The sequence below is a fragment of the Bactrocera tryoni genome, chromosome 5 (assembly GCF_016617805.1).
Source record: "Bactrocera tryoni isolate S06 chromosome 5, CSIRO_BtryS06_freeze2, whole genome shotgun sequence".
In the NCBI taxonomy this organism is placed as follows: Eukaryota; Metazoa; Arthropoda; class Insecta; order Diptera; family Tephritidae; genus Bactrocera; species Bactrocera tryoni.
The window spans coordinates 5,064,975-5,280,437 of NC_052503.1; the positions used below are offsets into that span (position 1 = coordinate 5,064,975).

At 34.2% G+C, this 215,463-nt stretch overlaps 27 protein-coding genes across 47 annotated transcripts; 6 read left to right on the forward strand and 21 right to left on the reverse strand.

Annotated features, from left to right (window-relative positions):
• Nucleotides 1-8,006: 8,006 nt before the first annotated feature.
• LOC120778934 lies at nt 8,007-13,133 on the reverse strand. The gene is made up of 3 exons (XM_040110981.1): nt 12,920-13,133; nt 10,429-10,554; nt 8,007-9,389 (listed from the first exon to the last, which is right to left on the reverse strand). The coding sequence occupies exons 1-3, from the start codon at nt 12,929-12,931 to the stop codon at nt 8,259-8,261; spliced, it is 1,269 nt and encodes a 422-aa protein (XP_039966915.1). The 5' UTR covers nt 12,932-13,133; the 3' UTR covers nt 8,007-8,258.
• Nucleotides 13,134-13,762: 629 nt separating this feature from the next.
• On the reverse strand, nt 13,763-14,523 carry LOC120778936. Of its 2 annotated transcripts, none has more exons than XM_040110983.1 (3): nt 14,453-14,523; nt 14,275-14,391; nt 13,763-14,113 (listed from the first exon to the last, which is right to left on the reverse strand). In XM_040110983.1, exons 1-3 carry the CDS (start codon nt 14,461-14,463, stop codon nt 14,059-14,061), a joined length of 183 nt encoding a protein of 60 aa, XP_039966917.1. In that variant the 5' UTR covers nt 14,464-14,523; the 3' UTR covers nt 13,763-14,058. The 2 variants fall into 2 exon arrangements, with proteins under 2 accessions (XP_039966917.1, XP_039966916.1); XM_040110982.1 differs by having other exon boundaries at nt 13,763-14,211.
• A 22,720-nt stretch (nt 14,524-37,243) lies between these two features.
• On the reverse strand, nt 37,244-43,114 carry LOC120776799 (venom acid phosphatase Acph-1-like). 5 transcript variants are annotated; one of them, XM_040107792.1, is made up of 8 exons: nt 42,931-43,114; nt 40,847-41,279; nt 39,041-39,139; nt 38,698-38,781; nt 38,302-38,460; nt 38,005-38,190; nt 37,593-37,934; nt 37,244-37,524 (listed from the first exon to the last, which is right to left on the reverse strand). In XM_040107792.1, the coding sequence occupies exons 2-8, from the start codon at nt 41,000-41,002 to the stop codon at nt 37,342-37,344; spliced, it is 1,209 nt and encodes a 402-aa protein (XP_039963726.1). In that variant the 5' UTR covers nt 41,003-41,279; nt 42,931-43,114; the 3' UTR covers nt 37,244-37,341. The 5 variants fall into 5 exon arrangements, with proteins under 5 accessions (XP_039963726.1, XP_039963723.1, XP_039963722.1 ...); XM_040107789.1 differs by having other exon boundaries at nt 42,857-43,114; XM_040107788.1 differs by having other exon boundaries at nt 42,845-43,114.
• Nucleotides 43,115-46,874: 3,760 nt separating this feature from the next.
• LOC120776798 (prostatic acid phosphatase-like) lies at nt 46,875-50,953 on the reverse strand. Its single transcript, XM_040107787.1, has 7 exons — nt 50,232-50,953; nt 48,625-48,723; nt 48,458-48,541; nt 48,212-48,370; nt 47,964-48,149; nt 47,326-47,667; nt 46,875-47,252 (listed from the first exon to the last, which is right to left on the reverse strand). Exons 1-7 carry the CDS (start codon nt 50,421-50,423, stop codon nt 47,046-47,048), a joined length of 1,269 nt encoding a protein of 422 aa, XP_039963721.1. The 5' UTR covers nt 50,424-50,953; the 3' UTR covers nt 46,875-47,045.
• Nucleotides 50,954-57,331: 6,378 nt separating this feature from the next.
• On the forward strand, nt 57,332-83,904 carry LOC120777207. The gene is made up of 15 exons (XM_040108382.1): nt 57,332-57,589; nt 58,890-59,224; nt 69,740-69,935; nt 74,142-74,278; nt 74,704-74,829; nt 74,895-74,999; nt 75,510-75,601; nt 75,752-75,988; nt 76,106-76,264; nt 76,768-76,946; nt 77,141-77,328; nt 77,394-78,017; nt 78,076-79,007; nt 79,069-79,322; nt 79,517-83,904. Exons 3-15 carry the CDS (start codon nt 69,740-69,742, stop codon nt 79,768-79,770), a joined length of 3,483 nt encoding a protein of 1,160 aa, XP_039964316.1. The 5' UTR covers nt 57,332-57,589; nt 58,890-59,224; the 3' UTR covers nt 79,771-83,904.
• Nucleotides 83,905-88,728: 4,824 nt separating this feature from the next.
• LOC120776629 (glycogen-binding subunit 76A) lies at nt 88,729-97,914 on the reverse strand. 9 transcript variants are annotated; one of them, XM_040107441.1, is made up of 3 exons: nt 97,821-97,914; nt 91,345-91,534; nt 88,729-91,275 (listed from the first exon to the last, which is right to left on the reverse strand). In XM_040107441.1, exons 2-3 carry the CDS (start codon nt 91,510-91,512, stop codon nt 89,635-89,637), a joined length of 1,809 nt encoding a protein of 602 aa, XP_039963375.1. In that variant the 5' UTR covers nt 91,513-91,534; nt 97,821-97,914; the 3' UTR covers nt 88,729-89,634. The 9 variants fall into 9 exon arrangements, with proteins under 9 accessions (XP_039963375.1, XP_039963380.1, XP_039963374.1 ...); XM_040107446.1 differs by lacking the exon at nt 97,821-97,914 and adding an exon at nt 97,328-97,533; XM_040107440.1 differs by lacking the exon at nt 97,821-97,914 and adding an exon at nt 96,666-96,900.
• A 3,467-nt stretch (nt 97,915-101,381) lies between these two features.
• Nucleotides 101,382-132,579, reverse strand: LOC120776631 (heparan sulfate 2-O-sulfotransferase pipe-like). Its single transcript, XM_040107447.1, has 6 exons — nt 132,068-132,579; nt 126,446-126,612; nt 125,960-126,018; nt 102,111-102,670; nt 101,897-102,051; nt 101,382-101,747 (listed from the first exon to the last, which is right to left on the reverse strand). Exons 1-6 carry the CDS (start codon nt 132,154-132,156, stop codon nt 101,566-101,568), a joined length of 1,212 nt encoding a protein of 403 aa, XP_039963381.1. The 5' UTR covers nt 132,157-132,579; the 3' UTR covers nt 101,382-101,565.
• LOC120776871 lies at nt 103,247-106,675 on the reverse strand. The gene is made up of 7 exons (XM_040107928.1): nt 106,658-106,675; nt 105,618-106,177; nt 105,374-105,528; nt 105,131-105,279; nt 103,770-104,329; nt 103,533-103,687; nt 103,247-103,473 (listed from the first exon to the last, which is right to left on the reverse strand). Exons 1-7 carry the CDS (start codon nt 106,673-106,675, stop codon nt 103,295-103,297), a joined length of 1,776 nt encoding a protein of 591 aa, XP_039963862.1. The 3' UTR covers nt 103,247-103,294.
• LOC120776874 (heparan sulfate 2-O-sulfotransferase pipe-like) lies at nt 107,606-109,310 on the reverse strand. Its single transcript, XM_040107932.1, has 4 exons — nt 109,305-109,310; nt 108,126-108,685; nt 107,892-108,046; nt 107,606-107,835 (listed from the first exon to the last, which is right to left on the reverse strand). Exons 1-4 carry the CDS (start codon nt 109,308-109,310, stop codon nt 107,606-107,608), a joined length of 951 nt encoding a protein of 316 aa, XP_039963866.1.
• LOC120776632 (heparan sulfate 2-O-sulfotransferase pipe-like) lies at nt 109,631-111,245 on the reverse strand. The gene is made up of 3 exons (XM_040107448.1): nt 111,199-111,245; nt 110,402-110,556; nt 109,631-109,943 (listed from the first exon to the last, which is right to left on the reverse strand). The coding sequence occupies exons 1-3, from the start codon at nt 111,228-111,230 to the stop codon at nt 109,762-109,764; spliced, it is 369 nt and encodes a 122-aa protein (XP_039963382.1). The 5' UTR covers nt 111,231-111,245; the 3' UTR covers nt 109,631-109,761.
• On the reverse strand, nt 117,051-119,258 carry LOC120776875 (heparan sulfate 2-O-sulfotransferase pipe-like). Its single transcript, XM_040107933.1, has 4 exons — nt 119,244-119,258; nt 118,315-119,171; nt 117,354-117,508; nt 117,051-117,289 (listed from the first exon to the last, which is right to left on the reverse strand). Exons 1-4 carry the CDS (start codon nt 119,256-119,258, stop codon nt 117,051-117,053), a joined length of 1,266 nt encoding a protein of 421 aa, XP_039963867.1.
• Nucleotides 132,580-136,869: 4,290 nt separating the features above from the next.
• LOC120778963 lies at nt 136,870-141,738 on the reverse strand. 2 transcript variants are annotated; one of them, XM_040111036.1, is made up of 13 exons: nt 141,574-141,738; nt 141,357-141,460; nt 141,201-141,282; nt 140,488-141,139; nt 140,290-140,399; nt 139,690-139,905; nt 139,370-139,562; nt 138,931-139,079; nt 138,640-138,874; nt 138,373-138,450; nt 137,846-138,195; nt 137,622-137,780; nt 136,870-137,240 (listed from the first exon to the last, which is right to left on the reverse strand). In XM_040111036.1, exons 1-13 carry the CDS (start codon nt 141,646-141,648, stop codon nt 137,043-137,045), a joined length of 2,601 nt encoding a protein of 866 aa, XP_039966970.1. In that variant the 5' UTR covers nt 141,649-141,738; the 3' UTR covers nt 136,870-137,042. The 2 variants fall into 2 exon arrangements, with proteins under 2 accessions (XP_039966970.1, XP_039966971.1); XM_040111037.1 differs by lacking the exon at nt 138,373-138,450.
• A 1,698-nt stretch (nt 141,739-143,436) lies between these two features.
• On the reverse strand, nt 143,437-147,003 carry LOC120778465 (putative aldehyde dehydrogenase family 7 member A1 homolog). Of its 3 annotated transcripts, none has more exons than XM_040110271.1 (4): nt 146,718-147,003; nt 144,679-145,318; nt 144,165-144,602; nt 143,437-144,029 (listed from the first exon to the last, which is right to left on the reverse strand). In XM_040110271.1, coding segments are annotated over exons 1-4 (1,644 nt in total). In that variant the 5' UTR covers nt 146,720-147,003; the 3' UTR covers nt 143,437-143,465. The 3 variants fall into 3 exon arrangements, with proteins under 3 accessions (XP_039966205.1, XP_039966206.1, XP_039966207.1); XM_040110272.1 differs by lacking the exon at nt 146,718-147,003 and adding an exon at nt 145,989-146,005; XM_040110273.1 differs by lacking the exon at nt 146,718-147,003 and adding an exon at nt 145,460-145,910.
• A 563-nt stretch (nt 147,004-147,566) lies between these two features.
• Nucleotides 147,567-149,384, forward strand: LOC120777597 (acetyl-CoA acetyltransferase, cytosolic). Its single transcript, XM_040109033.1, has 6 exons — nt 147,567-147,697; nt 147,759-147,880; nt 147,938-148,050; nt 148,108-148,537; nt 148,604-148,789; nt 148,849-149,384. Exons 1-6 carry the CDS (start codon nt 147,646-147,648, stop codon nt 149,128-149,130), a joined length of 1,185 nt encoding a protein of 394 aa, XP_039964967.1. The 5' UTR covers nt 147,567-147,645; the 3' UTR covers nt 149,131-149,384.
• Nucleotides 149,385-149,672: 288 nt separating this feature from the next.
• Nucleotides 149,673-151,507, reverse strand: LOC120777595 (putative neutral sphingomyelinase). The gene is made up of 5 exons (XM_040109032.1): nt 151,452-151,507; nt 151,200-151,379; nt 150,948-151,131; nt 150,712-150,869; nt 149,673-150,558 (listed from the first exon to the last, which is right to left on the reverse strand). Exons 1-5 carry the CDS (start codon nt 151,487-151,489, stop codon nt 149,865-149,867), a joined length of 1,254 nt encoding a protein of 417 aa, XP_039964966.1. The 5' UTR covers nt 151,490-151,507; the 3' UTR covers nt 149,673-149,864.
• Nucleotides 151,508-151,976: 469 nt separating this feature from the next.
• Nucleotides 151,977-153,532, reverse strand: LOC120778537 (tubulin alpha-4 chain). The gene is made up of 2 exons (XM_040110379.1): nt 153,452-153,532; nt 151,977-153,393 (listed from the first exon to the last, which is right to left on the reverse strand). Exons 1-2 carry the CDS (start codon nt 153,452-153,454, stop codon nt 152,008-152,010), a joined length of 1,389 nt encoding a protein of 462 aa, XP_039966313.1. The 5' UTR covers nt 153,455-153,532; the 3' UTR covers nt 151,977-152,007.
• Nucleotides 153,533-154,310: 778 nt separating this feature from the next.
• Nucleotides 154,311-155,520, forward strand: LOC120777029 (lipid droplet-associated hydrolase). The gene is made up of 2 exons (XM_040108140.1): nt 154,311-154,564; nt 154,621-155,520. The coding sequence occupies exons 1-2, from the start codon at nt 154,348-154,350 to the stop codon at nt 155,352-155,354; spliced, it is 951 nt and encodes a 316-aa protein (XP_039964074.1). The 5' UTR covers nt 154,311-154,347; the 3' UTR covers nt 155,355-155,520.
• LOC120777027 (RNA polymerase-associated protein CTR9 homolog) lies at nt 155,517-159,714 on the reverse strand. Its single transcript, XM_040108139.1, has 9 exons — nt 159,615-159,714; nt 159,452-159,550; nt 158,451-159,383; nt 157,759-158,393; nt 157,492-157,702; nt 157,093-157,431; nt 156,750-156,868; nt 156,340-156,677; nt 155,517-156,255 (listed from the first exon to the last, which is right to left on the reverse strand). The coding sequence occupies exons 1-9, from the start codon at nt 159,654-159,656 to the stop codon at nt 155,621-155,623; spliced, it is 3,351 nt and encodes a 1,116-aa protein (XP_039964073.1). The 5' UTR covers nt 159,657-159,714; the 3' UTR covers nt 155,517-155,620.
• A 1,487-nt stretch (nt 159,715-161,201) lies between these two features.
• On the reverse strand, nt 161,202-163,983 carry LOC120778780. Of its 2 annotated transcripts, none has more exons than XM_040110764.1 (5): nt 163,713-163,983; nt 162,840-162,916; nt 162,371-162,718; nt 161,935-162,189; nt 161,202-161,870 (listed from the first exon to the last, which is right to left on the reverse strand). In XM_040110764.1, exons 2-5 carry the CDS (start codon nt 162,860-162,862, stop codon nt 161,603-161,605), a joined length of 894 nt encoding a protein of 297 aa, XP_039966698.1. In that variant the 5' UTR covers nt 162,863-162,916; nt 163,713-163,983; the 3' UTR covers nt 161,202-161,602. The 2 variants fall into 2 exon arrangements, with proteins under 2 accessions (XP_039966698.1, XP_039966697.1); XM_040110763.1 differs by having other exon boundaries at nt 163,658-163,983.
• A 630-nt stretch (nt 163,984-164,613) lies between these two features.
• LOC120776909 (RING finger protein vilya) lies at nt 164,614-167,060 on the reverse strand (the record flags this gene model as incomplete). The annotated part of the gene is given in 5 exon segments (XM_040107980.1): nt 164,614-164,635; nt 166,248-166,399; nt 166,557-166,940; nt 166,943-166,976; nt 167,041-167,060. Coding segments are annotated over 5 exon segments (612 nt in total), but the record flags the coding sequence as incomplete, so codon positions are not given.
• A 7,596-nt stretch (nt 167,061-174,656) lies between these two features.
• On the forward strand, nt 174,657-178,162 carry LOC120778146 (claspin). The gene is made up of 10 exons (XM_040109870.1): nt 174,657-174,822; nt 174,996-175,121; nt 175,194-175,264; nt 175,316-175,474; nt 175,538-176,050; nt 176,115-176,346; nt 176,411-177,159; nt 177,246-177,504; nt 177,559-177,885; nt 177,946-178,162. The coding sequence occupies exons 1-10, from the start codon at nt 174,742-174,744 to the stop codon at nt 178,054-178,056; spliced, it is 2,628 nt and encodes an 875-aa protein (XP_039965804.1). The 5' UTR covers nt 174,657-174,741; the 3' UTR covers nt 178,057-178,162.
• Nucleotides 178,163-179,294: 1,132 nt separating this feature from the next.
• On the forward strand, nt 179,295-183,809 carry LOC120776867 (ubiquitin carboxyl-terminal hydrolase 36). Of its 2 annotated transcripts, XM_040107925.1 has the most exons (5): nt 179,295-180,077; nt 180,244-180,965; nt 181,200-181,773; nt 181,876-182,936; nt 183,088-183,809. In XM_040107925.1, exons 1-5 carry the CDS (start codon nt 179,744-179,746, stop codon nt 183,424-183,426), a joined length of 3,030 nt encoding a protein of 1,009 aa, XP_039963859.1. In that variant the 5' UTR covers nt 179,295-179,743; the 3' UTR covers nt 183,427-183,809. The 2 variants fall into 2 exon arrangements, with proteins under 2 accessions (XP_039963859.1, XP_039963858.1); XM_040107924.1 differs by having other exon boundaries at nt 181,200-182,936.
• On the reverse strand, nt 183,798-184,838 carry LOC120776868 (ribosomal RNA-processing protein 17). The gene is made up of 2 exons (XM_040107926.1): nt 184,733-184,838; nt 183,798-184,651 (listed from the first exon to the last, which is right to left on the reverse strand). Exons 1-2 carry the CDS (start codon nt 184,771-184,773, stop codon nt 184,006-184,008), a joined length of 687 nt encoding a protein of 228 aa, XP_039963860.1. The 5' UTR covers nt 184,774-184,838; the 3' UTR covers nt 183,798-184,005.
• Nucleotides 184,839-185,260: 422 nt separating this feature from the next.
• Nucleotides 185,261-195,934, reverse strand: LOC120776912. Its single transcript, XM_040107982.1, has 12 exons — nt 195,377-195,934; nt 194,856-195,306; nt 191,227-194,799; nt 189,926-191,158; nt 187,548-187,712; nt 186,970-187,483; nt 186,747-186,916; nt 186,521-186,669; nt 186,173-186,462; nt 186,026-186,103; nt 185,610-185,951; nt 185,261-185,428 (listed from the first exon to the last, which is right to left on the reverse strand). Exons 1-12 carry the CDS (start codon nt 195,735-195,737, stop codon nt 185,300-185,302), a joined length of 7,455 nt encoding a protein of 2,484 aa, XP_039963916.1. The 5' UTR covers nt 195,738-195,934; the 3' UTR covers nt 185,261-185,299.
• Nucleotides 195,935-196,472: 538 nt separating this feature from the next.
• Nucleotides 196,473-199,165, reverse strand: LOC120778125 (transmembrane 9 superfamily member 3). The gene is made up of 8 exons (XM_040109828.1): nt 198,797-199,165; nt 198,550-198,745; nt 198,129-198,490; nt 197,920-198,051; nt 197,693-197,859; nt 197,172-197,606; nt 196,861-197,091; nt 196,473-196,740 (listed from the first exon to the last, which is right to left on the reverse strand). The coding sequence occupies exons 1-8, from the start codon at nt 198,878-198,880 to the stop codon at nt 196,596-196,598; spliced, it is 1,752 nt and encodes a 583-aa protein (XP_039965762.1). The 5' UTR covers nt 198,881-199,165; the 3' UTR covers nt 196,473-196,595.
• A 1,969-nt stretch (nt 199,166-201,134) lies between these two features.
• Nucleotides 201,135-212,129, forward strand: LOC120776457 (multidrug resistance protein homolog 65). Of its 2 annotated transcripts, XM_040107121.1 has the most exons (12): nt 201,135-201,222; nt 202,930-203,286; nt 204,312-204,557; nt 204,653-204,824; nt 205,202-205,516; nt 205,651-206,107; nt 206,400-206,500; nt 206,573-206,954; nt 207,123-207,813; nt 207,970-208,266; nt 208,936-209,302; nt 211,327-211,884. In XM_040107121.1, the coding sequence occupies exons 2-12, from the start codon at nt 202,982-202,984 to the stop codon at nt 211,882-211,884; spliced, it is 3,891 nt and encodes a 1,296-aa protein (XP_039963055.1). In that variant the 5' UTR covers nt 201,135-201,222; nt 202,930-202,981. The 2 variants fall into 2 exon arrangements, with proteins under 2 accessions (XP_039963055.1, XP_039963056.1); XM_040107122.1 differs by lacking the exon at nt 201,135-201,222 and having other exon boundaries at nt 202,982-203,286; nt 211,327-212,129.
• Nucleotides 212,122-214,982, reverse strand: LOC120776458 (enhancer of mRNA-decapping protein 3). 2 transcript variants are annotated; one of them, XM_040107124.1, is made up of 8 exons: nt 214,890-214,982; nt 214,571-214,736; nt 214,241-214,513; nt 213,551-214,185; nt 213,262-213,484; nt 213,048-213,199; nt 212,899-212,983; nt 212,122-212,755 (listed from the first exon to the last, which is right to left on the reverse strand). In XM_040107124.1, exons 2-8 carry the CDS (start codon nt 214,732-214,734, stop codon nt 212,530-212,532), a joined length of 1,758 nt encoding a protein of 585 aa, XP_039963058.1. In that variant the 5' UTR covers nt 214,735-214,736; nt 214,890-214,982; the 3' UTR covers nt 212,122-212,529. The 2 variants fall into 2 exon arrangements, with proteins under 2 accessions (XP_039963058.1, XP_039963057.1); XM_040107123.1 differs by having other exon boundaries at nt 214,571-214,982.
• Between the last annotated feature and the right edge of the window lie 481 nt (nt 214,983-215,463).

Here is a 215,463-nt window from a genome sequence, read left to right on the forward strand (position 1 = left end):
ATTCTTATGTATATATGTACATGTACATATGTAGATATGTAAAGATTGCCAAAAGGAAAATTATATTAAAATTTGATATTTTTTTACATTCATAACTATGTATACATATATGTATGTACATATTTATGATTACATGGAGCTGGATAATTAAAAAAAAATGGACAATGGAAAAAAGTACAACAAAAGTAAAAACCTTTGAAAATCGGTTGATTTTAATTAATTTAACATTTAAATGTTTTACAAAATTTCTTAGGAATAATATACTGAACTTATCATTCACTTATTTCTTAATAATATATACATATGTATGTATGTATATACATCAATTAACACTAGTTGTAATAGTGGCAGAAAACATCCCTTAAGTAATTTGGAGGAATGGTGGCAAGTTGGCAGTCCTTGGCCGAATTAAAAGACGGACCCATTGTTATAGCATACTTCAGTATGTACTCTAGTATGTGCTCTAGAAACATTGAACTCCTGATCGGCTGATCTATAATAATGTTAGAAAAAAGCGTTGCAAATTCTGTTACCGAGTTGTTTGAGTTGGCCGACATTCACCAGGGAGGATGTTAAATTATCAATAATTTGTTTAACGTGATAAGTTGCTAATAAAATTCAGTTAAATCTTTGGGTCCGGCTCTATATTTTGAATATAAATCGGGATGCCATCCGAAGTGTGACTAACAGTTATGTAGGAAACATTCTAGTTGAGTCTAAAAACCTATTTCATATGGTATTGCTTTTAAAATTGACACTCGATACCCATTATACTATATGTCATGAAGTAGGAACTAAACCTCATAATATTGTCGAAAAAGTTTTTTCGAATTTATAATCAAACTTCAACTTCATATAAACAGATACATATGTACCATTTTGATCGATCACATTTTGCCATTTTTCCGCTAGAGACATTATTCCATCAGTGCAAAACTTTCATCAGTGTAAATCGAAATTTCGAAATTTCCCGAACGGAAGCGAGCGAACCATTGTTGTGCTACACTAACTGATACAGCATCGTCTCCGTAAATTTCACAAATTTCATTGGTGGCTTGGTTGGCATTCTTCCTTTTTTTATACAAAAATTTCAAAATACTATATAGCGAATTTCTTCATTATCTTCACTCATTTTTGAACAGCTGTAACTTTTTTTCAATTTCCTCGAATTTAATTTTAATATTAAGCTTAAATTAAACTTAGAAGCTCACCTTTCCAACATTATATAGTATAGTATGACACAATGTGATTGGTAGCGCTGGATATATGCGACTGCAACGATTGACAAAATACGAAAAGAATTTTTCGACTACACCATATAAACTCTTATTATATGGAAAAGAGTCGTGAATGCTGGAAATTAATTTCTTTTGACGTTACATTAGGCTTCTCAAAACCCTGAAAGCAATTGTTCAGCAGCTGTTCTTATTGTCCATAATTTTTTTACTGTATCGTGATATGTTGGTCTCCGAGCAATTCCTGTCCTAATTCTTACCAACATAACATCTACCCTCCGGTTATCAAATACCACTGGTTATGTGTGTCTATGTAGTCTATCGCTTGTCATTTTGTGGTAATTGAAATTTTCTAAAGCCTAGCAATCGATTTAAGTGCGAAGGCTGGAATATTTTCACTTATGCTTTAGCAGTGTGTTATCTCTTTGGGATAATAAAATTTATGTATGCAAGTTTAAATATTGCCACATATAAATCTGCGTACATATGAACTTATGATCTCATGGCTTAATTACACATACACACACCTCGATAGCCACAACATCACACTTGTGGCATATGTACATATGTATGTGCTTGTGTTACGAATTTACTGCTATAAATTTCAATAAACAAAAAACATTAAACTAATCCGATATTTCGTCATGCAAATCGATATGAATATGTAATTTGGCGTTGGTCTGCTTTTGAACACGCGCATGTGTCTGCGTGTTTCACGTCGTGTGCGTGTGTGTGAGTGCATGGAGCTATAAAGTACGGTACCGCAGGCAGTTCATAGTTTTATGTAATGAGAGATGCAGTTTTTCTCCTATGGCACATTCGCATTCACGGTGGAAGGCGCAGGCGCAGGCGCAGGCGCGTATGCGTGCCTGTGTCAACTAAACCACGCCAAGGCATGTTAGACTGCGTGCTAAAGCCAGCAGCACTAAGCCAAATGGCATGTAAATCGAATTGAGTTGAGATACTATATACTGAACTGAAATGAACCGAACTGAACTAAACTTGTTCGAATTTAGGTTACACACGCACTTATTTTAGTTTATTTCGATTCGAATGCAGAAATTAAAATTCAATCAAATTGCAAAACAACGCATTGCAGGACACTGAACTGCACTCCCAAACCTCACAAGCCGAGCCAGCACACGCGCAACCATATCGTCATTTGTCGTAGGTAACGCAGAAATGTTTGACGGCGAAAAATGTATGAATCTGTCGTATCTGCATGACCAAATAGTTTAAGCTGTTGGGTGCTAACTACGCAATACACACTCCCATACATACATAACATGCGTGTACGTGAGTTTGTATGCATGTCGGTCTCGTTGTATGCAGGTCTACATTACGTAGCATATGCGTTTTTAATCTAAAGGAGCTGATCGCATTGGTCAACTGGGGCGGCGGTGAATTATAAAACGTGTTTATATTCAATTAACGTCTAAAATGAATAAGCAAATGAAATCGATATTCAGTTCGAATTCAAATGAAAAACTCATTTTTCTTTACACAATTTTCGAATATGTGTATCAGCTTTAGACTGCGATGTGTGACCAGATCTGTTTCTAGGCAAGTCAAACATACTTACAACTACATACATGTATATGTATATGAACTTGCAAATGTAGATGTATTTGCGTATTATTATATATTCTGCGTTAAATATACTTGACCACGACATAACGCAGATTCCACTTCGTCTTTCCTTTCACTACTCTACTAAGCATACATATGGTATTTAACTTACCTATTTTTGCAAATTTTAAATAACTTGCATAAGTATTTGTGGACTGAGTTCAAATGACCAATATTCAATAACATAATCCACAATCCACAGTTCTTCCAACATGCCTCTACTTATTTTCAAGGAAAGTTAGACCACTGACCACTGCCTCTGACAGTCGTTTTTAAGCTCCCAAAACCTTCAATTCAATTTACAACGATCTAACTTCATTGACGTAATATTTAAAATAAACATAAAAATCTTTAACTTCGGTTGCACCGAAGCTGGAATACCCTTCACAAATTCAAAAGTTGTCAGATAAGAACTGGATTTTGATATATAGGGGTACGTTTTCATCTAGGTGTTACAAACTTCGTGGCAACTTCAATATACATATGTACATACCCTGTTCAAAGTATAAAATTCCCAAATAGTATGGTGTGGTTAGGTTAGATGGCTGATCAGTGATCGCACGTGGATTAGTATATATAGTCCTTTATGAAGCCATAGAAAAAGAACTCCTGTGTTCGGACTTACCGATTGACAAAACGCTTAGTAGCCAATACAAATTTACAAAGGCTCCCATTCTACCGATAATGATTCTGGGAGTTCTGTAATTACTTGCGATTCCGTTATGGCCTGGCACCCATACCAGTCTTATCACAAAGACACTCGATGCTCTTGATAACGATGTTAGGCTCTCTTCGACCAACCCTGAACGCAACCTAAATGAGTTCAAGGCTAGTATCGCCGCTCTGCTATCTGAGTGAATGGTCACTTCTCTAAAGGAGGCCGCATTCCAGCAAATCCACTGCTATCTTGATGGCTGCAAGCTTAGCCTGGAAGACGCTACAATAGTCAGGAAGTCTGAAACTGGAGTTGATAGAGAGATCCCGACAGTAAACCTCACCACAAACTATGACTATGGTGTCATAGAGCTAGAGGATCACTTTCGATGAGAAGCCCCACCACTCGCCAATGGCTCCTCTGCAGCAGTATAGGGAAATCGACGCCTTTTTTGCTCTCTCTTCGATATTCGGCTTCCATGAAAGCTTCCTATCCAGAATGCCCCCTAGATATTTCACTGTATCCGCCAGTTGCAAGTAAATGTCTCCCATTTGCGACAGCGGTGCCACCGGGATCTTATATCTTCTAGAAGGCATATAAAAAACAAAGGAAGTCTTTCCTGTTAGCTTAAGTTCTCATAAACTAAAACATTTACCAAATATTACTGTTGAATTAGTTGCACGCTCTGAATATTACATTAATATTAAAGAACATATAGCAGTCACCCTTCTAGTTTTATTTCTAAATTTATGCCTGTAAATATTGTTGAGACCGATATCAAGGAAAACAATAAAAAGTGTATTCCGACATAGCTCAGCCCTTCTTTGGATGCTCAAAACTTATGAGATTTTCTGTTTTCAATACACTATAGATAAGTATATACTTGCAACATACCCAGCAAAGGTGTAAGCACTAATTACATACATATGTATATACTCGAATAAATATATGTACATGTAATACTACAACTTTAAAACTCATATATACATACATCATTATAGTATTTGATTTGAATAATGTTCGCGCATGAATTTTACTGGTAAGCAATGCATTGCAAAAATTCGAAACATCAAGAGTAATTAATTTTTAAATTTGTCAATAATAACTAAATATCTGTATCAGCGCAAGTATGTAATCGCGTTCTTACAACAAGCACATACAAAAGTATAAATAAACTAACACATAGAGGTAATTATAATCAATTCGAAATCCTTTAAAGCATCTGAATATCGGCAGCATTTAGAACCGGACCTGAAATTTAGGCGTATTTAGCCATTTCATTCAATGGTAACCAGTAATCAAGTGACACTGTTTCATTTCGTTGGCTTATATATTCGCTTTGATTGGCATAATGTTGATTTTAAAAGCATTTGTTGTTGGCTGAGGCTACAGTGAAACTTTATGGAATGCAATTGTATGTTGATTTGGAATATAGTTGGAATTTGTTCAATAAATTAGGCAATGTTTTCAATAATTTGCATGATATCAAAATAATCACTCCTTTAGAACTTAATATGGGCGAGTAAAAAAAATCTGGAAGTAGAGATCAGTAAGTTTTGCTCATTGATAGTCGTAGCCAGATAGTGGTGGAGAGCAAAAATTTCGGAACTCAGTTTGATTAGTCATATAACTATTGGAGATAGGTATCTCTCTATTACTAATAAGTATAGTGCATGAAATTTTCCTTGTGATTGTCAGAGGTCTTTTCCGCAAAGCCTTTTACTTCTCTTGGAGTACATGTGTCTCTTAGAGAGATTTTAGCTTTAAGAGCTATGTCTAGGAATGTCTGTTTTTATATTTTGTTGTAAAGCATTCCGTCTAATAAAGGCTATAAAATTAGTTATTCTTAATTGCAGAAACATTCAAGTACGACCCGAACTCGATCAAATTATATCCCAATAGTTGCTCTGAGGACTCAGAAGTCTCAAAGTAAAATTATTTACCGCCTGCTTTTATCCAAAATATTATACCTTATTGAAAAATACAACAGAATTAAATTTCTTCCAGTTAACTGCACTTATTTAAAACAAAAACATTAAAGAAAAAAATAGACAAATATAAATAATAACATAATGATGCAGAAAATGCGCTAAAGTGCGCCTTTGCTTGTCAGCAGCTATCCTAGGGGTGTTATTAGAAGTGTGGCGACACGTCGTATGAGTAACATTTCATAGTCGAAACCTATGAATTTGGGTAATTATTTGCAAACATATTTGTGAACAATTTACTTACCGCTTATTAAAGTCTTTGAAAACGTTGTTGTGAAATAATTTCGCTACGCCGAGATACTGTGCACAGCTTGATATCCATACGACCAGTCTGCAAACACTACAACAACAACAGCAAACAAGCATATGCATCATAGCTTTATGCAAGCCATTTGCTGTGCGGGTTTTTTGTTTTTGTTTTAGCGTTCGCTTTCAATTTAAGCTGCGTGTGATCATGCGTGTGCTATATTTATTTACACCACACACACACAAACAAGCAGAAAACTATACAAATAGTCAATATTAAAAAGGTGTGTATGACAGGCTTAGAACTTTGCTTGTTGCTAATCTGCTTTGCTCGAGTTATTGGACGTGGGAGCACTTTGCGCAGATTGTGGGCTACACAAAATAAAACCAAATATTTATGCACGTTTGCATGGCTGTGCGCCGCCTGTAATGTGTCACATTGAGGCACAATTATTTTTTGTTCTATTAATATTTTCATGATTGTTGCAAAAGCATGAATGTATGCGATAATTTGCTGCAATTCACGCTTCAAAAGTTGCCTAGTCTTGTCGCCAATTTCTTAACTAGAACGCTACACACATACATACACTCGCAAAAATATGTAGATAAAGCTACGCATGCACGTATATCTGTGTGTTTGTGTGTGCATGTGAATGCACTCGCATGTATGCCAAACTTATTTGCATTTATTTTAAAAGGAGCTTGAGCGGATTACCTAAATTAGCTGCTGATATGTGTATGCATATTTGTACATAGTACAATTGCATGATTGATAAATAGTTGGTTGTTCGCATCGAACAAGTAGCAAAAGACAGACCATGAATGATTGAAGTTAATTAGATTAAATCAGTTCGAACATACAAGTGCACATATGCCGCGTGCGTGCATAGTATAATTTAGTTTACGTCTACATATGTATGTACTTATGTATGGTTGTATTTGTGTAAGTAATAAGCGAGTGTACATTGCGACTTTGATATATTTTAATTAGGCAAAACTCGTATTTTGCTGTCGAAAGAGTAAAAGATAAATGTTCCCTGGTAGTGGCGTATGCAGCAGACGAAAATATTGTGCTAATTTTTCTAAATACAGCTAATATATGTACATATGTACATACGTATATTGAATAAAGCAATTAGCTAATCTTGCGCTTTTTTTATACAAATGCTTTAATATAAAGATTTATGAATTTTTCCCACACAAATCTCAACAAGAGCCGATCATTCTTATTATTAGTTTTTTATAGCAAACATGCATGTACTATATGCCATGCATACATAGATATCTTGCTCCATGTGCAATTAGCCAGAGGTTGGTGATCTATTAAAGTGACCTTGAAATTTGAAAACAACGCGTAAAACTAATGTATTTTATTTATTTATATATACAGAAGTAATTGTAGTCGCACTATGCAGGCGCTTATGCAAGCTCATACCGGCATACACACATTTTCTGGTGCGTTTCAATTCTCTTGGGTATACTCGTAGGTGCATTGGACGTAGACCGGTAAGTTGTTGGTAAAAATAGGCTTTGCTTTTTACTTTTGTTGCATGTAAAAGTGCGTGTATGTATGTTTGTGCAAAAGTAGTGCAAACAAATTGTGCCAAATTGTTGCATTTAATGCGAAATAAAAAAGCTTTACTACTCTTGGTCTAAAGCCCGACTGCACATTATCAGCTACTAGCAGCGCTGGTGATCAAATTTAAGCCTTATAACTATTAATACTGTTTGAGCAAGAATTATGACACAAGTCTTGGTAAGTTTGCGGTATACAAACCCAATTTACAATATACCAGAGGTCCGTTGAAGTTTCTGACATCACGTAGATCTAACTGAGATCACACCTTCAAACGATCGAGAACTTAGAATGATTACAGTGAATGTTACTGACATCCGATGCAGGTCTTCTTGCTATTCTTAACCAACCGAATGTTTGGAGAGTTGGAAGCTTTCGATATTTTAATGTCAGTTTCATCTTATATTTAAAAAGTAAAATCTCCACAGATTCTGAAAATACCTCATAAGTTTCCAACTAGTACTTAATGTGAACACATTTTTAGTAATTATATGGATGGAATAGAAAAAAATAAAGAGAAACTCTTCTAATAAGACTACAGAGCGGACAAAAAAGTAATGCTTCTAGCTACCTAGCTCGGAGAGAGAATTTTCGACCGAGACTTTTTTTAAGTTTCGGCAGAGGTACTGCTATCTTAGTATTTCAAACAACAAAAATTCCAAGTTTAAAGATTTGTTTAAATTTATTAACGGTTTATTGCTATTGTATGAACAAAACTTAATTTTAGCAAATAAATAAATAAATATACAGCCGCATACGTATACATTTTCATTGAAATTCAGGATAGTCTTTATAAGTAGACATACAATTTGTACAATATCGATATGTGCATAGTAATATACTTGTAAATATCTTATTGATCTTCGCTATATAATTTTCCATTACACACGAGAGTACCTACTATACAGAAAATTTAACTATCCGTAAGTCTAGATTGTACGGTAGCGTTGATGACGATATTTGTCCGAGCTGTAGCGATTGGCATACATGGGCATTATATGCTTTCGGTCGAGTCGAACCATCGATTGCACCATTTGTGCCGAAGCCGAGTTTTGTTCGTCGCCGGTATGATTTGGAAAGACCACAGGACCTGCAGATTCTTTGTGATTAAATTTCTTAGTTTTGCGTTGAAAGTAGTTAATGTAATCGGGGCGATTTTGTGGCGAAGACGCTTTAAAATTCGACTGATATTTATACTGCGAAGGAGCCGAGTAATGCTTTGGTGTGGTTAAGCCAAATTTCTTTCCATACGATATGTTGTTTATATTAGGATCGGCGTAAGAGGCATGTTGCCGTTGATGTAATGGTACGGACGCAATGAAATCGTTGCGCAAGCCACTGCCAACACTACCAGCATTGCCAGCACCGCCAACTCCAATGTTCTGAGCGTTTTGCGCTATATTAGCGATGGATTGTTTTGTGGCAATGTAAGTTTCGGCGTTGTGGTAACTATTTGTATTATGATGTGGAGTAAATAACGGTTTATATTCCGAATTTTCATTCAACACTAAAGCTCTCCATTCATTTTCTTGACTGCTATACGAATCTTTCGCTGGGGTGACTATTTGCTGTGGAGCTTGTTTGTGATAGTACTCATCTCGCGCGACTTGCAATCGTTCGCGCATACCCGGCTCCAATTCCATAGGCACTTGCTTGATGCGGGCGTGTGGTTTGAATTCAATCAAACTGGGTACTTTCGGATGTGCATGAGAGAGGTCTTCAATCGGCTTCTTTAGAGGTTTGATATCTGAACTTAGTACTATGTGTTCTTGATCTTTACTATAGTGATTTATTTTCGACTGAGATGTATCGTCATTGAGACTATTTTCACCGTGCGGTGAATCGGTAACGGGATGAGAGTTTGCGCCAACGGTCTTTACGACGGCATTGAAGCCATTCTTCGAATCAGCCGTGTAATGAACAGTACGTATAGAACCATCTGGTTCGAGTATGCTGTAATGACCCTTGATCGAATCACCTTCTCTTGACTCCCACTGCGATTTGACGTCGCCTGTGTGTAGATCTTTCACCCCATAACTAAAAGCATATTCAGGATGTTGCTGAAAAAAGTATTGTACACTAAATTAGTAGATAATAAAATGTTTAGTAGCATAGTTCGAAAATATGCTATGTTAACAATATTTTTATGAATTTTTTTCAACTGATTATGGTTATCGATACATTGCTGCCGTTGTTTTCATAAACTAGAGATCGTTCGTGAATATAAACATTTCTTAATAACAAAGAATTTCTTTCGAACTTAAAAAATTAAATTTTTATTTAGGTTTAAATAAAATAAACAAAATTTCAAAATAGTTGCGTTTATTTTCAAAATTTAATTAAAAATTCGAAAAAGCCCACCACCCTAATCATTATTTCGAATAAATGTTTGAATAATTAATCCTGCTTATATATGCTTACAAAAAGTCCATAAGTTTCAAACACACTTATGTAATTGTTTTACATATTTTTTACAAATAACTTATTGGTTTGAAAATATATTTTACGCATATTCGCGTATGCATATATATTTATTTAATTTAAAGCGAACACATTTTCTCACCATTAATTTTATTTAGACATGTGGACTTGTCAGTACCACGGAGGCTTTGCATAATTTACTGACTTACAAACATTTGCATGCTGGTATATACGTATTGTAATCGTATATCACTCGAGACCCACAGTGTGCGACAAATAAAAGAAATGCAAGTATTACTTAGTCATACAATATTTCATCATAATAAAAGATTGACATTCTAGAGTTATTGTCACTAAATTTTGACAGCCATGCAACGCCCATTTTGTACATAGTACACTCACTTATGACATTTAACGAGATATATTGGAGCGGTTTACTCGTACAAGTGTTTGCAAATTCTTATAATTTATTGGGGCAGTAAAGTTTTTTTGTCGCTCAAACAGCAATGTGGGAATAACAACAACGATAATGCACAAATTTAATAGAGACTTTTGGAAAGGTTATTTGAATTTTGTTTATATCATAATTGAGATAATAGTTCTGCAATAAATACATATTTTAAATTTAATTTCATTTGATTTGGAAATTTTTGTTTGAGATATTTATATTAAACTTACGAATTCTGGCGCATATTTCATAGTTTCCTCATCGGTCGCATTATTTTCAGCGCTAGTTTTCGAATCAGCGTTAATCGCAGGCAAATTACATAATAACGGCAACAATATTACACATAAAGTTTTCACCTATAAAAGATAATAATTAATGTATTTGTAGTTTCTATTTATTTTTCCTATATTTCCCAACTGTTGAAATCCTTGGGAACTGTAAATATTACATAGGTATTAAAATATTAAAACAATTGGTTTTTGATTACTTTCTTCTTTAATTTCTTTTTATAAACAATTTATAGCCGAAATTTTGATCAAAATTAGATTTTTTAAGAAGATACCATACAGTGGCGTAGCTAGGGGGGGCGAAGGGGGCTGTCGCCCCGGGCGCAACATCTTGGGGGACGGCAAAACGATCTTCGCTGGTTTTTAATATTCAGAAAAATACTTCAACACATTTTTTAAAAAATTTATTATAAAAGTTAAAGAGTTGTACACTCACAATGTAATAATCTGAATAACAATGAAAATATTAATATTTACTCGAATACTATTCAGTCTTTGAATTTGTCTTATATCTTTCTGATAGAACTTAAAGATGGACTTTTCCAGCTTTGTCTAGCGTCGTGTCACTCTCACAGTTATCCTATGCTTTGAATGTAATAAATACTTTTATTTCTCCAAATTTTCAAAAATGGTATTTAAAAACTCCAATTCGGGCAAAAATTCCTGCAAATTGTGTCAAAAATGTACAAGATATAGGGCGAAAATGGGTTCTTTCTATGTCTTTTAATAAGATGTCTTGTAAATTTACTATCAATTTATTCAAAAACCGTATTGTGGGAATTTTGGAACTTCAGAATTTGCGTGGCTTCTAGTTCCTGAATCTTATATACTTAATATCGAAGATATTTTGTAAAAATTCACTTTTGTTCGAACTACCTCATGAAACTTGTAGGTAGGTAGATAAAGGGGGGCGGCAGAACATCCTTGGCCCCGGGCGCCCGAAGTTGTAGCTACGCCACTGATACCATAATATGTGTACGCATTTTTGGATCGGTAAATTTAAAAGTTTTTCAGAAAAAGTTAACAAATTCCTTAAAACACTAATAAATTCAATAGAGTAGCATCTGGTCATATGTGACTCGGTCCATTTAAACTGCACGCGCAATACCGAAAGAAACATTTTTTTTTCGGAGTCGACTTCAAGTAGAGGTGACAAAAAAGAGATGTTTGACAACCTAGGTGAGGATCGTACACTCATCAAACGCATCATTAAGGTGCCGAGACATGGGTTCTTGACTATGATGTCGAAACTATCTAACAATGAAGCGCATGACGTTCTCAAAATGAACCGAAACTCATAGAACTAAAACTCGCTGAAAGCTGAAGATAATCCCAACCGAGACATATGATATAACAAATGTATGGAAAATTGAATTAAGTCTCAAAATGAGCCTATTTTGAAAACAATAGTAAAGATAAGTATGTATTAAAATGCGTGAAAATTTGATTTGTTTGTGTCCGTCCTGTTCAAATTTGTACACAAGGTATATGTATGTTTACATCTGACAGGTTGCATAAATGAGAGAAGTTATCTGCATTACACGTGATTTTATGTTCATTTTCAAAAACACTTAATACTTGATTTTCACTTTCACTTTCCTGATTTATAATTGCCTTAATACTACTATCACGGATCCGACAACAAGTAAAGTCTAGTCTCCATCAATTAATGTTTACATCTTCTACACCTTAACTTTCTGGGATTAGTAACTGTGGAAGATTTTTATTGGTGCTTCTCCTCATGTTTCTATTAGAGGAACTCAATCTGATTTTTGGTAGAACTTCTGGTTTTCGAACTTCAGAATGCTTTGGGACACTCAGGTAACGATATTAAGTCGACGAGAGAATTATTTCATTCAATGAAGATGGTTTCTCAAACTAAGCACTAGTCCTTGACATGGATGGTCGGTAAAAATCGATTTATATCTCACAAAATAAGAAAAAAATATATCCTTCATATTTAAAAAAAAATTATGTACGACATATGTAAAAAGAGTAAATATAGTCATGACAAGACTTTTTTTGTTCTAAAACGTTCACATTTAATAAATATTTACTAACACTGGTATAACAGCTGATAATTCGCATTATCAAAGCATAAACAACAAACAAATCTTAGTAAAATATAATTTTATAAGAATACATATGTTCATTAAGTACAAGAAAGAAACTACTGTTAATATTATATGTAAAGAATTGAATCACAAATTGTACACTATTTTCATATGTATTTGTATTTGTAAGGATCTCAGGCAATTGCTTGTTATTTCTATTTTCAATCATTAAAGAAACTCGTTTCCACTTTCACTTTCGTTGGAGAAAGTTTTAATTTTCATAATCACTTTACACACACTTTCTATTATATATGTGCATATGTAATTGAGTATTTCTTATCTACATATAAAATTAATCTCATATAACACAAAGCACTCACAACAATCTTCATTATTATCTTCACGTTGTCAATTATTTTGAAACACTTCTCTTCTGGAATAAATCTACTATTGTCAATTTTCCCACGCACTCCAGTACATACATATATGTATGTACATATGTTTTTATTTAATGTTTGTCTTAATCCCCGTTGTATTTATGTTTGTTTGTTCAATTGAAGTAGTGAATATTTTCCAGCTTGTGATGTGCGTAAGTCAAGGACAGATTTGCACTAAAGTTGCAATCTACAATGCATACGCTATTTATATTTGCCTTACATGATTATATGTAAATATATATTTCCACACAACACATGTGTGTTGTCTGTTCATATGTTTGTATGAAAACGCTTGATGACGTCGTTGTGTGGGCAGCTTTGCTGCTCGTCGCATCAGTTTCATCTTCCCAGCCGGCCAAACAACTTTCGGTTGGTTTGTTTTGCTACAAATTTTCACTGGATTGACGGGATTTTCTTGTGCACATCACACACTGGTTTAATCTACTAATTTTTTGGATAAAACTTTTAACTTGTTCGCACGATTTATGACACGATAAAATCAAATGCAGATGTATGTGTATGTAAGTTTAAGTTATTAGAGCACATTTCAATAAAATACGATTTAATTCATTAAAAAAAATTCTTGTGACAACATATTTGATCTTGCTTTGGGTAAGTTGAGTTACATGGTTTGGTATATCACCAGGAATAAAGTTTTAAGTGCTTTAATATAAAATAATTATAGAAAAGTTTACATATAATCATCAAAGTGATATTTTACCATACAGTTTCATATTTATTATAAGCAAGTACATTCTTTCATCACAACTTTTTATACTTTTTTTCCTTTTACTGATAAAAGTTACAAACCTATCGTTCTCTTGTACATGATCTTGGCATTTCTTCATGCCCTTAACCATTCCATCTTACCCTGATCCGTCTGTCAGCCCTTTGCGTATTTCCTGTATCGGTTCGGTAACCAAGCGGATGGAAGTTTTGGAAATCGCATCGGCTATTTCACTTCATTTAACTCTCTCAACATGTTGCCACAGAGTATATTTGATTTGTTCGAAAGAAAATTGTCTATAGCCGTTCTCGATCGTACGGAAGTCAAGTCACTTGGACGCAATTGTCTGTGACACTTAGTGAAGCCAATAACCCCAAGGTCCGTTGATGTTGCTAATGTTGTTGTCCTCCCTATAGGTAAACAAAAGAGTAATTGACCTAGATAATGTTGTACCCTCCACATGTCAATAAAAGGATCATAGCTTTGTTGAAGGGCGCTGTGGTTCTCGCTAAACAAAGTTTTTCAAATTTATGTTCAGTATATTTTGAAAAATTTCCATGAAAAAACTTACAAAGGAAGTTGTAAAACCGTGGAAATTATTCCCAAAGCTCTAATGTTTATTTTGTAATTTACATTTCCAGTTGTTATCAAATCATCTTTAGTGCTGGTGATCAATTCTGAAGAAATTCTATACCAAAAGCAACGATTTGAAATTAAAATGACTCAAGGCACGATTACACGAAGCTTACTCATTAAACATTTTCGTTATAAAAAGCTTTCCCTGAAGCTGATCGCTTTGTATTCCATCGCTTTTCCCCAGGGACCGTAAGGGGCCTTTAGTTGTAAAAATTTAATTCAAATGCTGAAAATTCAATCAAATTCACGCCTGTATTTTTTCATCTGATTCAAAATGTTATTCCGCAGCGAAAAACTCATTTTTCAAATATTTATTGAGATGCTATAAATAAGTTGTTTTTGTCCAAATAAGATGAAATAGAAGCAACTAAACCAAAAAAGAAAGAGAGGAAGAATTGCAATGCCAATGCTTGTGGAAAAGGTCATTACAAAAGAGACTTGCTGAAACAACGAATAACCACCCATGTTGCTACGCTGCACTCGGTAAATACCTATACCTCTAAGTGAGTTCGTGTGTAATCTACTCGTTGATATAAATTCATACGAAACAAAGCATTTAGTGCCGATATTGATTTTGGTTTGTTTTTTGTGATCATGAAAATCGCAACTTTGGTGATGAATGTTAGTTGTGCCACAAACTCACAATCAACCTCATTGCCAAGCAAAGAAAACGTGTTTTGTTGCATTAGGCGCAATCAAAGTGATCATGGCTGTCAATGCGGCAACTTTTTCTCAGAAATTTTCTGCTTACAATGCACTGAGTAGCTCGAAAGTCACTAAATCGGTATAATAGTGGAGACAACGAACTACTTTAATGTTGGCGTAATTCTTAATTTAATACATACATCTTTATACATATATAGATATGTGTGTGTTTTACATCGGAAATATATTATTAGATCTTTGAAAAATTTTATGGGGAAATATTTTTCCAACAGTTTTATAAAACGTTAACCCAAGCTATAACAATATTCTCAAATAAAAAAGTTTCTATTCAAGAACTTGGTTTAGTTCGGTCTGTTTGTATGACAGCTAGAGGTATGATGCTATGGTTTTTTTTTACCAAGATTGTACTGTCTAGGACAATAATCGTGAAGATACCTTGTAACATAAAAAAGATTTTCATACGAGAGTACGATTTCGATCCTTCAGTTTGTATTAGCTTTGTACTATAGTGGTCCGATATTGGCGGTCCCGACAAATGAGTTTTATAGATTATTATTCTTTAGAATAAAAGAACTGATGGACTAGTTCGCAGACGGACAAACGTACAGACAGACGGACATGTGTAAATTGACTCAGCACCAACCTACAAATTTCGTAGAAAACTTAATGCAAGCTGTTTGGTTAAAAGTTTCAATGAAAATCGTAGACCGTATTTTGAGTCACTAGAAAAATTTGTTTGGCATATGATTTTTGTGCGACCTGCACTGTACATTTGAGCTTTAAGCTTTGTACAAGTATTTCGTTTTAAGTGGTTAAAAAACAACGAGAGCAAGTTTTGGGCGAAACAATTAACAATCGTTTTTCACGCTATACTTTACAGACTGACTTGTTTAAAACTTTGTTTTTGAGTTTTTAAATGACTGTAGTACTTAAGAAGCTTTACATTTAAGTTATTTTTTATTTTTATTTTTTATATTAAAAATATTTCTTCAAATCAATCATGGTATTTTAAGTGAAATACATATGTATGTTACCATTACAATCGTATAAACATTGGTCAAACGCTTGCAACGACGTAACACTTGACTAATACTAACTTACTTATGGTATCAGTACATATGACGATAGCAGGTTTACATAGTTCGTATTACTATAAAATTCCCCACTGACATGAGGTTCAGGCTTTCGATGATTCTCCTTCATTAAAAAAAATTTAAATAAAAGTATTTTCTCTTCAGGTAATGTCAGACATGTGAATGATTTTTTATATGAGAAAACATTAAAGGTGAGTTAATAGGAAACACCTACATATTTATATATACATATATATTCATACCTTACTAAACATATTCTCAAGATCGATTTAATACGTCCAATCACAGATTCCAAAACATATGAACACCCAGTTAAACTGATTTACATACATACTGAGTATCTGAAAGTGGGGCGCGAGTTCCTTTAATTTATTATCCACTATCTGAATGTAATTGTGTAAAACAGGACTCAACCGCAATCCCGCATTGCATCTCGCGACTTTAAATATTCTCCCATGCTGTGCATATAAGTACATACATATGTATATGTGAATGTGTATACGTATGTAAGCACATATGTGCGTCAGCTGCGGTCAAATGTTGGGCTATTTAAGCATGTAACTACATATGGATGTATGCTTTTTTTCATAAAATGTTCTTGTAATTACTCAGGGCCGTATGCAGACCAAGTTATTAACCATGTGCGAGGCGATAGCGACAAGTTTTTACGAAAAAATAATGCACTATCGATTTTCTGATAATATACATACATATGTATATAATGGGGATCAATTGAAGTAAATTTCATGACAATGCACTAAGCTTCTAACGGACTGCACAATTCTCATCATTAAAGCTTTCGAAGTGCTATAACACTGACAGCTCTTTCTGCCTTTTCCGTGAATTTTGAAATGACTTGGCACCCTTGAGTTTTGAACAGCCGTCATTTCGTGATAAGTAGTAAATAATTTTATTTCAAATATTCTGCGAAACTTTGCATTTCTAAACCTGATCGCCCCTCTTACTCAGTCCGCCATTTTTAGAGAAAGCATTTAAATCCGTCTCTGTACACACAGCTTTATTGTAGTTTGTTTCAGTGGCCGCAAGGACGGATGGAAATGATAAAGCACACTTTGTATTACAAGTTCATTGCAAAAACGAAAATTTAACTAGCTCATTCCTGCGAATCATCACTTCAAACTATTATTTTGTTCTTACACAACACATAAACACAAATACTATTACATATAGTGCATACATATATTTCAAAGTCGCGACATGAGAGCACGTAAAGAGCTGTTTACATCGCAGATAAACACGTATCTATGTATATACTGCATGCTGCGTATACTATGTGTGTGTGGTTACGTAGATAGGTAGGGCCTTAAATAGTTGAGCGCTAAAGCAAAAAGAGGAAATACGAAATTTTAATCCCAATTGTGGTTACTATATATTTTCATATCCTTTTTGTAATATAGCAATATATTGTCAAAAATGAAAGACTTAGCTAGATAGTTCTCCAAAAATTATTCACCTATGTAGGTTTGATATATGTAAGGGGATATATCTTTGAGGTTTATTTTTACCACAGAGTTGGACCATAGATAGGATTTGAGTGAATATAAAAAATGTTAGTGCCGAGTGGGAAATTGTTACTTCCGGAACAAGGATTTGGTACATATGTATGCAGGAGTCAAATATGGATGCATCCTAACCGGCTATAGAATACAATCCGCAATTTTACAAGGATTACCAACACACTGACTGCTTCCCTGTTCATGACGTCTGTGTGTACTTCTAAGAAAACATCAATTTCAATTACAAAAATCAAATTAATATATTTAGAGAATGTAAATTCGAACCAATTTTAGATTAGAATCAAAAGTCTTTCCTAGTAGTGTTTTACATTCTCCAAAGGTAAAAAAGCGTTATATAGTACTTGCAATTTACTTCATTTTCTGTGAGCATCAGTATAAACAATCGTGATAACATTTATATGTATGTGTATAGCTTATAGCCATAAATATTCCATGTGCATTGAGTTATGTGAGGGCCGAGTTGCATTTACCACTTGCCAAAAGAGGCGGTTAGCCAACAAACAGTAAAGTGTGAAAGTAAAAACAAATAAACGATAAGAACGAGCATAAAATTAATGAGGCCATAAGCCGAGTCGGATTTCGAAACATTTTGTGAAATTGCAAACTAAGCATTATTGCTCAGTGGCCACATGGTGAAAACTATTACTGAGTTAGGTTAAGAACATTGTAAAGTTCGCCACTTGGACACGTTAACAAGACTGTAAGGTAAGGTTTCTTAGGCCAGTTTAATAATTACAATGTACAATCCTACCATAGGCAGGGATGGCGATGGATTCAGTGAAATAATCTATTTGTCCTCGGTCGCCTTAAGGCAACAGCCCCTCAGAGCTAATATTCGGGTTTCGGATGGGGAAAACATTTACAAATCTGGCGAACAAGATTTCGATTATTTCGGTGGCATTTCTTTTGCTCAATGACGCGGAAGTATTATGTTAAAAGCATAATACATTGAATGACCTCTGGAAAAGCTATCAAGTGTTGCCTTATCTCTGATTCTTAAAGCAAGATTTTGAATATTCATACAATAAGTAATACTAAAAAGCTTTATTTGTGCTTGTATCTTTAACTAGTTGAAATAAGGTCTCTTTAATTTTGAGAAATAATATGAAATCATCCTCCTCTTAATCGAATAGTTGGAAATGTGAGCCTGTCAATGTTGTAAGTACCTTCTTGTGTATGTGTGTATATTTATGTTGCAGATATTGCGATCAAATCCACCAAATGAAATTTATGTAAATGACTGAATATATACATACATATACTCGATTAAGTTTGCAGAAGTGCCCAGTAGGAAATGTATCGCATGCTTTAACAGCCAATAATAAATTGAAGTTTAAGGTTTGAAATCTCTAATGTAGTAGACATATGTATGTAGGCGAAAAAGAAAACCGATGTTAAAGTATGTATCGGTCGGGTATTTATTAGACATTAGATTTAGCTTAAAGAGTAAGTAAATAATTTTTTTTATATTTTTCACACATCTGCTAATGCCATATACCTGATTTCCTATGATTTGTTGTCCACTGAGCACAATAATGCTACGTGCACATATCGATGTATCTATTTTTTTTACCATTCACGTTAGACTACCGTAATAATATTTATTGTGTGTCAAAATAAATGTTGAGTCGATTCAAAAATGGCCTAGTCAATTACGCGAAATGAGGGTTTCCTAATACGTTGCTATTTGGCCATAATACTTATATTTCGACCATCTCTTTTGCAATAATGTTGTATCGAATAATGCATACCGATGTGTTTTCTTCTGAAATACACATACCAGTATACGAGTTTATGTTATGCATGTTTTCGTAACAGAGGGGTGCTCCGCGAGAAAAAAAAGCGAAAAAGGGAAGAAAAGAACAGAGCATACCCTAATCAAACCAGTGACCGAAAAAGCTCAACGAACAATTTTTTCATATTTGATTTCACGCATCGCGTACTTATGAATTGTTTCCTCTTTCATTTACGTGTCTTATTTGATATATGAACATGCTTACATATATGTATGTAAATATGTATGTATATATTTTTAAACGGAATATAAAAGAATATATATATGTACATATGTATACATATTTATATTATAAAATTAACATACAAATTATGCATTATAGTTTGAGGAACCAAATTTGATTTTACAGCGCCTATGAATCTTTGCAGGAGGCGCTTGTAGATTCGCCCATCGTTAGCTCATCTTGAATGCTCTCACATCCACTTACAATATACATATGCATACATTTATCTGATATAAGCACGTATTTAAGTAAATTGGGTTCGTATTATTTTCAAATAATAAGTTGAATAATTTAAAAGTGGTATATAAATTATTGTTTATACAAGTATGTACATATATGTATAGTATCCAAAAGTTTTGGATTCCGTTGACGTGTCATTATCTGATGCTAGCTTTTTGAGATTTTCATATAAATAAATATGCTTTCAGATAGGTATCAAAATTAAGTTCGGTGAGCTATAGCTTTACTTCCGGGTAAATGCTTACAGTTGCAAAGATTTATATATATATTTCCCCCAAATGTTTAGGTCCGTTGTCGTTTCGCATTTAGGGCGGCACCGGAAATGCCCTTATGTGAAATGTGGTAACTTCACCGTGTGAAATCATTTAGACAAATTTGGATTAAGGGTGCAGTGAATCCGCAATGTTTGTCCACTAGGAGGTGGGACTCTGACAGTGCGTGTCCATCGAACAGCTAGAAGCAGTCAATGTGAACGTATGCAAAATAAAACTTGAAAAGTTCATAACCCCTCGGATGAAACCCTCTATTGTTGATGGTAACCAATATAAAACGAACTAAAAGAAAGTAAGGTTGAGTATAACTGAACATTTTATAATCTCGCAAGGTAAAGTGATATATGGCAAAAAAATAAATTTCAATTAAAATTGGAAGTATTGCATACATTTTTTACAATCACAACAATAATGTACACTGTTATTAGAAAGATATTCTTTCTGATTTTATTAAGATTTCATACATTTTGACCGAGAGATGTGGTAAAAAGTCAGCCGAAATTTCGAAAATAAAGAAAAGGCTGTCATCACAAAAATATTCTCAAGGAATTTCAATATTAGAACTCAGAAATTGACCAATATGTTTAATAAAGTCATCGAAAAACGCACTACGGTCCAGATATTTGGTGTCTAGGTCCTTGAAAAGTTACAGCCCGATTTCAACAATAAAGATTAAACCGTGAGGGCACTTGATTGATTTGTATACTGGAAGTGAAAGATTCAGATCGAATTTAAAGTTTTGTTATATGGAAAGTACACGCAGTTGTAGTCCGATTTCGTTCATTTTAACAGCGTATGAGAGGTTGGATAACCTCACATGCCAAATTTAGTTAAAATTGGCTGGGCAGTTCCTGAGGTATATGATTTCAACTAAAGATGGACAGTGCTACGCCCATTACCCAATTTTCGAGCTGTTCTGTTAGAGCTGTTTCCCACTATTTTGATTGTGAAATTTAACGCTAGTGGTTTAATAATCTTTACCTAATTTTGTTAGTGGAGCGCCGTAAGGTTTATACCTCGGAATCCAGGGCCAGTCAATGAATCTTTACAAAACTTTGGAAATGTGTTTTAATAGTATATAGAAAAATGTTAAAAAAAAATATTTTGTGCGATCTTAATTTTTTAATTATTATTATAAATAATTATTAATTTTTGTAGTTTTCTTTGATTTATAATAGTTTCAAATTTCATTTTAAAAAGAAGTGCTATTACAAACTTGATCTTAGTTCTTAAGGAACTGCAGGTTTAAAATAGAAGGTCGGGGAGGGGAATAGAGGGGACAACAGCAGCTGTTGAGTGTTGTTAATGCGGGCCCTAACAGAATAGTACACGTGGCAACGTGCTAGGCTTAATACGTAGCTGTTGTTGTTCGCTCCGAAAAAAAATAAATTCTAATTATTGTTTATTTACAATTAATATATATATTATTGTGCAGTGAGCGTGATAAAAATTAATAACTGAACATTACTGAGTTTTACAAAGTTTGAAAATAGTGGCATAGATAGTAAGAATTTGTTTTTTATTTATATTACATGCTTTTCAAAACAATAGTGAATACTCAATCGTATATTTTATAATAGATCGATTTTGAAAGGTAGAATGTAATAGTAAAATCTATATAAATAAAAATGAATTGTTGTTCGTTAGTCTGATTAAAACTCGAGAACGGCTGGGCCGATTGAGCTGACTTTGGTTTTAAAATGTTTGTCGTAGCCCAGGGTAGGTCTAAACGGTGAGCAAATAAGGAAAAATTACGAGTAAGATAGAGTAAAACGACAATTCCATTTTCCCATATAAAAGTTGACCACTTACTTGCTGTCAAACATTTGACGGTATTTGTACTCTCAGTTCCACTCGAATTGAAGAACGCACTAAAACAAAACTTTTGAATCGACAACATAATATCAACTTTGCTCATAATATCGTGTATTTAAATTTCAATTTCAAATTTCAAAATATATAAATATAATTAATGTGTTGACATGTTTGACGGTGCCAACCTTACAGTGTTACCAACTCTCAAAAATACTTTTATTATAATAACGGGCATCTCTGCCTGTGCAGACTCCACATTGCTCATTGCTTACTAGATATAGAATACTACATAGTTTGCCATATATCGTAAGCTAGAAGCTGTTTCTTCAGCAGTTTAACAGCGCAGTTTTCATTTATATGAAAATTTCGAAGAGGCAACATATCCATTTCCACATATGCCGACGGCATTTTAATTTTGGTAATATGAAAATTAGAAGAGCGAGTTAAGACGGTTGTGTTATATTATAAAAATAAAGTACATTTTCAAAATAACATTTAATATTTAGTTTAATATTGTTAATTTATAGAAATATTATGGAATTGGGTTGTGAAGTCTTAAACTTAGTAAACTTATACAAGCATAAATCAAAATATCATTTCTCATTTTAAATTTATTATTTTAATTGGTATATAAAAGTTATGCCACAATTATTATATAGTAGTCCAAAAATATAAATTTTTATTTTTCCCAGAAATACATTTGTAAAAAAAGGATCTTTATCCTTTTGTTCCACACAAAAGATTTAAGGAGTTCAAGAGCTCAAAACGTGCCCTACATCAGCTACCTACCCGACGGCATTTCGCAAATGATAAAATAAATTTTTCAAGAGCTCAAAGCATACGCTACATCATCTCGAACCTACCTACCCTACGCTTTTGCGCAAATGATTATATCATGATAGCAAATGCCCACATACAGATTTGGCAATGGCAATAACAGTTAGTATTCTATAAATTCTATCCTGTCGAGATGCTCTGTAATAAGTGTATCCGAATGTTCCATTGTTTTGTCATCTCATGTAAAAAGCACGTGTATGCGAACGTTACATTGTTATGTCCATAAATTTAGAGACTTTTTGCTGCGCTCCTACTTTAAAATCCTTGGTTTTGTCATCTCATGTTAAAAAAAAGAAACATTTAATTGGAGAAATATTGAAATACTGCTAAAAGTGATTTTCTTCTCGCTGCTTACAATGCCGAGGAAAAGAAAACGACCTGACATAGGTCGTCGAAGTCGTGTAAATGTGCAACGAGCTACTTTACGCTCCAACCGCACTAATGACCAGCGAGATGCTGATAATGATAACAGTCGTACAAGTATGGGAGAATTACGTTCAAGAGTAAATAACTATCAAGTGGATAGGGGAGAATGGAACGAGTTCGTGCACATCGATCACAACAGCAGCGAGCACGGGATAACGAATTTAATCGATTCCGCAGACGCAATGCTCCTGTAAACCTCGAACGAGGAGCATTTTCCTACGATCCGGAATTTGATTATAGTGCCGACAAATCTGTGACGATTGGAGAAATGTCAATCATTTGTCAACATTGTAAAGCATTAAAGTACAGTAGTGAACCTGCAGGATTATGTTGTGCTGGTGGCAATGTACAATTGCCTCAATTGGTTCCACCACCTGAACCGTTACACTCATTAGTTAATGGGATGGAAAGTGAGTCTAAACACTTCTTGGCTAACATCCAAAAATATAATAATTGCTTCCAAATGACATCGTTTGGTGCAACGCATATAGTACAAGACGGGTTCATGCCTACTTTCAAGGTAGTATACCATAATTGTTTTAGTGAAATTCTAATTTGTATTTGTATCACAATTAATTTAACCAGTTCTTAAACAATTACAGATACAAGGACAAATTCATCACCTACTGGGGGCAATGCTGTCAGTGTCAGATGCAGATCATACATTTTTGCAAATTTATTGATACACGTTGTGGTCAAAATCCAACCGTCAAGCGAATCATTGTCCAACAACTGCAAACATTTCTTCACGAGAATAATGAATTAGTGAAGATGTTCAAAATGGCACTGGATTGGATGCCATCAGACAGCCATAATATTGTAATAAGAGCCGACAAAACACCTGCTGGAGAGCATGCAAGGAGGTTTAATTCACCGACAATAGATGAAGTGGCTATTGTCGTTGTTGGAGAGAATTTGCAATCAAGACATATTGTACTTCATCGCCGGAACAATGAATTGAAACGTGTATATGAAACGCATAGAGCTTATGATGCTTTACAATACCCATTAATTTTCTGGCAGGGAGAAGATGGGTACCATTTTAATATCAAAATGGTTAATCCAACAACAGGTAATTAGATTATACAAAATAAAATATTTTATATGTTCAATATATGAATGTATATTTTTATCGTATGTACTTCCAGGTGCTGATACACACAAAAAAGTCAGTGCCATGAATTATTATGCATACAGACTCATGATCCGTGAAGGTGAAGTAAATCACATTTTGATGTGTCAACGGCTCTTTCATCAGTATGCAGTGGACATGTACGTCAAAATTGAGACTGAAAGATTGACATACATCCGTCTTAACCAACAGCAGCTTCGATCTGAAGAGTACATTCATCTTCGCGATGCAATCAATGCTGACGGCAATGTAAATAATGTAGGAAGAATGACAATTTTACCGGCCACTTACATCGGAAGCCCGCGCCACATGCACGAGTACGCTCAAGATGCGATGTCTTATGTTCGAAAGTATGGCCGTCCAGACCTATTTATTACATTCACCTGTAACCCACAATGGATTGAAATAAAAAAAGAACTGCTACACAACCAAACACCACTTGATAGGCATGACATCACAGCCAGAGTTTACAAGCAAAAATTAAAATCTTTAATGAATTTCATTACAAAGCATCGTGTGTATGGCCAAGTACGTTGTTGGATGTACTCTGTTGAGTGGCAAAAGCGTGGTTTGCCACATGCTCATAAGTATATTAGTCTGGTTGGTTGACAAAATAAGGCCGGAAGAAATTGATTCCATTATTTCAGCCGAAATTTCTGATGAAACGGTTGACCCAAAATTGCATACGATAGTAACTAAACACATGATACATGGACCTTGCAGGACAGCTCACCCTGTATGATCGACGGCAAGTGCTCCAAACGGTACCCGAGAAACTTGCTTGCTGAAACCATCTCGGGAATCGATGGTTACCCATTGTATCGTGGGCGATCAGTTGAGGACGGTGGACGATCTGTAGATGTCAAGATAAAAGGACAATATTTTCATGTAGACAATCGTTGGATTGTGCCGTTCTCGCCCATATTGTCCAAAACTTTTGAAGCTCACATCAACGTGGAATTTTGTAACTCTGTGAAATCCATAAAGTACATATGTAAATATGTTAACAAAGGTAGCGACATGGCCATGTTCGCAGTAACAAACACAAATGATGAAGTGTCTCACTATCAGATGGGTCGCTATGTAAGCAGCAATGAGGCTATTTGGCGCATATTTTCTTTTGCAATTCATGAAAGACATCCCACTTTATTGCACTTGGCAGTTCATTTAGAAAATGGACAACGAGTGTATTTCAACCCAAACAACGCTGTGGATAGAGCAGCATGTCCACCTGTGACCACATTGACAGGTTTCTTCTCAATTTGTGCAACTGATCAATTCGCTCGCACTTTGCTGTATGCTGATATGCCGCGCTACTACACATGGAACGCATCATCAAAGTCTTTTTAGCGTCGTAAACAAGGAACACCACTTGAAGGATATGAAAATGTATTTGCCACAGATGCTATAGGCCGTATATATACAGTACATCCTAATAACGATGAATGTTATTATCTTAGATTGTTATTGGTGAATGTTCCTGGTCCGACATCTTTTCAACAATTGCGAACAGTTGATGGACATCTGTGTGCGACTTACCGTGAGGCGTGTCAATTATTACGGTTGCTTGAAAACGATTCGCATTGGGATGATACGCTCAAGGATTCCGTGATATCTTCATCGCCGCATCAAATTCGCACACTGTTTGCGATTATAATACCGACATGTTTCCCCTCAAATCCGAATGATTTGTGGATGAAATATAGGGATGACATGTCTGAGAATGCGTTGCATCGCGTGCGTTGTGAAACTTTGAATCCTACATTGGAAATTACGGCAGAGATTTACAATGACACATTGATCATAATAGAAAATAAGTGTTTGTTGATGGCAAATAAAGTATTGTCGTGTTTGGACCTGACAGCACCCAATCGTGCTATGCAAGATGCATTAAACCATGAGTTGCAAAGAGAACTCCAGTACGATACTCAAGCGATGACCGAAGCAGTTCGCACAACTGTTCCGCAATTGAACGAAGAACAAAGGATTGCGTACGATCGTTTAACACAAGCTGTAAACAGTGGGTCTGGGGGATTTACTTTCTTGATTCTCTTGGGGGTACTGGGAAAACGTTCCTAATTTCATTGCTATTAGCAAAGATCCGATCGCAAAATGAGGTAGCCCTAGCGTTGGCTTCATCTGGAATAGCAGCAACTTTATTAGAAGGCGGACGAACTGCACATTCAGCCTTAAAATTACCATTAAACATGCATATCAACGAAACGACCATTAAAGTTTGCAACATTGCCAAAAATAGCGCTATGGCGAATACTCTCCAAGTATGCAAATTGATAATTTGGGACGAATGCACAATGGCCCACAAGAGGTCGCTGGAGGTACTAGATAGGACGTTAAAAGATTTACGTGATAACCAAAACATTTTTGGTGGAGCTATGATACTGTTGTCAGGTGATTTTCGTCGGACTCTTAATTCCTCGATCGACTGTTGCTGACGAAATAAACGCATATCTAAAATCATCAAATTTGTGGCGGCACGTAAAGACAGGAGCTTATTCAGCGCGTTTTTCCGGACATTAAACAACAATATAATAACCACGATTGGCTAAGTGAACGAGCAATATTGGCAGCAAAAAACAAAGATGACGATGATCTCAATGCTACCATTCAGAATTTCCTTCCAGGAGAGTTGTTTACGTACAAATCAGTTGACACGGCTACAAACCAGGATGACGTAGTCAACTATCCTACAGAATTTTTAAATTCATTGGACTTGCCTGGACTACCACCATATAATTTGAAATTAAAAGTAGGGTCACTTGTCATCATGCTGCGTAATATTAATCAACCTCGACTTTGCAATGGAACGAGATTGGTTGTGAAGAAACTCATAAATAACATCATCGAAGCTAAAATAATCAAAGGAAAATACAAAGGAGAGGATGTCTTAATCCCACGAATACCTATGATTCCAAGGGATTTGCCATTTGATTTTAAGAGGTTGCAATTTCGTGTGCGTCTGGCGTTTGCGATGACCATAAATAAATCGCAAGGCCAATCGTTGCAAGTTTGCGGAACAAACTTAGAGTTTCCCTGTTTCGCACATGGACAATTATACGTTGCGTTTTCGCGTGTCGGAAAACCAACATCCTTATTTATTTACGCACCGCAAAAAAACTAAAAATATTGTCTACCAGAAAGCACTATATTAATTAACTGTATATGATCATAACTGTGTTGTATTTAATTTAAGCAAAGATTTGTTTATCATGTTCACAGTACAGAAACGAGCACATCCAAGTAAATTTTAAATTTTTGTATATGAAGTGTATAAATATAAATAAATGACTTAATATGTATATAATATGTGCATTTGGATCCTTAATGTCAACGTGTATTAGTAACTCTTTATTTCCATCAACTTGGCTCCATCTCCTTGGGAACCACTTGGCTCGCCAGGACATGATAACATGGTGGAAGTACTAGGCGACTCGGACAAATCTGATTCGATCAGAACATTATCAATGTTGAGCTGCTAGCTGTCTTCAATAACATCAATATCTACCAGAACATTCTTGATGTTGTTCTTTTGGCTGTCTTCAATAACTTGAATGTCCTGTATGTCTTCGGCCGATAAATTTAATTCATCTAAACCAAAACACGTTTCTACAATATGCCTCCAATAATTAGGCGGTGCGAAGTTCGCCGGGTCAGCTAGTTTAAGAATATAAATCATTCATTATGATATAAAGGCTAGTTATTAATATTAGTAATAGTTGTTGTTACAGCCTCGTATAAAAATGGGTGAACCATCGAATAGTGATAATATAAGTAATCATTGCCTCATTTGTGACAAATCAGCTGCGTAACTACTTCTGATTTCAAGAAAACGATATTAAATTTGCTAAGCGAAGAGAGAACTGAATATTGTCGCAATATCCATAAAAGAATTGTATGCGTGTTAGATTTAGTAGCTCAGGAAGCTAAGTATCACGTGGATTGTTATATGCGTTTAAAAAATACCGTAAAACAGACTCAGAGAGAGAGAAAAATTCATCCAGTCACCATACAAGTAGATGCAGCAATGGAGCAGATTTTCAAATACTATATTGAAGAAAACGATGACTGTCAGTTTTCACTGGCATAATTACAAAGTATTGTAACAATTGACCATATTCCTGACGATAAAACAATAAAAATGAGGTTAACGAATCATTATGAGGATAATATTGTATTCTCCAGTAAATTTTGATCCAATATATGCTTTAAAAAACAACAATAAGAAAAAAAAAATCGAGATCGGCCAATTTTTTTTAATAATGCAGTCAAACACTTGTTATACGGATTCATTGACTGTCCCTGGGTTCCGAGATTTTATTATTTTTATGTCTTACAGCGCTCCACTATTAGGCTACAATATTTGGGCGACGCAGTTATAAAGCGTGAAATTGTAGCGGTATTTGTGTGCTCAGAACAAGAAATAAGAAGCATAATAACTCCATCTATCCAGCTATCCGTGCCGTGTGATACTGAAGGAGGATTCAGGCCGAGCCCGTTAGAGCCAACAATTAGAAAAGCAGAACAAAATCACTCAGACATAATGCAAAAGTTAATTGAAAAAAGACATATGTAGTTTTATTTTGAGCTTCAAATTCAAATCGACGAGGCACAAATCAACAACAGAAAGTCAAGTCATATTTCATAAAGAAGTCAGTTCATATTCAAAAAGGAAGATTTCTGAAGAAACGCATATACATACATACCCCGTACATTTAAATTTAACTTTTCCTTAGGTTTAATTTTTATTCAACTTGCGCATTGTCACAGAGCTATTTCCTTATAAATTTGCATTAAGTATTGTCGTCTACGTCTGCTGTTACAACAACTTCAAAGATATCAAGTCAATTTTCTTAGCCTTACTAAGTAATGAAGTAATTTTCCACACCTTTATTAAGCAATACACAAAAGCTAGGTGAACTCGTTCTCTCGCCCCTTCGACTTAGAGATGACACCATGTTGGTTAGTGGTGGGGGAGTTCGCTGCATAATGAAAACATTAGTCGTTACGCTCATGAAATTAGCCCAGAATGTGAATAATTCATAAAGATGTAATTGATGTTGCTCTTGTTGTTGTGTTTTGATCTTGTTGTTGGTGGTTTTATGCTTATCCTTCTGTCATTGTATCCACCTGTCAAGCAACTCAAGATTTCGACAATACGCGCGAGCTACAACTTCCTTTGTTCGTAACCAAGCAGTACTTACTCGTACAATCCTTTCACACATGGCGCTGTTGAGGTCCTTCAGGCCTTCAGGACGGTGGACTATTGTCGTTGTGACTTAATTTGCTGCATTTTAAGAGCTTTTGGGTTAGAAAGGCGCGTTGCGGCCCCCAATACATTGTCTTTACTGCTACTGTTACAGCTTCGGTGGTGTTCTCGTTGAGTAAACACAACACAATTTAAATTTTAAACAAAACCAGCAACACTTGCACACTTATGTATGTACATGCACCATGAATATTGGGGGTATTACGCCAACAGACAAATCCCTGTGAGAGTTTAGTTATTTTCGTATAACATTTATAGGTGTATTCATACTTACAACGGTTGCGTGTGTTTAAATGTGTCTGTTCTTGCATATGTGTTTTTGTAGGCTTCTTTTTTAATATTTTTGTTTTAATTACTCATTTTGTTGTTTTGGTTACCTTGCAAGGTAAGACATTTTAACTCGGGTAGGTTGTACATACAACATTAACGTTAACCCTCGGCAGATGTTAGTATGTATGTGTGTGTGTGGGGAGAAAAATATTGTACAAATAATTATTTTGGCTTATTAACAAAGTTCACAGCCCAATAAGGAAGGTTTAAAGTAATTCAAGACTTAAGTCTTAAATAACAGTTACAGAGGATTACATTTTAAAACTCAGGCGAAGCTTGTGTATGCTGTAAAACGAATAAGTATGATAGCTATGATTGTTATTTTTGCGGAAAAGGATAATTGGCACGCGTGTGACTTTTAAACTTAGACTCAAATGTGGAATTAACCTTAAAGTGGTATAATTTAATGTGGCTGTTTGAGTGAAAAGTAATATTGCTTGGATTATACCTACACCATATATGTAAGTACTACATTACTTTATAGCAAAATATTGCGCAAGTTCAAAAACGCACCTTTAAAAAATAGGTGTTCCATTTTAAAGAAAAATTAGTTTAAACTGTTATCAAATAAGCATCAATTGCTCAGAGCTCTGATTAAAGAGTTTTGAGCTCCAACATTGAGCAGAACTCCACATACTCAGATATGTGTACTTACGTAGGTATATAATATGGTGCATAGAAGCATTTATCTTCACATATTTGCAAACGTGTACATCACAACATCACAAGGGGACTATATTTAATTGACTTCCTACACGAGTTTTCACTTAATGTTGACATTGGTAAGTCACGCATTTTGTACAAAACCAAAAACAGCAATGGTGGCACGCAAATGGAGTTCGCCGCTCGTCATCGTAGTGAATTAGAATTAAAATCTGTGTGCTTTTGTGGACATAACCCAAATATTATGCACCTTACACCTAAACATACACACTCAACTTGTGGGCAGTCGTAAGGAGTGAATTGTGTAAAATAGCTCGTTAACAAAGATACAAGACCATCAACTGCAGTGATACTCGTATTTCGTGATAATTACTCGTTTTGTGGTAAACACGTAGAAACTAGATATTTTTTGCTTCTTTGAAACAGAAGTCTTAATAGTTCATAGATGTTTTGCTCGTCTATTCCCGGGAAAGGCTCTGATAAGAGAAGGTAAACTAACGACGGGAAAAGATGAATTGGTAATAGAGAGTACACCCTACTTTTTATAGAAAATAACTGAACTGGTCTTATGCATGAGTAATTTTTATTCAATTTGTATTTTTACAATTTATTTGGACTGTTCTTTGAACACACCGTCTTCACTCGTACTAGAAAGCACACTAATTTCCTTTACTAATCCCCGGCGCTATAGCTATGCTTTTGAAATAGAGTCTAATCCTCGAGGTTAGCTCTGGCGCACACTTTGCTTTTCAAATAGGATCCATTCCTCGAGATCTTCAGAGCAGCAATGATTTCATTAAGGATCTTAACTCTGCCCTCTTCATAGTAATGATTTCTGCTCTGGAACTTTGAATATGTTCTTTTGAGGAAACAACTTTCGCTCAGCCTCTACTAAACTACTATGAACAATACCCGCCGGAGAAGCAGAGGAAGAGGAAGACCGCAATTCCGTTGGAAAGACCAGGTGGAGAAGGACCTGGCTTCGCATGGAATTTCCAATTGGCGTCGCGTTGTAAAGAGCGCTGCTGTTAATTCGACTATAATCGCGATATAAAAACGGTGTCTACGTCAGTAAAGAAGAAGAAGAACCCTAATTTTGAAGTTTTTATAACCTCAAAGTACTCTTACAACCACTGCTGAAAAGTGAAAGGCTACCATTATGAATTTACTTTATAATTATTGAATATTTTCATGCCAAACGAATAACGAACAAATATTTTGATAGTTTTTCGATTTTAGTTTGTTTAAAGTTAAAAAATTCCTTTTTCTTAATAACAAACTTTGCAGGTGCACTAAATAATTAGTAGGAAACACGAAACTTTTAATGCTTTGACTTAAAAATGCTTTTAACGGAAAATTGGCAAAGGTTTCGCTTGAGTTCACAAAAGCGAATCACAAAGACCCATTTGCCACTAGACAAACTACAAGACCCAGTGTCATTGTGTTATTTTCGAATCCGTGACATACGAACTGTGGCCATTGTTAGTGCTTAAAACTGAGTACACAAACAATTGAAAAGGAAACTAGTTTCGTTGCGCAGTTTTGGATATTATCCAAAAATGTATAACCTGCAGAGGACCTAACTCCGTGCACTCATAAAAATTTACTTCACGGAAAAGAGTGAACGTAAGGCAACATAACATGTATACATACATGTAGGCAGAAGAATAACTGAATATACCCAGTAAGAAAAAATTTAGAGCCACACCATCTGAATATTTTAACGAACGCTTCTGGGTCTACATAAGATCGGGTGTAGATAGTGAGGCACTTTAAAACAAAAATAATATTAAATAGGCTTAAAATGTAAAGCAAACAAATGCCAACAAGAAAAAGAAAAGTTGTAAGTTCTCCTTTCATCAAAACCATTTATTATAAACGGAGAACCTTTCTTAATATTTGAAAAGAATTTAAACAAATTAAGTTACAATGTGTTCAACAGTCAAAAGCTTAAATAATTCGCACTTTCACTTAGGTTAGTAGAACTGTATGCTTTAGCTATTGTTTAGCCGAATAGTTAGGCAAAGCCAGACCTAAATGTTAACAACTTTAGTATAAGACATTGAAGTAAATCACTATTTTTATCCCTGAACTTTCGGTAACATATTTTTCCTACTGGTTGGATAGAAACGCTTGCACGCAAAATCATATTCACAATTAACTAAACTCAAGAACGTTGAATAAATACATTTGTTTGTTTATATGTACGCTGATCTGTTTGTTAGTGTATTTGTCATGATTTTAAAGCCACTTAAGCCTTGGATGGTAAAGTGACTATGTAAATAAATCTTTTTCTTTGCCTTTTATGGACTGTGTCCATTTTGTCAAAGTGATTATGTGCATACAAACACACATAAATTTTTATTTGAAATGGAGCATATTGTGTGTAACTGGATATTTTATAGAAAACGGCGAGTATTTGCTATAAGGTTATCTTTTGTCTGCTAATTGTTTATCGTAGAATATGTTTTAAGTGATATATGCGGTACAATGTCCACCTTAGGCGATGGGGTGATGCATGAGTGGAAGGCTGGGTGCTTAAATCGTGACTGGGAGATAAGCTACAGATGTACTTTTATGAAAATTAAATAAATTTTGTTTTTTTTCCCCGTAAATGTCTGGCTTAAGAAGAATTATACAACAATCTGTCACACACAAACCGAATCTATACCAATTCTTCTCCTAACTTGTTATAACCTTTTCCATACGTCAATTCCTATGACCGTAAAGTGTATGGAAAATTTTATTGAGCGTTAGCATGCTTGTATTGTCTTAGGATGCAACAATAATATTTTTCTATTAAAATACTAGAAAATATAGTTTTTTATCAATACCAACCACCATGTGTCCGCAAGATATCGTTAATATTGATAGATTTATATCTTTCAGAGCAAGAAAACGGTATAACTTAAGACTGGTGTTTGTATTACGAAAAATAGAAATTAAAGATAATAATTATTTTAACGAAAGTCATTTCTCAGCAATTTAAGCAAAGCCACAAAAGATTACTAATTTATTCAATATTTTGTCATTATGTATAACTGTTACGCATACAATTTGTAAGTACCACAACCTTAGCCACAAATTCGGGTAATTCTGTCATCTAAGCGTCAAATCCCTGGAGGCGCATTTCATTTATCTCATGCATTTATTCGTCTAAACTGGCAATCAATAAACTACCCAACTGTTAAAACTTCACCAAAAATATTTTATTAATTCTCATACACATACACATGCATTTGGGTTTGTGTGACGGCGCATCTTCTATTTACCACACGCAAACGAGCAAGAAAATTGCCGATTAATTTGCATTTTATTTACTTTGTCACTTTGGCAGCAAAGCTACAAAGTGATTGAAAAATTTGCATCGCAAAGCAAAACCCAAAAGGACTGGCGGATGAAGCGTTCCCTTATTGCTTGCAGTTCCACACCGGCTCCTCTCTGTGCCGTCGGTCGGTTATTCCTTGGTGGTCACATTTAAAGTGTAATCGTTCGTTCGTTTCAGTTTCTCGTTTTTGTTTTCGCAAATTTTGACTCATCTTCAAACAAAGTAAAGCCAAATTCATGTGCATACTCATTGTTTTAGCCAATTGGCAAGGGGTGAACCCTTGATGTGAAATATATGATGATGGCCTCGAAATTTTACTCTTTGGAAGAAAAATATAACTGGAACGGTTTTATATAGTATATTCAATTGCTTAAGTTACCTGATTTTTGGAAATGAACTGATATTATATTAGCACTGGACCATAAAAGGTAGACCGAAATTCGCTTACCTGCTAAGTAGTTGGTGCATCGAGTAGCCATACCGGAACCGGAGGAGTGCGAACCACATATGTGTGTTACTAATTCGAACTAGCAGAAAAAAATCTGCAAACTTGGAGCAAGTAAAGGTGCTCTTCTAACTCTATTAAAATTTTTCACCAAATCACTTATATTTAGACCTAAATTAGTGTGCCACCCAATACCCAGAACAACAGTTTAAAAGGGAAACAAAACCCAAATGAAATTGTAAAATCGTCTGAGTGCTACCGGCATACTCTTGTTTGGTCGGTAAGAGGCATTTTTGGACCTGTACTGATAAGTGAATCGTTTTTATTAACTTATCTAGTTTTTATATGGTCATTAACCATTAAAAAGACTTTGTGGACTACGATTTGTTCGGGAAATAGTCTGAAATACATCTCTTAACATTGAACCGCAGCTAGAATGGAATTTTTAACACAGAACATAACGATTTGTAGTTACGTACGAGACGCACCCTGCTCTGATAGCCGGAGATCAATCATTTGACGTTGATAATTTCAACCGTTTCCATCTATCAACTAAGCCATTAGTAATCATTACTTATTTCAACATATCTATACGTACATATGTACATATGTATATGCTTTGCACGAGTATGCATGCGTATAACCCCACAAATTTCCACTAATGTACGATTTGCATTCCCATACATATGTACATACACTTCATGCCGGAGTATATCCAGTAGCGGAGATTCGGTAGCGCCAAACGTGGCAAAGCAACAAATTGAGAGGGTCTAGAGAATTTTCACAAGTACGCTACAAATTTACGGAGTTTCAACTACCTGAAGCACAAATGTTAAATCACAAAAAGTGCTAGTCAATAAGGCGTATCTAATGTTGCCCAACTTTACAATTCAACGGCAGCGTAGATGCGCACCAACAAAACTCGAATGAAGTTTAAGTTCAACCAAAAATGCTAATGCTGCTGTTCCGATTTGTTGTAGGTGGTTGCTGTGTGTTTGGGTCCGTATACATACTCCCAAATATGTATGTGCACACATAGAGTGTAAAGTAATGGTGGGGTCTTGCACTGGGGGCAGCGGAAGGGCAGAGAATGAAGTGATGTTTCAGTTTTGCAAAAATTGCAACTAATGCTGAGCGGCTCTTGAAAAACATAATGGGAACTTTAAATTGCATTTCCCTTTCGAAGCCGAGTACTGTTTTTTGCTGCATTGAGATTGCTACTGTGCACTTACATACATACATGTGTATGTGTGGTTTTTCAAGTATTTTCAGTAAACAAAGCATTTTTATATCGTTTGCTTTCAATGAACGAGTTGGTCTGCATATTTTCCTTAATTGTGGCCCTTGGAGTCATTCGCGTTTTTTAGTAGAACGAATTTAAATTTATTAGTTGAGCAATGTGTTTTTACAGAAATGTGTGGGTGAGGCGCGTATAATATTTAAAATTGTGGAACAAATAGTATTTTCAAAACAATAACAATAAATAATTCGCAACCGGTAGTCTTTAAATTAGTAGTGATTAATTTTCTCAGGCTTCGCTTTGAATTTCATTTCTTAAATGTTTCAAAATAAATCTGAGTTATTTGTTCTTGATCTTCGCAAGTAGAAGTAGATTGATCGTGGAATGCCATGTGGATGTTGATTTAAGATTCCACTTTGCCAACCTGATGCTATAAAGTGTTATTTTGCAAAATTGTAAGAGTTCATTTACCACGCAAGGAAACCTTTAACAGAGTTTCGTCTTAGTTTTTGAAACAGCTAATGAACTATTAATTGTGTGGCTCCTTTCTTAGTGCGATTGGGATAACTCCTTGAAAGTTAATTTTGATTACATCATCCTCTTCTTTCATCTCACCAATATGCAGCGCTGGACGTAAAACCTGTAATTTTACATATTGACAAAGCGTTACCATTTGAAGTTGAATGCTTAAGACAAGATTTTTCCAAGATATACTCGTATTTCTAATGATTCTGTAAGGATGAACATATTTCATAAGGAGATTATAACTCTAAGAAAGGTATTGCTGTTGCAAAAATTGTATAGTTGTTGCTGTTGTTTTAACGGATTATCTAGTCTCTAGTGGTGAGAATTATCTAAGTTATCGTCGACGTCATCTAAAGGGAAGCTCAGGAAACGTGCTGTTCGACGGGGTCGAAACAAAGGGAAAAGGGTGTCAGATGAGTGGGGTTGGCGGGGCATGCAAAGAGGTGGCCAGTGTCGTGCGGAGACTCATTGCACGCACGACATATGTTGGATATGTCGGGATCTATTTTGGACAAGTAGGGGTTTAAGTAGGGGTTGTCGGAAGTTAGTTGCATCCGAAGTCCGGTCGGCGTATTGTTCGATGTCGTCGACGTAATTGAGGAAAGACCCCTTGATGTCCCTAGGAGGTGGTTCCGCTCCAAGCAGGTGGTTGCAGGGGTGTTTTCTGCGAAAACATCTCAGCAGGAACTGCTTGGAGAGGAGTTCATTATGCTCCTTAACTGGGAGCATAAGCGTCTCACTATGTCGTGGTCCGGAGTGCAGTATTCTGGCAGGTCTGTAGCTTCTTCATCTGCGTTCCATTGCATCCAGGCGACCATATTGGTGCGGCGTAGTTGAGGACCATATAGTATAATGTATTGCTTTACACAACTTTTAAATCATCATTTTATGCATTTTCCAATTAAAGAAAGTAATATTGGTCTTTCCGTTTCATTCAAAAGCTCCTAAATCTACGTGAATTTCTTCGCAAATCTCAAAAATTCAAATTATAAATAATTATCTATAAATTAATTTATTTTCACATAAAAACAATTTCTTTAAGAACTTACAACTAAATTAAATTTAAATATTCGTGCAATAAATAAAATGTTACAAATTAAATGACGCGTTATAAAAATACTTGTCTCTATGTATATGTACATATATCACTTAAGGTCCTTTGAGCGGTGGCTCCGTGAAACCTTCATTCTTTGAAGCGCAACGCACATCATATGGCTCGTTTGGAAGTACATCACCACTTAGTTCAATTAATTTGTCTAAGGGGCATTGAAAATCACAGCCTGGTACTGTCAGCTTCTCTAATGGCGCTTTGGCATGACTTCGAAAGTAAACCTAAAATCATATGCGAGCTCATTGAAGACGATGCTGCAGCTGAATTTTCAACTATTTAAATAACTTACCTCTACATAATACTCTCCGGTAAGCTTATTCTTGTGCAATTCAAAAATAGTCATAACCGAGTAACGTGGCAACTGTCGCTTCCATATTTTTAAGCTAGACAAAATATTGACCACTGTCGTGTCATGTCCTGTGTAAATAAACATTTTTCGCGTCTCTGGTTTCAGTTTGCCGTCGCGTTTTTCCTGCATTTCAGTGAACATTTTCTGCAAAAATGGTCCAGCCTTTATCTTCTGCATCTCTGGCGTATAAACATTATAAATGTAGCTTTGATCGGTTAGGAACTGCATTTGTTTAGGGAAGTAACTCTTCGTCCAATCAGGAAGTTTTAGACCAAATTCTTGCTGTATAAACGTAATTCAGCAATTATAATTAGTATTTCTTTCATTATTTTTTGGGGGACTAAATAATTACCTCTGCTAGAAGTGTTAGGTAAAGCGATTGTATGTCTTCCGGTTGCGTTAAATTCATGCCGGTTAAGAGTGACAACTCGCTCAGCATGCCGAGGTATGGTTCAATTTCCGCTTTTACATTTGGCAACTCTAAAACTTCACCCAAAGCCTCAAAATAACGCGGACAAGGTGTGCGCACCAACAGTAACTGTAAAAAGAAATACAAAAATAATTAAAATTTTCATATTTTGCGAAATTTTATTTACATAAAATCGAATGCTATTGGCACAGGTGTTTTGATGTTAAAATCTTCACTTACAGAATCCTCATTGAGTGGCTGCGAAAACACCGGCACCGGCTGCCAATTATATTTCGGATGCCATTCCATGGGCGTATCTTTTGGGGGGAACAAACTCGCCAAGACTGTCTGCAGTGTCATGTGGGTGCGTGCAACACCCGTTGCTTGAGCGTGCGCCACCTATTAAAAGAGAAAAGAAAAAACAAATAACAAATATAATACTACCATTAAATAAATATTAGTTCAACCATGCTACAATCGTAGCAACAGAATTGCTAATAAAATGCATCCAAACATTTTTGCCGCCCAGCGCTTGACCGGAATGGAGTGCGCATTACATTGCTTTTCGATGCTAAACTACTACCACACTGCGACATTCCGTTTCCGGTGTCAAGCGCTGCGCTGACCTGCACTTACGTCTGGCGTATAGTATGGCGCCATGAAGTCTGCGTAACGCTTGCGCAGCCACGTTCCAATGCCAAATAGCTCACGCTTGCCGTTCTGCATAAGAGGCAGGTTGTTGAAGTCCGTTTTTGTGAATAATGATTTCCGTCAAATAAATTTTGATACCATATGTAACATACATACATACATATGTACGTGGAAGGAAAATGGGAGATATGTAATATAAATAAAAGTTTGTTAGTAAAAATGTAAGTCGAAAGAATAAATATAAAACAACTAAAACATAATTTCCTCACAGTAATTATCGAGGTAAAAATTACTTATGAAAGCTATTTCTGTTTTGGCTACGACTTACATTGGTTATGTGCCCCCATCCGAAAGGAGAGAATGTCTGGTTAATGTGTGGGTCATTTGGATATGTGTCTGCGGGTGTTCGTGGTCCGTGTCGGAAAACCTAGAATAATAAATAATAATCATAAATCGGGCAATATACTTATGCATTCATACATATTTAGGTAAAATATAAGTAAGTAATTATATAACTTTGAATCTTTCATATATTCGTCTTTACACCGTAAACAGGGTATATTAAGTTTGTCACGAAGCTTGTAGCACCCAGAAGGAACGTCGGAGACCATATAAAATATTTATATAGTTGATCAGCATGATGAGCAGAGTCGATTTAGCCATGTCGGTCTGCCGATCTGTTTGTTTGTATATTCGAGAACTAGTCCCTCGGTTTTTGAGGTGGCGATCTAAAATTTGCACACGTCCTTTTCTCCACAAAAACTGCTCATTTGCCAGTACCGATATTATCGGACCACTAATCCCTACAGTTGCCGTAACAACATACCGATGAAAGTCAAGTCCTTGCATAGAAAACCTTATTATTTGACAAGATTCCTTCATACAATTTGGCAGAGATTAATGTATGTGAAGCAATCACGGTGCTTTCGTGTGATCGCAATTATAGAGTTAAGGGCATCGATAAGAACTGAGACATATGCGACGCGCGTTTAAGTAAACATGGTATATAAAGTGAAAATTGTACACAATGATGTGTGCATAAATTATTACATAAAAATACGAGGGTACCATAACTCAAGGGCAGCAACATTATTGTATACAACTCTTCACTGGCCTTAAAACATTACGGTGTGCATTTAAATTTTAATGCAAGTCAAATAGTCTTTAAATCAAAGTAGGCAATTTCTGATTACACAATTTTGCGTATTGAAGAAACTCGAACCAGTTTTAACTAAATCTTTGAGGATTTAATTAAATCAAGAACATTATTTAAAAAAATTTAGACTTTATCAAATAAGGAAAATTTTGCAAAATATATTAAAAACCAAATACACATTTATCATTATAAATTATAGAATATTTGTTCCAGTTTTTGTGTTGGTAGTTACTGAAAATTAAAAACAAAAAATTGTTGTTGACCTGTTGACGACTACAATATGTGCTACACACCAAAAATGTTGCCACTCAAGCGGTAATGGAAAACCTCTGTCTGCATTTTTGGCATGAAAATCTGCTAATAAATCCCTGCGCTGTTCGGAGAAAGCTTTAAATTTAAAGAACCCGCATTTATTAGTTAAAATCTCGTCGTACTTTTCAAAGAGATGGATAATCCCGTCCCAGCACTTATTTAATTATACTCAAGGTTACATAGATAGAGTTTTTTTCACATTGCGAATGAATACTTTTTTATAACCACTGTAATTACTTAGTGTAAATAAAATATTATTGGGTGCATATACTCGTACATATTTGAAAAAGGTCCATCATTGAAATGTATGTTTTTATTAAACGCAAATCTGTCGATCACTTTTCACAAAAATAACCGCAGTTAAAACACGTCCTATACTCGTATCACTTTAATTGTCAATTCGCTTTTATTGATGACTTATAAAGCCAATATTATAAGTAAACACGAGCTTATTACATGCACACCCATAAATGCACTTCCCTCACATAAAACACTATCACTTATCACTTTAGAGATGTAATTAAAACAAAACTGTCATAGAGCAGTTTCAAGTGCGACTGTGTCATGTGCTGGAGTATTGCACCGAGCCAAACGTGCGTAGTATTTGCATAGATATGTATGTTTGTTTGTAAGCACATTTGCGCGTTTAACGTATTGTCAACTCACCACATGTAGTAATTCTAAAGTATCAGCATCGGCTTTGTCTTCGGACACGAATGAAAGAACGTTTGAACTAAGCAAACATAAGAATAAAAGCACCACTGCCACCGCTGCGCCAGCCATAGCTAGACGATGTTTATTAGAGAAATGTGTGCGCGACATTTCAGATTTTACTTTTATACGAAAATTTCAAATATTCTATATTGTTTTTATCAATATTGCTTGTTTTTAAGTATGATCGCTGTTGTAAGCTGTGTTGCTTTTTCAAAATTACTTGTCTTTAGCCTGCATCTACATATGTTTGTATGTACTATATGTATGATTGTGTGTATGTGTGAGAGGTATAGGTGTACGGCTTAACATACGTACATACATATGTACATAAATTCTAATCGTGTGAGTACTGTGCTTATTCCATATTCTAATATAGTGTTAAAACCTAAAATAAAAAGAGAAATGATAATTATTAACACAGTTGGTTGGTCTGTGTCGCAGCTGAAATACACTACACCCTTTAATTTGTACGATAGACAGGTTTTTTTAAACTGTAATTTTTTTTATTTTATATTAAACACGTTGGATAATTAATGACTTGTGGTAGCAACGACTTCAACTACTGTTTAAAATTTATTTTTGTGACCCAAATTGTCTTCAAAAGAATTAGTTTAACCACAAACTCAGCTTCAAAGCATGCATTTATGTACTAGAGGTTAACTGTAAAATGATTCAAAGTTTTCAAGCAAAATGTAGTTATGATAGTTTCCAACTTCAGCAGAAATTTATTTAATTGCACTATTTACATGCTTTCCGCACCTCCATTTGCACAAATAATTCATCAATAAGTGACTTTACAATTTGAAGTGTTTCAACAGTACGGATTAAAATAGTATACATAGATGCAGTTAATTGAACTGCTTGTAATCATGATTATCCAAGAATTTGCTGAATTACATTATATTCACACACTTATATAATTACTATCGATGAGCTCATGCTTCCGAAAGGTGTATGCAAAATGAATGAATAAATAAGTATTATGCGATACTGTATTATAATGTTGAATGTAATATTTTATTTAAATAAAATCAAGAATAGAATATGACTATTGTGAAAGCGTAATACGTTCAGAATGTTGGATCATACATCATTTCGGACAAAGTTTTTTACAGTGTACTGCAATTTTTCTTTTCAAGCTGATCTAAGTTATTCCAAAAGTGCTATCCTTAAGCATCCAAGCAAATTTCAATTTTAATCTTTAATTTCCTACCCATTTTGGTTTGCTTTGAAATATGTAAAAAAGGCAAAGGTATATAAAAATGTAGCTAAAATAAGAAAGATCTTAGAATTAGTTGTTACTAACATCCTTAATTTTCTTGCCAGCATGTAATTTTTAACACAGATTGGAGTACAAATTGTTTTAAGAAAGTTCGATTCGCTAACAAACAAATTGAGGTTACTTTGAGTTAAAATGAAAATATTCTTAATTAGCTATATAGAGATGTTTTGAAGTTTATCACATTTCAAATTTTGTTTGGTACTAAAATTTCAGATTATATACTTTAACAACCAGCCAAGCTCAGGCGCTCCGGCAGCTCAATCACTACCTTCGCCTTCCCATTCCCAAACTTTCACTAAAGCTTTACATACATCGTTTGCATTTTTTCTGTAATTTTTGGAAATCTACTTCATAGGCGGAACGCGTGCGCCTATTGTAGAGTGCCGGCCAGACTGTTAGCGTATGCATTAACGGTAATTAAAATTATAACAGGTTTATCAAAATTTCGGTTTGACGTAAGGTGAGAGCTATTAAGTGTCAAGTTTTCAAACACAAACAATATAAACATACATTTGGATATTTGTGTGTTTGTCCAAGTGTATAAGGCGTGCACTGATTAGCTAAACGTTTAATTAACATTCTTAATCATCACAACAAAATTTTAACGATTTTGTATTTCTTTTTTTCAAAGCTGGCACATAAAACACGTCTAGTTTATAGGTACGTACGTAGTTGTTTACTTTTAACTCATTTTATCTGCATTTATACATATATACATATGTAGGTTGCAAGCACTGTGACACTTATCAGACACCTGGATGTTGTTCCCATTGATTCTCTAGCATGTTTTGTTTCAATATTTTTTTTCGCACAATTAAAACACACAAGCGATGATAAAGGAAATTCCGCAAAATGACAGTTAGTTAGTCCAACGCGCAGCGTTTGGCAGTCGAGCGGCCGATCCGCGTACTCCGGCGTCGAATAACTGGCAGTGGATAAGTTAGATAGCGTACGAAAACGCAGGCATATGTTATCTTCGCGTCGATTTTACTGTTCTCTCATTATGATCTATTGCATGTATGTATAGGTATGTATGTAAATGCGAGTACCTATTGTATTCGAGTTGAACTCTCCGCTCAACGTAATAATTTATTTATTTTGTTTAATTTGATTGTTGTTACTGTTGCTATTGTTGTTTCGTGCACCTTTTTTCGCTAGCTCAATTGCATTCGAGCAAATGGAAAAGCACGAGTAGGTTTCACTTTGCCCTTCAACTCTAAATTACACCTTTGTAAGTCGATTTATATTCAGTTATTTATTTATTATACGAGTATGCATATATACATATGTTTGTATGTTTGTCAAGCCGTTGGTTAATTGTTAAATTTATATTTTTCTGAATATTATGCGGGTGTCTAAACGCTTACACATGACGACGTATACCATATGCACGGCAGCAATTTGAACTTAATATAAGGCAAAAATAACTGCCTCGCTCCCATTTAAGTAAAAAATTCCCAATTTCAAACCGCAAAATTAGCACACGGTCGCTGTGTACTCATACGAAGGAACTTTTGATTCAAGGAATATCGTGAAAGCGGCAGCTGTGTACTTACACGCGTATATGTATGTATTGATGTGTGTACTCAATAAAAAGGCCCGTGCTCACAGGTAGACAGGTAATGAAGTTATTTATATATCATCTTTCATTATTTAAGCAATAAGACCATTTTGTCAATAAAACAATAATTAATTTCATTTTATTTCGGGTAGACTGTAGGCAGTTTTAATGAGTTATATGAGTTAATGAGTTATCGTTAGGAATCCGGCGGGAAGCGGCTATTATTCGGTGTTTGAAAGAGATTGCGATTGCAGTTCCGAAATTCTTCCGTTTCCTTATTCAAGTGCAACTTTGCATGTATTTGCAATGTTTCGTAAAAAAATGTGCATACATGCGAATGCTTCCAAGACTCGGCATTGATTTAACGGCTTTAAAAATATTTATTAAAAAATTAAAAAATACTGTGTAAATCACTCGGGAAACACCACGCTTGGTGCCTTTTGCGAAATTTTAAGCATGATTGAAAGAAAATGAGACTATAAATTGCAGTACGAATCGTATATGAGTAAGCCTTTTCATTGAATACCAAGATTTTAGTGACATTTCACAATCAGAAAATAAACTGAAGAAATGTGTGATGCAGGATTATTAAAATTTGTTTATTTCCTTGACGGTAGTATAACCTATTTTGGATTGACAGAAAAATTATTGTAATCTTATCTACTGTTCGTAGTTTCAAGACAAAAAAATGCATGCTGTAGTAAAATAAATACAAGTATACATCCAGAAACAGAGATAGACTGAAAAAGTTCTTTCAGTTTGCCTAAGATCAAGCTTTTCCTATATTCTTCACCGGTACAGAAAAATCGAATTTTTTCCATTCGTATCCTAACTTTTCTCTTAATAAAACTCCTGGGTTCTAGCTTTTCGTTTTTCATCACTTGTTCTTAAATAATACATAAAGAAGTATTCACAAATTTCTGAAAAAAATTTAAAACGGAAAATCTCTGAGGTCTACAGTAATGCTATTTAACCACTAATAAGAGCAACAGTTTTCGGCGGAGCGCTTTTAAATACTCACAAACACATAAGCATGTAAAGAACAGTTACGCTTGCAGTTGTACATATAAGCTTGATATTATTAGTGTGTGATTTCAGAGATTAAAAAATAGTTGGTCTTAGTCAGTTTGAACAGCACGAGACTTGCACGAGTAAGCTCGGCTTTTCTTACTAGTCAAAGCAAATAGGGCAGAATGATAAGCCGAGTTGTCTTTGTCGAGATTTGTCTTGTATGATAGGCGCCAATATTTGCAAATTATATACATAATAATTCAATCTTATTCAGCTATAATTAGCAATTCATTATATGGACATCAAATTCACATATTGTTTTTTGTTAATAAAGTAAATGAAAATACATTTTGAAATGAAATCTACGCTTATCTTATCGCAGCTTAAATTTTGATTAAATAAAGCGCAGTTTAATTATCATTGTTTCCTTGGATAGATCATAGAGATCAGGAAATTGCAAATAAAATCTTGTTTGTACCATAAGACTTAACTATATACAATCGGAACGTTTAATTCACTTTATGGTATATGCGAGTTGTAAATATATATGTACATATGTCAACTCAGCCCAATTCGTAAAGGAGGATTTAATATAAAACGAGCGAAAGCAATAAAATTAATACAAACCAAAATCAATGAATTTCATTGTTTTGGCAAACATTGAAATGAAGATTGTGTCTGCCGACAACACGTGACAGTCTGGCATAAAATTAGAAGTGCGACTTAAAGCACACACTTGGTTAATTATTTAAATCTTATTCTACAATCTCTTGAATTTTAATTGTTTTGATAAGACTTCAAAAACAATATCATTTGTGCATGCGTATTATTATATTAAACGTTGTTTTGTCCCATACTCACAATGAGACAGCACATCTGTGGCCATAAAATGATACACGTGCTTGAAAAGCATTAACTGACGTCAATAGTAGTTAATACAGTGACTTTAGAGGCATGAATAATTATTGAAAGAAATTGAAATTTAAACTCGATAGAAGCAACATTAATTTTGAATAATAACAACAACACCCTCACCAGGTGTATGCATGTTCTGAGAGCAGTAGTATAAGTCGGAGGATGTGGAATATGATAACCCTGCACATATTTGCATAACAGCACCTGCATTTTTTTATCAAACAAATGACTTTGAGGTAAGGTATTTCTACCGGTATTTTGATAATGAATAAGCTCTGGAATAGAGAACATTTACGTCATTGCTATGGCAATGATAAAATAATATTTTTGACAGGAAGAGTTTGCAATGTTCGGCAGCTTTCAAATTTAGCTCCTTTTTAAAACTTTTTGTCAATTCTGTAAAATAGTTTCTTTCTCAGCTTAAAGTACCTCGTACCACCTCCAAGATTCATTGCAGTAGCAGGCTTTATAGAAGGCGTCTCTTGAAAGCTTGCAATACACTGTTACTAATTAAAAATGCATTTTATATAAACAATATCACGTTGTGTTCGAATGCAATTTATTACCTTGAACCTTTCTCAGGCATTGCAATGTAATATACATATAAGTATGTACCTATGGCTTATCTGTTCTAAGCAAATGCTGTTCATAGAAGAGACCGGTATCAAAGTCTTGAAGCAACTTAGCTATTTTAAGTCTTGCTATTATCATTATTAAATTTTAATTAGATGTTGTTATGCCATCATATATGTATGTGCAATTGGCATCTCATTACGACCTACGACTCGACAACTTAGCGAGCTGTTCGTAAATAATTTTTGTTTGATATTCCTTTTCCAATTTTCATGTGTCGTGTAGGTCAATACTTGTAAACAGATAACATTTCATAGGGATAGGTGGTCACTAAAAAGAAGGAGGTGAAATAAAATCATATGAGAGCGGAAAGGCGATACTATACAACGCATGACATGATGACAACCTGAAGCTTAAAAGTCGAAGTGCACAAAATTGGTTCGGCTTTATGAAACTTTGGTAACAGGCAAACTCTCGTTGATCGTTAATATTTAAGTTTTAAGCGCCAGAGTTACAGGCATAACGGTACAAATTCCGCTGAAAAGGTTTAGAACCCTTATCAGGTAACAAAAAATTGCGGATATTGTGCTTAATACTTAGATGAAGAGATACGAAAAAAAATAAAACATTTGCGTAGGTTTATTTAAAATATTTTAAATTTAATTTACGTCAATAAAAAGTAAAATAATTAATAATTCATTACTCTTACACTTTTCAACTAGGTTTGCAAATACTAACAGTAATTATAAATTAAATATATTAATACTTTTTGCACTTAATATTAACACTTGTTGTATACGTAAATTTTACTAAAGTTTCGAGTTCGGGTCCCGTTCCACCGCACGCTTTGGCGGCTCAACGAAATTTGCATTTTTCGCCTTGCAACGCTCCTCATACGTTTCATTAGGTATAACATCAGCATTCAACTCAATTAGTCTATCCAGCGGGCATTGCGCGCCACAATTCGGCACCGACAGCAACTCAGCACAGCCGTCCTCACTATTTCGTAAATAAATCTGCAAAACATCAAAAGAAAACCATTACTCTCAGCGCAATTAAGTAGGTTCGAGTATGTAAGCATGAGCGCACCTCAATGTAGTACTCGCCGGTGTGTTGGTTTTGGTGTAACTCGAAAATAAGTGTGACCGCAAAGCGCAACATTTGACCTTCCCACAGATTCAACGACGCCATTATGTTGCCTACCGTCCAGTCATGAGCAGCGTAGATGAATAGCTTACGATTGGCGGGACTAAGCTTGCCATTACGCTTTTCCAACATCTCGGCAAACATCTTCTTAAGGAAGGGACCTCCTTTAATCTTTTGCATTTCTTTGGTGTATGCGTTATAGATAAAGCTTTGCTCGGCTAAAAACTGCATTTTTTCAGGAAAGTAATCCTTGGTCCATGCGGGCAAGGTGTAGCCGAACTCTTGCTAAATATTCAAATAAATTACAATTTCATTATTCGACTTTTAAACATGTGAAATTAGTGCCAATTAGAGGGCATAAAATTACTTCAGACAGGCTGAGAGTTGTGAACTTTTTAAAGTGCATAATTTGGCAAATTTAGTTAAATTATTTGAAATGGTTGTTTTTACCGATATACAAATATACCGATAACAACTACTATATTTAAATTTTTCCATACAATTTTTTAGCATGATTGCTAATTTTTGTGTTATTGGTGTACAAATACAAAAAACAATGTCCTCAATTTCTGATTACTCACCTCGGCCAATAGAGTGTTATATAAAGAATTGACATCATCGGCATTTTTAATAGGCACCCCAGTCAGTTTGGTCAAGTTTTGAAAAAGGTCTTCGTGCTCAGCCAATTCTGCTTTTACCTTCGGTAATTGAAATACTTCTTCGCGCGCCTCGAAAAAACGCGGACAGGGTGTGCGTACCAAAAGTAGCTGAAAATCAATAATAAATAATTTAATACAAGCTCTTTTGTGGTATTGTTTTAAATTCTTACAGAGTCTTGCTCTAAGGGCTCTGAGAAAACAGGTATTGGCTGCCAATTGTATTCGGTATTCCACTCCATATCGGTACCACGCGGCGGAAAGAAGCTAGCTAGAACGGTGGACATAGACATTAATGCACGCGGTGATGCAGTTGATTGAGCGTAAACGTACTGGAAAGATGCATTAGGTATTTAATATATATGTATATTAATATTTATAGTATTAAAAAATTGTCTTTAAACATATAATAAACAAACCTCCGGTGAATAGTGTGGTTCCATAAACTTTCCGTAACGCCTGTGCAGCCACTCTCCAAGATGATATAATTCAACTTTTCCTTTCTGAAATTTAGTAAATAAAGTGAGACAATTGAATTACAACACAGTTGTTGTTAATAACATGAAGAATTCCACGTACTACTCACATTTGTTACATGACCCCAGCCAGTGGGATGAAACGTATCGTTCACGTAAGGGTCATTCGGATAGGTGGTCACCGGAGTGCGCGCACCGTGACGAAACACCTGCGAAATATGATAAGTCATTATTATTATTACCCACCTTAAAGTTCAAGAGCGTCTCATGCGAAATTCATAAGTAATTATTCTAATTAATTGCTTATTAATATTTTTGAGATTTTATATACTAATTTGTGTGACCCAAAAATATTTTAATTAAAATAAAAAATAAACACCTAATTTGAAGTCCTGATTGACGGACGCAAAAACGAAACGAAAATCTACATATGGTACATATACATTTATAATAAGTGCACGATTAAAGGGATTTCCCCGCGTACTTTAGTCAACTACGAAATTGAACTAAGTTTAACCATTTAATTGCTCCACAGTAGTTTTTGCAAACAAGTTTTAGACTTTGTTTTTAATCTAACACCCAAAAATTTTCGAAATCAGATTATAACGTTTCGAGGACGCCAAATATGTTGACACCTTAAATGGCTGATTTTCTACCGAACATACTTAGGGTCATTCTATGAGTTCTAGAATTGAAATTCGGGAAGAATATTTTTGTTATAACAGCATGCCCTTGTGTCGAAAAATGGGTTAGAAATGGGCAAATACTTTCGTTAGCCCCTAAATACCTAACATAAATATTTTCGAATTCCCATACGATATGTATGAAATCTTAATGAAATTCCGAAAGAGTCTGTTTCTTGCCTGAGAAACATAAATAATGATTGCATTACTTCTTACTTTTAATTAAACTATATACAAAAACTGTGTATATAAGTTTTAAGAAAGTACAAATTCGGTTATCTCCTAACTTAGATCTTTCTTAGTTGCTAAAATTTCTTGTTTTATAAAAAGTGAAAATTATTTTCAGAACACATGACTCGAGTATATACAGGTGGTCGCGTGACCAGACCGGAATACAAAATTAGACTTTCGAGTTTTCGATTGAATTAATATGAAGCACTTTCTTATTCGAGTTTGTCGTGACAAACTGTTCGAATTTTCAAACCGCCAAGTTGTAACTTAAATCAAGTATTGTGAGTTGATTCGCTATGTTAAAGTATCTCAGTGTGTCATCGGTGCTTTTTCTCACTGCAAAAGCGGTATATTTGAGTTGGGTTTTTTGCTCGCATTCTGGTTAATACCAATAGCCATAAATGCTGGTAATTGTATTACCCATAAACATTCGAACATTGCATTTTTATAAAGCTGTAATGACTCATTACTGCATACCAATGCTGCATAAAACTTTATATATAGTACATACATGAAGATATATACATATAAGATGGAAGAGTAAAGGTCTATTAAGACCTTTTCGTGTCTATTATATCCAAAACAGCACGTATTGACAAAAGTGACCAAGGTTTATGCAACTATCTGATAGTAACAGAAATTTTGACGTTATTATATGTCAACATTACGCTGAATATATATATTGTATGTAACTGAATTATTGTTGTAACTATATTTTATCAGATATCGGTCTGTAATACTATAATTAATTAAGTTTTGTTGCAATTTAGATTTAAGAATAAACTTTCGTTACTAACACTTACCATATGCACGAGCTTTAGCGTGGATTTCGAGGTGTTCACTGATGCTGTGGGACAATTAGCGTCGTTTATCCACCTATCAGCTTCCCCGCGCTGGCCAGTAGTGGTGTAAAAATATATAAGAATTACAGCTATTACAGTACAAAGACTCAGCAATATTATCACATGTTTGCGCGTAATTTTCTGAAGAAACATTTTTGGAATAAAAAACACAATTACACACACGAAAAAGTTATTTTAAACACGTCGCTTAGTCGAACCGGTCATTAGGAGGAAGAAAAGTAATTAACGAACAACGAACACACCAAAAGCTGACAATTAAAATTAGACACGAGCTTAAAAGTATATTTGTATTAACTTTATTTACAGAACTGCACTTAACAGCTTCAAACACACTCAAATCAGACGTTTAACTCCGCGCTTAGTGTTAAAATGAATAATTATTGTAAACTGCTGCGTGTTTGAGACTCGCAGTTTTGTTTGTACACACAGTTGTTGATAAAAGTGAACGTGCGCCGACCGACACTGCACTGAACTGCTTGGATTCGCTCTTGATTCTAAACCTTATGACTGATTCGACAGCGGATTATATCTCAGAAGTTGAAATGGTGCAGCAGGCGCTGCCATTCAGAATTGGAAATGAATTTCCGTCGCTTGGCGGTTTGTCCGGAAGGGAAATCACAAATGCACCGAAAGACTGATTTTCAACAGAACCGTTGAATTCTTTGAACCAGCTAACCTCCAGCTGCCAGCCAAACTTATGCTAGACCGAACGCGTTGCTTAAGTAGTATCTTATACTTTTGTATTTGTATATGTGTATTTGCTCTTAAATCTCTAGATTTATTCTGTAGATACGCGATTGAGGCTGTGTGTTTGTATGTATGTAAGTACACTTGGGTACTTATCGCTCATTTTACTAGTGATGCTTGGTTAAAAATTTAATTGAGCCATTATTATATGGTTAGTACAAACAACTGCAAATATTCATGTTTATAGACTCCTACGTATGTAGAAATGTGCGGATATATTGTGTGATAGTTGAACATGCTTCACAGAATTTTTAATAATTCAACTTACTACTTATACATATACATACGATGCGAGCTTTACTAATAATACAAAGAATGCAAGTAAGTATATTGAAATTTAGATATTTTTCATTCGAATTAAATAGATGTATGTGGTGATGACATTTTGACCAAATTCTTATGTCTTGCGGACTTTTGGTAAATTTTATAAATAAATTTAATTCTTGTATGTTGCCTTACTTAGATATAGTAGTGATTGATATTCTATATACTTATACTAATGCTTATCATAAAATCATTGAAATTTGCAGGTCCCACCATTTATTGGATTACATGCAAAACAATTTTCCAAACATTTTTTTCAACAGTCAACACTTTTTACTTGCTGTTGCTAAAATGGCACCCTGTATATACTATATATGATAAGTTAATGCATGTGAGTAAAAAGTGAGAGATCAAAGCGCTTTTATAATATATTTTGTATTACTATTATATTAATTTTCACACAATTGAATTTAGCTTAAAACACAGCAGGCATAAATTGGATATCACCTCTAAATAATTTAAAACAGAAGCATATAATTTTTGTGGTTTTCTTTGATTGAGGTAAATACATGTATGCAAATATAAATTTCTTGTCCTTTGAAGTATTTTGGCTTCTTTTAAATACCATTCGGTATGATGGGAAATCATTAAGATTAATTTTAATTTAAAATTGCTTAATATTTTTTTTTAATTTACTAAAGTTTATACAACTATTTAATAGTAAGTGAGCTTCTTGAGGATATGATGTGTAAACACTACTCTGAACATATACTTGTGTATTGTTTAACTATTTTTGATAAAATAAATTATGTGAATATCACATTTTCACCACAACTATATCTTAACGGTTTTTAATTCTTATGTACACTTTTTTATGCCAAGAAAAACATTGTTCAGAGGTTCAGAGGTATATATCAAAACTACATACATAGGACTCGGGTTCGATTCCACTCCCAGATTATCAATAAAAAAGTTTTCGAAAAATCAATTTAATGTTCTTATTCGGCTCCAAAATTGTAGAAGCAGCAAAGCTTCGACCACAAATGGTGGTAGAAGTTCGGCCAAACATCTACTTAAAGATTTAACGAGTAATTATAGTATACTCAAAGTGGCAATATATGGTATGTACACACATATATGTATATACAAACGTTTATATATACTTTATATGGGATTTAAAGAGAAATATTGACGTTTCGCAGACGAAAGATAAGAGCGCTTAAATATTTCTCGCGGCAATTAACGATCGTTAAGAGTATACAGATGCGTTATACAGTGTACAGTGTATATATTTATATGTACATATGTATGTTCAGCTTTATTCAAGCTAAATTACAATGTGTTTAAGTTCATTGGTTTATTGTGTTGTTAATCCTTAAGAAAACAGAGCTATTTTCTTAGTTGATGCCGGCAAATTAGAGTCAGCTCAGTATGTACAATGATTATGAGAAATAACTTATTCCAACACACCGTAATTCTTCTTGCTCAGAAGTGGTACAATTACAAAATAAATAAATGAATAATAACAATATAATATAATAACAACTTTTAATAGAGTTTAGATTTTCTAATTGCAATTAAAATATGGTGAGTATATACATATGTACATATATCATTATTACAATATTATCAAAAAAAAAATTAAAATTATGTTTGGTACATTGAAATTTAAATTTATGGTTTTAAAAAGTTTTCAGTGCACGAACAATTAGTTTTATTAGTATTGTTTTTATATTATTATCAAATATGTATATCAGCTATATTGCACGTAAATTTATAAAACACGCTATGAATTTGTGCGCAAGTACATACTGCTTTAATTAATTTTATCGCGCCTACTTAACCTAAAATCTAATATTTATTTGCATTTTTATGGTGTTTGCTGTTCAGTAAGCGAAACTAAATAGTCTGTGATGTTTTTGCGATAGTTTTATATGTATATGTGTAAATGAATAAAAATATAACGAACACTGAATGTATCAAGCATATAAAAATTTCTACACATGCCCCCCCATAATATATGTATATGCCATACATACCCAGCAGGAAATAGCTAGCTTTATAACGCTTATGCTCAATGTTACTGACACCATGCATTTCTCTAACCGTAAATAGCTTATGCTTTTTTGCAGTAATAGTTTCTTGTTTATAGTTTTACAGTTACATTGCTTGCAATTACCTAATTATTTGTGGTTTATGCAGTTAAAATATGATGCAATAATGCAATTCCATTGCATAATTACTTACTAGTTGATTAATAACACGTGGATGTATATACACCGTGCGAGTATATTTGTGTATGTTAGTGCATTTGTTGTGTAAAAAATATGTAGACTAAATTAGATTAAATTTTAGTGAAACTTTGTCAATATTTACAATTTTTTCGCATTTTGTGTTAAAGTTCCTTTCGAGTACTCAAGTATAGCAAATTATTAATTTATTTACTAATATAAACATTGTATTTACATTCTAAATATTTATAACATTCCCTGCCAGAAAGCAGAGGGAACAATTCGCCTATGTATTATGACGGATTCGTGGTCAAAATTTGCATAATGGAAACTTTACTTTAAAATTGTAGAAAAGGACTAATTGAGCACTTACCAAAAATATAATTACTCAGATAAGTCTTAAGTCATTGTATGCAACATAATGTAAGACAGTAACAACTTGCGATGTTGAAAAAATTTTGTCTTTTATACTTTTTTATTTTCTAAATTGATCTTATCTTAGATTTGTGCAATCATTCCAGTGTAGTTAACAAAGCAGCAGTATGTCAAAGATAACTCTTGAGATATTAATCCGAAATTTTGAACTTGCCTTTTTTTCTTTCTTTTCTTCTTCCTTCTAAAAGCTACCTATTTGCCGGAATCATCGATATTAGACAACTATAAGATATATAAGACGAGCTAAAATCTAGATGGCTATCTTTCTGTGCTTCGTGTAAATTTGACTAAAAATGAAGATATCTTGATGAAACTTGGTAGACGTGTTTCTTAGCTAAAAAGTAAGGATGAGTTCGTAGATGAGCGTAATCGAACTACTGCCATGCCCACGATGTAGAACTGTAATTTTGAGGAGGGGATCGCAGTTGTAAGCGGTATCTGTGGCCTAAAATTTTTGAAAAAGTTCTTATAAGTTTGATGTACATATTTCCTAAGCCGCTTAACCTACAATAACCGAATTCACTCAAGATAAATCCTATCTGAACTGTAAAAATGGACGATTGGATAAAGTCTATCTACTCCTCATATAACGGTACTATAAAAACTACTAAGAGAACGATAAATCATCAAGTAAATATGCCAGAGACATAAAATCTTACACCATGAATGGTTGTTAAATTTAGTAGGCTGCATTCTTCTCACTTACCTATATCACAGTGCGAAAGTGGCTGTTATTGGACTACAACCACGCCATCTGATTTTTTCACTTTCCAGTACACACATCATTTGCGCTAATAAATCCGTTAAAGTATGTAACCTTATGACCAAAAATTGTTCAAATCCAACAAAAACTGTTCTACCCCCTAAGTACTGAAAATGTTTCCCCAGTATTTAAAGTTGACTTTTTACCTAAAATATCGGGAAATATATGGAATATACAATTGAAATTCAGAAATAATACTTTCCTCATAATAATATCTCTAATATCTCTATATATCAAAAATTGAATCGGCACAGTACTTTCCTGAGCCCCCATATACCTAATTCAAAGATTTTCGAACTTCTGGATGACTTTATTCTACAATATTTGAATTATCGCAATGAAAATTACAGATCGTGTTTTAGTTATTTATAACAAGGCATCTTTGTGCCTAAAATAGATAAAATTGGATGAAAACTTGACCTAGGAACCATTTAACAAAAATTGGAATTTACGAACATCCGGCTGACTATACTCCATATGATTTGTGATTGTATGTGAGGTACCCTAATGAAACCCAGAGAACATATTAGGGCAATTCACAATCTGGTGCAAATGGTCTTGTATATTTGCAATTGCAAATGCGCTGTAATTTTGTTAGTGTAAAAGCAAAAATATGGCTCGCTCATTTGCAATTGCAAATATGCACGACCATTTGCACCAGATTGTGAATTGCCCTATTGTTTAGTATTGGCGAAAATTTATAAATGAAATGATTTTCGCTTTTCTAACGAACCTTATGTCACATATTTCGGAGTTTGAAGTTATTTTTGAGTTATGTATTTATATATAATTGCTTGGATTCCGATCCTCTGGTTGACGTTTTGCGCCTTAAGATATTTCCCTGGCTTCGGTTCGGTGATGTTCGGTTTCACCCGAATTTGGCCCTTCCTTACTTGTTTATTATCTTTTTATATCAGACTATGTGACTAGAGAGAGCTAACAAAATCTTTTTTTGTTGGAAGAAAATCGTTGGCCGCTTACGTTCTCTGAGTTAGTTATACTCGTACTTATAGATGCTATGAGAAATGCAGATGGGAAGGGTTTTAAAGTCGAAGTTATCGCTTTTTCTCGTTTTTTTATTAATATTACTTTGAGTTTTTCATCCACTACAAAATTCTTATTATTTAATTATGGTTGGGAAGACAGCTTCATACCCATTTCATCAATAACGACGTGTTGCCGGCTTAAAGGGTTCAACTGCCAATATAAATTTTCTGTACAACTTAATTGTTAAGATTTTTTAAACAACTTGTTAAACGTTAAAAATTATGGTGTCGCGTTTACGTTCAATTTATGAAAATGCTCTGACTTGTTGTCGTAGTTTCTTGTTTTGGGGCTTATTTAAATATTCATTAAAAATGTCTGAGTACATAAATGAACTTACATACATTTAATCAATTTATTGTTTATTTTTAACAAGAGAACGTCTATAAGTCAAGAAATGTAAGTGTGCGTAACTATTCTTAAGTCATTTGTTACACATTTCTATGTGTGTGTGCATACCTATAAATATTACTACGAAATCCTGAAACATTAAAGTGCCTTTTAATAAACCAAATGTGTAGAGCATAGAAATGTGCACACACATACCAACACATAGGTATATATGTAGGTATTTCATTTATTAGTTTATTTATATTTAATGTTCTATAGTTAGTGACATCTGCTTTTGACGTAGCTACATGCAAATGTAGTATATTATATGTGTATGTGTATGTGTGTGTATGCATGGTATAAGTATAAGCTGAGCATGTGCGTTGAAGCAGGCAAAGGCTCCTTATAATCATCATACGCACTGTAGCACCTCGAAACTCAAGGGAAACGAACCTTTGCTAACATTTAATGAGAAAATATGTCGCACATTATGATGCACAACAAAATATTTAGTAAGCAACGAACATAAACAAATGTTTGTCAAGGCGCATGTGCGCTGAATGAGTATGAATAAAGTCATATGTTTTTCGTTTTTCAACATTTGTTATCCTACACAGATGGAGACACGAACATGGCAGCAAGCTGGCAAGCGGCTCGGAATGTTTTTAAATAATATATGTTGGCACCACACAGTGTGTGTGTGTGTAAGTGTATTTGTATATGTATATTTAGCGGTAACAATGTCAGTATGGAACTTCGGACAACACGTGCACAAAATAGTTTGGATAGCCGAGACTTTGAGTGGCAGACGTACTGTAGGTGCACACACACACGCATATACATGCACGTACCGTGCTTGTTGGCCTCTAAGCAGAATTCTGGCCGACCGTTACGAAGTGTGGCAAATATCAAGTAGAAAAGTCAAATAATGCGAATTTCCAATGCATGCGCACCAAGCGTTCGCTGAATGTAACAAGGCCGACAGGCAACGCTGCAGAACCGTAGGCAAAGTCAGGTAGGCGTACAGGAAAGGGACAGCGACATGGTGCACCTAGCAGCGAGTAGTAGTAGCCGCACGAATGAGGCACGAATTCAGCTGAGCTGAGCGGATGTTGGTTGCCGTCGTGTGGCGAGAGCAGCTCGTTTCGTTTACTTGCCCAGGACCAAGTAAGCGACTAGCTGTGCAAGCTGGCAGCGGTTAGTTCGAATAAGGACGTGAACGACGATGAATAGCAACGGTGCCGCATAGCCGACGGTGGAGCTAACGAGTCGCAGAGGGATACCAATAGGGATTTTGCTGAAACAAGTATCATGAATTGATTAAAGTGTAGGGCACGAAGTGTAGCAAAAGGTGACAGAAAAGTGGCCAAGGTGTAAAAATAATAAATCAATGCGCTGCAATTCCTGTAAAAAGTGTATAAATAGCAATAAATGGATGCATAAAGGGCATGAATAGTTTAGCAGGCGCTCAAGTGTGAAATAAAGTATATTATTATAAATGTGTATATGTGTGTACGTGTGGATACATATATGGGTGCCTCTAATCGTACACATATATACATACGCATCGCAAATACCTGTGGGTGTGAATGCGCAATCATTTCCATCACCATGCAAATCTTAGCCAGTGCTCTAGCATATGCGTGTGTATGTGTGTAAATAGTGTTAAATTTTGCCAATTAGATTATGCTTGCATAGAACGAAACTTCGCAGTGCTTAGTTTTTTCATGTTCAAAATTGGTACACCCAAAATGTAAATGATTTGCATCGATTGCGAAATAAATACGAATTCGAGGCAAGCAAAGAATAACAACAACAATACGTATAATTCCTTCCAATTCCATTGGAATGGTGTTAGTGCAATTCTTTGATCATTTGCGTTGGTTGTGGGCCCCTCGAAATTGTCAGATTAAAAATTTATTCGCGAGCAGCACGGGGCATGAGTGGATACACCCGCGTCAGAACTACCAAACGGCAACCCCACACTAACACGCACTCACCAATAGTATACAACTTGGTCAAATGTGTGCTCGGTTTTTGTGGACGCATGGAATAAGGAAAAGTTGAGATCCGCAGCGCTCAACTGCTCTTTCCTGTGCACATTAACGAATTTGTGTTATGGTTCGTTAGATCCTGCCGAAAGAAGAACAAGAGCAAAATGCTTAAAAAAGTGAAACAAAAACAATAACAAAAACAAATGCACATAACATAAGCGTACGCCATAAGAATTGAAAGTGATTGTAGAAAAAAATGAAAGTGCTTTTTATTTTTATTATTTTAGGGGGAAAATTGTGATATGTGAGATTTTATTAACGATAAAAGCAAACATCAAAAGTACATACATATAATAAATGTGTGAAATTGAGTTAGCAAATTTTTATTTATGAAAAGGTACATACGTATATTACTTTTTATGAATGCCTGCGAAAAATTTCTTTTTAGTTCTGCATTGCAATCTTAGCCTTTCGACACAAATTACGCCATTGCGCTGGCGTCATTAATTATTAGGCACCCACTTGCGCTGACTTTCGAGTTTCTAGTTGTTGTGCTAGCAAGCGAGAGTGTTAAGTAATGAAAAAGCAGTTTGTTATATGCCTACACCTTGTTTGGCTATAAAGTTAGCTAAGAAGCAGTTCGAAGTTTCAAATTTTAATACATGAAAAATAAAACAAATTATTATAAACCAAAATATATTAAAAAAATCAAAAATCATATACATTTATAATTGAAAGTTTTTTGTATGAAAAGTAAATATTAAAAGAATGTAAATTTCCCTTTTTACAGTGCATTTAATAAAATCAACTGTGCGTGTGTGAGCGTAACAGTGCTTCGGTTCATATCAAATATATGCCTTTATGTATGCTTTACATACATATGCGTGACTTGATAGATAAAAATTGCAAACCGTTATTTGTGTGGCAATACAAATGTACACTTGGCTTGGATGGCAAACGACGGCACAGTAATAAGCCACAACAACAAAAGCAACAATCAACTATATTGGAGACGCGGATTCGCGCCGCTTCAAAGCAGTGGACCACGCAACGCGCAAGCATAATTGTGGCTGCGTCGAATCTTGAAACTCAATTCTTGCACCCTCGTTGGCATAAAGCACAAATGTAAGTGCAAAGACACTTGTATTTATGTATATGTATATGCCGCATTGCATGTCAATATGTTTGGCATTTGTATGAAGGCATATGTGCAATAATATAAGGACAACGAACTTTTACTTATTGACAAACATACAAATGAGCAGGAGTGTGCAAATCTACATATGTATGCATTTGTAGGCACCCATCTTTGCCCGTTAACACATATTCACATTTAACCATCTGTACGTGTGTGTGTGTGCATATGTTCAAATGCATCTTATGCCTTGCAACACACATGTATAAATTCGCAACAGCATACCTACACAATCACACTGACACAAACACGTACACAACCACACGCATACTCACACATGCCATTACACACTTTATAGGCAACGAATTCGTGCTAAAGTATAACTGGAAGGATTTTAAACACTTTGTCTCGCCCACATGTCAATACTCGCAATAATTCACCTAAGGCTGTGTGCTTTGGTGCACAACACTCGCCTTCGCAGTGCAAATGTGCACTCGTGTATTGAAGAGAGCGGCAGCAAGTAAGAGAGACCAAACTTATCAGTTGTACATTTGTAAGATTTTTGCTTTTTGTATTTTATTTACTTTTATTTGTTTACTCAAGTCCTTAGTTATGGTCGTCTATTTTCAGATGGAAATTTTTAAAATCTGTCGCTGTTATATCGAATTCGTGTACAGCAAACACTTATACTCACACACACTCATCTTAATTGCATACGTGCGGAGCATGAAAGGCATCGTAGGACACACCTTGTTGTCTATGGCTTTTTATTTAACACATTAGTACTGTGAATTCAAATGGTTGTACAATACGCGCGTATAAAGGGGGGTTCTGAAGTCATACTCCCATGCCACCAATCAGCAATACATTATTTACATATGTATATTACTCGAATGAAAGCAATTGTTGGGGACATCTTTTAAGACATAACAAGGTTGTTTTGAAAATGTTAATGCAGTATACAACTTGTATCTTTCATGTTTCCGAAAAGCATAATTGGTTATAATAAGTGGCTTAATTTGCATTTAATACGGTTCAGATGCTGAGAAGCTAAATGAAATTGCTAAGTAATGTATATATAATAATAGTTGCAGTTAGTATGTGTTTCAAGCCATTTGCTTACGAAATGAAGGATATGTCTTCATATTGAAGAAGAATATCGACCAAAATTACTCTCGAAAATGCTATACGAACGAGCTCAGTGATCAAGAGATATAACAATGTTCATCCCTTTGACAGTTTGTGTATGAAAGGCTTCATCGCTGGTCCGTATCAGAGCATAAGTTCGAATAATGGTCGCTAACGTAAAACGTACCTTCGAAACACAAATAAAAGAAGGTGTTTAACGTCCTACAAATTGGACAGTGGGATTAACCACCCAAAGTGCTAAAGGTATTGAGGATAAAAATATAATTTTCTTTAAAAAATATGAAATTTTTTGTTTCAAAGGCTCGTGTGTCGGATCGCACTCTCACTGCAGTCATTTCGAACACGTCCTATCTACCATATATGAGAGTAGGCTTAAAAGTTTTCATTATACTGCTAAAAAGGAATTTAGAATCTTAGTACCTCATAGGATGGAGTCATGTGTAGAAGTTCACGCAAGTGAGGAAAGTTCTCAGATCGCCATTCACTTGGGAGTGGCCAGAAACTATTCTTTTACATATGGCTCAAACAGCTCACGACTTCCGGTCTTTGACCAAGTATCTTCTGGGTGGCCTAAGAACACCCGTTTGAAGGCGAGCTAAAGTGAGAAGGCGAAACATGCCCTCCACAGGGTTGTGCGCAGGGTTTCAGACCCGCCACGTAAAAAACGAACAACAAGCCTCGGATGAGAGGCCCCCCTTTTGATGACGACCTTGGCAAACGAATTAAGGAACTCTTGCCAGCAGGTGCTACTTCGGACTGAGTAGGCAATTGAGAAGTACAGTCTACTCTCGGCCAACAAAATCCGAACTCTATAAGTCACTCATAATTCCCGTCCTGCTATATGGTGCTGAGGCTTGGACGATGACAACAACTGATGAGTCGACGTTTCGAGTTTTCGAAAGAAAAGTTCTGCGAAAGATTTATGGTCCTTTGCGCGTTGGCCACGGCGAATATCGCATTCAATGGAACGATAAGCTGTATGAGATATATGACGACATTGACATAGTTCAGCGAATTAAGAGACAGCGGCTGCGCTGGCTAGGTCTGAATGGACGAAAAGACTCCAGCTCTGAAAATATTCGACGCATTACCCGCCGGGGGAAGCAGAGGAAGAGGAAGACCTCCACTCCGTTGGAAGGACCAAGTGGAGAAGGACCTGACTTCGCTTGGAATATCCAATTGGCGCCACGTAGCAAAACGAAGAAACGCGCTGTTGTTAACTCGGCTATAATGGCGTAAGCGGTGTCTACGCCAATATAGTACATCATATCATGAAAGCTTCTTCCGGTCATGAAATCTTGAGAAACAGTTACGCGTTAACATAAACGCAACTCTGGTCTATAGGCATATACCAAAATCAAATGTTGGCTTTCGAAAAGTGGAAATAAGTTCGCAAATTAGTATATAAGGGGCAGTGACAAATATATGTAGTTTTATTAAATAGACTTTATAGCGAGCTGACGAATAGCAAATACTGTTTCTTCGCTTTTGACCCATTTTTGAAGCGCCATTCTCTAGATCTTTGGACAGTTTCAAAATTATATCCATAAACCCACGTTTCTTAATCAGTAATGATCGAATGATGAACGTATTATCCTCAAATATGTTGTAAGACATCACCTTTGCGACCTTTACTCGATATCTCGGAAATCTCTCCTTTGATACGAGTCTACCGTTGCAATTTTAAACATTAAAGTAAATGTACATATTAAGTGGGTTGAACTCGATAGACAAGGACAATTTCTTAAATTTTTTTCGATGTTATCGTCGTTATCAGAGGGGAATAGATGACTTGCATTAGGTAAATTTCTGAATACTTCACAACCTTCACTGAATGTTTTGTGATAGTCCAATTCTTGACTTCGTGATAAAGTAAACTCCAAAAAATACTTCTGTAACATTTTCAACGTAGCCGAGATTCCATTAGAAACACAAATCTTTAAGGGATTACCTGAGTTTTTTCGATTAAAAAACAGTCTTTTTATCTATAAAAAACGAAATATTTTATAACAATTTTTATTGTTGCAAAGCGTATCTATTAACAAAGAAATACTGAAATTTTTGGAAAAAAAATATTTTAAGCTCGGCCATTGCGACGCCATTTCCGGTGACCCCTCGGAAATATGGTGCGCCAGCGTTTCTCCTTACACGATCATCTAAAGAGAAAAAATACGTGTTTTAGTTAAAACCTTAAGTTAGGACTTGGACGAAATAAGGAAACTGAAAATTGTATTTTTTACAGACTTTTTACAAAAACAAAAAATGAAAATTTCAGTACAATTATGTGATTTGTTTTTCAAATAGTTGTAATCAAAATCAAATCCTTCGCCTAAGCCTTTAAGAATTGTATATCAAAGACCTGTATAAACATTAACGAAGATCAGTTGAGTAGTTCTCGAGAAATCTTGCCAACCGACTTCAAAACACACAGTTTCGACAAAAACGCGTTTATAGTCGGTGCACTTAGCCTCGAACTCACAAGTTCTCAATATTTAAGAGGTGTTGTAAAATTTAATAAGACAATAGAAAAGTTCGAATTTTAAAACCCGTTTAAAACCCATGTAATCCCTTAAGCTAATTTTTTTCGTGGTAAAAATCCCCAGACAAACTTGCAACTGCTAAACACACACTACTGACATACGACAATCAAACTTCATACGAGCATAAGAAAAAGTTGTATCAAGCTAGGAACACTTTTTTCAATTGTATGTATACCTAAAGTTTAAATAGACCAGTCTGGATCAAATGGTCAGATGGATGGCTAATTTTTTTCGTTTGCTACCAAATTTGTTTGGATTGTAATACAGGACTTTGTACTTTATACTCGTATGAACCTAAAAGCGTCAGAAAGATTGTCTACTCGTTAAAAGAGTTTCATTTGATGCATAGTGTATCAAGAAATTTGTCAGTCAGATATTCAATTATAACATTTCATTTTTATTATCCACCAGACTACATTTCACTAACGAACACCACTAATTATATAAAATAATTCTTTAGCTAGCACAATGGAAGCCTCCACTGGTAGTTTCAGTACAACCAAATTCTGTTAAAACTTTTATTTTACTGTTGTTGTGTTAGACTATCCAGGCTTATTAATTGTATGGAACCGAACTTATGGCCACTTAATAAGGGTTGTTGGGTATTGAAAATAAATTGGGACATATTTTTTGTTAACCCTTGTACCAGAAATCTAATACTTTAAATAAATCTTAATTAGGACTGCTCTTCTTGCAACGGCGAGACGCTTAACAGGCGTATATACCTTCCTAAATTGGTTGATTTATATGCAGTGAAAAATTCTATATACATAACAATAAAGGTAGACTATTTTAGCTGGCTCAATTGTACTAACATTTAGCTTCACTAACTCAGCGTGTTTATTTTTATTTTTTGCACAGTGTTTCATTATTTCTTTTGACTTTTTAATTGTTGGATTTGTTTATTTTTCGGCTAAACTCTAAACTGTTACCTTAAGCTCTGGCTATAAGAATGAAATTGAATTAAATACGAGTGAGTTTTGTGAAGCGTTCACAAATAAAAGAAACCCTCTTTCATGAAAAACGTAATCAAGTCTGCTATATTGGATGCAATGAATATTGTGAGTGTGATAAGCAAGCGCTGGAATAATCTATAGTTGAAATGACAAATGACATTTGTAGAAATAGTTAGCTTTATTTATTAGGATTTATTAAGTTTTTATGAAAACATTTTTTTTTTGTAAATTTCAATATATTTAGAATCTGTTTAGTTACGAAAACCAGTAATTAAATTTCATGAAAGCACAATGATAATGAATTATGGTAGTATGACATTCAAAAATAAATTATATAAATTTAAATAAATTTTTTTAGATTAATTGAATCAAAAGGTGAGGTCTAGCAAATGATGAAAACATGAAAATGAAAGACAAAAAATAAATAAAATTTTTGGAAAACCCGCATTGTTAACCGCAATATTTTCAAGTGACACTTAAAAAATCGATGGCTGCTTTTTAATGCAGAAAAACTTTTTAAGCAAACTTCTGAAATTGTCCGCTTGTTGGGAATCAGAAGCCAAATTGCTTTTGCAATCGAATCACGTACGAGATACGCAGTAAACATCGCTATAGCTCCAAGGCGTGTCATCATCGTACAGCATTGCGCAACATTCCCATGCATTCCTGGCTAAATTTAAAGGACAACCAAACACACCACCTATCTACCGCCTACCCCACTGTCCGACTGCCTACCCACCAGTCCGCCAAGCTACCTGCCTAGAAGGCAACGGAACCGGAGCTAACCAAACCCCGAAACCAGTGCAGCATCAATCACCGCAAGGTGGTTACATTGCCATAAGCCTCAACTCTTGAACAAACATAAGTACATAAGTACACATTCAATGGTATGAACGCATATACATAAAAGTGCTTGTGTGTTACAACGTATGTATGTATGTGTATAAGTTCAAGTGAATACTTGCAAGCAAAGAAATAATAAAAAGAGCAGCAATACTAAACTCTGACACCAAGCAAAATACCTATGTAGATGCATGTGTACACTCGTACAGTCATAAAGTGTGTAATGGGAATGTATGTTGCATATTGGTTAGTAATTCACAGTTTGTCATTAAAAACTCGTATTTAGAATCATTTTTAAGTAAATAAAAACACTTTTGTCTTGAGACTAAAAGTTTAAGTTTCTTCGTTGAGTAAACGTGTATATAATACATATAAGTGTGATTTTGAGTGTGACTATAATCTATTATGGACGATTTATGATGTGGAGAGAAGAGTTTTAATCCTAAATTTCTTACTACCAGCAAACAAAGTTTTTACTTATCATTTGTTTTTTTTTTCAAGCCGATATTAAAACTCATAAAATTTCAGAAGTATAGAAGTACAATACTCCTACATTTTATAAAACTTTATTAAAAATTTATTTAAAATTTTTTAACGAACCTAATTTCATAAATGAATGATATCAGCCAAGTTCTAAGATAGCATAGTATATAACTAAATATAGTTTACTCATTTTGAGATGGTTTAGAGATGTTTTCCATGAGACTAAAAAAAATGCGGGGCGCCTAAAAGTAGGCTTGCATAAACAACACTGGCAAACAAAATAAAAATCATATATTTCAATATTCAGTAGTGCTTTCTTAAATGTAGCTTATGACATTTTCATTTTCTTATGAAAGGTGATGTTACGTATACGCCCCACCCGTAATTGATATGGGACTATATTACTTATACGCCCAGCTCTTGGGTATTGTATCTCTCTGAATTAAAAAAAAACTTGAAAAACGTTAACTTCGGCGTTAATACCCTTCACAGGTGCATTTTTTTTATAGTACAAAGGAGTAAACAAATCTTTATTTGGACTATTTGACTGTTGGTATGACAGCTATATGTTATAGTGGTCTGATACGAACAATTTCTTCGGATATTTCATAACTGTCTTAGATAATAATTCATGCCAATATAGATATCTCGCAAAGTGGATTAGGTTTCCATACAAGCACTTCATTCTGATCGCTTAGTTTATATGACAGCTATTTGCTATGATGGTGCGATATCGGCAGTTCCCAGGAATTAGAAGGACTTGGTGAGAATAGTTGATATCTCAATAACTGAGAGACGCGTATCGACTACGCTCGTCACGCTCATCAATTATGTATATATACACTTTTTAGGGTCTCCGACGTTTCTTTTTGGGTGTTGCAAACTTCGTGGTATACCAAATATACCCTGTTCAGGGAAGAACAAATTTTCCGTTTAAACGAGAAATGTGAAAAAATTACAGAATTCCCAAAACAAATTATAAAAGATAATTTATTAGAAAGAAGTATAACTTTGATGAGTGAAGCAGCATGTAAAGTTTTGTAAAATATTGATGGATGTCAACCAAGATCCATATGGTACATATTGGGTAGTCGAAAAAGTATTTGCGTATTTTGTCAATAGATGTCGTTGCTGTCGTATATCTCCAGTGCTACCAATCACATTGTATCATGCCGTATAGTGTTGGAAAGGTGAGATCTTAAGCTTAATTTAACCAAAAACAATTTAATTCGAGGAAGTTAAAAAAAAAAATTACAGCTGTTCAAAAATAAGTGAAAATAATGAAAAAATTCGCTATATTTTTAAATTTTTGTACAAATAAGGGAAGAATGCCACGCAAGCCACCAATGAAATTTGTAAAGTTTACGAAGACGAAGCTGTTCGTGTAACACAACAATGGTTTGCTCGCTCCCGTTCTGGAAATTTCGATTTACACTGATGGAATATAGAAAATATAGAAAAAAATAAGTTTAAGTTTGATTAGAACTGCGAAAAGACTTTTCCGACTACCCAATATGTAGGGTTTTTCTTCGAAAGCAAGTGAAATTATTAAAGTCTAGAAATGCTATTTAACGGCATTTTTTAAAGTCCAATAAAAAAAAACGAAGAACATTTTTACTATCCAATTTTTAATCAGATATTTATTGATATTTTAAGAATACAAAAAAAAAAAAATAAAAAAAAATGTTTGTGATAATTTGATTAATTGCGGCGTGGTGGCGTGGCGGGGGTTGAAAATAAGGGTGCGCCCTTCTTGACACGAATCCAACACTTTGGGTGATCTGAAAAAAAAAAAATTATTTTAATCAGTACAAATGCCGCTATCGTCTGAACTAGGATAAATAAAAACAAAAATTTTTTCAGTAAATGGCGACATTTTGAATTTTGCCCGTTTTTTGGCAAAGATCAAAATTTTTTAAAAATAGTAAAAATCAAAATTTTTTAATCCTAGTTCCAACCATAGAGAGGTATACAAAGAAGGTCCACACCAAATTTCAAGTTAATCGGTTCATTAGAACTTGAGAAATCATGTCAGAAGTGTTGAAAATAGTAGTTTCGAGAAAAACGCGATTAAAGATTTGAGTCTAACTGCAGCCGGTTTGCACGCTGTGTCACTAAAATAGCTATAAGCCGGTAAATAGTTTGAATTTTAAAAACTCCTTTGGGGAATATATTCTTAAAGGTCCAGTCTTTAACAATATTAAAAAAAATCGATTTTTTCAAAATTCTAGACTAGAATACCCCCTTTAGTAGTAGAATTATCCTTCATTATTTCTTAAAGGTCGGTATTATTGCTTCAATTTAAAAACAATGACTTATTCTCGTAAGTATCTTCATTCGAATTTTAGTTTTTCATATGAATTTAGAACTTTTCACTTGATCTCACGTGCTAGACATCAATTTTTATCAGGGTCAAGGGACTACTTTATTTTTTTTGTATACTGACTTTAAGAAATGCACCTAACAACTTATGTATATCTGTAACAATCCTTGTTGCCCTGAAACAGCCTAAGGTACATAAGTATTTGGAAAATGACAATAGAGAGATCAAAGACGAATGTTATCATATGAATTCTAGCAATTTCTTTTCTTTATAATTGTCCGCTTTATATTTAAGTGTCAGAGTTTTGTGCTTTACTTCAACTTGTTATGGTTGATATAATTTTCCTTTCCGTTAATTTGTAATAATTTTATATCATTCAATTATCAGTAACTTGTCAACAAGCTCTCACAGGCTGACCCTTACACAACTTAAAATACAGGTTAATTGAAAGCTTTACGTAAATGGCCAGCAACGAATGTCTCGTTTAATGCAAAATACAAAATACAAAATGGCGCAAAGTTGGACACAATTAGTCTACTTTCAATTTTCTTTTGGCTACTAACTAAAACGTATACAAATTCCTTCAAATTGTGTGTACAAGAAGCACATAATCCAAATTTGTACATATGTATGTATGTGCTAGCAATAGCTGAACAAGTGAGTTTTCATTGAAAATTATCGATTTGAGGCAAACTAATTGTATTGTTAAATATTGAATGCCATCATTATATACATACTATATGTATGTATGTACTTATATTATGTAACAGCTATGTTTGTTTGCGTAAGTTTGTGTGTTTGTATGGGTATTTGCTTCGCTCAACAATTATTTCATAAGGATCCTTATAGTTTCACTGCCACTTTGAAAACAAACTTCAGCTACAGTATGGTGCAACATTTACAAGTACATACTTAGCAATCGCCAATGTTAACAACACGAGTCAGCGATTTCTATCGAATGGATATTTAAAGGAGAAAAGCTTGAAAAGTAAATTGGTCGGTACTCGCAACAAATACTCACACACACACACACATAGCCACAGAAACACACTTCTACAAACGTATATGCAATAAAAAGAAAAAAATATATAAAGAAGGTAACAACAACAAAAACAACAAAAAGCGCACAACATTTAAATAATCATTCTGCAACGATTTCTCGCCTTCCTTTAATACCTTTCGCTGTGGCCCCATTGTGAAGCGTTTGTGGGCGCTACTTTTATTGTTTGTTAGTTGAAAAGGCGGCGGTATTGTTGTTGCAAGGCAAATGGTGAATTTGATGGCATCATTTGTTGGCGAGTTCCTGTTAAGTTTAGTGCACTTAATACCCTCGCCTCGACTAAGCCACCCGCAACGGCACCGGCACCGGCACCGACACCAGCACCGGCACTTGCTCTGACTCTGGCTTTGGCACTGGGGCCGGCACCGGCTTCAGGCTTCGGCTTCGACTCGATTCCTGCAGCATCAGTGGCAGTGCTGGGTGCATGAAGTGTCTCTCCTTCCACCTTGGCGGTCACTACGAACAGCTGCTGGCTGAATAAATGAAGCGTTTTGATATAACAAACACAAAGAAGGCTGCAGGATGTGCAGAGAGCAGGATATTTAAGCAATTGAAAGCAGGCGCGCTCGATTCGCTCAACCACAATGGCAGACCAACACCAAATAGCCACCAACATAAACACACAAACAACAGCATCGGCAGTTGATCTCACCCCTATCTTCCCACCGTTTTGCAACGTTTCCGGCTGTTTGACTAAATAACGGTACGGCGTAAGCTGAATAAAGTTTGTGAATGTGCGGTGACTGTAGCAAAATGCACTCCATTGTGAAGCAGTGAGCGACCGCAGGCAATTGCTGTCAATTATAAATGTGGGTGCCCACGGTGGCATCTTAACCAGCCGGCAATGGACGGCGTGAAAGTGGCAAACTTTGGATGATTTCAATTTAATGCAGAATACATTCGCTATTTGAGAACTGAAAACAGTAAATGAAATCGTTTACCGTAGCTGAATTCACACACATACACACATACATACACAAACATAGTCATATGCAAGTTATTTCTGTATGAACTGAAATGTTATTTACATACATTATGCAAACATAATTACAACACACTCGTTTTATAGATTTAAGGAAGGTTAATTATTTTGTTGCTGTTTAGCCAAAACTCATTATGGTAATTAATGTGTTTATGATTTCGTTTCGCAGATGTTCGGTTACACTGGCAAATGGGGTACTTGGTTCACACTGGTTCTGGTGCAGCTGGCGATTATGCTCGGCTTTGCCTGCCGCGTCTCTGAGTTTCCTTGCAAAGGCAACAACAATATTTGCATACCGCTGGATAAATACTGTGACGGAAGAGCGGATTGTGAGGACAACAGTGATGAGCCAAAGCATTGTTCGGGTAAGTAATATGCCAAATAATTATAAGTTAAAGTCAAGCATGCCAAATCTGTAGTGAGTACCGTTAAAAGTTGTTTTAAGAGATCACCAGTGTAATTATTAGCGGCTAGCTCAAAGCAGACAAATGCGATCTTTTTCTGAGAAATCCCTTTAAAATAAGAGAGTGTCTTAATTCTACAGAAAAGATGACTTCAAAATACACTGCGAGTGAAGATAAGTTTAAAGATCATCTAGTGAAAGTTTCTTTCCGCTTTGGAATATATGTAGTCGTGTAACAAAAATTTCTTTACATCGCTCCATCTAGTGATTTTAAGAGGTATTATTGAAAATCACAGGAAGGGAGTTAATTTCGTAATAAATAATAATAAAATATAATCATATTTAGGTTTTAAAAATGTTGTTGAACACTCTCCTTTAAGCATTTCATTCATTCATTTCTTATGTCCATGAATACTGCTTTTATATATGTACATGCAACCTGTTGCTATAGAGTATAATTGTTTTGTTCACCTAGCGATTATTTCTATCACTTAAAACTAAACGAGACAGATATAGGGTTATGTATATATAAATGATCAGGATGACGAGAAAAGTTGACTTTTCCAGGATCCGGGTGACTGTCTGAGCAAGCTGTGAGCTTGAGTAAAAATAGAAATATATTTACGAAACTTGGTATGCGGCTTCCATAATACAAAAAAATTACAAGTTCGTAGATGGGCGTGATCGGGCCACTGCCACGCCCAGAAAACGCCATTAACTGAAAACCTATAAAGTGTCATAATTAAGCACTAAATTAAGATATAGAACAATAATTTCGGTTAGTGGATCGCAGTAGCAATAGGATCTTGGGGGAAAAAATTTTTGGAAAGTTGGCATGGCCCCGCCCTCTAATACGTTTAGTGTTCCTAAACCACTAAAGCTACAACAACCAAATTTATCCGGCTCAATGTCTAGCAACAGTGTGAAAATAATTGAAATCGAACGATAACCCCGCTCACTTCCCATATAACGGTACTGTTAACAACTCAACACGCCAGAGACGTTAAATGTTACCTCCGAGATGGTATGAGAGGGCTTTATGGGAGACGGGGTAAAAATTGGACGTTGGGTGTGACACCGCTCACTTTTTGGTGAAATCACATATCTCGGGATATACCGTAAATGTGGACTCCAATATCTGTTGCTAACTTTTGACAGAAAATAGCGGTCAATGTATGGGATAAACAATTAACATTCTGAGAGAATCGTTTCCTTATAATTGTATCTCTGTGCATCAAAAATGTGGAATCGAGTCAGTTCTTTCTGAGCCCCCATATACCTAATACAAAGGTTTTCGAACTTCCGGGTGATTTTATGCTGCATATATCGGCCAATGTTTGAGTTATCTCAATGAAATTTACACAGCGTCTTTTAATCATAACAATGTGCTTAAAATAAATAAAATGGGGCCAAAACTTGATATGCCCCCCATATAACTTTGTTTGGCAATATTTCTTTATTAATTGGATATGCTTAAAAAACTTGGTACACGTATTTCTTGGCTCCATAAGAAGGCTAAGTTCGAAGATGGGCAAATTCGGCCCACTGCCACGCTCACAAATTGGCGAAAACCGAAAACCTATAAAGTGTCATAACTAAGCCATAAATAAAGATATTAAAGTGAAATTTGGCACAAAGGATCGCATTAGAGAGGGGCATATTTGGACGTAATTTTTTTGGAAAAGTGGGTGTGGCCCCGCCCCCTACTAAGTTTTTTGTACATATCTCGGAAACTACTATAGCTATGTCAACCAAACTCTATAGAGTCGTTTCCTTCAGGCATTTCCATATACAGTTCAAAAATGGAAGAAATCGGATAATAACCACGCCCACCTCCCATACAAAGGTTATGTTTAAAATCACTAAAAGTGTGTTAACCGACTAACAAAAAACGTCAGAGGCACTAAATTTTACGGAAGAAATGGCAGAAGGAAGCTGCACCCAGGCTTTTTTTCAAATTGAAAATGGGCGTGGCGTCCCCACTTATGGACCAAAATCATATCTCTGGAACTACTCTACCGATTTCAATGAAATAATGGTATATAATATCTTCTTAACACCCTGATGACATGTACGAAATATGGGTGAAATCGGTTCACAACCACGCCTTCTTCCAATATAACGCTATTTTGAATTCCATCTGATGCCTTCTCTGCATAATATATACATTAGGAACCAATGATGATAGCGGAATAAAACTTTACACAAATACGGTATTTGAAAAAATATGTAAATGACGGATAATGAAATCTCGATTATCACTCTATCATGCGAGAGTATAAAATGTTCGGTGACACCCGAACTTAGCTCTTCCTTACTTGTTTCTTTTTAAGCGTGTTTGATCGTAGGAATGTGCTAAAACATTAACCAATGGGCTGGGTGATCTCGGAGTTTAGATATATATTTCATTCTGCTGTCCTCTACTTCTTTCTTTACCATAGGAATCCCAAGGTTTTAATGGATATTTTCACTATGCATGTGCCATGGCGAACAAATGATTGTTCTAAGCATTTTCGGTTGGATCCTTTGTATTATAACAATATTAGTTGCACAGGTCGTACACCACAGTTGAATGCCATACATCCAAATCGGCTTTATGACCGCATTATATAAAAGCACTTTGTTGTCTAGGCTAAGTTTAGAGTTTTTATTCAAAGCGAATTTAAATGTGCAGCTCTTATCTTCATGCAAGTTATTTTACTAGATATATGTTTACTCCACGTAAGTGGTCTTTGTGAATATTGAGATAAGTTACTTCATTCGCTTGGGACTCATTTTTACTGCCGGCACATTTTGGGTCTTATCTTCACTTCTGTTCATTCACATTTGTACGCCAGTTGGCTAGCTATTCTTCGGCAGAACTTAAGTGCTCCGCTAATATTCTTGATTTTATTATGTGGCATTTGTTACTGCTCACTATAGCTGTGTCATCCGCAAAAGTTGATGTCAATACGTTATTTGCTGTTGGTAGATATGCCGTATATATGATGTATAGAGTTGGTCTTAACTACTACCCTGTGGTACACCAGCTCTTGTCGGTCGTTCATCAGATATGAAATCTCCCAATTTAACCATGGATTTATTATTATTTTAAGACTCGAATGTTTTATACAAGTCTACAGGTAGAATATAACTAACATCAGGATTTTCAAACATTCGACTTTGTTTTTCCAACAAATCTTATGCCGAATTTGTCGGTTTGTGTATAAGTTATATTGAGTATATGTATATATAAAATTGCTCGGATTCCGATCCTCTGGTTGACGTTTTTCACCTTCAGGTATTTCCCAGGCTTTGATTTCTGCAAGTTGCTGGAGTATAAAATGTTCGGTTGAACCCGAACTTAGCCCTTCCCTACTTGTATGATATTATACAAAGGTCCACTCTAAAGTTTATACATATCTCCTATAAGAGCTACAAGATCTTTCACGTAGGCAGATTAAATTTTAGTGCCGGCGCTAAGTCTGAGCACACTGGACGATAAAAAAAGTGAAGTGTTTAGTCAAAGTTGGTTCAGTCAGATAAACCATCGTCGCTATATATCTCTTCAATGAAATTCAAAATGAAAAGAAAGGTTATAATAGACATTAAGCATGAATTTACATCAAAATGACTACTTATTAATGAAGAGGTCGAAAAGAAGCGAAATTATTGAATTTTTTATACATGAGGTAGTGGTAAGCAGCACACAAATTTCGAAACAAAGAGATTTTAATAACTTAAGCCCAAGTTGTGAAAATATGATTGCGATGACAACAAAAATTTTGTTCTAATTCACTTAAAAATTTATAAACATACTTTTCATTCAATACGTGAGGTACTCGAGCAGTGTTGATGATTGGAGGCTCTCCATATGTCAGAAAGGATAAAATCAAAAATTATATAAGGCATTACAAACAGCACATCGGCACCGAAAGGTTCTAAATAAATTTGGCATCGTTCATAAATACTTAAAAATTTGAAGAACTCCTTTTTATTCAAGCAACGCAAAGATATGAAGAGAATCGTTTACAAATTTTACAGTTTACCTCCTATCAAATAAGAATTGTACTTACGAATTTATTGAAAAATCATTGTAAAACACTCATTTCATATACATATATGTATGTATGTGTTAATACCGCATTGCCATGCCTATACACATAAATAATTTATTTTCAATTTGCAGTATGCAACCGAACTTATTATGGTGACGTTGGCCGCACCTATACATTAAAGGTACCAACACCACAATGGAACCGACTGCCTTTTTTATGTCACTTAACATTCACCGCTTCTGGGCGTGAACAAGGCGATATTGTGCAAGTAAGTATACTATTGAGTATCGCTTTCAAATTTACTGACTATTTATAAACTCATACAAACCAATGTGAGCATTCACAAATGCCCATGCATACATACATTCATATATGTATATGCTCCATTTGGCCTGAATATTCTAAAGAGTCAGAAATAAAATTTTAAACTACACCTTTACCAACACCTGGGCACACAAGTACAACTGATATCATTGTATGCCATTTGCATACACTCACACACTTACTTAAAAGCATATACAAATATACAATCGCTAGATATAGTATAAGTGTATGTGCACATGCTATTGTGCTTCACTAATATTCTATGCTACAAACCGCCTTAAATAAACCTAGATTTTATACGCGCTAGGCTAAACCAGTGTACTCTGCAATATTCAAACCAAAATAATTGCAACTTTTGCATTTCTTCAGATTATTTTCGATAGTTTCACAGTGGGTCGCTTTGATGAGGGCATGGTCGACTCTGATGTTGAAGGTTACGAGAGTAATGTTAACCCCGTGGGCGAGTTGCCGGGTTGTCCAGAGGGTTTTATGCAGGCGAGTTTCCATTTATTTACATTTTGAAAAATATTTTGTTTTTAATTTTAAACTATTTATTGTAGCTAAGTGAACTGGGGCGTCCATTCACAGGAGGCTCTTGGTGTGGGAAAGCCACTGGCCCACAATTGTATTTCAGTGAAACAACAACAGTAACAGCTTCTGTTAAAGTAAGTAAAACTAAAATTATTTGAATGTAAAATATTTTGTTATATTATTATATAATAATAATAATTAAATTATTATAAAATTTTTAATACCTAAACTGAATATTGTAAATACATGCAGATTTTAGCTGACAACGTTTGGTGAAAACATTAAAATTTGTAAGGAAAAAAAAAATAAATTTAAGTAACTTTATGATGTTAGAGGCTGTTTCTTGCTAACTTTGGATTGCTAAAACTAAACCTGATAGTATGAAATATTACTTTAAAATTAAAAAAAATTAAAGAAATGTCTGCTTTTTGGATTATAAACCATAACGTGGAGGGATATCGCGACATAAAGACACCTACATATATTGTCGTTAAGTTATCTAATTACACGTCCATTTCTACCTCATGCTTGAGGATTTCAATAAATTTATCAAATATTTGGTTTCGTCTCAATTTTTCCTTCAAATTCGATAAACATAATTGTAATTTGATATTTTATGTTATAAAACATAACTATATTTGCAGGTATTTCATCCGCCCAAGAATATACATGATGAAAAGCCATTTGAATTTAAAATACGATACAAATTTATCAGTCAAACCGATGCTGTAGTTAGGTACGTATATAAATAATAATGAATATACTAAGATACTTTGAATGCAGTTTTGTTATATGAATGACGTAAATATTTTTACAATATTGTTTAAAATTTTATCATACACATATTTATATTCAACAATTGCATTGTTTTGATTTTGATCAATAGATACGGGTTGCCTGATAAGCCTTTGGAATTGGGTCGTGTTACGCCCGGCACTTATTGCACACGCCAGTTCGATGAGTGTTATCGCAACAAATGCCATTTACAGAGTCCAAATTACCCGGGAATGTATCCAAGAAATGTAACATGCTATTGGACTATAAGACAAAAGGAGGTGCCGACTAGTAAACACGCCATGATTGCCGTTAGTCAAGAAAATCAACACAAAGCTCTCGTCAAAAGGTATTTACAGTTTTTTTGCTATAACAAAGCCTGCAGCTATTACGCGCTACCAATACTAAGTAGTCTTTCTGAAGACTTATATTACATTATATAATATATTTTTTATTGTTTGATTAGATCTATTGCGAGCTTCAACAAAACTTCACGTTCCATACGGGCGTGGTCGGACTGTACAGGGGAACGTGATCATCTAATTTTCTATGATGGCAGTTCAACGAATGATCCCGTTTTGGCCAAATACTGTGGTGGGGATTGGTTGCCACGTGTGGTATCTCGGTAAGTAAATGGGTTATATGTATATCAGTGGAAGAAATGAACTTTTATTTATGCTAGTTTTTAAACGCCATCAGAATTTATTCAATATTATAATACTTCTAAGCACTGCGATCACCATAAATATTTGTGGTAGTTTGAAAATAATGATTCAGGAGGTAAATAGCTCGAAAGAAAATTTGATTGCATTTATCGTTAGATTAAGTTAAAAGTCTATCTTTCCCAAAATATCTTTTGGGGAATTACGAAATTATAATGAGTACGTGATCGGATATAAGTGTCTCGGCTACATTGGAAACTCAAAATAGTAATGGGATTTCACCACGTTCGTTCTTATCGACTGATTGTGGATAGGCTTTCGGCATTTTGCACTTACAATGTACATATTTATGTATATATGGATATTCCTAAATTCCAATAACAATGTTGTCTGCAGCTGTCTGAAGCAGTAACCTCTTTAAAAAAATACCATTCGTTAAACAAATTTAATTCTTTTTTATTTCCAGAGGCCCAGAAATGTTGGTTGCATTCCACTCCAGCCCCTTTTCCGCGCCTCTACAGCAAGGTGTGCCAAATCGCGGTTTTGAACTTGATGTCGATATTATTTTCACAGATTCAGACTCTTACGATTTTGCACAAGGCACAAAGAACACATGCGAGTTCCATATAAATGCAACAAATCCAGGTGAGTTAATAAAAATAGATGATGCTGAAATTATATCTAAATTTTAAAGATCTTTTTTAAGATTAAAGTCACAACAAAAATAATATTTTTTAGTTTTTTTGTATTTACCACATACTTTAAAACTTTTTCTGTTCGATCACACTGATATATTCTTAAAATTTAATTATAAAATAATTTAAATATAATTGCTCTAGATGACGTGCTATTTTCGCGGAGAGGACGCATGGGTCGCATCGTAAGTCCACGGCATACTCTACCACCGAATACAACATGCACATACCATTTTCACGGCTATCCAGGGGATCTGATTTGGCTGTCGTTCACAAGTTACAATCTGCAGATATTGCAACAAACTATCCATGATAACAACACCCTAGGCAGGGTATGTATTAACTCTATTTTCAACTTCCTCTTAAATATTTACCCATAACTTCCTTAATATTTTAGGCTGACCTGCCACCTTGGATAACACGGCTAAGAATGTGGGATAGTTATGGCACTTATGTTTCTTCGAAAACCACAACAACTACCGGACTACCGCCCTCACCACCACCTGTGGTATCATCCGCAGCCGGTGGCAAGCCGACAACGCTAAATCAAAGCTCTTATGGCAACTACTATTACAGCGCTCAAAATCCGAAGCTGGGGAAAAATATACGCGTAAACATAGATAATGCGTGGAACCCCGTAGACACATACATCTACGGTCCAACACAATCGAGCATTTTTAACAATGAAAATAAATATAGTGGTTACCAGCAAGCTGGAACTGGGGTGGGTGGAAAGCAAAGTGGCGGTGTTGTAAATGGTGGTATAAGCGGCATTAAAGAGAGCCTGAATTATATTTCGGGTAGCAGTAGTGGTAAAAGTAGCAAAGACGCGACGTCGGCCGAAAAGACTTCAGTTTCGTTGATGAGCTCGAAGGGCAAACGACGTCTTATGTTGGAAATATACGATTATGAGACACCCAAACTCTGTGACCATACTGCCATTAGCAATAACGCATTGGGTTTCAATAAATTGAGACCTTGCAGTCCCTTGGAGAGCTATGTGAGTTCCGGCCGGGACTTGGTAAGTTAAAAGCAATAATAAAAACAAACACAAGTACATGTGTGCACTCTTTTTGCAGAAATTGGAATTCCACACTCACACCGGCACTGCACTTTTCCCTGCTCAGTTTTCTCTCAATTATGAATTCGTCGACACTGAACAAGGTGGTGAATCATGGCCCGGACGTCGCGGTGAAGACCCTGTACCTCCACTTTGTTCTCGTGTATTCCGCAAACGTAAAGGCAATATACAAGTGCCACGAAACGTATTTCTCTATGGGCGAGGAGGCGCCAAAAACCTGACTTGTTTGTACCGCTTTGAGGCCGGTTCATCGGAGCGAGTGCGTTTGGTCTTACATAATGTTACATTTGGTGAGGGAACTACATGTACAACCGACTCGGATCTACACACCGGTCGACCACGTTGTAATCAACTGGATCCAGAGGGACGTATCACAGAATTACGACTGTTCGATGTGCCATTTCGTGATGTGAAAATACAATTGGGTTGTTTCTGTGACAATTCCAGTACACTTTATAGCAATGCACCGTTAACATTTATATCCAATTCACGTGTTATGGAGCTAACATTTACCGTTAATCGTTTAAATATATCGGAGGATTTTGCAGATGTTTTCTTTTTCGCTTCATATGAGTTCAAACGGGTTAGTGAATGTCGCAAACGTCTAAAACTGAAAGGATCCGGGGGAGAAGATGAAATTAAGTACCCAATGAAGTCACAAGACTCGAGTTGTGAGGGTCTCTCTTGGTGCATAGAAGCACAAACATTGGAGCATTCACTCTTTGTTCAGACTTGGGGCTCATATTTACCCATTGATCCCACGTCAGAGGATGCAATGCGTTGCCACACGAAAAATCGTTTAATTATATATGCTGGACGACCGTTGAAGCCAATGCGTGTTGTTTGTCCAGCACAGAGTGGACCAAGACCAACTTCGTTGCATATATTCTCAGAGGATTGGACAAATGGTCAACCCTTATTCACCAATAAGTAATACACTCAAAACTTGTATATGAATATACGCATTTAATTTAACTATCCTCAATTACAGACCCGTTAGCTTGGTTCTGGAGCCCATATTAAAAGAACCAGGCGACATAGCTTTCACATGGTTGGAAATATATCGCACACGAAATTCGTTAATTCAACAGTTGGACTTGCAAAGTAACGCCAGCGTTATGACTGGTGGTACCAGCGGTGGCAATGATACGCTGACCGACATTGGCTTTTATCCAAAAGAATCCGATTGTGAATATAAATGCCCCGAATTGGATGCGTGTATTGCGGGGAATCTGTGGTGTGACGGTAGGTTGATTTGTAGAAATGTTTTTACAATATTTCTAGTAAAATCTGGATTTGGCGCTTTTTGACCATGTCACCATGTAGAAATCCAATAATTTTAATATTTTATTAATATACCGAAACCCCAGTTAAACACGGATTGATTAAATTTTTGTAATTTTTGTTTAAATACGAAAATGATCTCATTTTTATTACAGGCCACAATAACTGCCCATCTGGATTTGATGAATCTGAACAGGAGTGCGGCTCGGCGCGCAAACTGCTCGAACTGCCTGGTGGTGTATTTGCGGCGCTCGGATGCATTGCAGCAGCCATTACAGCCTGCCTCATATTCTGTATTTTCGGTTTATTGAGAAAACGTAAAAAAACTGTCGGTCAAAAGATTACCATAAATGGTACACTTAAAAAGGACTTCAACAAGGAGTCATTGTTTATTGATCCAGCCTCTTGACACGGGCTACAACCGGTCGAATATATACATGTCGATCGGGAAACGACTGTGTGATATGTTGCCGATGAATTTTAGTGCTGCTATTGCTGTCGCTTTAAAAATACTCCAACGAGTACGAAAGAGGGCGGGGCATACGTTGAGGATGATATATCGATCCAGCATGCATGACCCAGTGTATTGTGTACGGTGTGCCCTAATTAAAAGATATACTTACAGACATACACATATAGTATACATAAGGAATTTTTCTAAGCGCTTGTTTTCAAACTACAACAATTACATACAACAACCAGAAAAAATACGAAGCAAAAAACTGTTAGAATTGAGCAAACGCAGCTAAGCTAATTTATGATAAGAAAACGATACAATCACTGCCTTTTGATCATACTTAACTAATCGTTTCTGTAATTTACTTAAATACTATTTTTAAATGATTACACAAAGTCATCAAAGTCACAAAGTGAATTTTCCGTCAAATAAAAGAATGTACGCTGAGTTTTAAATTTGAAAACCATTTAAAAAATGCGAGGTTATGGCACACATTTCATTTCACAAAATCAAATTGTTATTTTTTCAGTACAGGTCGCCCTGCAAAGTCAATTGTTCCCTATATTTCTGGGAATGAAATACTTTTCGCAAAATCAAACTGGCGTTTGAAAACGACTTAATGATTTTAGATCCCGCCATTTCACATAATATCAAGAAACGTTTAAAAAATAGGGAGGAAATTCGGCCAAGCATCTAACATAACGATAAAGTTGTTCAAACAAATGTTCAGAAAATTCATAAAAATTCGTATTGTAGAAATTTTCTCAGAAGGCTCGGTGTTTTGGTTGTGTGATTTACATTTTTAAACTGTTTTAAACCAAAAAAATCGATTTTTGAGGTTCAGTAATGATTTTTTCCTTGCCATAACAATACCACTCAGCGTGTTTATATGATTAATGTGAATGCGTAAATTCGATTACGATGTGTAATTTCTAAAAATGTATTTCTTCATGCTAACTTCAGAGAATTTATGACTATAATAAATTTGATTAACTCAGTAAAAGTTTTATTGTGACTATTTTTTGTATAATAAAAACAACATTGAAAAAACCAAACTCTAGACTTGTAGCAATAGTGGTGCCAAAATCAAAATGCCCAACAATCAAATAATAATTTGTTTTTTAGATATAATTTTTTTGTTATTAGGGTAGTAGTTGGTGTATTCAAGTTCTATTCAAAAATTAAAAAATTCCAACAAATATCTCATAATTAATTTATGAAAAATCGTATGCATCTCTTCAAAAGCAATATTCAAGAATTTCCCCTCTCTGCAATACCCATATTCATATTTCTCATGATTTGAGGTTACTTAAAAATATTCGCAATACTGTGGTTTGGCATGAATTTCGCACATCAAAAGTTAATCAATTAATATATACTTTTTCACATTTTTTTATGTTGATTGGGTATTTTGAAAATATTGAATATTTGTAATGCAAAATTTAAATTTAAGCTGTAAACTTAAGTATCGATAATGTTGTACGAGTATGTCCGATTGTAGCGAAAAGGTTGAAAATAGGAAAAAAGAGAACTATTGTAAATTAGGTACCTTTTAATTAATTAACTAGGTAATTATAGGAAGAATGAAAAACATAACAAAAAAAATCGCAAATTCTAGAGATACATTGAACAAACTAAAGTAATTTTATTAATATTCAGCCATTTTCAATCAAACACATTTGAAAACGAAACCAAAAAAGAAATACCATAATTAAATCTCGGAAAAAGAACGTTGAAAAGAAAAACAAAACAAATAATATAGCGGAGTCATGCAGATGTGCTCACTTACCTAAATTAAAGTATTGTAGTTTAAGAAGGCTACACGCAAACTATAAATTTGGCAGTTATGCAATGCATAACCAAATGTCAGAAAGAATGCGAAATTATGGGCATAAAAAATGATTTTGATTGAGAAATGTATTCGTTGGTACTGTTTGAGTTATGCTGTTCTATTGAAATGCCACCCAAAATATATATATGTAATATTAGGATTTATTTCGAATATATATTTATGAATGTATAACAAAATTTCCATTGTATCTAAGTCTCAACAGTTTCATACAACATTTATATTAATACAATAATTGATTAAGGTCTACATAGCGTATGAGTAACCTTATTGAAATATTTTTGTAAATACAAAAAGACGTCTGCTTCGTAAGAAGCTTTATTACAAATGAGTAAGTTGACTTTCTTTTTTATTTATTTATAAGAAATCACAAACTTTTTATGATTTGGTATGTATTTTAAATCAAAATAGCTGCTAATACCTATTATTTTGCTAACCTAATTTTGAATTTTTTTCGCTACGTTTGATAGTGTTTGACTTCTTTGATATTTTTTTCACTACTTTTGAAGTATTAAGTTATTTTCTCTGTGAATATAATAAATTAAAAACATTATTGAAAAGGAAAATTATTGACATTTTTTAATTAGATTTATTTATTTTAATGTGATAATGGTATAATTTCATGAAGCTTTCAAACAAAAATAAATAAAGCTTTATTTGAAAGTGTAGAATAATAATAATGGAATTTATTTATATTTGCATAAATTTCAAGACTACTTTTTATATTTTCAATTCATCATTTTTTTGCTATTGTTCAATAAAGTCAAGCGCGTTTTAAGACTCAAAAGTACTGTACTGCAAAGTGTAACTTTTGCATTTATGTATACTAAAAGAACTACTTACTAACTTAGTTACTTATTATACTATAATTATAAGTAATATAAGTTTATTTTCTATTTTACAGTAAAACACAAGCATGTACACCCTTCGAAAAAAAATATATAAATTAACTATAATTAATTTCCAAATTTACCGACTCATATAAAATTCGTTATATTTTAGTACCGAAAGACATTTTTTTAAGCTTTTCAACAAAAATATATGCATTACTCGTAGAAGTACATTTGATAATTTAAAGAAACTGCTAAAAATGGCAGTCTTGCCTTTATAATTAAGTTTGTTTTATATATAAATTTTATTGTGTGTATAACAGAGAGACGCAGACCCCTTATTGTGCTGCAGAAAGGCGAAACAGCAAATGAAACTTTAATTAAGAACTAGTTATAATTAAGAGTAGTAGAATATATATTATTTAGGGCACTTACATAATTAAATGAAAACACATGATTTAATGTGTAAGGGTGTCTATGGCAAAATGATGCAATTTATTAAGGATACACCGATATTAGCAGTTTTTATTGTAAACATGTAAAGATATTACATAAATAAAACGGTATTAATTTTGTTGTACTATATATAAATAAAAAAATATTTATGTTAATATCTGTACACATTTAGAATTTTAAGTATCTTTCTTTTGCCTTAGTCTCCTAGCAATTGGAACAACTACTCTTGAAGAATGTCAAATAATTTGTTGAAAGTATTTTACCTTTTTAAACAGTCTTAAGAACACTTTATATTTTTTAATTCATAAAATATTCAATTTAGTATTCCTATTATTTTAATCTGGAAACAGTCTGTAATTAACTCTTTTCATATGTAAACCACACATACATTTATAAGTATATATAATATATATACATACATATATCTGTGCGATGGGTTATCCCTACATCTTCCATCACTTTGCCATCGCCGCCCTTTTCACTTAAGAGAAAATATTCGTACAAGAATAAGAATATTACAAAAGAAATCTCGAAAGTGTTGTGACGATGAAGCACGTATGTAAATCTTATGTTATACGTAATAAAGACAGTTTATATAATAAGACTTACATTAACATACTACATAAATAAATGCATACATACATACATACTAGTATATTAAAAACACATTGCACTCAAGTACGTATGTACATTAGTAGGTATGTAATAAGTTATTGAAAGTATAGCCAAATAAGTATACATTTGCAAAGGCAAATGAGAGCAATTACTATATACATACATTTATATATATACATACACTGAAACATATGTATAGATATATATATATACATACATACGTACGTACGTACGATTATAATGTAAATCCCTGCACAAGTGGGTAACGACAACTTTGGTCTGTTATATTAAATAAAATGGATCATTATTTATAAAAATGCACCACACCTACGAGTAGATAACCAAACCTTAGAAAATATGAAAAAACGATGTTTCCAGCATAAATGTTTTAAAAACATATAATAAATAGTTCATATATATAAAAAAGACAAACATCACAAAAATAGGCAAATAAAAACACACGAAAAATACAAAATTGCCTTAGTTTCTTTTTGAAGTTGAAGAGAAGTCTAATTTACTCCAGTGGGGTTACGAAGACAAATAATCCGATAATATCTATAATTCTATTCTTTAGTTTTTTCAATGGCCTTTTTTGAAAGATCACTCGTGAGTCGTGTCAAGTTATTTTTGTTCAGTATTGTTTGCCAGATCATCATAGAACTAGATTAAACAACTTTTACAAATCGTTCAACTTCATTACGAGAATTCACGTTTTGTTAAGAATGTTTTTCGCGCTCTTCGCTCAACTTAGGGTCAAAATAATCAGACTGATGTGCGTACTATTCGCAATACCTTCACCCATTTTGAGAACCAGCATTCATAATTGGATAATATTCGACCGAATAGACCACGTCCAACACGGAGTGAAGAAAATATAGCAGCCGAAGCTAGGTGTGTACACGAAGACCGTGAAGAGTCGATTCGGCGCCGTTCGCAGCAACTTGGACTGACGTATGGAACGACTTGGCACATTTTACGTCAAGATATTAAACTGAAAACATACAAAACATATATGTATGTACATATATCCTAAAAATTCCAGGAAGATCCGACGTTTTCAGGCAAAATTTTGTTCAGCGACGAGGCCGATTTCTGGTTCAAAGGGTATGTATGCAAGCAAAGTTGGCGCATTTGGGCGAAGAACAATGAAGAGATTCAAGAAGTGCCATTTCAACGAGAAAAAGAACGATTTGGTGTAGTTTGTAGGCCGTTGATAACGTTATAGTGCAACTATTGAATTCCGTTCCGCCCTTCCGTAGGGACAACGTAGTTGTGGTTGTTCTCCCTTGAACACATTTAAACAATGTTGGCAATGCTTAATTTATACATGTACATGGTTTTGCACACATCTATAGATTTTCAGTTGTAATTTTTCTTAATGTAAAAAATCAACACTAAAATCCAAATATGAGAAGAAGTCTACTTAATTATAAATAATAGTATTCGACTGTAATTTTGAGTTAGTTTAGGAATATTTCAAATATGTATATAATAATGGACTATTTGATGCCTGAAATTGATCTCGGCGACATTTGTTTTCAACAAGACGGCGCCACTTCCCACACATTGCATCAATCAATTGACTTCTTCAGAGATCACTTAGGTGAGCAGAAAATTTCAAGTTTTGGACCGTTCGATTGGCCACCAAGATCGAATGATATCACAACGTTAAACATTTGAAAAAGATAATCTTTAATAAATAAACACCAAAGAATGATCTTTCAAATGAAAATAAACATTCCCCATTAAATTTGAAGTTTTTGTGTTTTTTCTTCAAAAAAAAGAGGGAATCTTGAAATAGCTCACCCTTTACAACGACTGAATCGATCTGTCTACACCTTTGGCCAAGATGGCTCCGAAGTGCTTAAGATTTGACCTCCCGGAAGTGTTGAGTTGTTTCCGCCGTGTCTTCCTCCATACACCTACATAAGCTGAAAGTCATAACAAAAAGCAAAAAGAGTGCGTAATCGCTCCATAAATCCACACCACGTGTACTGTTTCTACAATATATGTATCTGATACATGTACATATGTACATGCATAAGTACATATGTATTCTGGATATAAAAAAAAAAAAACATGCAAAATAATGCACCCCTTTTCTTTAACGATATGAAATTTCAAAACTGAAAGTCTGGAAAGAAAAGTCAATTCAATTTATTTTTGTATTATAAAAAAATAATTTCTTCCTTCGCAACAGCAACGCCGATTCAAACAATATTGAAAGCTTAAAATGGATCTTTTGATTGCTTTTCGTTTTACTGTTATAGCAGTGTTGCTCTTTTTAACGATTATTGTTCTTTTGCTTCGTGTAGTAGCTACTTAATGTTAATGTTAATGAGAAGAAATAATTTACAAAGCAAAGGTAAGTTAATACTGATCAGATGAGTTTTGAGTAATATTTTACAATGTTTTTTAGTTCTCGCAAATTCTGGGAAACTCAAAGCGCAATATATAATTGTATTTCAAATTGATGATGAGCCAGATAGACACCTAAAATACGAAATCAAGCAAGTTCGCACAAGTATACCTACATACATATGTATGTGTTCCAAGCACTTTTAGACGTAGTTTGTTTTTCTTAAAAAAAAATGTCAGAGTACTTCTATGAAATGTAAACAGTAAAGATTTTCATTTAAGTACAGCATCGTGTACATCAGTTTACTTATACCATACTAGCTGATCCCGCAGCCGTTGTCCTGCATTTTCTGGTTTCTGTTCCGGTGTACAGAAAAGGTGGTTTTCCAACTCGTGAGCACGCCACAGCCGTGTGAAAAACATAACATTTCCAAATTTATGCCTCACACTATGCGACTATCTTGTCATCTCACATGCAATTTTCACTGGAAACGAAATACGTTTGAACTGAAATGGGAAATCGTTAGAACTCAAAGGAATTCGTAGAATCAAGCATTCTGCCCCTTGTATTCGATAGGTGCGTCACAATCAGTCGGGTTCCATTACACAGTTTCGTGGCATGATGATTGCGAAACATAATAACGACCGATCCTACTTTGAGACCCAAATGATGCGGTGGCATACCAAGCCTGTCCAAAGAACTTAGAAATACCACTGGATAATTCACGGCGCCGTCTTCATTGTCAAGACGATCGATCGATTTGTATGAGCGCAAGTCTCCCGGAATTTGACTTTGAATCTTCCAGTTTAAGTCAACAACATCGGTATTTTTGGCAGCTAACATTGCGCGTGCACTTAAGGAATCGTAGTTACGATAATTTGGCCAATGTCCGAGCATTTGTGATGAGTTAATCTTTCGTGAATTGACAAAGGGAAGATGGAATTGATATCGAACCCCCGGAAGTATCAACCGAAATTCTACCATTTCCAATTTTTATTGAAGGCCATGTAAAATGTCTTCGGCAATGTCTTTTTTGTTCGTATCCCATAATTGACGCGGATTTGAAGGCTGATATGTCGAAATAATTATCGCGAAAAGTGTGCGAACTTCATTTTCATTCCAGTGATTAACGTGTTCCAGCAATTGCAATTGCTGGCTTACTTCTCCAAACCTTGCACACACCGTACCATTCACAGTACCCAATGACCCAAATAAAGTTGAACCGCGTACATTAATCAAAACGTATAGCAACCGAAAGTAGAAGCAGTCGTCGTTTTTCGGGTGGATTGTGTAAATTCGTCCTAATGCATTAGTTGAGAACACATCTGGGTTTCAATCTACTGGTTGGCCTTGCTTTCTGCGCAACTATTTCTTCGACGATGCATTCCATGTATAATATCAGGGTATTTCCGAATAGAGCAACGTTCTCGTAAACGGATCACTGACGAAAGTTGAGAAAAAACTCGTCAATGTTAATGTTGTTGCTGGCGGTGTTTCCACTGGCTGTACTGTATTCTTTGAGTTAAAATACACATTAAATTTGGTTAGCATTTTCATTAATGTTTAAAATGAAAAAAGTTGTTGTAGTGACATAACTACAATAGTTGGACATATGCTACCGCGGAGTTTTTTGTAGACATTATGATGTTCTTCAATATTGTTGTACATTATTTTGTTCTATCGCTAATAGTTTCGGCAGCGCATTCGACGAAAGACATTCTAAGACTCATTTTTCTACACCTTCGGTTACATTGTTCAAATTTTACCAAGGATCCCTAATTTTTTTCAAAATGAAATGTAGCCTATGTCAAATTGGAAGAATGTAGCATTCTATTGGTGAAAGAATTTTTAACCATTCAGAGTGCCGATTGTACCATGCTCAAGTGTGTATTGATACTTTCTGTTAGTCTTATATAATACTTGCCTTTTGAAATCGTTTTGGGAGAGTCAATGCATAAAAATATTCATAATTATGCTTTTTTCTCCGCGGTATTTTCGAAAATTTCAGACTGTAGATTTTTCGATGATTATGGCAATAAAATCTGCAAGTATGTGTATGCATAGCGTTATCATCCACCTAACCTACGCCTACTTGCCAAAAATTAATTTGCATGCACTTGTATATAAATACAGAAATGTTTGGCTCTTAACTGTGTTATGCTAGCAAAGCGAACTAAATGGAATAATTTCGAAATCGCTTAGAAGCGATAAGCGATAAGAGCTAATCACGCATGCCAATAATATGCGATAAAGATAAAATGCCAACAGATTGGCATATAATTGTCGTAAAAATAACGAATTAGCGTACAAACAAATTGAATAACATACATATGTTCTTAAATGAGAGGAGTATTTAATCGTCGAATTATGATATAATATTTAGAGAATTACTTTCCGCTTAAATTATGGAAATGATTCAAATACAATGCAGTAAAAAATCTTTAACTAAAGCAAACAAGAACTAAGCGCAATTGCTTGTCGTCAGGAGGGCTGAATTCTCCAAATATATTGCTGGCAAAATAAAACGGACACATTGCTCTTAAACTCTCAACTCCCGCTTAGAACCCGACTACTCCATTCGCAGGCTGTTGCCAATATCAGATAAAAATATACATACATACATACATGTATATGATTCTGTAAAAAGCAATTCCAATAGTTACGAAATAGCCAATCATTCAGATTTATGAATGTGTATATTTAATTATACAATAAAAATTAAAAATTGCGTCAATTTAAAATAAAAAATATAAAACTACTACAAAACAGAAATTATTTTAAATTAAAAATAAATAAATATGTATGTATAGTATTATTGCATTCGATAAATAATTTGCACAATATTTTTCATATGATTTGTTTTCATTCCATAATTCTGTAACCATAACTGTTATTAGTTTTACTTTAGTTTTAATTTTATTGATCACTTTTTTGTTATCTTTGTTATACAAAACGGCAACATTTGTAGGGAGATTTTTCTAACAGCTCCACATTTCACTATGTTTGTATGTGTAGGTGTAGTTTTAAACTTTCTCTTTCAAAAAGATTTGCTTTCATAAATTTTATTCGCTATTACGTACGTATGTAGATGCACACATACAAACACATATGTATATGTGTGTATATAGGAAAATTCATATGTTTATTAGCTAATAACTCGATAGGCACATGCATATGAATACATATGCATGCACATATATGGCTGAGTATATTAAAGGCTGCTAACCGGCTGTAGTTTGTTGTTGTTGTAAATTGCTAAAATTATTTAGTCTTTAGGCATCTGTTCGCAAATACAGAATATGCTTTCTAGTTCGTATCTATGTATTTATGTATGTGTGCATATACTAGTACATGTGTGTAGATTTATATTGTGTTAATATTTACAAAAAATATACATAATTCCATACATATAATAAGTTTATATGAATGTAACGTTCGTGATTTTGCTTGTTCTTTGGCTTTGGAAGGGTGGGTTCACTTGTTATACGTATGAATGTGTATATGTATGTAGGTGGAAAGTTAGTAGGAGTCTTGAGAGTATTTTCCCTGATTTTTTAGCTAAATGTCTATGTGTGTTTCTGTATATTCGTGTACTTGTGCGTGTGAGTGTGTTCGCATGCAGCTGCACAGTATTAATAACATTGTAATATATATATGTATATGTATTTGGTTTTTTTAACATTTTTCTCTCAATATGTCTCAGGTGCCTAGTAGAAGGAGCTACACCATGCATCACCGACCGTGGGGCTGAACAACCCAGCTGTGTGACTTGTAGTCGTGTGCACGTGTATTGGATGCGTGGTGGCACTAGCAGGACTTGACGCTGGCAAGCATTGGAAGCAGTAATTAGTTCCATAGTTATTATCCCAAAACTGTTGGCCTTTACATTGGAAACGACAAGCAAACTCAATGCGCTGACCAATTTGCAAAGAATTACCAAAGAGATAGAAGGTAAATTTATCTGAAAAGCCGTCACAAGAGTTTTCAGCGTAGTTTGCCTGCAGATCGGCATAGCTGCGCCAATTATCCAGCGTATAACGTATGTGCACTGACTTGTTGAAGTCCAAATTGCGTACACGCACCGTGCCGGTAATCGTCTGATTGATGTGATCCGTTACCGCGGCGTTCTCCAACGAAACTTGTTTTTCGCGCACAAGATCTAAAAAGTTCGGCAGTCCACCGGGCTGTTGAAAGAGCGGCATGAGCAGCTTATCGGATTTCGGTCCGAGCTGTATGGGCGGTTCCGATTCCAACACTTCCAAATCTTCAAATGCAGATTTCGGTATTGTTGGTATTTCGTCGAGAAATGTTTTGATATCGGCCAAATCGAGACCTAGTACATCTGCGAAACGCACAATTTTCTTGCGACCTGGTGTACCCGGTGGTGTTTTACCGGTTTTCAGTGATGAGCAGCGGCGCACGCGTTGCGGCCGACAATCGTCTTCATCCTCTTCGTGTCCATCGAATGTGGATTTCTCATCTTTGGTTTTGTTGTGCAGTTGTTTAGTTTCAGTGGTTTCCTGAGTGCTTGTACGGGTCGACTCATTTGTGTCTAACCCTATTTGTACTTCGTTTTGGGCGGTTTTATCCGTATTGCTAGTTTCAGTCGTTTCAGTGTGCAATTGTTCGATATTGTCAAGATTTCTGTGTGCATCAGTTTCAGTGTCGCCATTAGAGAGATTAGTGTGCAAAGTTACGGAAGCAGTATTGTTGTTTTCGTTATTTGTTTGAATTTGCATGGATTCAATAATATTTCCAATGCGTGCGCTATGTTCTTGCAGTTCATTGATTATCTCATCTTGTATATTTGCCAAATCCACAGGTGTTAAAGTTTCGTCATGGTTCTGCGCCTCCACCAAAGGTTCTTCGGATAGTTTCTTATTTGCAACCGCTGCATTGTCGACATCGTCCTCAGTTTTGCTGTTTTCTGCAGACACGTTGTCATGGTGGTCATGGACTTGGTCATTCGCGCCATAGCCATTGTGTAGTGTAGGCGAAAATTCGGGTACATCGTTTAACGTTTGCTCATTGTGTATATGATCAAAGTACTGCACTTCTGTGGAGCCGCGACTACTCGAGGTCGACGCACAAACACATCCCGATTCAGCCGCCGAATTGTGTGGTGTGTTCGATGCTGTCTCTATTAGTCGCAAATATTCACACTCATCCACAGGGCTACCTGGACTTTCCAGCTCACAGTCAAAATCAAAGAACGAATCGGACTCATGGCGCAGCGGTTGCAAGTCCGTCACCGCCTGTTCGGAGTCATTTGTGGTTTTCCATGTATTGGTTGTGTTGTTTTCATTAATTATCGACACTTCCTCAGGCGATAATTCGCCATCGTCATTCTACATAAATATATTTAACAAACTTGTTCATTAATTATTTGCTATTGTAGATATTAAGCACCAACACACCTGTGTGCCCAATGTACGTAACTTCGATGATAAACTACGCGCAAAAGCCTCGGCTCTACCACGACATGATGACATGCCTAATGTGGGAATTACAGATATTATACTGCAGGATTTTGTGTCAGGGGTGCCACTGTTCTCATTCAAAGGAATATCGCCGGGACCGTTCATTGGCCTTAACCAGAATCACGATCTGAAAGAAAGAAATAAAAAGACATGTTATTTATAAAATATTCGAGTAATTAATTATTGTTAACACGTGCTTCACGTACACAACTAAAAGCTTTACGAGTTTTAAGTTTGAGCTTCGTCAATTTCCTAAATTGTATAATTCCTAATAGCTTGATTTTAATCTATTTATTTAAAATATCCAAAATTTTAATCTCACTTTTCTGAATTATCAGTATGAGAATAGCAATTGGAGGAAATCTTTGCTTTTTGAATGTCCAATTTTAACCTCGCGTTTTACAATTAATGTCCAGTCCTATAGAATAGCTTATGGGATAACAAAATAACAAAATGTACAACTTCAATATTATATAGTACCTTATTTCTTGCTTAACTGAGCTACAGCTACGCTCCTTCTAATCACAGATATATTCTCTTATACAGTCTTTAAAACTCGAAAGCAAAAAATAGGATGCTTGCACTTATATTTAAAAATCAGAACGTTTATAACCTAAAACTGCGCTTGTTTTGAGAAATCACTCTTCAAACAGATGCATGCTTATATAAACTGAAAAAAATTATCAAATTATGAGCAAGTTAATGCTTAATGCATTCGCTAATGATAACAACTTGTAATCTAATTGGCTTATGAATTATACAACGAGGCATTAAATAATGCAAAAATCAATAAAAACAAATGAAAATCGAAGGAAATTCAACAACGACTTTTTGGTGCGTTCGAATTTTGATTTTGTTTGTATTTTTTGTTTTTGGGTTTTTTGATCACACTCTCCTCTTCACAGCTAAAAATATTTCACTCTCTAACTTAGTGGCTTGGCTCGTGTTAAGAAAAGGAAAAATAAAGCAAATTAATTAAGATTACTTTTTAGTAGGTATTTATATATGTATGTATATTGTGTGTTTGTGTGGTCATGCAAATGTACGTTTATTTGTAAATAATGGCGAAGCGCAATTGTTAACATACAGCCAAATAGCACACAAATAATTTTCATTTCGCTTTTTAGTTATCTCAATATGAAAAATCGGTGCAATTGAATTTGCATGTACATATGTATGTGTGTAGATGCTTAATACATTTCTGTTATTTATTAGGCGAAATAATCTCTCAATTTAAAAACCGCATGGAAAGGAACTTTTAGTGACTTGCATACATTCTGTCTACCTATTTATGCGTATGTGTACCATATATATGCGATTTGGAGCAAGTTGTTCGAATAAAAATATGCATATTGGTCTTTTGCATATGTATCTATATGTGTAGTATTTAGGTACATATTTATCGTCAAGACAAGTTCTTCGGAAAGAATTATCATTCCCTCACAAGTCAGTTTATATATACACATTAATCTAAAAGGAAATATATGTATGTATATGCAAATAAATGCGTGTGTATATAATAAAACAAATAAGGAAGGGCTATGTTCGGGTACAACCGAACATTATATGTATATTCCAGCAACTTATGGCTAGGAGCTTGAACAGTGTGGTTGGATTTGAACAATTTTTGGCCATAAGTGGCAAGCCTCAAAAACACTATGCATACAAAGCTTTATCTCGTTCATTCAGTTTTTACCCTTGCTCCTATTAATCCCTCTCATACCATCTCGAGTGTAAAATTTTATGTCTCTGGTCTCGCACTTTTAGTAGTGTTTAATAGCACCGTTATATGGTGAGTGAGCGGAGTTAAGGTCCAATTTTATTAATTTTCACGATTTCAACTCATCTCGTCATCCTGATTATTTATAAATACTAACCTATATCTATCTCGATTAATTTTAGATAATTCGTACAACCATTAGGTGAATAAAACTATTATACTCTGTAGCAACAAGTTGCAAGAGTATAAAAACGAAGCCTTATAACGTATTTAAATCCACACGCTGTACTTGTATTACTTGTATTTGTATTTGTGTGGCTCCATTGAGACCAAACTGTCTTGACTAATAAAACAACTAGTCAATAAAAACATTTTCAAACTTTCTTCATAGAGAGCGACAAAATTATGATATTATCAAAGAAGTTTATGAATAGTGGATGTGCTTCTGATGCTCTGTATTCAGAAACTGGGTGAATTGTAAAAAAATGTTAACTAACAAATCACATTTTTTGTTGACGGCTGAGTGGAGAACAAAAGCGCTTTAAAAACTGCCTTGTTGAGTTAAGAGTGACATTTTTAAACATTTTAATATTAAAGAACGCAAGAAACTATAGAAATTTTAAAACCTCATTTGAATATCTTATATTCCGAAATCTTAAATGATTCAGTTCAAAGTCTCAACCAACAGTAAGAAAACCGAGTTTCAACTTCCAGTTAATGACCAAATTATTTTTTCTGTTAATTTCTATGTAATTATTTTTAATAGTTTGTATGATTTATCCAGAGTATACCGTATATTAGGCAATGACATAAAGTGTGTTCACTTTTGCAACTATCCTCCAATTGGTTACTTTGTAATAAAAATTAACATATACGAAATTATTTTACTTAATGCTGGTTATGATGTCATGCTATACATACGGTAACGAACCCCTATTACATAGTGCCAATAATTGAATAAATTTCCTTCACACAGTCAATCTAATCAAATAACAATAGAGAGCATTTTGACATGTCACTCGGCAACTAACAGCTGGGCAGCTGCCAGCCGCTTTCGTCGTTGCGTGGCATATCAGCTGACAACCCGAATATAGACACATTCGAGTATATTAATTATTTCGACAAAGCATTTCAATTAAGAGTGATTCCTGTTCTCATTTACTTTTATGGAAATGAGGCTTATGATAAGATGTTTCACTCTCTGTTTGTGGAATGATTATAATTATTATTAATACAAGTACTTTTTGAACTTATAAAGAAATATTTTTGTACTAAAATTTCAAATTATTTCCGTGAATTAATAAAATAAACATCGAATAAAGAAGAGTTTATCTGGTAAACCTTTATTTTTTTACAGACCTAACATCCTTTCGTAAATCTGACTTTGCTATTATTGTTGCATCGTTCATGGTACTCACTATGTGGTCAGCCTAAAACTCACCCATCAGTTGAAGTGAAATTTGTCACACTACGTTGAAACGAAAATATGTATGTATGTATATGTACCTAACAAGCCACGCTTTATTGGCTTGTTGACTTTGAGCGAATTAAATCATAAACAAATTATTTTTAATTGCAAAAAGCAAAAAGTAAAACATGTGAGAGAGGGAACTTATGTAGTATGGTATTCAAAGTAACTGGAAAGCAATAGAAATATATTCGAAATAAAATATATAATTATTTCAGAATGATACATTCTGCAAATATATAATATTCCCCTTAATTATTTTGATAACTAAAATTATAAAACTAATTGCATTTAAAAGATCCCATGCTACTTCTTGCAATAAGACTGATATTTCATATTTTAAATTAAGTAGTTAATTATTTTTGTGAGCGTCGAAGAAATTTCTATTTTTTAACTATATGCTTAACTTTTTAGTGAAAAAAACGTGTGAAAAATTTTATTGTTTTAAAGTATTTTTTATTATAATTGCGTTATTTTTTCACAAAGGCAATTGAAAAAATAAAATTCAATAATAAAAGATCGCCAAAATGTAAAAAATAAAAGAGTTTTACAATTAAAATATTAATTTTTTAACAAATGAATTAATAGTCTTACTTTCCGGTAAAAATGTGAATAATTTTTTCAAATATTTCAATAAAAATGTTTAAGATTTTTCAAAATTCTTTATGTGTTTTTATGAATTTTAACATTCTAGCCTTCGTCGTTACAGCTAAATTGAAACCCGGTTAAGTTTTATTTTTATGTAAAGTAACTACTGTAAAATGTAAACAAAATATGGTACATAAGTACATACATACATATATTGAAAAGTTTCTGATATGTGCAGGCTTATAAATAAAATGCAGTGTATATACAAACACATAGTAGATGTGAGTAAATGTGCAATGTACTTCTGTGTGAAACTTTGGCAGCGCAGATTCCGGTTCAATATGAAATCAGCTGTCACGTTGCACCCGCCACCTAGCTTGTCCTTACCATTCATAGCGATTAATTAATTTCACTGCGCAGAAATTTTTCAGATTTTCTACTTGATAAAAAATTAAAAAGTAACTAATTTTTGGCAAGAGTTTTCATAGTCGCCAAATTGAAATGAAAATTTATTAATGAAATTATTTCAATGCTAAATTTGTTTATTTATATTTTCTACTTTTTTTTCGTAAAAGTCACTTGTGAGCCGCGTGATATTATTAAATTTTCACAGCTGCTTCCATGACAAAGCTAATATTTTACTATTTTTACAAATAACTTTCCATTAGTGCAACATGCGGTCACACAAGGCGGTTAAAAATCAAAACAAAATAGCAAAAACATACTCACACACATACGCAAAATAAGAAAATGACACTTACGTACGTATGTATGTGTATACATATGTACATATGTATACTAAGTGTTTTTATATATGTATGTATTTATGTGCAAATTCAGATGTATACACATCACATGAATAATACAAACAGACATAATACAAACTAAAATAAATTTTCGGCATTTAAAAATAGCATTATAAATTGCACAAAAAAAAATCTCAAATTGATAGCGAATTAGGATTAATTAAAGCGATGACCCTTTGCCCTATAAACATTCGTTTACGCACTTATGTACAATATATGCTAATATGCATATACAGTTAGTTGTATGTGACAAAGCAAAAGACATAACAGAGCGCAAAAATTTAAATTTGAAGTTAATATTTTCTTATTTCAAGCACACTTGTATGTATGTACGTAGCTGTTACCACACTGTCTCTGGCGACGAGTCTGCTACACCCGGTTAAGGAAATTAAAACTACCTGTCATTCGAGATAAGCTTTCTTTGTTTATTATAATTATGTTTTAAATAGTTTTCGTGCGCTTATCAAAACAAAAAACAATTAGTTTGTTTAATAACACTTGCTCAATTTCGAAAAAAAAATGTAATGATAGCTTAACAGAGACACTACTTCACTTGAACGAGTTAACGAGTATGCTTTGGATTTTATTTTTTACTTTTATTTTTATTATTAGTTGATAATAATATATACGTGTACAGAGCATTTGGGGTTGTCCACCTTACGATTTTAGCTTTGACCTTGCGTAAATTTCTGAAGTGAATTGACACAGATTTAAAGCAGCCAGTTGTGAACGTATATGATTATATTGTAGTACATTTTATTTTAATCAATTTTAATTGATATTTATTTTCTTTAACACATTTATCAATATTTTCTTCTGTTTTTACTTTTATTATTATTTTTTGGTAATAAGCGAACGCATGAACTACACGAAAAGGCGAAAACACACAAAGTTCACTTTTAATATTTGACTTCTACCGTTGCGTCGCTTGTGTGCTCGTCTTCATCTTGGACACGGTGCGCACAATAAGAGTGTCATTCAAGGGTATTGCAAGGTCGTAGCGCGCAACTTGACGGGTATGGCTCGTTGGTATACGAATCCACGGCGCTTGCTTTAGCGTCATCTATAGTCCTCCGCTCTCCGTTTATATTTTGTATCTCATTTTGTTTGCAAATATCACCCTGCTCGCTGATTTTCGGTAGGTAGGTATATAACTTTTTTGTTTTGATTTTTTCGTGAATTTTCTCTTCTGACATTCGGCACGAGCACAGACTTTAGATACTCCCAATTAGATTTGCTCAGATACAAATTAACACAACACCTGCTATACTTAGTATATGTATGTACATATGTATGTAGAAAAACAACACAAAATTGACGTATATGTCGGCAGCATACAGTAACAACTGGCACAATTATTCACGTGCGGCTTTTATGTATGTAGTTAAATATGCAGTATGTGGTACGTGCCACAAGTACCATTCTAAGTATAAGCGCTAAACTTTCTCACACGAAATTTGGCATTTGAGTGGGCGCTTATACACATATGTTTTTAAGAAAAGCACACAAGGCTGTTCACCAAAAATGCGCTACAGTGCTACTTGCATTTGTACATACAAACAAACTTATATTTGTAGTAATCGTTTATGTTTGAGTTAACTTGTGTGCTCTTATCTCTCCGGTGCGGTCCGGTAGGTCGGCGGTCTCACTCTCATTTGCCTCGAACTTGTCTTCTAGAATATAGTATACGCATGCTTATTTCTCGGTGGCCACTGCACTCCTTACTTTCGCTTTCAACTTTAGCATTTCGATAATAATTTGTGCGTTCGCTTCTCACTGTAATGGCATTACACTGCAATTATGTAGAGTTTCATATACGAAGTACTCATACCTATGAAATGACTATCATATTTATTTGTTTATGTGCTCGTATCACACCGATTATAAACAATTCCAATATTTGTAAACCTTTGCACTTGCACTGTAGTTATGAGTATTTCAAGTGTACTCCGCATTCATATCTCAGTTGCTCTTCTATAAATACGAGTGCAAATCATAGGTAGCAGCGGTACGAATACAACAAGGGTGGTGTATGAGAGCGAGAGAATCAAGTGATTTTTATGTTCAAAACAAATAATGAGTGTGAAACTTTTCAACGTTGCCACTAAAATATAAATATTTTATCGCCGATATTGATAATCTTGATAATTCGAAAGAGTACCTATGTACATAATTTTCTATTTTCCTATTTCCAGCATTCCATGTTAGACGCTATTTGTGTACGGTATGCACTATTTGTACAGCGAATTAATGAAAATATTCCAAATATTTGTGCTGCTTATCGAAACCAGCAACAATAGTAAACTGTATGCATGTTGTTTTTAGCAAACATTTGCTATCGATAAATAACTCAATGAGAACTTTGACATGAATTTATTATCTCTTGCTTTTGCATGCGAGAGTAAAGTAAATTGTTTTAAGTAAATGAAGGTTTAATGTAGTAGTCTGGTAACTTATGCCTATTTTTATGACTTACTTGGAGGGTTTGTTTTTTGTAGGAAAATAAAAATTAATTATCTTGAATATTTAGAGTGTTTTTATTTACATATTGAAAATAAAAAAAAAATTTATTTGAAAAAATTTAATAGGTACTTTATTACTATTATTATTGTCACTCGAAGTTGGAACCTCAAAAAAATGCAAGTGGGTGGCCCGGGTGATTTTGGCTCTTGATGTTATCTGAAATCAAATATTCTCGATTATTCTTCATCTATAGATACATATGTGATTCTGGTCGGAACTACTGAAGTTAAATCTCAAGGGTAAATAACAAAATGGAGGACTTTGAAAAAAAAGTCCTTTTATTTTAGCGAAGAAAGGGTTGTAAAATAAAAAGTTAGGGGTGAAAAAAATTCTCGTTAGTGCAATTTTCGATTTTTTGAACCCAATTTACCAGACTACTACCTTAAAAAAAATACATTATGATTACCAGAAACGTCAAACAAATTAACTTAAAAATTTGATTTTATTTTTTGAAATAAAAAATGCACAAAAACGCGACTTGAAAATTGAAATCGCATAATTAAAGTAGTCACCTTTTTGTGGAACGTAGAACATCGCGATGTCAAAAATGATAATACAAATCTCAAATATTGTTTATTATCTTGAGGCACTAAGTTTTTCTGACTATTTTACTACCAGTTTTCTATATAAAGTATTAGTTTAGGTAGTAATTCCTTAATTCCACCTGTCATAAAGAACTCAGTACTACATCGTTTCACTTTAGGCTATATTTATATAAATGCCGGCTTATATATACTCCTACATGTATATGTGTGTATATGCACATACATAGTATATTAATGTAAGATTTAACGGTGATTAAAGATAATATAAAACATTATAAAAATATATCTTATGTCAATACATTAACGAAAATAGAGTAGGTAGGTGAGTCAAAGCCTGAAATGAATTTTAAATTCAACCAACAAATTTTAGATAAGATTTTCGTTCCGATAACATTTTTGATTAGACAGTATTATTGTCAATTTTTTATTAATAATTATTTAGCATATACCTAAAACGAAACCTGAAACTATAGTTTCATACAAAACTTGTACTTATGTATGTATATTTGACAAACATGGTCTTATAGGGCGTCATATGCGATTTCAATTTTATTAGGTCAAATAATAACTATAAGATGTTAAGTATTAAAGCGGAGAAATTGGAAGTATGTATAATCTCTATAAATTCAAATAAATACTTTTCGTTGACTCTACAATAAATAAATCAATCTCTAATGATGATTTCGAATAGTAATCCTCGAATATACTAACTAATAATGATTGAAATCTAACTAAATATATTTATTTATATTCTGTTATTTTTATTTCGTACTTTATATGTATCTGTATCAATTAGCTCGGGAATCGCCTTCATTTCATTAAACTTAAGTCTGCTCTTTGCCCATTTTGTAAAGATATGTAGTTCAGAGATTTTGGTCTATTAAAGTTGATAGACTCGCACCTTGTCGTCAGCGTTAGCTAAGTAAGTAGCCAAATAACGAATGCTGATGATGATGTTGCTGAAAAAAACACTTACCACACCATTTACCTAAAGAAAATGTGTTGATTTTAAGTACAATAATATAACAGCATTTAATTAATTGATTATTAAGTAACATAAAGAAGCAGGAATTACAAATACAAAAATTTACAATGTGCCATGTCAGCCGATACCGCTCAACATTTAAAGAATAAAAGGTATTGATCGCTATTTTAGCTGGAAATAATTATATAAATTAATGTAAATAATATAAATTAATGTTTGAAGACTAAGTCTTGTTGAGTATACAAGTGGTTTTAATAATTTTCCGTAATTTTAAAATACATAATAATAATTTAAAATATTTTGTGCGTACGCATACTTATTAAACCAACTGTTATTTGTCTAAAGCAAAGTAAAATGCTTTTTAACTATTTTCACTGTTCATTTTTCTGCCTTTTCAAATAATTAAAGTTACTGTTGGAAAAAGATCATATTTCATACATATATGTTTTAGGTAGTATAGTTGAACTTCGCCCTCGTACACACATCCTTACACACATAGATATACTATATGCATATGTATTAGCCTCAATCTAAATAATATAATCCGAAAGTGATTACTTTTCTTGCTTCTACAAAGATAATTGTCATACACAAATACACAAACATATGTACATACATATTGATTTTCGAATCCGCACAATCTAGACTTGCATGTAATTTAAATGTAGCCACAAAAGTAATGAAAGCTGTGCACTTTTCATGAATTTAGCCCTCGAGTAAAATCTCTCATAGAAGTTTCAAACAGTAAACTAAACCATATCCGAGTATTTTCAACATACATATACATATATGCACTCACGTGCATACAAATATACATACATACAGATAAACGTTTATAAGTTATTGACTAGAAATTTTGCATCAATTTTTTTTTTTTAATTTTACTTCCATATACATATATGCACTTATGTGTGTATGTGTGTTTGCAATTTAAAACTACATATGTTAATATGTAGGTATGTTGTACTTTTTACGAGTGTGTAGTGGCTTTAGATTCTCAAACGTAGTTTTGACAAAACAACTTATCACGACTTAGCAGTTTTAACCGCGCAAGTTCTAATAGAAATAATTCCTAAATAAATTGTAGCTCACCAATTTTGTCAAATTATTAATGTATTGTTTAAGAAACCATCTTATTTAATTCGCATAGAATAATTTAATGTTTCATTAAAGATCCAATTTATCGTAATCAAAGAGGAACTTGCTTAAGCTAGAAAAGTTCTTTTGTCAAAAACTCGCTGATATGTGTTTGTGCGCCTAATAAAAAAATATGTTTTAATTTCAACAAAAATTAATATAACTGCAATTTCGTACTAAAATCACTATAATACTGGTTAATTAAATAAAACAAAATAATAATAATTATAATTTATTCCAGCTATTTACAAATAAGCTGATCAAGATTTGCTCCTTGTGTCTCTGCGAAATCTCACTGGAAATCTGACATTTAGCCATGCACAGCAACTATGTAGTGTACAACAATGCAATAACAACAATCCATCAGTCATATGCGAGAACAGTTCTTAAGGTGCCAAAATCTTCTGTGGAATATGTGTGGCAAGGTACTGTTTGTGCAACCGTTGTAAGCAGAACTGATAGAACTCGATCTCGTTTGTGAAATTATGTCGCACTATATTTTTCACCTTCTCACTCACTGGCGGCTTGAAGTTGTTCTTATTGATCTTCGTTAAGTACTCAGCGCTACCTACGAAAGCAATAAGCAAAGAAACATTTTCAACACGATCTAATAAAGGTCATTATTATATAGTAATTTTTATTATATTCACAATTTGAATAATGATACTCCTGGCTACTACACCCCAAATATACCCGAGACTGCAATTGGATACGTACTTTGGTAAATATCTCGAACACCTTCAAAGAACCGTGGTATATATTTCTCAAATACAGATAAGGTCGTATTCATATCCTCCAGAACACCCACAACAGCATATTGACTCTCTACAGCGAACTTGGCGCGCTCCAATGCACCCACCGTATTGAAGGGGCTGCAAAATCAAAATTATTGTGCGCATGCGTATATAAAATTCAATATTTTTATTCTCACGTGCATTCATATGCATGACCACAGAAGAATAGACTCTGTCGCCGGTGATCACCTATACCTTCCACGGTCACACCCTGCGTATAGGTACATTCCTGATCGCCGGATAGCACACAAGTCTCGAAATCTTTTTTCAACCATGCGGGGTGTGGTAGCGGTAAATCGGGAAAGGCAGCTTTACGTTCGACAAAGTACCAGGGAGCCCGTACATAGTAAAACCAACTAATCACACGTTCAATGGGATCTCTCACGACATTCACATAAATCGGCATGGGCAAATTGAATTTTGTAAAATTCGTGTAGCATACGTGCTTGATGAAAACAGATGGTTCAGGTAGATCGCTAATCACTTCGGCAAGCTCTTGCTGCTGATCATCGGCCAGGCGTATCGTTTCCACCTTTTGCACTGCATCTCGATGAAATTGAAAATTATTTCGCTCCGATAGGCGACGTAAAAGTTCCATAAATGTTTGACTGCCAACTTTTGGCACTCGATTAAAGAAAACTATACCCAATTCGGCTTTTCTCGTGTTGTTCAGCTCTAGTGCATTTAATGATTGCATCTAAGTGATTAAACCATATGAGAAATTATTAAATTTTTTACCATAAAACACCTAAGTAAACAAATGTTGAGAACAAAAGCTTATTTTATCCATTTCATGGTGCCCTTAAAATATTATTGCACTTATTAGAAAGTCAAAAAAAAAGAGTAAAAAAAAGATTCAGTTTAGCATAATACTTGCTATGCCGTAATACTTACAGGGTTCCTTTCATATTAAAGCGGTTGTACAACCATTATTTCTCATCACGTCGCCAATATTTTTATTAATTCCGAAAAGAAAATTTGTTTTTTAAACTTTTTAAATAAGCATAATGACTTCAAATCAAAAAATTAGTCTGAATCTGGATAACTTACGATCATTCAGATTTTACTTCACACCTTCTTCGCCTTACTTTACCATAAATCGTTCTCCTTCTATTACCGAAGATCGAAAATTTCGAGATTAATTGGATTGACTTAGACATTATTTTGTTTTATTAATTTCTTATGAATATAGTGTAGGCTAAGCTGCTGACTCCAACTGTGAGATGAAGATTACAAAAAAAAAAATTACAAAAACAACAACATATTTTAAATATTATTATTTTTTTCTTATAACGAAATTTCATCTAGTCTAAATATAATTTTAATTAATAGGAAACTCCTTGTGATTAAGAGCTAGATATTGCTTGAAGAGCCGCTGCTTACAAAAGTGATAAAAATCGTATTCATTTGTAAAATTCCTACGTATCATCTGCTTCACATCTTCTGCCACATATGGTTTCCGATTATTACGATTGCGATTTTCGAGACTCTCCTTATTTACTAAAAACAAAATGAAAATAATACAATATTCAATTATATAGTGGAATAACTAAATATACAGTAATAAACGCGTTTTGCTCCGCTGAAGAAAAGTGGAATATAATTCTCCAAAACCGTTAAAGTGACGTTTGTCTCCTCCCACGAACCGACAACGGCGTAGTCACGTTCCACACGATCCTTGGCTATCTGTATAGCATATGGAGAATCGAAAGGCCTTAACAGCGATTTGGAAGATGTAAATGTATTGTCATCATCTAAGTCTATTTCTGTCAATAATTGGTAGTATTTATACTTACAAGCAATCTAAATTCTGACCACAAAAGAACAGCGATTGCCTTTTGAAATTCCCTGTACTGTCCACAAAAGTGTATGGCACGTATTGACATTCAGGATCTCCACTGCGCACACATTCGTTGAAATCCTTTTTAAACCATACAGCCGACTTAAGATTTGCATTTGGGTTTTTGCGAAATACCCAGGCATTTTTGTACGCGTTGCGTGCATAGAAATACCAACTGATCACCCGTTCGACTGGATCGCGCACTAAATTTATATAGATCGGCTTCGGCAAGCCAAAATCATAAAAATTTATCCACGCTATATGCTCAACATAAGCTGACCCAGCACCCAAGCGAAAGACGTAGTCGGCAACTCTCTCTTGTTCCCTCGGATGGAGGTTACGTCTGGCTCCTTTGCCTGGACCAAAACGGTCAAGGTTGAAGCCATTAATTGTTTCCAAATTGCCTAATAATTGTATCATCGACTCGCTTCCCACTTTTGCGCAGCGATTAAAAAACAATATGTCTATATCCGCTTTTCTTGTGTTGTTCAGAGATGAGGTGGTTAAGGAACGCAGCTAATTGAAGTAATGAAGTTTATGGGAGCTTAGATTATTTCAAGTATACTAAACATACATTTTTCTTTTTATGCACACATATTCTAATGTAACTGTTAACACTCTGCAGAGATAAATGTGTTCGGACTTATATGGTGGAACGCCATTATGTGAGTAACGCTCTTCAACATTAACGTTCACATATTGCACATATACATATATGTATGTTTGTATTAAAAAATTTAAGCGCAAGTTTTGTATTATTTACGAATGATTAAGTTTTACTTACTAGGAAACGGCAATGAAATGAAGCGATTGTGTTTGTTTGAGACCACAGTCAACATGACATGAATTCTTATGTAACAAAAACACAAAAATACATATTGTGGAACATTAACATACTATATATATGTGTAAAATGTGGAATAGCCGTCTAATAACTTTAAATAGTCGCGAAATCAATAATGGTTGCCGAAATCTTGGAAATATCTTCCGTGTGAATCTCAAACTCGATATGCCGTATTCTATTCCTTATCGCTATTAATCGATATAAATTTATTTTTCAGCGAATTTTGTGAACTAAACGCAATATATTAAGTCCATTCACTATCCATACTACTAACAAGGCCTGAGAGCAACTTTGTTTACTTCTCTGAATTCTTAATCCAATTCTAAACTATTTCTACCCTGCAAAAAGTAACAAAGTCAAGCAGAAATAATATTTAAACCAAAATTTAATTTTTTTATTTTTATTCTTTATGTATTTATTAAATCCAAATATTAATTCAAACTTTCTATGGTCTCTATGTTTTTAAGGTTCACAGCCAAATATTGTTTGTAAAGACGTTGCTTGCAGAAATAATAAAAATCATACTCGTTGGTGAAGTTCTTACGTATCATTTCTTTGACATCCGCGTCTATTTTAGGTTTTCGTTTGTTCTTATTTCGGGTTGTTATTTCATTATTATGTACTGAAATGGGAATACAATTATGTATAATCGAAAATGAACACGTTCGCTATATTTGAAAATACAAATTGTTTATTAAAATTCGAAAACCACATACTCTCAAACAGAATTTTCGCTCCCTGGAAGAAACGTGGTATGTACTTCTCAAAAACAGTAAGCGTTATATTGGTGTCCTCCCAAGAACCAACCACCGCATAATCTCGTTCGACATGCTCTTTTGCCATCTGTACAGCTGCCGGTGAATTGAAAGGCCTAGCGAAACAATTTATAGAAATTAATGCAACGAGGTTCTGATATGTCAAAAATATATACAAAATCACAGTTATTTGATTTTCACTTACAAGCAATCCTCATGATGGCCACAGAAAAAGAGCGTTTGCCTTTTGTAATTTCCAGTAAAATCCTTGGTTGTGAATGGCACATATTGACACTCTGGATCACCGCTACGCACGCATTCATTGAAATCCTTTTTGTACCATTGCGTTGATCTTATTGGTTTATTGGGATCCTTGCGATATTCAATGGCATTCTTATAAGCACCGCGTGCATAAAAATACCAACTGATTACACGCTCCACTGGATCACGCACTAAATTTATGTAGATCGGTTTTGGCAAATCGTATTCTTCGAAATCAATCCAATTCACATGTTCTATATATACCGAACCATCAGCGAACCCAGATATGGTTTCGGCCAATTCAATCTGTTCTTTTTTCTTCAACTGACGTTTGGTAGGTCTACGCAGACCTTCACGCTCAATAACCAGGTTGTTGAAGTCTTCAAGTTTGTTAAAAAGTTCAAGCAATGATTCGCTACCGACTTTAGCACAGCGATTGAAGAAGATAACATCAATCTCGGCTTTACGCGTGTTATTCAAACGTTCAGCACTTAGTTTTTTTAACTATAAAAAATGTGAGCATCCTTTGAAGAAGGTTTGTAGTACTATATTTATTATTATTATATGACTACCGCACACATTAATTTTCGAATGCCGTTAAAAAATAGAAAATCTGTATCTAACTATATTTATCTAGAACATATGCATAAACAAGGAAGTGAACAGGTGAGAAAGATTTGAAAATATATTTTGAAATCTCTTATATACCACTTTCCGTTATGAGAAATTTTGTTAAAGGAAAAATATAGCAGAAGGTCTATAGTTTAGAGTTTGAAGATGTCTACAATTAATAGTAGCTTAATATAACCTTAATATTTAAATTTAGATTGAATTTTCACTTATAACTTAATTTAAGATGTATTTTTTTAATTCCGTTTATAATTGTAAACATTTATTTATATTCTCAAATTTAGTATCATTTTAAAACTTATTCTGTAACTCAAATATATTTACAAATTTTAAATATATAGACGTATCTTTTACCGTACTCTTCACTCGCATTTCTTTCTTTATTTTTTAAGTTTAACATTCTAAAATTCTGGTAACAGAATGGCACGCATTTGGTAGAACTAATTTAGTCTAAATAAGGTCCATTTTCGATTCGAGCCACCAAACTATTTAGAAATATCCTACAAAACCGCCAAAATTAAGATATTATTATTATTATTATTATTTATTAGAGTAATATGAAATATTAAACTAACTTGAGTAAATACACACTAGCTACCAGGGCCTACGGTGCGATTAAATGTTTACAATTTTTTTTTTATACAATGCTGTTCTTATATTCCGAATTAAACATATTGATATTGTAATATATTTTATTTGGTTAAAATTGGTTTAAATTTTGCTGCTCAGATTAATATCGTTGATATATTTGATTACTTTTTTAACGTTTCCGATGTTAATTTCATTTGGTAGAGTTGACGGTACATTAGTAAAATGAAGATAAAATGATCGATCAGTGGAAGATTTGAGTACTAAAATACATACTGTCAAAATTTTTCAAACTAATGTCTCCTATAATTTGAGAAAGACAAAATCAGTTGTGAAGGCAGATCTGAACAGCAAAGTATGACCGACATTCAATACAAGTATGTTCAAGAGCATTTTCACAAGCTTCCTAACCACATGTTGAGCCGAGCAAAAGGTTAAAGCTGCAGAGTCGAGAAAATATTTGACCAATGCCAGTTTCAATAGTCTCAAAACATATCATTATACAATCTTAGCTTCCACACATTGTACAATTATTAAAATTAAAATAAGAGAGATATTCAGCATTCCAGCAATGAATTTTCCTCTCAACAAAACGCAACAGAATAGACCCCAATAAAATGTAATTATTTATTTTAAATAACTTTCCGATTTAAATTATTCTGTGAATATGAGATGGTAATTTTCAATACAACAAATTAATCTAATGTGATTTTGTTAATGTATTTTAGGTTCACGTGGCGCTAAATCACGTGGTTCCTGCAAATCTTTATCAACCTGCTTAAGATCATTTAATTTGAGGGCTATATATTGCTTATGGAGACGTTGGCGACAAAACTGATAGAATTCAATTTCGCGAGTAAAGTTTTTACGTAACATATTTTTGATATCTTCACTAATGTGTGGTTTCATCGGATTATAATTCCGGATGTCCTTATTCAGACCCACTGTAAAAGCGCAAATATGTTAGGGTTTTGATTTCTATAATTTATTGTTTACTCACTGTAATAGATATTTTTAGCACCGCGGAAATAAGACGGTATGTAATTTTCCAAAACGCTCAGTGTCACATTCGTATCCTCCCACGTGCCCACCACAGCGTATTCCCTCTCCACCGTTTGCATAGCAATTTCCAGTGGTAATTTAGTATTAAAGGGACTAAAGTTTAAAATGCCAAAAAATAATAATTATGTGCGCGTTACTTCTGAACTACATAGCTCCAACTGGCATAACTCACGTGCATTTGCGCTGATTGTGACCGCAGAAGAATAATGTTTGCCGACGATGATCTCCTACTTGCTCCATAGCCGAACCCTCAATGTACGTGCACGCTTTCTCTCCACTCAACACGCACTGATCGAACTCTGTATTCACCCATTTCGGGTTTGGCATTTCTCTGTTACTCTTGCGGCGGTTCGGTACAAATATCCATGGCGATCTTATATAGTAGTACCAACTAATGACCCGCTCCACCGGATCGCGCACCATATTCACATAAATTGGACGTGATGCGCCAAATTTGGAAAAGTTTAAATAATTCACATGGCTAACAAAGACAGTGCCATCCTCTAAGCTTGCAATATTATCAACTAATTCTTGCTCTTCTGACTCGTCGAGCAGGGTACGTATGCCGCCATTCTGCGGATCGACCTGCACCTCAAAGTTGTGTGCTTTTCCCAGCGTGCGCATTAGCTCTATTAATTGTATGCTACCAGTTTTGGGCACACGATTGAATACAAGAATATCTAATTCGGCCTTAACGGTATTATTTAAATCGTGTGCATTCAAATTGTGAATCTGTGAAGCAACATTCGGATTCAGTGTTTTTAAAAGTATTATTTCTGGGATGTAAATAAATTTGCGAATATTACTATGCCATGAAAGATGTGGCGACGCACAAATACTACAAATGTAGATACATATGTACAGTTTGAATTAAGTTTATGAAAATTGCCCGGTTTGAAAGAGAGAAATGATGAAAAGTAATTCCGAATCTGAATGTACTCGAAAATATCATATATAAGTGGTAATAATCTGATTTTCTTGAAACCCAGATATTATTGAAAATTTATTTAACATTTTTCTGCCACCAATAATTTAAAGATATTAGCATGTAAATAATTGTTAAGTAGATATTGAAAAGGAAAATAATGCGACGAAAAACGAAATGTTAAAGGCAATTGCAACATAAACTGGGAAAAGCACATATGAAGGAGCCCCTAGAGGTACTAACCGTTGAATTAAAACAGGAATCGATATTTTTAAATAAGCACTTTTGAAAAGTTAGGAACATTACATTTAAAATAACAACGAATTTGACATTAGAAAATGAGTTTATGCAAGTTTTTTAGAAGTTCTTCGTAGTATCAAAGTAAATATTATACCTGAGTAGCAAGAATTTTAAGAATGGTATAACCAGCATTCGGGTTCTTTGCTTTGTTGTAAAATCCAAATATTTGGATCCTATTTTTTCAACTATGGCAATACTGTTGCTCTTATAATGCTATATAAATCATTTTAGTATCATATTCTTGACATCTGGTGATGCAACACAATTTCGGATAACATTCGAATTTTCCCACTTGAAATACTTTACTTTCGATTCTTGAAATATTAAAAATAATTTCCGGCCTAATCTATACAGAAGCGTGTACAGTTAAAAAAAGTATATAATTTTTCTAAGACCCTACAAACAAACATAATAAAATATTGAAAAATGAGTGTATTTGTGAAATCGCTCTATTGCGTTCGTTTACTCGTAGTATTATTTATTTAAAATTTGCACTTTCGCGGGTATCCTGAGCTTATTTTATTTGTACATTATTCTATATGTATTGATGAAAGTTCCATTAAATTATTATGCATGCATAGGACTAATTGAAATGTCTCATCACTTCATCCTTTTTAATGGCAATGTATTGCTTATAGAGACGTTGCTTGCAAAAATTATACAATTCGATTTCGAATGAAAATTGTACTTTCAAATGTTCTTCAATATCCGGATCCAATTCGTTCTTGTGTGGTGTGGCATTTTTATGAAAACGTTTTGGGTCACCTAGTCCAGAAAAAGGCGATATTAGAGAAAGTTGTTTCGCTTTTTAGTATAAGTGCTCAAACATTTTTCACTCTAGCAGCTATTATTCGAATCTAGAAGCTTGTCAAATTAAAAATACTATAAACTGAATCCACGCCAAAATTAGAACGGCAAACATCATTATTATTTTCGTATTTACAATTCGATAAAAGAAATTTGACTTGATTTCGGTCAACCACAAAATCATCTTCAAAAGAAGCGCTAATATATTTTCTCAAGACACGGATAGTTTTCCAAAATTAACCCAATATATTTGACATGCTTCTAGAAACAACAATAAAACAAACACACATAAATACGCGTACACATCATTGTGGGAAAATAACTTAAAATTTTTTATGTGTCTCACCCCACCCTAATGTGCCACATATTTTGTATGATTGTTAAGAAAATTATTTGTAAATGGGTAAAACACATACTGTAAAATACTTCAGTCGCGCCACGGAAAAATCTCGGTACGTAGTGTTCCAAAACTGTTAATGTTATATTTGTGTCCTCCCATGAGCCGACTACCGCAAATTCGCTTTCAATATTACGTTTGGCTATTTGTGTGGCAGTCTGAGAATTAAATTGCCTGCAATATAATTGGAGTTTATGGCCTTTATGACTTTTTAATTTTTTCTTATTGCATAGACGACTTCTTTCTTAACCCTTTAACAGCAATATATTTCATCTTGAATTACAATAAACTAATTCAAAACTTTTGATAAATATTCAACTTTTAAAACTTTTGTATTACTCAACCTAAGAATTTATTTATAGTACTTAATTTTATTCGTTTTTGTCCGCAAAAGGGCTAATTTAGAAATATATTAAGAAACATTTTTCTCTGCATGTATGTATACATATTTATACAATGGCTTAAAATCTCTAAACTTAATACTTAAATACAATACATAATGACGTAAGGAATAAAACATAATGTCAGTAATAACGTTACTGCTGCAAAAAGAAATTACATTTCTTATATATACATATGTACATATGTACAATCAAAACTCGATAACACGAGCACGCATTAATTCCATGCAGCAAACCTATGAGCCGCATGTTTACGTCATGCACTTTCGTGTAAATGTGTATAGCGTATAAGGACGCCTACGAAACAATTTTCATATGTGTAAATGTAACGAAATTTCGGAAATTCGATTAGCTTTATCGATCATTAGTCCGAGTTATTGAGTTTTGGTTGCATTTTTTGGTAACTTCCACTTACTTGCATATCTCTATATTGCCGCAAAAATGCATAGCAAGCCTACGCCAGTCTGCGTTGTACGGATTATGGGAATCAAATATACATTCTTTACGTTTTTGTCTTATGCAATCGTTGATATTTGTATCAAAATATTCCTTGTCTTCCATTTTATGTCCGTTTTGCACGTAGAAAGCAAAGACAGCCGGATGACGTATATAATAGTAAGCGCTTACTACTTTGTCGATTGGATGGCGTACCAAATTTATATAAATCGGCTTATTATGTCCAAATTCAGTGAAATTAATCCAATTTATATGTTCCACATAAGAGAGTGGTTCATTTTCGGCAATTATCTCTTCAACAATTTCGCGCTGCACATCAACGTCCGTTAGGATAGCGGCATTCTTTAGCGGTGCATTACGGTAAGGTTCAAAATCATTTATTCTCGAGAGCACATTCAAAAGGTCGGACATTGATTGGGAACCGACCTTTTCTACGCGATTAAAGAAAAGTACCTCTAGTTCGGCATTTTTGGTATTATTTAGTTGTTTCGCGTTTAACGTGTAAAGCTTCATGAATATTTTTGGAAAAGAATTGGAAACAGTGGGAAGACTTTGTAAATCCTTGCTTTTCTATGATGTATATTTTATGTACAAACATGTGCGGGTTAATGGGAAGAAATTGTCAGAGTTGAGCTGAGATGAAATGGTACCGCTACTATGTAATGCATCTCTACTTATTGTTGGTGTTTTTATGTGGCGAATTTGAATTAATTGAAATTTCTAATATCTAAATGAGTTCTTGTTAATACAGTGCGGTACTCAAGTACCAAGATATTTTTGATTTTCTCATTTAATTTCAAAACGATTCAAGTCGAATTGACTACCGAGCGAATAGAGTCAATTTTGTATTCCTATAATATGTTTTTTTATAATGCGGAGACACCACATTCTCATCCAAATGTTACTATTGTCAATTTATGAGATTTTTTCATTGAATTTGACATTATGCAAACCACACATACATATTTACTTACAATGCATAATGCATTTATTTTTTTATTTGGCACTTTAAAGTGCATATACTTATTTATCATCTATATATGCCTAAAAAAATAATTAAAATAATTACGAGCAGGTATTAAATTTACATTTTGCGGTTGTAACAAAATAGCCATTTATACCTTGTACCCTTATACCCATTTATACCTATGCAAGTAATATTATACTTATGAAAAATCATTCGAAATTTAGCTCCACTGGATTTTGATCTTCTAAAACCGCAACTATATCAACGTTCTTTTAATCTTTTACTAATACTTCAAGCCATATTTTTATTGAAATTTCGGATTTTACGATATCACTAATCCTATTATAATACATACTTTTATACTTACACTCATACTTAGTTGTATAATTACTATTATATTAACACAAAGATACCTAAATACATGCATCAGATAAGGTATAAAGTAATTACCAAAAAATAAATTTTAACATAACTCAAGAATCTATATCTATGCAGCCATATACTCTACAGAAAAATACGTACTTGCAAACAGGATTATTTCCACAGAAATGCATCGAAAACCGGCGCCAATCACCGTTAAACTCAATATGCGGATCAAATATGCAATCGGGTATTTTGCCGTCTCGTACACAATCGTTGAATGAAGTATCGAAATATGCGAAACTTTGCGTCTTTTTTTTGGGATTTCTCAACAATCCATTGTTATAGATAAAGGGATGTCTCATATAGTAATAAGCACTCTTGACCTTTTCAATTGGATGTCGAACCAAATTTATGTAAATCGGTTTCGGCATATCAAGCTGAGTGAAATTTATAAAATTCCTATGCATTGTATACGCACTGGGCACGCCGTAATCGAAAATTTCATCGGCTAGTTCTCTTTGCTCTTCAATTGTATCAAGCATATTGCCAACGGTGCGCACTCTGATGTTATATACAAAATGATTAACCCTTGATAACACCCGCAACAGTGTGCTCATCGACTGGCTGCCCACTTTTTCCAAGCGATTAAAGAACAAAATATCGATTTCCGCTTTTTCGGTATTATTGAGCATCCTTGGGGTTAATGCATTGAGCTTGTTTTATTAAGAAACGTAAATTTTTTTATCAAACATTTTTTCTGTGAAATTTTCAAAATTATTGCAATAGACGTGCCAATGAAAGGAATCTACATGTTAATGAATCGCCACTTTTCCGAATTTGAGTTGATGACATACTATACGAACCGCAATACACAACAACTCTTTCACTCACGTTTTATGAGAATTTGAGGTGTAAAAATGTGTTCTTATTATGCAAATAAAACATTTGTTTTGTTATTGAAGAAAATAATTGGTTTAGTATGGAAATTCTTACTGTATTTTACTACATCTGGCTCCACAAAAAACATATGGCTGAATATTTTTAATTTGTTTCGAAAAATCAAATTACACTTAGTAAAATATTTTTAATTTTATATTTAAGTATTTTTCAAAATGTTTTATATAACTTTGTTGTGGAAAAATGTCATATGGACTCAAGATACAGATGAAACACGAAGAGTAACAGAGTCGTATTATTAACAAAAGTAAGTGGGAAAAAACAACGTTTAGAAATTTAAATTTTAACGAAATTTACTTTAAACTGTAACCATCTCTATTCTTGCGAATACGTATATTATTATTAATAGAGTTTATTTATTTTTTAGAGGTTAGTACTCCGTTGCGTATGACTCTTAAAATAACTTCGCAAAATGCATTTCAAAACGATGTATCAGAAATGTATTTTGTTGTCCTCTGTTGTAAAGAAAAGATCCTACGTAAATCTAATCTTCATTTAAGATAACGGTTATATATGTAGAATGGTTCATATGTATGCAATAGTAGTTTATGCTCACTGTCCGAATGACCCACAATATCACTTAACGATAAACTTATATGAGGTACTTTCATTTTCATTGCCTCCACGTTTAATGAATTCATTATTAAACAATCACAATTTAATGACCAAGTTAAAAAACGCTTTTGCATATACATATACATGTAATATGCTTGCAATTCCAATAAATCGGTAACTTTTGCGATTATCGATTCAACAGCTATTATACCATGTAGCAGTGATTATTAACAGTTGTTGTTACGTAATGCCAAAAGGCAATTAACTTCAGCCGAATAAGCAATGATAAGTGTGGAGAAGACACATATAAGTGAAGGAGTTTTTATATAAAGTTATAAATTTGGCATATTTTTAGGAATATTTTATAGCAATTAAAAGCACAAAAACTATTACGAAATTCATTAAAAAAAATTGAGAAATGCGGTACACGGAGTGCATTTTTGTACAAAAAAGAGGGAATGCAATTGAAAATATTGCATGGGCAAATCACTAATTATGATTACTAATGAGTACAAGTGGGTTACCACCTAAAAATTTATAATAAATTCAGAAATATTTTATATAGTTATTGATTTACATTGTTTACGAAAGTTTTTATTAAAATACTGAACTGAAAACATCGAATGTCCAAGCCAACCAAAAACATCTCACCCTTTCACCTCCTAACTTCAGGCAAACCATGAGTGTTTTAGACAAATGATCAATAAATCACCACTAATTCAATTAAATATTTTTTTATTAATTGTATGCTTTCATGTTCTTCAGTGCATAATACTGCTTATACAACCGTTGTTTACAAAAATTATAAAACTCATATTCTCTTGTGAAATTCTTTCGAATCAGTTCCTTTATGTGCGCACTTATAGACGGTTTCCAAGGATTGACATTCATTGGCGTCGATATCATTCCATTTTCAACATCTATGAAAAATATTCAGTAATGAAACAATGTTATACTTGTGAATCCAAGTCTTTATATATAGAAGTTAAATTGTGTGAAGATCATCCGGGATGCCAAATGTTTCTTTAAGCGATCTCAATTATATAATAGGTTGTCAAGTAAGTCTTGCGGTATTTTCGCTAGGTGGCGCTGAAAGCGCGTAGTTCTAGTTTTATTCGTCGCATCGGGTCATGCTATACCATTTTGGAAAGCTCATTTCACGCGCCAACACGTGTTTGATTGATTGTCGTTTCTTTTAAGTCGTTCGTGAGTTATAGCGTCGCAAACATGGAGCAAAATAAAGAGAAAATACGGCATATTTTACAGTACTACTACAATAAAGGCAAAAAGGGATCTCAAGCCGCCAATAAAATTTGAGCAGTTTATGGACCCGATACAGTTTCCATTTCCACCACACAACGATGGTTTCAAAGTTTTCGTTCTGGTGTAGAGGTGGTCGAAGATGCGCCACGCTCCGGAAGGCCTGTCGTCGAAAATTGCGAAATTGGTCGAAAGAGACCGGCATAGTAGCAGCCGTAGCATCGGTCAAGAGCTGGGCATGAGTCATCAAAAATTTATTTCTATTTCAATACAAAAAAAAAAACTCAATAAAAATACCGCAAGACTTTTTTGACAACCCATTATATAGTATTTTTTGCAAAAGTGACCATATTTTTAGATTTTATAATTCTCCCTTAAACGAAGATAATTTTCTTTATAACTTTGAAAGTCCATACAAGAAACATTAAATATTTAAAATAATTATTTGAACTTAATGTATTATAAATAATTGTTTTTAAAGAGCCTATAGAGCAGCCAAGTACAATGATCTTCTTCAAATATAAATATTTCAGCACTTGGCATCCCTTAAATTATATTTTTGAAATCTTTTTCTCAGTCTCTAGTCACTGCTTAAATAATTTTTAAGTTCTGTGAATAAAATGAGCTATTGTGCATTCAATTTACCAAAATACAGTTGCGTTGCACCTCGGAAAAATCTCGGTATATAATGTTCGAGTACTTCTAACGTAACATTCAAATCCTCCCACGAACCAACCACAGCATATTCATTCTCTACATGCTGCATAGCCAATTGTAAGGCCCCGTTTGAATTGAAAGGCCTGGAATTATTTTAACTATGTAGATTCAAAAATAACAACCGCGCTACCGGAAAACGAACATACTCGCAACTTGGATCATGTCCACAAAAAAATAATGTTTGTCGCTTATGATCCACAACGGAACTTTGAAATTTGGAGTCTACCTCATAGCGGCACTCAAGATCACCACTCACAACACAGTCTTCGAAGCCCTTCTTATACCATTGCGGTTTGCGGAATTTCTTAGTTAATTTATACATTTGCACAGCAGTCCAAGGTGCACGCTTATAATAGAACCAACTGATAACACGCTCCACCGGATCACGTATCATGTTGATATATATCGGTTTTGGCAGTTCGAAGTGTGTGAAATCAATATAATTCACATGCATTGAATATGCATAGGGTTCGCCAAAACCGAGAAGCTCATTGGCCAGCTCCTCCTGTTCATCCTCATCGAGACGTTGCCGGACAGGTTCGGAAAAGGGCGCACGACTTACACCGAAGCCATTGCGCTCACTCAACCGACGAATAAGTTCAATGAGCTGTTCACTGCCAACTTTCGGTACACGATTGAACAAAAGTAAGTTTGTCTCAGCAAATTGTGTGTTATTCACATCCTTTGGCTTTAGCGAATGCAACTGCGCCGTTTTTTTTGGCAAAAAAGAAGATAAAATAATTAGGATTTTTATCCTTTTTTAAAATATTTGCCTAATTAAAGCTTTTATGGTTTTCTATAAGGCTCAGAAGCATTCATACACGAGTACATGCATAGGCGGAGGTGGAAAAAATTAGCGAAGTTGAGTTCGAAAAATTAATAGAATGCCAAAAGCTTTGTGGATATTTTGCTTTTAATATCTCTTATATTTATGTATAATGCATACAAACAAAAATACTAAGAACATGTTCGTTTACATACTTATGTATGTATTAGTAATCATCATCGTATATCTCATCATCATCACTGTGCTGCGGTAATAGCACATAGTCGTCATTGTCTATTCTGCCGAAATTACTGATCGCACTATATTGCAAATATAGACGCTGTTTGCAAAACTCATAAAACTCAATTTCATTGGTTAAGTTCTTACTAAGGATCTCACGCGTTTCCTGACTCACTGACCGTTTCACCGGATTCCTATTAACTTTCGACAATTGCTCTTTACCCACTGAAATATTGAGACATTTGTATTGAAGATTGAATAAGTAAACAATTATAAAAATTCCTCTTACTATAGTAAACAACTTTCGCATGTTTGAAAAATTTCGGTATATAATGCTCTAATACGGATAGGGTGATGTTTGTATCCTCCCACGTTCCAACCACTGCATAGTCTTGTTCTACCGTACGCTTCGCTTTCTGCATTGCCGCAACAGAGTTGAAGGGCCTTTAATCGTGTAGAAGAACAATAGTCGATTTGAATTAATGTTTCCCTCTTACACTTAAACACATAACATAACTGCAAATAAACATGCTTGTATGTACATTAGGGCGGGAGGCAAAAAACAAATATAATAAATTTTACTAAGCCTCAAAAGCTTACAATGCGAAGTTTCCTAACCACATAATCACTACCACCGCAAAAATTAATCACATCTTTGGCTTTCAAGGCATTTGCTTTCAACAACAATTGACGAAGGAAACTGCACAAAGAAAATGGAAAGAAATTCAAAGTTACAAAGACTAAATTAACCCAACTATAAACTGGGAAAGTATTATCATAAATAATAAGTGAAAATTGCTCAAAGATCGTTGGTTATATAGATATATTTATAAATCCGTTAGTAATGTCTGGAATCAAATTTCATGATATAACTCCAAATCAGACGAATTTATAAAGTATTCACGTTAATTGATGAACAGACAAAATATTAGTACGCCAATTTTTAATTGAAAAAACAACATATTATATAACATAACATCGTTAATAAATCACAATATTTAAAAATACCATGGTTTTCGTTTTAATTGTTCAAATTCGGGATTATAGGAAGAGTTATTCTCAAAACAGGTTTCTTCATTTTCATCTCTGACAGGGAAATTATTCTTAAGCCGGGGAGAATTGTGTTCTCTAGAAACAAAAGTTTACTACAATCGACCCACCCTAATGTACATATGCGCGTTTGATTGCACTAAGATTGTGAACGTGCAAAATCTTTTTTGCAAACAAAGCCTTTTGTGTGTACTACTTACATGCAGAGTTTTCTATTTTGTCCGCAAAAGAATAGCGTTTGCCGACGATGGTCACCGGATGGATTTATTATCTCATCCTGATTGAACTGACAGTATAAATTGTTTGTTTTCACGCAAGTATCCAAATCCATATTCATAAATTCGTCTGAAGGTCTAGGCGGAGCTTTATCTCCCAACTTATCCTTCATGTCTTTGTAATACCACTCGGCACGTATATAATAATGCCAACTTATAATACGTTCGATGGGATGTCGAACCAAGTTAATATAGATCGGTTTTGGTAAGTGGAAGCGGGTGAAATTTATATAAGCTAAATGTTGACTGTAAGCATGCGGTTTCGGCATGGCCAATACCTCCATCATCAATTCACGCTGGCGATGTGGTCCAATTAGAACAGTCTCGAAGCGTTTACCCGAATCGCGCGATGTGGTGAAACCATTAAGTTTGCCCAAGCGAGTCATCAGTTGCATTAACGACTGACTACCCACTTTAGCGACTCGATTGAAAAGTATCAAATCTACGTCCGCATTCTTGGTATTATTCAAGTCGTTAGTGTTTATGCCGTTATCCGCAGTTTCCTCATCATCGTCACTATCGTCGTCGCCTATTGCGTTTACCGACTCATGAGTGTCTTCGGAATCAGCATTATCGTGATTATGGGAATCCTCAAATTTACTAGTATGTTGTTCATGTGGTCGCACTTTACGTAATTTTGAGTGATGATGGCCTTCCTTGTGTACCTTATCGCCATGGTGCGCAGCATGGTGTCGTTCGTGTCCCACATCAATATTATCATTATTCCTATTGTGAATATTATTATTATCATGATGTCGCCTGCGTACATTTCGCGGATTGCGCTGTTAGGGGATTGAGTTGTGGCAATAACATTCAGCAAGAATTTTCTTATTTTTTATCGTAATGACACCTACTTGAACCTCAACCATTAATAGGCTTACAAACGATTATGGACAAAGATAAAGACGTAAAGCAGCTGAGGTATAATGATAGAAAGCTTTTGAAAACAGGGTGTCCACTACGTGAAAATCAACGACTTGTAAGGAGATTAGTAGCACAAATGCATAAGAGATGAACATAACCGATAACAAAAACGTTTAGATCAAATGTGACAGCACATCATATACGTAAAACTAATCCAGAAGTTTTCGAATGTAACTACCTAATACTTTTTAAGACTCAAAAGCCTCTTCAACAGTAGGTACCACTATTTTTTCCAACAGAGCATTAAAACCCATGATTCATATTCCAAAAAGGACAATTCTTTATTACGAAAGAAAATCTTATGTTACAGAAATGAGTAAATATAAGTTCTTCTTGACAATTATTTTATTTTTTCGAAACTATAGCGATTATCACATGTCAAATAGTTTACGAATTTACTATTATTTTGATTATAGAAATAGGACAATTTTATTTAACATATAATAACTCATTTAGTATGCATATATTATGAGGGTCAGCCATCATAACTCAGAAAGAGAATTGGAAAATAAAAGTTATAAGTAGAGTAAATATATAGTATACGAGTATGTATACCGCTTCGACAGTAGCATGATTTCGTAGCAGGAAACCCGCTGATCTAATATAGTTAATTGAAATTTTATTTAGTTTCGTTGGGAACATTCATTCATTTAATTGAGAAGATTAAGTATTAGCAAATTAAAAAAGTGGAAAGAGGATAGTAAAAAATTACAAATTATGTCAAATAAATAAAACAAATACTCTTCCTTTCGATATGACAGCCTTGCAAGAAAATAGCTCTGAACTCAAGCTTCTTATGATAGTAATAACCTTTCAAAGCGAATTCAAATATCTTGACGTAACGACTTTATAGCAATATATTGTTTATAAAGACGTTGTTTACAGAAATTGTAAAATTCAATTTCATTCGTTAAATTCTTGTGCAATATTTCGCGCACTTCCTGTGAAACACTGGGCTTAATTGTATTCCTATTAACTTGATGTAGACGATTTTTAGCCTCTGAAATTTTAAATGACATGATAAGTAAAATAAACATATTGAATAAATATGTGTATACAAATTGCTTAAATTTGCTTTCTCATTAAAAAACAAACTGAACCGTATGAAAATCATACAGAGTGGATCAGAGTAGCACCGAAGTGCTAAAATCTTACGGAAACATCTAAGCTTATGGCAGTACGTGGTCTAAAATTTTTTAAATATTTTTTGGTATGTCTGATATGAAAGCTCATTTCGAAATAAAAAGTAAATCAATAAGACAGTTTTAAAATATATATCACTTTCATTAGAGGAAGCACATGTAACTTATTAGCGTTGGAAAAGAGTATAAAAAAATTACATACAATAAGAGACTTCCCGAAGGCCAAATGCCTCAGAAGTAATTATACTGTCTCAACTAGTAGTCACAAAAAATTGTCGAAAATTCGTTTAACTTGGCCGAAGGAATTAGAAAATTCTTAAAAGTTGTACGATATTTTCATATCAGCTTATTTCGATTTCCTTGAGGCCCTGCGTTTAAGCGGCATTGAAATTTGTACATGTAGTATGAAAACAAAAAACGGTACGCATAAATGTAAAATAAGAAAAATGTATTACGGTAATATGTCTCCGTTGCTTCTGAAAAGAACCTCGGTATGTAATGCTCCAGCACTGTCAGCGTAATATTAGTCTCTTCCCAAGTACCAACCACTGAATAATAATTTTCAACATTTTTTTTAGCCCGCTGCATTGCCTGGTAAGAATTGAATGGCCTAAGTATAAAAAAATATAAAAATAAAAACATAATAATGCTTTTTCTCAAGTTTATTTCCCCCACCTATTCGCAAAAATTAAATTAAAAAAAATTCTTCGGTTAGCTACTGAAAAACTAAAATCCAATAATGTCATTTTAATCTTTATACATTTAATTTGACTTTGAAATTATAGAATGAAGCAGAGAGTACTCATGATATGAAAGAAAACCTCATTTTACATAAAAAAAATTGTCATATGGAACCTATATAGACAAACAAATATGAAACCGCCCAAATAGTGAATGAATCGACAAATAATGTGTAAATTCCTTTTCCACGACAATCAGTTTTTCCCATCTATAAGTATCACTTGACGCAACAAAATGTACCTACAAAAGTTTTACTCACATGCACAACTCTCTATTTTGACCACAGAAAAACAGCATTTGTCGACGATGATCACCCAGACTATGCTCTTCGCCTTGCGTAAATCTACACTCCTCATGGTGTTGTAGTACGCAAGTTTCAAAAGATTTTTTCAACCATTTGATGGTGGGAACTTTATATTGCCCGGGGAAATTCCGCACACGTTCCGCAATATACCAAGGAGCACGCACATAATAAAACCAACTAATTAAACGTTCGACCGGATGACGCACCAGATTTATATAAATGGGCCAAGGTAAATCTAGTTTCCCGAAATCAATGAATGCCACATGTTTTGTATATGTTGTTCCTTCCCCTTTCTCCATAATCTCATCTGCTAAATTATTTTCAAATGTCTTTGTCAGCATTATGGTCTCCATTGGAGAAGGCTTATCACGACGTGCCTCGAATTCATGGCGTTTTGAGAGTAAATTTAAAAGAGCCATCAACGTTTGGCTACCTACTTTGGGAACACGATTAAATAGAACGATCTCTATTTGAGCTTTTGATGTCTGGTTGACACTTTCAGGTGTCAAATACGGCAACTGTCAATGGATCGAAGTGGAAACAAGCGAAGAGCAATGCTTAGATTATCATATATTTAACTTTTATGTATTTACATATGTATGTACATATTGATTGGTACAGCTTTTGTTAATTTAAGTTTATACCAAGTTATGAGAACGATCAGGCCAACCCCGAAATTGTTAACGTGATGATTGCGAAAACATTTAAAATTTGTCCGATAACCGTAAAGACGAATAACTTTGCTGATAAAGGGCTTATTACTGGACTCATACGAATTTTGTTTAGACTTCATGACAAGTATTTGCTTTGACAGTAAAATACCTTAATTAATAACTGATACTTACCACTTATTTGAATTTAAGAAATATCGAAAAATCAAATATAAATAGGAAATATTTATACGAACGTGCAGGTATATATATATAACTATAAGGTACATAAATGTACACGGAAGATATATTGAATGAATTATTAAACTAAAAAATAGCTTAAAGCGTTGTTTAAAATAATACCAGTATTTAGATTACTAAAAATTATTACTACTAAACAACGCGCATCCGGGAAGTGTGCTACGGATCCTTCTGAACAACTTGCCTAAGAGACTATGGATCTAAAATGGGTTCCGTGCCAGCGATTTGTAAGGTAAAGTTTAAAAAATCTGAATAATCGATTGCATGGGAGATATGCCGATTCCATCCATAAAACATTAAAATGCACCTATGTACGTATAAAATAAAATTGAGATATCTCAAAAGCTGACGAACAAATTTTTATAATCCTTAAAATCTTTGCCTTAAAATCGATAGCTTGAAGCCCGTCTCTTAGGTAAAGTTGTTTGGAATGATCCATAGTATACTTCCCACATACGATTTTTTTTTATTTTTTGGCTCCCTGTAAATCGAGCCGTTCTAATACACATATCTCCATGCCACAAAATAACTCACAAACGGATTACAAATAAAGCACCAAATAAAATTTTGTTCTTTAAAAGAAAAAAATTTACACAAGCAAAAATTTCTGAAATCAGTAGAATTCGATAAAAGAGATAAAGTGGCCCACTCTTCGCTCAGAACAAAACTTCTTTTACACAGCCGTTTCGAGAGACAAAACATTGTTCTCTAACTTCGATATATTTAATAATGAATCTATCTGAAAACCTTAGCTAAACCCGTAGCATTTAACCATTAATTGTTCACAAGAATTCATACACGAAACTAACAATTATACGATTATACCTATGTCCGTATATACGTAAGTACATATGTATGTATGTACATATATCACTCTACCAATAAAATATTATATTAAACATTCGAAAATCACTCATATTTACAATACATATACATATGTGCATATGTATGCATATGTACATGAATATGAGCCAATAAAAAAATAATTACTAATTAAATACACATTATTGATTTCAATTGTCATCAGCTAAGCTAGGATGCTTGCTCGAATTACAACATATTTTTTCAAACTGGGCCGATTTAAATAACAAAATATCATTGACATCGATAAGTTGTTGGTTTTTTATTTGCAATGCAATACTCAGCGCCTACACACAAAAATATGTACTATACATACGTATATGCAAGAGTATGTATGGAAATGTTGGCAAGCGCAAACTAAAAATAATACAAACAGTTTCTCATTCAACCGGAAAAGTTGGCGAGAGCAGCAAGTTGCAGTCAGCTGAGCCAAAGTAAGAAGCCACTTTTGGAGACAAAGACATGCGATATTCAAGATGCCATAGAACCACCGTTGTGGTGAGCAAGTACACTACACTAAGTGTATGTGTGTGTATCTTAATAAAGCCTACTCGGAGCTTACATACATATGTCAAACCACTTTATTGGACGATCTTGAAAATTCAGGTATTCTACACGCCGTGGCAAGGTCAGGGTAATGTACTACTTCGAATGGTGTCTTCCACACTGATGGCAAAAGTTATTACGCTTGAGGAAAAATTATTTAGTATTTGGACAATGATTAGGAATATATACAAAAAAATAAATAATTGGTGAAAATTTAAATATTTATGAAGACGCATGTATGTATTTAGTGCAACATAATATTGCCTTATTACGCCTTCAAAATATTGTAAAGAAAATGATTTAAGTCGTCAAAGTGAACATTTAATAAAGATTATTCTTTTAAAAAGCAGAAAGCACAAATGTATAACATTTGTTCCCCTTTTTTTAGCTTAAGATATATATGTACATCAACACGTACATACCTTTGTGAATATATCATAAAGTCGGTAAGATTAATAAAATATATTAATCAGTCACCGAGACTTGAAAAATTGGCCACGACATTTTCAAATTGCAGCAATTGAACCATTGTCAGTTTTGTCTTAAATCCTTTGCCTTAATGGAAATTAATTGATAATTTATAGCAAAGAATCAAAAAGTACTTCTATCTTCATATTTATGTTCATATAACTGTTCTATAACGATAAGTAAAAAGACTTATTATACCGTCCGTGCAAAAAATTTCACATTTATCATTTTGAATATGAAAATGTTAAATACATTGCAAACAATTCCAATAAGAAAATATTTGTTTTCCAGACAAAATTTGAAAAAAAATAATTAAAAATAGCAATCCGGTTTAACGATACCGTTAAATATTTTGGAATGACAAAATTAAAGCGGATCTTAAAACTAAATAACGCTTTTTTCTTGTATTGTATAGAAAGTTATTCCACATTTTCATACAAGAAACTGCCAATTCTCTTTTAAAAAATTTCAATTAGACTCACATATAAAAACAAATTTCTGCAATACACTATGTCGCACTGATTCGCACAAGTCTATAGATATAATTGTGTAAAAATTGTGTGCAAATACTTTTCAGCTTCGATTGAAATTATTTTCGCCTTGAACTTTTTCAAATACTAAATACAGTTTAAACCGCCTACCTGAATTATCCGCAATTTGTAATTTTCCTTTAAATTTTTCAAATAATTCAAAGACCCTGACACAAAGTTGAAAGGTTAGTGAGTGGCCAGAGACATGCAAAAGCATAGTCCAAGTAGAGTAGAGAATAGAGAGAACAGTGGTTATATGGTATGCTAAAGGCCAAAGGAGTAGATGGTTTAGAGCTAAAAAGGCGAATTTTCGTGCATTGAGATGTGACTTGAATCGGTTTCAAATATGTATGTATATGTGTACATGTGTGTAAAATATGTGATGTATTTATGTATGTATATGTGTTTAATGTGTAAATTGGGCGTTGATCTGCTTTGGTATGTGTGAAAATGTGTAAAAGTGTTTCAACGAGTATGTGTGTTTGAGTATGTGTGTGCTCTTTTAGAAGGCCCCTTAAAAATTCAATGCAAAAACAGAACATGCGAACGATGGATATGCATTTTTTATTAATGTCAGAAGGCAGATATCTTTCGCCAGATTATTTGTACACACAAATTTCACGGAATCAATTTCAAAATATATTAAACTTAAATATTTTTTTAAAACTTGTTGTGACACTCAATTATTATTAAAAATGTTTTAATAAATTGACACTCTGCTGTTGTGATCTTTTCTATAAAAATAACATATAATGTAAATAATTGCAAAAAAATGTTTTTTGATACTTTTTTGAATCTTCACTTCTTTTAAGCCTCACATTTTTCTTGACATAATCTCAGGCGAAGATATACGATACACTTCGCACACACACCGAACAATGCATATGAAAACATGAAGATATGCATTTCAAGACGAAGTAATGTCCCGTACCACTAACGCGAGGCGTGCAAGCACTTCAAAGTAACCGATGTTGTATGGTATGAACGACATAAGATCTATTATAAATATGTATATGCATACAGTTGGATCAAAACAATATATGTCCAGTACCATGACACCATGAAATGAATAACGGCGAATTTATGTAATGGCTTCGATGATTAAGCAATATATTTTTCTCTTTCTTTTAACGCTAAACATACCTGGCCGGTGCTCTTGAGATATTGATAGGTGCCATGAAGTGTGTTGATATTATCACGTCCTGAAATCGGAGAAATAAATATTGATTGAGTTACCATTATGCGCAACATACATAACTAGAAATATATTATGTTTCTTAATACTTCGCACACTCTTTGTATGGGGCGTATACGTAACATTGAATTATTTTTTATTGATTTGGCAGCGAAAGGAGTATAAGTTAACTTGTACTCTTAAAAGGTACAAAAGGTACATTCTAGCAGTATTCCACACAAATTAACATATATGTGTTTTCATCTCAAACCCTTTGTATCTTTGGCTTATGCAAAATTTACCTCTTGTATGAACATTCGAAAGTTTTAGAATTACTAAAAAATTTTGAAAGGCGTGGGAATAGTATTATTTTTGCTGTCTCATAGGTTAAAATATTTGTAAAAATAAAAATACAAAAGCGTTTGTTAGTTATAATTCTATTTTTTATTACTCACTTGATGACTCCCTTGGACTTATTTGATTGCCAGTTAAGCCGAGCGCTGAGAACTCCGATGGTTGCAGTTTGATTTCCATCTCTTTGAGGCGGCTGTTTAGTTTATTTGTATGCATGAAAAGGAAAAATGTGCAGGATATTGCCAAAATAGCGATGAGTTCAACGGATCTGCAAGAAATAAACATCGCAAATATGTTATTTATATTATAAATAAGAATTAAAATACATAAAAAAAAGTTATGAAAATATAGTTTTATAAAGAAATTTAAATTGTTGAATAAAGTGGTATGTTAGCTCATCCTAACCCCAGAAAGGTAAATAGACGTTTCAATAGCTAACGATTTCATGTTTATTCAACCCAAAATTTAGTACTTATGCAAATATTCAAATAATTTTATAACAAAAAGTCATCCTTAACAAGTGACAACAACAAGGAAACAGCAACATGTTAACCAATGAAATCTCCTTGAAACAGGATATTTTTCTTCACTAAAAAATGTAATAACGTTAAACCTGAGCACTGGCAACATTTGAATGCACTATTTTTGAGAATCACATGAAAGAATAATTTTGAATATTTAATTATAATTATTATATAATCTATGTGCATATAACCATTTCTCTTTAAATAAATTAAATTTAAAAAAAAACTTGCACATTGCGGAACTAATGCTTAAGCGATTTTTTTGCTACAGAGATCACAAATTTGCTTAGAGATATTTCTACAGTCTTGTTGTAAATGTAAAATGGCGTAAATATGTATAATAATTCACTCTGGTGCTGCTAATGAACTAAGCAAAAAAAGAACAGTAGTCGGTTTTGTTAGCAAGCATATTTTTTCTTTGAAAATTATTAATAAGCATCTCAAGATATTCAAATAGGTCTTTGAACTCAAGCGTACGCACCCGCAGGCAGGTGATATGGCGGTTAGCAGAATGAAAGCACGCAAAAACAAAGATAAGTCAATAATATCCATATGTTTGCATGTACATATGTATGCTGTTTGTTTGTCTTCTACACATTGCAGATCAGCCGAATAAGAGTTCAAGCACCTATGCCTCTTCACGAATAGTTGTTCAATAAATTATTTAAGTGACCAAGCCATGGGTCGACTAAGCAGCCAACCAACGATGAATCGTCAAAACTAATTTGAATAATGAAGGTAAGGGTCGATTGGAATACCGGTTTGCTGCATAATAATTGTATGAAATTTAAATGAAATTTAAACCGGCGAAAAAAAGGGTCTGTCTGAGAGTTCAATGAACGCCCGAACTTCGAACGAATGCGGGACGCTTAAATGAACTTGCCAATATGTGAACCAACCCGATTATACAATACTTCATCTTATTAATTTTAATTTTCTTCGGATTATAAATACTTGTTGTCATATAGGAAGATTTATTTAAGAATGATGATGCTATGCTACTGTACTATAAACTCTTACTAGAAAAGAAGTCTCACTAAGTGTTAAACATACGAGTATACTACTTATATTAAATATTTTCAAGCTAATTAAAAATGTATATTTTCTTAGCGGCGTAATCTGGCAATCAGCAACAGAAAGGGTATATACCATTTTGATAAGGTGACATTCCTTCTAGCATCGAAATTAATAGGCTCAAACATAGCGAGCTCAACAAAAAAGTTGAAAATCAACAAAACTGAATTAAGTGAATATGCACTTAATTTACATACTATTAACATCAAATAAAAATCATTAAACAAAGCTTGTCGTTACATCACTAAATTAAGCTATTCATTTTCAACAAAATTCAAATATTGCCATTATCTGCCAAATAAGTGCTTAAGTGAAATGAGACTAATTTTGACCTATATCTATATTTAACTAAAATACACTTATTAGGCTGTGAGGTGTGGGTGTCAAAAACGTAAGTGAAATTTCGAACTTTTTTTTCTAAATAGATGACACCCAAAACTTGTGAAAGTTTACAATGCTCTTTTAAGTGGTATAAATTAGCAAGATTCAAGTTGAAAAAAAATATAATAAATAAATGAAAACAGGCGGCAATACGCAGGAGAAAATTCGCAAAAAGCCGTGACGAGAGCACATAATGCTAATCAATTTGACGGTAGTGCACAACAAGCAATCTTTAACGGCATGCTTTGTACATATGTATATACATATGTATATACCTAAGTATGTTTATATGCATACACATATATTATATGAGCAAAGCCATTAGCATTTTGCAAACGCGGGTATAAGTATCAAGATTCATATTTTTTTCTTTTTTTATGTAAGTAAATTATTTGCAAAGTCTGAACATTTTACGTCTGTGCCGGATTTTATCTGAAAATCATTAAAATTACGCAAAAGAGCATTAGAAATGTAATGAAAACAATGAAGTGAAATGTTACAAAATTCATTATTGGCCGTCAAGTTGCAGTTGAAAGCGAACTTAGAAAGCGGCGACAAGATTTACATTACGGATAGGCAGAAGCCCCTTTTTTTATTTTTACGCTTTTAAGAAAGAGAGTAAACATTATACTCGTCTTTACACACATAAGACACTTTTAGCCTACATAATCGTTCATTATATATATTTTCCCGTAGTTCCTCATAGGGCCTCGTTAATTATAATAGGTTAATATTTATAATATTTGGTAAAGTATCAACCGAAAATAGTGTTTCATGTCCCACCGTCATTATTACTGGTCCAGATTTAAGAAAAGAGACAAACATGCCCTCTTTGTAATCGACAAAGATTCACTAATAAAACAATACATGTATAGAGCATAGAATATTATGCTAGCAAGTACTAAGTATATACCATATTTGATGACTATTATTAAAGAAGTTCTAAAAGACATTCGACAGATTAAATGTAAGCAGTTTTGATTTTGTCATTTGTCAAAAAATAAATAAATTATTTCAACAAATTTATTTACTTATAATGGATAGTAAAATGTGTTTCAAAGTAGCCAAAATAAATAAGTTTAGCATGGAATTTTAAATTCTAAAGTATCATAAAGTCCATAGGTATAATTTTAATATTATAAAAGTGCCCCTTCTAGGATATATACTTCATAATTGAGTGAGTATTATTGAAAGTTTTTTTTACTAAAATAAGTAGTTTCAATGCTTTTCTGGTGCTGCTGCTGCTTTTCCTGTATGCAAACATATTATTTAGCATCAAAGGTTCCGTAAAACTGTTTGAGGAGTTCATCAAATTTACGAGGTTCGGCAGTGGAGTACGCCAAGGGGGGTTGGAAAGGGTGATTAAATTCCGTCAGAAACTTTCTTAAATTAATAAATTTTATTACAGAATTAAAACATTTTGAATTTCAGTTGCTGCACGAGGTTACTAAATGGGAAAGACCCAAAAACATTCATTGAAACCCTAAATATTTTTGACAAAAAGTTCCACCCAACTGTGCATCGATATCTGCAGATCGCTGTAACTCTAACGGTAACTGCTGCTCCGAGTGAAAGGTCGTGTTCGACACTTCGCTAGCTGTTAACTTACTTACGGAATGCGACTAGCGAAGACAGATTGTACGGACTAGCTCTTCTCAATATCCATAGAGATATTGACGTTTCGAGCGAAGAAATTTTGAACATTGTGGCTTCACAGCCCAGAAGACTGGATACCGTTTTATAAGCACTTTTTGCTTTTGCGAACGATATACCTACATCATCTTTTCAAGGATGGTAAATATTAAACAAAGCAAGATATGAAGCTTATATTCAACGCTGAGGTCAGTGCTTGCATTATTTGAGGCATTTTAGCTAAAACGAAGTGATCAGATCGTCTTAATTTTTCGTATATCTTCGCTGTTAAAAAAAATCGATCTTTTCAATTTCGACCTATACCGCCATAGCCTTAAAGAACATGGTCAAAAAATACACTATTTTTAAATTGCTGCCTTCTGCCATTTGGTGAGATCTTCAACTCAGCAAGGTTCTGAAGCTAAAATTTAATATAAAAAGTCGACAACGTCTTACCAGGAGTGACGCATTCAATGAAATGTTGAGGCAGTTTTTTGAGAAAAAATTATTATTTTTCCAATTCTTTATCAAAAATAAGTCCAAAACATGACAGCTAGCGAGAAGATAAACGACCTCTGTAATATTATGCCGAATTCTATAGACTTTACAAATGTTCATAAAAGGATAGACGGGTTTTTATGAGAATATTGTCGCTGTCAAATTTATTGCTTTAGAACCATTTCTCACACCATTTAGAATAATTAAGCAGAGTTGGTGCGTTCCATTGCAATGTGCTAGCAAATGCATCTAAAATGTTTTCATACTGATTTTTTGGCTTAGAATGTTGAGTAGCTATACAGTCTGTCCCTACAAGTAAGCAGAAATGTTTAAGAATTGCGTAAAACCCCAAATTCAAATTTGCCGCGTTTGTGCTTCAAATGGGACGGCGGCGTACATATGTATGTATGTAAAATTGTCACAATTAAGTGAATGATACACCTGCAATGTGCAAAATTGAATACATTTGTATGTATGTATGTATGTAGCTGTTTGCGCGTCAAATTCAAAAATACTGAAATTTACCTGCGCACCAGTCGCATTAACTAAATTTGCGTCAATTATTTAAAGACAAATTATATATTATAGTCGTATTATAGCAAAGAAAAATGCTGGCCTAACACTTTTCCCAGTTGGTGTGCATAAAATGAAAATGGAGAGTATCAAAGCAGAGATTTCACCCATCAGGAGTTTAGTTTAAGTTGCTCGAAAATCTATAAGCCAATATTTATGTACGTATGTATGTATATATGTATGTTTGTGCGCATAGATAGTTAGGCGTGTTCGTAGATTTATAAAATGCAATTCACTTTTCCACAGCCCAAGTGTGCTGTAGTCGCCTTCAAGCACACGCATATTTGCACTACATAGCCAACCAGTTATTATTTGCAACAGCCAACTTCAACTTTATTTGGCCGTAAATGGCGCTGTTGGCAACACGTACACAGCCATGCACGTACATAGATTAAGTGTGCGTCTAAAACAATTGATACCGGTTTGCATTTAATTGGAAACTAGGTGATATCAATTTGGAACAACAGCTCCTGCTGTAGTCCACTGCCACTTGCTTAGTTTCAATGATTTTTACTCCTCTGTTTTGGTGCTTTCTAATGCTTTCAATGTTTTTGTTTTTGTTTCTGTTCTTTTTTTTGTTTTCTTAGTTTTTCTTCGGCCTTTTACCATTTCTGTAATGTCATTATGTTAGGAGTACAAACGTACCGTTTCGGTATTGCTTTATGGCTTCTTTTGCTCTCGCTTGGAGTCATTTCAATTTGATGACTTCAATTCGAGTTTAGTAGGTTTTATCTAGTTTTTATAGTTATATTTTTTTCATTTTGCTTTTTGTAAATGGGTGAGAGCGCGAAAAATTGGTCAATTGTTTAGTTGTGCAACTGACCACCAGGAAGCGGATTTTTTTTTTTCGAAAATATTTACAAGACTTTCAAAATATTCAACAGGAGAGCACACTCAATTCCATTATAAGTACATAGTGCATACTATATATTATGTGTAATAGATATTTATCATATTTCCTGTAACACTAGTTTCAGTAGTGCGGAGTTTGCCTAGACTGGCCGATTCGGCCGCTTTAAAGCGTTTAAAGTGTAAACTCACCGTTTTGGGTATGGTATTCGGCGGTATTTGAAAGCGTTTTCCATGTCGCGCATCCGCATTTTGAACGATTTTTCCCCGCCCAAACTCATTTCGTCGACACGATCTTGGCAGTGGTAAAAATGCTATATATGTATGTTTGTAAATTGTACACACGGAAATGTTGTTAAATGTGTATTCTAAAAAATCACTTCAACCTTTTGCAATAGTTAGTTGTTTCTAAGCACTTTAATACGCAAATATATTTAATTTGTTACACACACATCTATGCACATATGTATGTATGCACGCGCGTTATTAAATCAATTAAGAATTATTGCAATTGCGACTTTGTAACATGTGCATTCAATGCTTTAAACTTGGCTATTGACTCGAATCAATTTTTTTCTTCGAAATGTCTTGATATGTGAACTTGAAGCCAATGCAGAAAAGCAGAAATATTCAAGACCGACTTCCAACACAGTAAAACTTTCAAAGACAGAATGAATGTAAGCAACGAGACGCCGTCGATGATTTTAAAAAACGTCTTAAGCGATTGGCAATCGCGGTTAAACTGAAATTTTCTGTCGGTCTCTGACCGCTTTTTGGCCAACTTGCTAGCTAATTATTGTCAGCAACAGCAATGAGCAGCGGCGGCAGTGGCAGCAACAGCAACAGCCCAAGACATAACCATAGGCAGACAGAACCGTCGCTTCGCGTCAAGTCGCAGCAACTCAGCGTTTCCACTCGGTGAAGTTATGTGCGCTCGCTCGCTCGCAACGCTTCATGTCTTTGCCGCATTTCTACTTTTTCAGCTGCGATCGTTAGTGCGGCATCATGCTCCTATTACAGTTTGTGTTGTTGTATAGCTTTCATTTTGCTTCTTTCATACCATATTTCTTTGCACAGCTGCTGCTCCACTCAAAAGAGTCAATATACGTTTGTGTGTATGTAAGCAAGTGCGTAAAGGTGTAGACAAATATGAACAGACTTAAGTATGTTGGATCTTACTATGAACGTAGTGCATTTTTTCCGTCCGTAACAGTTAAGTTAGAAGCTGAGGCTTAGAAGTAAACTGAAAAGCCCAAGCGTAGCGTCGGGGCTCTCTGGCCGCGTAGAAAAGTTGGGATACATTTGCACTTGATCAGCCCACTATGGGGCATATGAGTAAATGTAGATATGTATATTACATACATATGCATATATGGGTGCTATGAGCATAGTCGCAGCATGTCGCTAGTATCTCCTTCATTTTGCTCACCTTTACTATTGGGGCAAGGTAGTAAGGAGAATTCGCTACAACTTGCTTAACAGTTAGCTAAAGACGGTAGTGTAGTTTGGTTTGTTTGCACTCAGGTATATGCACATACATACATCTAAATATAGATACGTATATTAATATGCCTAACCAAACATGTACAGTTGTTAGCATACAATAAGAAAATGGTTACCGTTTTGTAGAGCATGAATATATTTCTAATAATAAATATGTATGTACATGTACATATATGCACGTAAATATTAACCATAGTTGCAGCATTGCATGCACAGGTGTAAATGTTTGATCAACATATGTACATACATGAGTTTGTAAAATGTAGTACAGAAGTGCATAACATCGAGATGCACATGGTGGCTTCGTACGCGTTTCAAAGAGCATCGCAGCAGCTCTGAATATATTCACGAACCCTATCAAAACACACACAGAAGCTGCTTTTTATTTCCTTCATTTGTGGCAAATGTACATATGTATGTGCGATAGTGGAACGGTTTCAGCACGCTTGAGAAAAAATTGCTAATCACATCAACGCTTATTAATGTTACGCCAGCAGTTCACTCCATACGCAGAAATGCCTAACTAATTTCGGTTATGTCACTTGATGCGTGGGCGCCCTTATTTACAAATGTACGAGTCCAACCGACTGTCTTTAGAAAGTGTTTTTATACATCTATGAAACTTGTTTGCCGTTTTCGCCTCTGAAGAGATATCAACAACAGGATAAAACATATTATCCATAAAGGTTCCGGTCATCGTTTGCTGTTACCATTACTTTCATAGACAAAACCAATTTTAATTGGAACGGCACTTTTAGTTAAATTATCTATCACAAGCTGAACGGTTGCTCAATTAGTTATTGTAAATTAATGAGCATAGTATTTTCGTTCACCAAACCAAATCAAGTAAAAATTTCTAAACAGAAAGTTCAAATCTTATATTTTACTGTATTCTTGTTAGCATCAAAATGAGGAAAATGATACCTAGCCGATTTGAATCATGATATTCTAAATATATTTCTTACGCATAGTTTAAAATGGGTCAACACATATGTTTTTTTACAAAAACAAACCGAAAGAAACACGCATCAAACTGAAAACATTAAAAACATCGTCCGTTCCACTACAAAATTAATTCGTAAAAAGTACCCGGAAATTGTAAACAACAAAAAATAATTAATTTTTCATCAATATTTATTTTGTCGCCTTCGAAATAATCCTCACCAGATGTAATACACTTATGCCAACGATTTTTCCAGTCGTCAAAACACTTTTCATAGGCACTTTTTGATATGGCCTTCAGCTCTTCAGCGAATTTTGTTTTATCTCTTCGATCGACTGAAAACGGGTTCCACACGAAGCCAAATGTGGAGAATCGGGTGGTTGATCGCTGGTATTCATTGTGTTTTTGGCTTTAAATTCGGTCACAATCGTACTCCTTTAGAAAACAATCAGCTTAATCGGGGATTTTCAAGCACCATATCCTTCATTTTTTTAATATTTTCACCATTTGAAGTGGTCGAAGGTTATCCAGTACGTAGCATGTCTTCAACGATCTCTCGCCCGTCTTTGAAGGCTTGGGCTTGGGCCACTCGTAGGCTTGTGTTCTTAAAACATCGAAAGCCTTTTCCAACATTCGCAACGATTCCGCATATGAAATTTGATTGGAAATACAAAATTTGAGACAAATTCTTTGTTCGATATTTTTATCCATTGTAAAAATGTCAACGGCTTACTGAGATGTACCGACTTAAGCGATTACTGTCAACAAACTGGTTGACGGAACGCGCTCTTATTTGACATAGTAATCAAGGACAGTCCTACTAACTTAGCAAATTATCATTTACCCGGGGAATTTCATTACAATTTCCGGGTGCTTTTTTGTCACAAAGCACATCCACTTATATTTACTTGCGTACTTTGTAAACTATTGAAACAAGTGCTATGAATGTCAAACATTTGGGTAAATATACCAGAAGCGTTTCACTATTAAATTTATTTGTTCCAGAATTTCACCTAGATAAATGTTCAAATAAATAGGGCATCAAACAGGCTGTACTTTGTCATTGTATAAAAGTATACATTTGGTAAAATATGTACTTTATATTGCTTTCCATTCATTTTTCAATATTTAATAATTTTTAAGAGAATATAAGTATTTACTACGGAAAGTATTATCAAACAATGAAAAGGAGATTAAGCAAAAATTGTGCTTCCTTTGGACAAACCTGTATTTCGCAATCAGTATATACCTTATTTACTATCTCATCAAATTTGACCCGGACTGGTTCATTTAAACTGCACGCCGAAACCAAATTGATAAAAGCTTTTCCTTATAGGTATATTCTTTTTTATAATGAAGTTTGATCTCCAATCCGTATATGAGAGGAGCTATAATTTTGTAGATATCACTAAATTATGTCACATTAGCAATTTTAATCTGTAGAAAAATATTTTTACGTATATACGAGTAATTTGGTTCGCACCTCGACGTTTCACTTAAACAATGCGGTAAACAAAGAATGAAACCTGAAACGAAATCCCATAAGATGGTATTGATAATCCATTATAAGGCAATCAGCGTAAACAGACCGACCAATGTAAAACCAGCTGATTGAACCGAACATCGCGCTGTGGTTTTATCGATGGTTCTTGGAAATAAAAGGTCATTTAAACATTCTTTTAGTCTTTCTCAGTTTTTCTGACATTGCAACTACTCAACCGTAAAAACAAAATAAATTTTTATGTCATAAATAACCTACCAATACCTATATGAGAAATAATCTCAAAGAAAAGTGAATTTATTTACATAGAAACTTTTCAGTTAAATCTCTTAAGAATGCAGCTGAGCGATTTCAGGTGGGTTATGTGTGCTGTTCCATGATGCGAATATCTAACAAATTTGAACAGATGTTTAATGACAGATGTCAGACCAAGCATGTCGGAATTACTATGTGCATTACTTATGCCATGCAATCACCCTGTAAGTGTGTATATGTGAAACAAATAATAAGCAATTAAGAGTATATAGTTCTTGCAGTAAGTTCAAATTTCTTGATTTTCCGTGTGAATTCAATTCGATTAAATGTTTGTGGCTATTACATTTTACATTTCAGTTCTTTTAATTTTTTGGAATCAGCAAAACATACTTGTATAAATTATTTTACGCCCATAAATAAATATGGGTTATATGCGCTTTGTAAAAAGTGCCATGAATAACGGTAAGCAAAAATCAGAAAATTACTATAGCAACACGCAAGTGCCTGAAAGTGCTTTCGTTAGCATATTATTGAACATGTTGTTTTGATTTGTAGAATTACTTGTAAATATGGTTTTTTTCAATAAAATTAGCAAAAAAATACATTAGCTCTGCTCATTCGTAGTAGAACATCAAAAGCTTAGTACTCGTAGGATTACCCTTTTGCTAAATTTTGTTCTCATTATTTTGATTTCAGATACACATACATATGCATAGAAATATGACATTTGAAAAGTTTTTGTTTAAATTATTATTAATTTATATATAAACTTAATTAATTAAAACAGTCGTATACTTATTCCAGCTTAATTACTTCAATACCAAACCAATTATTGTCAACTGGCTTCACTTTTATTTACTGGACTTGTAGCAAATATTTTTACGCTAGCAAGCTAGCAATGTATGGTACATACGTATGTATGTGTGTATGTGTATTTTAAGTATGTGTGCCAAATAGAAATATGCTTAGAATTTCTTTGGGTATTTCATTTTCTTCATGACTTGCGTAATACCAGCGACCATGGTCACCTCGGGCATTCTAAGCTTTGAGTCTTCCTGGAAATCGCAACGACGGGACAAATGCAGCCAAGCTCGTTCGGCATTCAAAGAAAGAGGTGTTTGAAGCCAAGTAATGTAGTCGATGTTTAGAACACCGCTGAGCAGCTGAAAAGAAACAATTATTTATATGTTGTACTATGTGGGAGTAACTGTGAGCACATAGGACTGGAAACAGACAGACAAACGATGGGAGTGTTAGAGGGAGTAGTTTTTATATTTTAGTTTTGATCTCCATCAGAACTTCATTAAATTTAGGGCGATAGAATATATTTTGTGGGCATTAAAATATTTCTCAATAAAACGAAATACTGTTCATCACGACGTTTAGTGACGTTTACTTAATATATAATTGAACTATTTATGAAAAGTTCATTTCTGAATAATAAATATAAAGAGTTACAGAAATTACTACAAACCATAAGAATAATCTTCAAAGACATGGGCTTTATTATTTGTTATATTTATTTCTTCATTTGTGTTTCTTACCTGGTCAAACGTATGACTTCCAACAAAAAACATTGTTGACAATATCGAATCCTTTGGTTCATTGATCCTCTGCCCCGGATTTGGCCCACTAACGGGGACACCAGAACCCAGTTGCTCCTCTAACCAATCTGTATTATTCTTCAAATATCTATAACTTGTCTTTGGTGCGAAGCAATGAAAATGTGAGGTATTCTAAGCACTTATTAAATCTCCTTAAAGATTACCTTTAAAGCTTGCCTTCCAATATTACTTGTGAGTACATCACTAACCAATATGTCTGCTATATAATCTGCTATACCCACATCTAGCTCAGAGGCATAATTTATCGGTGGACTTTGCGTTAATCGTTCCGTATTTGTGTTATTTAAATCATCAATTTTCACCGTACTTAATGTGCTCACCCAACTGCGGGCCCCACCGTTAGATTCAAAATGAGAATTGGTTTCGACAGCTATGGAGTCTCGTGCTTGCTTTAAGAATAAATCGATTTGATCGGTGTGTTTGTCGTCTTCGTCTATACAGCATATAGCTTCGGAAATGGAATAGCAGGTTGATGCCTTCTCCATTTTGTTTTCTATAATAAATATTATTTAACTTTTATCAACAAATTGCATATTTAGAGAGCATTATTAGAGAGCAAAGCAAGTTAAAAAATTTAGATAATGCCTCTAGTTATGTTGGAACGAAATAAAAAGCACCAAAAATGTTCTTGTTTACACACAACAAATAGAAACTTTAAATTACTACTTACCCTTTTCATAAAATTTAGCTTTTCGAATGAGGTCGGTATATAAAGCTGCAAAAACTACTTGCATGAGTACCGAATCGCCTTTAAGATAAACAAAAAAATTATTATTTAGATTTAATAGCGGTAAGTGAATGATACGAGTATCTGGCGTGCTTTAAAGCGGGTCAGAGCTTATACGCTGCTTTCCGCTGCAAATTCAACTAGACTACATGATACTCGCTGAAGCTAAAATATTGGTGAGCATTTACGAGGCTCGCAGAATATACACACCAAGAGGACGAGTTGAAACTGGTATGATGTCTTGCAATAAAACTGTCACTTTGTAAAGGCTTTCGGGTATACAATCCCACATCTCGGAAACACATGTTAAAGCCAATGACATTGCCTGGTACATACTAGCACCCGCTTCGACAGCATTAACTAACATGTCAACAACACAATTCAGAAGCGGATATACAAAATGCATGACTGCTTCCAGCCAAGGTGGTCGCTTCTGATTCCAAACCTGAGTTTTGAATTTATCAATATGAAATGAAATATTTCTCGCAAAAATTTTCATACCTGGCGCTTGTCAAGGCAGTCACTCCAACCAGCGGAACTCTCTTCTAAGGTTTTAATGAGGCACGATTTAATATCGACAGCTTTTCCAACCGCCACCAGCAGATACGTTAGGGATAAAACTATTTGGTAGTTAGACTGGCCGACAGGGTCTGCATCCATTTCAGAAGGCATGTTTAATAATAATATTAAATAAACACTATTTAACTTAAAGAATTTCACTCAAACTAATTCATATAAAAACATTGTTGTGTATATTGTATATTTCTAAAGCATGAAATGACCAGGAACTATATAAAACAGTGTACATTATCCTGACCCTCAGAAGAGTATTCAAATAAATGTTATAATAATCTTAGAAACCCGGTGGGGCTTTGCTTATACCACGTCGCCTTACCATTACGTAATATTTGGACCCAGATTATATTATTTATGATCTTACCTGCTTGATTTCTAATTTGATCCGATAAATCTAAACATTCCCCCCGACATAGAAATGCCTCGCATTTTTTCTGTTCACCAACGTCACTGAGAAATGAGCTATTCTCGTTATTGAAATTCTCCGGTGACGGCAAATGTGAGAAAATATGACGAAGAATTATACCGGTCACCTGTGCGTTGCGCATTAAAAGCACCTTAATTGTAAAAAGAAAAATATTTGATTAATAAGCTGCAAAATAATAAATATATGTTGGGTCACAAACACAACTTTCGTTACGTTTCAACTACTTTTGTCATCGAAACGATTATAAATTGGTTTACCTTCAATAAGTATGCCCAATCAGCTTCGGGAAAAGCCAAAAGTACCTTCAATTCCAGCGATATTGCAATTCTCGCGCTGAGATCACCGAATTCAGTTACCCACTGAAAAGTCTTATCCGTAGAAAACAGACGTGGTGATGCAAATAAGATCCAAGCGCATGGTAATCCTTGCCTGGACGAGAACATTTCCATGTTTTCAATATTCTTACGACAAAGCTGAAATGCAAAATTGTTGACTGTACAAATTGCTACATCCTCACTATTTAAGGCGATACTTGGAACTATTTTTAGGTGCTTAATTTTACATGCCAGATTTTAAAATAATAACACACCAAAGTGATGGATATGCGTCGAGCTATTGCAGTTATAAATGTATGATGTTGGACTAACTATCTAATATTCACTAACATTAGATTAAATATATTGAAGTCAGTTTAAAATATATCATCGAATAATATAATACGAATAATAATTCGTTTGCTCCAAATCTACTCAAAAGCAAGGCTGTTAGTTATTTGACCCAATAAAAAGCAATATCCTATGTTAATGTAAATTCGGTGGCTAGTAAGCATACATATGTACATGGAAGTAGTAACCAACCTTTGACAGCACTCCTAACGGCGCACCACGTAACAAAAGGCAGTAAAACAACTCTCGACACTTAGCGTGTACATCGCGGATAATAGCATTTTGAGTAGGAAGCTGTAGACCTGTTTACGAGATCCATAAAATACACACGTATTATATGTATAGAAATGATGTTTAATGGCAAAATTTCCATTTCCTACATTCACTCACCTATATAGGCTTCACCACTTTCACAGATGAAAGGCAACAATTCTGCCACACAAAACAACATATTAGAGATATCTGCCAAATGTAACTGAGCTCTTTCGACACTCGTTAAAATTAACGAATAACGCGCTGTAAGAACACCCAGAGTTTCATTTAAAATACCCGCAAAAATACGTTGGGCCATCTTTGGTGGTACTGAATTCCACAGGTCGTCCTTAATGCCCTGAATGTAGTGCCACCACATTTGTATGGTGTAAGAACCGCGCTCTGATTCGAAAAACGGTTGACTATTTTCCCAATTCAGACAATCTGCATCTTGTATTATGTACAACAACAGCAGTCTACAATGTAAATCTAATAGCCTTTCCGCTAGCGCTTCAGCCATTTGTAAGTATTGCTTGTAGGACAATCTTAATGCGCCACCCTTTTCATTGCCCTTTGGGCGATAGACCTTTACATTAGCTGCTTGCATGTAAATATTTAAACAATTTTTTATGAGCGCCGCCGCACCAATTGTTGCAGTCAGCACAGAGAGGTCGGCATGATCTAAGGACTCTTGCGATAATATATGTAGATGCTCCAAAAGCATATCAGCCGACCGCGTTACGAGATTTACGAATTTTTCAGGATCTGATGTTTTCACAATAACAGCGGTCTAAAAATGATCGAAATGTAAGTAAGTGCTTATTTAATTATAATTCCACCATACTATTTACCGGATCATGTGACAACAGATCCCATTCTGCATGCAATAATCCAGAATGCTTTTGGTAAGAAGCATAGTATTCATCTTCCCACCTTTGTAACCGAAATGATAACCAAAACTTGTTCGCAATTAATAAAAAAATTGAAGTTCTCGAAATACTACTCACCATAAAACAATTTTAATGGCGGCAAACGAGGCGTAACGTGGGAAATCTAATTTCCCTCCTACCACACCAAGGCAAATGCGCTCCTGCAGGACTCTTTGATGTGTCTTCTCACAGGTTTTTGGTAGGTATGTAGATGAATAAAAAATGCAAAAATTGTATAATATCATCATAAGACAAAAGCATTTACATAAAACTATTGACTGAAGATTTTTCTTACCTGATAAAACTGTAGATCTCGCTGCAACAATACTGGGACCCTGTCCATTAAATTTCCTTCTTCCATAACCTCCATGTTTAAGCCTTTTTCAATAGTTTGTTTTGTATTTAATTAATAATCTAATTCAAAACTGAAGAGCAGCGCTGAAAGAGAACGAATTGTTTATCGACTAAATAGATCCAAAGTGTCCATGGAAACTCGACAAAATGGAAAAGTGATATGAGTTTGTAAGCTGACAAGCTGAACAAAAAAACAAGAAACAAGTTCGGGTGCAACCGAATATTTTATAATCTTTCAACTTGCCAGCGGAATACCGTAAGATGTAAAACGTCAATTAGAGGATCGGATTCTAAGCAATTTTATATACATATGTGACCTGGTCTACGAAAAGGGAGCTAACGTGCGAAAACTAGTTTTCTGGGAAAAGCTGTTAAAAATAATCGTCAGTTTCTCGTTATCTCATTAATTGTTCTCCTTTTTTTTTGACACCTAAACCCCCTTTCCGTAGACCAGGTCACATATATAGATATACTATATATAACTGATACACTCACCAACATATTCGGCATAAGGTTTGTTAGAAAAACGAAAATCATTTTAGTTGGGGTAGTATCGACCCGATTTTATCTACTAAAATTGTCCCCTGGGTTTCATGAAGATACCTCACATACAATCAACAATCATATGGAGTACAGTCAGCCGAATATTCGAAAATCCTGATATTAGTTATAGGGGGGCACAGAGATATTATTATCAGAAAAAGATTATCTCTGATTTTCAATTGTATATCCCATACATTGGCCTATATAGAAAGAGAAGAATGCTACGTTATTAAATTTAATCGAAATCGGTCGGTCGGGTACAAAGATATATGATTTCGCCAAAAAGTGAACGGTGCCACTCCCATTGTTCAATTTTAACATAAAGCCAAAAGTGAAATTTAATGTCTCTGGCGTATTTAGTTATTGATTTATTGTACCTTTAGTAGATTTGAACAGTACCGCTATATGGGGAGTGAGCGTTGTTATCATTTGTACATTAAAGTTATTAGAACGCGGGCCACGCTCACTTTTTCAAAATATTTTGCCACACAGGTGGGCATTACTAAGGAACGTGCATACCAAGTTTCATCAAGATTTCTCAATTTTTACTCAAGTTACACCTTGCACGGACGGGCGACGCACAGGCAGACAGTCACCCGGATTTCAACTCGTCTCCTCATCCTGATCATTTATATAGTTATAAAAACCCTAAAACTATCGTTAGGTGAACAAAACTATTATGCTCTGCAGCAACTTGTTGAAAGAGTATAAAAACGCTAATTTCAGCTAACCGTTCACTTTTGTATATGTATACAGACGGACATGGCTAAATTTAGTAAATAGTTTTCTTCTGAGTATTACAAACTTCGAGACAAAGTGAATAAACCCTGTTCTAGTAAAAAAGTATTTTTTTAATTTACTTAAAAAAATGTGAGTACGAGTATTATACGTCCAGCGAAGACGCAACATGGCAATTAAATTGCCTTTTGAAAAGCGGATCAGAAACTGGATTTATACTAGTCTGGAAACCCTTGAAACTGATTTTTTACTCATTTCTAGAGTTAATAAAATTTTTGTGAGATTAAAATTCCATGTTTCGGATAAGACTTTCTTAAGCCTGAATGGTATTTTAAAATCAGTGAAGGATTATTAGCTTCACGTCCACTCATTTTGTATACGTTTCTATCTCTTTTGACAATATGCCTGTAAATATCATAAACGCCCACCATGTAATATTCATTTATACAATTGATCTCTCAGAAATCTTTAAATTTTCTACACAAAAGTACATACACATTTATGTTATAACAATAAAAAAGTATTTAATTTCTTCATATAAGTATGTATCGTTTATTCTACATTGAAAACCACACCTTGTGCACATGCTAATTTACCGGAATGATTCAATGTTATTGTCGAACGTTTGCAGTATTGTTTCCATGCATCGGAACCGGATTCTCTACCTCCACCGGTGTGTTTTTCACCACCAAAAGCACCGCCTATTTCCGCGCCATTAGTTGTAGTATTTATATTTACTATGCCACAATCAGAGCCTTGTGCACCAATCCATTTAAACGCATTCGATATGTTCTCCGTAAATATCGCTGAAGACAGACCTTGATCTACTTCGTTATTCCATTCGATTGCCTCTTCAATAGATTTAGCTTTAAGAATATAAACAATTGGAGCAAAAGTTTCACGATGCACCACTGGAGAATCATGTGGCAAATCAGTTATTATAGTCGGTTCCACATAGAAACCTTCAGACTGTATCACATTTCCGCCAAATGCAACTTTTCCACCGAGTTTGACAGCTTCGGCAATGGCGGCTTTATAATGTTCAATATTTTGTTGAGAATGCACTGGACCAACTAGTGTATTTGAATCTAATTGATGACCGACCTTTGGAAGAACCTGCAATATATTTATATGTAAATTTAAGTATAGCAACAATGGCATATAAATAAATATGCCAAAGACTTGAATTTTTTGGTATGTTTTGCACAGTCTTTAGCCGTTTTAAGAGGTCGAAAATAATACAAAGCGTACCTGTTTGTATTTGACTACCAATTCCTTAACCAGGCGATCGTATAGTTTCTCATGTACGATTATACGACGTGTTGTGGTGCAACGCTGGCCGGAAGTGCCAATGCAACCGAAGAGTGCAGCTTCTAATACCATGTTGAAATTAGCATCCTGGTCCACAATCAAAGCATTATTACCACCCAACTCCAATATAACTTTGCCAAAACGTTTTTGGACCTCCACTCCGACGTTGCGACCAGTTTCGCAGCTGCCAGTAAACGACACAAGTTTCACTCTAGCATCGCTAACAAGTTTCTGACCCACATCGGCGCCTCCTTGGCAAAGCACTGCAATGGATGGTAAATTATTACGTTTCAAAACTTCAGAAAGGATTTTCATGGTCGCCACTGAGACTAGAGACGTAGTTGGGGCTCCCTTCCAAAGAACGCTATTTCCAGTTGTCTGCCCAAAAACCAACCAAGAATACCATAGTAAATAGCTATGATTGATTCGAAACTTATGTATATAAAGAATTTACCAAAGCTATTGCAGCATTCCAACCAAAGACGGCATTCGGAAAATTGTATGCTGATATAATGCCCACTAAGCCTAAAGGACGCCAAGCTTCCAAAATTGTATGATCCGGCCGTTCAGAATTGATTACCTGTCCTGAGTAAATTCGCGAAAGCCCTGCCGCGTAATCACAAATATCAATAAACTCTTGAACTTCGCCCTGTCCTTCGCTGAATATTTTTCCAACTTCTAAGCTGACAAGCTTTCCCAAAGGCTCTTTATATTTGCGCATTTCTTCGCCAATTTGACGTATAATATCTCCACGTACAGGTGCTGGCACCTGACACCATTGCTGGTATGCATTCACTCCAACTTTTATCGCCTCATTCATTTCTTCAGATGTTCCCACACGAACGTTAGCGATCTTGCGCCCGGTTCCTGGATCAATAGATGTTAATACCTCCCCAGAACCTTTCCACGATCCATTATATACACCACAGTTTTCGCGTTCTAGACCAATATCCTTGAGGAAAGCATACTCAGCTGAATCAATTAGATAGTCATTCTTAGATTTTAATGGAGAGCTTTTGTGAAAGAAGCATGAATGTGCCGTCTGATTGCGCTTCAGCAAGATTGTTCGGTTCAAATGCCTCACAAGTGACATCCTAAAAATATACAAATAAGTAATATTTTAATTAATAATAATTTTTTATTTACACTGACCGTTTGTTATCCACGATGTAAATTAAAAAATCAGAAATAAAAAAAACATATTTCAAGGAATATCAATAAAGAGGCAATAATACCTAGGGGTCTTAGTGTCAGTTATTCGAGGCTCATATACCAACTTTTTTCAATCGTTTTATGACATCTTAATCTAAACCTTTTGATTGTCACCATCATCTCAAATATACACACTCAGTATCAGCGCGCAAAACGAATCGATAAATTTTTTTCTGGACCTTTTTTATATTCGACACAGCCAATTTTCCTGTCGATCTACTTATATATACACCGAATGACTCATGGCGCGTTCCCGTAACAGAATTTTTCACTTTAGAAAACAGAAAAGGTCACAGCGAGTCAATCTGGCGCTAGCGATGAATATCCAGTCAAGATATTCATCAAATCATCAATAAAGCATATTTATGTATGCATAAAGCACTAGATTTCTTGTTGGCGCTTTACCGGCATTATACACGCATAATTCGAACGAACTAAATTTTAAATTGTTTATTTGAATTTCTGTATACAATTTTATTATTGCCATTTCATTCTTATCAATAATCCACAATCTAAGTTAAATACTTGCACATGGCATAAAAAAATTAATACATATAGCTATGTATCCGTATGTATGTAAGGGTGAGCAAAATCTTTATCGTTTCTGAATGCTGCGGTTATCTTGTTATTCTGAGCTGATTTATGAAGCAAAAACTTACGTACACACGTATCTATTGTCATAATCTCAAGTGTTTATTATATAAAAAGTACATACATATGTACATTAATCAGACATTTTAGTTTACACTATAGGTTGCTTTTGTAAACCAATTTGAGATTTCTAGTACTATACTTTGTTGGAGTGAACTGCGATTTTAGTTGTTGTCATTAAAGTCGATCTTAGCATGTCAGTCAATCTCTTTGCATATGCAAATTATAGCAGATCAAGCAACTGCAACATATGTATGTATGTACATATGTACTATATCAATATGTGTTTGTCTGTATGTACAATCAACGATTAAGACATCAAGTTCATTGTTATAAGCATTTTTATGATTATCTTCAAAGTCACAATAAGTAATTAAGTAGGTACCTAAGATTGTGCCATTTAATGAAATATGCTTGGGTAAAAATGCCAAATCAATGTTTTGATAACAACTTTAGAAAATGGACTGTGCTTAATTTATATGTGTGCCCCACTAAATATGTATCTTCATATGTAAATACATACACATAGATGTTTATCCAAAGAAACCTTTTACAAAACATGCTTATAAACTTTTTAACTAACACACATACCCATAAACATATATTTAAATTGAGCATTTCTCTACTTACATGTACAAGATTTTTTATACGAAATTTTAAATATTTTTTTTAAATTAACACAGGACCGTCTCAACTTGCATTTACTTCCGAACTGAGTGCTTTATAATGTGCTCATAATTGAGAGATGTATACGGAATGGACCTCCTGCGCTGATAAGCCAACTTCAGCTGTCGTTATCTCTGGCTGATAACAATATCTTATTATTTAACGGCTTATAGTGTAGTCCCAAAGTAATGATTGACCGGTCTACTTTTCACTAGTAAAGTTTTTAACTCAGGAACAATTTTCAACCTGCTGAATCTTAACCGTGTGCAATATTGGGTTCCAAATAGTCTAAATGCTTAGTCGTACTACTGTTTTAATGGATGCTGGTTAATTTAGGAAATTTTATTTCAGCATTGGGAACACGTCACGTGACAGTCCTCATATTTGGCAACCCTAAATGCCAATCACGAAAGCTCCCGTTGTGGCATTCGAAGTTTGAAGTCAAGTTTAAAGTATATGCGTCTGTCACCGGAAATTGACAAATTTCCGATTATAACAACTTTTGTTATGGAAGGAAGCTAAGTATTGGCAAATTTTAAAATCGGAAAGCAATTATTCCGCATTTCTCATTTTGATCTATAAATTATATAGCATTTTATAAAACATCTCTGTGAAAAACGAAGTATTTCGATCAGGTGATTTCAGCTGTAAAATATTACCAATAAAACCATGTGATTTATAACAAGTGAGTTCATTATCACATATCATATCAGTAACAGATATAATACCACAACGTAATTGTTATAGATTATTGAAATCGTTTTATTTATCGATATTTCATTACCACCACTTATTGTACTTTGTATCAACTAATCGTCTAAAGCTCGTTCGCAACTTGTTGGCACTTTCTAAATTTAGTTATTTTAATAATTTTGAATGAGAAGGTTTTAAAATGGTTAACACTGGAGACGTTTATATTGTATCCGCTGCTCGTACAGCGATTGGTAATTTTATATTCGATAGAGTCCTTCTCTATATGAGTTAATTCGGATCTTAAAATTATAGGAAGCTTCAATGGATCACTTTCTAAAGTGAAAGCATCGGAACTAGGTAGTGTTGTTATTAAAGAAGTGCTAAAGAGAGCTAATGTTAACAGTAATGATGTGGACGAAGTCGTCATTGGTCAAGTGAGCAATATTTGAAATCACATCATTTCATGTCATTTTAATCAACATATTTACTAGAGTCTTACCGCTGGGCAGGGTCAAAATCCTTCACGACAGGCTACCCTACAAGCAGGACTTCCTATAAATGTCCCTGTTTATAATATTAATATGCTTTGTGGTTCAGGATTAAAGTGCGTGCAGAAAATATAATTCGTATATGGCATTCTAAAGTATACTTTTATTTTCAGAACTGTCGCCTTAGGTTTCCAATCCATACGATGTGGCGATTCCAAGATTTCTATTTGTGGAGGCCAAGAGAGTATGTCTTTGGCACCACACGTTATCCATTTACGAAATGGTATCAAAATGGGTCCTGGAACAATGTTGGATACAATGACTCACGATGGCCTCACCGATGCTATGCACAACATTCATATGGGTGTCACTGCCGAAAACCTGGTAAAGCAATACAATATTACTCGTGACGAACAAGATGAGTTTGCGGTTCACTCACAAAATCTGGCTGAGAACGCGCAAAAAAATGGCTTCTTCGAAAAGGAAATTGTCCCAGTCGAATTAAAAACGCGTGCGGGTACTCAAATTTTTGAAAAGGATGAGTACATTAAAGCGGGCACTACAATTGAAGCTCTCAAAAAACTGAAACCCTGTTTTATTGAGGTAGAGAAGATATTATAAAAAAGTTTAATTAAAGTCTCCGTTTCGTTCAAATATATGTTTGTGTAGACTGGAACTGTAACAGCTGGAAACGCTTCAGGTATTAATGACGCTGCTGCAGCGGTGTTGTTAATGTCAGGGGAAGAGGTGACAAAGAGATCCATTAAACCAATGGCAAAAATTGTGGCTTGGGCACAGACTGGTGTAGATCCTAAAATCATGGGAATTGGTCCCGTGACTGCTGTTGAAGCGGTTGTAAGTAAACTTTAACGCCTTAGCCTTATATTTGCATTGAATTCAATTTCATTCTAAAGTTACAAAAGGCTGGTTGGACAAAGGATGAAGTGGATCTGTTTGAATTAAATGAAGCATTCGCAGGTCAATCTATTGCAGTATTAAAAGAGCTTAAAGTCAACGCCGATAAGGTGAATGTTAATGGCGGTGCCATTGCATTAGGTCACCCTATCGGTGCATCGGGATGCAGAATTCTAGTTACATTGTTATATGCACTTGAAAGGTTGAATGTCAAAAAAGGCGTCGCATCATTATGTATTGGAGGCGGGATGGGTATCGCCATGGCTATTGAACGTGTTTAAAAACGAGAATAATTATTATTTATACTGATTTGATAATGAGACATTCTTATGTAAATGTAAATTATTTGTTATAACCAAAGTCAATTGTTATGTAGAACTAGAAATGCAAATACTTATATGTATGTATATATGGAGCTTGCATAACTATTTTAGAAGTAATTCAATAAGCATACACATATTGGTCAGGGGAGAGTAATTTACGTAATGTTACCTATCAATATTGTTTACTTTGAAATAAAAACAACAAGAAAGTTTGTGGTGAGCTTTTCTTATAAAACTTGTGGTATGTGGTACATATAGAGTACACATGAATATAAACTATATAGTATCTGTAACTAGAATGATATTGTTCAGAGTCTATCACCAACGCTACTTGATTACATGTTCCACCGTTGCCTATTTTACGCTCCGCGTATACGTCGGTTGAATTATAATTAATATTTGCCGAATGAAAAACCATTATCGAGTATAAGTAACAAAATTCTAAAATCGCACGCACCTGTCTACTGCTTAAACATATGTATACAAAATATAGTAGAATATATAGTTATGTATACATTTTATTCATTGTACTTAGTCACATATACATACATACGTTTACATTATGAGAACCAATCTAATATACGTAATTCAATAATAAATGCATTTTGAGCTTATTTATGTAGTTGGAATAAATTAATGTGTCTTTTAAATATAGTTTTAACCAAGAAACGTACGGTCACCAACTTTTAGTTTCAATTCTTTGGTATGCTTTCAAAAACTTCAATGGACCGCAACATTAACTCCATGGCTACTTTTCCAGATAATACACCATTCCATTCCATGTAATTCCACACAGATCCCATGAAAATACAAAATAATAGACCACCTGATATGAAGAGTTTCAATATTATGCACAATGTTCTAAATCCTAATGGAGATGGATATTCCAAGAAAACTACTAAAATAAACGCAAGAATAACAGCGACACTGTAGTAAAATATACGATCTATATTCAGTTGATCTAGTGATGTTTCGCATAACGATATTGATTCATGCAAAACAGCTACACGTTTCGATATAAGACATCCGTCAGTTTTAAACGCCGCTTCTTCGCTAATGTGATGCTCTTTATTTCTAGAAGAAACAATACATGCTCCTTCCCCAATACAATGTTCAGCATCTCTTAAATGCAACTTTGCTAATACAGCTTCGTGGTCAGAATAGCTGAAATTTTGGCCAGGTACAGGTTCGGTCAACGGCAGTCCATAGTCAATAATAGAAAGAGCAATATTTTCAGGACTTCTTGCGAATATATGATCAATATGCACTCCAGGTGACATATTGTTAATAGCATTAGAAGCAGTATAGGAATTTTTTTGATATTCATTTGTTACAATATTTTTAGAATTGCAACAATCTTTCATTTTTGATGTATACAAGAGAACCCTGAAAGTAATGAAAAGCAATATGTATATTAGCAAATAGTATTTGAATAAAAAAATTTCCATTTAAAATTATTAAGAAAATACATACACATATTTATGACTTATTGAAAAGATTGTATTGTAAATTTAGTAATAAAATTTGGATATTAATTACTTGTATGTCAAATCATGAGGTTGAGCATTTAAGTCTCCCGCAAGAACTTGTAGAACAGAGTCACCTCTTGTTGCCCGAATAAACTGTGCTGTATCGAAAGCCTGAATTACCCGGTGAGTTTTGTAATCATCATTGTTGTTATTATATTCCGCATGAAGCTAAAAATTATTAATATTATAACGCATTTAATATATGTATATACGTATACTGATTACTAGACTATATATGATATTTACATGAGTATTGTACAGATGTACTACATGCTTATCCACGAGGATTCTACATAAACCAACTCCTTTGCCCCCAAACCAATCAGCATGCTGAATACGGTGAAAATAACCATTAACACTCCAAGGATGAAAGAAAGAGCTTAAAATAGGATATTTAGACAATACCAGGAGGCCTGAACCTATAACACCACTGAAAATAATGAAGAAATTTGCTTTAAAATTATAAACAGCTTCTGAATATACACCATGACTTTTTACCTGTAGAAATAGTGAGCGTAAGGTAATACTGACTGGGTAGCGTTTTTCAGGGTTTCGCAGTCTTTACGAGACCAAACTTCTTGTAGAGAAACTATATCATATTTGCCTGAACTAAGCTCTAAGCCTATTGCGGCTATTCGTACCTCACGGTCCTTTGAGATAAAAGGAAAAGGAATTCCCCTGGAATATTATAAAACAGATATTAAAATTTGCGTGGTGTTGACATGATTGTATCTCAATAAAAATACATACCAAACATTTAGTGTTAAAATACTTAAATTTAACAACATATTTATATAAAAAAATATACATATAGATATGTAACAAATATATTTATGTTTATGATAGTGCTAGTGATAACAGTATCGGACCAGTCGGAACACAATAGTCGAAAAGTTAAATTTTGTGTTGATCGACGATGTCATCAAGAATTTATCAGCTCTAGTCTGCATTACGTTTTATTGCAAGGATAAGATTTTTAATATGGCTCATTTATATGCCATTCACGCAAGTGGTCAGGAATAATAATTATTCCTGCAAGTGGTTATACTACCCTCACTGTAAACTTCCACAAAATGAAATTAGTAAAGTATTAATTTTACATTTTTTTTGTAATTATAGTTTTGTGCACTACTTCAACTTCTCAAAAATATTTGAAGCTTTTAACAAGCTTCTCTAGTAATTTCAAAGGGTAATTTGTTTCATTGCCTTTATTTAGTACACGTTAAAATCATATTACATTGTTATATTTTATATTTAAATATTTTTTATATTTTTAAAAAATTATTTTCTATTGAAATAAAACAATTTAAAGTTCATAATCACCACAAACACTTTGTTCTTGATCATCTGTACCAACTTCTTCAAAATCTCTCTCTAATGTAGCCAAGTCTTCACGAGCTTCCGTAAACTCGCCTTCTTCCATTCCTTCGCCTACATACCAATGCACAAATGCACGTTTCTTAAACATTAAATCGAACTTGTAATCCAAGTTACTGAATGCAACAGCAATTGCAGTTGTATTTGATAGCATACAAACTGCTCGAGGAGTCTGGGCTAAATCTCCTCCAGGTACGCATGCAGGTTTCTCATAATTAATTCCTATTTTAAAACCTGTTGGACACCAATCCACGAATTGAATATGTCGCTTGGATTTTATAGCCGATACTGCCGCGTTTACATCTTTTGGTACAACATCCCCACGATAGAGCATACAACAAGCCATATATTTTCCAGCACGTGGATCACATTTCACCATCATATTTGAAGCTTCAAAACATGAGTTTGTTAATGCCATTATAGTATTGTGCTCATGCGATGCATTTGATGAAGATACCAATGGAGCGTATGCTACTAGTGGAAAGTGAATTCGAGGATAAGGTACTAAATTTGTTTGAAATTCATTAAGATCGACATTCATAGAACCACTGAAACGTAAAGAAGCTGTAGTTGAACTAACAATTTGTGCAATAAGGCGATTCAGATTACGATAATTGGGACGATCAATATTCAAACTATTCTGACATATTTCGTAGATTGCTTCATTGTCTACTATAAAAACGCAGTCCGAAGTCTCCAAAGTCGCGTGTGTAGTCAAAACTGCATTGTATGGCTCTACAACTGACGTTGAAACTCTTGGTGACGGGTACACTGCAAAATCCAATTTACATTTCTTACTATAATCTGCAGTTAAGCGTTCCATAAGTAAAGAAGTAAAGCCCGATCCAGTTCCACCACCAAGACTATGAAATATTAAGAAACCTTGAAGACTTTCACATTGTTCAGATAATTTTTGAATGCGATTCATAACTTTATCAATTGCTTCTTTTCCGATAGAGTAATGGCCACGTGCATAATTATTGGCTGCATCTTCTTTTCCAGATATAAGTTGTTCTGGATGATACAGACTCTTAAGGTTACCTGTACGTACATCATCTATAACTGTAGGCTCAAGATCAACAAAAACAGTGCGTGGTACATGTTTGCCCAGACCAGTTTCTGCGAAAAAGGTATTCGAGTCATTCGTGGTTTCATTTTTAGTATCTTGAGATAATTTATTCGATCCATTCGTATTCTCTGCTTTACTTTTAGTAGAGCCGTCAACATCAATGCCGTGCTCCAAAAGGTACAATTCCCAGCAAGCATTTCCGATTTGAATTCCTCCTTGCCCGATTTGAATTGATATTACCTCACGCTTAAAAAATAATATCAATTTTAAATACTCCTAAAAGGTACTAATTGCTTCATCTCACCATTTTTAAAGAATTTATATGTAAAAGTTAAAAAGGCGCCAATATTTCAACCCCAAAGCAAATTGCAAAATAGCTGCTATTGCGAATATCTTAGATGCCGTTAGGAAAGATAATGTTCTTAATGTCAAGGCACAATTAAAGCCTAGCACATTAAGCTAATTCACGTATGTACATACTTATGTCCTAGTTTAACAAATGGTATACATTCTGTAGAAGGGAGGAAAACCGCTTTGAGTGCTTTTCAAATATTTTTTCGCGCCATTTTAAATCAATTACACAATCGGTATCGACGCAGTTTTAACTTTAGTATAATATTTAAAACTTTTTATTGAAATATGTATGTATATTTTAAATCAAATTTCATTTATGGTATACATTTATTTATATATAGATATGTATATAAAAAAAATTAAGTACATATTGTTTTCTTTGAAAGCTCAGAAGTTTAACTAATTTTACTAATTTTTAAAAAGCTTTAAATGTATGTGCTTGTGCGAACCCGACTTAAATGTGAAACCAATAATGATAACGGATATCTGCTGTATATATACTTAGATAATTACGTAAATAATTTAAATAATGATAAAACTACCGGATTTATTAACTGGTATTAAAAAAGAAATTGTTTAAAGTAATCTCTATTATTGCCTTTTCGAATTCTAATAATCCAGAAAATCATGGTTTATTTAAAATATATTTTTAATATAGTTAATACTTTTATTATATACGAAAACTTTTGCGATGAGGGAGATCTTTCAATCCAGACATATTCGATATTTCCAATAGTTTTCCATATTGCCACGTCCGAGAGAGTTTTCATTAAAATTTCGATATATCGATAAGTACATTCGATAAAATGTGGCTTAATCTTTGCATATCGCTTATTAAACAATTTAATGAATGATTTTAGGAAGATGAAGGAAGGTTTTATCAAAATCTCTGGTGGGCCTACCCACGTAATTACTTGGGGACGTTGGATAGAAGAGCCTATGGATAATGTGCCCGAGATTGTGATATGTATTCCAGGTAATCCCGGCTTAGTTGGCTTTTATACCGAATTCCTGCACTTATTGTATGAGCAATTGGGTGAAAAAATTCCGGTTTGGATAATTGGTAAAATTCGCAGTTTTTAAATTGATTTTTTTCAATTGCTGTTTTCGTTTTTAAAGGTCACCTAGGACACGAAGAACCTTCAAAGGATTGCAAAACGGAAGTTCCTTGCCTTAAAGGAAATGAAAAAATATTTGATCTGAATGGACAGTTAAATCATAAAAAGGAATTTATTCAACGTTTTGTGCCACGCAATACAAAAATTCATTTAATTGGTCATTCAATTGGAGCATGGATGGTGATGAATTTGTTAGAATTTCAGGATATTCGGCAGCTGGTTAAAAAATGTTACCTTCTATTTCCAACAATAGAGCGTATGATTGACTCATCAAACGGTTGGAATTTCACCAAAATTGGGATTCCACTATACACAGTTCTAGGATTTGTAATTCCATTGTTTAATCGGTTACCAAAATATCTTCAAATTTGTGGAGTACAAATATATTTCTGGCTCTTAAACATACCGAAGTCGTTTATTGAAACCGCTTTAGAATACTCGAAGGCTCCTGTGATGGAAAAAGTAATATTTTTAGCAAAAGATGAAATGGTACGGGTACGTGATTTAGATCAAAGTTTGATGGAGAAACATTTACCATTGTTAAAGATGTATTATGGTACGACGGATGGTTGGGTACCAGTCGAGTATTATAATGAAATATGCAGAAAATATCCCAAAATTGATGCTGAATTAGATAAAGAGTCTATAGATCATGCATTTGTATTGAGAAACTCGGAGTCAATGTCCCGAATAGTAGGTAAAATGATTAAGCAACATTCAGAAATATTGAAATGAATGCATAGCTTTCCATAATTTTTTCTTTGCCATAAAATTAATAATATATGTATATGTAATTAGAAATTTTTTTTCATACATACATATATATAGATGTCGATAACTATCATTATCGGATTAAATCCGACTAATAATTACATATATTAAATGAAACAAATGTTATTAACATTTTAGCTGAGGATGATTTATATATATATATTTTTAGTGGTATTTTGGTTGAATTAATACATAGCTACATATATTAAAACAAAAAAAAATGTAATATTTTATTCAGATTCTGAAACCGATGGACTGCGTGAATGAGACTTAACTGAAGACTTGTTCTTTGTACGTTCGGGTGAAGAAGAAGGTGAGCGCGAAGCAGATCTCGACTTTGAAGGCGATCTAGATCTTGAGCTTGACTTTGAACGCGACCGTCTTTCAGATTCACTACCAGAACGTGATCTAGATCGGGAACCGGAACGAGATCGACTTTCACTATGAGAACGTTGTTCTGACGGTGATCTTGATATACGACGCACGCGCTTGGTCTCAACACTACCTTCACTGTCGCTGTCACTTTGATCTCTGTTAGCAACATGCTTTCGCTTGCGTCCACCAGCATCGCTATCTGATTCACTCGTTGATATCGTAGCTTTCGAAACAATTTTTAGTCGTTGCTTGGCTGACAACTTTTCTTTCGATTCCTTTACTTCTTTAGCCTTCTTCTTTTTCTGATTCTTTTCTCTAGGTTGAATTTCACCATCACTGTCACTATCATATTTGTCTTGTGCCGATTTTCTCTTCCTACCAGCACCCTTTTTACGTTCCTTGGGTTTCTTCTTAGAACGTTCAGCACCATCAACTTCTCCAACATCACTACCAGAATCGGAAACATAGCCATCTTTGCGCGGACGACCACCTCCATTGTTAAATGTAAATGATATATAATAAATGCAAATAAATATGCAAATTATTTTTATATATTATATAAATTTGACTGTACCTTTCTTGCGCTCTTTGGATTGAGGCGGATTTTCCGAAATAATCAATATACCCTTCGTTTTCTCAACATATTCCTGGCGTTTCACAAGCATTTGTTCTCGGGACATCTTTTGTTCTTCTTCTCGACGTTTACGTTCTTCTTCTTGTTTCGTCTTAAAGGCCAATCGTTCTTCTTCCTGCTTGCGACGCAAAGCCTTTTCTTCCTCATCGATACGACGAGCTCGGGAAACATGATATTGGGCTTGAGACAATAGATCCTGACACTGATTGGCCTCAATGCCAGCAATCTCAATATTGAAACGTGTTTTATCACCACAAATCGAGAGGTATTGAAAATATCTTCGAATTTCAAAAAAATGTTCTGATTAGCAATTTTTTCACATGAACCTGATAGGGAAAGCTTCACAATACCTTTGCGCTAATTCCAATTCATGAACAGCTTGTAACACTACATCAAGAGTTGACTTTTCGTCTTTAAGGATAGCCATAGCCAAACGTTGCAGTACCACAGCAATGTTGAAAAGTAATACCTGTAAATTTGAGTTTAACAAATTAAATAATATTAAAAATGGCTTATATTACTCAAAGTATTTCTACATTACGAAATTATTATTCGGCTGCACCGAAACTATAATACCCTTCACAGGTGCATTTCTCATAGCATGAAAGGGTATAATAGATCTTTATATATGTTTACAGACAGACGAACACAACTGAATCGACTCAGCTCGTCGTGTTGTGTTGATTATCTTACCGTATCTTGTGGCGCAACTCTTCTCGCTTTTAGCAGGACAGTTTTTGCTTCTTTGAGTTTACCTGCACGCAAGTATGCACGTGCCAAATACTGCATCACTTCGACATTATGATGTTTGTAGAATTTTTTCATACAGTTCTCGTACATTTGTATTGCACTGATGTATTGCTTCTGCTCAACATATATATGAGCAATATTTAACCAAACATCTGAGAAGTCAGCCGTTGCCTCTCGAACCTGTGCGAATATATCTCGTGCTTCTATAACACATCCTTTATGGGCCAATACAGCGCCGATGCCATTAGAAGCCCAAATATTTCGAGGATCATTGCGCAAAACCTGTCATTTAAAAATTTATAACTGATGTAAACGGTGTGATATACTATGTTAGTACGATACCTGTTTATATATAGACAAAGCTTTCTCCTGATGTTTTCGTTCCTTGTCCTTGTCTCTGATCGGCTGATGAAGTGTTTGCAATGAAAAATTTCCTAGTGCAATCAACGAGTATGCATCCGTAGCAGTTGTAGGATTTTTCAAGATTGTTTCAAAATTTTTTTGGCCCAAAGCAAATTGCATTTTTGCCAAATGCAAATTTCCTAACAAAGACCTAAATAACATTTACGATAATTATCATCAAATATAAATTAATATTAACCCAATTACCTTGCATCGGGGTTGTCGTTATTGATATTTAATGCGTCCTTAAAGAAATCAGATGCTACGAAAATGAGACCTTTGTCACGAGCCATACATCCCAATCGTAAGTAGCAGTCAATATAATTAGGATGTTCTTTTAATATATCTTTAAACAATTTATCGGCTATGTCAAAGCTGCACATAGCTTCATTGAGACGAGCTAAATTATAGGTCATTGTCACTGATATGGAATCGTAATATTGTTTATCTGCATTCGAGCTATCTGCTTCCACTCTAGCTCTTTGTATTGCTTCGTTTAACTTTTGTTTTGCTATAGCTAAGTTGCCAATTCGATAATGTAGAGCGGCGACATTATTTAATATTTCTGCCGGTAATTCTACTTTAACCTTTTCAGTTAGAATATTCGATGCTGTAGCGTAGGCGTTTAGAGAAGCTTGAAGATCATTTTGTTCTAAAATTTGGGCTAGCTCTATCCAAGCTTCTACGTCATCAGGAAACTGTTCAGTAACCTTCTTTAAATGTGACTTTGCCATGTCACGTTTTGCTTGTGAATTTGAGTTTGCATAAAGAGAGCCCAAAATCTTCATTGTTTCATAGTTTCCTGGTTGTATTTTCAACACCTTTTCAAAACATTGAGCAGCCTAAAAAATAAATAAATTTAACTATATTTTAATGGTTATTAAAAGAGTATTTCTTACATTTTCAGTATCACCGCGATATATATACATCTGTCCAAGACCATAATGAGGTAATACAAAATTAGCAGGTGCGATTTGGGTTGATTGATAGTAGTATTGAAACGCTTGATCATAATCACACTGCGCATGAAAACTGCGTGCTAATTGGTAGCAACTCTCGGCACGCATCGCTTCATTTTCGGTGTTATGAAAAGCATGCAATGCCAAATGTTGAACTTTTTGGTAGTCTTTTTTGAAGAAAAAGTGGTTTGCTAAATGATTCAATACCATAGGGCTTGTAGAATCAATAGTATAAGCTCGCGATAGCATTTGGACACCTAATTTGTTTGAGTCGGGTTCATGCAAATTAAGTTTTAATATTGCCAACCCAATTAAAGCCCCAACACAATTAGAATCGAGTTCAAGTGCTCTTTCAAATGCCTGTTTAGCTTTTTCTTGATTGTTCATTTTAAGGAAACAATGACCCATGCCCATACGAACGTTCGCCGGACAATTCGGATTTGTACGTAGTGCTTTTTTATAAAAAGCTAAAGCTCCTCTATAGTCCTTTTTATTGAAGGCGATGCATGCTTTGCCCAAAAGCGATGGAATATTTGCAGGCGATTGATTGAGTACGAAATTAAATTGGGCGTCTGCTTGTTCCATTTTATCGCCTTCTAACAAGCAGAAATAGGCTCTACCCAACAAATGATTTTGATCGTACATAATAATTTTGTCAGCAGTTGTGTACAAGTTTGTGGCCTTCATAAATAACTCTCGCTTTTTCTCTTTCGATTTTTCCCGATTTGCTTCCTGTACGTAATGTGCAGCCAACATATCATATGCACGCATTTGATCTTTCTCCATGTCACGATAATCGGTATTCCCTTCAGTTCTAGCCGTTTCCAAAAGCCTTATGAAGTCTGCTGTTTTTTTCTCCTTGTAGTACGCCAGCTACAAATAAATTATGATATTAGAATATATGTATACATTTAAAGAATAATTTATATATAAAAACTTACCGCCACGTTCACCCAGGTATTTAACTGGGAACGCTCTTGGCGTAAAATAGCTAGTACTTCCTGACATTCTGGTAACTGATCCGGATGAACCTCAATAACCTGATAGCATTAAGAGAAAAATATTCATATCTACAATACAATAAAATGCATACTGTTATATTACCTCGTCAGTATCCCGCAATGGAATTTCAATAGGCGCTGACATGGTTTTTAATAATCTTGAAAACGCAGCAACCAAAACAAAAAACTAATTACTTCGCCAATGCTGGTTAACGTTGAGAGCAATATATCGATTATAAAAACTATCGACTAGTTTACTTAAGCTAAGGCTGCGTACCAAACGGTACAAAAATTAAAATTCTGACAGGGGAATGTGAAATGTGACATTTTTTGTGGTGAATTCGTAAGCTCCCGAGTTGAATAAACTTTTGACAACTTATAAATATAAATATAGACACGCATTATGAGAAAATGAATTTAAAATGACCGCTACATACATAACATGTATGTTATAATATATGTTATTAACTTGTTATTATTATTTATTTAATTCAATACATTCTGAATACATACTAGGGGAAATATCGTAAACTCAAATTAAGATAATTGAATAAAATAAAAATTGTATTTTAGTCTAGCAAATTTTCTTTTCGAATTTTTCATCTTGTAGAGCTGTTAAGAGAGTAGACTTCTTCTTACGTTTTAGTTGGGTTACACACCGCAACACGTTTGTTTTTTAAAGTAAGCAGCTCTTGGATTATAGAAAAATGACTTCGAAAGTATGCAAATCATTAAACAAATATTTTCCAAGGACGAATATAAGGCAGTGAATGATGATCATCTGAATCTCTAAAACCCACTAATGTTTGAAGTAATTGACATACGAATATAAACTTCTACTACTTTACTGGCGTAGACACCGCTTACGCGATAATAGCCGAGTTAACAACAGCGCGCCAGTCGTATCTTCTTTCACAATGTGCCGCTAATTGAAAATACCAAGCGAAGCCAGGTCATTCTCCAACTGGTCTTTCCAATACTTTCAGAGCTGGAGTGTTTTCGTCCATACGTACGACATGACCTAGCCGGCGCAACCGCAGTCTCTTAATTCGCTAAACCATGTCAATGTCGTCATATACATACATATGTACATATGTATATCATACAGCTCATCGTTCCTTCAAATGAGATATTCGCGTGGCCAACGCGCAAAGGACTATAAATCTTTCGCAGAACCTTTCTCGCGAAAACTCGTAACGTCGACTCATCAAATGTTGTTATCGTCCACGCCTCTGCAGGACGGGAATAATGAGTAACTTATAGAGTTTGGTTTTTGTTCGTCGACAGAGGACGAATCTAAACCACAATAATAAAAACAACGTTATTATTATAAGAAGAAAATCATGAACAATTGTAATAGGGCTGTGTGTCAGTGGGTGTGAAATTGACAGCCATTGACATATTAAAGTGAATGTGCCGAAAAAGTAAAAAAGGATAAGCTCTTTTAATTTGAGTTAATGAAACTAGTCTACATATGTAGTTTATCGAGGTATGGCTAAGATATATAAGACTAATAAAACTTTAATACATGACATGTATCATCACGCTTATCTTCCTAATAATGAAAATTTTGAAAATCCTTAGATGTTTTCATTCTGTATGAAGGCTTTTGGATTCCTTTGATTTAACATATTACATTGTCCAGTTAATTAATACCAATCACAACGACCCTAATATTCATAACAAGTGCTTATATGTATATCGTGCTGTGTTAATAAGTGTTTTATATTTTGTATATATGTATTTAAATAAAGTATATAGATAAAATACATAGGTGTGAAAACTTATTAACTGTAAGTACAACAACGTTAAAGTCCAACTTATAACACAAGTTGGTCCTGTTTTAATACATTTGAGTATGGTTTAAATATAATTCATTGACCCATAGTTAAAAATAAAATTAGATCCTTTTTAATATTGGAAATTGTAGATATACAAGTTTTTTTTTAATGTACCCCACTAACTTTAAAATGCATTTCACTTTCAACTGTAACTATGGGTGTATATTTTAATAATTCACAACTGATTAAATTAATCGAATATTAATATTAGTTTCGTAATCATGAACACCTTTATAATATATCCGCATTTTTAATAATGATTGCTACCGCGATCTGAGTATTTTCCACTAACTTTGCTTATCGAATAATGGTCTGAATAACCGTCATATTTGTTCCCTTTGTAAGAAATCTCTTTGGTAGGTATATAACCGATGTTATTTTGCCAATGTCTTGTCCAGTAAAGATTTTCATTACGCACTTGAGAAGGTGTTTTGGCGTCTCTGCAAACATGCACGCAATATATCATGCACCCAATGAGAGTGAGGAATCCAAAAATTAAAAATATAATCCCAAGTATCCTACAAAAAGAAATTGAGGTATAATAAAGAAAATGAAAAATTAATGAAACTATCAAATGCATACCACACATATAAAGGATCATAAAATTGCACAACAATCACAAAACCCAAGGTAACGAGAATCAAGCCCAGATTCAAAAGCAACATAAGACAGCAAACTCCTTTTATATTAGGGCAAAAAGGGTTTGGCGCTGACATCGCATCTATTTTTACGCCTCTTTTCGTTGTTGAATGAACACTTGGTCCCGTCTTTGCCGTGCTTGCCATCGAGTAAACACTATGTGATGCCGCACGAGATTGTGGTCGATGACTATACCGACTGTTGATGGAATAAAAAGGAAACAAATAAACACAGAAACAAAAAATTATAAGATTCCTATTGGTATATTTCTAAAGTAATTATTCATAAATAAAGTTCATTTGTACGCAGATTATTTTGTCTAGGAGCAACAAAGCTTTATTAGTTTTATAAATTACTCTATTTACTATTTTATATTCACCTTATTTCTGAAGGTTCTTTATAAGCAGCACTAGTCACATAAATTTCACTGCTTACATCACCCCCTTGGTCATAAGTAAGAGTAGAAAATGCGCGGGCTTGCGGTGATCCATTTGACCATTTTTGATTATAAATTGCACTACTCTCTTCTGGTGGACTTTGCTGGTTTTGATATAAATTTGTTTTGCGCGCAGAACTGTATGGATATTCTTGTGTAACTGTATATCCCGCCGCCGATGCTGCATTATGTGATTCTTCACCATCAGTAGAGTAAGCGCGATTAGAATGCGTATATGCAGGGTATCGCACGGGTTGACTGTGTGTTGCAACATAATGGCCACCTTTAATTCTAAAGGAGTACAGATAATTTAATCGATTTAACTTTTTATGTATCAGGAGATATACAAATTACCTATGGTATATTAATGAAAATTCAATTGGAAAAACTAAAAATTATATGTCGCACTTACTTCTCAACTCGTCTCTCGTGCATTATGTCTGTGTATATTTCCTTATTTTAGTTGTGCCGCATGAATGTAGCAAGGACCTGGAAGGACATTTTTTATTCATACGTGTGTTAGTAAAAGTTTATAGTCAGATTTACTATATAATTAGCAATCAATCTTAAAGAAGTAATCAAGGAAGCAGGTGTTAAACCTGCAAATAACTTCAAAAACTAAACATACATATGTACATGTGTGAAACTAAAAATATATTCGTAGATGACATATTCATACGTGGGTATGAAAATCGCAAGAAACAATGCATGAGGAAGCAGTCATACATAATTTTATACGTTTATCTGTATGTATGTATTTTAATAACGACAGAGGAATTTGCAAGTGGATTTTACCTTTTGAAATGAATTTTAATTTTTAATAATTTAAATCGTATATACATATGTATGTATATTAAAAAAATAGTAACAGGATACAAATAGAGTATTATATGCAATATAAATGTAAGCAAAGCAAATGCATTGTCTGCCCACTTATCTATATGTATATACCCCATACATACATATATACATACATAAGTATGAAAATACGCATAAAATAGCTGTTTAACATGTGTTCATACATGCATATGAATAACTATATGAGTTATACACTTCCAAACTGACAAAGGTTCAGTGAAAACTTTATGCCAAATTAATCAATCTAAAATGTTTTAAATATAGGCGGAAAATAAATCTTTCGCACATACGCCCCCACCTACGTGTTTTTGCATGTTTGCATGTAGTATATACAAAATATATGAATAGTTCCTTTTTATATGGTATACTTACGTAATAATTTTAAAATAGCACCAACAAACACTTGTAAACTAAAGTAAACACTCACAGATTTCAACTCGCCATCAAGGTTAAATATTGAAATCTCGGTTTGAACACCTTACACCTAGAATTTCAGTCGATTTTAAACTTATTTATTTATGTTTTATATATTTTAAAACACTCCTAAAAGTAGCAGAAAATATTTTCGCAAATCTTATGTCTACTTTGTTCGCTGTATATGTATCAACAAACTAACTATTCTCCATTTTCTTATTTCTATAACCGAAAGCTTTTTATTATTGCCAGGTTATAAGAACCTACGCGTTCAGCGTCAACTCTAATATCATCAAGCAGAAAGACGGCGCTTTTAGCTTTAAACATAAAATGCATTTGGAAACCAGTTTTGTACGCCAAACTTAATAATCCCAAGCTCTAAGCCTTAACTTATTATTGCTAAAAGTAACCGGTTATTTGTTGCGCTTTGTTTAACTTTATCATAAGAAACCTAAATTAATCGCTATGAAAAATCTTTATTTTACATTTATATCTCTTACAGTCTTTGAAACGTAATTTTACTAATATAAGTTTAAGAACTAAAATGTTTTGATTGTTATGTGGAATAAGCCCTTCGTAGTAAAACTCCAATAATGCCAATAATATGACACCTCTTCGATTCACTTCAGAATTGGATTTGCTATTTAGTTGCTAAAAACAAAAAAAAACATTGATATAACTCAATTACCTTTAATGTGGAAAATATTACCTGCACCTAAAATGGGAGTCTTAATATTCCATATTTTTAATAACATTTCATAGGAATTTTTTTAAAATATATTTAATGAAAATGATTTATTTAGCGCTGTGTCTGATACATTATGACTACCTATACGGGGATGTGTATTAGTGTTTGCTCGCTTAACTCCGGTAAAGGTATTAAGATTGAACATACCATTGGTAGACATATCTCCTTCTGTTGCTTGAAAATATTTACTGAAATTCAAAAAGAAATAAAAGTGGAATAAAATAAGATTTATCTTTAATGTTTACTTGCAACAAAAAATATATGAAAAGTAATTCAGAATTTACATATTGCAATTATTTTCATTATTTTTGAAACTACTATCTTGAAACGTGTTCTCATACACAAAAGATTTAAGCAGCAAACGTGACCTCGATTGCAATGGTGTGAACGTGTGTGTGTTCAAAAAACAACGGAAATTTAAAAATTAAAAATATGTGGGGTTGGAGAGTCCGATCATCAATTTTTTTATTATGGTGATATAAATACCCCTAAAATACAATACAATTTTAGCTGTATTCGTTGCTTACTTTGTTTTGCTAAAAGAAATGGATCAAAGAATTTGTTCGTGAACCAAAACCAATATTCCAGGCTCCACATTCACCCGACAAGGCTCAGTGTGCCTTTTTCCTGTATTCAAAAATAAAAAGAACCTTGAAGGGCCGTCGTGTTACGAGCAAAGATGACATTGAAAGCGCACCGCTGAAGCATTAAAGGCTATCACAAAAATCGAGTTTAAGAAGCGCTGGCATAAGTGCATAAAATCGAATAGGGACTAATTATGCTCAACCGATCTTGATGAAATTTTACACAGGTCTTGTATTTTTTTTATCAAAATGTGCGCGCAAAAACACACACTTTTTTTGTTTTTCTTTCGTCCAATACCTAGTTTATGGTCTTAATTAAAACACGTATTTTATTCTTTTTACTTTTAATAATCCTGTAAGAAGCTCTGCTGTCAACTCGGAAGCACTTTTTTCGAGAAACTGCCGGCGATGACATCGTAGCCGAGTTTTGAATATTTTTCATTGAAAATTGCACAAAATCTTTGTAAAATAAAAAAAAGTTTGATACAATATTTCATTTTTTATGTGAAAAAAAATATTGAAAGTAGAAATTTTTTGCTCTAGGAAGCCCATGGAACCACTTTAATGGGACAAATAATCCGTTAATTTTTGAACACACCTCGTACACTGTCTGACACAACAAATCGTCAAAATAATATAAATCCGTTTTACTTTGATAAAAGCGAATTTGCTTTCTAAGGTGAAATCATTATATAAATAACAGTGTTGGATACATATGTATATGTATACGTGATATGCAACGATAAAGTATACTTGAAATCATAAGGTGATGAAAATTTTTCCTGTCCGTTTGACTTGAAATTAAATCCACACATAAATTAACAAATGGAACAAACACATTGAAGTTTTCGTGCATATAATCAAATTACTTTTTGAATTAAATTCTTTTTCTAATCCCAAAAATCTTAATCAAAAATTATTTTACTACCACAAACCGGATTAAAACAAAAATTAATTAAAGAAATCGCATTAAAAAATTGTTTTTAATTTTAAACCGTAAATACCGAAAAAATAATACCAAACTTACAATTAAAAATTAATAAATAATTAATAAAAAGATAAATTGTTTTAAAATTTACATTTTTTCACGTTTGCGTACTTCGAGTTCCACCATTTTGATTATCCATTTTTTTTTATTAAAAAATTCACCACTCTGATTATTACAAACTCCTTACTTACTAACTTACTTTAATTGTTTATATTATATGTTACAAACCTGTTAGGCTGCAATTCAAATTTCTTTATTTTAAGTACCTCCCTTTCCAATTGTTTACGCTCATATCGCAGCTGCTCGTATTTTTCGTATTTCTGCTTTGAGTTAATCTCCAAAGCATTACACTTTCTTTTAACTCTTTCCATTTCAGTTCGCTGAAAATTAAATAAATAAATATAAATGTATTTTGGTATGAGTACTATCATAAAAAACATTTCATTAAAGCTCAACATTATTATGATAAAAAAAATAACAAATAATAAATTAAGAATTTACATTAAATAGAGGATTAGTAATTATTCGGTGACATACTTTACGAAACATTCCTTTTTTAAAACTTTCTCGCTGTTTTGCCTGAAAACTCAAGATGCGTTCATTTGGTTCACGCCATGGTTCAGGATTTAAAAGCTCCTTTGCATGTGCTGGCATAACGTTGCATAATACTCGATAACGCTGTGTTTTATTACAAATTGGACAATTTACTTCACTGGACACATTTATATTATTAATAGCGAGCGTTGTTGCACATTTTTCGCATATCATATGATTACAAGAGAGCAAGAATATTCTCCTTCGCTTTCGTATATATAATTCTAAGCAACGGTTGCAGTGTATCCAATATAAACCCACATCTTTTGGCAATTTTAAATTTGAATTTGTATTAAGATCCTCGAACGATTCTCTTTCCATAGTTTTTATTTCAGTAATTCAAATTTAAAGATGTAACTGGTTCTATAACTGTTTGTATAAATTATGTCCGTTAACGAATGTTAAGCTCAGTTTTCACAAGATAAACATCACAGTTGATCTGTGCATTTTTACTTTAATGCCTGATTCACATACAACTTTGGATTCGCTTTGCTTCAGACTTTCGCTTTGGCAGCAAAGTTCGATATATTCTTTTGTATGATTATTTGGCGAGCAAAATATTGGACAACTCTCATCTTTTTACGCATTGCTAAGCAACAGAGACTTTTTTCTGGTATATCCTTGACTTTCTTCGCTTCGTTGTTAAAGTATGATTTCGGTTATAATGCTTTACAATAGAATTTGGCTTCAATTTGCTGCAGACTTTTAATTTTATTGATAAAAAAAAAGTTTTTGAGAACGTACTCAAAAAAGGACGTTATTATAATAAAGTTTTCGTTGCTATGGAAAGCAAACAGAAGCAAAATGTTGTACAATAATCATCTTCCGAGATATTAACCAAATTTAAACATTTCTTTTATATGAAATATTAACTGAATTTATATATTTATATCATTCACCGTCGAACTGTCATCGTAACCGGTTGCTTTTCGCTCTGTGCTTATTGAGTTTGTTAAAACGGTATAACGGTTTGTTCTGCGTTTATATTACGCTCGTGCTTTGCTTGTGAATTAATTTTTTTATCGTTTTATATCTTTTTAATCACTTAATTTCTTAATTTGTTAAACTAAAATTCGCGTTTACTATGGCCCCTGGGGCCACCAAATTAGGGGATAATAGGTTTTCCCTATTATCTCCAATAATGAAAAAGAAAAGAAAAAAACCAAATCCGATCCCGTTAGACCAATTTCCAGAATTACCAGTCTCAAACACGGATGATCCAAAATTTTTGGTCATGTCATCGCTGGACGACAACAAGCCACTTAATTCGTTATCATGCTTCGCTACGTATAAAGGTATTCAAGCAATCAGTAAGGAAGTAAGTAAAGTTACTGAGCTACGTGATGGTAGCCTACTGCTCTTTGTAAATAACAACAAAACAGCTAGCAAATTTCTTTCTGCAAAAATTTTACCTGGCGGAGGTCATATCAATGTCAAGCTTCATAATACTTTGAATACGGTTAAAGGCACCATATACGCCCCATTCCTGAATAACTTATCAGAAGAAGATATTGTTGATGGTCTTAAGGAGCAGGGTGTTTCTGCTGTACATAAGTTTTCACGAATTGCTGACGGCTCCCGTAATCCTACGGGTGTAGTTTTATTAACTTTTGATAAATACAAACTTCCTGAAAGAATTGATGTTGCCTGGAGGAACCTCACTGTCCGTCCGTATTACCCTAATCCTATGCGTTGTAAGCAATGTCAATTAATTGGCCACACAGCAAAATACTGCCGTAATTCACCTTCTTGTGTCTCATGCAACCTCCCTTCCGATCATACCCCACCTACTGAATGTAAGAGAATAATGTGTGCAAATTGCTCGGGCGACCACCCGGCATCATCTAATACTTGCCCTAAATATCAACAATCCAAAGAAATATTAAAAATTAAAACTATTTATAAATGTAGTATGCGTGAAGCTGTTACCAAGTATAAAATTCAATTTTCTCATACAACTTCTAATGCAAACTCTTTTGCCTCTATAGCTAAAATTTCTAACAATACTAATCAAATCAATAATGAAACAACACCTAATAACAAATCCAACAATCCTACCAAAACTAATATAACAACAACTACAGACATCAATTCATCTAAACAATCCCTTCCAACCCATCCTACCTCCTCTTCTGTCACTTCTCCTTCCCCTCTCTTTTCCCCTTTATCCATCTCTGACTCTCCTCTCAATATCCTTTCCTCCTGTCCTATCACACCCTCCCCCACCCTCTCCTGCTCATAAGATCCTCTTGCATTACCCAATTTTCCTTCTTACAATGAAGACATTTAGTTTAAATAAAATATTCATAGCTTAACTTTTTTCTTTTATAAGTTTACATATGATATGATTACACTTCTTCAATGGAACATTAACGGTTATGTTAATAATTATATTAACTTAGAGTTACTTATGAGATCGTACAATCCATCTATTATCCTGTTGAATGAAACTCACCTATCTTATAATGCCTCAGCTTTTACCCCTAGGGCTTATGTGGGATATTTTATTAATCTCCCACATAACACCACCAACAAGCAGGGAGTTGCCATCCTAGTTAAAAGAAATCTACCTCACGTATTACTTCCCTTACCCCTTTCAATTTTTTCTTCTGTAGCTATTGAGATCCTCGCCCCCTATAAAATTTCAATCATCTGTGCTTATTCCCCTCCTGATCAATCATTTTCTACTACTGAATTTTTAAATCTTATTCCTTCCGGTTCAAATCCTTTTATCTTGTGTGGTGACTTCAATGCTTGGAGTCCCCTTTGGGGGGCTCTGCTTCGGCTAACTCCAAGGGACGTAGCATTGAGGATGCCTTACTAAGATCCAACTGCATTGTTTTAAATGATGGTTCCCCCACCCATTTTTCCACTCACTCTACCTTCACTAATATTGATCTTTCCATATAATTTCTGCCTCCCTCTCCTCAAAAATATCCTGGTGTTGTATTGATGATCTCCATGGCAGTGATCATTTTCCCATCCTTTCCAAAATATCTACTTCTCGCCCTCATTCATTTTTTAAGCCCAGGATTCGGTTTAAAACTGATTCGGCTGATTGGGATAGGTTTGAAGAAGCCTGTTTTTCGCATTCACGTTATTTCCCCTTTTCTTCCAATATAAATCAAGAGGCTTCTAGAATCCAAAAAATTATACGTTCTGCTTACTAACTATTCTTTTCCTTTCTTCTTCTAAACCAGTCAAGCTTGCTCCTCTTTGGTGGAATAATGAGCTTTCTGCACTAAGAAATCTGAAAGCAGATCGCATGGCATCAATTTAAACGTTTACGTTCTAGTGCAAACTTAATAGCTTACAAAAAATCCAATGCACTTTTTCGCCATAAAGCTAAGGCTGCTAAGGTTCATTGTTTCCAAGAATTTACGAATAATATCACTTCTTCTTCGGATTCTAGAAAAATCTGGACTGATATGAAAAGACTGGCTGGTTTATCACCTGCTTCTCCTATCACTTATTTAAATACTCCTCGGGGCACTCTACTATATCCCAAAGATATAGCCTTAGAGTTTGCCACCCACTTTTCCAATATTTCTTTGGACTCCAATTTCTCTTCTGATTTTTCCTCTAGTAAACTTTCTTCTCTTTGCTCTCCTTACCTTCCTCCTTCCACCTTATCTCAATCAGCTGAATATTTAGATGCCGATATATCTGAACTTGATTTTAATTTAGCCCTCTCGTCAGTCAAGGGCAAAACTCCTGGCATTGATAAAATCTCTTACCTTATCATCAAGCACCTTCCTCCATTCCTTATATCCCGTCTAGTCAAACTTTACAATAGTATTTTTCTCAGTGGCAACTACCCTGTCCTCTGGAAGACTAGCGCGATTATTCCTATTTTAAAACCTGGTAAACCTCCTGGTGTGGTCAGCAGTTATCGTCCCATTTCCCTTCTTCCTTGCCTTGGTAAATTGATTGAAAAGATTATTGCTACTAGACTCGCCTGGTATGCTCAATCTAATAATCTCATTTCGCACAACCAAGTTGCGTTCAAGAGGGGGCAGGGTACGTTGGATGCTCTCCTGCACCTTGATCACTTTATCTCTGATACTCTGTCCCACAAAAATCATGTTTCTATTCTTTCTTTAGATTTCCTAAAAGCATTTGACAGGATTGGGATTCATGTAGTGTTAAGACAGCTTAGTAGGTGGAGAGTGGGTTCTCGTATTTTTAACTTTGTCAAATCTTTCCTATCCAACCGTAAATTAAGTGTTATCATATCCAATGTTTCATCCTCTGTTCTACCATTAGATAATGGTACCCCACAAGGGTCACCGCTCTCGGTGATCCTATTTACTATTGCATTTGATGAAATCAGTACCATTCTATCAGATTTTGTTACTATCCGGCATCAGATTTATGCTGATGATTTAATTTTATTCTCAAAAACTTCAAATTTGACTTCAGTAACAATTACTTTCTCTGAAATTTTATTGCGTCTTTCTCGTTGGTCCTCTACTTCAGGCACATCAATATCTTTTCCTAAATCGAAACTTTTTCATATTTGTAAAAAACATCAATGTACTATCCCAACGCTCACATTTGATAATACAAACATTTTGTGTACAGATAGTATTAAGTTCCTTGGTATTGTATTAGACTCTAAGTATACATTTAAGAAACATTGTCAGTATATAAGAAAAAGACTTTTTGTTAATTTAAATATTATTAAATACCTCTCATGTAAGCGCTCACTCATCGGCTCGGCTTTACTGGTCAACGTCACTAAAGCCCTCATCTCATCTGTAATTAATTATGGCTTGGAAATTTATGGACATCATTCTAAGAATCATCTAAAAATGCTTGCTGCGCCCTATCATTCTTCAGTTCGTTGTTCTCTTCGAGTGTTTCCAACATCGCCAATTAAAAACATACTGACGGAAGCTGGCCTACCTTCTCTAAAAGATGCAGTGGAAGATAGCTTAAATAAGCTTTATTCAAAACTCATACTCAGCACGAACTTTACTATAAAAAGGACTTTCAATCATCACTTTGCAGAAAAAGGTCTCCTAAAATACCGTCTTCTATTTTTAAAAGTGCTTTGTTTGCTAAAACCAATGAGTTGCCGCTTAAAATATTGCTGCCTTGCAGTAAATATATTCCACCGTGGAAAGTAAATGAATCTTCTTTCATTAGTGATCTTACTTTTCTTCGCAAATCCATCACTCCAAGCACTGTGTATAAATCTCGATTTTTGGAATTATCTGCGCACTTCAAATCTTTTGGTTGGCAGTTTATATATACTGATGGCTCCAAATCGTCGCATACATCTTTTGCTGTAGTTGATGATAACCAACAAAGAATATCGTATGGTTTATTATTTCCATTTTGTTCAATTTTTACCGCTGAAGCTACGGGTATTCTCAAAGCTGTCCAGTATGCCCAACAAAACCTTGGTAAATTCATCATCTGTACAGATAGTCTATCGTGTTTTCAAGCTTTAAAAAACCGCAGTAACTACAATGACGTCATTATTGGCATTAGATCGCTGTTGTTTTCGTTAGCACATAGACTAAAAATAATCTGGATACCCGGTCACTCTGGAATCATTGGAAATACTTTTGCGGACTCGGTGGCTAAGGAGGTGTGCATCACTCCAACAACTACATCTGCCTTGTTTGTTAAGAGTGATATAAAACGGCTTATTATTCAACAAAGATCCACTAAATTGGCGCTTGATTGGATGAATTACAGACACCACTACTCTAGAATAAATTCAAATCGTATCAAACCATCCTTTCCGTCATCGCTTTCATCTAATTATATCATTCCATATATCAGACTTCGCATTGGCCACTCCATTATCACACACGCTCACATACTAAATGGCACTCAGATCAACCAATGCCCATTTTGTGATTCAGATTTAAATCTATTGCATCTTCTGCAACATTGTCCAGCACTTCAAACTCATAGACTGTCAAACTTCAATAATACTGATCCAATAATTTTATTGATGGATCCCTCAAGCAACAACATTTCGAAAATCTACAACTTTTTGAAAGACAGCGACCTTCTTCGACGCATATAACATAACCAGTCGGCCGATAGCCCATGATGCTAGTGCTGCGTATTTTTCTTAAGTTTGTATAATAATTGTATTATTATGTAAGCTTTTATAAAATAAATAAAAAAAAATAAATATATTTATATATATTATTTATTGTTTATAAATATTTATTTATATATTTATGTATATTATTTATTGTGTATAAAAAGTTATAATTTTGGTAAATGTATAGTTTTTTTTGTAATCGACTTATTTTGACGCGAAGATAACAAATCGGTAAATGGAAAGTCGTTTTTTCATTAATGATTTTTTTTTCGGATTTTTTTAAGTTAACTTTTTGATGCGAGTTCGAAGGTCACCAGAGTAGATCAGGGTTATTTTTTTTAAAGCACGGCCAAAGACTGCCATTGCATGAATCAGTTTTTTGTTTCCTAAAAAAGACACTGTAAATACGGATTTCTCCTTCTTTATTGGCGTAGACACCGCTTATGCGGTTATAGCCGAGTTTATAACAGCGCGCCAGTCGTTCTTCCTTTTCGCTGTTTGGCGCCAGTAGGAGATTCCAAGTGTAGCCAGGTCCTTCTCCACCTGGTCTTTCCAACGGCGGCCTTCCTCTTCCTCTGCTTCCCCCGGCGGGTACTGCGTCGAATACTTTCATAGCTGGAGTGTTTTCATCCATTCGGACGACATGATCTAGCCAGCGCAGCCGCTGTCTCTTAATTCGCTGAATTATGTCAATGTTTTCGTATATCTTTTATAGCTCATCGTTTCAGTGACTATGGCATTCGCCGTTGAAGAAGTGTTAGAGCTAGTTGCAAGATAGACGATCTAAGTTATGACTGTCAACATAGACGTAAGAGCCTAGTCGCGAATGCAACGACTATTTGTTTGATGACAAGAGATATTTCGTCTGGCCTTCGTTCACTACCAAATCCATTTGCTTATTTATATTGAAGAAGTCGCACGATAGAGAGTCCCCTTCACATTCGATAGAACCTTATATGCGATGTTGAGGAGGCTTATCCCACAGTAGTTGGCGCTGATTGTGGGGTCTCCCTTTTTGTGAATTGGGTAGAGCACCCTTAAATTCTAATCTTCGGGCATACTTTCGTCCGACCGTATTCTACAAAGAAGCTGATGCATGCTCCTTATCAGTTCTTCGCCAACGTATTTAAATAGCACGCCACATTGTTGTTCTTCAGACGGGAAATTGCTATTCTGGAGGTTCTCTTGAGGCTTAGAAGCGCTTTGGGGCTAGACGTTCATCCAGAGGGGTGAATACCAGGATTCGGCGACGGAGTCTCTCGCCCACCACGAATCGTACACCGAATTTGCTCCTTTATATGAACACTGTAGTAAATGCCTACTCGCCTAAGTCATTGTCCCGTCCATCGCACTTCTTGGACATCGGTGATGTCAGCCTTAACTCTTACGAGGACATCAACCAGCTGGGTGGCGGCACATTTCAATTAATGGACTGGACATTCCAGGTGCACACTCTTAATCGTAATCCTTCATATGTTTGCAGTGGTCGTCTCTCATCCGTGGCTGTTGTGGCCTTTTTGTTGGGGGTGTTTTTTTACGTGGTGGTCCCAAGCACTGCGCATAACTCTGATTCGCCTTCTCACTTTAGTTCGCCTCCAAACGGATGTTTTTTGGCTACCCAGTGATACTTGGTCTAAGACGAGAAGTCGTTTCAGGCTAATTCCAAGAGAATGGGAACTTTCCTCACATGCGTGAACTTCTACACATGGCTCCATCCTGCATATTTTTCTATATATCGGTAAAATTAAGACGATTAAAAAATTAATTTTCACGGCTTCCTTCGCCCCTAAACTGTGCATAAATTTATAAATTTATTTTGAATATGTTGATATTAAATTCCATTTTAATGTTACATACGTAATATTACGGTCTGCCAAAAAATAATGAATCACCTTAATATGTTATGTTATTATAGTTACCGATTATTAATTTTTATCGATAAAGTATTATGTGAAATAAGGCGGGAAATTTGCTGAGTGTGAGGAAAATATTAGTAAACATATCAATGTGTTTGAGCAATCGAAATAGGAAAATTAGGCAATAAAACAAGGATTATAAATGGAATATCGCAATAAAATGGAGAAAACTCTGGTTGACGAAAGCAGTGATGATAACATTGCATACTCAAGTAATTTTAAGGTAATACATCCATATAAAAGATAATAAAAATATATAATTTAATAAAACATCTAACTAGAACAAAAACACACATTTTGTAGAAAATACTGTGAATTGAAGGGTTTTACGTTATAATTTCATATAATGGCAAGTTTACAAAAAAAACAAATGTAATTATTTCTCACAATTTGTAGGAGATAGAAGATGATGACACCAACAATATAAATAATGAGGACCAAAATAATATTTTTGAAATTGATGAAGGAACGCACAAAGTGGGGGAAGAAAGTATTCCTCATGTTTCGGAACAGGTGGAAAAGGTAAAATATTAAAATTAAGAAGGATGTATGTATATATTTCCCTCTTTATTGATATATAATTTTATTTTATAGCTATCGATACCAACTGATAAGCAAGCCATCCAAAGCCAACAACAGCGTTTACAAAGAGAAGCTCAGTTTAGGTAAGAGCACAGAGATTTTATCTACCGTATTTTTTACATTTAATTGTATAGCATTCCGTACCATAAGCCAAAAAAATATACGTTGAAGGAATTTCTTAGTCGGCGTACTATTATTAAACCTTGTGAATCCGCCAAAGAGAACGGTTTTTCGGAAGCTTTGGGAAGATCAAAAAATTTGAAAATGTCCAAAGAAGAATTAGAAATTTATTCGTAAGTCATGTATATTAGAAAAAAAAAACAGTTTTATTTTTAATCTCTTTTCTATGTATATAGGAAATTAATGGAAGACAGAGCCAAAGAAGCATCTGAATTTTTCAAAGATGATAACACCGATGATTCAAAACAAAAGGGCGGCAATTGTGAGGAAAAGGTTTCTAATAGTGAACATGAAACCAGGAATAAAGCCAATACCCTTCCTCAAAAACTCAACAAATCAAATGAAAATGAAAAATGTCGAGGTGAAAATGTGTCGAATATTGTAATTACGGAAATTGTAGAGCTTCCAAAATTGAATCTGAATGATATAGCTAAGGACTTAAATTTAAAAAATATCATAAATCAAACTTTGATGCCCAAAGAAAGGACAGAATTTCCATTAGAATCAAATTTAAAAGTTCCTCAGCTATTAGAGGCGAGTCCTACATTAAACGGAAAACAGGACATCACATTCGATTTGATATCGACTGAAAATGATACCCCTAAAACAATTAGCAGGGCTAATAGTTTGCTGGAAAGACTTATGAAGACGAACACTTGCCATAAACCTAAAACTAATGACACTATTGGGTGAGTGGTGCAAAAGTGCATTTAATATCTTTCATCATCTAAGAATAAAAAAATATCTTTGTAGAATTAAAAGAATGAAATGTAAAACAAATACTCTAATTGATGAAGCTGAACCTTATTCGAATAAAAAACCTGGAGAATCGTTTTTAAAATTGAAAGACAACCTGAAGTCCATCATCTTGGAAAAGCGTAGAGAAGAATTGAAGAAAAAACAAATGGAGGAAAATAATACGAAGAATGCTATTGATAATCCTAAATATTTTGAAGATTCTATGGAGTACGAGGATAAGCTATCGGTAAGAAGGTGTTTGCAAAGTATGTATGTATAAATGCTATATCGATTCGTAATATTCATTCTAGCGCGATAGCTCTGACAACTCTGAATCCGAGACCGACGGAGAATCTGTACAAGAAGAGCATTCTGAAGATGATGATGAAGACGTTGCGATTGATAAAATCCAAACACCTCTCTGGGATTCTAAACCGTCAGACGTTGGCAGTATGCGAATAGAACTTGACTCTGACGATTCCAATGGATGCCAACATTTTAATCCATCAGTAATTAGTCAAGTACCCGCAACACAAATATGTAATCCAGATGAGGAAGCAGATCAATTAATAAATTTATGTTCTGGCACTTTTGAAACGCAACCGACTAATACACCAAAAGAAATCATCGACAATGAAATTCTATCATCAAGTGAGGAAAATTCTCCACGTTCAAGTGGTAAAAATATACGAACTAAAAAGTTTACAAAGAAAATAAAGAAATCCAAAATGAAATTGGGTTTCTCTGATGATGAGGCTGATGAGTCCGACGACCCTGACACAAATGAGGTCACAAGCGAAAAAAATGTATCCATTAATGACGAGCCTGCTACTTATATTGATTATGACTCAGAAGAAAATGAAATAACTGTGGAATTGACCAAGCAAGACTGCTTAAAGAAAGCAGAAACCTTTTTCGAAAGGGAGGCAGAACTATCTGAATCCGATTGGGGTAGCGCAGATGAAGACGAAAAGAATTTGGATCAATACGAGAATGAAGTAGGTGACGAAGATGTGTTCGACAAAGAGGAAATAAGAGATGAACTAGGGAAAATACATGCGTGAGTATTGAAAATCTGGTATTAATGTATTGACGAACGTAATTTGTCGAGTTGTATTTATTATAATTTTGGTGACAAATGTCTAGGCGTAAAATGTTAGACGAGGATTTGCGGCAAGTACATAAATTGCAGGAAATTCTATTTGAAGATGAAGACGAAGCTGCACAACGACAGCGTAAATTTCGGTGGAAAAATTTAGACAATTCTTTCAACCTTGAAATTAGTCAAAATAATGTCACAGAAACAAAACCGGAAGAAGAAGGTAGTGATGATGAAAACGAGCATTTATGGAGAAAAATTCGTTTTGAACGCGAACAGGCGATTAAGGATCATTTTTTAAATGAAGTATGTTGTTCATAAGTTTGGTGTAGGTATTACTAAGAAAAACTTTATTTTTAGAATATCTTAGAAGCGAGCACATCGGATGTTACTTCCAAAATAAATGACATTAGAAATGTTACAAGGATAAATGTGTCGAAATCTATCGTCGATGGGTCTGATGAAAAAGAGAAGTCTCCATTTTTGATATCGAAAGAACTTATCAAAACTGAAAGCGCCAAAGCTCGAAGCTCATTTCTGCTAAGGAATAAAAAGGTTTTATCGAAAACAATATGTTCGGTTAAAAGCAGTAGCAACGATATAAATACGTCACCAGACAAAATAGGAGTTAAAACGACAAATTCTAACAAATTTGTTTTTACTACATTAACCTTCGAAGAACATGAGGTATAATATCACATAACCTTAATCATATAATATCTAACGATTATCTCATATTTATGTTAGACTTTAAAAAGGAAGGCCGATGATACGAATGGAGGTATCGATACCAAAATTATTAAGAAGGCTAAAACCGAAACAAAAAAGGGAGAATTTTTAATAGATAAATTATTGTAAATTTTATTTTTGTCCATAACATTATTTTTACTTGAATTAAATTTAAGAAAACACATGCACAAATAGTAGTACATTTAATAAATTGGTAAGGTTTTTTGCTTTAAAATTAAGTTTTTTTTACACAATGAACCAAAAAAAAGTAATTTACTTTGAAGTGACTTAAGTATTAAAACTTTTGAGTTGCATCTAAAATTGAGTAGGAAAGTGGTGTTTTATTAAGGTTCATAATGTAATTGAAATAAATTCAAAATATCTATGTCTTCGAAAACTAAAAAAATGTTTGTATAAATTGACATTTTTATACTATTTAAGGAAAACTAATACTTTTATATAAAACTTTGCCTTCCTTATTAAAATGGAATGTCCTGTCAATATTTGACTACCTGGTCCTGTAAATATTTATTCACGATTTTTTCTTCAAAAACAACCACATAAAATAAATTCGCATAACAAACAATTTATCATTTTGATTATATTTAAATAATACCAGACAAAATAACGGTACTTAACAGATAATTACATTTAAAGTGTTGTCAACGTTAGTATACAAGTTTTTTTGGCTGCTCAAAAGCGAGGTATTTTAATTTTTTTTCAGACTTTAATATCAAAATTAATTTATTGTTAAAATTTTTATAAAAATACATTAGATTTTCATATTGTTACGCTTGGTTGCAGTGTAAAAGCTGAAATAGTTTAAGAGAAAAGTCCTTTCAAAATCAAAGCATTTCTGCACAAATATGTATTCTTTTTTGGATGACTGTACGAAAAAATGTGGCAACTACGCGCCGTAACAATGTGAGTACATTGCTAATGAAGAGTTCACACCGTCAACATTTCTTGTGTACTAAAAAGAAGGTGAGTGCTGGCTAATTGAACCTCGCAGGTTTTTTAATTAAATACGCCATATTTTAAGCATGTATAAGTATTTTATAATCCGAGTGTCCTAAACCCTAGTATAAAGTTAAGTCCACAGTGATCACGAAGTGGAATGCATACAATAACCAAATCAGCTGTTTCTCATAACCAACGTCAGAAGGCACACAGGTAAATCTTTTATCTACCATTGCCGTTGGCATTAGTTGTAATTCCTCTAAAGTTACAGCTATCACGTGGATCAACTTATTTATATTTTAGTTCGAACAGATTCAGAAATTGTTCTAAAATTAATATTGAATTTGTGTACCCGTTTTTCTAAACATTTGTTAAGAAATAATAATTTTCTCTGGCAATGCTAAAAATACCATCGTGTATAGTTGAATAACACGCATGTGGCTTTTGTCGCGTTTTTATCGGAAACAATAGGGGAAAATATATTGGAAACAAAACACACAGCGGCTAAGTTTTCGACATTTGCAAAATCGGAAAAGCGATTTCGAATTGTTAAAAATAACTTCGGTGAACCGCTTTTGTTTTTAATATTTTTAATTTAAAGAAAAATTTGATTGGAGCAAGTGATATTTTATGAAGTTCCATAAAAGTGTTATCGAGAGAAAATTTGATAAACCCAGAAAAAAATTGGGTATACATTCTGTAATATACAGACACGCAAATGCTAAAGGTCTCGTTTACGACGTAAAGTTGTAATTAAAATAAAATTGACTACATCAAATATAAGCGGCAGTCATTAAAAGGCTGTTTGATTAGATCTGTGTAAATTGGAATTCCGCCATAAATTTACTTTATACCCATGCCAGTTTCAGTGTGTGAACCAGTGGCTAACGTTAGCGCAGTTTTGCGGGAATCACTGGGAAATGGGTATTCAAGCAATGGCAGAAACATTTGTAAAACAGGAGGTGTGGGCGACAACTACAATGCCGATGATGATGGATGCCTACAAGCAAAACTTGCTGTCACAGCAAAACGTGTGTTACTATCGAAAATAGAATACGAGGAGGTAACAAACTACGGCCAATCTGTTTTAGGCGCACTAAAATCAAAATATGATATATTAAAAGCCAATACAACTAATAAAAATTCAAACTATGATTACCTATCTCTTGGGAAAAATTCGGAACAAAATGGTAAGTTAATAGTATATATGTACATACATACATACTATATATTATCAAACAATACGATTTTTTGTATATATTGATTTGAACATTTGTCATTAATAAAAAATAAATTCAATTGTACAAATAAATAATTAACAATTCCTTGATATTTATATTTCATCATCCAAAACAGACTCATTTACTACTAATGCAGCGCCGCCGAATGGTGTTGTGGGAACTCCAAAGCGACAAAATCCTAACGAGTTGCCACAACCAAAGCGAGTGTTGTATCCACGAGAAAATGTTATAATTGGTTGGAAAAATTCAGTACGTAAGTGGCATGTCGGAGTCGGTATGATGAATGTCGGAAATACGTGCTACCTGAATTCCACATTACAAGCCCTATTTCATGTACCCTCTATGGCGAACTGGCTAATTTCAGATGCCAAACATATAGACGAATGCAATTCCTCGGAAAATTGCATAATTTGTGCAATGATTAAAACTTTGGAGGCATCACAGAATAATCAATCAGCGATTCGCCCATACTTGGTTTATTCAAAACTTAAGTTTATTTGTAAACACCTACTTATGGGCAGACAAGAGGATGCACATGAATTTCTCAGATATTTAGTGGAGGCAATGGAGAAGTGTTTCCTTACCCGTTTTCGAAATTACAAAGAATTAGATCAATATAGCAAAGAAACCACACCGCTTAACCAGATCCTGGGGGGTTATTTAAAATCTGCTGTACGATGTTTAGCATGTGGGCATGTGTCTGTAACTTTCCAACATTTTCAAGATTTACTATTAGATATAAGAAAAGCAGATACAATTGAAGAAGCCTTAGAAGGCTATTTTTCCAGAGAACGTCTTGAAGATATGGGATATAAATGCGAATCTTGCAAAAAAAAAGTGAGTATGTGATATGTATCTTTCTTAATTAATTTTAAGAAAAATGAGAAACAAATTGACTAAATTTTATATTATATTTAGGCATACATATGTATGTGTGCACATATATACATAATTATTTGAGTTTTAATCTATTAATAATTTTATTTAATAAAAATCAATTTTTGAATAAATATGTTCTGGACATCTATTAATATCTGTCTCATAAATTCCATCTCTTTTCCACATTTTTAGGTCTCTGCTACCAAACAATTTTCATTAGAGCGCGCACCAATTGTGCTTTGCATACAGTTAAAGCGGTTTTCAGTTATGGGTACCAAGCTTAATAAACAAATTACAATCAAACCACGAATCGACTTATCTAAATTTGTTTCTAGAAAAGAAGTCGGCGAACAATTAACTTACAAATTAGTTGCTATGGTTACCCATTTAGGAGCTTCACAACATTGTGGTCATTACACTGCCATTGGTTTGACCGAAACTGGCTCCTATTACAATTACGATGATAGCTACGTTCGCCCAGTTTCCGTACAGAATGTATGCAATACCAATGCTTATATTATATTTTATGAAATCGATAAGCACCAGCGTATTCCAAGTAATACTGAGCCAAGCAGCATAAGTGAAGTTGTTAAGGAAAATTCACAAAAACATAATGGTTATACAAAAAATGAAAATATATTCCCCTCGGAAATTAGTAGTTCAACAAATTCACAACAACATCTTGACAGTAATTTATTCACCGGAGGTATTAAATCATCACCATCATATATTAATAAACCGTCCACTAGTAATGGATCCATATCTAGTAAGTTATCCGTGAACCGTCAGCTTAATTTCAAATCTCAAACCAATAGCACACCTTTGACATCGAGTGATTCACCGTCAACCAAATTCTCTTTGCATTCAGAAAATAGAAATATAATTCAACGACCTTCGGAACAAAACACTAGTATTCTGCAAGGAAAACACTATGATAATAAAGATGTGGAGAAAAAATTAAACTCATCAACTAATGATAACCACGTGACTTTATCTATTGAAAAAAAGCGTAGTAAAAGTTCAGAGCTGGTACCGCTACATAAAGCAAGTGGAAGCCTGCCTAGTATGCCAACTTTATCCGATGTTCAAAATCAAAATTTAAATCAACCTGCCAAATATTCTGCGATTTCAATCACGCCTTTAAAGAGCCTTGTGCCGTATGAATCTGAAACCGATGAAGAATCGGCGTCAGAAATAAAAGATATATTGATAGGTTCGGGAGAGAATGAAAAGAAAAAAAAAGATGTCAAAAGTGCTATTAAACGACCTATAGATAGCCCTTCACAGAACACTATCACATCCATAGAAAATGTAAAGCAAAAAAAGATGGCTATTTTGAGTGAAAATGATTGCAATCCTGCTCCTAAGCAAACAATCACATACAAAACTGATTTGAATACCAACAAAGCAGACGAAACAAATACCAATCGTTCAAAGGGTAAACATAAAGTTGATATATTTGATGAAATTTTTAATCAAAAGAAATGTGTTAGTAGCAAGGATGAAGATTTCATAAATAAATCATCACACGATGAGGAAGAACGTGATGATCATATAGTGACATCGAGTTTATCTCGTCCACCGTTTGTACGTTCACATTCTACACCACCATCACCACCTGTTATTAAAACGAAAACAGGTTTATGGCAAGTTACTACATTGCAGCCAGTGACTGCGTGTATCAGTCCGCCGGAGAAAAAAGTTTTAAAAAATGTTAAGAACCCATTCGCCAAGAAATCATTAGACACGTTCAATAAACGTCCGAAGCCTAAATCAGAAGTGAAGTCTGAAAAGACTTTTGCAGGTAATGGATATAGATGTAGCAATATAACTGAAGATTCCGTATCGGGTTTGTTGAAACAGTCTCATCGCGGCTATGGAGTCCCCGTACTTTCGTGGAAGGGAGAACAAACAAAAATATCTAAAGAGGTAAACGTTTGTTTGAGGATTTTAGAATATATGAATAGTTTTTAGTGTTTCTGAATATTTATGTACATGCTTGTTTTGTGCAAAACCAACTTATTATTGTTATTGAATTTTGAATCTCACCAATTATTTTTATTTGTTTATCTCACAAAAGGTGGAAATAGATGCCCAACAGCAGCGGCAACACGACTGGCAAAACGATGAAGATGCTGAAATCGACCGTGGACGTCAGAAAAAAGTTAAAAAAGAAGAATCTTCACAATCAGATAATCGAATCCCGGGATGTAACCCGTTTCAAGAACAAGAAAATCAAAGGCGTTGGAGAGCCAGCGGGGCCACAAATAGAAACTATAGCGGATATGTTCGACATCAATTCCAGCGCAGCAAATTCAAGTTTCAACGGTTCAATTCAAAGTTCCAGCGAATGACTGCGATGTCTTATAAGCGAAACAATCACAGATTGAATAACAGTTATACACGACGGAACTCATAACATAGCAATAAAATGATTTCTGTAACTATAAATATTAATTATTTTTCAATATAACTTAAGTGACTGCTCGATTAAAATAGCTGAATAGAAATTATCCTTTGACAGAGACGCAGTAAAAAATATTTATTAAGTAAAAATAAGAAACTAGCACACAGTGCAGAAAGTATATAATATTAAGTAGGAATGTATTTAATAGAGTAGGGGAAATTGCATTATCTACTTGTAAATTTTTGCGATTTCTTCGGGACACTGCATATTATATAACTGTACCACCACTTATAATTTCCATCATTAATCTTGCTTTATAATAAACAATAGTTGTTTACTTACAACTGAAGTTGAAAGTTCCACATAAATTGTGAACAAAAGACTATATTGTACAATAGATGAAATTTTAATCATTTTTTAAGGTTTCAATTAAAATAAAACATAAATATTATTATATACATATATAAAGTTGCATTTGATTTTTTAATGCTGAAGGTAGCATATGTAAGTTTCGCTGAAACCTCCGATTTATTTTTGACTTGAATAACAAAGGCCCGATTTAATTAAAGATTATAAGTATGTGGTATTATACTATCTCCGTTTTCCTCGTCCTGAAGAATGGCCTCGCCTGAACCGATTATGTTTATTTTTATTTCCAAATGTACCATTTTCATTTGGCTTAGATTTAGAATGCTTCAGTCCACGTCTAGTTTTGTGTTGTTTCTTCTTATCCGCTCGCTCTTTTTGTTTGAAAATTTTGCTTTTTTTAAATTCTTTTAATGCTTTCTTTTTCTTTAATCTATCTAAAGTTTTTTTGTTTCCTATTTTTCCTAACTCTGACAATGGGTTGTCTACTTGTTTTGGCTTTTTCTCCTTTTCTTTTTCTACTGATTCAACATTGAATTCCATTCCTGGTATAGAATTTATATGGGAGTCTTTCTCAGTGGATTCGCTTGAGTTAGAATCATTATCGCTTTCTTCATCCAAGTTTTTATTTCCTGGTGCCAACTCTATAACATTTATTTCGACCTCATCGTCTTCATACTCCTTTTCTAGTACCTTTTCCTCTATTTCGGGATCCAGGACAAGTGGTTGAAATGTTTTCTTCATATTCGCCATGCTGTTTTTAATATCATTTCTGATCCTCTTGCGTTCCTCTTTAATGTCACGCTCAAGTTGTTCTTTGGCACGAGCTCGACGTTCATTTTTTCGTTTTTGGAAACCAGTCAAAAAGTCTCTGAATAAAAACGTTAATAATTATTACATAAATACATATATATCTCATCTATAATAATAAATATATTTGCAATGTACTAACTTCCTTTTTAGTGAATCAAACACAATTTCTTTTTTCCTCATTATAGCACATTTACTTTTTATAAACTCGACTGCAGTCTGAAGCAATATATTCCAAATATCGATAAATTTTGCTGTTTATTTTTGGAAAAATCGATTAATCCAAATGCTTAATAACTTCTGTTGCTGTTCACAATATACATCATTTGGATTTGTTTTTGTTGCACCGGCGGAAAAGATATAATTTTGAGGAATGCTTGAATTCTTTATTGTAAATGATTTAGCATTACGATTTTTTCTTGAGTTGAGGGAAAAGAATTTTCAAGAGATATAACCATCAGCATATTGTTAAAACTCAATATACTGTTAGGTGCTAGTGGGGCGATGTGATCCCTATTTGGACACGTGGATACCAGGGCTTTTATCCTGCGCCCTCAAACTGCTATGCAAATAGCAGGTATTTTGGAGTTTTAGACTCTCTGAAAATTTAATTAAACATTAATAACACATACCTTTTTGCACATTAAGTAGGGAATATTTATTTGTGTTTATTTACATATTATTTTAGTCAACCAGATAGGCAGAATTGTTATTTTAATTGTCGAAATGCGCCGTATTCTTTATTCCACTCTATATATTGAGCTAAGTCATCTTTTGACACGCTCGGGCGTACACTTTGCAAAGCTGACATAAAATCGTCGAAATTTACTGGGCGCACCTGAAAAAATATTAGAAGATTTAAAGAATTTTTAGGACCGCTTTCTGTTCTTGTTAGCGGTCATCTGACAGTTAAGTTAACCAAGACATTTTCATCCGGTTAAGAACCTTTTTTTTAACAAGAACTTAACTGACAAATGGCTGCTAACAAGACATTATGAAAACGGCCCTTATGCTATTACCTTATCTTTTACTATATGGGGAATCTGGTCCGGTGGTATTGAACGCAATGGCTCCATGGACGCTTCACGGCAAAGAATATCCATGTCTGCACCGGAGTACCCCTTAGTTTGATTTCCAACTTCCTGTATATTACTTTCATCTAAATCGTTACATACAGTTCCCAACAGATTTTTTAGAATTTGTATTCGAGCACTTATTTCGGGAAGGGGAATGTATAAACGTCTGGCAAAGCGCCTTCGTGCAGCATCATCTAACTCCTGTGGCCTATTGGTAGCGCCCACAATAAGCACACGATCTTCATCATTTGTTGAAGCGCCATCCAACTGCACCAAAAACTCATTCTATCAAGATTTTTTTTAATCAAACAATTTCCTAAATTAGTTAATGTTTTTACATTTAATATTTAAGTACATACTTTTAATTTACGTGAGCTATCATGTTCAGATTCTGAGCGTTTTGACAAAAGAGAATCTACTTCATCGATAAATACTACCTTTGATAAAGGAATAGGCTAATAAATTATTCAAATTATTAAAAAAAAAATAATAAATGTAAAACTCACCGACGGTTGATAAACAGCAGCCACGGCAAATAGCGCTCTTACCATTTTTTCTCCTTCACCAACCCATTTTGATGTCAAAGCAGAGGAGCTAATACTAAAAAATGTTGACTGCGATTGAGAAGCAATGCATTTACCAATAAGCGTTTTTCCCGTGCCTGGAGGTCCAAAAAGCAATATACCACGAGGAGGACGACGTAAACCAGTAAATATATCAGGCCGCAGTAAGGGGTATACTACAGCTTCTTTAATAATCGATTTTACGTAATCTAAACCAGCGATATCATTCCAATCTATTAAGTATTAGCAAATTTCAGAAAGGTTTTCATTTGTACTAATCTATTTGCATACCCATGTTCTTATATTTGTGCATTATTTCATTTTTAATTAGATCAACCATTTTTGAATCTATATTTTTAAGTCTCTCATCAATGCCTTCGGGGGTTGAATTCAATGGTGGTGATTGCGTAAGATGTGGTGATGAATTCATAGTAAATGTACTGGTCAATTTTGTTAAAACAGAAAGATCAAACATAATTTTTTACTTATATGACGTATCTAATATTTTAAAACCAACCTATCCTTTACTATTGCTGAAACAAATCCTGACTTCATTGTCCTACGAGAGCCCAAAACTTTTTTTGTTATGCCATAATTAAAATACATTGGTACTTCTGCTTTTTTGGGAGGATTTAGCATGTCCTTTAAATCATTGTCGCGACTTTTGCTGTCATTAGTGTTTGCTTTCTACAAAATAATTGTGAAACGATCCTAAAAGCAAATTTTTAGAATATTCTTACTTGAATGGTTTTAGTTAATAGTATTTCTCTAGCTGTTCGAAATTGGTTTTCTCCAATAGGCTGTTCTTGTTGTTGTCCTTTAATGTTGACTTTTCTGCAGCTTAGGGATTCTTTTGCAATTTTATTGTTCGTTGCCTCAACACTTTCAATAAGTTTAGGTTGGGCTTGTTGATGTCCAAAGCTTAATGCACTTCTTCTCGGATATACGTCTTCATTATCGAGTGATTCAGGTTTTTCTCTGTAACTTGAATCTTGCAAACGCCTTAAATCATCGTCAGTTACTTCCATTTTTTTACAACTTTCATAAACACCGCTACATGAAGGCTCAAAATCTGACTCCTCAAATACGTAATTATCTTTCTTATAAACCATGGACAGAGGAATGTGATTATTCTTTTTCAAACGCGATTTTACCGAATCCACACGTTGATTCTTATATTCGTCTAGGGTGTTAGAATTCAAACGAGTGTAATGATGTTGTAGCAGTGCGTAGACTTCAGATTTTGGCAAATTACTTAAATATAAAGAAATCGTTGATTGATTATACTAGTTTCGATAAGTATACAAGGGAAACCCACTGTTCTGGATCTTCTAATAAAATAAGCTGTCGTCGCCATGCCGCTGCTTTTTCCGAAGCACTAGAAGATGAAGAGTTCCAAATATTTTCATCGACAATATATTGCCTAGCGTAATACTTTTTCTTTTCGCACATTTCCTTCAAATTGTTCAAAATCAAATACCCGCTTTAAAATTTTTGACATAATCAGTGGGCATTGCCAGATAAAAATGTGACGTTCAAATTTAATCATAAATATACCAGTTCACAGTAAATATTATTTATTAACAAGAATGTTTATCAGTACTTTGCTATTGACATCAATTAAACGATTTGTAAAACAATTTGTTATCGATAATGTTTGGAGTAGATAGAATATACTGTCAAAGATCTACGAAACTAAAATACCAATGTGTATGAAGATGAATATTAATCTTCTATTTAAATGTACAATAGAGTCGGCAGAAGGTTCGTACCTGTTGAAGCTAGTATACCCAATCTATAGAAACCATGACCAAAAGCTTTCGATCTGCTGTTATACATTGGTGATAATAACGTAGTAATCGAATACAAAACGTAGAGTTAGAAAGATTCCTACCCCAATGACGATTTCAAGTTAGCCTATTGAGGTCATGCTTCACAGTGCTCAAGCAGGAGACTGCCTAAATATTCATTCAACTTACAAATAATTCTATAATCAAACGAAAAATTATGTATGAATTATTTTCATATATGTAATTCGATGAATTTATGCATATATCGGGTGATTTTTTTGAGGTTAGGATTTTCATGCATTAGTATTTGACAGATCACGTGGGATTTCAGACATGGTGTCAAAGAGAAAGATGCTCAGTATGCTTTGACATTTCATCATGAATAGACTTACTAACGAGCAACGCTTGCAAATCATTGAATTTTATTACCAAAATCAGTGTTCGGTTCGAAATGTGTTTCGCGCTTTACGTCCGATTTATGGTCTACATAATCGACCAAGTGAGCAAACAATTAATGCGATTGTGACCGAGTTTCGCACTCAGTTTACTTTATTGGACATTAAACCAACCACACGAATGCGTACAGTGCGTACAGAAGAGAATATTGCGTCTGTTTCTGAGAGTGTGGCTGAAGACCGTGAAATGTCGATCCGTCGCCGTTCGCAGCAATTGGGTTTGTGTTATTCGACCACATGGAAGATTTTACGCAAAGATCTTGGTGTAAAACCGTATAAAATACAGCTCGTGCAAGAACTGAAGCCGAACGATCTGCCACAACGTCGAATTTTCAGTGAATGGGCCCTAGAAAAGTTGGCAGAAAATCCGCTTTTTTATCGACAAATTTTGTTCAGCGGTGAGGCTCATTTCTGGTTGAATGGCTACGTAAATAAGCAAAATTGCCGCATTGGGGTGAAGAGCAACCAGAAGCCGTTCAAGAACTGCCCATGCATCCCGAAAAATGCACTGTTTGGTGTGGTTTGTACGCTGGTGGAATCATTGGACCGTATTTTTTCAAAGATGCTGTTGGACGCAACGTTACGGTGAATGGCGATCGCTATCGTTCGATGCTAACAAACTTTTTGTTGCCAAAAATGGAAGAACTGAACTTGGTTGACATGTGGTTTCAACAAGATGGCGCTACATGCCACACAGCTCGCGATTCTATATGGCCATTTTGAGGGAAAACTTCGGAGAACAATTCATCTCAAGAAATGGACCCGTAAGTTGGCCACCAAGATCATGCGATTTAACGCCTTTAGACTATTTTTTGTGGGGCTACGTCAAGTCTAAACTCTACAGAAATAAGCCAGCAACTATTCCAGCTTTGGAAGACAACATTTCCGAAGAAATTCGGGCTATTCCGGCCGAAATGCTCGAAAAAGTTGCCCAAAATTGGACTTTCCGAATGGACCACCTAAGACGCAGCCGCGGTCAACATTTAAATGAAATTATCTTCAAAAAGTAAATGTCATGAACCAATCTAACGTTTCAAATAAAGAACCGATGAGATTTTGCAAATTTTGTGCGTTTTTTTTTTAAAAAAAAGTTATCAAGCTCTTAAAAAATCACCCGATAGTATCTAACTTCACCAATGCTTTTGCTAAGTTTTAAAATATTCTATATTCATACATACATACATATATTATTACACAAATGTAGATGTTGTTTTGCAATGATTATAAATATATACACAAATGTATATAGGTATGTACATAAATGGAGCCTTAGTCGACAACTGATTGATATTTTCTTTGCATTTTTCCGTTTAAGGCGATTCAAGTAATAGAACATATTTGATTAAAAAAAAAAAAAAACAATTTACGGCTAATCCCTTTAGTTTACAAATACTATTTCTATTCTATACTTATATATATATTTATATAATGTAAAATACCAGCTCATTTACGGTCCTTTAAAATTGAATGGAATCGCCATCGTTTGTGGGCTAGTAAATTTATCCAAGTCGGAATTAGCAGTTTCTATGGGATCTACCAAGTGACTGATAGGCAAGTTCGACGAGGAGGGACTTGGTTGATTCTGCTGACCCATATAATTTGGTACGGGCCGGGTCATTCGATGAATCGGGGGATTAAAATATGGTTGCACCCCAATTGCCATATGTGGGTTGTTTGTTTGAGCTATAGATGGGAGCACAGTGTAATTTTGATTTAGTGAATGATGTGGATGTGTATTTTGTAGCATTGTATGTGGAAATCCCGGCATATATGGTTCTGATGTAGCCGACATTACTTTAGGGACTACTGTTGGTGGTACACCTATAACTGGAATACGGGTCTGTGATGTGATTGGTGTATTTTGTGACATAGGAGGGTGAGTAATGGGCAAAGGTAACAATCCCATTGAAATATTTGTACGTGTGCTAATAGCGTCTTTTGGAGAATCTTGGCGCTTTGGTAATAAATGATTCGCTATCGGCCCAGATGAGATTGTATGAATGGTGTTACCCTTTATGCTATTAGGCGATGAACTCGGCAATGTGACATTACTAATTTCTGTGTCGATTGGCGAATAAATTTTAAGATTTATTTTCGGGCTTCCAGTCTGTTGCAATGCTGAAGTTGAAGAAATCACTTTTGGAGAAAGATTTTCATTTCTATTCGGGCGGGTGAATGTTGCAAGGGTATCCTTTTTACTTGTATGCAAATGTGGTGCTACCGCGGTAATTGGTGACTGCATGTAAAGTGGAGATTGTGAATCAGCATGAGTAACTATGCCAATACTACTTGATGTTAAACACTTCGGATTAAGAAGTCGTGGAGGTATTGGTCTTTCCATTTGCGATACATACATTGAATGAACAACTCCATCGAAGTGAAAATATAAAAGTGGTGTTGGTGTATGAGTTCGCAAATAAATTGGCTGCTCTAAATTTGGAGGTGGAAAACCATTTGGTGGTGGCGGTGGTTGTTGATCCTTTTTATTGAAGCTTCCTTTTTGCTTTTCTTTACGGACTTTATCTTCGAACAAGTTATAACATGATGGCGTAATCCCATGTTTCTTCTTTAATCTGCGCATCTTCACACGTATTTTCGCTTCTATCACCTTACGGTCTTCTTCGTCACTATTGTGATTTGGAAAGACACCATCTTCGAAATTCACTTGTTTCTTCTTCGGTGCACTGTAAGAATAAATAAAACGGACCTATGTATATACGAATATTTGCAATAAATATTAGGTTTTTTTTACCTCACTAATCCGGTCTGCAATGAATTTGTTTCACCATCCAATGCCTTCAAAATACTGCGTTTGTTTTTCTCCCCGTTAGAACCGGAATTTTCTTCTATAACCTCTTCATTAGAACTATCTTTTTTTATTCGATTTTCACTGTCGGCTTGTGTATTTTCTGCAACGTTACCTGTTAGCAAGTCACTACATGGAACAATTTCAAGTACATTTCCCTTTTGCACTGCTACTGTGGCTTTGGGTAGCTCCTTTAGTAATGGTGACGGTTGATTATATCCAAAAGGCTGTGTACCAAAACGATTGTAGTAAAAGTTGGATGTATTCACGTTCACGTGCTGCTGTATTGATGAAAATAGCTCTGATTCATCTGTACCAACAGGTCTAATGTTTGGGTATGACTGTTGAATGGCATGTGTTGGAGGACCACTAGCTCCAGAGTTTGTAATGTGTACATACTGGTTTGTGTAAAAGCTATTGGAGTCGCCTGGTATAGCCATATAAGCTGCTGGCCCATACTGACCATAATGGCCGTAATCTTCGTATGCTTGAATGCTATTGTTATTTTCATTGTTACCAGAAGACGGTCCATTGAGCACGATATTTATACGGGCATCCAAAGATATTCTATTCGGCGAGTGATTGAAGTAATATGATGTGCTGCTATGTTGGGGGGGATGTTGTTTATAAAGCCGATGTTTTGGTGATAATGATCGATGTCTGCTACTATTGTACGATTTTTCAGACGGTGATGTAATTCTCTTACTCGGTGAACGGGAGATAGAACGAGACCGTCGTTCTGGAGAAAAGCTGCCACGGCGTAAAACAGTTGGAGATAAATTGGGGTCTGTGGGAGGTGACGGCGGTTTGAAAGGCAAAGGCGAACGTGAATATCGACCACCACGATGGCGATTAGGAGGCGAACATGGAGATCGAGAATGTGAACGAGAATCCCTTCTGGGTGAATGTTTCCGGAATCGGTCGTCGATATTTAAAAGGGATCGACGTTTTCTAGGAATTGGGCTGATATCACCGGAACGCCGACTAATTTGCCGGCTAAAACTGGGACTACGACTCCGGCTTCGACGCTCGAAATTGCGGTAGCGTGTTGGCTTTGAAAAACCACTGCGTCTTTGTGGCGATAGGCAGCGTCCACTACTATTTCTAGAGGGACTCACAGACAGAGAACGCACTCGTCCTCGCCGCGACCGAGACCTTGATTGGAGAGTATGGTGGGATATTATTGGTGATCGGCGACGTTTTTGATGATGAGCCGATGTTGACTCCTTAGTTTCCATTATAGGCTTGACTATTGCAACTTCTTTTGCGGGTTTTGGTAGTTTAACCGTAGAGTTATTTTTCTCAAGGGAATCTATTGCTTGTTTAGAATTTTCCATATCATTATCTACTTCGAATATAGCAGAAGTTTTAGGCAACTTCACAGGAGATATAGTCAATTTAATTACTTCTCGATTTGTGCTAAATATATTTGAAACTTCGGGTACATCGTCCTTGTTTGGCAATTTTTGCAAAGACTGCACGAACTGTCCCCGCGCACATGTAGCCGATTGTATTGAGTCAACTGTCGGTTGGATGTTATTATCTAAATCACTGTGACTTTCTTTTTCAATCTTTACTGATTTATTTGCTGAAGAATCCATAAATTTATTTAAAATGATATTTTTCTCGTGTAAGAAGAGTTTCTCCATTTTCAGTAATTCATCGCTTATTTCATCAGCTGAATCATAATTAGCGCGCATCATTTGTATTCGTAATAAGTTTGCTTCCAGATTTTCTAATTTCTTTAGATCTCTGGCAACATTTGGCTTCGAATCATCCTTTGAGACAGTTAGCGGTGTCGCTTTTTCTCCATCAGATGAACGACGTTTGGTAATTTTTTCGGATGTTTTTTCATTAATGCATGCTGTATTTGAATCATTGTTTTTAATAATATCCGTATCATTACTATCCTCCGATGCTGAATCACTTGAGCTCGTACTACTAGACGAGCCCGAGGATGAGACCGAGGAATCAGATGATGAAGAGGAAGAGGACGAATAAGAAGTGGATGATGTGGATAATTGTTCGCTTTCTTTCTCCTTATTAGTCTTGCTGATTGACACTTTTTCACTTGACTTCAGATCACTTTCAATATCAGCATTTTCAACACTTTTCATAAATTGATTATATAATAATTGCATATCTTTTGTTTCCTGACAAATTATATTTGGCCTTTGATTTTTTTTGTAATCGTAACTGAATTTCGGTGAAGGGCATAATTGAGGAGGTGGTGAATTTTTCGGAGTTGTACTTTGCAATTTTGAATTTGAATCTGATTCTGCACTGTCCATAATACTTGACGATGGACTTTCCATTCCGATATTTGTGACATTTTTAGAAGTTTGCTGATTTATATTTGGAAAAACTGAGTTTAAATCCATTTCGTCATCATCATTCTCCCAATTATCCGAATAATCATCTGTATCTGGACTGCCGTTGTTAACACACTTTACAAATTTCGAAAGCACACAAGGAGAATCTTCTAAACTTGTAAGTTTGTCAGATTCTCTTTTAACAAATTGTGTGTTTTCAATTGGTTTTTTCTTAAAATTTGAGGAATTTAGGTTGACAGAAATGTTATTAACAGTTTTGCCATCGGAGCAATCAAGAGAATAATCTGGATCACCTTTTGTATTCTTCCCTACATCAACCTTTGTTTCTTCGAAGATATCGAAAGATTTGCCTTTTAATTTATTTTCGGTTAGGGATCCATGTATAAATTCTTCCTCTTTAATTCGTTTCTTTGAAAGTTTTCTGGGTAGTTTGTCTTCTGCTTTTGAACCATTTGGTGATGTGCTACCAATCGGCAAGTTCAAGCCCTCACATTTTTTTGTTGAAAGTTTCTTAGGATGACCAATTCCTATATGCTCAAGAGATTTTTTTAATAGTTTTTCCTTAGTTGCTTGTATGACTTCAAGTTTTAGTTCATCATCATCAAGTAGTCTGCCTATTCGATCTTGAATTTCTTGAAGCTTGTTTGTTATCTGAATATTCGATGATGAGTTTGAAGAGCTTTTCACGTCGATAGCCGGAGAATCTTGCTTTGGTGGAGTCAAACTTGCAAACATATCCAAAATTTGAGGTTTCGACAAATTGACAGTTTTACTCGAAGCATTGGTATCTTCGTTATTTGTGTCTGCTTGTAAAGAACTTGGGACTAAGCTCTCTGCAATTGGATTTTCATAGCTAACGTTTCGTATTGAATTTTCCGTACTTGCGCTAATAATGCTTTCTGAATTATCAATTTTCATTGAAAAAACTTCGTCATTTGCAAATATAGAATTTTTTAACGGTTGTAATTGTAATGTTTCTCGAATTTTTCTTATTTTCTTTCTTTTACTCGATTTTCGTCTACTTTTTGGACTTGACTGACTTGACTTGCTTTCCTCTCGCTCTTTCGACTTTTTGTTCTTTTTCTTTTTCGAAATATTTAATTCCGATGCTTTCTTACTATTTTTAGAAGAATGCCTATCATGTATATTGTATGCATAGGATATCGAAGGTTTGGTTTTGGTCCACCTAAATTAAGAAATTTTAAATTAAGTAGTTTGTTATAATCTTTACTATGGACTTACAGTAGCTGTGAATAAGGTATAGTGGGTTGAAGTAATGAATGGCAAGACTCATCCGATGGTGCGTTAAAAACCCCTGAATTATATTGTGAACGGTATCGTGGGAAACGTGTACGGTTGTGTTTGTGGAAATCATCTCCCCTTTGCCGGAAATCAGTACGATAAGTCCTCATAAATGGATTATATGAGCGATAATTCGTAGTGTTACTCATTCCTGTAAATCCACGAGAAAAATTGGATGCTACATTAGTTGTAGGTGTGACAAAATCCAATGGCGGCAATAGTGGCATTGAAACAGCACTACCAATGGATCGCATACTTTCGAATGACTCTACAATATGTCGAGTAGAATTTATATGATCTTCATGGATGTTTTTCTTTTGTTTAGTTTTTTTTATAGAATCATCTTGATACCTATCAGGAATATGATCTGCAGTGGCGGCAACCTTGTTTTCTAAGTTTATAAAATATATGGGAAAATATACTTATTCGATATTTGTAATTTTTGTATGAATGCCTGTTACCTTCTTTAGTACTTTTGTGTCTCTTTTGTTCCTTTTTCTTATTTTTATTTTGGAGTGATAAGAACTCCGACTTCTGTTCTTTCCTACGTTCTAGTTCTTCCTTCCGTTTAATTGCGTCTAGTTCCAGTATAGCACGCACTTTCTCTGCACATTTGTCAGTATCTTTCTTAGAAACTGATTTCACGAAGGGTAAATATTGGGGTGTACCACATTTGGTATTTATTTCCTCAGACGCTTTTGGCTTCATTGAATCAGAGCCATGTGGAGGTGTTTTCACTTCACCAGGTTCTAAACTGCTGTCACCCTCCTCCATTAGTATATTGGTCTTCGCACTGTCTTCTTTGCAATTGATTAAAGACATGCCTTAATTCAGTACGCATATACTAAATATAAATACGGTGATATTGACAAATACAACTTGCTTATCACTATAACTATATACTTTTCGTATGTAATATTGCAAATGGCAAAAATTTTACAACGTTCACACTGCCACCAGTTAAACCGTAGTGAAAAATGTAATTGAAAAATTTATATTTTCACATTTTTAAATATCTTCAAAAGAACGAAACTCCAATCTAAAGATTTGTACATAAGCAAAGATAAAATCGAAGTTTATAGTTGTGAGCCAAACCTATCGAAATATCGATTGCAGCGATGACTTCATAACAAATAACTATAGGGACACACTTAAAACTTTCTTGACCAAATATTTAAATATATCATTTACCAAATTGACCTATAATTGTTACTAAAATGCTCATAGGAACGTATTTTATAAGTCTCGATGGGATTCACTGTCTCCATTGTGTTTCAAAAAGAATATTTTAGGAATATATTTGAAGACATGTTTTTGAAACCAAGTATCATTACTTTTAAACTTTTCAATCTGGTACGCTAAGCTACTAAATGGGCTATATTATTTCCAATCTTCTCTCTAAATGCAGCCCTATAAAAATGATGTTGCTTTCCGCAAAACACAGAACACAAATGTTTCTCTTTTTTCGTCATACTTAATATATGTATAACTTATATTTTTAGTGGCGACGAGATTTATGCGTTGAACATTTAATTACAATAAATAATTCAGAGTTGGTTCTAAAGAATTAACATTTAATTAAATTAAATGTGAAATTAAATCGAACCAAAATACTAAATATACGTGGAGTTTAATAATTACAACAGGCTGAAGGGCCAAGAAGATTATAATATACGCATTCTAATCTATTTTAACATTAGAATAGATTTTTCGTACAAATACACTTGTTCCCAAATACCCAACAGTACCACATATAATTCCTAAAGCACCGCTGAACAATGCCATATATCCAAAGTAGAAAGCAGTTTGAAAAAGACCATACATTCTGAAAATAAATGGAAAAGCATTTGGTAACATGATGACGTATTTAGAAGTATTATTTAATTTGCTAAAAAACCTGTGCTCATGATAAAGGGAATAATCTAAACATAATAAAAATACTCACTTTGTTTTAAAGAAGAAATAGTAGAATGAATAAGCGTAAACGTAAATTGAAGTTGATGCCGCTGACATAAAGCTCGTCCACTGCCACCGATAATCCTCTGCGTTTAAAAGGAAATAAGTGCATACAATTGTTACGCATACCGTTACAATCATTAATATGGTGAAAACTAATAGCATGAAACCATACACGTAGTAAATTTTATAGGCCCAAAATGACGTGAAAATAAAGTACCTGGAAAAGAGATTGTCGAATTATTTGCATTTAACTTATATTACATTTCAACTTGACAACTGTTGATCATATTAAATTACATTTCTATAAATATTGAGCCAAATGGTAATACTCCACCAAGTAAAATTATAATAGCTGGTTCCATAAACCACTTCTTTTCTGGTATAGGACGAGGCACAGCGTTCACTCGACAAGGATGATCTGGCTGTCCATCTAAATTGCGTCCTACCACAGTTCCTGCTAATGTAAGTGGCAAAACAACGAAAATGCATATACACGTGACGGCAATCATTGTTCCAAAAGGTATAGCACGCGATGCATGATAACCAATAGCAATAAAATTGATAAAGAATGCTGTGCCGCAAACAAAAACTGGAACCATAAATGCAGACACCAGCATTTGACGTATCCACATTCGGCCTCCTAACCGAGCATATAACGATCCACCAAAATATCCATTGACAGGCGACGTTGCTGCGTACACAAATATGGCAGTAGAAAGCATTGATCCACGCCTTTACAAAAGAAAGAAGTGAAAAGCACAGAGCAGTTGATGATTTTTTCCATTATTGTATAAACTTTGTTTAAATATTAAACTTACTCAGTGTATAATTCCCCAACAATCGCAAATAATATGACGCCAAGCACTACGGAAATTAATTGACAACCAGCTCCTATTACAGCAGAAAATACTAATGCGTGCGGTGGAGTTCTGAAAACATCACCATGTACTTGTTTCCAGCCATATTCATCTCCTAAGTCCCGTTCCTGTTGACATTAAGCGGATTTAGCTCAAAGTTTACAATAATTATATTAATCTAAACCAACCATGTCATCTATTTCTTCATCTTTACTGTAACGAGCGTAGTCTTTGCGCAACGTTCGCATGAGAATCATTGACACCAATCCAACCAAAAATATAACCATCATAAAACTATTGAAAATACTGAACCAGTGGATCTGTTAAAGTGAAGTTTTATATTGCTTAGTAAATGGATATTTAAGTATAATTTAAAAACATATGACATCCTACTTACTCTATGTTGAAAAAATTTAGGATCCAAATATTTATCAAAACGGTTTTTGAATTCAACTGAACTCTGTTTCCAGTTAACTTCATAAGAAAATTTAATCTTAGCTCCTGGTGTCAGTAACTCTTTTTTCTCGTTGTGAAGAGTTATGTCAACAATTTGTTGGCCATTGTAGCCAATTTCAAATCTTTTGTGTGTGAAAATACCATACTTTTCTTCTTGATCGTCCTTTTTACCAACTTCACCCCAAATAGGTAAACCATCTATATACATTTGATACCAGTATTGGTTTTTAACCGCATATGTAAAGGCTTTAACTTTATCAATAGTTAAATCGATCATGCATATTACGGTTGGTGATACGTCCACTGAATAATTCTCAATTAATTTTTGAAATTAAAATATAATCCAAAACACCACCACCCACCTTTAAAGTCAATTTCGTAGCCACTGAATTCCAATTCAACTCCTTGTAGCGCTTCGCTAAGCGTCTCATGATAGTGGGAAATGCTTTGTTTCGCACCACTACAGAAAGGCAAGGAAAAGTACGCATATGTTTCTTGCCGGTTGTGATATGGCCCAACTGTATTCATCCATAATACGACTTCTTCACGGTCATTGTACTGAATAAAGGCTTTGAAATTAAATTAATAAACATTTATTTTTTTAACTACCTTATGATTATGCTCATCCGCCACTACACACCAACTGCTCAATAACAATATCAAACAAATTGGGACCGCACTTATTAGCCACATCACAGTTTATTTGCTATAATATAAAACAAATAAGATTTTTCTATAGAATTATACTTGTCTCATTCGCATAACACTGTTTTCAAACTCGAATATTGAATTCCTTATGGGCACATATACAATCGTTCCCTTCAATAACAGTTTTAAATCTTTAGGACATTTAAGCAGCTGGAATGCCAAATTATCCTCTTTAAAATTTTAAGGTAATTGTATTCCTTTAAGTGGGGTAATACAAATTTAGGCCTTTCGGGAATCCAAAGACAATACACGTATTGAAAATTCTACGCAAACACGATAACTCGATATATGATCGCCCGGTCAGAGATGCAGATAAATGTTGTTATCGGACAGAGTTGTTAACTTTCCTTATTTTAATTTCTAAAAGTATAGAAATTTGAATCTAGATCATCAGAGCTACGTCTCCAGTTAGTCACGGCTAGCGACACTCCAATACCTTAACGGATATTGCGCGGAAATCCGCACACACACAATGCGTAAGAAAGAGATGAACGATCACGCGTACACAAGAGTTTCGGTTGGATATGTCAATTCGGCATTAAGAAACTAATTGAAACTTTAATAGAAATATTATTATTGTTGTTGTTGTTGTAGCGGCGGAGTTCTGCCGAGTTGACCGTCCTTGGCTGGACAAAAAATCCGTCCCGTTCCGGTTACATTAACCCGACTGTCGTGCGAACGGCTTAAACAGAAATCGCTGGTAGAGATGATGAGTTATTAACCGGTGAATTAACCGACAGGTAGCTTTACGCAGATAAATATTTTTATTTTTATTTTTTATTTTATTTTATTTTATAAAAGCTTACATAATAATACAATTATTATACAAACTTAAGAAAATACGCAGCACTAGCATCATGGGCTATCGGCCGGCTGGTTATGTTATATGCGTCGAAGAAGGTCGCTGTCTTTCAAAAAGTTGTAGATTTTCGAAATGTTGTTGCTTGAGGGATCCATCAATAAAATTATTGGATCAGTATTATTGAAGTTTGACAGTCTATGAGTTTGAAGTGCTGGACAATGTTGCAGAAGATGCAATAGATTTAAATCTGAATCACAAAATGGGCATTGGTTGATCTGAGTGCCATTTAGTATGTGAGCGTGTGTGATAATGGAGTGGCCAATGCGAAGTCTGATATATGGAATGATATAATTACATGAAAGCGATGACGGAAAGGATGGTTTGATACGATTTGAATTTATTCTAGAGTAGTGGTGTCTGTAATTCATCCAATCAAGCGCCAATTTAGTGGATCTTTGTTGAATAATAAGCCGTTTTATATCACTCTTAACAACAGATAAATATTATATTTATGCAGTACGTGTGAAAAGGGGGGCCTTCAGCTCTCAGCTACTGCACAAACGTAGTTTCTGCCATTATATTATATGCTATGACATCATTTATGCACGAAAAAATGAGCACATTATTTTAAAATTGTAAAATAAACGTTATTTACAATTTTATAATTAATTAATTTTATTATAATTGAGAATTAATCTATTGACTTCTTTGGTATGAAGTTATAAAAATGTATTTTTAACTTTTTGCAGAAATATTTTTCCCACTACGCCATGTCTCAAATACATATCTGTCAAATGTCTATTATTGGACTATATAAAGTAACAGGGCGCAGCTACTGTATTGCTAATTTCCAAAAAGAAATCCAATAAGATAATTATGTAATTAAAAGCGCAAAAGGTCCATTCGCTTTACTTTTGATTTTCAGAGCAAAGAAGGTCAGGAAAATATTAAAACACTAACACTACTCTTGTAATTCAATGGATTACAGCATGATCCAAAACCGAATTTTAGATTTATGTTAAATACTTCCTTCAGAATTTAGGAGGTGGAACTTTACTTGCAAAACAAGAATAACAAAAATTAATAGCTAATGCCTGTCTGCCATTTTAATTTTTGTTTTTACTTATAGTACACTGAATACTACTTATGTTGTAAGACAAAAAGATCCAATAATATTCATGCTTTATCCGCGATATATCAAGTTATCTATCAAGCGGCGCTATTTATCTGTTTATTATCATATATTGAAGAGGCTGATGCAGAAGACTTAAATAAAAAAGATTTGTGATCACTTCTTAAAAAATACTTTTTTTAATTAATTAATTGTCTTTAGCAAGCAAATTAATTTTGCTTTATTGTTTAAAGCTTCAGAATGCGAGAGTAAATAAAACTATGAATTGATTGAGACAATCGAACACTGTTAACGAATAAAAAGATGCTTAGACAATTTTATTTCTCACATTAAGTGATCAGTTCGTGGAAAGTAGTCACTTGGGTCAGTTCTTTAATATTAAAGTGTACATAGGTAAGAAAAACCAAATAATCGGGATTTTTTAAACGGAGAAAGGATTTTTTAAACAAGTAAAATCTGTGGGAAAAACCATCTACATCTATACATATCTATCTTTGTTATTTTCTGTTTAGTGCATGGATATTAGTGTTTTAGAGTAATTCCAGAATCCTTAAAAACAATTCCTTTTAAGCACTTGTTTACCGAGTTTCATAGTTAAATATCCTAATATCTGTAAGTGTAATCTGTAAACGAATGATAAACTAATATTAAATAAATAATATAAAAATATTTTATTTTATTAGGAAAATTCAAATAGCCGTGTAATGCAAATAACATCGGGGCAAGTAAGGAAATGAACACAATATCCAGATATGCTATTAACAATCTTATGACGCTTATTCGCGTTATATTCAGTAATAAGATAATTTAAATATCACATAAAAAAAGAAAAGTATCAATTTAATAAACAAAATGCAAACTCGCGTCTTATTCAAAATTTTTGATAATTCGATAAAATTAGTGGCGTTTACAATAGAAATAAATTGTGAAAACTTTAGTGTTATTATTTTTCACAAATGTTTAACTTGTATATCGAAAACCAGAATGCATATTTAAACTAAATTATTATAAAAATGTCATAATCAACATTTAACTTCATTATCACTATTTAATCATTTATATTTATTATTAACTTTTGTGCGCAGAAGAATTTTCACACAGAAATTATTATTCTCAAATACCTCAAATATTAATTAAATTAAAAATCATATTCAATACTGCACGATTTTGGGTGGCAAATAGACTGAGAGGAGCTAGGGGCCGAAGGTGCATACGCTCCTATCCTCTTTTACCTTTTTAATATTTGCAAAAGTTATGTGAAAATATTTAGAATTACTCTTTTTAATATTATGCATTGGCCATTGCCGTCAATTAATTTAAATTAGTGGCAAAGTTCAATAGTTTCGGTGCACATCTCTGGAAAAAATACCTTAAACGTTAGAGTGAGAGAAAGAAAAAAATTAATTGATTTGGAATGAATGTGTCAATACATGATTACAACTGTAGTGGTAGATCTATGCGTAACGAATGCGGTAATTTCTCAAGCAAACGTAATTGTCGTTACTTTAAATGTTTTTATTTTTTTACCATTTCAAACAATTTTTGACAAATTTAATTGAAACCACTTTGTAGTGGGTCTACATTTGAACAAAATTAGTTTTTGGTGATAATTTGATTGATATTTGGATATACTTAAGCCGATTTCAAACACTTACATGTTAATATAAGAAATAACATACTTATTTCCTGAAAGGCAGTACATTTGATTTATATCAGTTTTTTGTTCGATTCGCAAGCCTCACAGCCTTCAGAATCGATGACTATGTTATTCTATGAATGGTTTTAGCGTGCGGGGGAGTAGAAAGAATATTTAAATTTATAGAATTTGTTTACTTGACTACAAACAAATTCAAAATATCAAATATCGTCACCTAAAACGCAAAGAACGTATCGAGAAAAAGTTACTAATGAAATTAAATTTTTTATTAATTACGATCCTTTACATTATATTACACATTCGTATGTATCATAAAAATGTCTGATATAACCAAGTTATATCCAAAATTCAAATTTGTTTCAAGACAAGAAGTTCCTACTTTAACGTGTTTTCCTTCTCCTCTAAACTTATGAAAAGCGATGTTATGTTATTTTGTATTTTAGGTGACGGTGCCTCCACATTAATTTTGCAGAATACACATATAGAATAATCAAAATGAATGGAAAGGATGAAAACGATTATGACGAAAGGACATCCGCGGGTATGGAAGAATACTCAGACGAATGGGAGCATGGAAGCAAACGAACCATAAGTTTTTTCAAACTATATCGATTTTCATCGGCTTTTGAAAATGTTCTACTATTTATTGGATTAATAATGTCCCTTATAAAAGCGCTTACACTCCCAGCAGTGGTAATAGTTTATAGTGAATTTACCGCAATGTTAGTCGATCGCACATTGGCAATTGGTACCAGTTCTAAAACGTATGCACTACCCATTTTCAGTGGAGGCAAAATGCTGTGAGTTTTTTTAATGTCATGTATTCAAAAGAGAAGTGTGTTCAAAACAGTTAACGCCAAATTCAAGCTGGCAGCTTCAAGGTAAATCTTTAAGAAACTATATCTACAATTTGGGCAACGTTTTTTTTTTCAAAGAGTATATACGAGTATTAAAAGTACGTGTTTCGTAAATACCTTTCAGTATTGAATTTATAACACCCCAATTAGGACATAAAAATTAGATTAAGCTCTTCCATTGAAATAATTGGGTTTTGTTTTCGAAATGCTTATGATTAAGAGAAAGAAAGGCTTCAGTTGAGGTCGTCATTTAACAGATCGCAACATATCTAACAAATTGTATGCCATCTTAGCGAAATATTATTCACTCTGTAACGCATTCGCCAATTTTTGAAACACCAAACTGGTAATAAATATGTACAAGGTTTGTCCGGAAAGTAATAGGACCGCCGACTGTACTTCGGAGCGAGCGGGCACCGACTGGATTCGGTTGAGGGTGTTTCAAAAATAGTGCTAGATGTCTCCGAGCATCTGGAGAGTCAGGACAAACAGTGAGTGGTGCAAAACAAAAATACAGAGTTAGTTAGAGCAGAGGTACGCGATTAAATTCTATGTGAAACTCGGTAAATCTGCGACCGAGACGTTTGATATGATCAAGCAGGCTTACCAAGATGTTGCTTTAGCAAGAAGTGGTGTGTTTCGGTGACACCAGGCCAAGCAGCATGCACCTCGGCTTTCAAGGCTATTCCGGAGAATGTCTTCCGTGACGCCTTCAATGCTTGGAAATCGTGCTGGCAGCGCTGCATCGGCGCAGAAGGAACCTATTTTGAAAGTTTTTATAGAATTGTAACTATTGGTTCAATAAATTTTTTTAAGTCGACTCTGTCCTATTACTTTCCGGACAAATCCTGTACACAGGTTCGGCTTCGGCCTTGAAACATTCTCTGAATGTCTTCATACTTTTTGAACACACCTCAAGTACAAAGTAAATATATAGTAGGTCCAAATGTAGCCAAACTAATTTTCAGAACGAACGCAACAAACGAAGAGAATATGTCGGAGTTGTACAATGATTCCATTTCTTATGGCATTCTTTTGGCATTAACATCCATAATTATGCTGATATCGGGTGTTCTAACTGTGGATATTTTTAATTTTGTGGCATTGAGACAAGTAACGCGGATGCGAAAAATATTATTCGAATCTGTTATTAGACAAGACATTGCGTGGCATGACATGGCAACTAAACAAAACTTCACGCAGCAAATAATAGAGTGAGTAGATTGGAAAATTGAAATTATTGCGCCTTTTTTATATGCATTAATTATTTCAATGATCTTATGGGTATATTGTTTATTTATAAATTTAGTGATGTAGAGAAAGTCAGGGACGGAATGTCCGAGAAGGTTGCCCACTTCTTATACCTCATATTTGGATTTATTATAACAATATGCATATCGTTTGCTTATGGTTGGAAGCTCACATTGGCAGTCAGTGTATATATACCAATCGTTATTTTATTGAATTATTTTGTGGGAAAGGTAAGAAAAACCAGTATCGAGGTATTAAACTTATTATTTTTTATAATAACTGAAATTTCCATATCAAACGCTATAATATTTAGAGTTTTTAAAGTTTTGCATTTAGAAAAAAATAAAAAAATAAAAAAATAAATAACCATCAATTCAGTACAGTTCTGTATTTAACAATACTAAATAATAAAAAATTGGACCACCCTGATAAAAAATGAGAGCAAATTTACATTACTGCGACTTAAATTTCGCTAAATATATTTAATAAAAAAAAATATTTATTTATATACTAGTATGTACATACATACATATATCTAACTGCGCTAACAAATTGTCTTCTAATTTTCCACTGTCAATTTTTTTGTATCGAATATGATGCTTCACAGTATCAAAGTAAGCTAACCAAAAGAGAACAGGAATCTTATGCCGGAGCCGGAAACATTGTGGAGGAAGTTCTTACTGCTATACGAACTGTCGTAGCCTTTGGTGCGGAAAAAAAGGAATCCGAACGCTATGATAACTATTTGATTCCTGCTCGAAAGGCCAGTCAAAGCAAGGGTGCGTTCTCGGGATTTAGTGACGGTGTTTTAAAATCAATGCTCTTTCTTTCTTGCGCTGGCGCATTCTGGTATGGCGTTAACTTAATTCTTGAAAATAGAAATTTGGAAGACAAGGAGTATACTCCTGCAATTTTAATGATAGTAAGTACTGTTAACATTAAATAAGACAGCATATAAACATTTTTTGATCAAATATTCGCAAATTCATTAAATTATTACTTAATTTAAAATCAATACATATTATACCCACTACTTTTGAACTCTACAAATTCTAGGCATTTTTTGGAATTATTGTTGGTGCTGATAATATTGCACGTACGGCACCATTTTTAGAATCCTTTTCTACTGCACGAGGTTCGGCCACAAATATTTTCAAAGTTATCGATACGAAATCAAAGATTGACCCATTATCCAGCGATGGCAAACTACTTAACTATGGATTGCGGGGAGAGATTGAATTTAAAGATGTATTCTTTCGGTATCCATCTCGCCCAGATATTATTGTCCATCGTGGGCTGAATTTCAAAGTTAACGGAGGTCAAACTGTAGCTCTCGTTGGTTCATCTGGTTGCGGAAAATCAACTTGTATTCAACTTTTGCAGCGCTTCTATGATCCAATTTTCGGTTCAGTTACTTTAGATGGTTTGGACATTAAAAAATACAACATTCATTGGTTGAGATCTAATATGGCGGTGGTTGGTCAAGAACCGGTATTATTTCAAGGAACTATAGGTAAATATAATAAATAAACTCATTTTATATAACAAGAATGATTTCGTTGTATATTCAATGCCCACACAATTCAATGTCCCACACATATAAGTACATATGTGGGGATGGAGTACCGACGTTATGTTGCTATCAAATAATTGGAGTCGGGAGTTTCAACTTCGGAAAAAAAGATAAAATTTTTAGTACCTTAATTTAAGTCGACTAAAGCTACTTTAAAATATTTTGATACATATCATATATAGTATATACCATATCGGAATCAAAAATTAATAAAAAATACTTATTCGTGTAGCGGATAATATTAGTTATGGCAAAGCAACCGCTACTCAACGAGAGATAGAGGCTTCAGCCAAAGCTGCTGGTGTACATGAATTTATCTGCAGTTTGCCTGAGGTGATTACTAAATCAGTTATTGTATATATTATCTTATGAAAACATTGCTTCATTAATTTCACAAATATTTAGAGTTACCTTACTGTTATCGGCGAAAAGGGATCTCAGCTCTCCGGTGGGCAAAAGCAGCGCATTGCTATTGCTCGAGCTCTCATACAGGATCCAAAAATACTATTGCTGGACGAAGCAACATCTGCACTAGATTATCATTCCGAAAAAGATATACAACAATCATTGGACTTGGTAAGCAAAGGTCGAACAACCATTGTTGTATCTCACCGGTTATCAGCTATACGCGGAGCGGATAAAATAGTATTCTTACATGAAGGCAAAGTATTCGAAGAGGGTTCTCACGAGGATCTCATAGCATTGAAAGGAATGTATTGTAATATGGTACGCGCAGGTGATATTAATGTAGCGGATGTTACTGAGGACAATGCAATGGAAGAGAAGAGTAAGTAGGATAGTTTTACGAATCAGTGAATGTTAAGCGAATAATCGAGATGCCATTTGACTTAAATGGGACCTTAAAGGCCATCCATCCGATTTCAAAAATAATGCGTCAAGTGCTAAAAACTATTTCCCATTCGAGCAATTTAAAAAAATGTAAATCCTTTTACAGAAATTAATGTCAGCTCGTTCGAGAAATCTTTCGAAACTGATTTAATAAATTTGGACAAAAATCATATTTCATATGAACACCCAGTCTTGCATGCAAATCATAAAGAGAAAACAACAGATGATGATGACTCTGGAGGAAACTTCTTTTTAACGTTCAGGCGAATTTTGAAGATTGCACGCCCGGAGTGGTGTATGCTTCTTTTCGGTGCCGCATGTGCGATAGCGTTTGGCTTCACTTATCCAGCATTTTCGGTAATCTTTGGAGAATTTTATGCCGCTTTAGCGCAACCTGACGAAGAAGTTGCTTTGCATCGCACTTCGCTTCTATCAATTTACTGCTTAATATTGGGCGTCTTAACTGGTGTGGGCTGCTTTCTACAAACATATTTGTTCAATTATGCGGGTGTATGGTTAACAACAAGAATGCGTTCAATGACGTTTATGGCGATAATGCGACAAGAAGCGGCTTGGTTCGACCAAGAAACTAACTCTGTGGGCTCACTCTCAGCGAGATTAACCGGCGATGCCTCCGGTGTACAAGGCGCTATTGGCTATCCACTAAGCGGTTTACTGCAAGCATTTTCTAACTTTGTTATCGCATTAACGTTATCACTTTATTATTCATGGAAGCTAGCTTTAGTGTGTGTATGCGCTTGCCCCGTTATAATCGGATCCATCATATTTGAATCCAAGTAAGTAAATTAGATTTGATGCATAGGGAATCAGTTATATGAATATACTTGTATATATTTATATTAAAACTTTTGTAATAAACTCAGATCTTTCGGTCTATAAATAATAAGTAGTATATACCGGTCTGAGATATGCTTCCTTCGTTTTTATTTTAGATTCATGAGTGCTTCTTTGGTACACGAGAAGACAGCTTTGGAGGAGGCGTCTCGCATTGCAACAGAAGCTATATCGAATATTCGAACAATCGCTGGTTTGCGGCGCGAAGCTCAGATTATCGAACGTTATAATTTGGAAATTGACAAAGTGAGGTCAATAATCGGACAAAAGTTAAAGTATCGAGGTTTGATCAATGCATCTGGACAAGCATTCGTATTCTTTGCTTATGCAGCAGCCCTTTGCTATGGGGGAGTGTTAGTGTCAGAAGGAAAGGTTCCATTCCAAGATATTATCAAGTATGTTAATATATGTATATATATCCTGTATGTACTAAGTGAAATCATGCACGTGCATGTACTTAAATACATCATTATGAACTAAAACTGCATGGCTGCTGGTAAAGGAGAGACGGGGGGAGATCGGGAGCAATTTCTCCGTAGCTCGGAGTTCTCACGGAGGTCGGTGCCCTACAACAATGGTTTGCTGATTTAACGATTCTCTACGATCCTCGGGCACCAGTGGTATTTATATTATGTACAAATATTACTACATATTTTACGTTAAAGGAGTGTTTACAACAAATTTGGGTTATTAAACAATAGAAAAGAGAACATTTAATATAATATACATACAAATGTATGTATGTATATGAAATATAAATTTCGAATCTTTACAAGTTCTGTTATTTTTGTTTCAAAACGACTAATTTTAATAGCTACACACATGCGCTCTCATAAATAATATTTATCAAACTTACATATGTATGCATGTATTTGTTCTATATGTAAACACATATTGTATTATATTAGATCATAAGTCTGCCATAATTTAGTTTGTGATACGTAAAAGACCTTAAGCAAATTGTCACTAATTCACATTCAAACTCTTGTTTTAAATAACTGTTTGTTCATTATCACGTTTGAAACTTATTGTATTTGTTATATATGTATAATTGCAATTTGCAGAGTATCTGAAACACTTTTATATGGGTCCATGATGTTAGCTCAATCATTAGCCTTCGCTCCGGCCTTTACTGCTGCTCTAGTAGCGGCCCATCGGCTATTCCAAATTTTAGATCGTACGCCAAAAGTTTTATCTCCTCATGGACGAGAGAACACGACCGCAGAGAAAGGCCCAATAATGTTCGAAGGTGTACGATTTTCAAATATCGAATTTAAATATCCCACACGACCGGATGTCAAAATTTTAAACGGATTAAATTTGGAAGTGCAAAAGGGAAAGACTGTTGCTCTGGTTGGACGTTCCGGCTGTGGAAAATCTACGTGTATACAACTGTTAATGCGTTTATACGATCCAGACAGTGGCACTATTGTAAGTTTAATTTTCTTTTCCCTTTATTTTTGTATTAAGAATAGCAGTTTCATTATATTGAAACTCAACTTATTTGTAAAAATTGTAATCTTTGAACGGTATTTCTTCTTAAACGACGTAGGTGAAAATTAGATTTTTAGTTAATTATTAAACCGATAATTAAAATTATTTGAGCGGAACTGAAAAATTAACCAATTTTAATAAATGTTTGTGGTTCATTTGTTTTCTCCCTATAAAATCCTGCCAACACTATATAGAGAATGACTCCAAACTCTCCCTATTCGTATAAGGCTTTAACAAATAAAGGGGAATTCATTTCGAGGTTCCCTACTGCTAAAAAAACACAGAAACTTCAAATTTAATAGGTATTTTTTATAATCATTCGAAAGAACATTCTTTGGCGTTTATTTTTTGAAGATTATCTCTTCAAAATTCAATATATCAAATGTTGACCGCGTTTGCGTCTCAGATAGTTCATCTGTTGAGTCCGATTTTCGATGACTCGTTCGAGTATTTCGATTAGTAACGGTCGACTGACAGGCTTAATGTTTTACTCCAAGGCCTGAATCGAAGAGAGTGTGGTAACACAAGTGTACCCTCAATAAATCCATTGATTGATGCGATGTGTGGGAAGTGGCGCCGTTCTGTTGAAACCAATTGTCGCCGAGACTTCAGGCATCAAATAGTCGGTTATCATGTCACGATAATGAATAATGAAATATGGAATGAAGAAATATAGACTGATGATTCAAACGGCCCACAACCACACCAAACCGTTATTTTTTCTGGATAGGAATGACATTTCTGAATCTTTTTAGGTTGCTCTTCGTCTTAATGCGGCTTCATCGCTGAAAAAAATTTGGCTCGAAAACGTCGAATCTTCTTGGAAGTTTTCAAGAGCCTATAGAGCGAAGCGATGCCGCTGGGAAGATCGAACGGCTTCGATTCTTGCACAAGCTGTATTTTCAATGCGCCAACTCATTTCATACGTTAGTCCGAGTTGCTGCGAACAGCGCCGAAACGACTCTCCACGGTGCTATATTTTCCACACTACGTGTTTTACAAAACGTGAATTTTCGTAATAAAAATGATTGGGAAACGTTGTTCAGGCGTAAGTCTTACCACGATGAAAAGCCAAACGACACAGAACAAAAATAACATGGCTTGAAACGACTCACGCGTGATCCGTCAAAAAAAGGTTATTGAAAAAAGAACCTCTACTTGGATAACCCGTTGGAAATATTATATAATTTATATTTCTTTGTTGAATTCCGAAATATTGAAATGATCCGAAATTATGAAACGGAGACCCTAAACCATTTGAATGAACCAATTAAACATACATAAGTATATGCACGTATGTATATGGGGCAAGAACTTCTTGAACCCTATTGAGTTGTTATTCGACGATTTGCATCGGCCAACGACTTTATTTGGTCCAAATTAAATTTCAGCTGTTCAAATATGTATGTATATAACGGTAAAGCGCTTAAGTGGGAACACCTTTACTGGAGCATTTCTTACATAATAATTTATCTGAATGATTTTGATCGATCAGTTTGTAAGTAGTATTTATATGATTTAGTAGTCCTATATAAACAATTTCTTCAGAGATTTTACCATTGGCTTGGATAATAATCTGTGCAAAATTTTGTTAAGAAATATCACCAAATAGACAAATCTACAAAGGCATGTACCTATTTGAGCCCTCAGTTTATATGACCCCTATATGTTATAGAACAGCTTCTTGGGGAGAAAAGGACGTGGGCAAAATTTCAGATCTAAAAAGCTGAAGGCCTTGCTCGCGTATATATGTACATATGTATGTATAAATAAAACTCACCCAAGTTGCCTTGGTAGTATTACAAACTTCATTGGTAGTAAAATTAAATATTTCAATAAACATATTTGCGTAAATTTGTATTTATTTATTGTTTGTATGTATAATAAATTATCTTTGTCATTAAATATGAGTTATAAAATGTATATGTTAACATATTTATGATATGAATGTATTATTTAAGAGATTGAACGACGACGACATTCACAAGGATGTATCAATCGAAGGTTTGAGAAGAATACTAGGACTTGTCTCACAGGAGCCATCTCTCTTTGAGCGAACAATTGCAGAAAATATCGCATATGGTGATAATTCACGCAAAGTGTCAATGGATGAAATAATAGCAGCCGCGAAGTGTGCCAATGCGCATTCGTTCATTGTGTCTCTGCCAAATGGATATGACACACGCTTAGGTGCACGAGGTACTCAACTATCTGGCGGTCAAAAGCAGCGGATTGCAATAGCTCGAGCTTTAGTGCGGAACCCCAAAATCTTGCTATTAGATGAAGCAACATCTGCTTTAGATTTGCAGAGCGAACAGCTGGTGCAACAAGCTCTAGATGTAGCATGTACTGGACGAACGTGTATAGTTATAGCACATCGCCTATCAACTGTTCAAAATGCTGACGTAATTTGCGTTTTGAAAAATGGTAAAATAGTAGAAATTGGAAACCATCAGCAACTTATTGCACTTAATGGAATTTATTCAAAGCTTCACAAAATGCAGAGTCACGAAAAATAATTCTTGGTGAATTAGATTAGGGGATATTGTATGAAGGATTTTTAACGTGATGAATTCGATGTGCTTGAAAATATTAAATTTTTATGTATATTTAAATGTATGCTTTTTTGTTTAGTAAGTGTAAAGATAAAAAATGCAATATATGTACATATGTACGTATTTTGATGCTACAAAAGCTTTTTACTTTGACATATGTATGTGCATACACAAGTAAAACACAATAAATACAACAAAAAATTAAACAATGTGGACAATTTTATTTGACAGGTTTGCATGAAATTAACAATTTTGAAAGAAACATAAAGACCGCTAATTGTTGCATATAATAAAAATGTAAAAGCTTGGATATTGCTTACTTAATTAATCTATGGTTGTCAAGTAAATTTAATACTAAAATAACATTTGAAATGTACATTTTTGGAAGCTAACAAAAAATTTCCTTTGTGATCACTAGGTGATTATAAGAAAAGAATACCAAGATGTCAATCTCTTAAGTAACAATTCAGCTTTTAGTGGTAGTTAAAAAAATTATCTGCCGAAGATATGGATTTTATCCTCAGCTGGGCTATGGAATATCCTTTCTTATATTAAAATTTGTTCCCATGCGTAAAAATTTATTTGAACATTTCGTTTCATAACATCTCCTCAATCCTTTGAGTGTATTGGTATCACAAATTTGTGGCCGAAGGGACTTTTGTATTTAATCCCAGCATCACGATAAAATTTATCTGGTATGCCTAAATTACATAAATATAATTTTCCGTAGTTATTAGATGAAATGCCATTTAAAGGTAATATCGGTAAGATAGCATATTTTATGCAAACATCTTCAATCCCATCTGGGGGAGGGTCTACTGCAAGGACAGATGCTCTGCAAAAAGAAAGTTTATAATAATTCAATTTTAGATAACTAAGAAGCTCTATTAGGAATGGCAACTTATTTTTTTTTTTCATTTTGAAAAATGTGTTCAATAATTTGCAAACAGATATATAAAAACCAGACTTGATACTCACCTATTTTCGCTCAACCATTTCCGTACTTGGCCATTTAAATTTTTTGAATCCGTAGATAGGATTACAAGGTCGGGTGTTGGCAATTCTATAAAAAAAACAGCGTTACGTGTTCAGCAGATACATATATACACTTTCTTTATATAACGTACCATTGACGGAGTAAACAATAACATTGTCCGTAGCTTTGAAGAGACCAATTTCCCTGCTTTTGTTAGTTGTATTTTCCTTCTCCATATAAAGTAACACTTTTAAACCATGCGACGCCATTTGACGTCCAGTTGCAGCACCAATATCACTATTCCTTTAGAAATTAATAATAATACATGTGTCAGAATACAGTTGCTATAAAACAATGTTACTGACCTTAAATTAATTGATTTTGTACATATTATTACAACTATTGGCCATTGGTGGTAGTTGGTTGGTGTAAGTCTCCTAGCGCCTCCTAATATTAATATGGCGAGATCAGTTACTCCTCTTGCAAGTATGTCCAATTGTCGTGGGAGGGAAAGTCCTTCTTTTTCAGCTATATTTTCAATTTTTGCACGTACAAAATATGGTATAGTTGGTATTATTAGTCCTTCATCTAAAATACATTAATTTTATTAACATTAACACATTTTTCACGAAATTTTACTCTAGTACTCTTCACCCGTAACAAAATCCGTAGATCCATCGAACATATTTTCAATTTGTCTCAGTCTTACAGGTTCACTGACCAATATATTCTCATCATGTCGGTATTTTTGCATTGATATTGAAGTTTGACGCACCAAGTCTGGCTTTTGCTCAGACTCAATTATGTCCCAAATGGCTTGTTTGTTAAATAGTGCTAAATTTCCCTCAAAATCGAAATCCTCATGTATCAGCGGATCATCGACTGACGTGCCAAATGTTTGGCTATGTTTCATGTTATCTTTTCTAAGTTGTTTTCTTTGTTTACGATTATTGCCATTGTTATTTGAACCGTTATTAACATATCGCGTTTTTGTATTTCCGTTTCCGTTACCAGGAATATCGGGTGCATTTGGGAACCCACCATTTAAGATTTTCTTTGATTTTATATCTATGGGTTTGGAACAAGAGGCCGCTTCTTCACCCACCATATTCGCAGTATCAAAGTTATCAACATCATATACATTCACAGAATTTGGTGAGGATGGAAATTGTGTACTTCCCAAACGAGCCTCGACTTTTGGCGGTAGCAAGTTTCCGAAAAACTCTTTAACACTGGAGTTAAAATGCATTTTTCCATTGTCAAATACTTTACTTTCCAAACTTTGTACACTATGGGATATAATATTAGTAATTACATATTATCAAATGTTAAAATTTTACTTACCTTCGATATTTGCCAGAGTCAACTTTCACTTTTGATATTCCTTTTGCGAGTTCACCAACAGGATTCTCATCTTTTGGGAAAGTGCTATTTGGTAATGAGGAAGCCTGATCTCTTTCAAATACATCATTTCTTTCAGGTAAGGCCAGTGCAATTTTACCAGCATTTGCGAAATTTGGCAGTTTAACAGAAGCAGGTTTTTTGAAATCAGTGGTTGTGATAGTACTATGTCCATTGAATGTTGGTAAAAGGGAAATACTAATGATATCTGCTGATCTGTAATTGCAAAACTTCGTAATTTGACTATAAATAAGGGAAAATATTTAAACATACCGTAAATTGACCTCCGCATCTTGCTTTTTTAATGGTATACCATTCCGAAATGCTCGTACAATAGTTATTACGTCTACTGTTATATTTTTGATAACCCCTTGAAATACACCTAAATTTGCGTCGCACTCTATGGAAACCGCTTTGCCTAGCCAACCATCTCCCATTTCTTCAAAGTTTTTGATTTGTAAATAGAAATATTAGGTATATGTGCTATATGTATATATTTTCACTTATGTTTACAATGATAAATTATATTTGTTATAAAGCTTTTAATGTTGCAGGCGGTTTTGATCTCAAAAGTAAAAATTCATTTAAGTACCCGGCTGCAAATTAGCCAACCACTATGCAGTCAATATTAGAGATGCGTTAAAATATCGATATTTGTAGGCGATTTATGAAATTTCATCCAATCAAGTATTGTATTTATAACTGAATAGCAAAATGAATACGAAAAAGTGACTAAAATCTTTTAATAAATTATAAAAATTACAATAACATCAATAATGCCGTTAGAAAACATTCTGGAAATATATCGCCAAAATATAACATAAATAATCGATTATTCATATATCGAAAAATACCGTAACACTGGTGCAATCTTTATCGTAAAAGCAGTTGGCAAATTTAGCAAACTGGTAATGTTTTATTAATCAATGACAAAAACTAAGTTATATTTTAAAACCATTTTTTTGGTTATCCATTTTATCTGATGACAGACCTCACTTCTTATTTTAATCGATAACGGAAGTTATCGGATATATGCATAAATACTCATTTACACCTAAAATAAAGAGCACATGCTCACATATGCATGTACAGTGGGTTCAAAAATAACGTTTTTCCTTTACGCGGTTAATTTGCGGAAAGTTGTTTTATATATTTCAAATCAACAC

What these genes read in the sequence shown, in the direction of transcription:
- LOC120778465 (XM_040110271.1), bottom strand. An exon ending in GGAATGCTGCAATAGCTTTG is followed by an intron (nt 144,603 to 144,678) that starts GTAAATTCTTTA and finishes GTTTTTGGGCAG; the next exon opens with ACAACTGGAAATAGCGTTCT. An exon ending in TGGTAGTCAAATACAAACAG is followed by an intron (nt 144,030 to 144,164) that starts GTACGCTTTGTA and finishes AATATATTGCAG; the next exon opens with GTTCTTCCAAAGGTCGGTCA.
- LOC120776867 (XM_040107924.1), top strand. Translation starts at nt 179,744, where the DNA reads ATGCCAGTTTCAGTGTGTGAACCAGTGGCTAACGTTAGCGCAGTTTTG. An exon ending in GAAAAATTCGGAACAAAATG is followed by an intron (nt 180,078 to 180,243) that starts GTAAGTTAATAG and finishes CATCCAAAACAG; the next exon opens with ACTCATTTACTACTAATGCA. An exon ending in GCGAATCTTGCAAAAAAAAA is followed by an intron (nt 180,966 to 181,199) that starts GTGAGTATGTGA and finishes CCACATTTTTAG; the next exon opens with GTCTCTGCTACCAAACAATT.
- LOC120778780 (XM_040110764.1), bottom strand. Translation starts at nt 162,862, where the DNA reads ATGCACGAGAGACGAGTTGAGAA. An exon ending in CACGAGAGACGAGTTGAGAA is followed by an intron (nt 162,719 to 162,839) that starts GTAAGTGCGACA and finishes GTACTCCTTTAG; the next exon opens with AATTAAAGGTGGCCATTATG. An exon ending in TATGATCCTTTATATGTGTG is followed by an intron (nt 161,871 to 161,934) that starts GTATGCATTTGA and finishes TTCTTTTTGTAG; the next exon opens with GATACTTGGGATTATATTTT.
- LOC120776629 (XM_040107441.1), bottom strand. Translation starts at nt 91,512, where the DNA reads ATGAACGGTCCCGGCGATATTCCTTTGAATGAGAACAGTGGCACCCCT. An exon ending in TACGTACATTGGGCACACAG is followed by an intron (nt 91,276 to 91,344) that starts GTGTGTTGGTGC and finishes ATATTTATGTAG; the next exon opens with AATGACGATGGCGAATTATC.
- LOC120776868 (XM_040107926.1), bottom strand. Translation starts at nt 184,773, where the DNA reads ATGAGGAAAAAAGAAATTGTGTTTGATTCACTAAAAAGGAA. An exon ending in TTTGATTCACTAAAAAGGAA is followed by an intron (nt 184,652 to 184,732) that starts GTTAGTACATTG and finishes GTTTTTATTCAG; the next exon opens with AGACTTTTTGACTGGTTTCC.
- LOC120777207 (XM_040108382.1), top strand. Translation starts at nt 69,740, where the DNA reads ATGTTCGGTTACACTGGCAAATGGGGTACTTGGTTCACACTGGTTCTG. An exon ending in GTCCAGAGGGTTTTATGCAG is followed by an intron (nt 74,830 to 74,894) that starts GCGAGTTTCCAT and finishes TATTTATTGTAG; the next exon opens with CTAAGTGAACTGGGGCGTCC. An exon ending in CACAAAGCTCTCGTCAAAAG is followed by an intron (nt 75,989 to 76,105) that starts GTATTTACAGTT and finishes TTGTTTGATTAG; the next exon opens with ATCTATTGCGAGCTTCAACA.
- LOC120776798 (XM_040107787.1), bottom strand. Translation starts at nt 50,423, where the DNA reads ATGTTTCTTCAGAAAATTACGCGCAAACATGTGATAATATTGCTGAGT. An exon ending in CGCTAAAGCTCGTGCATATG is followed by an intron (nt 48,724 to 50,231) that starts GTAAGTGTTAGT and finishes CATATTTCGCAG; the next exon opens with GTGTTTCGTCACGGTGCGCG. An exon ending in GCTGGGGTCATGTAACAAAT is followed by an intron (nt 48,542 to 48,624) that starts GTGAGTAGTACG and finishes ACTAAATTTCAG; the next exon opens with AAAGGAAAAGTTGAATTATA.
- LOC120776799 (XM_040107792.1), bottom strand. Translation starts at nt 41,002, where the DNA reads ATGTCGCGCACACATTTCTCTAATAAACATCGTCTAGCTATGGCTGGC. An exon ending in CTTTAGAATTACTACATGTG is followed by an intron (nt 39,140 to 40,846) that starts GTGAGTTGACAA and finishes TTATTATTCTAG; the next exon opens with GTTTTCCGACACGGACCACG. An exon ending in CCGGAGAGTATTATGTAGAG is followed by an intron (nt 37,525 to 37,592) that starts GTAAGTTATTTA and finishes ATATGATTTTAG; the next exon opens with GTTTACTTTCGAAGTCATGC.
- LOC120778936 (XM_040110982.1), bottom strand. An exon ending in ACGGTTTTACAACTTCCTTT is followed by an intron (nt 14,212 to 14,274) that starts GTAAGTTTTTTC and finishes AACTTTGTTTAG; the next exon opens with CGAGAACCACAGCGCCCTTC.
- LOC120776458 (XM_040107124.1), bottom strand. Translation starts at nt 214,734, where the DNA reads ATGGGAGATGGTTGGCTAGGCAAAGCGGTTTCCATAGAGTGCGACGCA. An exon ending in GATGCGGAGGTCAATTTACG is followed by an intron (nt 214,514 to 214,570) that starts GTATGTTTAAAT and finishes TTGCAATTACAG; the next exon opens with ATCAGCAGATATCATTAGTA. An exon ending in AAATGGTTGAGCGAAAATAG is followed by an intron (nt 212,756 to 212,898) that starts GTGAGTATCAAG and finishes TTCTTTTTGCAG; the next exon opens with AGCATCTGTCCTTGCAGTAG.
- LOC120777029 (XM_040108140.1), top strand. Translation starts at nt 154,348, where the DNA reads ATGAATGATTTTAGGAAGATGAAGGAAGGTTTTATCAAAATCTCTGGT. An exon ending in AATTCCGGTTTGGATAATTG is followed by an intron (nt 154,565 to 154,620) that starts GTAAAATTCGCA and finishes TCGTTTTTAAAG; the next exon opens with GTCACCTAGGACACGAAGAA.
- LOC120776457 (XM_040107121.1), top strand. Translation starts at nt 202,982, where the DNA reads ATGAATGGAAAGGATGAAAACGATTATGACGAAAGGACATCCGCGGGT. An exon ending in TTCAGTGGAGGCAAAATGCT is followed by an intron (nt 203,287 to 204,311) that starts GTGAGTTTTTTT and finishes ACTAATTTTCAG; the next exon opens with AACGAACGCAACAAACGAAG. An exon ending in ATCCAGACAGTGGCACTATT is followed by an intron (nt 209,303 to 211,326) that starts GTAAGTTTAATT and finishes GTATTATTTAAG; the next exon opens with AGATTGAACGACGACGACAT.
- LOC120777597 (XM_040109033.1), top strand. Translation starts at nt 147,646, where the DNA reads ATGGTTAACACTGGAGACGTTTATATTGTATCCGCTGCTCGTACAGCG. An exon ending in TGAAACCCTGTTTTATTGAG is followed by an intron (nt 148,538 to 148,603) that starts GTAGAGAAGATA and finishes ATGTTTGTGTAG; the next exon opens with ACTGGAACTGTAACAGCTGG. An exon ending in TGACTGCTGTTGAAGCGGTT is followed by an intron (nt 148,790 to 148,848) that starts GTAAGTAAACTT and finishes TTCATTCTAAAG; the next exon opens with TTACAAAAGGCTGGTTGGAC.
- LOC120778146 (XM_040109870.1), top strand. Translation starts at nt 174,742, where the DNA reads ATGGAATATCGCAATAAAATGGAGAAAACTCTGGTTGACGAAAGCAGT. An exon ending in CATACTCAAGTAATTTTAAG is followed by an intron (nt 174,823 to 174,995) that starts GTAATACATCCA and finishes CACAATTTGTAG; the next exon opens with GAGATAGAAGATGATGACAC. An exon ending in GAAGAATTAGAAATTTATTC is followed by an intron (nt 175,475 to 175,537) that starts GTAAGTCATGTA and finishes CTATGTATATAG; the next exon opens with GAAATTAATGGAAGACAGAG.
- LOC120776632 (XM_040107448.1), bottom strand. Translation starts at nt 111,230, where the DNA reads ATGCATTTTTGCGGCAATATAGAGATATGCAA. An exon ending in GGCAATATAGAGATATGCAA is followed by an intron (nt 110,557 to 111,198) that starts GTAAGTGGAAGT and finishes ATTATATTGCAG; the next exon opens with GCAATTTAATTCTCAGACTG. An exon ending in CGCGACTGAAGTATTTTACA is followed by an intron (nt 109,944 to 110,401) that starts GTATGTGTTTTA and finishes TTTCTGGACTAG; the next exon opens with GTGACCCAAAACGTTTTCAT.
- LOC120776912 (XM_040107982.1), bottom strand. Translation starts at nt 195,737, where the DNA reads ATGTCTTTAATCAATTGCAAAGAAGACAGTGCGAAGACCAATATACTA. An exon ending in TTATTAGAAGATCCAGAACA is followed by an intron (nt 187,484 to 187,547) that starts GTGGGTTTCCCT and finishes TTTATATTTAAG; the next exon opens with TAATTTGCCAAAATCTGAAG. An exon ending in TATTAACTAAAACCATTCAA is followed by an intron (nt 186,917 to 186,969) that starts GTAAGAATATTC and finishes ATTATTTTGTAG; the next exon opens with AAAGCAAACACTAATGACAG.
- LOC120778125 (XM_040109828.1), bottom strand. Translation starts at nt 198,880, where the DNA reads ATGTGGCTAATAAGTGCGGTCCCAATTTGTTTGATATTGTTATTGAGC. An exon ending in CTACGAAATTGACTTTAAAG is followed by an intron (nt 198,491 to 198,549) that starts GTGGGTGGTGGT and finishes AGAATTATTCAG; the next exon opens with TGGACGTATCACCAACCGTA. An exon ending in GTTGGGGAATTATACACTGA is followed by an intron (nt 197,607 to 197,692) that starts GTAAGTTTAATA and finishes TCTTTTGTAAAG; the next exon opens with GCGTGGATCAATGCTTTCTA.
- LOC120778963 (XM_040111036.1), bottom strand. Translation starts at nt 141,648, where the DNA reads ATGGAGGTTATGGAAGAAGGAAATTTAATGGACAGGGTCCCAGTATTG. An exon ending in ATCTGTTGTCACATGATCCG is followed by an intron (nt 141,140 to 141,200) that starts GTAAATAGTATG and finishes GATCATTTTTAG; the next exon opens with ACCGCTGTTATTGTGAAAAC. An exon ending in TTGGAAGGCAAGCTTTAAAG is followed by an intron (nt 137,781 to 137,845) that starts GTAATCTTTAAG and finishes TTCGCACCAAAG; the next exon opens with ACAAGTTATAGATATTTGAA.
- LOC120776871 (XM_040107928.1), bottom strand. An exon ending in GGCCATCATGAGGATTGCTT is followed by an intron (nt 105,529 to 105,617) that starts GTAAGTGAAAAT and finishes TTGTTTCGCTAG; the next exon opens with GCCTTTCAATTCACCGGCAG. An exon ending in GGTCAGAATTTAGATTGCTT is followed by an intron (nt 103,688 to 103,769) that starts GTAAGTATAAAT and finishes ATCGCTGTTAAG; the next exon opens with GCCTTTCGATTCTCCATATG.
- LOC120776631 (XM_040107447.1), bottom strand. Translation starts at nt 132,156, where the DNA reads ATGAGTTTGGGCGGGGAAAAATCGTTCAAAATGCGGATGCGCGACATG. An exon ending in GGTCATGCATATGAATGCAC is followed by an intron (nt 102,052 to 102,110) that starts GTGAGAATAAAA and finishes TTGATTTTGCAG; the next exon opens with CCCCTTCAATACGGTGGGTG. An exon ending in TGTTCGAGATATTTACCAAA is followed by an intron (nt 101,748 to 101,896) that starts GTACGTATCCAA and finishes TTGCTTTCGTAG; the next exon opens with GTAGCGCTGAGTACTTAACG.
- LOC120778934 (XM_040110981.1), bottom strand. An exon ending in TGAAATATGCGCCAGAATTC is followed by an intron (nt 9,390 to 10,428) that starts GTAAGTTTAATA and finishes TACTTTTTTCAG; the next exon opens with CAACATCCTGAATATGCTTT.
- LOC120776875 (XM_040107933.1), bottom strand. An exon ending in CAAAATAGAAAACTCTGCAT is followed by an intron (nt 117,509 to 118,314) that starts GTAAGTAGTACA and finishes ACACGATTAAAG; the next exon opens with GCCCTTCAACTCTGTTGCGG. An exon ending in TGCGAAAGTTGTTTACTATA is followed by an intron (nt 117,290 to 117,353) that starts GTAAGAGGAATT and finishes TCAATATTTCAG; the next exon opens with TGGGTAAAGAGCAATTGTCG.
- LOC120776874 (XM_040107932.1), bottom strand. An exon ending in CACAATCAGCGCAAATGCAC is followed by an intron (nt 108,047 to 108,125) that starts GTGAGTTATGCC and finishes TTTAAACTTTAG; the next exon opens with TCCCTTTAATACTAAATTAC. An exon ending in TGCTAAAAATATCTATTACA is followed by an intron (nt 107,836 to 107,891) that starts GTGAGTAAACAA and finishes GCGCTTTTACAG; the next exon opens with TGGGTCTGAATAAGGACATC.
- LOC120777027 (XM_040108139.1), bottom strand. Translation starts at nt 159,656, where the DNA reads ATGTCAGCGCCTATTGAAATTCCATTGCGGGATACTGACGAG. An exon ending in ATCGCGGTGATACTGAAAAT is followed by an intron (nt 158,394 to 158,450) that starts GTAAGAAATACT and finishes TTTATTTTTTAG; the next exon opens with GCTGCTCAATGTTTTGAAAA. An exon ending in AACGACAACCCCGATGCAAG is followed by an intron (nt 157,703 to 157,758) that starts GTAATTGGGTTA and finishes AATGTTATTTAG; the next exon opens with GTCTTTGTTAGGAAATTTGC.
- LOC120777595 (XM_040109032.1), bottom strand. Translation starts at nt 151,489, where the DNA reads ATGTTGTTAAATTTAAGTATTTTAACACTAAATGTTTG. An exon ending in TACGCTCACTATTTCTACAG is followed by an intron (nt 151,132 to 151,199) that starts GTAAAAAGTCAT and finishes CATTATTTTCAG; the next exon opens with TGGTGTTATAGGTTCAGGCC. An exon ending in CCTCATGATTTGACATACAA is followed by an intron (nt 150,559 to 150,711) that starts GTAATTAATATC and finishes CATTACTTTCAG; the next exon opens with GGTTCTCTTGTATACATCAA.